The following is a 267,184-nucleotide window of genomic DNA, read 5'->3' on the forward strand; positions in this document are numbered from 1 at the left end:
ATTGCAGAGGTTGCACTGACTGCATCAACCAATGGTTCCGTTCCACTTCATCAATAGCGCAGTCAGGCATCTATCCAGGCGTTGTGAGATGTGAGATCTGGTATTGTCTGCAATGTAGTCAGTCTGGAACGTGGCCAAAGTCTCAGGTATCTCCTCCTCAGCATGCTAAATGTGTTAATACACCTGTTTAACCCCATTATGAGTCCCAAATGGCACCCTATTTTGTATAGTGCACTACTTTGACCAGGGCCTTGTGGGCCTTGTGTGCCCTGGGCAAAGGTAGTGCACTAAATATGTAATAGCATGTAGAATAGCAGGGGACTAGCTTTAAAAAGGAAAAATTCTCTCTGCCTCATTACAAAAGATGTAGAATCGAAGGGGATTAGCTTTAAAAAGGGAAAATTCTTTCAGCCTCATTACAAAATGTGTAGAGTAGCATGAGATTAGCTATAAAACTGCAAATGTTTATCTCTGCTCCATGACAGTTTGTGTGGAATTTCAGGAAATTAGGTAGCGCACTAAATAGGGAGTAGGGTGCCATTTTGGTATGCAGTCCGAGGCTAGCATCAGCCAGGTGGTGTTTTTGGCTACTAATGGTCCATAACACAGGTGTGTGTGTGTATTTTCTCTCGCTGCGTGTGCACGTGTGTCTTTATGTGTGAGTGTGTATTTGGTAATGTTCCACAAAGTCCCCCCATGGATTATGAACTGGTCATATGGTTACTTGAGGTCAGACCAAACACACACACAGGCTGAAATCATCTAGATTAAACAAATTGTAAATGCAACAAGTACTGATACTGTATCATATAATAGCACTCAGCTTTGCAAAAAATATATTTTAGACATTTATGGTGCTACATATATTTTAAAGGTTATTTATACAGCAAAATTTGTGTAAAACATAATATAATCTTTATTTATATAACAATATTTTAGGTTGACAATAATTATATAACACAATTTCTGATAAATCAAATGCTTTTGTTTTATTTTCCTGTAAGTAAAATCACGATTTTGCCTCTACTGCCACCTCTCCCTCCTGTTCCTTGGGTGCCGATGACGTGGATGTTGATTAAGGCAGCCCCCAGCACCACTCTGATTCAGAGAGGTTAAGTTAAATGCTGAAGACACATTTCAGTTGAATACATTCAGTTGTACAACTGACTAGGTATCCCCCTTTACCTTTTCCTTTCACTCCCCAGATAGGATATGAACACGTAAGCTATGTCAAAAGTAAGTAAGATGGCGCCGACAAAGATGGTCGCCTTGCTTCTAGTTCTTAGGAAACAATGCCGTATTTTTTTTTAATGTATTATTTCTTACATTGTTACCCCAGGAAATCTTAAGTCATATTACATACAGCCGGGAAGAACTATTGGATATAAGAGCAACGTTAACTTACCAACATTACTGTTACGTTCCCCAGTTTCTGTGTTGTTGTTGGATTGTATACGTGTGTATTTCAGGAAATGGCTTCCTGGATTCCTAAAGCAGCTGATTGGTCGGCCCCATCGCTGATTGGAGCTCTGACCCCTCCCTCTCGTCAGCAGATACAGCTGTCTTCAATTACCAACTCCTTCTCCAGCTTGATAAAAGCCAGTGTTCCTTCATCAGAGGGGAAAGTTTCTTGTTATGTCCTGTGTTGTTTTTTTTGTTGTTGTTGATATTGTTATGTAGCTGCTCCTTCAGAGGTATGTGTATGAAAATAGGACTTAGTGTTTGTGCTTATTGACCATTTTCACTTAAAGTATTGGTCAATTATTCTGTTTCATTTGTTCCCAGTGGGGGAAGGGGAACACACCTTGGGAGTGTTTAGGCAAGTGGCCTGCGGACTTACATAACCTGTAGTATTTAATCTGTCTATGCACACTAGGTAAGACCTGGGCGGACCACCCCCTGTATTTTGGTTAGCGAGCCAGGTGGTGCTAAAGGTTAGGTGGGAAGGCAGGTAAGATAGGAGAGGGACTTACTTTTACTTACTTTGCTTTGGTTCCATCCTGCCCCTTTTCCCCACATTACAGTGTTCAGGAATAATACATTCCCTGTAAATGGTATTTTTCTATTTCTCTGTCTTCCTTCCCCTGACCTACAATCACATACTTTTTTTCACTCCATGGGGAGTTGAGATGTAGCAGGATGTTATGTTCCTCCAAGAGGCGTAAGTAACAATTACAACTTTCCTGAAGCGGATCCTCTGTTCGGACCACCACCCTGGGAAATGGATCTAATACCAGTAGTCGACCCAAATCAACGGCACCGCAGAAGAGGCACCGATGAAGCGGCCACCTGTTCAATCTATTCTGAAACACATCAATCAGAAAATCAACCACTCAAAGCTCTGTCTTAATACAGTGCTCAGGGTATACCAGTGTGTTTTCATTTCCTGCTACACAAAGCAATGTAAAATAAGGTGCTAACAATGATCTTTATTGATTTTTAGTGCAAACAATGATCTGTAATGCTAACAATGATCTCCATGAGATGAGTCACAAATCCTCCCAGTGTCACGTTTTTCCTTGTGTAGATTGGTGGGTTTGGATGTCTCCTGTTTTAGCGAGGATGACGTTTTGTTCAACTTTGTTCTCATCTTTTTTTCCCCCCAACCATTTTGTTATTTGGCGCAAGTGAGATTCGTCATCGTTCTTATCAAGACAGGAAAGAAGCCCAGGGAAAGTAAATGGCCTTTTCTTCTTTGAGCTTCTGGAGGGGTACACCTATTGCAGACTGAGTGTATAGGTGTGCATGTCACCACGTATTTGTGGTAGCAGTTCTTGACACCACCAAGTAATGTGGGTAATCTTCTGTTTCTGTCTTTGAGTAAGTCAGTTAATGGTTAAAAAAAAATCCCCTCTCCCTCATCCCTGAGGCTGAGTGACTGTTTGTCCGATTGATGAAAAAGGAGTCAGCTGACATTTCCATGGTAAGGACCTTTTGACAGTTTTTGTCAAGAGACAAGTGAGTCAAAAACAATTGTCAACCTGTAGATGACAGTTAAAGACGTGAGACTTTGGTCATAACATCTTGCATATCTGCTTCCTGATCATTTTCAGCAGCCCTTTGATCGTCTTTGAAAACCTCAAAGGTGGTTTCTGCCAGTTCCGAAATGTCTTGTGCAGAGATGGAAAGAACTTGGACCCTGCTCTTCAAATGGTTGTTGATCCGGCTCTTCAAATGCTTATTGTATACGTGCCCCAGTGTATCAGCAAAAAATGTTTTTTTCCTTCTCCGCTTCAACATAATCCCTCATCTCAATGTAAAAAAACGAGCAAGCGCTTGAGTGAAAAACGGGTTTGCATTAACTTCTCTGACGCTAATCGTAAAACAGACACACAATTTCATTTGGATCCTTTGGCTTCAATAACTTGAATCAACCTGAAACTTCCCTCTCTTCTCCCGTTTCCCTTTTCGTTAGCATGTCTCTTCCAAAAACTAGTTTCCATTCTGCGTTCTGACAATCATCCACAGTGATTTCCCTCTTAGTGTATCTTTGATGACGGCCAGCAAATATTGCTGCACCTCTTCTCCATAAGTTTGTCAGGAAGGTCCTTGCAGTATCACACCTGCCATAGCCAATAACTCAACACACTGCTCTGTAATCAGTGGGTGAGCCATGCTGACTGCAGCAGACATTAAGACTGCAGGTGGTGGGATGCAAGGACGTAGGCATTCACCAGTGATAAGGAAGCAAGAAGTTAGGAATTTTTTGGTCTTCTATTTTTCCTGACATCTCCTGAAATGGTACACAATTTTTGAACATAATCTCCACTAAAATGTTCTCTCATTATGTTAATAAAGTCATGAAACCAGCAGTCGGAGCACAGTGATCGGGTGGCCTTTTTCTGCCTGCAGCGAAAAGCTGAATCACCTGCTTGGCGATAGCGGTGATGTCTGAGGTAGGGCCTGTTAGAACAGCACATCTGAGTGTTTTCCTCATATCCCAGAGCACCTGCTTGGCCAGAGTGGTTCCTCCGCTGCCTGGCTGATGCAGCAGATTCATGGTAGAAGGCAGGTCACCCTTATGCCATTTCTGAATATTTTGTATCAACTCATCGTAACCATCTCTTTTGATAAAGGGTGTTGCTTTAGAAGTTGACATTGCCCTTTCAGCCCAGTAGAGGTTAAGCCGTTGAGGTAGGGCTCCTCGGTCTTCTTAGCTACTGCTGAGTCTATGTCCTCTTCTTCAAATGCATTTGAGTACAAAACATCCAGGAGTTCAATGGAATCCCTGATTTCACTTCCAACACACATTTCACGACCGCAGGCATTGGACAGAGATGACCCCTTGTTGTGTCCCATCTTTACTGTGTCCCGCCTCAAGGGTAAACCAGAAATGAACAGTTTCCTGAATACTAGTTGTACCTTATGTGGTGGTATGGACTCTGATAAAGGAGACGGTAATGTAAGAATGTCGAAGGGCATTAAGGGCATTAACGGATATGAACAAAACGCTGATTTACAGTATATATTTGACTTTGTTGGGACTTTCATTGATATAGCTAATGGATTGACAATGGATGTCTCTGAAAATTACAGACTGTGTGTGTGCTTTTCTTCTTGTTGCTACTCTCTAATCTACTGTGCATTCGGAAAGTATTCAGACCCCTTAACTTTTTCCACATTTTGTTACGTTACAGCCTTATTCTAAGAATTGATTAAATTGTGTTTCCCCCTCATCAATCTACACACAATACCCCATAATGACAAGGCAAAATGTTTTCTAATTTATTAAAAAAAATAACTGAAACATCGCCTTTACATAAGTATTCAGACCATTTACTCAGTACTTTGTTGAAGCACCTTTGGCAGCAATTACAGAATCGAGTCTTCTTGGGTATAACGCTAAAAGCTTGGCGCACCTGTATTTGGGGAGTTTCTCCCATTCTTCTCCGCAGCTCCTCTCAAGCTTTGTCAGGTTAAATGGGGAGCGTCGCTGCACAGCTATTTTCAGGTCTCTCCAGAGATGTTAGATCGGGTTCAAGTCAGAGCTCTGGCTGGGCCACTCAAGGACATTCAGAGACTTGTCCTGAAGCCACTCGTGCGTTGTCTTGGATGTGTGCTTAGTGTCTGTTAAGAATCCCTTTTGGCCCGACAGTCTAGGGGAGATGGTAACGAGACCCGTAACATAACTCATGCAAATTATAATAGTGAAAAAGTAAAAGTGAGAACGAAATAACCACAGACAACTAAATTACCGTCAAACACATGGTTTATTAGAAAACACACGGTATTGGGGGGGGGGGGCAGGAAAAGGGGCTGAGCTGGAACCAAGGAAAGAAACAATAAGCATCCAAAACACCCCTGAGCTAGACTAGCCTATTTCAACAACAGCTAACTAACTAACCAAAAATATAGTGGGTGGTCCGCCCAGTTCTAACTAGTGTTTTTAACTAAGTTTACCTACGGGTACTGTCCAATGCCTGCGGCCCATGGGCGACTTGTCTTGGTTCCCCCTTTTCCCACCAGCAAACAAACACCATAACCAAAAACAATACTCACAGGTGAGGACAAAGTGATATGGAGGTGCTCAAACAAAAGATAGCTCAATACATAAAGAGCGATAGAGAGACATAGTAGGAGAGGGTGAAACAGAGCGATCTACAAACATAGGGCATTTACAGAGCGATTGAGCTCTAGAGCATACAACTGACAGGGTTTTTAAACCAAAGGAAAGGAACTGTGATTGGGTAGGAAACAGGAGGAGGTGTGTCTTCTGATTGATGATTGGTGACTGATTGGGGAGTGATGATTTTTACCTGTGAGGGGAGAAGGAGAGAAAATAACACACACACACACACACACAGGATACCTGTATCCGTAACAGTGTCGTTGTCCTGTTGGAAGGTGAACCTTCACCCCAGTCTGAGGTCCTGAGTGCTCTGGAGCAGGTTTTCATTAAGGATCTCGCTGTACTTTTCTCCGTTCATCTTTCCCTCGATCCTGACTAGTCTCCCAGTCCCTGCTGCTGAAAAACATCCCCACAGCATGAGGCTGCCAAAGCCATTCTACACTGTAGGTATGGTGCGAGGTTTCCTCCAGATGTGATGCTTGGCATTCAGGCCAAAGAGTTCAATCTTGGTTTCATCAGACCAGTGAATATTGTTTCTCAGGGTCTGAGAGTCTTAAGGTGCCTCTTGGCAAACTCCAAGCATATGCCTTTAACTGAGGAGTGGCTTCCGTCTGGTCACTCTACCATAAAGGCCTGATTGGTGGAGTGCTGCAGAGATGGTTATCCTTCTGGAAGGTTCTCCCATCTCCACAGAGGAACTCTGGAGCTCTGTCAGAGTGACTATTGGGTTCTTGGTCACCTCCCTGACAGGCCCTTCTCTGCAGATAGCTCAGTTTGGCTGGGGGTCCAGCTCTAGAAAGAGTCTTGGTGGTTCCAAACTTCTATTCAAGAATGATGGAGGCCACTGTGTTCTTCAATGCTACATATATTTTTGGGTACCTTTCTCCAGATCTGTGCCTCGACACAATCTTGTCTCGGAGCTCTACGGACAATTCCTTCGACCTCATGGCTTGGTTTTGCTCTGACATGCACTGTCAACTGTGATATAGACAGGTGTGTGCCTTTCTAAAAAGTACAATCAATTAAATTTACTACAGGTGGACTCCAATAAAGTTGTAGAAACATCTCAAGGATGATCAATGAAAACAGGATGCACCTGAGCTCAATTTCGAGACTTATAGCAAAAGGTCTGAATACTTATGTAAATAAGGTATTTCTGTCAAGCATTTCTAAAAGCCTTTTTTCACTTTGACATTATGGGGTATTACAGTATGTGTAGATTGAGAAATTTTATTTAATCCATTTTAGGATGAGGCTGTAACGTAACAAAATATGGAAAAAGTCAAGGGGTTTGAATATTTTCCGAATGCACTGTGACTAACCATGGGAAATACTGGTAACTGGGTTATTCACCATCACTTAAACCATCCACTTTATATGCATAGTTCTGCGCCCATATTTACAAGGTATCCAAGACTATGAGTGCTGATCTAGGGTCACTTTTGCTTTTCAGATCATGAAAAATAAGACAAACGGGGACCATATCATGAGTCTCAAAGTAGGAATTATATTGGATGCCATTCAAAAAAAAAATTTGAACAGTGATCTTTCACACAATGTTTTATATTTTACATTTAGTCTAAATTCTGCATTTGAACGGATTTAGAAATCTGGACAAAATGAAGACATCCCTTTTTTAATACTAGAGAATTTCTGATCCTCAATTTCATTGTTATGTTCTTCTTCATAAGAAAGTTGAATACGAATATTTGAATAATAGATGAATTGATTGTAATTCTTCAAAGTAAGATGTATTTTGAGTAAAAGCTCTGTTATTAAATAAACTACTGTTGACTTATTTCACCTCAGCGAGGGGTTAAGGTTGTATGAATGACTGATAATCAAATACACCCAGGAAGCAACACACACACACACACACAGGAAGCAACACACACACACACACACACCCAGGAAGCAACACACACACACACACACACCCAGGAAGCAACACACACACACACACAGGGTGGTGGGCTACGGACCATTGCTAAACAAATACACCTCACCTTACCTTCCCCGTGTTTGGCTAATAGAGGGTTGTCTTCAACCCTGTGCTTTGGCAAAGTGGGTGGGGTTATATCCTTCCTGTTTGGCCCTGTCTGGGGGTATCATCGGATGGGGTCACAGTGTCTCCTGACCCCTCCTGTCTCAGCCTCCAGTATTTATGCTGCAGTAGTTTGTGTGTCAGGGGGCTAGGGTTAGTTTGTTATATCTGGAGTACTTCTCCTGTCCGGTGTCCTGTGTGAATTTAAGTGTGCTCTGTCTAATTCTCTCTTTCTCTCCCCTTCTTTCTCTCTCTCAGAGGACCTGAGCCCTAGGACCATGCCTCAGGACTCCCTGACATGATGACTCCTTGCTGTCCCCAGTCCACCTGGCCGTGCTGCTGCTCCACTTTCAACTGTTCTGCCTGTGATTATTATTATTTGACCATGCTGGTCATTTATGAACATTTGAACATCTTGGCCATATTCTGATATAATCTCCACCCGACACAGCCAGAAGAGGACTGGCCACCCCACATAGCCTGGTTCCTCTCTAGGTTTCTTCCTAGGTTTTGGCCTTTCTAGTGAGTTTTTGCTAGCCACCGTGCTTCTACACCTGCATTGCTTGCTGTTTGGGGTTTTAGGCTGGGTTTCTGTACAGCACTTTGAGATATCAGCTGATGTACGAAGGGCTATATAAATAAATTTGATTTGATTTGATTCACAAGGCACCAAATGGACAAAAACAGATTGAAACGGGGAGTGAGGGACTACCTGATCTTATCCAATAACAAACACTCTTTTTGTTTCCCATTGAAAAAGGTTGCTACATTTTTTCCTGTTGCATGCCCTAATGAACATGACCCAGGTTTGCATGTTGTCCAGACAGAGAGAATAATAAGAGAGTGAGAAGAAGATCCATCAACATGAGGAAGACTTTTGGCCTACATGTTTTTTAAACATATACAATGAAGTATTTCCTTTCCAGCAGATGCACACATTTTCCAACAGGGTCATTTTTGAATAAAGGTGACAATTGGCCATTGGCATTTGGATTTGTTGTAAACTTTTTGTCTCCCCATTCTAAATCAACTAATATCATAGCTTAAAGACATGAAATATGTTTTACCATTATGATAACATTCTGCCACCAGTAGCCGTAATAACACAAATGATGGTAACACCATTGAGAAATTGTAGGTAAAAGGAGGATTTTCTGAAATGCTGGACAGTAGCCGTAGTAACACAAATGATGGTAACACCAATGAGACATTTTAGGTAAAACAATTTCTGAAATGCTGGACACAAATGCTGAAATCTAAGGTCATCAATCATGAAAAAGTTGTTTACTGAAGTGATATGATTAATAATTTTACTCACAGTATTATTTCCCTTCAATTAATTTGACAAACACCAAATGACAGTTTGGATTTAGGCACACCAAATTATCAATGGAATCCACAATTAATGAAGTACGAAAAGGGTTTGATTAGCTAATAATTGTCTTGAATCTAGACCCCTCCACCGATAACATTTTGCCACTGGAGAGAATGCTCAAGGTCCTTGAATATATTTGGAATCAGTGATTTTTAAAGCAGTAACAACAATTAAATAAAACTGAGGTAAAAACAGGTATTTTAATAGCCTTCCATGTTTTTATTGATCCTTAAAATATAATAAATACATTTGTTCACTTTCTAGCATTCAAAATAGTAGATATCTCAAAATAGTAGATATCTCTAAATCCCAGAAACACACCTCTACAAATTACCAGTGGATCAAGACGATTTGCTAGTGCCCAGTCGTTTCTAGTTCATAAAAATATATGTTTTGCTGTATAAAGGACACGTGTGTTTTCATATTAAATAACGGTTAAATAGGAAATGTATTATTTTTCATGTTTTTGTCATTTGAAAGTGTTTTTTTTTACAATTCAATAATGACTCAACAGATTCACACAGTCAGTGATGTTGAGACAGACAGGGACAGAAACGTTTGAAGTTATGTAAGTATTGACACGTCAGAGAAAGGATGAGGTTCTATGGATGACTGCTAAACAAATACCCTGGAAAACAACACCACACACACACACACACACACACACACACACACACCACACCACACCACACCACACCACACCACACCACACACACATAATTAGTTGTGTAACATAGATGTGACAGAATAATCAGAATGAGTTGTGTAACATGGATAATTAAGATGTCTTATCTGCATAATATTCTTATGTGATATACTTATTAGAATGTAACCCTTCAGACTCTGGTGTTGACAGTTGTACTTTCTCCCTCAGCTGGGGCTCAGTCACCTGGGGACCAGAGAGGGGAGAGGTCAGGCTTGTCTTTCACATGTCTCTGTTGCTATGCAGAATATCAGAAAGAGAAGAGGACAGGAGGGAACATTCTCTTCATATGTGAATGTGTCTTTACCTATTCTAAACCATGTGAATGTGTCTTTACCTATTCTAAACCATGTGAATGTGTCCTTACCTATTCTAAACCATGTGAATGTGTCCTTACCTATTCTAAACCATGTGAAGGGATGGCGTGATTAAAGGGGAACCAATTACTTGTCTCTACAATGTCTGTGGCCTTAGGGGAGATAATGTCTGAGAAAAGATGTGTGTGGTAGTGTCTGGAACCAGTGTATGTCATCTCTGATGTTGCACCTTTCCTGGGGTAGTATATGACCTAGAGGCTCACTCCCCTCAGTCAGCTTGTCCAGGTGTGTGGTCAAGAAGGGGTTTTACTCGAGATGGGAGTATCTGGAGTTGACAATTGATCTATGCCATAGAATGAGTTGGTGTTTCTGTGCTATGAAGTACCAGGAACGAGATCGGAGCCACGTCTTAGAGGCCAAACTGAACAATAAGAACAGTCTTCATAGCAAATGCTATCTGGCTGCTGGATACTCCTTTCTCATATATCAAGTCTCACCTTGTGAGCCATTCCACACATCTGTTGATTGTCATGTAGACTGAGGGGTAGATCTTTGCTATAAAATATTTTTGTAGCCTTTGTGTCGGGTCTCTCAACGAATCATCCGAGGGTGGTTCAGCGACCAGCCATCGCTATTACAGAGCTCTCACTAATAAAGATTCAGTTCAAGTATAACTATCACTTGTGTGATAAGCTTGTCTCTCCTCATTTGATAATACATAAATTAACCACTACACACACAAATGTAAACACACATGGGGTGGTGGGCTACGGACCACTGCTAACCAAATACACCTCACCTTACCCTCCCCATGTTTGGCTAATAGAAGGTTGTGTTCATAAGGCACCAAACGGAAGAAAACAGATTAAAACAAGGAGTGAGGGACTATCTGATCTTTTCCAATAACAAACCCACATTTTTGTTTTCCGTTGAAAAAGTTGCTAAATTGTTTCTGCTGTGTGCCCTAATGAACATGACCCAGGTTTGCATGTTTGCCAGACAGAGAGAGAGAAAAGAGAGTAAGAAGAATCCATCACGCACACTGAGACGGAGGAGAGGAGCGAGGGATTCAGCGGAGGACAAGATAGCCCCGTCAATACAGGTATGTTAATCTTATGTTTGGATATACTGTTTTATTGTTCAAAACCTTGGTGAATACTATAATAAAGAATGATGATAATATATCAGTAAAGAAATGGGTTACTATCACATTAATGAAAGGTTATTGTTGTGGTGGTATGTGTGGTAATGTCTAATGCTGAAAAGGACAAGAATAGTACATCCACATCCTATACATGGCAGGTGTTGGATGTCCAGAAATAGATCATATTAACTGATCATTTGAAGGGGGAATTGTTTTACGTTATTAATTCATATTGACTGATGAATATGTTGCTACATCCCAGATCCATGGAGTGGAGTAGGAGAGCTGTCCTTGTCTCTGGTGAGAACTAAATCCCTACAAGGGTTCGGGTCAATTCTATTTCAGTTCCTGTCAAAACAAACAGTAAATCACATTCCAATTAACCTCTGAGAGATTCTTATGACATTGCCAGGAATAAGTGTTGCATTTCCAAAAAGACAAGTCCTGTAGCTTTCAAATGAACCAATCAGAATTGAAAAGATCATTCAAATTTCAGTGTACTTCCTGAATTGACTGAAATGGAAATTGAGTTGACCCCAACCCTTCCATCTAAAAGTCAGAGATCTTTAATGATCAGCATTACCCTATAGCATGTTACACAATTTGTCATATAATGTTAAAGTGTATTCACAATATTATTCTCTATGACAAATTCATAATATTATTCATTCATAATATTGTTGTTTTACAGGGATCTTCCTACTCTTTTGGAGGGTCACCATGCAGATAGGTAAATGCATTTTTAATAAAGCAGACAGACAGACAAACAGACAAAAACAAACAAACCAAATCAACTAATCAATGAATTAAGTATCAGTATTGGCCACTGACAGAACCTAGGCCTAATAATTCATTTTGTTCAGTTAATGTCCCAATTAACGGTTACTAATTACATTTGATAATGTTGGTGCAGGTGTGTGTGCAGGGGGTATTTCTATATATTTGAGGTGTATTCACTAGGAACCAAAAGGAATAAAATGGCCGACACAGGGAGGGACTAATCTGAACTAACCAGTAAAATGTTGTCAGTTGAAAAATATATGGTTATGATATGCACTAATGTATAAACCTGTGCATTATATCTGTCTCTGTCACTCAAACAGACAACGTGGCTTTGAAAGGAGTGGCCAGCCAGTCATCACTGAATGGGTATGGCAATGCTCACAATGCCATTGATGGGAACAGAGAATCATACTATCACCTAGGATCCTGCACCCACACTGCACAGGAGACCAACCCCTGGTGGAGAGTGGACCTGCTGGATGTGTACAGAGTGACAGCTGTCACCATCACCAACAGAGGAGATGTTAGTGCTGAGAGACTTGATGGTGCTGAGATCCGCATCGGTAACTCACTGGAGAACAACGACATCAACAACCCCAGGTGAGTAGTGAAATAGAATAAATAACATTGTACTGTGATTCTGTACTGTAATACAATAATCATGTATCTCGCTCTCTTCGCCACCCCCTTCTCACTCTCCATCTTTCTCCCCACCCCCTCACTCTCTCTCCATCTCTCTCTCCCCCAACCCCCTCTCTCCCCACCCCCCATCACTCTCTCTCACCCCCACTCTGTCCCCCACTCCCCTATATCTCTCTCCTCCCAAACACCTTCTATCTGTCCCACCACCCCCTTTCTTTGTCCCCCCACCCAACCTCTGTAAAATAACAATGTCCTTCGCTTTCTCCACCATCCCCTTCTCTCTCTCCCGCCACCCTCTCTTTCTTTCAGATGTGTTGTCATCTCCCACATCCCAGCAGGAAAGACCTACACCTTCCAGTGTAATGAGATGGAGGGTCGCTATGTTGTTGTGGTCATCCCTGGACAGAAAAAGATTCTTACTCTTTGTGAGGTGGAAGTATTTGCCACGGTCAAAACTCCAGAGTCTTCCACAGAAGGTACTTCTTTCCTGGTACATTTATTTATTCTGTCAGAGAAGGTACGTCGAATAATAACTTTAATGAACATACTTATTTTCGTATCGGACTTCGGTTTAGTGGAGATTATACTTTTTTTCCCACAATTCATGTTTTGTTATATTGAATGTTATTTTGTGACTATGTGGGAGACATTTTCACAATGCAAATTAGTACAAATCAGTGTAATTTACACATTGCTCAGCTTACTAAACTTTAGTAAAACAATCAAGTTTTTGTACAGCGCATTGTTAAAGAAATATGTTAAATAAAATCATACTGTCAAGACATTCAGTTTTGTGGTATTTACGGTATTTTGCACAGATTTGAACTATTCTGCACCATAAAAATATCAGCAAATGTATTTCAGCCCCCAAGTCAAAGAGAACGGTGGTGAGGATGAAGATCCAATCAGATGCTGATCTGACAAACCAGGCAGTCGGTGACCAGCTACTACAGCAGGTAAGGGGGAGGAAGGGAAAGGGGGGGAGGGAAAGGGGGAGGAAGAGGGACAGACGGACAGTCGGAGTGAGAGAGAAAATAATCTAACAATTTAACCGAAAAGCTTGTGCTTTAATCTAGCTGAATGTAGAGCTTGTGAAGCAGGGGGTGTCTGACTTTCAACTGCGCTGGAGGACTCAGCCAGATGGACAGATTTTCCACCGTGAGGAAGAAGCGAAGGAGGGTGGACCCACACAGACAGGTAACAACAAAGTGCATATTACAGACTGTTGTCCTTATTGCAACAGACAGGCAATAAAGACATTGTGTTTTTATCAGAGTTGGGGTCTATTCCATTTCAGGAAAAAAACTTTTATTTATTCCAGTTTCAATATACCTTAACGAGTTTCAATTATGAAAATGTAAAAGTGGAATTTTAGTTTACTTCCTGAATTGACTGAATTGAAATGTAATCAACCCTAACTCTGGGTCTTATTATATTATTGCCAAGTTGTTATTGTAAGAAGAGAACGTGTTAGCGAGTCATAACTAAATTAGTACATGAAAGAGTTTCTGTATGTCATTTCTCTTCCAGGTGTCTGTGGAACTGAAGGGGGCTAGCCTGGTGAGAGACTCCAAGGAGACACAATAGTTTAAGATTGGACTGTATTGAGGACAATCAATCTACGTAAAACTTTAATTAAACCCAGTCTCATATAGCTATGCAACAACACATTTCAGCAACTAAACGCCTGTTTCAAATAAACTCAGGGTCTAAATCAAATCGAAATATTATTTGTCACATACACATGGTTAGCAGATGTTAATGCGAGTGTAGCGAAAGTGCAATACATGGTATAAAATATAGTATATACATGTGATATTTCTTTATTTTACTCGGCAAGTCAGTTAAGAACAAATTCTCATGTTCAATGACGGCCTAGGAACAGTGGGTTAACTGCCTTATTCAGGGTCAGAACGACAGATTTTTACCTTGTAAGCTCGGGGATTCGATCTTGCAACCTTTCGGTTACTTGTCCAACGATCTAACCGCTAGGCTACCTGCCGCAGAATATGAATAATGTAAGATATGTAAACATTATTAAAGTGGCATTATTTAGAATGCATTGTATAAAGTGACTAGTGATAAATGAATTGTTTACCAGGTTACCGTGAATTGTTTACCAGGTTTAATGTTTGATTTGTTACATTAAATCATTCAGTAATGACTCTAAAAAATGGTCAATCTTCTGTTTTTATTGCCAGTAAGAAACTGCTAGCCATTGGCTGCTAACAGTTGAGAACTGCTATGTATAAACTGGCAAGCCCAAAAACACTCAACAACTTCGGGAGTACAAACCCCAAGAAATGGGCAAGAACTCACGAACACATGTACTCGCTGTTTGTTTGTTACCTATGCATAGTCACTTTGGGCTTGCCAGTTTATACCTAGCAGCCCCACCTACAGTACATATACAGATTACCCCTACTAGCCTGTACTCCTGCACACTGACTCGGTACCGGTGTCCCCTGTATATAGCCTCATTACTGTTATTCTTATTGTGTTACTTTTTATTATTACTTTTTATTTTAGTCTACTTGGTAAATATTTTCTTCTTCTTGAACTGCACTGTTGGTTAAGGGCTTGTAAGTCAGCATTTCACGGTAAAGTCTTCACTTGTTGTATTCGGCATGTGGGAAATAAAGTTTGATTTCATTATTCTGTTAAGGATTTTATTTTATGGGGGCATTCTAAGACAAAAGACATGCAACACAGTGTGTAAATGATAAAACATTAGTGCAAATAAAAAGGTTGAATGCTGGAATTAAACAACTAACTATGTTAATTAGTCAAATCTGCGTGCATTAAAGAAATAGATGCCTGGCTCAAATAGAAGCCTGTATCTAATATGCAACTGTTCTGTTCAGTGATTTAAGCACATGAACCCTGGGGCTTTTAATTAAAATTTTACTGTATTTAAAGCGGTATACGGTATTTTATTATATACCGGTATTGATGCAGGGACCGGTTTGGGTGTTTACTTTACCTTCTATGCCGGTATTTGAATGTTTGGTTTGTTAAATGTGATACGCCATGTATAATATACATTTTTATAGTTTTCTTCGCTACTAGTCATCTCTCTCCGGCACTTTCTCTTTGTGCCACTTTCCACACAGACCTAGCCACACTCCCTGTCACTCAAGGAGCACATTTGATGTTCCTCAACCACGAGAAACTTGTGTTCAGTCTGCATGGTCAATGCAGCACATGCAACAATGCTGTTTTCACTTTGCTTCTTAATATAAATCCACTAGCGTTCTATAATGACACTATTAGTTTGTGTTTCTTACATCTAGTTTCTCTTTTCTTAGCAAGTTGCCCTACATCTTGTTAGCCGCTAATGATAATAGCTAGCTAGCTAATAAATGTACTGAGTCAGAGCAAACGTAGCTAGCTAATACAGCCTGATAACACCAGTGATGGTGTAGACCTAAATCAGCATGTTGTTTGTGCAACAGTATCTTCTAAATCAAAGAGGAATATGCAAAGCAAGAATATGTTAGCTATATCAAGTAGCCAAGAAAAAAAACATGCAATGTAGCCAAAGTTTATAGGGTCCCCTAGGAAACACTTATCAACACTTTAGTTCCTACCCTGTCACAACAACTCCTCCCTGGCATTTTAGTTCGGACCATTTACTCAGTACTTTGTTGAAGCACCTTTGGCAGCAATTACAGAATCAAGTCTTCTTGGGTATAACGCTACAAGCTTGGCACACCTGTATTTGGGGAGTTTCTCCCATTCTTCTCCGCAGCTCCTCTCAAGCTTTGTCAGGTTAAATGGGGAGCGTCGCTGCACAGCTATTTTCAGGTCTCTCCAGAGATGTTCGATCGGGTTCAAGTCAGAGCTCTGGCTGGGCCACTCAAGGACATTCAGAGACTTGTCCTGAAGCCACTCGTGCGTTGTCTTGGCTGTGTGCTTAGTGTCTGTTACGAATCCCTTTTGGCCCGACAGTCTAGGGGAGATGGTAACGAGACCCGTAACATAACTCATGCAAATTATAATAGTGAAAAAGTAAAAGTGAGAACGAAATAACCACGGACAACTAAATTACCGTCAAACACATGGTTTATTAGAAGACACACGGTAATGGAGGGGGGCAGGAAAAGGGGCTGAGCTGGACCCAAGGAAAGAAACAATAAGCATCCAAAACACACCTGAGCTAGACTAGCCTATTTCAACAACAGCTAAACTAACTAACCAAAAATACAGTGGGTGGTCCGCCCAGTTCTAACTAGTGTTTTTAACTAAGTTTACCTACGGGTAGTGTATGCCCATGGGCGACTTGTCTTGGTTCCCCCTTTTCCCACCAGCAAACAAACACCATAACTAAAAACAATACTCACAGGTGAGGACAAAGTGATATGGAGGTGCTCAAACAAAAGATAGCTCAATACATAAAGAGCGATAGAGAGACATAGTAGGAGAGGGTGAAACAGAGCGATCTACAGACACAGGGCATTTACAGAGAGATTGAGCTCTAGAGCAGACAACTGACAGGGTTTTTAAACCAAAGGAAAGGAACCCTGATTGGGTAGGAAACAGGAGGAGGTGTGTCTTCTGATTGATGATTGGTGACTGATTGGGGAGTGATGATTTTTACCTGTGAGGGGAGAAGGAGAGAAAAGAACACACACACACACAGGATACCTGTATCCGTAACAGTGTCGTTGTCCTGTTGGAAGGTGAACCTTCACCCCAGTCTGAGGTCCTGAGTGCTCTGGAGCAGGTTTTCATTAAGGATCTCTCTGTACTTTTCTCCGTTCATCTTTCCCTCGATCCTGACTAGTCTCCCAGTCCCTGCTGCTGATAAACATCCCCACAGCATGAGGCTGCCAAAGCCATTCTACACTGTAGGTATGGTGCGAGGTTTCCTCCAGATGTGATGCTTGGTATTCAGGCCAAAGAGTTCAATCTTGGTTTCATCAGACCAGTGAATATTGTTTCTCAGGGTCTGAGAGTCTTAAGGTGCCTCTTGGCAAACTCCAAGCATATGCCTTTAACTGAGGAGTGGCTTCCGTCTGGTCACTCTGCCATAAAGGTCTGATTGGTGGAGTGCTGCAGAGACGGTTATCCTTCTGGAAGGTTCTCCCATCTCCACAGAGGAACTCTGGAGCTCTGTCAGAGTGACTATTGGGTTCTTGGTCACCTCCCTGACAAAGGCCATTCTCTGCAGATAGCTCAGTTTGGCTGGGTGTCCAGCTCTAGAAAGAGTCTTGGTGGTTCCAAACTTCTTCTATTCAAGAATGATGGAGGCCACTGTGTTCTTAGGGACCTTCAATGCTACATATATTTTTGGGTACCTTTCTCCAGATCTGTGCCTCGACACAATCTTGTCTCGGAGCTCTACGGACAATTCCTTCGACCTCATGGCTTGGTTTTGCTCTGACTTGCACTGTCAACTGTGATATAGACAGGTGTGTGCCTTTCTAAAAAGTCCAATCAATTAAATTTACCACAGGTGGACTCCAATAAAGTTGTAGAAACATCTCAAGGATGATCAATGAAAACAGGATGCACCTTAGCTCAATTTCGAGACTTATAGCAAAAGGTCTGAATACTTATGTAAATAAGGTATTTCTGTCAAAAATTTCTGAAAGCCTGTTTTCACTTTGACATTATGGGGTATTACAGTATGTGTAGATTGAGCAATTTTATTTAATCCATTTTAGGATGAGGCTGTAACGTAACAAAATATGGAAAAAGTCAAGGGGTTTGAATATTTTCCGAATGCACTGTGACTAACCATGGGAAATACTGGTAACTGGGTTATTCACCATCACTTAAACCATCCACTTTATATGCATAGTTCTGCGCCCATATTTACAAGGTATCCAAGACTATGAGTGCTGATCTAGGGTCACTTTTGCTTTTCAGATCATGAAAAATAAGACAAACGGGGACCATATCATGAGTCTCAAAGTAGGAATTATATTGGATGCCATTAAAAAAAAACATTTGAACAGTGATCTTTCACACAATGTTTTATATTTTACATTTAGTCTAAATTCTGCATTTGAACAGATTTAGAAATCTGGACAAAATGAAGACATCCCTTTTTTAATACTAGAGAATTTCTGATCCTCAATTTCATTGTTATGTTCTTCTTCATAAGAAAGTTTAATAAGAATATTTGAATAATAGATGAATTGATTGTAATTCTTCAAAGTAAGATGTATTTTGTGTAAAAGCTCTGTTATTAAATAAACTACTGTTGACTTATTTCACCTCAGCGAGGGGTTAAGGTTGTATGAATGACTGATAATCAAATACACCCAGGAAGCAACACACACACACACACACACCCAGGAAGCAACACACACACACACACACACCCAGGAAGCAACACACACACAGGGTGGTGGGCTACGGACCATTGCTAAACAAATACACCTCACCTTACCTTCCCCGTGTTTGGCTAATAGAGGGTTGTCTTCAACCCTGTGCTTTGGCAAAGTGGGTGGGGTTATATCCTTCCTGTTTGGCCCAGTCCGGGGGTGTCATCGGATGGGGCCTCAGTGTCTCCTGAACCCTCCTGTCTCAGCCTCCAGTATTTATGCTGCAGTAGTTTATGTGTCAGGGGGTTAGGGATAGTTTGTTATATCTGGAGTACTTCTCCTGTCCGGTGTCCTGTGTGAATTTAAGTATGCTCTCTCTAATTCTCTCTTTCTCTCCCCTTCTTTCTCTCTCTCAGAGGACCTGAGCCCTAGGACCATGCCTCAGGACTCCCTGACATGATGACTCCTTGCTGTCCCCAGTCCACCTGGCCGTGCTGCTGCTCCAGTTTCAACTGTTCTGCCTGTGATTATTATTATTTGACCATGCTGGTCATTTATGAACATTTGAACATCTTGGCCATGTTCTGTTATAATCTCCACCCGACACAGCCAGAAGAGGACTGGCCACCCCACATAGCCTGGTTCCTCTCTAGGTTTCTTCCTAGGTTTTGGCCTTTCTAGGGAGTTTTTCCTAGCCACCGTGCTTCTACACCTGCATTGCTTGCTGTTTGGGTATTTAGGCTAGGTTTCTGTACAGCACTTTGAGATATCAGCTGATGTGCGAAGGGCTATATAAAAACATTTGATTTGATTTGATTCACTAGGCACCAAATGGACAAAAACAGATTGAAACGGGGAGTGAGGGACTACCTGATCTTATCCAATAACAAACACTCTTTTTGTTTCCCATTGAAAAAGGTTGCTATTTTTCCTGTTGCATGCCCTAATGAACATGACCCAGGTTTGCATGTTGTCCAGACAGAGAGAATAATAAGAAAGTGAGAAGAAGATCCATCAACATGAGGAAGACTTTTGGCCTACATGTTTTTTAAACATATACAATGAAGTATTTCCTTTCCAGCAGATGCACACATTTTCCAACAGGGTCATTTTTGAATAAAGGTGGCAATTGGCCATTGGCATTTGGATTTGTTGTAAACCTTTTGTCTCCCCATTCTAAATCAACTAATATCATAGCTTAAAGACATGAAATATGTTTTACCATTATGATAACATTCTGCCACCAGTAGCCGTAGTAACACAAATGATGGTAACACCAATGAGAAATTGTAGGTAAAAGGAGGATTTTCTGAAATGCTGGACAGTAGCCATAGTAACACAAATGATGGTAACACCAATGAGAAATTGTAGGTAAAAAGAGGATTTTCTGAAATGCTGGACAGTAGCCGTAGTAACACAAATGATGGTAACACCAATGAGACATTTTAGGTAAAACAATTTCTGAAATGCTGGACACAAATGCTGAAATCTAAGGTCATCAATCATGAAAAAGTTGTTTACTGAAGTGATATGATTAATAATTTTACTCACAGTATTATTTCCCTTCAATTAATTTGACAAACACCAAATGACAGTTTGGATTTAGGCACACCAAATTATCAATGGAATCCACAATTAATGAAGTACGAAAAGGGTTTGATTAGCTAATAATTGTCTTGAATCTAGACCCCTCCACCGATAACATTTTGCCACTGGAGAGAATGCTCAAGGTCCTTGAATATATTTGGAATCAGTGATTTTTAAAGCAGTAACAACAATTAAATAAAACTGAGGTAAAAACAGGTATTTTAATAGCCTTCCACGTTTTTATTGATCCTTACAATATAATAAATACTTTTGTTCACTTTCTAGCATTCAAAATAGTAGATATCTCAAAATAGTAGATATCTCTAAATCCCAGAAACACACCTCTACAAATTACCAGTGGATCAACACGTTTTGCTAGTGCCCAGTCGTTTCTAGTTCATAAAAATATATGTTTTGCTGTATAAAGAACACGTGTGTTTTCATATTAAATAACGGTTAAATGGGAAATATATTATTTTTCATGTTTTTGTCATTTGAAAGTGTTTTTTTTTACAAGTCGAGGGACAGCATTTACTGCCACAATTCAATAATGACTCAACAGATTCACACAGTCAGTGATGATGAGACAGACAGGGACAGAAAAGTTTGAAGTTATGTAACTATTGACACGTCAGGGAAAGGATGAGGTTCTATGGATGACTGCTAAACAAATACCCTGGAAAACAACACCACACACACACACACACACACACCACACCACACACACATAATTAGTTGTGTAACATAGATGGGACAGAAGAATCAGAATTAGTTGTGTAACATAGATAATTAAGATGTCTTATCTGCATAATATTCTTATGTGATATACTTATTAGAATGTAACCCTTCAGACTCTGGTGTTGACAGTTGTACTTTCTCCCTCAGCTGGGGCTCAGTCACCTGGGGACCAGAGAGGGGAGAGGTCAGGCTTGTCTTTCACATGTCTCTGTTGCTATGCAGAATATCAGAAAGAGAAGAGGACAGGAGGGAACATTCTCTTCATATGTGAATGTGTCTTTACCTATTCTAAACCATGTGAATGTGTCTTTACCTATTCTAAACCATGTGAATGTGTCTTTACCTATTCTAAACCATGTGAAGGGATGGCATGATTAATGGGGAACCAATTACTTGTCTCTACAATGTCTGTGGCCTTAGGGGAGATAATGTCTGAGAAAAGATGTGTGTGGTAGTGTCTGGAACCAGTGTATGTCATCTCTGATGTTGCACCTTTCCTGGGGTAGTATATGACCTAGAGGCTCACTCCCCTCAGTCAGCTTGTCCAGGTGTGTGGTCAAGAAGGGGTTTTACTCGAGATGGGAGTATCTGGAGTTGACAATCGATCTATGCCATAGAATGAGTTGGTGTTTCTGTGCTATGAAGTACCAGGAACGAGATCGGAGCCAAGTCTTAGAGGCCAAACTGAACATTAAGAACAGTCTTCATAGCAAATGCTATCTGGCTGCGGGATACTCCTTTCTCATATATCAAGTCTCACCTTGTGAGCCATTCCACACATCTGTTGATTGTCATGTAGACTGAGGGGTAGATCTTTGCTATAAAATATTTTTGTAGCCTTTGTGTCGGGTCTCTCAATGAATCATCCGAGGGTGGTTCGGCGACCAGCCATCGCTATTACAGAGCTCTCACTAATAAAGATTCAGTTGAAGTATAACTATCACTTGTGTGATAAGCTTGTCTCTCCTCAATTGATAATACATAAATTAACCACCACACACACAAATGTAAACACACATGGGGTGGTGGGCTATGGACCACTGCTAACCAAATACACCTCACCTTACCCTCCCCATGTTTGGATAATAGAAGGTTGTGTTCATAAGGCACCAAACGGAAGAAAACAGATTACAACAAGGAGTGAGGGACTATCTGATCTTATCCAATAACAAACCCACATTTTTGTTTTCCGTTGAAAAAGTTGCTAAATTGTTTCTGCTGTGTGCCCTAATGAACATGACCCAGGTTTGCATGTTTGCCAGACAGAGAGAGAGAGAGAAAAGAGAGTAAGAAGAATCCATCACGCACACTGAGACGGAGGAGAGGAGCGAGGGATTCAGCGGAGGACAAGATAGCCCTGTCAATACAGGTATGTTAATCTTATGTTTGGATATACTGTTTTATTGTTCAAAACCTTGGCGAATACTATAATAAAGAATTATGATAATATATCAGTAAATAAATATATTATTATCACATCAATAAAAGGTTATTGTTGTGGTGGTATGTGTGGTAATGTCTAATGCTGAAAAGGACAAAAATAGTACATCCACATCCTATACATGGCAGGTGTTGGATGTCCAGAAATAGATCATATTAACTGATCATTTGAAGGGGGAATTGTTTTATGTTATTAATTCATATTGACTGATGAATATGTTGCTACATCCCAGATCCATGGAGTGGAGTAGGAGAGCTGTCCCTGTCTCTGGTGAGAACTAAATCCCTACAAGGGTTCGGGTCAATTCTATTATAGTTCCTGTCAAAACAGACACTAAATCACATTCCAATTAACCTCTGAGAGATTCTTATGACATTGCCAGGAATAAGAATGAGTTGCATTTCCAAAAAGACAAGTCCTGTAGCTTTCAAATGAACCAATCAGAATTGAAAAGATCATTCAAATTTCAGTGCACTTCCTGAATTGACTGAAATTGAAATTGAGTTGACCCCAACCCTTTCATCTAAAAGTCAGAGATCTTTAATGATCAGCATTACCCTATAGCATGTTACACAATTTGTCATATAATGTTAAAGTGTATTCACAATATTATTCTCTATGACAAATTCATAATATTATTCATTCATAATATTGTTGTTTTACAGGGATCTTCCTACTCTTTTGGAGGGTCACCATGCAGATAGGTAAATGCATTTTTAATAAAGCAGACAGACAGACAAACAGACAAAAACAAACAAACCAAATCAACTAATCAATGAATTAAGTATCAGTATTGGCCACTGACAGAACCTAGGCCTAATAAAACATTTAGTTCAGTTAATGTCACAATTAACGGTTACTAATTACATTTGATAATGTTGGTGCAGGCAGGTGTGTGTGCAGGGGATATTTCTATATATTTGAGGTGTTTTCACTAGGAACCAAACGGAACAAAATGGCCGACACAGGGAGGGACTAATCTGAACTAACCTGTAAAATGTTGTCAGTTGAAAAATACATGGTTATGATATGCACTAATGAATAAACCTGTGTATAATATCTGTCTTTGTCACTCAAACAGACAATGTGGCATTGAGACGAGTGGCTGCTCAGTCTTCCCTTTTTTCTTGGGAAAATAGTCCAATTAAAGTCATCGATGGAAACCGCAACTCTAACTATAACTATGGTGGATCCTGCAGCAGCACTGCATTTAACACCAACCCCTGGTGGAGAGTGGACCTGCTGGATCTGTACAGAGTGACAGCTGTCACCATCACCAACAGAGGAGACTGCTGTCCTGAGAGACTTGATGGTGCTGAGATCCGCATCGGTAACTCACTGGAGAACAACGGCATCAACAACCCCAGGTGACACATACTGTAGACATGTGTACATATTTATTTATTCTCTTGTAGGTGTTCAGATATGGTCTTCATTCTTCTGGAGCTGTTCTGTGTCTGTATTACACCGGCATCAACAACTCCAGGTGACAAATGGACATCAGTACATTTTTATGTCCAGTCTTGAAGGAGATTGGATACATTGGTCTTGATCCATGCTTCTGTAGCTATTCAGTGGCTATTTATTTAACAGAATGACTCTATTCTCTATGGTACATTGTAGAGAGTCCTCATTCCCCCTATCTCTTTCTCTCTCCCTCTTCCTCCCTCCCTCTCTCCCCCCCTCTCCCTTTCAGGTGTGTTGTCATCCACCACATCCCAGCAGGAGAGACCTATACCTTCCAGTGTAATGAGATGGAGGGTCAGTATGTTGTTGTGGTCCTCCCTGGACAGAACAAGATTCTCACTCTGTGTGAGGTGGAAGTATTTGCCACAGTCAAACCTCCAGGTACTTCTTTACCAGTACATGTATTTATTCCGTCAGTGATGGTATGCCGAATAATAACTTTAATGACCAGAATTGATTTCCTGTCGAACACATTTAGTGGAGATGATAATTATTTTCCAATGCATGTTTTTTGTATTGAATGTTTTTTTTGGTGGGAGACAATGCCAATTAGTAGAAATCTGTGTAAAATAAACCGCAAAACTCATAATCTGGCAGTGTGACATTTTCTTTTCTTCAACAATGTGCGTTATAAAAATAACTCTGTTTATGCTTCACTCAGCTTACTAAACTTTAGTAAAACAATCACCTTTTTGTACAGCACATTGTTAAAGAAATATGTTAAATAAAATCATACTGTCAAGACATTCAGTTTTGTGGTATTTACGGTATTTTGCACAGATTTGAACTATTCTGCACCATAAAAAATATCAGCAAATGTATTTCAGCCCCCAAGTCAAAGAGAACGGTGGTGAGGATGAAGATCCAATCAGATGCTGATCTGACGGACCAGGCAGTCGGTGACCAGCTACTACAGCAGGTGAGCGAGAGGGAAAGGGGGAGGGAGAGACAGACAGAGAGAGTGAGTGAGAAAATAATCTAACAATTTAACCTAAAAGCTTGTGCTTTAATCTAGCTGAATGTAGAGCTCGTGAAGCAGGGGGTGTCTGACTTTCAACTGCGCTGGAGGACTCAGCCAGATGGACAGATTTTCCACCGTGAGGAAGAAGAGAAGGAGGGTGGACCCACACAGACAGGTAACAACAAAGTGCATATTACAGACTGTTTTCCTTATTGCAACAGACAGGCAATGAAGACATTGTGCTTTCATCAGAGTTGGGTTCTATACCATTTCAGGGAAAAAACGTATTTTATTTATTCTAATTTCAATATACTTTAATGAGTTTCAATTATGAAAATGTAAAAGTGGAATTTCAGTTTACTTCCTGAATTGACTGAATTGAAATGTAATCAACCCTAACTCTGGGTCTTATTATATTATTGCCAAGTTGTTATTGTAAGAAGAGAACGTGTTAGCGAGTCATAACTAAATTAGTACATGAAAGAGTTTCTGTATGTCATTTCTCTTCCAGGTGTCTCTGGAACTGAAGGGTGCTAGCCTGGTGAGAGACTCCAATGAGAAACAATAGTTTTAAGATTGTCATCAATACAGTCCAATCAACCGACCGTAAAACTTCAATGAAACGACGAGTCTCAAATAGCCGCCTGTCCCTTTTAATATCCAGGCAACGGCACACATTTCAGCAAATAAATTCCTGTTTCAAATTAAATGAATTAAATTAACTAAAGTAATTGTTTACGATGTTACCATGAATTACCATGAATTGTTTCCAAATTGTTTAATTCAGTAATGACTGAAAAAAATGATGCCAAAAATACATTTTTTATCGACAGTAATCAACTTCTAGCCATGGGCTGATAACAGCTGAGAACTGCTATCTAACTGGCAAGCACAAAAGCAGTCAACATCTTTGAGGGTACAGACCCCCAGAAAGCATCTGATTGCCCTCTAGTGGTGAACGTAGGAATAGCCTTAAATGCACAGTCAAATAGGAGAATAACTTTCTGTCAAGGATTATTTTTTATTTTTATTATAAAAGCCTACCAAGATAAACCAAGTGTGATACAGTGTGTAAATGGTAACACATTAGTGAAAGAAATTAATAAAAATGCTGGTAGTGAATTCTGGAATTAAACAATGAACTATGCAAATGAGTAAAAGCTGTGTGCGTTAAGAAACTAGACGCCTGGCTGAAATAGAAGCCTGTATCTGTTGTGTTCAGTGATTGAAGCAAATAAACTCTGGGGTGATTCATTGAAGTTTTACGGTATTTGAATGTATGTAGAAACAACATTATTCCTTTCAACATGTAAAAGTTAATATGCAGTTTGGTTCATTTTTATTTCAAATAATGAACATGGTTTAGTCAAGTATATTACTTCAAGCCTCAATTCTTTTGACGAACCAAAGCAGCACCAATGAGTTAGCCAGCCAACTTTGAAAAACAACCAAAGTAAAGATTGATTTTCAGGTATATTAAAAAAGCTAAACGTCAATATATGTTTTGCGTTGTTGAGTCAATTAGGCCATGTCCATTTCAAGCGTATCTTTTTTTTATTTTTTATAAAAAGTTATTTCTAAATATTTAGGGAAATTTGTGGCTAACTCATTGATCCTGCTTTGCACTATACCCAATCTGGTCTTTTCTCAATAGAATAAAAGCTTTAGGTGTTTTCATTTCATTGTGCAGTGACCATTCAAATGGGTGACAGAATCACCTGTTAAAACATTGAGACAGAGTTGGGAAATAATATAAGTTCATGTATGAACAGTTTATAGAATATAAATAAATGCAATAACCTGATAAATATCACAGTGTATCGTCTGCTCTTGGAATGTACCTGCTGTATTACAATGATATTCACTCATTCATTACTGTATTTCAACTGGTATTCACTCATTCATTACTGTATTTCAACTGATATTCACTCAGTCATTACTGTATTTCAACTGGTATTCACTCATTCATTACTGTATTTCAACTGGTATTCACTCATTCATTACTGTATTTCAACTGATATTCACTCATTCATTACTGTATTTCAACTGGTATTCACTCATTCATTACTGTATTTCAACTGGTATTCACTCATTCATTACTGTATTTCAACTGATATTCACTCATTCATTACTGTATTTCAACTGGTATTCACTCAGTCATTACTGTATTTCAACTGATATTCACTCATTCATTACTGTATTTCAACTGGTATTCACTCATTCATTACTGTATTTCAACTGGTATTCACTCATTCATTACTGTATTTCAACTGATATTCACTCATTCATTACTGTATTTCAACTGATATTCACTCATTCATTACTGTATTTCAACTGGTATTCACTCAGTCATTACTGTATTTCAACTGATATTCACTCATTCATTACTGTATTTCAACTGGTATTCACTCATTCATTACTGTATTTCAACTGGTATTCACTCATTCATTACTGTATTTCAACTGGTATTCACTCATTCATTACTGTATTTCAACTGATATTCACTCATTCATTACTGTATTTCAACTGGTATTCACTCAGTCATTACTGTATTTCAACTGATATTCACTCATTCATTACTGTATCTCGACTGATATTCACTCATTCATTACTGTATTTCAACTGATATTCACTCATTCATTACTGTATTTCAACTGATATTCTCTCATTCATTACTGTATTTCAACTGGTATTCACTCATTCATTACTGTATTTCAACGGATATGCACTCATTCATTACTGTATTTCAACTGATATTCACTCATTCATTACTGTATTTCAACGGATATTCACTCATTCATTACTGTATTTCAACTGATATTCACTCATTCATTACTGTATTTCAACTGATATGCACTCATTCATTACTGTATTTCAACTGATATTCACTCATTCATTACTGTATTTCAACTGATATTCACACATTCATTACTGTATTTCAACTGATATTCACACATTCATTACTATATTTCAACTGATATGCACACATTCATTACTGTATTTCAACTGATATTCACTCATTCATTACTGTATTTCAACTGATATTCACACATTCATTACTGTATTTCAACTGATATTCACTCATTCATTACTGTATTTCAACTGATATTCACTCATTCATTACTGTATTTCAACTGATATTCACACATTCATTACTGTATTTCAACTGATATTCACTCATTCATTACTGTATTTCAACTGATATGCACACATTCATTACTGTATTTCAACTGATATTCACTCATTCATTACTGTATTTCAACTGATATTCACTCATTCATTACTGTATTTCAACTGATATTCTCTCATTCATTACTGTATTTCAACTGATATTCACTCATTCATAAGGGCCAGGGTAGACCATAAGTAGGGCACAGAGTTTTCCCTGGTCAGATCATGTTGTCAGGGAAAACTCAGGGCCCTACATGCAAGGGATAATCAACGAGGGTAATCAACGTTCTCTGAACAATAATTAGCGACTTGGATGGTGTGTTCCACGACGCGCTAGTGGAGTAAGAGCTGTCTCTTCATTCGTTGTTATTTGAATATGCTGGTAACAGTTTTATAAAAGCAATAAGGCATGTATCAGGAATACAGTCACAGGTAAATGGGTTGACAATCCCGTGGGCCTAACAACACCATTTGCCTGTGACTGCAGTCATGATACAGCCTCTTGTGCCTTATTGCTTAATTAACATTCCTATTACATCACAATAACTATGATTTATAAGTTTCAATTTATGTGGAAGGAATGCGATGATGAGTATCTGCTCCTGCAGAGAGGTGGGTTGGGAATGTGAACTTGGCACATACTGCAGTGTTCTTTCTGTCACAGCATTTCCAGGAAAACTAAAATATACTGACACCGAATAATGAAAGTGTAACTAAGAAATCTCACCCCTAGCGTGGTAACCTGACTCAGTTAGCCAGCTAACTTTGACAAAACACCAGATATAACTATTGATTTTCAGGTTCATTAAGAAATCTAAACTTAGATCTGTGTTTAAGGTTGTTGAGTTAATTACACCATGCCCATTTCAAGCTTATCTTTCGAAAACATAAATTATTAATATAAACTATTTAGTCATATTAGCTGGCTAACCGACTGATCCTGTTTGGTTGTAAACCCCTCAGGTCTAAAATCTGTGTGCGTTTTATCCAACTCTAACTTTACACTCGAGGGAATTGACCTAAATGGACAGGGTCAAATTTTAACAGAATCAATGTATTATCAGAACAAAGATGAGGACACAACAGATCACCTGAATACAGACTTTACACTTTTGACTGTGCAGTATACATTTTACTGAACTTTTCATAGCATTTGTTGATAACGAAATCTGGATTTACTCTGGATACATTCAGTAACATAAGAATATTGCTGCATAATCTGGAGTAGGTGCAACATAAGATTAAAACAATGCAAGGGTTAGTGAGAGATATAACTGGTGTCTCCAAGTTGCCACACACCTCTCAAGTGTGCACAGTCCCTAAGTAATTTCAATAAACTTATATGACTCATGGAAAGAGCCTTCAACTGTTAGGTTCTCTCCTAGCTGTGCCGTTGAGGAAGTAAAGCAAGCACACTTGTATTTTTTTGTTTGGAACACAGACATCACACAAGCAACCCAGAAGCAGGTCCTTTTGGCTGAAATAGTTTGCTGAAATACTATTCACACACACACAAACACTTCATGTTTCTCAAGGATTTCTTTATTCAGACGAAGGGTACTTCTATGGGACCCCATATGGCTCCTAACTATGTTCATTTGTCTGTGGGTTACATGGAGAAACAGTCCATTTTCAATCCCTTCAAAAATGTAAATGTACTGTTTCCAAATAATAATGTTAGAAATTAGAACACTTTTTGTTCTATGGAGGGGTGATGCAAAACAGATCCAGGCATTCCATGCTTTTATTTTGTTCTGATCACCTGATATTTACTATGCAATCTGACACAAGTCAAATCAGTTTCCTTGATCTTCTGATTTTGTGTGAGGACAATGCTCTATACACTTATCTTTACAGGAAACCTACTGATCGTAACAGTGTGTTGAGGGCTGATAGTTGTCACACACTTCCCCTTGAAAAACAGTTTGCCCTACAGCCAATTGTCGAATCAAAAGAATTTGCAAAAGAACTGTCAGATTGCGACAGAAATATGCTGAGACGCAAAGAAAATTCAAGGAGAGGGGGTACAAAAATGGTCAGATTAATACTGACATTGAGAAAATTCTAAACAGAGACATGATCTCTTTCATGTACAGTCTCGCAAAAATAAGCATTCTAACTACCCCGCTATTCAATGTGTGCTCTGAACAAATTAAGGGAATTGTTCAAACATTGGCACATTCTAAGATCCGATGACAGTATCCGTAATGTGTTTTTGGACCCTCCATTGGTTGGAATCTCACAGGGCAGAAATCTCAGAGATCAGTTGGTAAACTCTGATTTACCACCTCAAAATATCCCTTCGCAACATCTATTTGCACCTCTACCAGATGGAAACTAAAAGTGTAATAGCTGCACTCAATACAATGGCACTTGCAAATGTAGATCCTTCAAACACCCCCTAACAGGAAAAAATATCCCAAAGAAAGGTGTTATCATGCGCTCCACTAAGGCAGTTATTTTATCTTATAACTTGTCCTTGCGGTAAACAAATTGGGTTAAACAAAGTGCGAAATAAAACTACAAATCTCCGAGCATCGTTAGGTGCAAAAACACGACTTACCCACTTTTCAATTTATTGTTAAAACGAGAGGCTGCCTGGATCTTTAATTTAAAGACCCTTGCTCCCTTCAGTCTCAACATTGGCTTCAGATCAAAGTCATTCTTGTGATTTTTCTATTCATTGTTAATGTTTGTAGGCCTATGTAGCCAAATTGTATCTATTATCGTATGCTATGCATTCATGTTTTTGTATGTTCTTATATCTGAGAATTAACCAATGATGTCAATCCACCCGGTCATGATTAGACACCTGTTTGCGTCCTTTGACACTTTATAAACTAGTGACCCGCAGTGTTTGTCATGATACCCTGATGACGACCGTTTGTCTGTTGAATAGTTGGTTATTAGGTTATTACATTATTGCACATGAGCTCCTAGAGTGTGCGGCTCTGCTTTTCTTTTTCAAAAACCCAGCAGCTTTCACGCTCAGTTTCCTGTGTGTATCAAGAATGGTCCACCACCCAAAGGACATCCATCCAACTTGACAACTGTGGGAAGCATTGGAATAAACATGGGCCAGCATCCCTGTGGAACGCTTTCGACACCTTGTAGAGTCCATGCCCCAACACATTGAGGCTGTTCTGAGGGCAAAAGGGGGTGCAACTCAATATTAGTATTGTGTTCCTAATGTTTGGTATACTCAGTGTATATTGCACAAATGAGAAGAGAGTTTCCTTCTCAATTCCTTGCATCCTCACCGCCTTCTCAAAACACATTGGAAAAGGTCAGAGGAGGCTTGGACTTCCTCCTCCAATATGGTTGAGGAGGCGAGGAGATCCAATTCAAGGAATTGAGAGTTACAGCATGGGTAAATACCTGAACAGGTTCTCATCTGCTTCTCCAGGTCATGGGGTAGTAGTGGTGGAGTGGAGGGGGGAGGGGTGTGGTGAGGTGTTCCGGAGGGGGTGGGTTGAAGTGCAACTGGTGTCAGCCTGCAGGAACCTGGCCCTTCATAAGGAGTTGCTAGGGCATAATGAGCAAAGTAAAGCCCCCCCAGCGAAACCCGGACGACGGGGGAACAGTTGTGCTCCGTCCTATGGCACTCCCAGCCACAGCCGGTTGTGGCACAGCCCAGGAATGAACCCGGGGCTGTAGTAACACCTCTAGCACTTAGACCGCTGCGCTACTCGGGAGGTCCCCCAACTTATTTTAATTTACAGTGAAATGTAACTTAAGTTAACAATGACAACTTCATCATCATCTAATCTGTCCAGGTCATCCAGTTTACCTTGTAAACTTGGCACAGACTGATGCATAGAGACCAACTACACAGGGGAAAACATCAACCTGAACCGGTTTGAATGTGGGTGGCTCAACTCAAATTTGACTATAAAAGGGACACATCATCCAGGGTCAGTCATTGCATTTCAAGAGCCAAGACAGGTAATAACTTAGCAACCTATGATTAGAAACCATTTCATGTATACAATACAAAGGTTGTACTTTCAGATGAACCGGATTTCAGATTAAAGTAATTGTTTCTCTGAAGTGTAAATATGATATGTTTCTTTCCAGACTCGGCCGTGATTCCCACAAAAATATAGAACCTTCTTCAAACAGACAAAGGTAAGAGTAATGTCTATTTTCCATGGAATATTTTATCTTGGTAGGGAATATCAAATGTACTCATTGAAGTTAGTCAACAACACACAGAATTATAAGATGATTGATTAACTTTACACTCGAGGGGAAAAGGCCAAATTTCTAACAGAATCCATGTATTTATTTACTTGTCATGGACAATGCACATCAATGAACTTTTCTGTAAATGTGTCAGATTTTGTCAGCTGGCTAATATTAATCTGTAGTCCCAGGGCAGATAGATAAAAACATTGAGGAAAGCATCCTAAACATTTCACAATAAACTTCCCCCAACATTCAGGTCCTTGGATCAGGGGTTCTCAAATTTGGGTCCACGGATCCCCAGGAGGTACTGCAGGAGGTCCGCTACCAGATCTTAAAATATAAAATATTTCAAAACATTTCTTTCTCTGCTTCATGATAAAATATGTTGAATGGAAGGAAATTAGCTTGAAAACGGCATCACTTTCTCTCCAATGCCAAGAGGCTTTAAAATGTTCTTTGTCTGGGCTCCGAGACATGGTTCATCCGGCCATGCACTGCCGAAGTCATAGTAAAACTCTTTGTATACATATTTTTTTTATCTCACTCGAGTTGTGTTCTGATTTTGAAGGGGCTCCTGATAAATCACAAAAAGGGTCTCCGGACCCAAAAAGTTAGAGAACCCCTGCCCAAGGTGGCTGTTAAAATAATGGGAGAAAGTAGATGTGAAAAAGAAAATACAAGAAAACAACCAACCAAATAGAAAAAACAACAAACAAAACATGTAATAAGTGGCTACAACCCTGCAGCGAAGAACAAAAATAGGACAGCACTCCAGTGCTGGAGTATTTATATTGGCACACAAACATTTCACTTCCTGGTTTTCAACCATCTTTTAATTTGTGTTTAAGGAAATACAGGAGTGCGATTATGAAAACGACATGATCATTTTACCGAATGGCATTGGTTGAGATGAGGAACTTAAAACTCGTGACTCACTCTACTGCAGTGCCATTGATGTGGATCAGGACATGTTCCCTCCTCTGCTTCCTAAAGTCAACAATCAACTCCTTTGTTTTGCTGTCTTTGAGGGATAGGTTGTTGTCATGACACCATAGTACCAGTTCACTTACCTCCTTCCTATAGGCTGACGCTTGGTTGTTGGTTATCAGGCCTACAACCGTGGTGTTGTCAACAAACTTGATGATGGAGTTGGTGTGGTGCAAAGCAATGCATTTCTGATTGAACAGGGAGTACAGCAGAGGGCTGAGGACACACCCCTGTGTTAAAAGTCAGTGTGGGGGAGGCGCTGTTTCCAATCCTCACAGCTTGTGGTCTGCCCGTCAGGAAGTCAATCATCCAGTTGCAGAGGGTTGTGTCCAGACCCAGGGTTCTGAGCTTGTGCTGGTGTTGTGTTGAGTGCTGAACTTTAGTAAATGAACATATGGAGAAGCCGGCTGGTTGAATAGCAGAGTCCAGTGTATTTTCCATAAGCCAAGTCTCTGTAAAAACAAATACATAGCATTTTCTGATGTCCCTCTGCGATGGAAGCCTTGATCTGAGTTCACAAAGTTTATTTTCCAGCTATCGGACATTAGCCATCAGGATCCCTGGACGACAAGGCAGTGTAGCCTATCTTTTCAGCCCAGCTTGGAATCCATGTTTCATTCCTCTTCTTCATCACTGACTTTGCCTTAGGTTAATCTCGGCCAGGAGCAACAGGTACACTCACTGTGTGGGGAACAAAGTAGTGAATGTAGTATTTCAGATCTGGGAGGCTGCGAGATAAGTGAGTAGTTTACGATTCATGATCCAGAAGTGTTTGTTGGTCGTAGGAAATTATTGCACAAACATTCTGAGCAAACAAAGTAATAATTAATACAAACATAGCCATAAAAAAGTGAAGTCGGACAGGAACCGTCAGGACAAGCGTCCTCCTCAGTGCCCCCATCTTTTAGCTTATGAACCATATGTCAGATTTATTCCAGACTTTGTATTTAGACTCACTACAGCAGTTTACAATGTCCACACTCTGTAGATATCGAATTAGCATAATAGCAAAATCCCCATAAAAATCTGTCTGTTTAAGATAGAGATATGTGTTATTACAAGGACTGGGTCTCAATCCACTGCATCGACTGCTTCAGCCTTCGACCATCAGACATGGCGGAAATCGGTAATCTCACGGAAATGTTTCTAGTGTTGGAACGGTTTGGCCCACAAACTACTATGACCCCTATATGCAACGATGAAGCCCTCCCGAACACGATGTTGTTCTTAGCTCTACGACCCACAGAAGCACCACGGGACTCGTCTGAATTCGATACCGCCGATCTGGCAAATTCTGTCTGTACCGTATGATCAGTTTGGGCTACACACTAATATGACCAATCTATATAAAGGTGAGAGTTTTATTTTATGGTTGGTTATGACATCTACATACTGTAAGTTTCAAACCAACAAAACCCACCACACAAGGCAAAACATTCCATTACACCATATCATACTTGTCAATAGTATGATTGTTATATAAAATGTTCTTACCGTATTAAATGATCATTGTAATTGTGCACACATTGATGTCAGACATGCACCAACCCCAATGCTCTGGTGCTGATGAATGCAGGAGCAGATTTCAGGAGAAGGACACCCTCTTATTGACTGATGACTGACAAGGACATGTAATGACAGGCCTATTTGGCTTGTATGATTATGTTGGTCATAATGCTTCTTGACAGTGCGATAAAGTGCATTTTCTTAGGACCATTCTGTAAACCTTTAATTGGGCTAATGCTTCATGACAGTGTTAAACTGTAGTTTCTACAAGTAATTTAAAATATTATAGAAAAAAAATGACTGCAAAATATTCATTACAACAACAACAAAATTGCAAACGAAAGGTAACTTCTTGGAAGGGCAAAAATACATTTGAATAAATGTGGGTTTTGACACTCTTATGTAGGTGGGGCGGCAGCGTAGCCTAGTGGTTAGAGCGGTGAGCTGATCCCCGAGCTGGCAAGGTACAAATCTGTCATTCTGCCCCTGAACAACTGTTCCTAGGCCGTCAATGAAAATAAGAATTTGTTCTTAACTGACTTGCCTAGTCTAAAGGTAAAATAAAAAATAAAATAAATAACCAGCCATGAAATAACGCAATATATACCAAAACAGATGTAAATATATGGGTCATGACAGTGTTAAGACCATATCACAGGTTATGACATGTTATGTCAGCAGTTATGACATACAGTATTATGACATGGTTATGACCTGTCAAGTAAAGTGTTTATAAAGTTTATAAAGACCCTATACCATTGTTTTTTTACCTTCCAAAGTAAATTAATGTCAGTTGATATATTCATGATGTAAAATATATAGAAGTTTACAGTATTCAGCATTTCTCAAACTATACATGTAAACTAGACAATACAATTTTGGATCAGTAGTTAGCAGTTTTTTAGCAGTTTAATTAAGTCATAGTTAAATGTATTGTTAACAAAAGACAAAAAAACATATAAAAATAAATGTGAATACAACATTATGAAAAGCAGATACTTATATTGATATCTATATTATTATAATTTGTTTGAGTGATTTGTTGCAGGGAACAAGTGACTTTGTGCATTTCTTTACTGTACTCAGTCAATTGATTTATGTGCTAAAAATAAACCACATACTAAATCAAATCAAATCAAATTTTATTTGTCACATACACATGGTTAGCAGATGTTAATGCGAGTGTAGCGAAATGCTTGTGCTTCTAGTTCCGACAATGCAGTGATAACCAACAAATAATCTAACTAACAATTCCAAAACTACTGTCTTATACACAGTGTAAGGGGATAAAGAATATGTACATAAGGATATATGAATGAGTGATGGTACAGAGCAGCATAGGCAAGATACAGTAGATGATATCGAGTACAGTATATACATATGAGATGAGTATGTAAACAAAGTGGCATAGTTAAAGTGGCCAGTGATACATGTATTACATAAGGATGCAGTCGATGATATAGAGTACAGTATATACGTATGCATGTGAGATGAATAATGTAGGGTAAGTAACATTATATAAGGTAGCATTGTTTAAAGTGGCAAGTGATATATTTACATCATTTCCCATCAATTCCCATTATTAAAGTGGCTGGAGTTGAGTCAGTGTCATTGTCAGTGTGTTGGCAGCAGCCACTCAATGTTAGTGGTGGCTGTTTAACAGTCTGATGGCCTTGAGATAGAAGCTGTTTTTCAGTCTCTCGGTCCCAGCTTTGATGCACCTGTACTGACCTCACCTTCTGGATGATAGCGGGGTGAACAGGCAGTGGCTCGGGTGGTTGATGTCCTTGATGATCTTTATGGCCTTCCTGTAACATCGGGTGGTGTAGGTGTCCTGGAGGGCAGGTAGTTTGCCCCCGGTGATGCGTTGTGCAGACCTCACTACCCTCTGGAGAGCCTTACGGTTGAGGGTGGAGCAGTTGCCGTACCAGGCGGTGATACAGCCCGACAGGATGCTCTCGATTGTGCATCTGTAGAAGTTTGTGAGTGCTTTTGGTGACAAGCCGAATTTCTTCAGCCTCCTGAGGTTGAAGAGGCGCTGCTGCGCCTTCTTCACGATGCTGTCTGTGTGGGTGGACCAATTCAGTTTGTCTGTGATGTGTATGCCGAGGAACTTAAAACTTGCTACCCTCTCCACTACTGTTCCATCGATGTGTATAGGGGGGTGTTCCCTCTGCTGTTTCCTGAAGTCCACAATCATCTCCTTAGTTTTGTTGACGTTGAGTGTAAGGTTATTTTCCTGACACCACACTCCGAGGGCCCTCACCTCCTCCCTGTAGGCCGTCTCGTCGTTGTTGGTAATCAAGCCTACCACTGTTGTGTCGTCCGCAAATTTGATGATTGAGTTGGAGGCGTGCGTGGCCACGCAGTCGTGGGTGAACAGGGAGTACAGGAGAGGGCTCAGAACGCACCCTTGTGGGGCCCCAGTGTTGAGGATCAGCGGGGAGGAGATGTTGTTGCCTACCCTCACCACCTGGGGGCGGCCCGTCAGGAAGTCCAGTACCCAGTTGCACAGGGCGGGGTCGAGACCCAGGGTCTCGAGCTTGATGACGAGCTTGGAGGGTATTATGGTGTTGAATGCCGAGCTGTAGTCGATGAACAGCATTCTCACATAGGTATTCCTCTTGTCCAGATGGGTTAGGGCAGTGTGCAGTGTGGTTGAGATTGCATCGTCTGTGGACCTATTTGGGCGGTAAGCAAATTGGAGTGGGTCTAGGGTGTCAGGTAGGGTGGAGGTGATATGGTCCTTGACTAGTCTCTCAAAGCACTTCATGATGACGGATGTGAGTGCTACGGGGCAGTAGTCGTTTAGCTCAGTTACCTTAGCTTTTTTGGGAACAGGAACAATGGTGGCCCTCTTGAAGCATGTGGGAACAGCAGACTGGTATAGGGATTGATTGAATATGTCCGTAAACACACCGGCCAGCTGGTCTGCGCATGCTCTGAGGGCGCGGCTGGGGATGCCGTCTGGGCCTGCAGCCTTGCGAGGGTTAACACGTTTAAATGTTTTACTCACCTCGGCTGCAGTGAAGGAGAGACCGCATGTTTTCGTTGCAGGCCGTGTCAGTGGCACTGTATTGTCCTCAAAGCGGGCAAAAAAGTGATTTAGTCTGCCTGGGAGCAAGACATCCTGGTCCGTGACTGGGCTGGATTTCTTCCTGTAGTCCGTGATTGACTGTAGACCCTGCCACATGCCTCTTGTGTCTGAGCCGTTGAATTGAGATTCTACTTTGTCTCTGTACTGACGCTTAGCTTGTTTGATAGCCTTGCGGAGGGAATAGCTGCACTGTTTGTATTCGGTCATGTTACCAGACACCTTGCCCTGATTAAAAGCAGTGGTTCGCGCTTTCAGTTCCACACGAATGCTGCCATCAATCCACGGTTTCTGGTTAGGGAATGTTTTAATCGTTGCTATGGGAACGACATCTTCAACGCACGTTCTAATGAACTCGCACACCGAATCAGCGTATTCGTCAATATTGTTATCTGACGCAATACGAAACATGTTCCAGTCCACGTGATGGACTGGGATACTAGTGAAAATTGCACAAATGTGACTGATTTTTTTTTATCAGAGGGTAGCAACAAGAAACAAAAAACACATAGGCATGCTGTTGTATTTATCAGCAGGATGCAATGTCTGTAGATACATCCAACCAATGTCCAATCTATTAGCTATATAAATTAAAGTCCAACAAAGTCAAAGATGTACTATAATCAGCCTTTTGTTTATAACTGTTAATGCCGTTTGACATTTTTACTGAAACATTATTGTCTCCGTTCTCAGAGTCCATACCACCTAATGAAGAACAACTAATATTCAGAAAATTGGTTCAGCTTGGGACGGGAGACAACAAAGATGGCACACAACAAGGGGTCGTCCCTGTCCAATGCCCGTGGTCGTGAAATTTATGTTGGAAGTGAAATCAGGGATTCCATTTCCCTTCTGGATGTTTTGTACTCAAATGCATTCGAAGAAGAGGACATAGACTCAGCAGTAGCGAAAAAGGCAGAGGCAGATTTTTACAGAGGAGCCCCACCTCAATGGCTTAACTTCTGCTGGGCTGAAAAGGCAACATCAGCTAATAAAACGACCCCCTTTATCAAAAGAGATGGGTACACTGAGCTGATACAAAATATTAAGAAACAGCTTAAGGGCGACCTGACTTCTACCATGAATCTGCTGCATCAGCCAGGCAGCGGAGGAACCACTCTGGCCAAGCAGGTGCTCTGGGATATGCGTAAAAAGCTCAGATGTGCTGTTCTGACAGGTGCTACCTCAGACTTCACCGCTATCGCCAAGCAGGTGATTCACCTTTTCACTGCAGGCAGCCAAGGCCACCAGAACACTGTGCTCTTACTGCTGAATGATGTGTGTATTCAGAAGAATCTGCAGGATGCCATCATGAAAGAGATTACAGACCGAAACATTACAACCCACAGGCCTGTGGTCATCATTTTAAACTGTGTGCATAAGGCAGTTATCAAACAAGAGGACCATAACAACTCAAGACATGTTATTCTCAGGATGGAACTTTCTGAAGCAGAGAAACAACAGTTTGAGGAGAAACAGATTGAGATCAGTCGAAGCTACAGTAATGAACACAAACAGTTTCATGGCTTTAACATAATGCGAGAAAATTTCAGTGGAGATTATGTTAAAGAAACGTGTGCCTTTTTAGATGTCAGGAAAAAAAGAAGGCCTAAAAAATCCCAGCTTCTTGCATTCTTATCACTGGTGAATGCCTACGTTCCTGGCTCCCACCTTCTGCAGTCTCAATGTCAGGCATTCCTGGGGCCTCCAGATCCCATTTATGGAGGTCCTTCCTTTGAGCAGCGAATGGAGCCTTTCAGTCATCTGATAGTGACATTCCCTTCACAACAGGGACAAGACAAACATGTCCGTTTGGCTCACCCACTGATTGCACAGCAGTGTGTTAAGGTATTGGCTACAGCAGGTGTGACCAGAAGTGATACAGCAAGGAACTTTCTGACAGACTTTTGTAGAGAAGAGGTGCAGCAACATTTGATGTCCGTCATCAAAGATATGCTAACTAAGAGGGAAATCACTGTGGATGTTAAGCAGAATGCAGAATGGAAACGAGACATGTTAACGAAAAGGGAAATGAGAGAAGAAAGGAAATGCAAGTTTTCCAGGTTGATTCAAGATATTGAAGATACTGAAGGCCAAGAATCCAAAAGCAACTGTGTATCTGTTTTACAACTAGCTTCAAAGAAATTCAAGCAAAACCCATTCTTTCCTCAAGCTCTTGCTCGTTTCTTTTACATTGTGAAGAGAGCCTATTCTAAAGCGGAGAAGTGGGCAAAAATAGCAAAAGACAGAGATCCCAACAATTCATTTGTTGCTGACACACTGGGGCAAGTATACAAGAACCATTTGATGAGCAGAATGAAAGTAGAGCAGAGTTCCTTCAGGGTTCCCAAACAGCTGGGTTCCATCTCTGCACAAGAAATTTTGCAACTATCAACAATGGCCTTTGAGGCTTTCAAAGATGAGGAATGGGCTGCTGAAAATGAGCAGGGAGCAGACATGCAATACCATGGTATTAACAAAGTCTCACACATCTATAACAACAGGGGACTATTTGGTTATCTACAGGTTGCCAACATTGTTTTTGACTCACTTGTCTCTCTTGATAAAAACTGGCAAAAGGTCCTTACCATGGAAATATCCGCTGACTCTTTCTTCATATCAATCGGACAGAAAAAGCTCTTCAAGTACAAGCCACTCATCATCAGCCTCAGGGATGAGGTGGAGAGGAAATGTGAGTTTTTTGATGGTTACCTGACTTACTCCAAACCCAGCATGAAAGAAAATGAACCGCATTACTTTCAGACTGATGTGAAGAACTGCTACTGCAAATACGTGGGGACATGCACACCTATACACTCAGAGTCTGCAATAGATGTACCCCTCCAGAAGCTCAAAGAAGAAATGGCCATTGCCTTCCCTGGACTGCTTTGCTGTCTTGGTAAGGGCTATGATGCATCTAACTTACGCCGAATAACAACATTGTGGGGGGAAATAAATAAAAAAATAAACAAGAAAGATGGTGACAACAAAGCGTCCCAAAACTTCATCCTTGCCAACATCATCTTAAGCAAAGTGGAAGCAGCATCTCCAATTCTTACCCCGTTGCCAATCCTAAGAAGCAGTCTGGAGAGACATCTAGTGGCTAATCTTAGTAACCAAACCCCAGAGTTTTACTTCTTAGTCCTTTTGCTGTTTTGGCCTGAGGAGCATAAAAAAATGGATTTCAATATTGACCTCAACAAATGTGTTCTGGAGATGCAAGAGTCCTACAAAAACACATACAAAAAGCATCTTCGCTCAAGGTACCTTCTCCCCCTTATTTTCCTGGGTAAGGGTGAGGGTTTGAGCAGACTGGTTCATAGAGCAAAAATAGACAACCTATTGATAGAGGAGAATCCAATGGCAAGGCCAGAGGCAAGGCCAGACCTTATCTCTCAAAAGTGGAGCAGTGGTGAAGTGTGGAGAGAACCCAGTGTCCAGGACCTTCTTCTTCCAGTCAATGGAGTGGTTAGACAGCACAGGGTGTTTGCGCACGTTGATGGCAAGGAGATTAACGTTTGTGCCGGCCAACAAAGCAAAGTTTGGAAGTCCGGAGACGTCTGCTTCTACCTTGGCTTCACCATTAGAGGTCCTGTGGCCTACGACATCAACTACCCATCCTATTCAGGTAGGATTAAAGTATTGAAGTACCGGACATCGAATTGATCAAAGACCGGTATTTTTCAAATTTGTATCTCTATATTCTCTCACTCATGTACAGGCTCTTGATATTTTAATGTTCTAATACACAATATAATGACACGGGACGTCCAAACCTACCAATCTACACAGGGGCGAGAGTGACGCTGGTATTTGTGATATCATTGATTTTAAAATGCTTTGTCTACCAGGAAATTAAGACCACTGTATTATCACTGAGGTTAGTGCTTGGTGTGGTTGATTTTAAAATGCTTTGTCTACCAGGAAATTAAGACCACTGTATTATCACTGAGGTTAGTGCTTGGTTTGGCTGATTTTCTGATTGATGTGTCTGTCCCCAGGGCCTGTGAGAAGTTGAACAACGTGCCAATGTGATGGTGAGTTAATGTTTGTTACAGTATTCATAGAGCGTACAATAGTAATAGATAAGTGTTTGACAAATGCAACTTTACCACCACCTATGTTGACTGAGCTTTGTATTTATGAATATTACATAGTTTTCATGAAAATAACAAATATGGTGGGAAAATCCTACATTTTGCTCCAGTTTCACGGCTGGCAGCTGCATTCTTCGAATTCGTAATTCGAGTGCATAATTTGTCAAAATGGGAGGTGATGGAACAAAAAGTGAGCGCGAAAGGGGTGTTACCTGGTACCAGAACACATGAAAAAAAAACTTTTATAATCAAGCATTGCATGCATTATCATCGCTCATTCACGAATTGACGCTCATTCACGAATTGCAAAAATCGCTGAAGTTTGAGACTTATATCTCCCTCACTAACTTTAAGCATCAGCTATCTGAGCAGCTTATACTGATTGCTGCAGCTGTTGCCTTGCTGAGGGAATAACTACACTGCGTATAAATCGACGTTATTATATGAGGCTTCCTGGAACATTTCCCAGTACCGTGCTCAATACAATCTTGAAGCATGGAATCCGATTGGTCAGACCAGCATTGAATGATTCTAGTCACAAGTATATCCTCTTTGAGTTTCTGCCTATAGGACGGTAGGAGCAAGATGGAGTCGTGGTCGGGTTTGCTGAATTTGCTGAAGGGAAGGCGGGGGTTGGGCCTTGTATGCATCCCAGAATTTAGAGTAGCAGTGATCCAGTGTATTGCCCGAGCGGGTGCTGCAGTTAATATGCTGAAAGAATTTAGGTAGCCTTGTTCTCAAGATAGCTTTGTTAAAATCCCCAGCTACAATAAATGCAGCTGTTTGCTCAATTGGCCTACTTGGAAGTTGATAACATATTTGGTAGCCTGCAGACAAGTTTGTCTTCTCTTTTCAGTAGAATAATTGTCTTTCCAACCAGTGCTTTCCTGCGACTTTTTATATTTGAAAGGCCTTTTTGCTACATGCTGCTCACTGGCAGATTTGCTGCACTTCCCGACTGTAGGCCTTGTGATTGGGCTTCACACAATCCACAGCTAGGCTCTTTATTTTAAATAAGCTATTGCTCCTCTGTGGCTGGATTATAGGCCTACTCCTGGTGTAGTATTCTGAATTATTACATTTAGCAGTAATTCTATAACTTTGGCAAATGTATTTCAATTTATCAGGGGTGCTGCGACACCTCCAGCACAGTTCCGCGGCTATGACTCCATAAGGAAAAACATATATTATAAAGAGCAAAGTTCCAGATTCTCTACTACACCGATATGTTGCATTCAATTATAAACCTATATCGGCACACTCGATTAAGTAGCCTAACATGTAGGCTAATCTTAAATTAAAGTTGGCAAATCACCATAAATTATAGGCCTAGTCAACAGCTGCGGGATGAATGAACAATGAAGAAGGAGTTTTATGGACGTGTCTGTGGGAGCAGCCAGGAAAGACAACTCAAGGACCACTGCTGCATCCGCAAACCAGCTAACCTGAGACGCTGTTTGATTCAAGGCTGGATTCTCCCTTTCTTGAAATAATCATTGATCTAAATATATGGCTATTAGATAAATGATGACATGCTAAAAAATAAATCATCACTGATCTGACATGACTTGGTTGTAGCCTATAGCGCACGCATTCTATTATTTCACTATCCATCTTTTGGTGAAGCTTTCAAGGATGGGAGGAGTGAAGGATGCATAGGTTATCCCAAAACAGGTGCATCATCTCCATTATAGGCTATTTGTCTCAGCTATACCATTCATTTAGACTACCACTTGTTCACATTGTAGAGTATTGTGGCTATGCAAGCTCCTTCACTTGGTTTTTGGGGGCAGCCCTTGATTCCGACAGGGATGCGCAATCGTTCTCTGCGCAATCCTTGACCTACATTCACAAGATGATAATTATAGGCCTCTTCGCAGTCTTACAACGCTGACAATGTGTATCTGTGAAGCCTGTTTGAACGAGTGTATTAGACCCCCCCACCAAACACACACACACCAGCATACACACACAACTGTCTATGTATGTAGACACAAAAACTGGGATGAAATACCTCATCCAATTCTGTGTGGCTCCTTCTTCTGAAAATAATCTATGGCACGACCTCTTGCAGGTCCTAAAATGTCTACTTTTAATAATATGGTAAGTATGTTCTAAAAGTGAAAGGATTTCCTTGTTAAAATTTAATTTAGATTATTCTCGATTTAAAAAAAAAAATCATTTAAAAAATATGTAATAATCCAAGTACCACCACCTATTGCCGTTCAGTTATTTTTTATCTTCACTTGACCCTAGTAGTCTCCAGTAGCATTCAAGCTTCAGCCCCATTTATCATGTTTTTAATGTCGTTTTAGTGTATTACATTTGTGGATGTCATTGTGTTTAAATGCAGTTGTTCTGCGACCAATCTTTACCTCAGACCTCAGGCCAGCACTTTGAGGACTTCACCGGACAGAACTGATCTAGAGGGTGAACCAGGTGAAGCCCATCTTGGATAAACTCATCACTGACAAGAGCTAAAGTTCAGTACTGGCCCAGTACACAGGACCAGATGGGGGAGCTCTCCACAGGACTGAGGGCAAGTGGCATCAGAGCAAAATATATTTTCTATGAAATCCTGAAGGAGCTGGAGCCACTGCTAATCAAAGACCTGAAGGGTGAATGAGGAGCTGGAATGGTGAATTGGGGACATTTAAAGTTTGTTTTAGGGGAAAAGGGCATAAATGACAGCAGCTCCGCTTTGTTTTACTACTTTGTGTTCAATAAAACACAACCTAAGAGAGGTATAGCCTCATTATTTTATCCTTATTTTTCTACATGTAAATATTAGTAGCCAGCAGAACAGCAACCAGCAACCTAGTGTTTTAGCCTTGAGGCTTTGCCAAAGATATAACATTTTGAGCGAGCTTGGGGGTCTGGTAAAAGTTGGGTTGGAAGATAAATGCTCAACCATCTCACCTGGATACTCTAGATCATTTACAGACAAGAAAATATATAAAGAAAATATATTATGAAAATACAAAAGTATACTGTGTAAAGAATCAATGATAAAAAGAACAATTGAATTATTTTGGCTACTAAATGATTGACAAGTCAGTGAGGGTAAGGAATACCAGCGATCTAAATACATGTATGATATGACTTTGTAAAGCTTTATGTACAAGCCTAATACAACGTTTTAAACAGTAATGATATGTGAGAATTTTTGTGACATTTTCACAACAAAGGTTTTAGAATATGTATTGAAATAAATACCTACGTACAGATGTGGCTTTGTCCTGATTTAAATGAGACTAAACTGAAATGATGCTATTTTGTTAGTGTGCTAAAATGAATATACATTTGAGCCCTTGTGGCTCAGCTGGTAGAGCATGGCACTGTGTTTTGGGTTAAATTCCCATGGTGGAGAAATACAAAAAATGTATGCTCTCACTTACTGTAAATAGCTCTGGATAAGGGTCTGCTAATACATACAGTGCTTTTGGAAAGTATTCAGACCCTTTGACTTTTTCCACATTTTGTTACGTTACAGCCTTATTCAATACCCCATACTGACAAACTCAACATTATACATATAGTACCAGTCAAAAGTTTGGACACTCCTACTCATTCAAGGGCTTTCTATATTTTTACTATTTTCTACATTGTAGTAACCAAAATGTTTTAAACAAATCAAAATATATTTTAGATTATTCAAAGTAGTCACCCTTTGGCTTGATGACAGCTTTGCACACTTGGCATTATCTCAACTAGCTTAATGAGGAATGCTTTTCCCACAGTTTTGAAGGAGTTCCCACATATGCTGAGCACTAGTTGGCTGCTTTTTCTTCACTCTGCAGTCCAACTCATCCCAAACCATCTCAATGGATTGGGTTGAGGTCAGCGGATTGTGGAGGCCAGGTCATCTGATGCAGCACAGCCTGGTGTGTTTGTCCTGTTGAAAAACAAATGATAGTCCCAATAAGCGCAAGCCAGATGGGATGGCGTATTGCTGCAGAATGCTGTGGTAGCCAGGCTGGTTAAGTGTGCCTGGAATTCTAAATAAATCCCTGACAGTGTCACCAGCAAAGCACCCCCACACCATCACATCTCCTCACCAACTCTGAATCTAACAAAGACAGATTTCCACAGGTCTAATGTATATTGCTTGTGTTTCTTGGCCCCAGCAAGTCTCTTCTTATTGTTGGTGTCCTTTAGTAGTACTTTCTTTGCAGCACTTCGACCATGAAGGCCTGATTCACGCAGTCTCCTCTGAACAGTTGATGTCGAGATGTGTCTGTTGAACTCTGTGAAGCATTTATTTGGGTTGCAAACTGAGGTGCAGTTAATTCTAATGAACTTATCCTCTGCAGCAGAGGTATCTCTGGGTCTTCCTTTCCTGTAGCGGTCCTCATGACAGCCAGGTAATTCTAATGAACTTATCCTCTGCAGCAGAGGTAACTCTGGGTCTTCCTTTCCTGTAGCGGTCCTCATGACAGCCAGGTAATTCTAATGAACTTATCCTCTGCAGCAGAGGTATCTCTGGGTCTTCCTTTCCTGTAGCAGGTCCTCATGACAGCCAGGTAACTCTAATGAACGTATCCTCTGCAGCAGAGGTAACTCTGGGTCTTCCTTTCCTGTAGCGGTCCTCATGACAGCCAGGTAACTCTAATGAACTTATCCTCTGCAGCAGAGGTATCTCTGGGTCTTCCTTTCCTGTAGCGGTCCTCATGACAGCCAGGTAACTCTAATGAACGTATCCTCTGCAGCAGAGGTAACTCTGGGTCTTCCTTTCCTGTAGCGGTCCTCATGACAGCCAGGTAACTCTAATGAACTTATCCTCTGCAGCAGAGGTAACTCTGGGTCTTCCTTTCCTGTAGCGGTCCTCATGACAGCCAGGTAATTCTAATGAACTTATCCTCTGCAGCAGAGGTAACTCTGGGTCTTCCTTTCCTGTAGCGGTCCTCATGACAGCCAGGTAATTCTAATGAACTTATCCTCTGCAGCAGAGGTATCTCTGGGTCTTCCTTTCCTGTAGCAGGTCCTCATGACAGCCAGGTAACTCTAATGAACTTATCCTCTGCAGCAGAGGTAACTCTGGGTCTTCCTTTCCTGTAGCAGGTCCTCATGACAGCCAGGTAACTCTAATGAACTTATCCTCTGCAGCAGAGGTAACTCTGGGTCTTCCTTTCCTGTAGCAGGTCCTCATGACAGCCAGGTAACTCTAATGAACTTATCCTCTGCAGCAGAGGTAACTCTGGGTCTTCCTTTCCTGTAGCAGGTCCTCATGACAGCCAGGTAACTCTAATGAACGTATCCTCTGTAGCAGAGGTAACTCTGGGTCTTCCTTTCCTGTAGCAGGTCCTCATGACAGCCAGTTTCATCATAGTGCTTGATGGTTTTTGTGACTGCAATTGAAGAAAGGTTAAAAGTTCTTGACATTTTACGGATTGACTGACCTTCAGGTCTTAAAGTAATGATGGACTGTCGACTCTTCGCTTATTTGAGCTGTTCTTGCCATATGTAACATGAACTTGGTCTTTTACCAAATAGGGCTATCTTCTGTATATCATCCCTACGCTGTCAAAACAAAACTGACTGGCTCAAATGCATTAAAAAGGAAAGAAATTCCACAAAATAACTTTTAACAAGGGACACCTGTTAATTGAAATGCATTCCAGGTGACTACCTCATGAAGCTGGTTGAGAGAATGCCAAGAGTGTGCAAAGCTGTCATCAAGACAAAGGGTGGTTAGTTTGAAAAATCGCAAATATAGAATGTATTTTCATTTGTTTAAAGTATTTTGGTTACTACACAATTCCATATGTGATATTTCAGAGTGTTGATGTCTTCACTATTATTCTACAATGTACAAAATAGTTCAAATAAAGAAAAATCCTTGAATGAGTAGGTGTGTCCAAACTTTTGACTGGTACTGTACATTTCCTAACCCAAACATGAGGCATATTTTTCTCATCCAAGTTCAATTAAGAGGTCAAACTGATCTGTGCATGTGTCCCTGCGTGTGATGATCCCTCCATTAAGGAGAAAGGGAGAGTTCTACACGTAGAACACTGTGGTGTGTACATAGAAAATGCAGATCAGTTCACCCGCTTCCACTTCAAGATTCTCTATCCATCTTTCTGAAGGGAGTTATCCTACAGGAGGGTTTTCATGGTTTCCTGTACACTGTGACTTGCAGATCTATTGGGCTAGGACAGCAGCACATCTCACGCTCCGTTTATATCTGATGCCATGTGATAGTATCAATTAACCTGTTAATGTAGTATCAATTAACCTGTTAATGTAGTATCAATTAACCTGTTAATGTAGTATGTTTATATCTGATGCCATGTGATACTGCATTAACAGGTGACTTGATACTACATTAACAGGTGAATTGATACTACATTAACAGGTGAATTGATACTACATTAACAGGTGAATTGATACTACATTAACAGGTGAATTGATACTACATTAACAGGTGAATTGATACTACATTAACAGGTGAATTGATACTACATTAACAGGTGAATTGATACTACATTAACAGGTGAATTGATACTACATTAACAGGTGAATTGATACTACATTAACAGGTGAATTGATACTACATTAACAGGTGAATTGATACTACATTAACAGGTGAATTGATACTACATTAACAGGTGAATTGATACTACATTAACAGGTGAATTGATACTGCATTAACAGGTGAATTGATACTGCATTAACAGGTGAATTGATACTACATTAACAGGTGAATTGATACTATATTAACAGGTTAAACACACAACACAAGGACTCTAAAACAAAGACCAGAGAAGACCCATCGGTCAATCGGTCAGAAAACATCTGATTCAGAGGGGTTGGGTTAAATGTGGAAGACCCATTTCAGTTGAATGGATTCAGTTGTACGACTGACTAGGTATCCCCCTTTCCCCTTCCAATGTTGACCCTTCTGTACGTTTTGAAGTCCTATAGAAAATGTATGAAATCCAAAACAAGATAGCAATGTATCCAGAATAAACTAAGAATTATCAGAAATGTAAATAACCTTGTGTCAGAAGAAACTGTCGGCTCCATGTCAGTCTTAAGCTACAGTTTTATAGTCTCTCTCTCTACCTCACACACACAACAGGAAATAGTCCTGAGATATGTCAATCTAACACATTTATTTGAGTTATAGAAGATGCAGATGTTTACTTCAGGATGGAACTAATCCCTAAACTGAAAGGGGTACATCACATGGGCCCATACAATATGGAAAGGTTAGAAGAATATTATCCAGTGATTTGTATATAGTACATGTCCTCAAATATGATTTCAATGTGTGTTTAAGGTCATTCAAGTCATATGTAAAAGGAATAGTAATTGTAATGGTTTTCCTCCTCTTCATCTGAAGAGGAGGTGTAGTATGGATCAGACCAAGATGTGGCATGGTAAGTGTTCATGATGTTAATTTTAAAGACAAACAGAACACTAAAATACAAAAACAATAAACGCGACGTGAATAACCGAAACCGAAAACAGTACCGTGTGGTGAATAAACACAGACACGGAAACAAACACCCACAAACAAACAGTGAAACCCAGGCTACCTAAGTATGATTCTCAATCAGAGACAACTAATGATACCTGCCTCTGTTTGAGAACCATACTAGGCCGAAACATAGAAATCCCAAAATCATACAAAAACAAACATAGACTGCCCACCCCAACTCACGCCCTGACCATAATAAATAACGACAAAACAAAGGAAATAAAGGTCAGAACGTGACAGTAATTGTCTCTGTTTCCTTTTCAGTTGATTACACAACGAGTACCACTTGCTATTTACAAAGTAAGTCCTGTAAACATTAGAATATCCTAAACTAAATCAGTTTCGTTTTTGTTATTGTTCTTATTTTGCATCCAAACTTATTAAACATAATATACGGTATATTCAGATGTATTGAAGTACTGGCCAAAAGAGTCTTCACTGACGAGGGCTACAGTGAAGTACTGGCCAAAAGAGTCTTCACTGACGAGGGCTACAGTGAAGTACTGGCCAAAAACACCAGATACGATCAGATGAGGGAACTCTGCATTGGACCTCTGAAAGCAAGCGGCATCAAATATATTTTCTTTAAGAACCTGGAGAAGTATCTGCTAATCAGAGACCTGAAGAGTGAATGAGGAGCTGGGATGGAGAATGGGGGGCATTTGAAGATTATTTTAGGGGAAAGGGCGTGATGGCATTTAGGCTTTGTTTTATTTCTGTGTTTACAAGAAATACACAAATATAACAGGAGCATAGAATCGTTATTTTATCATCCCTTCTTTTACTTCTACATTTAAATGTTAGTAGCCAGCAGCACAGTAACCCAACATTTTAGCTTGGAATTTTGTCAATGATATACAGGAGCTGGCTTGGAATTTCCGGCAAGGAAGTCCTCTGAAAAGATAAATGCTCAACCATGTCACCTAGATGTCCTGGATTTACAGACAACAAAATATACAATAGAAATATATGTTTTTAAACAAATACACTCCCCTCAGTATGTAATTGGACAGTGAAGAAAAATGACAAGCCAAATGCTACAATGCCTGTGAGTTGACAGCTCGTTGTCGTTCCAGTTACACTTCGACAAGAGATACTGAGGTTGGCTCATGATGTTACTATGGCAGGCCATCTTGGGGTCAACAAGACGTATGACCGTACTTTTGTTTCACAGTAGATTTGTTTAAGCCCACCAAGAAACACCTGATTTATCACACAGAATTAATTAATAAGCTGGGTAGAAAATGAATCTGTTTAAGTCATAAGTAAAGACCTTTCAAAAATAGGCTGGCATGATTGACTGTGACAGCCCCCACCCTGGAGAGCAGCTCTCCTACCTAGGAAAATCACCTGTTGTTTGGGTATCGTTATGTATATATGCCCTCCTATTGTTGAATTGTTTAGATTTTAAAAAAAAACACTGTTTCTAACAACCCTGCAGAGACACACACACACAGGGATAGATCAAATGCCTACACATGCTTTAACATATACAGATGCACTATCTTGCTAAATAAACACCAACTAAAGCGTGACAGCTTCAAAGGAATAGACGCACTATATGCATAAATTAACACTCACTCTAAGGCGTGAGAACAGGAACAGGATGCCCATATATGGGCATAACCACGTGATAACTTCCCGCCAGGATGTCCTGACCGGATTCCCAAATATGAGCATTTACACATCATCCGGACATAGGGTCATAAATCAAACGTTTGACGTGTGCCGTCTACTTTATTCTCTCTCATGTAGATAACATGGGTGGTGGAGCACATAACAATGTAATTTATTTGGAATCGTTTTCCTGTATGTACTGTGGGGCAAAAAAGTATTTAGTCAGCCACCAATTGTGCATGATCTCCCAATTTAAAATATGAGAGAGGCCTGTAATTTTCATCATAGGTACACTTCAACTATGACAGACAAAATTAGAAAAAAAATTAACATTGTAGGATTTTTAATTAATTAATTTGCAAATTATGGTGGAAAATAAGTATTTGGTCAATAACAAAAGTGTATCTCAATACCCTTTGTTGGCAATGACAGAGGTAAAACGTTTTCTGTAAGTCTTCACAAGGTTTTCACACACTGTTGCTGGTATTTTGGCCCATTCCTCCATGCAGATCTCCTCTAGAGCAGTGATGTTTTGGGGCTGTTGCTGGGCAACAACTCCCTCCAAAGATTTTCTATGGGGTTGAGATCTGGAGACTGGCTAGGCCACTCCAGGACCTTGAAATGCTTCTTACGACGCCACTCCTTCGTTGCCCGGGCGGTAAGACCCAGCCACGTTTCATCTTCAATGCCTTTGCTGATGGAAGGAGGTTTTCACTCAAAATCTCACGATACATGGCCCCATTCATTCTTTCCTTTACACGGATCAGTCGTCCTGGTCCCGTTGCAGAAAAACAGCCCCAAAGCATAATGTTTCCACCCCCATGCTTCACAGTAAGTATGGTGTTCTTTGGATGCAACTCAGCATTCTTTGTCCTCCAAACACGATGAGTTGAGTTTTTACCAAAAAGTTATATTTTGGTTTCATCTGACCATATGACATTCTCCCAATCTTCTTCTGGATCATCCAAATGCTCTCTAGCAAACTTCAGATGGGCCTGGACATGTGTCCCCCTGCTTAAGCCAGTACGTCTGGCACTGCAGGATTTGAGTCCCTGGCGGGGACTCAAATCCTGTGTGTCACTGATGGTAGGCTTTGTTACCTTGGTCCCAGCTCTCTGCAGGTCATTCACTAGGTCCCCCCGTGTGGTTCTGGGATTTTTGCTCACCGTTCTTGTGATAATTTTGACCCCCCTGGGTGAGATCTTGCGTGGAGCCCCAGATCGAGGGAGATTATCAGTGGTCTTGTATGTCTTCCATTTCCTAATAATTGCTCCCACAGTTGATTTCTTCAAACCAAGCTGCTTACCTATTGCAGATTCAGTCTTCCCAGCCTGGTGCAGGTCTACAATTTTGTTTCTGGTGTCCTTTGACAGCTATTTGGTCTTGGCCATAGTGGAGTTTGGAGTGTGAATGTTTGAGGTTGTGGACAGGTGTCTTTTATACTGATAACAAGTTCAAACAGGTGCCATTAATATAGGTAACGAGTGGAGGACAGAGGAGCCTCTTAAAGAAGAAGTTACAGGTCTGTGAGAGCCAGAAATCTTGCTTGTTTGTAGGTGACCAAATACTTATTTTCCACCATAATTTGCAAATAAATTCATTAAAATCCTACAATGTGATTTTCTGGATTTTTTTTCTACTTTTAGTCCTTCTTACATCAGCTGATGTCTCAAAGTGCTGTACAGAAACCCAGCCTAAAACCCCAAACAGCAAGCAACGCAGGTGTAGATGCACGGTGGCTAGGAAAAACTCCTTAGAAAGGCCAGAAACTAGGAAGAAACCTAGAGAGGAACCAGGCTATGGGGGGTGGCCAGTCCTCTTCTGGCTGTGCCAGGTGGAGATTATAACAGAACATGGCCAAGATGCTCAAATGTTCATAGATGACCAGCAGGGTCAAATAATAATAATCACAGTGGTTGTCGAGGGTGCAACAGGCAGGTCAGCACCTCAGGAGTAAATGTCAGTTGGCTTTTCATAGCCGATCATTCAGAGTATCTCTACCACTCCTGCTGTCTCTAGAGTTGAAAACAATCATGTCCCTCGCTCTCTCCCCCACCCCCCTCTCTCTCCCCCACTCCCTCCCTTTTGTCTCACCACTCTCTCCCACCCCCTCTCTCTCTCTTCCCTCACCACACTTCTCTCTCCCCCCAACCCCCATCTCTCTCTGTCCCTCCACCCCGCCATCTCTCCTCCCTACCACCCTCTCTCCCTACCCCCACCCCCCCTCTCTCACCCCTACTTCTTTACTTACATTTACTTATTCTGTCAGAGAAGGTATACAGAATAATAACTTAAATGAACATATACGAAAATAAGTATCAGACTTCGGATTATTGGAGATGATACATGTTTCTTATGTTGAATGTTTTTTTTGTAACTCAGTGGGAGACATTTTTCACAATGCAAATGAGTACAAATCTGAGAAAAACATCCCTTTTTTTTCAACAATTTGCTTTAAAAAAATAACACTAATTTACCAAACTTTTTTTTGTACTAATCACCTTTTTGTACAGCGCATTGTTAAAGAAATATGTTAAATAAAATCATACTGTCAAGATATATCACAAGATGTGGTATGAGTAAAAGCTGTGTGCGTGAAGGGTCTAGACGCCTGGCTGAAATAGTGCCTGTTGTGTTCAGTGATTTAAGCAAATAAACTCTGGGGTGATTCATTGAAGTTTTACGGTATTTGAATGTCTGTAGAAACAACATTATTCCTTTCAACATGTATCAGTTGATATGCAGTTTGCTTCCTATTCATAATGAACATGGTTTTGAAAAGTATATTACTTCAAGCCTGCATTCTTTTGACGAACCAAAGCAGCACCAATGAGTTAGCCAGCCAACTTTGAAAAACAACCAAAGTAAAGACTGATTTTCAGGTACATTTAAAAAAGCTAAACATCAGTATATGTTTTGCGTTGTTGAGTCAATTAGGCCATGTCCATTTCAAGCGTATCTTTTTTTTTTTATAAAAAGTTATTTAGGGAAGTTTGTGGCTAACCCATTGATCCTGCTTTGCACTATACCCAATCTGGTCTTTTCTCAATAGAAGAAAAGCTGTAGGTGTTTTTATTTCATTGTGCAGTGACCATTCAAATGGGTGACAGAATCACCTGTTAAAACATTGAGACAGAGTTGGGAAATAATATAAGTTCATGTATGAACAGTTTATAGAATATAAATAAATGCAATAACCTGAGAAATATCACAGTGTATCGTCTGCTCTTGGAATGTACCTGCTGTATTACAATGGATATTCACTCATTCATTACTGTATTTCAGATATTCACTCATTCATTACTGTATTTCAACGGATATTCACTCATTCATTACTGTATTTCAACTGATATTCACTCATTCATTACTGTATTTCAACTGGTATTCACTCATTCATTACTGTATTTCAACTGATATTCACTCATTCATTACTGTATTTCAACTGATATTCACTCATTCATTACTGTATTTCAACTGATATGCACTCATTCATTACTGTATTTCAACTGATATTCACACATTCATTACTGTATTTCAACTGATATTCACTCATTCATTACTGTATTTCAACTGATATTCTCTCATTCATTACTGTATTTCAACTGACATTCACACATTCATTACTGTATTTCAACGGACATTCACTCAGTCATTACTGTATTTCAACTGATATTCACTCATTCATTACTGTATTTCAACTGATATTCACTCATTCATAAGGGCCAGGGTAGACCATAAGTAGGCACAGAGTTTTCCCTGGTCAGATCATGTTGTCAGGGAAAACTCAGGGCCCTACATGTAAGGGATAATCAACGAGGGTAATCAACGTTCTCTGAACAATAATTAGCAACTTGGATGGTGTGTTTCACGACGCGCTAGTGGAGTAAGAGCTCTTTCTTAATTCTTTGTTATTTGAATATGCTGGTAACAGTTTTATAAAAGCAATAAGGCATGTATCAGGAATACAGTCACAGGTAAATGGGTTGACAATCCCGGGGGGCCTAACAACACCATTTGCCTGTGACTGCAGTCATGATACAGGCTCTTGTGCCTTATTGCTTAATTAACATTCCTATTACATCACAATAACTATGATTTATAAGTTTCAATTTATGTGGAAGGAATGTGATGATGAGTATCTGCTCCTGCAGAGAGGTGGGTTGGGAATGTGAACTTGGCACATACTGCAGTGTTCTTTCTGTCACACCATTTCCAGGAAAACTAAAATATACTGACACCAGATAATGAAAGTGTAACTAAATAATCTCACCCCTAGTGTGGTAACCTGACTCAGTTAGCCAGCTAACGTTGACAAAACACCAGATATAACTATTGATTTTCAGGTTCATTAAGAAATCTAAACTTAGATCTGTGTTTAAGGTTGTTGAGTTAATTACACCATGCCCATTTCAAGCTTATCTTTCGAAAACATAAATTATTAATAAAAAATATTTAGGCATATTAGCTGGCTAACCGACTGATCCTGTTTAGTTGTAAACCCCTCAGGTCTAAAATCTGTGTGTTTTATCCAACTCTGACAGTTGTAAAAAACTATCGGCCTATATCGAATCTTCCATTCCTCTCGAAAATTTTAGAAAAGGCTGTTGCGCAGCAACTCACTGCCTTCCTGAAGACAAACAATGTTTACGAAATGCTTCAGTCTGGTTTTAGACCCCATCATAGCACTGAGACGGCACTTGTGAAGGTGGTAAATTACCTTTTAATGGCATCAGACCGAGGCTTTGCATCTGTCCTTGTGCTCCTAGACCTTAGGGCTGCTTTTGATACCATCGATCACCACATTCTTTTGGAGAGATTGGAAACCCAAATTGGTCTACACGGACAAGTTCTGGCCTGGTTTAGATCTTATATGTCGGAAAGATATCAGTTTGTCTCTGTGATGGTTTGTCCTCTGACAAATCAACTGTAAATGTCAGTGTTCCTCACGGTTCCGTTTTAGGACCATTTCACTATACAGTGCCTCGCGAAAGTATTCGGCCCCCTTGAACTTTGCGACCTTTTGCCACATTTCAGGCTTCAAACATAAAGATATAAAACTGTATTTTTTTGTGAAGAATCAACAACAAGTGGGACACAATCATGAAGTGGAACGACATTTATTGGATATTTCAAACTTTTTTAACAAATCAAAAACTGAAAAATTGGGCGTGCAAAATTATTCAGCCCCCTTAAGTTAATACTTTGTAGCGCCACCTTTTGCTGCGATTACAGCTGTAATTGGGTGGGGTTATATCCTTCCTGTTTGGCCCTGTCCGGGGGTATCATCGGATGGGGCCACAGTGTCTCCTGACCCCTCCTGTCTCATAAATACTGGAGGCTGCTGCAGTAGTTTATGTGTCAGGGGGCTAGGGTCAGTTTGTTATATCTGGAGTACTTCTCCTGTCTTATCTGGTGTGAATTTAAGTATGCTCTCTCTAATTCTCTCTCTCTCTTTCTCTCAGAGGACCTGAGCCCTAGGACCATGCCTCAGGACTACCTGGCATGATTACTCCTTGCTGTCCCCAGTCCACCTGGCCGTGCTGCTGCTCCAGTTTCAACTGTTCTGTCTGTGATTATTATTATTTGACCATGCTGGTCATTTATGAACATTTGAACATCTTGGCCATGTTCTGTTATAATCTCCACCTGACACAGCCAGAAGAGGACTGGCCACCCCTCATAGCCTGGTTCTCTCGTGGGTTTCTTCCTAGGTTTTGGCCTTTCTAAGGAGTTTTTCCTAGCCACTGTGCTTCTACACCTGCATTGCTTGATGTTTGGGGTTTTAGCCTGGGTTTCTGTACAGCACTTTGAGATATCAGCTGATGTACGAAGGGCTATATAAATACATTTTATTTATTTATTTAAATATGTCACAATGGGGGATAATCTTCGAAGAGTCCATAAAAACATAGAATATACAATATTATAACAAATTGATCCTGTGATACTGCTCCACAGTCTACATTTCCTGTGATACTGCTACACAGTCTACATTTCCTGTGATACTGCTACACAGTCTACATTTCCTGTGATACTGCTCCACAGTCTACATTTCCTGTGATACTGCTACACAGTCTACATTTCCTGTCATTCTGCTACACAGTCTACATTTCCTGTGATACTGCTACACAGTCTATATTTCCTGTGATACTGCTACACAGTCTACATTTCCTGTGATACTGCTGGACAGTCTACATTCCCTGTGATACTGCTGGACAGTCTACATTTCCTGTGATACTGCTGGACAGTCTACATTTCCTGTGATACTGCTGGACAGTCTACATTTCCTGTGATACTGCTGGACAGTCTACACTTCCTGTGATACTGCTGGACAGTCTACATTTCCTGTGATACTGCTGGACAGTCTACATTTCCTGTGATACTGCTGGACAGTCAACATTTCCTGTGATACTGCTGGACAGTCTACATTTCCTGTGATACTGCTGGACAGTCTACATTTCCTGTGATACTGCTGGACAGTCTACACTTCCTGTGATACTGCTGGACAGTCTACATTTCCTGTGATACTGCTGGACAGTCAACATTTCCTGTGATACTGCTGGACAGTCAACATTTCCTGTGATACTGCTGGACAGTCTACATTTCCTGTGATACTGCTGGACAGTCTACATTTCCTGTGATACTGCTGGACAGTCAACATTTCCTGTGATACTGCTGGACAGTCAACATTTCCTGTGATACTGCTGCACAGGTTACAGGAAAAACAAACAAAGCACCATTTAATTAAACCATCCCCCAACATATTTTCATTTACAGTGAAATGTAACAATGACATCTTCATCACTGGCATCTAATCTGTCCAGTTCATCCAGTTTACCCTGGGAACCTGGCACGGACTGATGCATAGAGACTAAATACACAGGGGAAATAAACATCAACCTGAACCGGTTTGAATGTGGGTGGCTCAACTCAAATTTGACTATAAAAGGACACATCAAGGGTCATCCATTGTATTACAAGAACCAATAATAATAATAATAATAATTTTGCAACCTACTTTTATAAACCATTTAATGTATACAATACAAAGGCTGTACTTTCAGATGAACCGGATTTCAGATTAAAATTAATTATTTCTCTGAAGTGTAAATATGATATGTTTCTTTCCAGACTCGGCCGTGATTCCCACAAAAATATAGAACCTTCTTCAAACAGACAAAGGAAAGAGTAATGTCTATTTTCCATGGAATATTTTATCTTGGTAGGGAATATCAAATGTACTCATTGAAGTGAGTCAATCAATTCTGTGTGTTGTTGACTATGATTGACTAACTTTACACTTGAGGGAATTGGCCTATATGGACAGGGCCAAATTTCTAACCGAATCAATGTATTTATTTATTTGAGATGGACAATGCACATCAATTAACTTTTCTGTAAATGTGTCAGATTTTGTCAGCTGGCTAGTTTTCAGCTGTAGTCCCTGGGGAGATATATATATAAAACATTTAAAAAAGCTCCCTAAACATTTCACATAACAACCCCCCCCCCCACCCCCCACCCCCCCACCCCAAAAAATTCTCTGCCCCATGACAAAATGTGTAGAATGGCAGGAAATTAGCTAGAAAACGGCAACATTTTCTCTCCAATGGTAAGAGGCAAATGTTCCTTGCCTGGGCCCTAAGACACGGTTCGTCCGGCCATGCTCCGCCAAAGTCTGGGCCCTAAGACACGGTTTGTCCGGCCATGCTCCGCCAAAGTCATATTAAAACTCCTTGTTACAAAAGTTAAATTACACGTGAAAAAGAAATTACAAGAAAATCTAATAGAAAAAACAACAAACAAGCCAGAAAGTTAACAAGTATCTACAACCCTGCTGCAAATAACATTTGTCATACTAAATATCCTGAATAATGGAAAGGAATATAGCGTTGCGTCTTGCAGAATAACCTATCGGACCGCTTATCTATGTGCTCAGTTGTAGACTCATGTCTAGCTGCATTTCTCCAGTCCCATCCCTCAGCAGTTTACCAAAACAGCGGAAAGGTGAACACTTTGTTATTGTTCAAACTGAAGGTTGTCCCTTTAACTGTTCAATTCTTAATATATGATGTAACGACAAACACAGCGATTACTGGAAGGAAATCCTTTACAAATCCGTCAAGACAGCGATCATGAGAAAGTGTTTAAAGTTTTAAATAAGCTTGTGAATTTTATTAAATGTATCTACAATATATCACAAAATTGAGTATACCCCTCACATTTTTGTAAATGTTTGAGTATATCTTTTCATGTGACAACACTGAAGAAATTACTCTGGTGAACTCCATGCCCAAGAGGGTTAAGGCAGTGCTGGAAAATGATGGTGGCCACATAAAATATTGACACTTTGGGTCCAATTTGGACATTTTTACTTAGGGGTGTACTCACTTTTGTTGCCAGCGGTTTAGACATTAATGGCTGTGTGTTGAGTTATTTTGAGGGGACAGCAAATTTACACTGTTATACAAGCTGTACACTCACTACATTACATTGTAGCAGAGTGTCATTTCTTCAGTGTTGTCACGTGAAAAGATATACTCAAATATTTACAAAATTGTGAGGGTGTACTCACTTTTGTGATATACTGTCCCCTGTTATATCTTATTGTAATAGCAATACAATGTTCAGATTATCATCAATGACTCATCAACAGCTCTAACAAGTTATCAACCACAGAACATCCTGTATGCATAACCATGGTAACATTTGAAAGGGAACACTTTTGGGATTATGGGGAAATTATCAGAACAAATATGAGGACACAACAGATCACCTGAATCCAAACTTTACACTTTTGACTTTGTGCAGTTTACATTTACGGGTTCATAGGGTTGGTTCCTGCATGTATCATCAAGTATCAATTTAGATAAACATATTTCTCAGAAAGTAATTAGCTCTGTTGAGAGTCACCGATTAGATTACTTCCCAATCTTAGTTTTAAGAAGTATTCTTGAATTAAGGTCAGAACTCAGCTTCTGAATGTCATGGAGACAAACCAAAATATAGAGTGGTAAGTGCATCGAAGGATTGCCTCGTCAATTTCATGTAAAAATTATATGCATTAAAATCCCAGCTCTCATTTACAGCTTGTTTCTAGCTAAAGCGTTTCCCACGGGGGACCAGTATGAACATTTATGCAATCACTACTGTAAGTCACTCTGGATAAGAGTGTCTGCTAAATGACTAACATGTAAAATGTAAAGGCCTTTCAGAGTTATGCATCGTTATAGGTCGCTTTATATAAACGGGATTGATTTTTCCATTTCAAAATCTAGCAAGCGGTATACTTTTGACCTTTTTCTTGAACAAGGGGTATAGCAAACTCCCTTAATGAATGTTTCAGAACACATTGCATCCTATTGATTTACATAATTCCTCTCACTCAGACACCAAATGTGCAAAAGTAACCCAAATGGCTGGAAGAATAGGGGCATCTTCTTGTTGCTGGGGTGCTCCTGCATAAAACTTCTGACAATTATATCCCATTAATACTTGTAAAGCGGAATCCCAGAACTTGTATACTATGTTACAGTTCATCCCCTGCCTTCCGATTTAGTGCTTATCAGTAACCAAATCTGCCATTTTGATCGCATTTGAGTGTAAAGGGTTAATTAGTAGTAGTACTCAATGTGTCAGCAACTGTATCAGTTATACTGTGCAGATGAAGGTCAGATGGAATATAAACAGTAGTTCTTTATACTGGTCATGTTTATGTATCTAAATCAGTTCAGATAGTACTTACAGATATGTACTATTAACCTGTTGGGCTATGTTCCTATTCTTTCCTACCATTTGCATTGAAAGCCAACTAAGACCATGTTGAATATCTTGAATGAAAGCTCAACAGTTTTAATGAAACATCAAATACATTTCTAACAAACTCTTAATTTTCATTATAAATGTATATGATGTCAATCAGACATTTCAGCATAGATGAATGCAATATTAAGTCATTACTAATGGGCTCTTGAATAGCTGAATAGCATAATAAAAAAATGCAATCCTTCTCTTCCCTACAGGATCTATCAGCATTCACTTTTATTACAACTCCCGAACCTACAAACTACACAACTGGCATAGAAGAAAAACCCGTATTCACATTTCAAGCTGGGATAAACAAACATCCTCATGCCAACCGATAGAACACCAACCCTGCCTAATGCCTATGGTGGTAATATTCCATACCAATGTGACTCCCTGTCACTTTTGGATGTCTTGTGTGAGAATGAGTTTGAGAGGGACACAATCAACCAAACAGATGCAGCCATGGCACAGGTCAACTTTTACAAGGGAGCGCCACCTCAATGGCTGAATTTCTACATGGCTGAACGAGAAGCAGCTGTGGATTCAACCTTCATAAAGAGGGATGGATACAGTAATTTAAAAAAGCTGATTCAAAGTAAGCGAAAAAGTCCTCGCAGCATTGCCATTTTCAAGCTTTTGCACGAGCCAAGCAGTGGGGGGTCCACCCTAGCCATGCAGGTGCTCTGGGACATGAGGAAAAAGCATAGGTGTGCAGTCTTAAAAGAATCAACGGGGGCAAACAGCACCGCTATCGCCGACCAAGTAATAAACCTTTTCAAGGCAGGAGATTCACAAAACACTGTGCTCCTCTTGCTTGAGGATGAGAACATGGCGGATTGCCTGATGAGAGAAATTGCAGAGAGAAAGATTACGTCGAAAGTTCCTGTACTCATCATGTTAAACTGTGTGCGTAAGTCTTTTATCGTGGAACATGACGATCCAACAACCAGAATTTCAGTGATCCTTAGAAGACAGCTCTCTGAAGAAGAGAAAGACAAATTCAGAAATAAGCTAGATGTGATCCGTAAGCGCTATGCAGACCAGCATACCAAGTTCCATGGTTTCAACATAATGTGTGGAAATTTCAGTAAAACATACATCCAGGATAGTGTTAAGGCTTGTGTTAATAAACATTTGGTGAAGCCCCAAAACCTGCTCCTTCCATTTTTGTCATTGCTAAATTTCTACGTCCCTGGATCCTACCTTCTAGAGTCTGAATGTGCGGAATTCCCTGATGCAAGGTCTCAAGACTTTGAAAGTAGAATGCACCCTTTCAATGACCTCATAGTCACTTTCTCCGGACAAGAGGAAGACAAACGTGTCCGGATGAAGCATCCAATGATAGCTGATCAGTGTGTCAAGTTACTGGCTATGTCCCGTGTGACCAGGGGTGACACAACAAGAAACTTCTTGAAGTACTTTTGTAAGGCAGAGGTGCCGCAACATTTGGTGCCCGTCATCAAAGACATGCTAACAAAGAGGGAAATCACAGAAGCAAAAGCACTAGTGGACGAACAGCAGAACGCAGAAGAGGAAACACAGGATTCCTTTTCCAAACTGATTCAAGATATAAAGAAGTATGAAGGATTAGGCATGTGTGAACACATTCTGAAAGAAGCAGTGGATAAGTTTGGGGCAGATCCTTTTTTCCCTCAAGCTCTAGCACGCCTCTACTACATTGAAATTCAAAACTATGAAAAAGCTGAATATTGTGCTTTAAAGGCTAAAGAGAGGGCTCCCAACAATTCCTTCATCGCAGATACTCTTGGGCAAGTTCACAAGGGCAATTTAAGAAAGAAAATAGGACACACACCGTGTCCACCTGCATGTGAGATTTTGGAAATAGCAGGAAAGGCTATAATCGCTTTCAAAGAAGAGGAGAAGGCTGCAGAAAAAGAAGTGGAACTAGAATCAAATAGTTTCAATAACAGGGGAAGCTTTGGCTATCTACAAGTGGCTAACTATCTTTTTGAGGCACTCACAACGTGTGATAATAGGTGGAAAGACATTCTCACAGGGAAAAAGCAAACTCCCTACATAGCTGATGATTTCCCCAGAGGAAAACTCAATGAGTATTTGCCTCTCATTGCACAACTCAAAGACGGAGTGAAGAAAAGGTATGAGTTCTTTGAAAAGTACCTGACTTACTCAAAGCCCAAAATAGGAAAAGAGGAACCAGGGTACTTCCATGATGATGTTATCGGTTGCTACCAGAAATACACTGGAATGATGCCAATCAGCTTTCCTGGACTGCTCTCATGTCTTGATCAAAAGAGAATTGATCCTAACCTGCAGTGGATGGAACAGCACTACAGAACAATCAATGGTGAAAAAAGGTCAGATGCCCAAGCTACTCAAAACTACATTCTTGTCAACATCCTTCTGAGCCAAAGGGGAGTAAGACGTCAAACGAGAACCATACCTCTACAAACCTTACAAGACATGCTAAAGAAATATGTCAGTGAACAGATTGACCAACCCACTGAATTTCATCTCTTGGCTTTGATGTTGTTTTGGCCTGAGGGTAGGGCCACCCACAACTTTCCCTATGAACAAACCATTGATCTCCTGAGAGGGTCCTTTGTGTGGGACCTCAGTATGTACTTCCGCTCCAGGTACCTTGTTCCATTGTTCCTACTCGGAAAGGGTCAGGGTTTAAGCAGACTGGTCCACAAATCAAGAGTGGACATTCTGATCATGAATAACCTTTCCCCAAAGCAGAAGAACAGAAAACTGGGTAAACTGTGGAGCAGTGGAAAGATATGGGAACTTGAAGCAATCAAGGATCGTTTACTTAGGATCAGGGGCGTGGTCGAACAGTATGAAATATTCCTGAACATTGCAGACAACAGAATCAAGATTTTCCCGGATCAATTGGCCAGCATTCGGAATCCTGGACCAGTTTCGTTCTACCTTGGCTTCAACATCGGAGGACCCGTGGCCTTCAACATCAAGTATGAGGCCAAGTGAAACATTAACATCTGAGAAAAATCTCAAAGTCAGTCTTCCATGTTAGACATCCAAACAGTAGAGTCTAACCCACTGTATATATTTCGGCAAGACAAAATAATTAAAGTGACATGTAAGGGGAAGTTGTGAACATGTTATTGTAATATCTTTGAAATGTTGACATGAATGTGTTTATACTGTATTATGTGATCTTGAAATGTGATAACTACAGCACATTAAAGCACTGCATTGTAAAAAAGAAAAGGGCCAGTAGGTAGCCCAGCTATCTGAAGGGCTGCGGTGTTCAGATCCTGACAACAATTCCCTACTGTTGGGCCCTTGAGCAAGGCCCTAACCCCACTACATGCTTTCTACGTAGAAACGCTGCACTGCAACTGTGTGTATGAGATGTGTCCTATCTGAGGGAGTTGAGCAATCAAGAGGACAAATGTTCACTGTAACACGAACAATAAAGTTGCATTGTATGTGTAATCAATCACAGCATAGACCCACCATTTCATTTAATGTGTAAAAGAACAATGTACGGTTTGATATGAACAGCTGACGTGACACTCATAATATTACCAATAAAAGTACTTCAATTAAATAAACCAGTTATTTTGCATACTTTACTCCAATATCTGATGTCCATGGTGCAACAAAACAACACAATTACAAGTCCATATACAGTGCATTGCAAAGTATTCAGACCACTTGGATTGACACATTTTAATGTTAATATTTTATCAATGTATTTTACCTTTTTTTTTTTACACCGACAGATTGTTGACTAAAAAAATAAAAAAAGACAAATCTATTTTAAGTCCACTTTGTAACACAATGTGATGAAATCAAAGGGGTCTGAATACTTTTGCACGGCACTGCATCATGCATGAATCTGTGGGAGAAACAAAAATATAGCAAATGATAACAGAATAATTATGATCAAATGAAAGTAAAGACAGTCAGTGTCCAAACATCCTCCTGACAGAACAATTAAATATTACTCTAAGAACTTCCTTCCACCAAAGAGTACACATGAACATGTATTTGGGTTCAATCACTTCAACAGAAAACATTGGCATCCGCAGATGGTGTTAGTGTATTTGTCTGAAAGAGACATTTAGTATGCTAGCTAGTAACTACACTACAGCATAGTACAATAAGTACAATATAATATGATCTGCCTAGGTAGGGTCAGGAGTGCTTCAAACATGTGGTTTGACCAGAGGAGTATATTACAAAGTAGGATCAAAGCCAGCTAACTTTGATAAAACCAGAAATAACTATTTTATCATTCATAAAAGAACTTAGATATGCATTTTTGGTTGTCGAGTTAAGTAGACCATGCTCATCTTTCAATTTTTGTTTTGTTATTTCAGAATATTTAGGCAAGTTAGCAGGTTTACTCCTTGAGCCTGTATTGTAGTATAGCCCTCTGGACATCTAGGGCCCAGAATGTTTTCCTGGTCAGGGGAAACTGCCACAGTACCTAGGGGAATATAAATGTCATACTCCGAGTACTCTGTAACAAAACCAATTGTAGGAGAAGGTCAGAGTGGAGGGACCTCTGGCTTTCTCAACCAATGGAATTGAGAATCTCACATGGTGTTCTATAACATTATCAGTGTGAGTACAACGAGGTGTGTTATCCATTGTTGTAAGGACCATAGTGTTCATAGTTATAGGTCAGCCATCTTAGGAAGATGCATGCAAAACACTAGTTTCTAATTCAAGACAACTGGGAACAAGGTGAAATCATGACATCAGTGATCTTAAAGGTCGGTTCTAAAAAGAACACCGGGATCCCGACTTGGAATACCGTAAAAAAAAAAACTGACATGGAAAATTTGTTTTGATCACAATTTCCCAGTTGTCTTGAACGCACTGATGTCTGACATTTCCGATCTCCCAATCGGCATAAGGCTTGGAGTATGCAACAGCCAGGCAGGAAAGACCTTTTCTCAACATCCTGGCTCATCATTCACTGTGTCAACATCATCCAGCTCTAACCTTTCTCTCACATACACACTTTGTTTTCAAAGTCTGTCAGCAAGTGGTTTTCCTGTGTACAATATGAAACATCTAAATGGATCTAACATGTTTTGAAGGATGGATCTACAACATATTGAAGGACTTTACACATGGTCATAGCTTTACAGTTGAAGTCGGAAGTTTACATACACTTAGGTTGGAATCATTAAAACTTGTTTTTAAACCACTCCACAAATTTCTTGTTAACAAACTAGCTTTGGCAAGTTAGTTAGGACATCTACTTTTGTGCAAGTAATTTTTCCAACAATTGTTTACAAACATATAATTCACTGTATCACAATTCCAGTGGGTCAGAAGTTAACATACACTAAGTTGACTGTGCATTTAAAAAGCTTGGAAAATTCAAGAAAATGACATTATGGCTTTAGAAGCTTCTGCTAGGCTAATTGACACCATTTGAGTCAATTGGAGGTGCACCTGTGGATGTATTTCAAGGCCTACCTTCAAACAACTCAGGGCCTCTTTGCTTGACATCATGGGAAATTCAAAAGAAAATCGGCCAAGACCTCAGGACATTTTTTTTTTTTTTTAGATCTTCACAAGTCTGGTTCATTCTTGGGAGCAATTTCCAAACGCCTGACGGTACCACGTTTATCTGTACAAACAACAGTACGCAAGTATAAACACCATAGGACCACGCAGCCATCATACTGCTCAGGAAGGAGATGCTTTCTGTCTCCTAGAGATGAACGTGCTTTGTTGAAAAAAGTGCAAATCAATCCCAGAACAACAGCAAAGGACCCTGTGAAGATGCTGGAGGAAACCGGTGCAAAAGCATCTATATTCACAGTAAAATGAGTCCTATATTGACATAACCTGAAAGGCCGTTCAGGAAGGAAAAAGTCACTGCTCCAAAACCGCCATGTAAAAAAGCCAGACTGCGGTTTGCAACTGCACATGGTGACAAAGATCGTACACTTTGGAGAAATGTCCTCTGGACTGATGAAACAAAAATAGAACTGTTTGAACATAATGACCATTGTTATGTTTGGAGGAAAAAGGGAGGCTGGCAAGTCGTAGAGCACCATTCCAACCGTGAAGCACAGGGGGTGACAGCATCATGTTGAGGGGGTGCTTTGCAGCAGCAGGGACTGGTGCACTTCACAAAATAGATAGCATCATGAGGCAGGAACAGTATGTGGATATATTGAAGCAACAGCAAGACAGTCAGGAAGTTAAAGCTTGGCTGCAAATGGGTCTTCTAAATGGACAGTGACCCCAAGCATACTTACAAAGTTGAGGCAAAATGGCTTAAGATAAAGTCAAGGTATTGGAGTGGCCATCACAAAGCCCTGACCTCAATCCTATAGAAAATGTGTGGGCAGAACTGAAAATGCGTGTGTGAGCAAGGAGGCCTCCAAACCTGACTCAGTTACACCAGCTCTTTCAAGAGGAATGGGCCAAAATTCACCCAACTTATTGTGGGAAGCTAGTGGAAGGCTACCCGAAAGGTTTGACCCAAGTTAAACCATTTAAAAAGGCAATGCTACCAAATACTAATTGAGTGTATTTAAACTTCTGACCCACTGGGATTGTGATGAAATAAACAGCTGAAATATATCACTCTACTATTATTGACATTTCACATTCTTAAAATAAAGTGGTGATCCTAACTGACCTAAGACAGGGACTTTTTTTTACTAGGATTCAATCTCAGGAATTGTGAAAAACTGAGTTGAAATTCATTTGGTTAAGGTGTATGTAAACTTCCGACTTCAACCGTAGTTGTAGATCTCTAGATAACATGAAGGCCGCCTACACTGCATCCCACTCAAGTATTCTATCCAGAATACTCTACTATTCAGTCTTTCACTGTATTGGGGTGGTCTTTCACCTCAATGTCTTTATGTCTGGATATCATGTGTCAAGTTCTTCCGCCCCTTGTTCCCAGAGGGAGCAATATAAGACAAAAGTAGTGTACTACAAAAGGGAATAAGGGTACAATTTTGGACTTGTTCTAACGGTTAAGACATCGGCCAGGGTGTGGGTGTGCGGTGGCCATGTGTGTCTTTAAGTTCTTTAGCACCCTGTATTTTTTCCTACAGAGGGTGCAGCCGAAGGGTTTCTCCCCTGTGTGAAACCTCATGTGGGTCGTCAGTTTCCCGTTGCACCGGAACTGCTTCCCGCAGTCTTTACAGTGGTACGGTTTCTCCCCTGTGTGGGCCCTCTGGTGGTGCTTCAGATTCTTCCGGAGCGAGAACGCCCGGTGACACTGGGAGCAGCAGTACGGTTTCTCTCCGGTGTGGATTAAACGGCGGTGCCACCTCAGCTTCCGTTTCCGGTAGAAGATCTTGCCACAGTCCCAGCAGATGCGCAGACGACGGTGGCAGTGTCCCACCAGCCGCAAGTCCTCAAGCTTCACTGGGGAGAATGAGATAAAATAGGATAAAATACAGTGCCTTGCGAAAGTATTCGGCCCCCTTGAACTTTGCGACCTTTTGCCACATTTCAGGCTTCAAACATAAAGATATAAAAACTGTATTTTTTTGTGAAGAATCAAAAACAAGTGGGACACAATCATGAAGTGGAACGACATTTATTGGATATTTCAAACTTTTTTAACAAATCAAAAACTGAAAAATTGGGCATGCAAAATTATTCAGCCCCTTTACTTTCAGTGCAGCAAACTCTCTCCAGAAGTTCAGTGAGGATCTCTGAATGATCCAATGTTGACCTAAATGACTAATGATGATAAATACAATCCACCTGTGTTAATCAAGTCTCCGTATAAATGCACCTGCACTGTGATAGTCTCAGAGGTCCGTTAAAAGCGCAGAGAGCATCATGAAGAACAAGGAACACACCAGGCAGGTCCGAGATACTGTTGTGAAGAAGTTTAAAGCCGGATTTGGATACAAAAAGATTTCCCAAGCTTTAAACATCCCAAGGAGCACTGTGCAAGCGATAATATTGAAATGGAAGGAGTATCAGACCACTGCAAATCTACCAAGACCTGGCCGTCCCTCTAAACTTTCAGCTCATACAAGGAGAAGACTGATCAGAGATGCAGCCAAGAGGCCCATGATCACTCTGGATGAACTGCAGAGATATACAGTTGAGGTGGGAGACTCTGTCCATAGGACAACAATCAGTCGTATATTGCACAAATCTGGCCTTCATGGAAGAGTGGCAAGAAGAAAGCCATTTCTTAAAGATATATCAAAAAAAGTGTTGTTTAAAGTTTGCCACAAGACACCTGGGAGACACACCAAACATGTGGAAGAAGGTGCTCTGGTCAGATGAAACCAAAATTGAACTTTTTGGCAACAATGCAAAACGTTATGTTTGGCGTAAAAGCAACACAGCTGAACACACCATCCCCACTGTCAAACATGGTGGTGGCAGCATCATGGTTTGGGCCTGCTTTTCTTCAGCAGGGACAGGGAAGATGGTTAAAATTGATGGGAAGATGGATGGAGCCAAATACAGGACCATTCTGGAAGAAAACCTGATGGAATCTGCAAAAGACCTGAGACTGGGACGGAGATTTGTCTTCCAACAAGACAATGATCCAAAACATAAAGCAAAATCTACAATGGAATGGTTCAAAAATAAACATATCCAGGTGTTAGAATGGCCAAGTCAAAGTCCAGACCTGAATCCAATCGAGAATCTGTGGAAAGAACTGAAAACTGCTGTTCACAAATGCTCTCCATCCAACCTCACTGAGCTCGGGCTGTTTTGCAAGGAGGAATGGGAAAAAATTTCAGTCTCTCGATGTGCAAAGCTGATAGAGACATACCCCAAGCGACTTACAGCTGTAATCGCAGCAAAAGGTGGCGCTACAAAGTATTAACTTAAGGGGGCTGAATAATTTTGCACGCCCAATTTTTCAGATTTTGATTTGTTAAAAAAGGTTTGAAATATCCAATAAATGTCGTTCCACCTCATGATTGTGTCCCACTTGTTGTTGATTCTTCACAAAAAAATACAGTTTTATATCTTTATGTTTGAAGCCTGAAATGTGGCAAAAGGTCGCAAAGTTCAAGGGGGCCGAATACTTTCGCAAGGCACTGTAGGATTATGAATGCAAGACTCCCAGTAATTTTCCACAACTCCCAGAAAAGTGGGAAAAGTGGGAAACCTGGCAAATTTGGGAAAGTTACCAGAATTTTGCGCCCCTGGATAAGATAAAACAGGACAAACTATCCACTGGGGTAAAACTGGGGCGGCAGGTAGCTTTGTGGTTAGAGCGCAGGGCCAGTAAGGTTTGCTGATTCGAATCCCCAAGCTAACAAGGTAAAAACAATCTATGTCATTCTGCCCCTGAACAAGGCAATTAACCCACTGTTCCCCAGGTAGGATCATTGTAAATAAGAATTTGTTCCTAACCGACTTGCCTAGCTAAATAAAATAAAAACTATACATTGAACACAACACATACAGGTCCTTCAGAAAGTATTTATATCCCATTTTGTTGTGTTTCAGTCTTCATTAGATTAAGTCAAAACTGTATCTCGGTCACTCAGGAACATTCACTGTGTTAATGGTAAGCAGCTCCAGTGAAGATTTGGCCTTGTGTTTAAGGTTATCGTGCTGAAAGATTAACTCATCTCCTGTTGTCTGGTGTAAAGCTAACAACCAGTTTTTCCCTCTAGTCTTTTGTCTGTGCTTAGCGCTATTACATTTATTATTTTAACCCTTTCACACGTACCATCACACGGGTGTGATCGTTCTACAGTGGTCCCTGAAGCGTACGATCACACCCGTGTGATTAGAACACACATTTAGAATGCTCCTTTAGAACGGCAGTTTCGAATGAGGCAACCATCAGCGTTTGAGCTGGCCACACTTTTTTCAGAAACTATTTACACAAACACAGTCTTTACAAAGTTATGTCCAGAGTGTCAGCAGTTTATTTTTGGATGCATTGTTCAGATATTCACAGAATTAAATATAGCATAACACAATCAACCTAACCGGAAAAATGTAGGCTACATTTGTCCTAGCGCTGAGGAAAGATTGACCCAACACAAGCAGTCATCATGAAACAAGCCCAAGTACTTAAATTACAAGCCCAAGTATTACTTTAGTGCCTTGATGCAAACAGGATGCATCTTTTGAAATGTTTTTGTTCTGTACAGGCTTCCCTTTTCACTCTGTCAATTAAGTTAGTATTGTGTAGTAACTACAATGTTGTTGATCCATCCTCAGTTCTCATATCCAAACTATTAAACTTGGTTTTAACCTGTTATGGCTGCGATCCCCGTACAGGGATCATCATCAGGGGAAATTTCAGAGTGACAACTAAAAATACGTCGTAACATTAGACATTCTTGAAAATGCAAGTGTCTTACACCCTTCAAAAGATTAGAATATTGGTAATCAAACTACTAAACTACACATTCGCATCTGAAGGTAAAATTATGACTTACATTCTGATATCTTGCTCTTATTTCTCTTCCTGAGGGTCCCAGTGATCAAATTAAGTGCCGTTTTCTTTGATAAAATCAATTTTTATAGTCTAAATCGAAACATTTTGTGAACCGTTTGTGCCGTGAATTCCATCTATACATTTTTTACGGAGCATTAGATGTAATTACACACCGTAAACAATCATTTATCTAGTCATGGTTGGTTTCAGTGCATTCCTCTGGATGTTTGCAACACAGCCAAACGTCATTGTTTTTTGCGGGGAGTATTGACCGAAGTGAACTGATTTGAAGACAACGAGCAATTACTACCTTGCGCACCAATAATTTTAGCTAAACTTCATTGATTGACTATATTTCTGCCCAATGACCACTGATCTTCTTGAAATCTAGCTGGGCAGATAGCCAATGAGCTGAGGTAAACGCCAGTATGTAATGGTTTTGGGTTGGACCACCATTCCTTGTTTGTAATCGCACGCGTAACGAACTCCATTCTCGTCTTGATGATCAGAGGAGTTGCTGTGAGGTTTGTTACGCGCAGCTGTATTTCGGAAAGTTGTATTTTCAACGATTTCATTGAAGATATCACGGCGAATAAATCAGGAAAAGCGAAGTTAAAGTCTAAAGTGAAAGTGAGACAGATTTTTTGTTTGAGGAATCTTTGAGTGTTATGATTCAAACAGGAACTGGAAGAGCTGTTTCTGCAAAACTCCTGGACAGTCTGTGGTGCAACGTGGCGTTGGTGGATGGAGCGAGACATGATGTCCCAGATGTGCTCAATTGGATTCAGGTCTGGGGAACATGCAGGCCAGTCCATAGCATCAATGCCTTCCTCTTGTAGGAACTGCTGACACACTCCAGCCACATAAGGTCTAGCATTGTCTTGCATTAGGAGGAACCCAGGGCCAACCGCACCAGCATATGGTCTCACAAGGGGTCTGAGGATCTCATCTCGGTACCTAATGGCAGTCAGGCTACCTCTGGCGAGCACATGGAGGGCTGTGCGGCCCCCCAAAGAAATGCCACCCCACACCATGACTGACCCACCGCCAAACCAGTCATGCTGGAGGATGTTGCAGGCAGCAGAACATTCTCCACGGCATCTCCAGACTCTGTCACATGTGCTCAGTGTGAACCTGCTTTAATCTGTAAAGAGCACAGGACGCCAGTGGCGAATTTGCCAATCTTTGTGTTTTCTGGCAAATGCCAAGCGTCCTGCACGGTGTTGGGCTGTAAGCACAACCCCCACCTGTGGACGTCGGGCCCTCATACCACCCTCATGGAGTCTGTTTCTGACCGTTTGAGCAGACACATGCACATTTGTGGCCTGCTGGAGGTCATTTTGCAGGGCTCTGGCAGTGCTCCTCCTGCTCCTCCTTGCACAAAGGCGGAGGTAGCGGTCCTGCTGCTGGGTTGTTGCCCTCCTACGGCCTCCTCCACGTCTCCTGATGTACTGGCCAGTCTCCTGGTAGCGCCTCCATGCTCTGGACACTACGCTGACAGACACAGCAAACCTTGCCACAGCTCGCATTGATCTTCCATCCTGGATGAGCTGCACTACCTGAGCCACTTGTGTGGGTTGTAGACTCCGTCTCATGCTACCACTAGAGTGAAAGCAGCATTCAAGTGACCAAAACATCAGCCAGGAAGCATAGGAACTGAGAAGTGGTCTGTGGTCACCACCTGCATAACCACTCCTTTGTTGGGGGTGTCTTGCTAATTGCCTATAATTTCCACCTGTTGTCTATTCCATTTGCACAACAGCATGTGAAATGTATTGTCAATCAGTGTTGCTTCCTAAGTGGACAGTTTGATTTCACAGAAGTGTGATTGACTTGGTGTTACATTGTTTAAGTGTTCCCTTTATTTTTTGAGCAGTATATATATATATATATATATATATATATATATATATATATATATATATATGTTTTTCATGTCAGATTACATTTATTTTTTTTATTCAAATGGAATGGAGTAGAACAGCAAACACACACATGGCCACTGCGCCTGCTACTCCTCTCCATATGAAATATCCATTGGCTGCTGTTCAGGGGAGGGCAGGACCACAACATTGGCCGGAGTTGAATGGAACAGCACTTCACCTTAGTGACTGTTCCCTCTGCTCTATACAATACATATGTTTATTTTATGTGATGATAAAAGGCTCATACAATATTTTTTTTAAAATGTTTTCTTTCACAGTGATAGCGACTCTGACTGGGAGCCCCCGGTGCCAAGCTGCCCGCTCTACCTGTGCCCCCAGTGGTGTTCATATGCCACAGTTCATTACTGCAGGCATGACTGTGCCCCAGGGCCAAAAGAGCACAGCAGAGGCATCGTTGTGTTCTGTGTCGCATGAACTGCACCACTTGTTCAGTTTCTCTGCGCTTTACATCAGAAAGAGACTGCTATGGGACATGGCACAGGCAGCAAAATATTGTGACGAGGACTTCCAAAGGGTGTACTGTTTTAAAAAAATTAAAAAGTAAAACATTTGTGTGTGTGTGTTAGAATTGCTTTTTGATATGTTGTATATAGTTATAGGTCATTTCACCAATTTGGCCACTTGGGTACATTTGGGCAACTTGTGTGGGACACCTGGGTGACTTCATGCTAAATGTCATGTAGCTCACCCATTCCTGAAGTTATCAGTCTGAAACTTTGCACACCTACAGTTGCCCTCTTGTGTTATCCATCACAATTCTCCAGCATCCTATCTGACTGTGTGGCTATTCTAGTACATGTGAAAGATGATACTACAACAATAAAAGACAGAAAACGTATGCTCTTTCTTTCTCTTTTCTTCCACCAGATCTACTGTGTTATATTCTCCTACATTCAATTAACATTTCCACAAACTTCAGAATGTTTCCATTCAAATGATACCAAGAATATGCATATCCTTGCCTCTGGGGCTGAGCTACAGGCAGTTAGATTTGGGTATGTCTTCAGGCGGAAATTGAGAACAAAGGGATATAGCCATAACAGGTTAACAGCTCCTTGCAGAGTTGTGCGTTTCTCTCCAATTGTTTTATCCATTTCAATAAAATCATTTTCCAGCTGGTCAACAATTTGTTATTAAACCAATAGAACATGTATTCAAGGTTTGCAGTTCTTGACACAAACCTGTGCACCTGGCACCTACTACCATATCCTGTTCAAACACACTGAAGTCTCGTCTTGCCCATTCACCCTCTGAACGACACACATGCACAATACATGTTAACTAATTATTTTAAAGTGTCTTGACCTCTCCTCCCCTTTATCTACACTGACTAAGTGGATTTAACAAATGACATCAATAAGGGATCATAGTATTCCCCTGGTTAGTCTGTCATGGAAAGAGCAGTTGTTTAATGGTTTGTATGCTCCGTGCCATAAAAGTATTCACACCCATTCACTTATTCCACATTTTGTTATAGCATGAATTTTATTAAATAGATTAAAAAAATAAAGTCAAAGTGAACTCCAAAAGACAAGCTGAAATATCTTGAGTCAAGTATTTAAGGGAATACCCTAGCTCCCCTAATTTCTACTGAATGTGTAAGCTGCTCACCTGTACATTCTCTGACTCCTTTTAGAAGCAAGAATTACTTTGTACCTCCAGCCAATCACAAGCACTATTGAGACATTGCAGACTGGTTAAAAAAGATGTTGGTAATCTCCTTAACATGTCCTTCCATAATTTACCTAAGGATGAACAATCTTTGCTTTACAATCTGATACCTCAAGTCCTTATTCGTCCTGCTGATAAGGGTGGGTCGGTTGTACTCATGGACTGGACATCTTATGTAAATTACTGTCATAGACAACTGCTTGACAACACCTTTTACAAGAAATGCAGAAGTGACCCCACTTCCCAATTTCAGAACATGATCTACCACTGTCCTAGATAGGCAAGTTCTGGTCAAATCACCAAAATAAGAACAACCTTTTGGCCATTCAACACCCTAAAATTGCCACATTCTATACTTTGTCAAAATTACACACATTTTACAAAAACCTCCAGGGCGCCCTATTGTACGGGCTTTGATGCAGTAACGGCTCCCTTATCAACTTTATTTTATAGACCACTCGCAGAACAGCTCCCCCCCTTTGTAAAGGACACTAGTAGTATGATCTATATTATTGAATCTCTTGATCCTCTCTATGATAACACTTTGTTAGTAGTTACTTTTTGATGTGGGGTCGTTATACACAAATATTCCACACGAGGGCGGTATTGAAGCGATAAATTTTCTTCTGCAACGTGACCCTAATGAAATACCTTCCAGTGAATGCACTGTAACATTGGCTGAAATAGTACACACACACACACACACGCTTCTAAAGGATTTCTTTATTCAGACGAAGGGTACTGCTATGGGACCCCATATGGCTCCTAACTACGCTAATTTGTCTGTGGGTTGGTTACATGGAAACAGTCCATTTTCAATCCCTTCAAAAATTTCAACGTACCGTTTCCAAATAATAATGTTAGAAATTAGAACACTTTTTGTTCTATGGAGGGGTGATGCAAAATAGAGCCAGGCATTCCATGCTTCTCATCTCTTGTTCTGAGCACCTGATATTTACTATGCAACCTGACACACGTGAAATCAGTTTCCTTGATCTTATGATTGTGTGATAATGTTCCATACACTGATCTTTACAGGAAACCTACTGACCGTAACAGTTTGTTGAGGGCTGATCGTTGTCACCCGCATCCCTTGAAAAAACGTTTGACCTATAGCCAATTGTTGAATCAAAAGAATTTGCAATAGAACTGGCAGATTGAGACAGAAATATGGCTGAGACGCAAAGAACACTCAAGGAGAGGGGGTACAAAAACCGTTAGCTTAATACGGACATTGAGAAAATTCTAAACAAGGAGACATCTTTCAAGGATAGTATCGCAAAAATAAGCATTCTAACTACCCCGCTATTCAATGTGTGCTCTGAACAAATTAAGGGAATTGTTCAAACATTGGCACATTCTAAGATCCGATGACAGTATCCGTAATGTGTTTTTGGACCCTCCATTGGTTGGAATCTCACAGGGCAGAAATCTCAGATCAATTGGTAAACTGATTGACCACCCCCAAAATATCCCTTCGCAACATCTATTTGCACCTCTACCAGATGGAAACTAAAAGTGTAATAGCTGCACTCAATGCAATGGCACTTGCAAATGTAGATCCTGCAAACACCCAAACAGGAAAATAGATCCCAATGAAAGGTGTCATGTGCTCCACTAAGGCAGTATTTTTGTACATAATGCTTCTGCAACCGTCTCTTACGGCAGAAAAGAGCTTCTGGATATCAGGACAGCGATCACTCACCTCGGATTAGACAAAGATTTTTCTACAACAACCAAGACGCACAGGACATTCTCCAAACACCCGGCAGGGTCGACATCCCCGTTATTTGCAAGAGGAAACGACGCAGGTACAGAGGACAAAGAGCCGGATGCCTCGTCAGGACCCGCAGAAGGCGAGTGGGAAAGCTGCACCACATCAGTCACTGGCTTTATAAATAAGGGCACCGAGGACGTCATCTCCACAGTGACTGTACGTACATACCCCAACCAGAAGCCATGGATTACAGGCAACACTCGCACTGAGCTAAAGGGTAGAGATACTGCTTTCAAGGTGCTGGACTCTAACCCGGAAGCTTACAAGAAATACTGCTATGCCCTGTGACGAACCGTCAAACAGGCAAAGCGTCAATACAGAGCTAAGATTGAATCATACTACACTGGCTCCGACACTCGTCTTGTGGCAGGGCTCACTAACTATTACAGAATACAAAAAGGGAAGCACAGCCACGAGCTGCCCAGTGACACGAGCCTAACAGACTAGCTAAATCACTTCTATGTTTGCTTCGAGGCAAGCAACACTGCGGCATGCATGAGAGCATCAGCTGTTCCGGACGACTGATCACGCTCTCCGTAGCAGACGTGAAAAATACCTTTAAATAGGTCAACATACACAAGGCTGTGGGACCAGACGGATGACCAGGACGTGTGCTCCAGGCATGTGCTGACCAACTGGCAAGTGTCTTCACTGACATTTTCAACATGTCCCTGATTGAGTCTGTAATACTAACATGTTTCAAGCAGACCACCCTAGTCCCTGTGCCCAAGAACACAAAGGCAACCTGCCTAAATTACCACAGATCCGTAGCACTCAAGTCCTTAGCCATGAAGTGCTTTGAAAGGTTGGTAATGGCTTACATCAACACCATTATCCCAGAAACCCTAGACCCACTCCAATTTGCATACCACCCAACAGATCCACAGATGATGCAATCTGTTGCACTCCACTGCCCTTTCCCACCTGGACAAAAGGGACACTTATGCGAGAATGCTATTCATTGACTCCAGCTCAGCGTTCAACACCATAGTACCCTCAAAGCTCATCGCCGGTGGTGAGGGTAGGTAGCAACACATCTGCCATGCTGATCCTCAACACTGGAGCTCCCAAGGGACAGCCTATAGGGAAGGAGGTCAGAGACCTGACCAGGTGGTGCCAGAATAACAACCTATCCCTTAACGTAACCAAGACTAAGGAGATGATTGTGGACTACAGGAAAAGGAGGACAGCGCACACCGCCATTCTCATCGACAGGGCTGTAGTGAAGCAGGTTGAGAGCTTCAAATTCCTTGGTGTCCACATCAACAAATTAGAATGGTCCAAACACAACAAGACAGTCGTGAAGAGGGCACGACAAAGAGTATTCCCCCTTAGGAAACTAAAAAGATTTCGCATGGGTCCTGAGATCCTCAAAAGGTTCAACAGCTGCACCATCGAGAGCAACCTGACCGGTTGCGTTACTGCCTGGTACGGCAATTGCTCGGCCTCCGACCGCTAGGCACTACAGAGGGTAGTGCGTATGGCCCAGGCTAAGCTGCCTGCCATAAAGGACCTCTACACCAGGAGGAAGTCCCTAAAAATTGTCAAAGACCCCAACCATAGACTGTTCTCTCTACTACCGCATGGCAAGCAGTACCAGAGTGCCAAGTCTAGGAAAAAAGTATTCTCAACAGTTTTTACCTCCAAGCAATAAGACTCCTGAACAGGTAATCAAATGGCTACCTGGACTATTTGCATTGTGCACTTTGACACTTCACAAACTAGTGACCCACAGCGTTTGTCATGATACCCTGATGAAGACAGCTTCTGTTGAAACGTTGGTTATTACATTATTGCATCTAGGCTCCTAGAATGTACAGCTCTGTTTCTTTTTCAAAAACTGCAAACACAGTAGCGTTCATGCTCAGTTTCCTGTGTGTATCAAGAATGGTCCACCATCCAAAAAACATCCAGACAACTGTGGGAAACAAGAATCAACATGGGTCAGCATCACTGTGGACCGCTTTCGACACCTTGTAGAGTCCATGCCCCAACAAATTGAGGCTGTTGAGGGCAAAAGGGGGTGCAACTCAATATTAGGATTGTGTTTCTAACGTTTGGTATACTCAGTGTATATTGCACAAATGAGAAAGGAGTATCCTTCTCAATTCCTTGCATCCTCACCGCCTTCTCAAAACGCATTGGAAAAGGTCAGAGGAGGCTTGGACTTCCTCCTCCAATATGGTTGAGGAGGCGAGGAGATTAGATTCAAGGAATTGAGAGTTACAGCATGGGTAAATACCTGAACAGGTTCTCATCTGCTTCTCCAGCTCATGGGGTAGTGGTGGGGGAGTGGAGGGGGGGAGGGGAGAGCGGTGAGGTGATATGGAGGAGGTGGCTTGAAGTGCTGTGGAAGTGGTGTCACAGCCTTTTCTGCTTCTGGTCCCGCTCAACACTGGTCCACCTCGGTCTCGCTGCTCTTCCTTTGCTGCTGGGTTTAGTATAATGCTTGCTTGTGTGGCCACATGTACATTGGGGTTTACTTGGGTGAGAATCGGCTCTTGTAGCATGCTTAGTTGTGTTGTTGCTGTAATGTCATTGTACCGTTGTGTACTTGGTTGTGCAGTATGCCGGACCAGCTCAATCTCCTCCTTGACTTCCGGTTGTCCCAAGCTTCCTAGTGGCTCTTCTTTGAGAGCAGCACCACTGATGTCATAGTCAGTGAGTGCTTCCAGGTGTCCCACAGGTGTTCTAAGCATGGGTTCTGTATCTATAATCCTAAGGGTGTTGGCTGGCTGTTGTTCCGAATCCACCGGCGTGCTGATGGCAATGGGAACAGGCTCCAGTTTCCCCCTTTCTAATTCCACTTTTTTTTCTGGGCTGACTGAGATAGGAAGAGGAAATAGAAGCCATTTCAGGGGCACTGGAGGTGGGGCCTGGGAAGAACCCACCTGCACCTCCTGTTCAGTCAGTCTGTCTGTCGGGGAGTTAAACAATACGGTGTCATTTGAACACAGTGACAGGGTGGTGGTGGCGGTGGCACTGTTTTCAGTGTGTATGCAGTGGGGGTCCGAGACCTCTGAGGATGTCGATGGTTCAAACGTCAATTCAGAGACAAGACATTCATACTCTTGACTCTCTGGAACAAAGAAAGAAACATACTGTTGGCCTCGTAACATTCATCTTTTTCATATCAGTGAGAAACAAAGCACAAATATTGCCCTCCAAATGCACTTAATACAGAAACCTATACAGTGCATTCAGAAAGTATTCAGACCCCTTGACTTTTCCCACATTTTGTTACGTTACAGCCTTATTTCAAGATGAATTACATTTATTAAAAAAATATATTAAAAAAGATTACATTTACAAAAGTATGACGCTACAAGCTTGGCACACCTGTATTTAGGAAGTTTCTCCCATTCTTCTCTGCAGGTCTCTCAAGCTGACGGGTTGGACGAGGTGAGTTGCAGTACATGTTCAATTGGGTTTGAGTCCGGGCTCTGGCTGTGCCACTCAAGGATATTCAGAGACATGTCCCGAAGCCACTCCTGCTTTGTCTTGGCTGTGTGGTTAGGGTCATTGTCCTGTTGGAAGGTGAACTTTTGCCCCAGTCTGCTCTGGAGCAGATTCATCAAGGATCTCCGTACTTTGCTCCATTCATCTTTCCCTAGATCCTGGCTGGTCTCCCAGTCTCTGCCACTTAAAAAAGAAAAGGGCATGATGCTGCCACCACCAAAGCTTTACCGTAGGGATGGTGGGAGGGTTCCTCCAGACGTACTGCTTGTCATTCAGGAAAAATAATTCAATCTTGGCTTCAGACCTGAGAATCTTGTTTCTCATGGTCTGACAGTCCTGTAACTCCAAGCAGGCTGTCATATGCATTTTACTGAGGAGTGGCTTCAGTCTGGCCACTTTCATAAAGGACTGATTGGTGGAGTGGTGCAGAGGTTGTTGTCCTTCTGGACGATTCTCCCAGAACTCTGGAGCTCTGTCAGAGTGACCATCAGGTTATTGGTCACCTTCCTGGCCAAGGCCCTTCTCTCTCCCCCCCCCCCGATTGGCCAGCTCTAGGAATAGTCTTGGTGGTTCCAAACTTCTTCCATTTAAAAATGGTGGGGGCCACTGCGTTCTTGGGCACCCTTCCCCAGATCTGTGCCTCGACACAATCCTGTCTCAGACGATTCCTTCGTCCCCATGGCTTGGTTTTTGCTCTGACATGCAATGTCAACTGTGGGACCTTATATAGACAGGTGTGTGCCTTTCCAAATCATGTCCAGTCAATTTAATTTACCACAGGTGGACTGCGATCGAGTTGTAGAAACAGCTTGAGGATGAGGAATGGAATCAGGATGCACTGGAGCGCAATTTCAAGTCTCATAGCAAAGGATCAGGATACTTATGTAAATAAGGTTTTTCATTTATGAGAAATAGATTGAGGAAAAATATTAATTTAATACATTTTAGAAAAAGGCTGTAACGTAACAAAATGTGGGGAAAGGGGTCTGAATTCTTTCCGAATGCACTGTAGATGATTGTTGTTTCACACTGACTGCACTATGAATGTCCCAATGGCAAACATGCATAAAGATGGAAGAATTCAGATATGTCATCATCGTTTTAGCACTATCCAGTGAGTTGGCAAACTACGTTGCGTGACATGGTTTGATAAATATCTGAATAATCTACCTTTTGCGGCAATTAGGAAAAAACCTCAAGATAGAATTGGGATCATGTATACGGTGCTAATGAACATACAAATAAATTATAAGGAGTGTGATGTATACTACGGCAAACTTAGCCAAACGAGTCATTTGTGGTAAGTGCATGAGGGCCATCATCTTTATGCATCTCTACTACTGGGACAATAAAGGCATGACTTAAATTCTCTTTCCATCCACTACTCCGTCATTTCAATAACTCAAATCCAACGCATTTGAGCAGTTGTCACAAAGTGCTTTACGGTTACCCAGCCTAAACCCCCAAATAGCAAGCAATCCACTTGTCTGGTCCACTTACTTTGCATGCTTTTCCCAATACTGTCACCCTCCTTGAAGACACCAACCTTCACCACCTCCCAGTCCATGTCCAATCTCTACAGGCATAACAATGAATATACTGTTTACTTACATTAGCATTTAGATACTGCTACAGAAGGAAACAACTGACACTGAACATTATAGGGGCCATTAAGTCAAATGGTCCACTAAAAGAGAGGCTGTGTTTCACACACACAATCCAGAGCATTCTTAACACAGAACTAGAATGTGCAGAACGGGATTCCCCATTCATGTCAATGATGCTGTTCCGTTTCATTCATTCTCTTTTATTTTAACCATCTCACCTCATATTTAAGATTAACGTGCATGTCTTCACCATCATCACGCCTTGGCATAGCAACAGAGCCACTGGGGACCTCACCACTATCATGTCGAGTTGCTAGGGTCAACACAACAGAGGATGAACCACAGAGAGATTTTTTTTTATTTTATTTAAAAAAAAAAAAACATACTTTTCCATTAAAGAAAGGTCTGGAATACTAAGGAGGCAACAAATAATTAGTCTACATACTGGAATACAAAGGGAGCAGAAGTTCGAACTAGCTAGAGATGTAACACCTGTTGTAGCTGCAGGGCCAGTCCTTGCTGTTCTGCCACCCTAGCTGAGACCCCCCAAAAATGCGAAACTAGCATAGTCCCAGTAAGCAAAATTACGTTGAAAAGACACTTAAAAAAACATATTCCCCGGACATTAACGTTATGTTAAATTTAGGTTCTGAGTGGCATTTTCCAGGATGTTGCAATCAGGCTCATTTTTGGTTCTTGGTTCTTAATGAAAGTGTGTCAAAGTGTTACTTGAAATTGCATTTTATGAACGCCCATCTATGTGTTAAGCCCAGTGTTGCCAACTCCCCAGTAAGGACTAGAGGTCGACCGATTATGATTTTTTTCAACGCCGATACCGATTATTGGAGGACCAAATAAGCAGATACCGATTAAATCGGACGACTTTTATTAATTTATAATAATGACAATTACAACAATACTGAATGAACACTTAATTTAACTTAATATAATAAAGCAATAAAAACCAATGTAGCCTCAAGTAAATAATGAAACATGTTCAACTTGGTTTAAATAATGCAAAAACATGTGTTGGAGAAGTAAAAGTGCAATATGTGCTATGTAAGAAAGCTAACATTTCAGTTCCTTGCTCAGAACATGAGAACATGAAAGTGGGTGGTTCCTTTTAACATGAGTCTTCAATATTCCCAGGTAAGAAGTTTTAGGTTGTAGTTATAGGACTATTTCCCCATATACCATTTGTATTTCATTAACCTTTGACTATTGGCACTTTAGTATTGATTTAATATAGCTTCCGTTCCCCTCCTCACTCCTCCCTGGGCTCGAACCAGGAACACAGCCACCCTCGAAGCAGCGTTACCCATGCAGAGCAAGGGAAACAACCACTAGTTAACTGTAAGGTTGCAAGATTGTATCCCCCGAGCTGACAAGGTGAAAATCTCTCTTTCTGCTCCTGAACGAGGCAGTTAACCCACCGTTCCTAGGCCGTCATTGAAAATAAGAATGTGTTCTTAACCGACGTGCAGTTAAATAAAGGTATATTAAAAATAAAAATGGCAAATCGGCACCTAGAAATAGCGATTGTTATGAAAACTTGAAATCAGCCCTAATTAATCAGCCATTCCGATTAATAGGCCGGCCTCTAAGGACAGTCCTAAATGACCTAATCACCCAATTTTCATAATTGGCCATGTGCATGTAATTGTGATGGACACTGTAGGAGAGAGAAAGAGTAAAAAAAAATATATAAAAAAAACACACCCTAAATATATGTTTAGAACTACAATTCCAACCCTCCTTTATCTGGGCTTGGGACCGGCAAAAGTGACCCAAGAGAGACTTCGTTTTTTATTTTATTTTATTAATTTTAACCTTATGGTCCACTTAGGAGCCTACAACAACTCACAATAAAACATGATTTTTTTTGTATAGAAACTACATTAACAATCTAAATAGACTAAAAAGAGAAAATAGAAAAAAGTAAATGGCAATGTGAGAAAATTATGGTAACTTGTCTGGCCCTAATTCAGGATAAAAACAATTCTCTTTTTTTAAATGTAAACCAGGGCGGGATAAACCAGGGGCTGTTTCCCGCATTCGCAATTCATTTGCAGTCTGGACGTGGAGGAGTGAATATCTCCTGTTCTGACTACAGCTGGGAGGGACTGCTGCGCGAGGACTGGGCCGCCGGTGAGTGCTTTGGGACGGGGGTGGGGACCACAACAGCACCAGCTGCTCGTTGAGAAGAGTAAGAACGATACGTGCTTTCACGTCAGAGTCTCAAAGTCTCCAATAACACCAGAAAAAGTCCCTAGATTTGTCGCTAGTCACTTTTTTAAACATTTTTCACTAGACGGGTCTGAATACTCGCTAAATATAGCGACAATGTCGCTAAATTGGCAACACCGGTTAAGCCTACCGTTTGGAAACCACACAAAAAAACGTATATGGTCTGTACCATGTGCAGCCTTATTCTACAGCCCATTAATTCAACTAACGCTGAGACTTCCTGGCAATGTTACATTAGGCCTACTTTAAAATAACGTATGTTAAAGTTACTCACCACGTGGTGTCACTTCAGTGGTTTCCCGTGTGTATGTGCATATTGCCATTTCCAATGCATTCTTCAGTCTGCATGCCTGCACGGCCTCTATGGTGTGGTCTCCGGCGCGAAGAGCAACGGGTAATACTGTATTCTGGATAGTTGCGTTACCCGAAGTGCCTTGGAAAACATGCGTTATCTCCGATACGGCGACATTTAACAGAATATCCAAAACCATTTTAACCTGTGTTTTAAAAGTGTTCACGAAGTCTTCGCGTTCCTCCATAACTGACCAGTTAGTGGAGTTTGGATTACAAATGGGAAGAAATTCTGCGCGCGCATTTCATTGACGTCGTCACAGGTGTCACGTGCCCCAGGTGTCACGAGGTTACGGATTGAGCCCACCTGCTGTTCCCCGGCAGGAATGGTCAAACAACAATTGTTAGTGCCTGAATCGTGTTCGCCTGAGATTTCGCTGACCAGGAACGAGAGACTAAATAAGAAGTTGTAAAATACGGTGTCTTCTGAGATCTAGGTAAGCGACCAATATTTGTAAATAAGTTACCGTTAGTTGTCAACTGTAGCTAGTTACCTCCACAAGGTGCGCTCGGGCTGCTATTATGCCACAGACTTGGCTAGAAGGGATCCAGCTTTTGTCAAGTTAACGTCAGACTTTACATTTCATAGTAGGTTAGAATAATTTACGCAGCAGGTTAGTATAATTATGTTACGGTTAGGAAAAGGGTTGGCGTTAGCTAAAATGCAAAAAAAATAACTTTTGAATTCAATTTGACAAAAGATGGATCCCGTCTGGCCATGACCTTATCCCACCTTCTAAACTAGAGCAGCTAGTTAATTAATTCGATTCTCAGCCCTCTAAACTGGAACATGCCATCCATGTAGGTCAGCGTAATCTATTTAAAATATAAATACGTTTCAATTCAACTACGGTTATTTAGAAGCATTGCACTTGCATACAACACATACCCTAAACCCACGGCTATATTTGCAGTGTCTTGAAAGATATATATATATATATATATATATATATATATATATATATATATATATATATATGTGTTATTATGGTGATTTACAGTGGTGTAAAAATACTGCATTTTTGGGGGTATCTGTACTTTACTATTTATATTTTTGACTACTTTTACTTCACTACATTCCTAAAGAAAATACTCGATACATTTCCCCTGACATCCAAAAGTACTCGTTACATTTGAATGCTTAGCAGGACCGGAAAATGGTCTAATTCACACTTATCAAGAGAACATCACTGGTCATCCCTACTGTCTATGATCTGGGGGATCATTGGCGGAGGTGCCCCTGGCTATCTATAAATGTTTGTTTTACTGGGTGACTTTCACTTTTAATTGAGTCATTTTCTAATAAGGTATCTTTACTTTTACCCAAGTATGACCATTTGGTACTTTTTTCCCCTACTGGTGATTTATGAGGCTACTATTGAAATTTAAATGGTCCTATTAGCAGTCATGCAACTATGGCCACACATTACCTTTTGAACTAGGTTTACGTCAGCAAGTTCAGAGCTGGTCCAACATCAACATTGTTGATAGGAAAGGGGAAGTGAAAAGTTTAAAAATAGTTTTGTTTTAAACTGCCACATTGGTTACTTCTTAGATGATTAACTTATTATTTAGGCTTTTAGGTTTGTCATTGTTTTACTACTCTGCATATATATCCCCCCCTCCAACATCAGCTTTCCCCTTCCCCCTTCCCATCATCAGCTCTCCCCTTCCCCCGTCCCATCATGGCTACCTCTATGGACCAGTCCACTCTTCTAGAAGACGAGCTCACCTGTCCCGTGTGCTTGGACCTGTTCCGGGACCCCCACCTGCTGCCCTGCGGCCACAATTTCTGCCTGCTGTGCGTCCGCCGGCTCAAACGCCAAGCGGAGCGAGGCCGCTTCCGTTGCCCCGAGTGCCGAGAGAGCCACCGCTGCTCCACGGCCTCCCAGAAGAACTTTAAGCTCGCCAACATCGCAGACGACTTCCGCTACAGGGGACGGGTATGTGCTGTCTGGGGGCTGTATTCATGAAGTGTCTCAGTGGAGGAGTACTGATTTAGGATACGTTTAGCCTTTTACATGGACAGGAGGGCCCTGATCCGAGATCAGCACTCCTACTCTGATATGCTTGATACACATTAGCTGTGGAGCGGTAGCTAAAAACACCAACAAAAAGTTTACATGAATTTTAAGGCCTATCACTCTGATGACCTTAGTTTAAGGAGTATTCATCTTTTTGTTTTGTTTTTTGTTTTTACCTTTATTTAACTAGGCAAGTCAGTTAAGAACAAAATCTTATTTTCAATGACAACCAACTGTTCCTAGGCCAACTGCCTGTTCAGGGGCAGAACGACAGATTTGTACCTTGTCAGCTCGGGGATTTGAACTTGCAACCTTCCGGTTACTAGTCCAACGCTCTAACCACTAGGCTACCCTGCCACTCCTTTACAATAGCCTGCTCTACTGATTCATAGCCTATAGGCCCCACCCAACAAACACGCTACCTCTCTTCCTCTCTCTATGATGTCCAGGCAGTATCGTCAAGACAACAACAACCTAACGGCAGCCCGACAACAGCCAAGACCCACGTGTCCGTGCCGTGTGACTACTGCTCTCCAGGGGACACTAGCGAGGCGGGGAAAGGGGAACCTGGGGCTGGAGTGGTGGTAGAGGTAGCGGTCAAGACGTGTCTGAAATGCGAGGTGTCCATGTGTCAGGTAAAGATCTGAGAGGCATCCATCATTTTAGCATCCATAATTCCAAATTCACCCATGGTAAAGCACTGTGAAGCAGAAATATTCCAATATTCTTATTCTGTTATCTAAGCACTCTTTTTTTGCACAGCACCAGTATTCTCAACACATTCAAGTGTTGGATGTGCATAACACTTTTTTTTTCTTCTTTTTTTTCTTAAAGCTTTGTTTTATTTTACATTTTCAATCAGCAGGTAAGTCAAGACAAACATTAACTTTTTCTTCATTTTGTCCATTTCAGGAGCACGTGAAGCCCCACCTGGAGCTGCCTGCGTTTAGGGAGCACCCCCTGACTGAACCCCTGGGGGACCTGAGGAAGAGGAAGTGTCCTGAACACGATGAGATGTACCGTTACTACTGCATGGACGACCGGGTGTGTGTCTGCAACGCCTGTACCATCGAGGGGGGCCACGCGGGACACACCATCAAGACCCTGAAGAACACTATGAAGGATCTGAAGGTAACAGGTCTAAAGTTATAAAACCTCTAAAACAGTGAATAGGTTAATCACTGTGTGTTTAAGTCACGGGCACAACTTTCACAGGGGACAGGGGTGACATGCCCCCACCCCACACATTCTGAAATTGCATTTTTGTCCGAGGCAAATGTGTGCTTTAGGACCATGCGGACGCCTCTGAGCGTGTTGGAGTGTTTATCTGACTGGATACCCCCACTTCTAAAACCAAAATTGCACCCCTGGTTTAGGTTACATATCGTTATGGAGGAGTGGTAGAGTTAAGAGGTCTCTGTTTGTTGGTCTACTGGTCAGGAGGGGGATGTACAGGACTAAATGAAGCACTCTAAAAATGAAAGACCCTCACTTAGAACACACTCGCACACAATAAGTATGTACTCCCTATCACTTTCGATCAAACAAAAGGTACACACACAAAGAACACACCTCTATACTCTAGACGAGGCCTCCACAGAATGGCAATTGATGAGTCTAGAACACAGGTGAATGTTATTGTCACTGCTGTTGTCTGACATGGTTGAGCGAATGAGAGACAATGAGTGAGTCCCAAATGTCACCCGAAACCTAAATAGTGGGAAGAGCGCGATCCCATAGGGCTCTGGTCAAAAGCAATGCACTATAACAGGAATAGGGTGCCATTCGGGACTATGACAAAACATAATGTGATCTCACTTTTTGAATGAATTGTTCAAGCTGCTTCCTGAAGTGACTTGTCTGAACCAATGTGAAAAAGGGAGACATTTCCAGTTGAGTTCACCATTTACCCTCACTATAGTCTTGTTGTCATAGTGAATGTAATCTCTCTCCCCTCCCTCAAACCCACTCTCTCCCTCTGTTTCTCTCTCTCCCAAACTCCCTCTCTGTTCTCAGGGTTCTCTGGAGAACCAGCTACAGAAGGTAGACAGGAAGCTGAACAAAGCAGAGAAAAATCTCCAGGAGCAAAAGGAACAAGAACGACTGAACAAGGTGATATTGCTGATCTAAGCTGAAGGCAGCCGGTGATTGTCACGCAAATAACTGCCGGTCTCACGGTAATTGACCGTTAATTAACATAAACACATTTCCCATCTCTTGGCTTTCACGCATAGCCTATAAGCCAATGATGCAGAACTTTGGAACATCTACATAAAAAGTTAATATAGCCTACACCATCACAATAAATCCATTATTTATTTTAGTCTAAAGAAAAATGATATGAAGAAAATGAAGTCTTATTTCAGAAGAACAGAAGAGCATAATCTGAGTTGTCTTTATGTTAGGCCGTGATCTGGCTATGGCTGTGGGCTACACTAGTTCATTTAGCAGACGAGATTTGTTTAGAATTCCGTGGCATTATTTTATAGTGTGAAAAATACAGCTGAACATAGCTGAATAAAATAGGAGTGCGCACATGGTCCCATTCTGTTTTGAGCGGTTAACAAAGAAACCGTTCCTCCTATATGCTTCATTTAGAGTTATTTATGCAACTTTAGTTGTTCTACAAATGTTGGGCTATATGTTTTGATTTTTTATATATTCTAAGTCGCATCAAAGGCATGAGCTCTGCTTTGTTTATTGCTCGGGCTGTACACACTTAATCAGTCTCTCATTCACAATTTAACAAGCACTTGATAATGCCCCGAATTTCCCGGCCGCATCTACTTTGTGTGGCCGTAATGCCCCCTAAAAAAATGTAATGCCCCCCATGCATTTTTTGGCCGTTGTGCCCTTGTGCTGCATATAATATTTATAATTCCCTTCTCCCGGCTTCATGCTCCAAAGCACCTCACTCACATGGCTCTCTCAGATTACTCAATTCTTATTGGCCAATGCTCGTCACGTGATCGGGTCTTTCTCACAGGCTAGGTGCATATTGAAGACATTAGAATAACTTTCCACATTTACTTTTTGGCATACGATTCTTGATTTAATCTTGTCTTTACATATACTAAATCATATAAGTATGAAATTAGTTTTGATTTAGAATGGACCATTATCATGCACCTGTCTCGAAACGGGCAGCGGGAAAAAATACATGTCATCTAGCATCATAGCAAATGGAAGACTCTTTTCACGTGGTTCATTTTCATGCCAGCCAGTGTGTTTGATTAGATTTTCGATTACATTTGCATTGATATCAGAGTGATTAGATGGACAGTAGAGTGCTGAGTATCAGGCTGTTGGCAAGTTTGGTAGGCTACTAATGACCATCAGCAACAACAGAGTTTGGAGAAGCCTAATTACAGTGACTAAACTGTCACATGAAATTTGACTGCCATTATGACTTGTGACCACCCGTGTGGCGGTAATATGCTCACCGCAACAGACCTATTTAGGATCAGTTTTGCATTTAAGATTGTAATGAACAAGATTATGGACAGGTGTTCGTTCGCACCTTAAAATTTGTTGTATTAAAAAAAAAATATATATATATATATATATTTCATCTATTTTCATGTCTGAAGATGGGGAAACTTTTGATCACTGATTAGTTTGTTTTTGGTTAAACACACACCTACCTCTCAACCCTCTCCCTCTCTCTGTGCAGAGGTTCCTGGAGGACTCAGACCAGGGGGTCACAGCCTTGGGAGAGGTGTTACAGGTCCACCTGGAGGGCTTCCTCACCTCCCTCAGGGACTGTTCCTGCTCCCACGGGGTCGAGTGTGGCCCCAGCATCCAGCGGAACATAGCCAAGGCGGTCCAGGACCAGTCCCGTCTGCAGGATGTCCACAGTGGCATCCAGACCCTCGCCCAGGAGAACGACCCCTTCCGCTTCCTAGAGGTCAGTGTGCGGATTAATTGATATACATGGACGTGCCTTTAACATTCTTTTTAAAACCGTCCTGCTGTTCCTAAGTAGCTTTATTGTTTTATTTTCATTAACTAAATGTTGTTATTTTTTTGATGGGGATTGGAAAAGATGCAGACAATTACATTGATGGAAGCCACAATCCCTGCAATAGTAAAGCTGATCTACCCCCCCCAAAAAAAATAAAAAATAATGAATGATGTTATTCTTTGCTTCTCTGATTTGCTGTTTAGGCATACAAGTCATCAAGCAAAAAGTAAGTGGGTTGTGTGTATGTCTCCAACTGTCTATGGGTGTTGCGCCATTTGCAGTGTGTTTGTGCGTGTGTGTGTGAGCTATGTCTATGGGTGACATTTCATTTGTAATGCATGTCTTTCTCTCTCCACCTGTCTATGGGTGACATGCCATTGCTAATGCGAGTGTGTTTGTGTGTGTTTGTCCCAGTTTCTGCAGGCAGTTGAAGAAGCCTCTGTTCCACCCAGAATGCGCTTGCGTGGACTCAGACGGCCTGGCCGAGTCTATGGAGGCTAAACAGGAAGACTTCCTCACTGAAGTGCACTCTCACGTCTCTCACCTCATCAACGAGCTCTGTAAGTAACAGACTGGTGTGTGTGTGAAAGGGTAGAGGGAACAACGCTGTCACACGCTCCTCTTCTCTGTTTCATCAATAAAACCAATAACAAAAGGCGCTGAGGCGAACAGTGGCACAGTTTCACCAAATGTGGATTCTACCTTTAACAGTTTTGTCTTCTACCAGGTCCCGTAGTCCGGGAAGAGGAGGACAGCGGAGGAGAGGAGGAGGATGAAGATGATGACGACAGCAGTGATGGCGATGAGCAAGAAGAAGCTGAGGAGGAGATGAGGAGTGAGGAAGAGGAGGCTGTACACGACCAGAGTGAGTCAGCAGACGAACTTTACAGTCCCGAAGGGCAGGAAGAAGACGAGGAGGAGGAAGAGGAGGAGGAAGAAGAGGAGATTCATTCAGACTGATGAAATGGCTTCCATTTAAGTCTGATTTTCAGTCAGAAAGTCATGCATTGATGTCAGTGGGAGAATGTGTGAAAAGGCTACTTTGGATTTTTCCATAAATTACCAAAATAACCATTTTGGGAAACCTTTTAAATATTATACATCACTCTTTAGAAGATGAGCTGTTTGAGTGCATCCCAAATGGCACCCTATTTCTTATATAGGGCACTACTTTCGACCAGGGCCCTATATAGGCAATAGGGTGTCATTTGGAACAGAGACTTTTTTTTTTTCAAGATTATACTGTAATAACTGAACACTTGAAACTGGGCTTCTCATTCTAACCTCATACGTTCTTTTTTTGACTAAAGCACTTTGTGCCCAACCTCTCTTTTGTAGACCTGGGTTCAAATAGTATTTGATATATTATTATTTATTTATTTTTTCGAATACTATTCTGTGTTTGCTTTGTAATGTAATATAGTTTTGGATCTATTCTATTGCTTCCATTAAGCCAGGCAAGCTTGATCAAGCACTGCTAGAAGTATTTGTAATAATTTCACCTAGTATTTGAACCCAGGTGCGGGCTGTATTATACATCCAGTGAAAGCCACATCTTAAGTATTTTTTTTGATTCTCAGGAAGATGTATTACAAGGTGTTTATTATTTGATGGCACTTTGATAAATAATTATACATAATATAAATAATTGAAAGGTATTGCACTGACCACTTGCAGAAATGTATGTCTTCATAAACTACAATGGGCTACCTGACTAATTATACACCATTAGTGCATTTAGTTAGCATGGTACCAGATCTGTTTGTGCTGTCTTGCCAGCTCCAATATGAATGACCATCAGAGTTGGCAAGACAGCAGAAATAGATCTGGGACTAGGCTAGCATTTAGGTGTTCATGTGTAACCAGACAAATGTGAGTGCATGTCCTGACTGAATTCTGATTGATGTGAATTTTATACCAATGAAAGTTAGATGATAGAAGACTTGTGGATGAGTGTGTGAAGCGTGGGTGTGTTTTTCAAAAGCTGTTTGAAAGTTATGTAAAAGTTGGTGAGCTATATGTTTATCAGTCTATCATTTAATAATGAATTGTTCTTATGGTATTATGTTTCATTAGTTGCATACCTGGGTTGTATTCATTAGGCACCAAATGGGGGGGGGACAGACTGAAACAGAGAGAGCTCTACCAGCACTGGTCCAATAAGTAGCCCTTGTTGTCCTTTTCCGTTTGGAAAAGGTGTGCACTAATGAACACAACCCATATCTCATGACTTGTAGTTCTGAGAAATATTTGAAGGCCTACTTCTAGTGGTTGTAGCAATCGATAACTTGTTACTTTAGACATGTTTTGTATCGTTATCAATTTGCACAGTTCTGCAAAGAACATAGTGAAAATTGCTTTTTTGTCCTGCAAGGGATTTAAAAAATGTGATCTGAAAAATCGATAATATTTTGGGGGGATTTTCATACTGGTGATTTTGAATGTGGTAAAATTGTCATTCTATCCAGCTAATAAACTCAGCATGAATGTTATTATAATAGCACATTGCATTGATATTTATATTTCATTGGCTTCTTTCAGACCCCCACATTCTTTTACATTAGACTGTCAAATTGCATTTGGATTGTTAATTATTTTCTTCCTTTCACTTTTATGAACACTTGAAACTGTAATTCCAAGAAATGTATAATATGTCAGCCTGACCTCAAAGATGTAACATAGTAACTGCAAATCTGTGACACAAAGGTTAAATAAAAAAATAATACCCATTAAACCTAGCGGTTAAACAGGGAAACAGTTTTTCCACCGTCCTTTTTTCCCATAAGGGATTTTAGAAACACAATAAGGGCTGTATTTCATGTAGGCTTACCTTGGTGTAACGTTTTGATAACAATGTAAATCTTTTGAGGACCAGATTAATTTTATCAATATATTTGGCTCTATTTACTCTCAGATTCGAAAATGCTAATTCACACCGGAGTAGACTTCATGTAAAACAACAAATCCCTGCAAGCTCCTGCATGTCATCTCTAGCTGACACCTTTGCTAACAGGTATTGTGTCAATTTAAAACTTGCACAAGACAGTTCACAGAATTGTCCATTAAAGAAATGTAGCCAAATGATCCATTACTACATTTAACTAACATTAGATAGTTAATCCAGAGATTCTTACTTTTGCCTCAAATAGGCTCTTCCAGATCATCATGGCATTTGTAGTTCTTTATGATAGCCACATTAGCAGCTAATTAGCGTTTCGTTTTTTTTTTTTGGGGGGGGGGGGGGGGGGTGAATACAGAAAATAAACATCACCTTGTCCTAGAGAGATTTACATGGTTATCAAAACATCACACCAGGCTAAGCCTACATGAAACACAGCCCTTGCTTAAGTGTTTCTAAAATCCCCAATGGGAAAAATGAATGGTGGAAATACGATTGGAACAATCTCCCTGTTTGACCGCTGGGTATTATGACTCATACTGTGGTAGTCTATTTGTATGATATGTTTGGTATGGTTACATAAGACAGAAGGTTACTTAAAACATCTTAAGGTTCTGACCCTTTTTTTTCTCAATTTGCTGCATTCGACCATTAAGCCAAAAACAAAAGGAGGGAGGTTGGCCAGGGAGTATGGGTGGGTGTATAAAGTGAATGTTCGAATCACATCACAGACAATTTTAGCAACATTGCAACTACTTAGCATGTTAGCTAACCCTAACTCCTAAATTGAACCCTAAACTTAACCCAGCTAATGCAACAGCTGGAGGCAGGGCTTTCTTCTATAGAGCAAAATTTTTATGGAATGGTCTGCCTACCCATGTGAGAGACGCAAACTCGGTCTCAACCTTTAAGTCTTTACTGAAGACTCATCTCTTCAGTGGGTCATATGATTGAGTGTAGTCTGGCCCAGGAGTGTGAAGGTGAACGGAAAGGCTCTGGAGCAACAAACCGCCCTTGCTGTCTCTGCCTGGCCGGTTCCCCTCTTTCCACTGGGATTCTCTGCCTCTAACCCTATTACAGGGGCTGAGTCACTGGCTTACTGGTGCTCTTTCATGCCATCCCTAGGAGGGGTGCGTCACTTGAGTGGGTTGAGTCACCCTGGGTTGTGCCGTGGCGGAGATCTTTGTGGGCTATACTCGGCCTTGTCTCAGGATGGTAAGTTGGTGGTTGAAGATATCCCTCTAGTGGTGAGGCGGCTGTGCTTTGGCAAAGTGGGTGGGGTTATATCCTTCCTATTTGTCCCTGTCTGGGGGTATCATCGGACAGGGCCACAGTGTCTCCTGACCCCTCCTGTCTCAGCCTCCAGTATTTATGCTGCAGTAGTTTATGTGTCGGGGGACTAGGGTCAGTTTGTTATATCTGGAGTACTTCTCCTGTCCTATCCGGTGTCCTGTGTGAATTTAAGTATGCTCTCTCTAATTCTCTCTTTCTCTCTATATTTCTCTCTCTCGGAGGACCTGAGCCCTAGGACCATGCCTCAGGACTACCTGGCATGATGACTCCTTGCTGTCCCCAGTCCACCTGGCCGTGCTGCTGCTCCAGTTTCAACTGTTCTGCCTGTGATTATTATTATTTAACCATGCTGGTCATTTATGAACATTTGAACATCTTGGCCATGTTCTGTTATAATCTCCACCCGGCACAGCCAGAAGAGGACTGGCCACCCCACATAGCCTGGTTCCTCTCTAGGTTTCTTCCTAAGTTTTGGCCTTTCTAGGGAGTTTTTCCTAGCCACCGTGCTTCTACACCTGCATTGCTTTCTGTTTGGGGTTTTAGGCTGGGTTTCTGTACAGCACTTTGAGATATTAGCTGATGTACGACGGGCTATATAAATACATTTGATTTGATTTTGATTTACTGTTAGCTGCAACTGTTAAAACCGGTTAAAACAGTGTAGCCTACAGTAATTGTTGCGTTTGTGAAATTATTTTTGATGTGATGTGAAAGTGTAGTGATTTCTGTTTCCAGAACCGTACCGCATTTGATAATGGATTCACGTTTAGATCAGGGGTGAAAATCTGATATCAAATTTCGAGGGGACAATTACAGGAAATTTTTCTCAAGAGCAATTCCTGAGGGACACACCAAAAGTAGTGCTGTAACACATAGCCTACGTTGTAATATGTTAAATGTGTATTGAGGAACCATAATTACTACTACTGGATAATTGATAGGTACCGCAGTTAACTGAAGGGTTGTCCCAACTTGTTCAAATGTTTAAATTATTATAAGACTGGATAATAGTTATAGCAGTGTTCCTTATCAGTCCAGCATGTATGCAGGTATTTGTATTTACAACCAGCAATATGAAAAAAGGCCAGTAGGTGGCAATAGTACTGTACACTGTATGGGTGCAGTTTTTGTTAATACAATGAACATGTTGTGATCTCATCTAATAGAATCTCCATTGAGAACCATCACAAAGTTGGCCTTTTAATTGAACCTTTTCTGATATTTATATAGTCTTATATAGTCATTAAATATGTCTACTACAATATTTTTACAAGAGCAAAAAGCTCAAAATAAGTAGTTCTAAAAGTGAAAGAATACTTCAATGAATAACCAAAATAAATCAACCAAAATATCCTTCAAAAATACTTATTTATTGTTCAGTCAGTGTCTCAACTCTTCAAACAACAACTATGGACAAGTATGTCACACAAAGTATGTAATTTTAAATAAAATAACAAAATAAATAATTAGTAAGTGTACTGTCATGTAGTAAAAACTGAAAACTACTAAACAAAATAACAAATATCATACTATACACCAGGGGTTCTCAAACAGGGGTCAGTGGACCCCTAGGGGTCCCTGGTGTAATTTCAAGGGGACCGTGAAATAAAAAACTGTAAAGAACATATTCAGCACCACAAGGTTTCCAGTAACTTTATATATACATAGTACTGAACATAAGAACCAAGCATGTTTGTGGGTTTCAATGGATCCAACAAATTGCTGGCAGATATATTCCCTACAGCATGTCTTTATGTACATTACAGACAACTACCCTGTTCCGTCTCTTTTCGCCCATGCTAGCCCGTAGCCAAGTCTTTAACCTACGGAGTGCACTGAAACTCCTCTAAGCCTCACATGAAGACACTGGCACCACAAACAAAATCCTGATCAGCACCTCAACTTGGTCAAACAACCCCCGCACCTCCACTGGAAGCTTCCTGAGGACCTCCGCTGCCTCTCCACTGCTGCTACAGGGGTATTTGTTGTGAAATAGAGGCAACTGCACTGAAAGAGAATCTATGTTCAGCTCAGGGTACTGATCTAGAGACACATCCAACTCCCCCGTGAGAAGTGCTCTTTCCAACTTGTGCAGGACGTTTAGACTGTCCTGGTCAAAACGTCCGAAAACTGTACCTCCATAGCATCCAACAAACACTTAAAACAATTATGGGAAGATGGATGGAGCCAAATACAGGACCATTCTGGAAGAAAACCTGATGGAGTCTGCAAAAGACCTGAGACTGGGACAGAGATTTGTCTTCCAACAAGACAATGATCCAAAACATAAAGCAAAATCTACAATGGAATGGTTCAAAAAGAAACATATCCAGGTGTTAGAATGGCCAAGTCAAAGTCCAGACCTGAATCCAATCGAGAATCTGTGGAAAGAACTGAAAACTGCTGTTCACAAATGCTCTCCATCCAACCTCACTGAGCTCGAGCTGTTTTGCAAGGAGGAATGGGAAAAAATGTCAGTCTCTCGATGTGCAAAACTGATAGAGACATACCCCAAGCGACTTACAGCTGTAATCGCAGCAAAAGGTGGCGCTACAAAGTATTAACTTAAGGGGGCTGAATAATTTTGCACGCCCAATTTTTCAGTTTTTGATTTGTTAAAAAAGTTTGAAATATCCAATAAATGTCGTTCCACTTCATGATTGTGTCCCACTTGTTGTTGATTCTTCACAAAAAAATACAGTTTTATATCTTTATGTTTGAAGCCTGAAATGTGGCAAAAGGTCGCAAAGTTCAAGGGGGCCGAATACTTTCGCAAGGCACTGTATCTTTGGACGTGGCAATTGATTCCAACATGCTCTTAAACTTTCCTGACTGGCCATAGAGGACACCTAACTGATGGACCCAAGAAAGGGAATCCCGGATCAGTGGGGAGGCTGAGCAGACAGCCTGTGTAATCAGATTAACACAGTGTGCTCCACAATGCACACAGAGCGCTAATGGCTGCTGCCTCCTCACAATTGCCTGTGCACCTCTGTATGTTCCTGCCATGTTTGAAGCACTATCGTTACTCTGCCCACGTAAGTCAGACATGGGCAAATTGAGCTTCAACAACACATCATTTGCCACTTTCGCAATGCCCTCGCCTGTTGTCTCCGACACCTTGTATAGCCCAATAAACTCCTCGTTAGGGACACGGTCATGGTCAACATAATGCAGGCAGACACTCTCTTGTTCAGCACCAGAAACATCTTCAGTACCATCAACAATTACTGAAAATTGTACAATCGGAAGATACCTAATCTCAGCTGCAATGCCTCGAATGACTGTATTGGCCATGATGTACAGAACTTTATTCTGTGCTTTGGGGCCTGTGTACATTGTGGTATGCTCTGTTAACCACTTCAGTAAAATGGGATCATCCTCTTCTGCCCTAAGTTTCAAAAGCTGGTATAAATTCCTACTGTCATCCATGTGGCCTCTAAAGGCTTGTCCCTGTCTTACTACATGCCACACCTATTGGAGATGCTCCAGTACATGTTATGCATCTTAGGGTAAGCAGAATCCATGTGAATGTGCAAAGCTGGTACGCAGAATCAATATAAGGGTTAACCATTAGACATGCGTAAGCAGAATCCATGTGAATGTGCAAAGCTGTATCAACACAGGCCTAACGATTCTGGGTCATGCCTGGTCTTGTGCAGGCCATTGTACATACACATTAGTTAATAATTTACAAGCACCATAAGACATGTACGTGCATGAAGAGCATGGGTTTGTATTGCTTAAGCACCATTAGACATGCACCAGCATTAGGAGTGTGCATGTCTGTTTATTTCTGTCATTGCTATGGTTACGCCACGAATAGAATCTATGCCCTAATGTCTGTGCCAATAAGAATGAGGAAACTAAGCTAAAATGAGTGCAAGTCAAAAAGATAATGGTGGCCAGTACCAGAGGTGATGAATTATTAACATAAAGAGGACATAATGTGTGTGATGTAAGGATGAGAACTGTATAAAAAGTGTGTGCCGAAGCTGGGAAGACAGTTGATCCATGGACCAGCTCGGCTTGTTACTTTGTAATAAAGTCTATTTGAATTCACAAGTTCCGGTATCTGAGAAATATTATTAAGCAAATATTTCTATGACACACCGAACTAACAATTTTCATCAAGCAATGCCTTGCGTCCTCCTGCTGTTTACCCCACGCGCTGGATAACTGGACACTGATTGGATTTAGCTGGTGTGCTGATACAGTTACAAAGTGGCGGTGGGTTGGTCAGTTTTGATGTGCTATGAATTTTACAAATGGCTTTTCTCCAGTTCCTAAATCCTGCACTAATGAAAGCAGCATCATCTCTTTGGCCAAAAGATGGCTGGCTTGAAAACAATTGGCTACAGGGAAAACACAACACTCATTTTATTGATGGATTATAATGTAGATTATAATGTAGATTATAATGTAAAACCATTTCTATTGAAACATCAACACTCTGTTGGCAAGAGTTTGCGGTTCTATAAATTGATATGGTTTTGTGCCATAACTGAGGTAACTGGACAATGCTGTGCCACTGTTCCATATACTGGTGCTGCTGGCAACAAGGTTGACACCTGGTTCTGCCGTGGCTGTGACACTGTCCTCTGAAGTCTCTCTCACTGGCTCTTTCACCATCCTCATTGCCTCACAGTCTGTCTCCTAGAAAATAAAAAATGTGTTTGCCATACTCCTAACAACATATACCCAAAACTACACAATTAATCACAATAGCAATACCATTGCCTTAAACAAATATTAGTTCAGTCACCAGTTTAAGTTGAGTGGGGGTATCCATGGTATTTTCCAATTATGTCCCTATTTTACAGGTCTAAAAAAGAGAGAACCTTTCATTATGTTGCCAAACAAAGACTCAACAAACTTACCTGAGACTCCCTGTCTCTGCCAGTCTGTCTCTGCCAGTCTGTGCCTGCCAGTCTGTGCCTGCCAGTCTGTCTCTGCCAGTCTGTGCCCAGCTCTGTTGCCTGCTCTGCCTAATGACATCATTGTGAAACATTTCCATTATCATTTCACTTCTTATTATGGCTAGACTGTAAACTCTCCTCCCAGACTCACATTAAGCATCTCCAATCAAAAATTAAATCTAATCTATCTACCTATTTCGCAACAAAGCTTCCTTCACTCATGCTGCCAAACATACCCTCGTAAAACTGACCATCCTACCGATCCTCTACTTCGGCGATGTCATCTATAAAATAGCCTCAAACACTCTACTCAGCAAACTGGATGTAGTCTATCGCAGTGCCATCCGTTTTGTCACCAAAGCCCCATATACTACCCACCACTGCGACCTGTACGCTCTCGTTGGCTGGCCCTCGCTTCATACTCGTCGCCAAACCCACTGGCTACAGGTTATCTACAAGTCTCTGCTAGGTAAAGCCCCGCCCTATCTCAGCTCGCTGGTCACCATAGCAGCACACACTCATAGCACACCCTCCAGCAGGTATATCTCACTGGTCACCCCCAAAGCCAATTCCTCCTTTGGTCGCCTTTCCTTCCAGTTCTCTGCTACCACTGACTGGAACGAACTGCAAAAATCACTGAAGCTAGAGATTCCCATCTCCCTCACTAGCTTTAAGAACCAGCTGTCAGAGCAGCTCACAGATCACTGCACCTGTTCATAGCCCATCTGTATAAAGCCCATCTATCTACCTCATTCCCATACTGTATTTATTTATTTAGCTCCTTTTGCACCACAGTATCTCTACTTGCACATCCATCTTTTGCACATCTACCATTTCAGTGTTTAATTGCCATATTGTAATTACTTCGCCACCATGGCCTATTTATTGCCTTAACTCCCTTATTTGACCTTATTTGCACTCACTGTATATAGACTTTTTTTCTACTGTATTATCGACTGTATGTTTTGTTCATTCCATGTGTAACTCTGTGTTGTTGTATGTGTCAAACTGCTACGCTTTATCTTGGCCAGGTCGCAGTTACAAATGAGAACTTGTTCTCAACTAGCTTACCTGGTTAAATAAAGGTGAAATAAAAAAATAAATAAACATTTTATCAACTAGTCTTTGTGATATTAGGCTACTAGGGTTCTTACCTTGCGTTTTGGTGTACTGAAAAATGCTCTGATGTCCGTCTTTTTACTGTCATTTTTCTACCTGGCTGGCTGGCTGGATACACACATAGTGTGTAGGTTATTTACAGTAGGAGATGGGCTTCTATCATCTATTAGCTTCTATCATTCTATAATGGGCTTCGATCTACAAGGAAGCTAGCTGGTCAGCTAGCAAATGTGAACGGATTGCAGTGACAAGGGTTGACAGCTGTATGTATGAGTTCACCATTTACACAACGTAAGCTGCAACATTTTGTAATTTTAATATAGTTTATGTTGTCATTTTATATTTGCTGGCTTCCCACAATAGCTGCATTTGCAGAGCTAGCGAGCACCAATTCCGTTTCTGTGGTGTTTGTTATAATCTTTGCTATCTTCGGTTTACTCCAAGATCGGCACACAGGTGCTTCAAAGTCCCCCAGTGACAATTTAGCTTTTGCAACGAGACCATTTAAAGACATTTAAGACAATGGTAGAAGAGAGTGTAGTTATGTTCAGTTTATCGCTAACCTTATCACAGGGATTTAGAAGCACTACAGCTGCATGCTGATCTTGGATCCAACCATTGTGAGGCAAAGGGCGGGGGTCGCAATTTGTGAAACGTAAAAACGCGCTATTAAGTGTCTATAATCAGCACAAGTGCTTTCATTGCGTATTATTAATAGTATTGAAATGAAATAGTTATGTTAACAGTGATATATATGGGGGGAACAAATCAAATTTTTCCGCAGGGTGGGGAGAGTCGGGCCCCCCGTTAAGCTCCTTCATTCCGGACTGAAACCACACTGCTGCTCCGAGTGCGGGAAAAGCTTCCGACTTCAATCACATCTGAAAGATCACCAACGGGTTCACACAGGCGCCAAACCCTTCTCCTGCAATGTATGTGGCAGCAAGTTCTCCAACTACACCACCTGGTCCAGACACAAACAGATCCACACGGGCAACAAACTGCAGGAATGCTCGCAATGCGGGCTGAGGTTCCGATGTCTGGCCACCTTGAAGACGCACCAGCGAACTCACACCAAGGAGAAACCATACACTTGCAGTTTACCCGACTGTGGTAAACGGTTCAGTCATGCGTTGAGTTTGCAAATACATGTTCGTACTCATACAGGAGAGAAACCATTTGCTTGTTCCACATGTGATTACAGAGCCGCGGACAAATCGTCGCTCAGAACCCACGAGAAGAGACACACTGGGGTGAAACCTTACTACTGTGATGAGTGTGGGAAGTCCTTTTTATTACCATATGAGCTTAATATCCATCAGATAATCCACACAGGGGAGAAGCCATACCATTGTGACATATGCGGGAAAGATTTCGCCCAGCTAAGTAACATGAAAACACATCAGAAAACACACATCAAGGAGAAGCCGTACGCTTGCAGTTTCCCTGACCGCAGTTAGTTAACAGTTCAGTCAAGAGTTGAGTTTGGGAAGACATGTTCCGACACACACGGAAGAGAAATCGTTTGCGTGTTGAACGTGTGATTGCAGATCCGTGGACAAATTGTCACTCAGAACCCACGAGAAGAGACACGGGTGAAGCTTCACTACTGTGACGAGTGTTGGAAGTCCTTTTATTTTTTTGAAGTGGAGCTGGAAGTCCATCCGAGAATCCACACAGGGGAGAAGCCATACCATTGTGACATATGCAGGAAATATTTCGCCCAGCCAGGTAACATTAAAGGACATCAGAAAACGCATCAGAAATAAATGAAGTTTGTATGCAGCAGGTGTGGCAGAGGGTTTGCTTTAATGCAATACTTTACAAGACACAAACAAAGCCACTCGTAAGAGTTTGTCATATTGATGCTTGGGAGGACACGCCTGCCCAGTACAGATGATAGAAACAGCTGTTATAAGCTGTTGAATAAAGCTTTACAATGTTATATATTTGTATTTTGATTGACATGCTGATATTCCTTACCATCACTTAACATCACTTGTCATTCACATAGTTGCCTAAATTAAGTCATTACATTTTTCTTTAAAATCTTTCCTTTATATATTTTCTTGTCTCTAAATAAATAAATACAATTCTAATCAAACTCCAACCCTCCATAAAAAAAGTGTTTTCTTTTAAACATTTGTGATTATTTTCACAAAGTCATTAACACACAAAGAAACAAAGTGCAACTGCCATCAGATTTCTGCCCTTTTTTAAAGAAACATTTCACCACTCCTTCTTCATTCACCTATCAATGATTATAGGTGGTTTGTCAATGAATAGTTCATCGATCAGGGATGATACAAGCTCCTCCAGGATGACATAGAAGGTGTCTTTGGTGCCACTTAACGTTGTTGGTCCTGAGTAGAGCGTCCTCATCTGGTCCTGGGTGGTGCATTTAGCCATCAACTTATCATAGCTCTCGTCAGCGATAACCCCTGTCTAGGAGTCTTGTCATCCGTGTCCTTTCCCCTAAAATTAAACTTCAAATGTATACAGCTTCTCATTCACCTTTCAATTCTCTGATTAGAAATGGCTCCTGCTCTTTCAGGATCTCTAAGAAAATATCTTTGCCTTTGGGGCCACATCCTGTCAGGGGCCCATCAAAGAGCTCCCTCATCTTCTTCTGTTTGGTTCTTTCAGATCTCACGTCACTGTAGCCATTGTCAGTGATGACTCCTCTCTTCAGGAGTCTGTCCAAGATGGGGCCTTGGCCTGGTAGAGCAGCAAGTCACAGTGTACTTTCAGTGGAAAGCCAGATCTCACGAGAACTCCTTTTGCAGAGAAGGTTGGATGGAGGATCTTGACGTGGAAGCGGGTGACTTCATCCACTTGTTCTACGGACACACCACAGTCTTCTACATGTAGAACTCTCACTTTCTCTTTGAAGGAGGGATCATCGCCTGCAGAGATAAAAACAGGTACATTTGCATAAGCATCAGGTTGACATCAACAACAAGGCTTTTTAAAAGTAGTTTGCATCAGTTATATTTTAGTTTAAAAGAATCTACGCCCATACCGAAACAGGCAAAATGTGGCAGATGCACTTCTTCCAGTTCTCCTGCAATGATTGTGACGTCCAATAGGGGGCCTCCTTGCTTGTACCCCAAGCTTTTCATCATTGCACTGTGAGGTTCCCAGGAGCTGAATTGATACTGCAGACTGACGTGGTCTTTACACACCCATCGGAGCCCTGATACTCTGCACTCGTAGCGCCCCGGGGGAGACATGCTAGGTACGGCATGAAAAGAAGACAGAATGGATTTAGTAAGTAAGTCATGTATTTAATTGTTTATCAGCAGTTGACAAACATAATAATAGTTACTTTACTTTGTTAAACTTTTCTGTAGATCCTCACATACTTGTATTTCTTACGTTTTTACAAGTAGTTCAACAAATGCTATAAAGTCAGACTTTCTTTAAATAATGGATAGGAGGTTTATTCCATCTAGTTACTGTTATCTTAAAACAGAATTGTTGGATAGCAAAACTGAAAGCTTTTATCATTCTGTATATGGTGAGGGACTAATACATTCCAGGAGTGTACCTGAACATTGGGGCTTCTTCAGTGATGACCACAGGTTCAACCTGAACCCAGTTGGTAGACTCCTGAATAAGAGAACATTGATCTCTGATTATCACAGATGATCAAACTGTATTTACAACATCATTTTTAAAACATTGCAGTGTTAAATATGTACTTTGAATGGTTTATTTTCCTTCACTTTTGTAAACCTTATTCTATACATTTATTTTTTACTTGAATGAAGAATGGTTTCTGATTTGAACAATACACTCTTAGAAAAAAAGTAGTTAAATTAAACAATATAGGGTTCTTTGGTTGGTCCCCATAGGGGAACCCTTTTTTGTGCTAGGTAGAACCCTTTGCAGAGGTTTCTACCTAGAACCCTCTATGTAGGGTTCGTCATAGAACCCCCTGTAAATGGTTCTACCTAGAACCCTCTATGAATGGATCTACTTAGAACCTGTTTATTTTTGAAGGGTTCTTCCTTAGAACCCTCTATGAATGGTTCCACCAACCTTAACCAATGAAACTTTTTATGACAATACATAACATATCATAAGGCCTTTCTTTGAATGCATAATTATACAATAACACAGTGGTGGTAGGAAACTCCTGGTTTACAGGCCACAGCAGGCCTGCAAGTCACATTATGCTCACTTGCAAAGTGATGTGTAATTCTAATTGGAATTCTAATTGGAATCCAGCCAGAGTGAGGTTATCCAACAATTTTTTATTCACAAATTTGTATCACTCACAACCTGCATTCAGAATAACTGTCAGGGTAGGGAATATTGATAAATGAGACTAAATCTAAACTTGAACAACCATCCCAGTAACGGGTGCAATAAGTCCAAGGACTAACAGACTGTATTAGTTTAGGAAAATGTATGTTATTTATCTTTTTGTAGCACAAGATTAATCAACCAGTCAATGTACATGCAATAACACAGGTTTTGAAACAAACAATTCTTAAAATCAACCGGCAATAGAATATGCTGGGAAATACACTGCTCAAAAAAATAAAGGGAACACTAAAATAACACATCCTAGATCTGAATGAATGAAATAATCTTATTAAATACTTTTTTCTTTACATAGTTGAATGTGCTGACAACAAAATCACACAAAAATTATCAATGGAAATCAAATTTATCAACCCATGGAGGCCTGGATTTGGAGTCACACTCAAAATTAAAGTGGAAAACCACACTACAGGCTGATCCAACTTTGATGTAATGTCCTTAAAACAAGTCAAAATGAGGCTCAGTAGTGTGTGTGGCCTCCGCGTGCCTGTATGACCTCCCTACAACGCCTGGGCATGCTCCTGATGAGGTGGCGGATGGTCTCCTGAGGGATCTCCTCCCAGACCTGGACTAAAGCATCCGCCAACTCCTGGACAGTCTGTGGTGCAACGTGACGTTGGTGGATGGAGCGAGACATGATGTCCCAGATGTCCAGACCAGTCCATAGCATCAATGCCTTCCTCTTGCAGGAACTGCTGACACACTCCAGCCACATGAGGTCTAGCATTGCCTTGCATTAGGAGGAACCCAGGGCCAACCACACCAGCATATGGTCTCACAAGGGGTCTGAGGATCTCATCTCGGTACCTAATGGCAGTCAGGCTACCTCTGGCTGGCAGAAATGCCACCCCACACCATGACTGATCCACCGCCAAACCGGTCATGCTGGAGGATGTTGCAGAACGTTCTCCACGGCGTCTCCAGACTGTCACATGTGCTCAGTGTGAACCTGATTTCATCTGTGAAGAGCACAGGGCGCCAGTGGCGAATTTGCCAATCTTGGTGTTCTCTGGCAAATGCCAAACGTCCTGCACGGTGTTGGGCTGTAAGCACAACCCCCACCTGTGTACGCCGGGCCCTCATACCACCCTCATGGAGTCTGTTTCTGACAGTTTGAGCAGACACATGCACATTTGTGGCCTGCTGGAGGTCATTTTGCAGGGCTCTGGCAGTGCTCCTCCTTGCACAAAGGCGGAGGTAGCGGTCCTGCTGCTGGGTTGTTGCCCTCCTACGGCCTCCTCCACGTCTCTTGATGTACTGGCCTGTCTCCTGGTAGCTCCTCCATGCTCTGGACACTACGCTGACAGACACAGCAAACCTTCTTGCCACAGCTCGCATTGATGTGCCATCCTGGATGAGCTGCACTACCTGAGCCACTTGTGTGGGTTGTAGACTCCGTCTCATGCTACCACAAGAGTGAAAGCACCGCCAGCATTCAAAAGTGACCAAAACATCAGCCAAGAAGCATAGAAACTGAGAAGTGGTCTGTGGTTATCACCTGCAGAACCACTCCTTTATTGGGGGTGTCTTGCTAATTGCCTATAATTTCCACCTGTTGTCGATTCCATTTGCACAACAGCATGTGACATTTATTGTCAATCAGTGTTGCTTCCTAAGTGGACAGTTTGATTTCACAGAAGTGTGATTGACTTGGAGTTACATTGTGTTGTTTAAATGTTCCCTTTATTTTTTTGAGCAGTGTATGATATTGATGGGTGTGGTTTTTAATGTTATACTCTACATAGAGGAAAAATGACAACCACTCAACTGGTTATTAATATCAACACTGGGGTTATTTTACACCACTATGTCAGTCACATGTCAAATGATAAAAGGGAATACCAGATATATGCACAAATATTCCCATATAGGTTTACTCACACCTATCTTTTTAAACTCCTGAAGTTAAAGTTTAAACACAAATAAAAATGTACAATAAATAAACTCATTCAGATTCAGAAGGAGTTATGTGTAGAAGGTTTCTTGCCTTCCAAAGAAACCTTCTTGCCTTAACAAAAATCTAAATATACTTTTCTTCCAAAAATGGTTCTTTGCATGTTAATGGTTTTACGTAGAACCCTTTGCCTTACAAATATCCATTGTCTCCCAAAAAGGGTTCTTCAGATGACAAGGATTGTTGGTAGAACCGTACCCCTCCACAAATAACTCTTTTATAATCCTGCTGTCAATTGGGTAATTCCATCTGAAAATGGAGCTAAATGTTTTGGATATTTTCTTATTTTTCCTGAAAACAATTTACATTCATGAATTCCGAGCACAGTCAACATAGGTGGTGGTAAAGAATTTGGATTTGTCAAACACTTATCTACTACTATTGTACTCACCATGACATTGGCACATGTTGTGCAGCTTCTCACGGGCTCTGGGGACAGACATATCAATCAGAAAATCAAGTACACAAAGTACTAACCACGGTGTTAATACAGTCGTGGCCAAAAGTTTTGAGAATGACACAAATATAAATTTTCACAAAGTCTGCTGCCTCAGTTTGTATGATGGCAATTTACATATACTCCAGAATGTTATGAAGAGTGATGAGATGAATTGCAATTAATTGCAAAGTCCCTATTTGCCATGCAAATGAACTGAATCCCCCAAAAAGATTTCCACTGCATTTCAGCCCTGCCACAAAAGGACCAGCTGACATCACGTCAGTGATTCTCTCGTTAACACAGGTGTGAGTGTTGATGATGACAAGGCTGGAAATCACTCTGTCATGCTGATTGAGTTCGAATAACAGACTGGAAGCTTCAAAAGGAGGGTGGTGCTTGGAATCATTGTTCTTCCTCTGTCAGCCATGGTTACCTGCAAGGAAACACGTGCCGTCATCATTGCTTTGCACTAAAAGGGCTTCACAGGCAAGGATATTGGTGCCAGTAAGATTGCACCTAAATCAACCATTTATCGGACCATCAAGAACTTCAAGGAGAGTGGTTCAAATGTTGTGAAGAAGGCTTCAGGGCGCCCAAGAAAGTCCAGCAAGCGCCAGTACCATCTCCTAAAGTTGATTCAGCTGCGGGATCGGGGCATCACCAGTACAGAGCTTGCTCAGGAATGGCAGCAGGCAGGTGTGAGTATATCTGCCGACACAGTGAGGCAAAGACTTTTGGAGGATGGCCTGGTGTCAAGAAGGGCAGCAAAGAAGCCACTTCTCTCCAGGAAAAACATCAGGAACAGATTCCAAGAACACAGGATGAGATGTTACTATCCTTTGTGCAAGCACTTCCAAGAGTTAATGAACAGTGAGCCTGGTGAACAGACTGATATTCTGCAAAAGGTACAGGGATTGGACTGCTGAGGACTGGGTTAAAGTCATTTTCTCTGATGAATCCCCTTTCCGATTGTTTGGGGCATCCGGGAGAAGGCAAGGTGAACGCTACCATTAGTCCTGTGTCATGCCAACAGTAAAGTATCCTGAGACCATTCATGTGTGGGGATGCTTCTCAGCCAAGGGAGTGGGCTCACTCACAATTTTGCCTGAGAACACAGCCATGAATAAAGAACGGTACCACCACATCCCCCTAGAGAAACTTCTCCTAACCATCCAGGAACCGTTTGGTGATGAACAATGCCTTTCCCAACATGATGGAGCACCTTGCCATAAGGCAAAAGTGATAACTAAGTGGCTCGGGGAACAAAACATCGATATTTTGGGTCCATGGCCAGGAAACTCCCCAGACCTTAATCCCATTGAGAACTTGTGGTCAATCCTCAAGAGGCGGGTGGACAAACAAAAACCCACAACTTCTGACAAACTCCAAGCATTGATTATGCAAGAATGGGCTGCCATCAGTCAGGATGTGGCCCAGAAGTTAATTGACAGCATGCTTGGGCGGATTGCAGAGGTCTTGAAAAATAAGAGTCAACACTGCAAATATTGACTCTTTGCATCAACTTCATGTAATTGTCAATAAAAGCCTTTGACACTTATGAAATGCTTGTAATTATACTTCAGTATTCCATAGTAACATCTGACAAAACTATCTAAAGACACTGAAGCAGCAAACTTTGTGTAAATTACTATTTGTGTCATTCTCAAATCTTTTGGCAACGACTGTACAGTCTTAATTTCCTGGTACTCAAAGCAATGTAAAATCAATGATATGACAAATATCATAAGAATTATATTTAGTGCTAACTATAATCTCCATGAGATGAGTCACAAATACTCCCAGCGTCACTGTTTCCCCCGTGTAGATTGGTGGTGATGGGTTCTGAGTTCTAAACTTGAAAATATGAAGTATCTGTATTCATTTCACTGAGGGAGAGAGGGGAATGTAGAACGTTTACATTCTGTCAGAATATGTTATTGTTAGACATGAGGGATCCTATGGGAAGAAGAATGGCCACAGTCTGGTACAGGTCAACATGACAGTTGTGACTTGAGGAGAAGTGAGGAATTTGAGCAGAGGTAAGGTTAGGTCAGATGAAGTGAGGAAGAACAGATATCACAACAATTCTGTCTAGCAACAGAGGCGTATTGGATGTTCAGAGGTGTAAGGGTAGGAGCATAGGAGGAAGGGTTAAATACCAGTGACTGTGTGAAGATGTCTTATCCTTTGGGTGATTAAACTTGGTTTGAGCTTTACTAATCGTCAGTGGGTTTGGAAGTCTCTTGTGTCACTCGTGTCAAAAACGTAAATGAAAATGAGAAATATATGACTATACAGTAACTGCCTTACCGTCTTTGATCGATTTGATGTCAGGTACTTCCAACATTTTACGAGGTACCTCCCCTGTCATCCTATCTGAATGGAAGAAATGTCCGTGATGGGATGGGTACTGTATGGCATAGGCCACAGGACCTCTAATGGTGAAGCCAAGGTAGAAGCAGACGTCTCCAGACTTCCAAACTTTGCTTTGTTGGTCGGCACAGACTTCAATCTCCTTGCCATCAACACACGCAAACACCCTGTGCTGTCTAACCACTCCATTGACTGGAAGAAGAAGGTCCTGGACACTGGGTTCTCTCCACACCTCACCACTGCTCCACTTTTGATCTATAGTGTCTGTTCTTGCCTCTGGCCGTGCCATTTGATTCTCCTCTACGAATAGGTTGTCTATTTTTGATCTATGAACCAATCTGCTCAAACCCTCACCCTTTCCCAGGAAAATAAGGGGGCGAAGGTACCTTGAGCGAAGATGCTTCTTGTATGTGTCGTTGTAGGAGTCTTGCATCTCAATAATACGTTTATTGAGGTCAATATTGAATCCTATTTTCTTATGCTCCTCGGGCCAAAACAGCAAAAGGACTAAGAGGTAAAACTCTGGGGTTTGGTTACCGTAATTGGCCAATAGATGTCTCTCCAGAGTTCTTCTTAGGATTGGCAAAGGGGTAAGCATTGGAGATGCTGCTTCAACTTTGCTTAAGATGATGTTGGCAAGGATGAAGTTTTGGGAAGCTTGATTCTCACCACCACCGTCTTTATTTTTTTCACATTCTTGTATTTCCTCCCACAATTTTGTTATTCGGCTCAAGTTAGATTCATCATAGCCCTTATCAAGACAGCAAAGCAGTCCAGGGAAGGCAATGGCCATTGCTTCTTTGAGCTTCTGGAGGGGTACATCTATTGCAGACTCTGAGTGTATAGGTGTGCATGTCCCCACGTATTTGCAGTAACAGTTCTTGACATCAGTCTGAAAGTAATGTGGTTCATTTCTTTTCATGCTGGGCTTGGAGTACGTCAGGTAACCATCAAAAAACTCACATTTCCTCTCCACCTCATCCCTGAGGCTGATGATGAGTGGCTTGTACTTGAAGAGCTTTTTCTGTCTGATTGATATGAAAAAGGAGTCAGCAGATATTTCCATGGTAAGGACCTTTTGCCAGTTTTTATCAAGAGAGACAAGTGAGTCAAAAACGATGTTGGCAACCTCTAGATATCCAAATAGTCCTCTGTTGTTAAAGATGTGTGAGACTTTTGTCATACCATCATCTTGCATGTCTGCTCCTTGCTCATTTTCAGCAGCCCATTCCACATCTTTGAAAGCCTCAAAGGCCTTTACTGCCAGTTGCAAGATGTCTTGTGCAGCGATGGAAGGAACATGGACCCTGCTATTTAAATGGTTCTTGTATACTTGCCCCAGAGTGTCAGCAACAAAAGAATTCTTAGGATCTCTGTCTTTTGCTATTTTTGCCCACTGCTCTGATTCACCATATTCCCCCATCCTAAGGTAAAAGAAACGAGCAAGAGCTTGAGGAAAAAATGGGTTTTGCGTGATTTTCTCTGAAGCTAATCGCAAAACAGATACACAATTGCTTTTGGATTCATTGGCTTCAATATCGTGAATCAACCTGGAAAACGTGTCTTTCCTCTCTTCTCCCATTTCCCTTTTTGTTGGCTTGTTTTGTAAAACACATACAAGTCCTGTCTTCTGCTGATGGTCCACTGTGATTTCCCTCTTAGTTAGCATGTCTTTGATGATAGGCATCAAATGTTGCTGCACCTCTTCTCTACAAAAGTCTGTCAGAAAGTTCCTTGCTGTATCACTCCTGGGCACACCTGCCATAGCCAATACCTTAACACACTGCTGTGCAATCAGTGGGTGAGCCATGCGGACGTGTTTGTCTTGTCCCTGTTGTGAAGGGAATGTCACTATCAGATGAGTGAAAGGCTCCATTCGCTGCTCAAAGGAAGGACCTCCATAAATGGGATCTGGAGGCCCCAGGAATGCCTGACATTGAGACTGCAGAAGGTGGGAGCCAGGAACGTAGGCATTCACCAGTGATAAGAATGCAAGAAGCTGGTCATTTTTAGGTCTTCTATTTTTCCTGACATCTCCTGAAAGGGCACACGTTTCTTTAACATAATCTCCACTGAAATTTTCTCGCATTATGTTAAAGCCATGAAACTGTTTGTGTTCATTACTGTAGCTTCGACTGATCTCAATCTGTTTCTCCTCAAACTGTTGTTTCTCTGCTTCAGAAAGTTCCATCCTGAGAATAACATGTCTTGATTTGTTATGGTCCTCTTGTTTGATAACTTCCTTACGCACACAGTTTAAAATGATGACCACAGGCCTGTGGGTTGTAATGTTTCGGTCTGTAATCTCTTTGATGATGGCATCCTGCAGATTCTCCAGAATACGATCATCTTCCAGCAGTAAGAGCACAGTGTTCTGCTGGCCTTGACCGCCTGCAGTGAAAAGGTGAATCACCTGCTTGGCGATAGCTGTGATGTCTGAGGTAGCACCTGTTAGAACAGCACATCTGAATGTTTTCCTCATATCCCAGAGCACCTGCTTGGCCAGAGTGGTTCCTCCGCTGCCTGGCTGATGCAGCAGATTCATGGTAGGTGTCAGGTCGCCCTTACGCCGTTTCTTAATATTTTCGATCAGCTCCGTGAACCCGTCTCTTTTGATAAAGGGGGTTATTTTATCAGCTGACGTTGCCCTTTCAGCCCAGTAGAAGTTAAGCCATTGAGGTGGGGCTCCTCTGTAAAAATCTACCTCAGTCTTCTTAGCTACTGCGGAGTCTATGTCCTCTTCTTCAAATTCATTTGCGTACAAAACATCCAGAAGTGAAATGGAATCCCTGATTTGACTTCCAACATAAATTTCACGACCACGGGCATTGGATAGGGATGAGCCCTTGTTGTGTGCCATCTTTGTTGTCTCCGGTCCCAAGCTTAACCAGTGTTCTGAATATTAGTTGTACTTCATGTGGTGGTATGGACTCTGAGAAAGGAGACAATAATGCTTCAGTAAGAATGTTGAAGGTCATTAATGGTTATAAACAAAAGGCTGATTACAGTATATTTTTGACTTTTTTGGAGTTTCATTTATATAGCTGATGAGTTGGACATTGGTTTGATTTATCTACTGACACTGCATGGAGCTGACAAATACAGACTGTGTTTTGCTTCTTGTTGCTACCCTCTAATAAATAGGCATCTATTGTAGCAACCCAACACCTAGCGACCTTGTGAAGAGGTTTGGATCTCCTCATGTAATGGCTAAGGTGTTGGGTTGAAAGTCGTGGGACCCGGAGTCATGTCCCAGGCAGGGCTACCCCTGAATTCGGTGCATTGGTGTCAGAAGTTGGATGGCACCTGAGGCCATCGGAGGGGCGTGTACACATGAGGGACGTGGTATAGGGAAGCATGGGGACACACTCTCCCAAGGAACGGGGAAGTGTTGTGAACTTAAACCGACATCTAACGATGGCTGGGTTGACAATCATGCGACTGTCCGGAAATCCAGACATGTTTTGTGCGGAAGTTCCACTCCTTGAGCTCCGTGTCATACAGTGGCAAGAAAAAGTATGTGAACTATTTGGAATTACCAGGATTTCTGCATAAATTGGTCATACAATTTGATCTGACCTTCATCTAAGTCACAACAATAGACACACACAGTCTGCTTAAACTAATAGCACACAAACAATTTTAAGTTTTCATGTCTTTATAGAACACAACATGTAAACATTCACAGTGCAGGGTGGAAAAAAGTATGCAAACCTTTGGATTTAATAGCTGTTTGACCTTCCTTTGGAAGCAATAACCTCAACCAAACATTTTCTGTTGTTGTGGATCAGACCTGCACAACGATCAGGAGTAAATTTGGACCATTACACTTTACAAAACTGTTTCAGTTCAGCAATATTCTTGTGATGTCTGGTGTGAACCTCTCTCTTGAGGTCATGTCACTCCATCTTAAAACCTGTTGAGGTCAGGACTCTGACTGGGCCACTCCAGAAGGTGTATTTTTGTTTTGGGTTGTTGTCCTGTTGCAACACCCAACTTCTGTTGACCTTCAACTGGCAGACAGGTAGCCTTACATTCTCCTGCCAAAAGTCTTGATAAACTTGGGCCCATAAACTGTTCAGGCCCTGTTGTAGCAAAGCAGACCCAAATCATGATGCTCCCTCCCACCATACTTTACAGTTGGGATGAGGTTTTGATGTTGGTGTGCTGTGCCTTTTTCTCTCCACACATAGTGTTATGTGTTCCTTCCTTCCAAACAACTCAACTTTAGTTTAATCTGTCCACAGAATATTTTGGAACATCTAGGTGCTCTTTTGCGAACATCAGATGTGTAGCATTGTTTTTTTTGGACAGCAGTGGCTTCTTCCGTGGTGTCCTCCCATGAACACCATTCTTGTTTGGTGTTTTACGTATCGTAGACTCGTCGACAGAGATGTTAGCATGTTCCAGAGATTTCTGTAAGTCTTTAGCTGATACTCTAGGATTCTTCTTTACCTCATTGAGCATTCTGAGCTGTGCACTTGCAGTCATCTTTGCAGGACGGCCAGTCCTAGGGAGAGTAGCAACAGTGCGGAACTCTCTCCATTTATAGACAATTGTTTTACAGTGGACTGATGAACATCAAGGCTTTTAGAGATACTTTTGTAACCAATTCCAGCTTTATGCAAGTCAACAATTCTTAATCTTAGGTCTTCTGCGATCGTTTTTGTTTGAGGTATGGTTCACATCAGACAATGCTTCTTGTGAAAAGCAAACTCAAATTTTGTGAGTGTTTTGTAAAGAGCAGGGCAACTCTAACCAACATCTCCAATCTCATCCCATTGATTGGACTCCAGGTTAGCTGACTCCTGACTCCAATTAGGTTTTGGAGAAGTCATTAGCCTTGGGGTTTCCAACCTACACTGTGAACTTTTAAATGATGTATTCAAAATAGACAAGAGGAATACAATCATTTGTGTGTTATTAGTTTTAGCACACTGTGTGCGTCAATAGTTGTGACTTAGATGGTCAGATCAAAACTAGGGTGTAGATCAGCTTTAAAATTGCAGATAGATTGTAAATTCCATCAATGTAATTGTCTGCATCATTTCCAATCCCCTATATCTTTTTTTGGTAAATATATATACAGTATATCACAAAAGTGAGTCCTCCCCTCACATTTTTGTAAATATTTGAGTATATCTTTTCATGTGACAACACTGAAGAAATGACACTTTGCTACAATGTAAAGTAGTGAGTGTACAGCTTGTATAACAGTGTAAATTTGCTGTCCCCTCAAAATAACTCAACACACAGCCATTAATGTCTAAACCGCTGGCAACAAAAGTGAGTACACCCCTAAGTAAAAATGTCCAAATTGGGCCCAATTAGCCATTTTTCCTCCCCGGTGTCATGTGACTCGTTAGTGTTACAAGGTCTCAGGTGTGAATGGGGAGCAGGTGTGTTACATTTGGTGTCATTGCTCTCACACACCCTCATACTGACTGGTCACTGGAAGTTCAACCAGGCACCTCATGGCAAAGAATTCTCTGAGGATCTGAAAAAAATAATTGTTGCTCAACATAAAGATGGCCTGGGCTATAAGAAGATTGCCAAGACCCTGAAACTGAGCTGCAGCACGGTGGCCAAGACCATACAGCAGTTTAACTGGACAGGTTCCACTCAGAACAGGCCTCGCCATGGTCGACCAAAGAAGTTGAGTGCACGTGCTCAGCGTCATATCCAGAGTTTGTCTTTGGGAAATAGATGTATGAGGGCTGCCAGCATTGCTGCAGAGGTTGAAGGGGTGGGGGGTCAGCCTGTCAGTGCTCAGACCATACGCCGTACACTGCATCAAATTGGTCTGCATGGCTGTCGTCCCAGAAGGAAGCCTCTTCTAAAGATGATGCACAAGAAAGCCCGCAAACAGTTTGCTGAAGACAAGCAGACTAAGGACATGGATTACTGGAACCATGTCCTGTGGTCTGATGAGACCAAGATAAACTTATTTGGTTCAGATGGTGTCAAGCGTGTTTGGCGGCAACCAGGTGAGGAGTACAAAGACAAGTGTGTCTTGCCTACAGTCAAGCATGATGGTGGGAGTGTCATGGTCTGGGGCTGCATGAGTGCTGCCGGCACTGGGGAGCTACAGTTCATTGAGGGAACCATGAATGCCAACATGTACTGTGACATACTGAAGCAGAGCATGATGCCCTCCTTTCGGAGACTGGGCCGCAGGGCAGTATTCCAACATGATAACGACCCCAAACACACCTCCAAGACGACCACTGCCTTGCTAAAGAAGCTGAGGGTAAAGGTGATGGACTGGCCAAGCATGACTCCAGACCTACACCTATTGAGCACCTGTGGGGCATCCTCAATCGGAAGGTGGAGGAGTGCAAGGTCTCTAACATCCACCAGCTCCGTGATGTCGTCATGGAGGAGTGGAAGAGGACTCAAGTGGCATCCTGTGAAGCTCTGGTGAACTCCATGCCCAAGAGGGTTAAGGCAGTGCTGGAAAATGATGGTGGCCACAAAATATTGACACTTTGGGCCCAATTTGGACATTTTCACTTTTGTTGCCAGCGGTTTAGACATTAATGGCTGTGTGTTATTTTGAGGGGACAGCAAATTTACACTGTTATACAAGCTGTACACTCACTACTTTACATATTTCTGATCAATTTTATGTTATTTTATGGACCAAGAATGTGCTTTTCTTTCAAAAACAAGGACATTTCTAAGTGACCCCAAACTTTTGAACAATGTATTTTACAATAGTTATATTTTGTTTGTTTTTAGTCCTGTCCTTCCTAACTTCCACCTTTCCCATCTATTGCTAATGTCCATCCAGTTTGATTTCTATTTGCCATATATTTGCTATTTCACAAAAGCTCTGAACCTATATACATTTTACAGACACGGTATATCTTACATTTGTTATCTTGTTGTTATTAGTCCGACCCTTCAGCTCAATTCAACCCCTCCCATCTATCTCTTAACACCATCCATATTTGCCATATATTTTTTCAACTTGCTCTGATACTTCACAAATGTTCTGAACCTTTCTATTCTCATAGTTTCTACAGATTGTAAATTAATAAAGATATAATACTTTTAGCAAAAAGGTGTATAACAATGTCTTGGTTGCAAGAATTTTGTATAATTTAAATTGAACAATTCTAAGTTTTGAATCCGGCATCCTTTTTCGTGTCAGTTCATAAATCATGTGTCATGTAATCGGTACATCGAAAATATCTTCCCAACTATTTTGCAATCTATCTGGCACAGCTGTCCATTTTTTGGTTCTTAAATGAAACTGGTATATTTATCACAACCAATTTTGGTCGTTAATTCAGGGCCGACAGATAAGTTCCTCACTTTTCCTCCTTCCACTTGCCTCTTCCATTTTTGCAGTAATGCTGCAATTAGTTCGTTGTAATTTCGGGTAGAGCAGACATTTCCATATATGTGTGTTAGATGCATGTGTGACATAACTCCACCAGTTCTATTTATGATATAATTTACAAAGATTACACTTTGTAATAAAAATGTTATCGAAAAATAAAGTTTTTTTTAATCAATTAGTATATTTGAGTTTAACCACCATATTTGTTGTATTATTTGTTCTGTCTTTTCTGGTGGATTAAACTGAAATTGAAAACAACTTTCTATGGCGTGTTTAAAAAATAACGCCCTGATCTGTTTCACCTGTTCCTGTGATTGTCTCCACCCCCTCCAGGTGTCGCTTATTATCCCTGGTGAATTTATCCCTGTGTTTCCTGTCTCTCTGTGCCAGTTCGTCTTGTATGTTTAGTCAAGTCAACCAGCGTGGTTTTCCCGTACTCCTTTTGCTATTCTCCTTTTTCTAGTTCTCCCGGTTTTGACCCTTACCTGTTTCTGGACTCTGTACCTGTCTGCCTGACCATTCTGCCTGCCATGACCACAAGCCTGTCTGCCACTCTGTACCTCCTGGACTCTGATCTGGTTTTGACCTTTAGCCCTGTCAATGACCATTCTCTTGCCTACTCCTTTGGATTATTAAACATTGCAAGACTCCAACCATCTGCCTCCTGTGTCTGCATTTGGGTCTCGCCTTGCATCTTGATACATTGTAACTAATTTGCCAGAGAAGCAGTTCGGATTTAAGTATAACTTTTGTATGACTGATGCCTTAAGTGAGAGGTCTAATGCTTTAATAATTTCTGCCCCCCCGAATTCATATTCATTATATAAATAGGCCTTTTTAATTTTATCTGGCAATGTATTATTCTTTACTCATTAATTTAAAAAACAGGACAGGCAGAGGTTCATAAACGGGTCAGAGTCAGGCAGGTACAGTACGGCAGGCAGGCTCGAGGTCAGGGCAGGCAGAATGGTCAGAACCGGAGAAACTAGGAAACAGAACAGCAAGGAGACAGGAAAACACGCTGGTAAGACCTAAACATATCCAGGTGTTAGAATGGCCAAGTCAAAGTCCAGACCTGAATCCAATCGAGAATCTGTGGAAACAACTGAAAACTGCTGTTCACAAATGCTCTCCATCCAACCTCACTGAGCTCGAGCTGTTTTGCAAGGAGGAATGGGAAAAAATTTCAGTCTCTCGATGTGCAAAACTGATAGAGACATACCCCAAGTGACTTACAGCTGTAATCGCAGCAAAAGGTGGCGCTACAAAGTATTAACTTAAGGGGGCTGAATCATTTTGCACGCCCAATTTTTCAGTTTTTGAGCAGAGAAATACAAGGGAAGGCAGCCAAAGGAGGAATTGGCTTAGGGGGTGACCAGTGAAATATACCTGCTGGAGTGCGTGCTATGGGTGGGTGCTGCTATGCTGACTAGTGAGCTGAGATTTGGCGGGTCTTTACCTAGCAAAGACTTATAGATGACCTGGAGCCAGTGGGTTTGGCAACGAATATGAATCGAGGGCCAGCCAACAAGAGCACACAGGTCACAGTGGTGGGTACTATATGGGGCTTTGGTGGCACTGTGATAGACTGCATCCAATTTGCTGATTAGGGTATTGGAGGCTATTTTGTAAATGATATTGCCGAAGTCAAGGATCGGTAGGATGTCTGGCAGCGTGAGTGAAGGATGCTTTGTTGTGAAATAGGAAGCCGATTCTAGATTTAAATTTGGATTGGAGATGCTTAATGTGAGTCTGGAAGGAGAGTTTACAGTCTAACTAGACACCTAGGTATTTGTAGTTGTCCACATATTCTAAGTCAGAACTGTCCAGAGTAGTGATGCTAGTCGGGCGAGCGGGTGCAGTTGAAGAGTATGCATTTAACAGCAGTTGGAGGCCACGGGAGTGCTGTATGGCATTGAAGCTCGTCTGGAGGTTAGTTAAGACGGTGTCCAATGAAAGGCCAGAAGTATACAGAATGGTGTTGTCTGCGTAGAGGTGGATCAGGGAATCACCAGCAGCAAGAGCGACATCATTGATGTATACAGAGAAAAGAGTCAGCCCGAGAATTGAACCCTGTGGCAACCCCATAGACAGCCAGAGATCTGGAAAACAGGCCCTCCGATTTGACACACTGAACGCGATCTGAGAAGTAGTTGGTGAACCAGGCGAGGCAGTCATTTGAGAAACCAAGGCTGTTGAGTCTGCCGGTGAGAATGCGGTGATTGACAGAGTCAAAAGCCTTTGCCAGGTCGATGAAGACGGCTGCACAGTATTGTCTTTTATCGATGGAAGTTATGATATCGTTTAGGACCTTGAGCGTGGTCGAGGTGGACCCATGACCCGCTCGGAAACCAGATTTCATAGCGGAGAAGGTACGGTGGGATTCGAAATGATCAGTCATCTGTTTGTTATCTTGGCTTCCGAAGACTTCAGAAAGGCAGGGTAGGATATATATAGATCTGTAACAGTTTGGGTCTAGAAAGTCTCCCCCTTTGAAGAGAGGGAGGACGGTAGTAGCTTTCCAATCTTTGGGGATCTCTGAGAGGGTGAACAGGCTAGTAATAGGGTTTGGAACAATTGCAGCGGATAATTTTTGAAATAGAGGGTCCAGATTGTCTAGCCCAGCTGATTTGTAGGGGTCCAGATTGTCTAGCCCAGCTGATTTGTAGGGGTCCAGATTTTGCAACTCTTTCAGAACATCAGCTGTATTGGGGTGAAGGAGAAATGAGGGAGGCTTGGGCAAGTTTCTGTGGGGGGTGCAGAGCTGTTGACTGGGGTATGAGTAGCAAGGTGGAAAGCATGGCCAGTCGTGGAAAAATGCTTAAGGAAATTCTCGATTATCGTAGATTTATCGTGGTGACAGTGTTTCCTAGCCTCAGTGCAGTGAGGCAGCTGGGAGGAGTTGCTCTTATTCTCCATGGACTTTACCGTGTCCCAGAGTGTTTTGGAGTTTGTGCTACAGGATGCAAATTTCTTTTTGAAAAAGCTAGCCTTTACTTTCCTAACTGCCTGTGTATATTGGTTCCTAACTTCCCTAAAGAGTTGCATATCGCGGGGGCTATTCGATGCTAATGCAGTATGCCACAGGATGTTTTTGTGCTGGTCAAGGGCAGTCAGGTCTGGAGTGAACCAAGGGCTATACAGGTATCTGTTCTTAGTTCTAAAAAATTTTAACAGGCATGTTCATTTAAGATGGTGACGGAAACACTTTTAAAGAATAACCAGGCATCCTCTACTGACGGGATGAGGTCCATATCCTTCCAGGATACCCCGGCCAGGTCGATTAGAAAGGCCTGCTCGCTGAAGTGTTTTAGGAAGCATTTGACAGTGATACGGGGTGGTTGTTTGACCGCGGACCCATTACGGACACATGCAATGATGCAGTAATCGCTGAGATCTTGGTTGAAAACAGCAGAGGTGTATTTGGAGGGCAGGATGGTCAGGATGATATCTGTGAGGGTGCATGTGTTTATGGATTTAGGGTTGTACCTGGTAGGTTCCTTGATAATTTGTGTGAGATTGAGGGCATCTAGCTTAGATTGTAGGACAGCTGGGGTGTTAAGCATATCCTAGTTTAGGTTACCTAACAGTATAAACTCTGAAGATAAATGGGGGGTAATTAATCCACATATGGTGTCCAGGGCACAGCTGGGGGCTGAGGGGGTCTATAACAAGTGGCAACAGCAAGAGATTTATTTCTGGAAAGGTGGATTTTTAAAGGTTGAAGCTTGAACTGTTTGGGCACAGATCTGGATAACATGACAGGCTCTCTCTGCAGTAGATTGCAACTCCACCCCATTTGGCAGTTCTATCTTGGTGGAAAATGTTGTAGTTGGGGATGGAAATCTCAGAATATTTGGTGGCCTTCCTAAGCCAGGATTCAGACATGGCTAGGACATCAGGGTTTGCGGAGTGTGCTAAAGCAGTGAATAAAACAAACTTAGGGAGGAGGCTTCTGATGTTAACATGCATGAAACCAAGGCTTTTACGGTTACAGAAGTCAACAAAAGATAGCACCTGGGGAATAGGAGTGGAACTGGGGGCTACATGGCCTGGGTTAACCTCTACATCACCAGAGGAACAGAGTAGGAGTAGGATAAGGGTAGGGCTAAAGGCTATAAAAAGATCAGAGAATAAAAATATGAGATTTCTGGGCATGGTAGAGTAGATTCAGGGCATAATGTACAGACAATGGTATGGTAGGATGTGAGTACAGTGGAGGTAAACCTAGGCATTGAGTGACGATGAGAGAGGTTTCGTCTCTGGAGGCACCAGTTAAGCCAGGTGAGGTCTCCGCATGTGTGTGGGGTGGGACAAAAGAGCTATCTAAGGCATTTTGAGTGGGACTGAGGGCTCTACAGTGAAATAAAACAATTAGAACTTTATTAGACAAGGCATATTGACATTAGAGAGAGGCATAAAGCAAACACAGGTGTGGATCAGGAGAGCTAAGACAACAACGGGTAAATGGCGATGAATGGGCAGAGCAGGTTAGTTAGGTACGTACTTGACCTGAGTTCAAGGCTGGGGCCGACAGGTAAACAAAATGAGGTGCTGTGTTATTGAAACAGGGGGCATCAGCTGTGTAGCCGAGTGATCATAGGGTCAAAAAAGTAGCAATAGGTGAGTCAGGGTGCTGTTTGGTAGTCACTACTAAGCTAGGCGAGCAGGGAACACAGCGTTCAGAAAAGCTAGCGGGCCGCTGATAGTAGGTGGTTCTTCGGTGACATCGTAACAGAATAGCCTGTTGAGACCCACTCGGACGGTTACGTCGGTAGACCAGTCGTGATTGGTCGGCAGGGATCCGTGTCGGCAGTAAAAGGGTCCAGGCCAATTGGCAAAATAGGTTTTGTAGTCCAATAATTGGCTGGAGATGGGCCTAGCTCTAGGCTAGCTCCAGGCTAACTAGTACTTGCTTTGGACAGAGACGTTAGCCAGAAGTAGCCACTTGAATTAGCAGCTAGCCAGCTGCGACAATCCGGTGTAAAGGTTCATTGCTTGCGGTAGGAATCCGGAGATGTGGTAGAGAAAAAGCAGTCCAATATGCTCTGGGTTGATATCGAGCTGTGCAACTGTCAGGAATTGACCGGGCTGAGGCTAGCTGATGTCCGAGTTAACGTGATGACCGCTCGCAGTGGCTAACTGACTACTAGCTAGTAGCTAGTTAGCTGGCTAGCTCATGATGGGGGTTCCGGTTCTAAAGTGTAAAAAAAAATAGCAGATCCGTGCCACATTGGGTGAGGTGGGTTGCAGGAGACTATGTTCAGTCCGTAGATGGAAATTGAAATTAAAAATATAAAAAGTCTATATGAAATATACACAAAGACGATATATACAGTGGGGCAAAAAAGTATTTAGTCAGCCACCAATTGTGCAAGTTCTCCCACTTAAAAAGATGAGAGAGGCCTGTAATTTTCATCATAGGTACACTTCAACTATGACAGACAAAATGCGAAGAATAAATCCAGAAAACCACATTGTAGGATTTTTTATGAATTTATTTGCTAATTGTTCCAGCAGTGGAAGGTGACAGAGCTACAGCAGTGTTTGTCAGACCAGGAGACATCTGAAAATCGTTCTTCGAAATAATCTGTAGTGTCCGAATAGTTTGATAATAATATGACCACACCATCGAAAGGTGAGACTCTCATGAACACGTACGTCAGTTGTTTTCCTCTAGGATGCCCTAAAGCCTCATAAGACTTGTCTGAAAGTAGCCCGGTACCAGTTAAGAAAATGAATGGAAGTACATTGCCTTCGGAAAGTATTCAGACCACTTAACGTTTTCCACACTTTGCTACATTACAGCCTTATTCTAAAATGGATTAAATAAATAAAGTTCCTCATCAATCGACACACAATACCCCATAATGACAAAGTGAAAACAGTTTTAAGAAATATTTGCAAATTGATTAAAAATAAAACTGAAATACCTTATTTACATAAGTATTAAGACCCTTTGCCATGAGACACGAAAATGAGCTCAGGTGCATCCTGTTTCCATTGATCATCCTTGAGATGTTTCTACAACTAGATTGGACTCCTCAGTCCCCCCAAAAATATTTATGCTTTGCCATTATGGGGTAATGTGTGTAGATTGAGGAGGGGAAAAAACAATTGAATCCATTTTAGAACAAGGCTGCAACCTAACAAAATGTGGAAAAAGTCAAGGGGTCTGAATACTTTCCAAATGCGCTCTATATATGTAGTATGTAGTTTAGTGCCCAAAAAATGATTAAATATGGGTCACAAAATGTTTTCTGATCTTTCTTGTATCACTCAGACACTTCAAAACACATTTCCTGTTTGTTTTTTGACTATCTGGTCACGCCTCCAATGGAGGGGCCTCTGCACACACGCCTACAGTAAATCATTCAGACCAGCGCCATAGACAAAGAATACAGGGAAGAAACCACGATTTAGGCTACCTACCTTTAGGCTGCCAAAGCCCACATATACAGTATATCACGTTTGTCATTCTATCGTTTTCATGGAATTTTAATGGTAATTAGGCCTAAATACACTGAACAAATATATAAACACAACATGTAAAGTGTTTGTCCCATGTTTCATGAGATTAAATACAAAATCCCAGAAAATGTTCCATATGCAGAAAAAGTGCATTGCTCTCAAATTTTGTGAACAAATTCGTTTACATCCTTGTTAGTGAGCATTTCTTCTTTGCCAAGATATTACATCCACCTGACAGGTGTGGCATATCAAGAAGCGGATGAAACAGCACGATCATTACACAGGTGCACCTTGTGCTGGGGACACGAAAAGACCACTCTAAATGTGCAGTTATTTATTTATCCGTTATTTTACCAGGTAAGTTGACTGAGAACACGTTCTCATTTGCAGCAATGACCTGGGGAATAGTTACAGGGGAGAGGAGGGGGATGAATGAGACAATTGTAAACTGGGGCTTATTAGGTGACCGTGATGGTATGAGGGCCAGATTGGGAATTTAGCCAGGACACCGTGGTTAACACCCCTACTCTTACGATAAGTGCCATGGGATCTTTAAGGACCTCAGAGACTCAGGACACCCGTTTAACATCACACCCGAAAGACGGCACCCTACACAGGGCAGTGTCCTGGGGCATTGGGATATTTTTTTAGACCAGAGGAAAGAGTGCCTCCTACTGGCCCTCCAACACCACTTCCAGCAGCATCTGGTCTCCAATCCAGGAACTGACCAGGACCAGCCCTGCTTAGCTTCAGAAGCAAGCCAGCAGTGGTATGCAGGGTGGTATGCTGCTGGCTGTTTTGTCACACAACACAATGCCACAGATGTCTGAAGTTTTGAGGGAGTGTGCAATTGGCATGCTGACTGCAGGAAAGTCCAGCAGAGAATTAATGTTTATTTATCTAACACAGACTGACTCCAACATCAATTTAGAGAAATTAGCAATACGTCCAACAGGCCTCACAACCACAGAGCATGTGTAACCAGGACAGCCCAGGACCTCCACATCCGGCTTCTTCACCGGCAGGACCGCCTGACAACTGATGAAACTGAGGAGTATTTCTGTCTGTAAAGCCCTTTACAGACAGAAATAAAGCCCTTTTGTGGGGGAAAACTCATTCTGAAAGTCCTTTCAATTGACTGATTTCGTTATACAAACTGTAAAATTGTTGAAATTGTTGCATATTGCGTTTCAATTTTTGTTTAGTATAATTTGTCATCTATGAACATGTTATTCAATGCGTTTCTATGGACTGAGGCCAAGTTCAATATTTAATCAAATAATTGTTGTTTATATATTGTTTTTTTCCCCTTCCCTACAGGGGTCCTAAAATTCTAAATCAAATTGCAAAATGATCCATGGAATGACCATCTTAAAACAATTCCATATGTTAAGCTTAGCAGAACCCCCCTTAGACTTGTAGGGGTTAATTGCATTGTCCATGTCAAATAAATAAATACATTGATTCTGTTAGAAATTTGGCCCTGTCCATATAGGCCAATTCCCTCAAGTGTAAAGTTCAATCATTTTATAATTCTTCATGTTGTCGACTAATGGCTCAATTCAATCCGTAATGCTGAAGTTCTGTGTTACAGCATGATTTGAATTTAAAGGCAATGTTCTCGTGTTCGTGGAGACTACATTAACTGTAAAGGCTGCATGAGTCGGCTCAACCACAAATTACCTTTATATTTCAAGTGCTCTATAGCGCTGAACTTCAGCAATACAAATGTATACCAATACAAAATGGAAAATATTGGCATTGTCGTTACCTTTGTTTGAAGACGGTTCTATCCTTTTGTCGGAATCACAGCCGAATCTGCAAAGGAACGCATGATATCACAGTTACATTATTTGTAAAACTTCAGAGAATCAATGACTTTTTTTCTGAAATAAGGATAATCTAAAGGTACGACCTTTGTATTGCATGCATTTTCTGGTTAATACTCGTAGGTTGCTAAGTTATTACCTGTCTTAGTTCGTGTAATGCGATGACTGACCCTGGATGATGTGTCCTTTTATAGTCAAATTTGAGTTGAGCCACCCACATTCAAACCGGTTCAGGTTGATGTTTTCCCCCTGTGTAGTTGGTCTCTATGCATCAGTCTGTGCCAAGTTTCCAAGGTAAACTGGATGACCTGGACAAATTAGATGCCAGTGAGGATTAAATGTCATTGATGACTGTAGTTGCATTTCACTGTAAATGAAACCGAGTTGGATGGTTGTAAATGGTGCTTTGTTTCTGTACAGCAGTATCACAGGAGATGCATGAAGGTATACATGTATTTCCAACGAAAATATGAAAGTTCGACTGTATAGCTTACTGGAGCCACATCAAGGGTAGAAAATATGGTTCCCTGATCAATTTGTTATAATACTGTATTTATGTTTTTCCGGGGACTTATCCCCCACTGTGACATATTCAAAGCAAACAAATTATTCTGTTGGATAAACTACACATACATACACATTTTAGACCTGAGGGGTTTACAACAAAGCAGGATCAGTGGGTTAGCCATCTAATTTGACTACTTATCTTGTGGCAGATGTACATGTTACTTTTCCAGGAATTGGTGTGACAGAACACTGCAGTATGTGCCAAGTTCGCATTCCCAACCCACCTCTCTTAATCATCACTTCCGCAATAGTGGAAACTTATAAATCAAAGTCATTATGATGTAATAGGAATGTTAAGCGCACATTTTAACATTATGGGCAAGAATTGTATTAGTCATCATTGTATTCTCTACAAGAAAGTTGTTGGCCTTTGATGTCATATAGGTTGATACATTGCTATGTTTTCATTTATAAAGCCTTTTAACAAAAAGTCCCACTGTAGGCTACTAACCTTTTTGCTAAACTTTAGACAGGAGTTACCACAGGGATGATTAACTCTGGAAATTCCTTTGGTCTCTAATGAGTTAGCTAGGTAAATCAGCTATTTGTTTTCTTGAACCATATTTGTGGAACAATCTTTGAAATCTTCTTACATTTGATGTTTTGGTGTCTCTGGGATATTCAGAAAGCTGATTGAGGACCTTATTACTCACGAATGTGTTTTTTTTTTTTATGACCCTGTTTTTCTTTCTGCTGTCACGAACCGGCTCAAAGCCCGTAACAAAAGGAGACAACGTGGAGATAAGGAGTAACAAAATATATATTTATTAACTAAAGCAATTAAGGAAAATATACAAAGCAAACAAACAGCCACCAAGAACCACAACACAATCTACAAATGTGTCTGCATGGAGAGAGTCTCCTCCATGAACGTGGAGTTATTTTTATCCTGGGAGACACCTGGCCCAGGTGTTTCCCATGAAGCTGACGACCTTCTCAACTCCTCCCACCGGCGTCCTAATAAGGAAACAAGAACAAAGACAGAATACGGCAGACAGAGTGGGAGGGTCGTCACATTCCCCCCCATAAAACCGGGGACCAACAAGGACCCCGGAACAACCCCTCATCAATTTGGGACGCGGAGGCTATGTGTTCACACCTCCACCAACCAACCTCCTCCCCAGACCTCAGCAACCTTTGCGCATAGGAAGCAATATTTAAGAGGAAAGAACACAAGACCAGGAGGGAACAGACAGGAAAGATAGAACATGACAACCCAAAACAATGGTCAGTCACGTAAACATTCAGGAACATGGCACAAAAGACCAACAGCAACAAACTCCAACAAAAAGAACATCAGGGTCCTTAATTTTTACAACTCCCAACGATTCATAGTCACTTCGAATGAAACAGAATTTCAATCATTTAACCTTGTAGTGTTCAGCGATCTTCAACAGCTGTTCTTTAGTACATAATTCTAACAGTTCCTCTGATGGAAAGCGAATGAACTTGTCTACATGAGACACCATAGTCATAAGTAAATAATCTTGCTCAACCCCTCTGCTGAGCACATCAGACCACAACCAGAGAAATGGCAATCACCCTGAGCACCACAGAAGAGAGATGATACAGAGCTTCCCCAAAACCTACAATGACTCAACCCTAGTCTTCGTGCAGATTTGCGGTGGGTATTTACGCACTGTTGCCCGCTGGCAAGGAAATAGAATTCCCCAGCATGCTGGCAAATTCCACCAAGCCACGGATGTGCCCCGAGACAACTGCTCAGTCCACAGACACCACACAAAAATAACAAACATTTAACCATGCCCAACATGTCCAAAATTGAAACAAGTCACTAAGCCTATCAGGGGAAAAAGGCTATAGCTCCGGGTAGCAAGTTCCACTACCCTACACAAATCTCCTACCGAGGTACACAGCCGATTTACTCACCTCCTCAGACTGACTTCCCAACAGAAAGTAGAACAAGAGAGTTTCCAGGCTAGGCAGGGCCTGGAAACTAACCATTATATCCCTCCAACGCAGCACACAAACCAAACAACAAAGGCAACCAATACTGGGCCTATCAAACTCAAACACAATATGCAAACCAAACACGTACCTCCACGGTCTCCCAAACCAATAGTTCAAAGATCCCGGATGAGCCCCCACTTGTCACGAACCGGCTCAAAGCCTGTAAAAAAGGGAGACAACGTGGAGATAAGGAGTAACAAAATACATATTTTATTAACTAAAGCAACTAAGAAAAATATACAATGATGTGTGTAATCAGTAATCAGTAGCGTAAGTGAGTGTTTTGCATGCATGAATGTGATAATGCAGGGTGTTGAAAGGTGCCAAAGCAAACAAACAAACAAACAAACAAACAAACAAACAAACAAACAAACAAACAAACAAACAAACAAACAAACAAACAAACAAACAAACAAACAAACAAACAAACAAACAAACAAACAAACAAACAAACAAACAAACAAACAAACAAACAAACAAACAAACAAACAAACAAACAAACAAACAAACAAACAAACAAACAAACAAACAAACGGCCACCAAGAACCACAACACAATCTACAAAGGTGTCTGCATGGAGAGAGTCTCCTCCATGAATGTGGAAGAGGTCTATTTATCCTGGGAGACACCTGGCCCAGGTGTTTCCCATGAAGCTGACGACCCTCTCAACTCCGCCCACCGGCGTCCTAATAAGGAAACAAGAACAAAGACAGAATACGGCAGACAGAGTGGGAGGGTCGTCACACTGCTTACATTTTGTATTTACATTTTGATGTGTGTATTTTCTATACTTGATGTAATTCAGGGCTCATCTCTAAAAGAGACCTTGGTCTCAGTATGACTCGCTATAAAAAAAATGCCTTAATGAATGACTAAATATCAGTTGAAATAGAGTAGTTATGGTCTACCCTGGCACTTATGAATGAGTGAATATCAGTTGAAATACAGTAATGAATGAGTGAATATCCATTGTAATACAGCAGGTATATTCCAAGAGCAGACGATACACTGTGATATTTCTAAGGTTATTTCATTTATTCATATTAAATGGGGGGGCGGGGGGGGGGACTACTAAGCTAACATATGGAATTGTTTTTAAGACGGTCATACCAAGGATCATTTAGCTATTTGATTTTTAATTTTAAGACGCTTTAAGGTATCAAAATATATATTTGATGACACATTGAATTTGGCATTAATCCTGTTACCCAATAGAAACACATTAAATAGCAGATTGAAAAAATATAAAGGGATTTTGTTCTGAAGTTTCTATCCCATATCTGAGAGATATAAGAAAGATCAGGAAACAATTAAAATTATACTTCCATTCATTTTGTTTACTGATACTGGGGACCTTCAGACGAGTCTTGTGAGGCTTGTGAGGCGTCCTAGAGTAAACACCATGGTCTCAGCTTTCCACAGAGGGGTCATATTAGTGTGTAGCCCAAACCGTTAGTATGCTATAGATGTTTTGTGAGATGAGGAAGGGCGATATTGGTGGATATGGTGGATTGAGACGTAGCCCATGAAAAAAACCCCAGATATCTCTGATTTTGATGGGGATTTTTTTATTATGTTAACTACATTTCTGCGTGGCAACTTTGACTGTGCATTTTGTCAATTATTGCGATTTCCGTGGGTCTGTACTCCCGAAGTTGTTGACTGGTTTCGTGCTTGCCAGTTAGCTAGCGGTCCATCTGGTTGAGGCCTCCAGCGCAGTTGAACGTAAGACACACCCTGCTTCAGAAACTCTACATGCAGCTAGATGAAAGCACTAGCATTTCAATTTTATTTTCTCACTCTCTCTTTTGCACAAATGTTCATAAACAAAGACACATTCTATTTTTCTCTTTCTCTCTCCCTCCCCCTTCCCTCTCCCTCTCTTTCACCTGCTGTAGGAGCTGATCACCGACCGCCTGGTCTGTCAGATCAGCATCCGATTGGATCTTCATCCTCACCACCGTTCTCTTTGACTTGGAGGATGTAAATACCCCCCCCCCCCCCCTCCTCTCTTTGACTTGGAGGATGTAAATACCCCCCTCTCTTTGACTTGGAGGATGTAAATACCCCCCCCCCCCCCCCCCCCCCTCTCTCTCTTTGACTTGGAGGATGTGTCATGACTTCCACCGAAGTCGGCTCCTCTCCTAGTTCGGCGTTCGGTGGTTGACTTCACCGGCTTTCTAGCCATCGCCGCTCCATTTTTCATTGATCCATTTATTTGTCTTGTTCCCTGCACAGCTGGTTTTCATCCCCCAATCACACTGCATGTATTTATTCCTCTGTTCCCCCTCATGTCTTTTTGTGGAATTGTTTGTGTTACGTGTTAATTGCTGACGCACCAGACTGGTTTGCTTATACAGTGTTGTTTACGAAGATGTTATTGTGACTGTTTTGCGCGTTTTTCACTTTTGCCTATGGGCTGGAGGTTTTGACGCAGTTGCGTCCGTCTGTTGGTTTCTTCTGCCTTAATAAAGTGTGCGCCTGTTCACAGCTCTCTGTTCTCCTGCACCTGACTCCGCTCCCAGTACACACACACCTGACAGAATTCCACACCACCCATGGAGTCAGCAGGAGCAGGTACCCCGGTCAGAGGAGTCGAGGAGCGCGTCCGGGAACACTCGGCAATGCTACAACATCTCGGTGCCATGATGGATCGCGTTGTCCAGACCATGGAGTCAGCAGGAGCAGGTACCCCGGTCAGAGTAGTCGTGGAGCGCGTCCGAGGAACATTCGGCAATGCTACAACATCTTGGTGTTACGATGGATCGCGTTGCCCAGACCATGGACCGCTGGGAGAGACAGGAAGTCTCTCCAGCGCCTCGACCAGCGCAACCGGGGGTACCTCTACCCGTCCCTCCTGGATCCAGTCCCAGTGGGATGCGTCTCTCCCTTCCCAGGGAGTATGATGAGATTGCAGCACGGTGCCATGGGTTCCTATTACAACTGGACCTATTCCTGGCCACCGTTCACCCAGCTCCCTCGGGAAGGGAGAGGGTGTCCGCCCTCGTCTCATGCCTGTCGGGGAGTGGGCATACGGGGTGAGGGAGACGCGCCGTTGGACCACTTCGAGGAGTTCACCCGCTGAGTTCCAGGAGTCTGAGGTGTGGGAGGTTCCTCCACCCCTCTGGACATCGAGGGTGCCCCCGGCGTACTCTGTCCTTTCCATCCTGGATTCGAGGCGTCGGGCTAGGGCCCTTCAGTAAGTGGAAGGGGTACGGTCCGGAGGAGAGGTGCTGGGTTCCGGTGGCGGATGTGTTGGACCCTGAACTGCTGCGGGAGTTCCACCGTCGCGGATTGCCCTGCGCCTCGCCCTCCGGGTCGTCCCTGAGGCCGGTGTCGGCGCACAGCTGGAGTTGCGTTTCAAGGGGGGCGGGGGTAGGGTACTGTCACGACTTCTTCCGAAGTCGGCTCCTCTCCTTGTTCGGGCAGCGTTCGGCGGTCGACGTCTCAGGCTTTCTAGCCATCGCCGCTCCATTTTTCATTGATCCATTTGTTTTGTCTTGTTCCCTACACACCTGGTTTTCATTCCCCAATCACACTGCATGTATTTATTCCTCTGTTCCCCCTCATGTCTTTGTGTGGAATTGTTTGTGTTACGTGTTAATTGTTGACGCACCAGACTGGTTTGCTTTACCGTGTTGTTAAATAAACTCTCTCACTCTTTTATTGTTAAAGAGTGAGGGGGGATGGGTAGGGGGAGAGAGAGAAAAGTGGGTAGTGAGTGAGAGAAGGGTGGGGAGAGAGACCACAGCAAAATCACAGTCTACTTAAACAGAGCAATACTCAATCATGAGGCATCAAAGCCAAAGGAACTGAGTAACATTAAGAAATGCTATAGATGGAAGGAATGCAGTTTGGAAACCCACCAAAAAACAATTAGGCAACAACAAATTCAATCCCTTTTAGACAATTTCCTGGGTAAAACGTTCCACTGTAATAGTGAATGTGTAAACTTGGCAGTAGAAAATCTCACCAGTATATTTGACCTCTCAGCTTCCCTATCAAATCTAAAAATCTCAAATAGAAAACCGAAGAAAATGAACAATAATGACAAATGGTTTGATGAAGAATGCAAAAATCTAAGAAAGAAATTGAGAAACCTGTCCAACCAAAAACATAGAGACCCGGAAAACCTGAGTCTACGCCTTCACTATGGTGAATCACTAAAACAATACAGAAATACACTACGGAAAAAGAAGGAACAGCATGTCAGAAATCAGCTCAATGCAATTGAAGAATCCATAGACTCTAACCACTTCTGGGAAAATTGGAAAACACTAAACAAACAACAACACGAAGAATTATCTATCCAAAATGGAGATGTATGGGTAAACCACTTCTCCAATCTTTTTGGCTCTATAACAAAGAATAAAGAGCAAAAACATATACATGATCAAATACAGATCTTAGAATCAACTATTAAAGACTACCAGAACCCACTGGATTCTCCAATTACATTGAATGAGTTACAGGACAAAATAAAAACCCTCCAACCCAAAAAGGCCTGTGGTGTTGATGGTATCCTCAATGAAATGATCAAATATACAGACAACAAATTCCAATTGGCTATACTAAAACTCTTTAACATCATACTTAGCTCTGGCATCTTCCCAATATTTGGAACCAAGGACTGATCACCCCAATCCACAAAAGTGGAGACAAATTTGACCCCAATAACTACCGTGGAATATGTGTCAACAGTAACCTTGGGAAAATCCTCTGCATTATTATTAACAGCAGACTCGTACATTTCCTCAATGAAAAAAATGTACTGAGCAAATGTCAAATTGGCTTTTTACCAAATTACCGTACAACAGACCATGTATTCACCCTGCACACCCTAATTGACAACCAAACAAACCAAAACAAAGGCAAAGTCTTCTCATGCTTTGTTGATTTCAAAAAAGCCTTCGACTCAATCTGGCATGAGGGTCTGCTATACAAACTGATGGAAAGTGGTGTTGGGGGTAAAACATACGACATTATAAAATCCATGTACACAAACAACAAGTGTGCGGTTAAAATTGGCAAAAAACACACACATTTCTTCACACAGGGTCGTGGGGTTAGACAGGGATGCAGCTTAAGCCCCACCCTCTTCAACATACAGTGCCTTGCGAAAGTATTCGGCCCCCTTGAACTTTGCGACCTTTTGCCACATTTCAGGCTTCAAACATAAAGATATAAAACTGTATTTTTTTGTGAAGAATCAACAACAAGTGGGACACAATCATGAAGTGGAACGACATTTATTGGATATTTCAAACTTTTTTAACAAATCAAAAACTGAAAAATTGGGCGTGCAAAATTATTCAGTCCCCTTAAGTTAATACTTTGTAGCGCCACCTTTTGCTGCGATTACAGCTGTAAGTCGCTTGGGGTAAGTCTCTATCAGTTTTGCACATCGAAAGATGTGGGTCTGTGTTTTTTCCCATTCCTCCTTGCAAAACAGCTCGAGCTCAGTGAGGTTGGATGGAGAGCATTTGTGAACAGCAGTTTTCAGTTCTTTCCACAGATTCTCGATTGGATTCAGGTCTGGACTTTGACTTGGCCATTCTAACACCTGGATATGTTTATTTTTGAACCATTCCATTGTAGATTTTGCTTTATGTTTTGGATCATTGTCTTGTTGGAAGACAAATCTCCGTCCCAGTCTCAGGTCTTTTGCAGATTCCATCAGGTTTTCTTCCAGAATGGTCCTGTATTTGGCTCCATCCATCTTCCCATCAATTTTAACCATCTTCCCTGTCCCTGCTGAAGAAAAGCAGGCCCAAACCATGATGCTGCCACCACCATGCTTGACAGTGGGTATGGTGTGTTCAGGGTGATGAGCTGTGTTGCTTTTACGCCAAACATAACGTTTTGCATTGTTGCCAAAAAGTTCAATTTTGGTTTCATCTGACCAGAGCACCTTCTTCCACATGTTTGGTGTGTCTCCCAGGTGGCTTGTGGCAAACTTTAAACAACACTTTTTATGGATATCTTTAAGAAATGGCTTTCTTCTTGCCACTCTTCCATAAAGGCCAGATTTGTGCAATATACGACTGATTGTTGTCCTATGGACAGAGTCTCCCACCTCAGCTGTAGATCTCTGCAGTTCATCCAGAGTGATCATGGGCCTCTTGGCTGCATCTCTGATCAGTCTTCTCCTTGTATGAGCTGAAAGTTTAGAGGGATGGCCAGGTCTTGGTAGATTTGCAGTGGTCTGATACTCCTTACATTTCAATATTATCGCTTGCACAGTGCTCCTTGGGATGTTTAAAGCTTGGGAAATCTTTTTGTATCCAAATCCGGCTTTAAACTTCTTCACAACAGTATCTCGGACCTGCCTGGTGTGTTCCTTGTTCTTCATGATGCTCTCTGCGCTTTTAACGGACCTCTGAGACTATCACAGTGCAGGTGCATTTATACGGGGACTTGATTACACACAGGTGGATTGTATTTATCATCATTAGTCATTTAGGTCAACATTGGATCATTCAGAGATCCTCACTGAACTTCTGGAGAGAGTTTCCTGCATTGAAAGTAAATGTATATAAATGTCGTTCCACTTCATGATTGTGTCCCACTTGTTGTTGATTCTTCCCCAAAAAATACAGTTTTATATCTTTATATTTGAAGCCTGAAATTTGGCAAAAGGTCGCAAAGTTCAAGGGGGCCGAATACTTTCGCAAGGCACTGTATAACTACTGAATAGCTACAGAAGCATGGATCAAGACCAATGTATCCAAATATCTTCAAGACAGGACATAAAAATGTATTGATGTCTATTTCTCCCCTGGAGTTGTTGATGCCGTTGTTCTCCAGTGAGTTACCGATGCGGATCTCAGCACCATAAGGACAGCATTGTCCTCTGTTGGTGATGGTGATTGCTGTCACTCTGTACACATCCAGCAGGTCCACTCTCCACCAGGGGTTGTTGATGCCGTTGTTCTCCAGTGAGTTACCGATGCGGATCTCAGCACCATAAGGACAGGACAGCATTGTCCTCTGTTGGTGATGGTGACAGCTGTCACTCTGTACACATCCAGCAGGTCCACTCTCCACCAGGGGTTGTTGATGCCGTTGTTCTCCAGTGAGTCACCGATGCGGATCTCAGCACCATAAGGACAGGACAGCATTGTCCTCTGTTGGTGATGGTGATTGCTGTCACTCTGTACACATCCAGCAGGTCCACTCTCCACCAGGGGTTGTTGATGCCGTTGTTCTCCAGTGAGTTACCGATGCGGATCTCAGCACCATAAGGACAGCATTGTCCTCTGTTGGTGATGTTGACAGCTGTCACTCTGTACACATCCAGCAGGTCCACCCTCCACCAGGGGTTGTTGATGCCGTTGTTCTCCAGTGAGTTACCGATGCGGATCTCAGCACCATAAGGACAGGACAGCATTGTCCTCTGTTGGTGATGGTGACAGCTGTCACTCTGTACACATCCAGCAGGTCCACTCTCCACCAGGGGTTGTTGATGCCGTTGTTCTCCAGTGAGTTACCGATGCGGATCTCAGCACCATAAGGACAGCATTGTCCTCTGTTGGTGATGGTGACAGCTGTCACTCTGTACACATCCAGCAGGTCCACTCTCCACCAGGGGTTGGTGTTAAATGCAGTGCTGCAGTGCAGCGGTTTCCATCGATGACTTTGCTTGGACTACACCACGAATCCCAAAGGGAAGATTGAGCGGCCACTCCTCTCAATGCCAAGTTTTCTATTTGAGTGGCAGAGACAGATTTAATAGACAGGTTTATTCATTAGTGCACACTGTAGTAATATGTTTTGCAACTGAAACCGTTTGGCAGGTTAGTTTAGGTTAGTCACTCCCCATTTTGGACATTTTGTTCCTTTTGATTTCTTAGTGAATACACCTCAGATATACACATCTCCATCAAATTTCCATCTAAACTGCCCGCGTACACTTCACTCAACTTTCTGGAGCAGTGGTCACCTGACAGACGATCGCGACCGACTGGTCGATCTCCAAGGCATTACTAGTCGATCACTAAACATTTATGTAAAAACCCAACGATAAAGCCTTGTGCTCCTATTTTGATTTATTTGTAATGGGCTGTTGGCGGCAGGTGCACACGATTCAGTTGCCCTGCGCACCGGGTAGGCCAACTGTTGCTATTTTCAACCATTGCATGTGCCTGAAGGTACTAACTCTGCTTTCCCGGCGGGCCCAGAGAGCAAATCAAGTGCACTCTAACGTCAACCACTGGCCAATCCGATGGCTCAGATTATCTTGTCTGCAGTAACATAGCAGGCATAAAATAAATCTACAGCCAAGTTGATACTGTGAGATTTCAAAACGTTGAAAACCACGACTAGAGAGAGACTGTCAATGAATACAGCAAAGAGATGCTGTGTTTGACTGAGTTTATGTTTAAGTTCTTACTCAGCAATGTCAACAATTTCAATTCAACACTTTTACAAGCCATAAATGTGTGTTCTTCCTATTTCCACTCAGCGCTACAACAAGCACTGCATCAGTAATGAATGAGTAGGAAAGTGTATCTATAGGTTTGCGTTGTTGTTATTGTTAGCGGCTTGGGTCATTTTTAATATCGAGGAATATTTAACTTTCTCTGTTCCTAGGAGTAACAACATGAATTTGTGCATGAGGCAGAAATAACACAGTACGACTCGAGTTTTGCCATCAGCTGTAAGATAGTGTCCCTTTTTGGTCAGTGTCAGCGGAGGAAAGGGAGATGGGTCTTCACTTTCCATCACAGCCATGTGCCTTCACCATCCATCATAGTCATGCTCCTCACCATCCATCACAGCCATGGGTCTTCACCATCCATCACAGCCATGGGTCTTCACCATGCATCACAGCAATGGGTGTTCAGCATCCATCACAGTCATGGGTCTGTGTTTTGGCAATCTTCACCGCTAAATCAGCTTTGCAATTGCTTTGGCTGTGATACAGTGATGACGTCACATATTTAAAGTCCCACTTATCAGAACATTTTTGAAAGTCATTCCAGAGAAGGTGGGGCCACTATCAGAAACAACAGTGTGGGCAACGCCATGTCTGCTGAACTGCTTTTTACAGCATTCAATGATGTGGTGTCAGTCAGCTCGTTGAGCTCTCAGTAGTCCGAGTATTAATCAAGTAATAATTGATTAGGTGAGATGTCGACATCACTGGTGTGATCCACCTGTTCCAGGTCAGTTGTGGCTAGACCCCTAGAGTAGACCGTGGCTGGTGTTTGTATTTGTCTGTGCTCGTGGTTGATAGAGCTGTTCTGGACAGGAAGTCAGCTACATGTAGTCATTTGCATTGTTTGTATTGCACGCAGAGTTGGTATCTTTGTAGCCTTAGCAACATTCTCTGCAGTCGCTTGGGTGCTGTGAGTAGGGATTTCTTGGAAATCATCTCAAGCGGTTTGTTTTCGCTGTGTCTTGTGTTGAACTCTCTGCCAGATACTGATCAAACTTGTCCCATGCAAAAACAATGGAGAGACATTCTTTCTCAATCTGTGCATATCTTTGTTCTGTCTGAGTAAATGCTTGGGAGGCAAATGCAACAGGTTGACCTTTCTGTAGAAGGGCTGTGCCCAAACCTGTCTCACTGGCAACACACTGCCATGTGACTTCCTCATTCAGTTTGTAGTATTTGAGCACTGGGTGTTGTGTGACTAACTGTTTGATATTCTCAACTGCTCTATCATGCTGTGGTAGCCATGTCCATTCAATGTCCTTGTCAGTCAGTCTTCTGAGTGGCTCACACCCATCAGATAGGCGGGGCATGAATTTTGCAACGTAGTTCACAAACCCCAAAAGCTGCTGTAGTGACTTGACGTCGGTCGGTGTACCCGTGTTCTAAATGGCTGTTATTTTCGCTGGTTCAGTACGAAGGCCCTCTGTGGTGAGAAGATGACCCATGTATGTCACACTAGGTAGCTTTAACCAGAGTTTATTTTTGTTCAGCTTCAGGTTGACATCTCTTGCTCTCTGCAAGAGAGCTGTAAGGTATCTGTCATGATCTGCCATCGCCTCTTCGTGTGTGTCACCACATCCATAATGTAGAATGTCATCTGCGATCACACACACTCCTTTTTGTCCCTGTAGGGCTTGTCTGCACTGGTGTTCTTCAGCTGCTGTCTTGATTCGAAATGGCACTCAGCCATCTACAGTTGAAGTCGGAAGTTTACATACACTTAGGTTGGAGTCATTTAAACTCGTTTTTCAACCACTCCACAAATTTCTTGTTAACAAACTATAGTTTTGCAAAGTTGGTTGGGTCATCTACTTTGTGCATGACACAAGTAATTTCAACAATTGTTTACAGACAGATTATTTCACTTATAATTCACTGTATCACAATTCCAGTGGGTCATAAGTTTACATACACTAAGTTGACTGTGCCTTCAAACAGTTTGGAAAATTCCAGAAAATTATGTTATGGCTTTAGAAGCTTCTGATAGGCTAATTGACATCATTTTAATCAATTGGAGGTATACCTGTGGATGTACTTCAAGGCCTACCTTCAAACTCAGTGCCTCTTTGCTTGACATCATGGGAAAATCAAAAGAAATCAGCCAAGACCTATGAAAATAAATTGTAGACCTCCACAAGTCTGGATCATCATTGGGAGTGTCACGTTCTGACCTTTATTTCCTTTGTTTTGTATTTAGTTAGTATGGTCAGGGCGTGAGTTGGGTGGGCAGTCTATGTTTGTTTTTCTAGGTTTTGGGTATTTCTATGTTTCGGCCTAGTATGGTTCTCAATCAGAGGTAGGTGTCAGTAGTTGTCTCTGATTGAGAATCATACTTAGGTAGCCTGGGTTTCACTGTGTGTTTGTGGGTGATTGTTCCTGTCTCTGTGTTTTGCACCAGATAGGGCTGTTTTTGGTTTTCCACATTCATTGTTTTGTAGTGTTCGTGGTTATCTTTTTTTATTAAACATGAATCAATATAACCACGTTGCGTTTTGGTCCACCTCTACTTCACCTAAAGAAAACCGTTACAGAATCACCCACCACAACAGGACCAAGCGGCGTGGTAACGGGCAACGGCAAAAGCAGCAGCAGGAGAAGCAACAGAGGCAGCAGCAGCAGGAGCAGCAGCAGCAGCAGTGGGAGATGCTGCACTACTTGGAGAAATGGACTTGGGAGGAGATTCTAGACGGGAAAGGACCCTGGGCAGAGCCAGGGGAATATTGCCGCCCCAAAGCCGAGCTGGAGGCAGCAAAAGCAGAGAGGCGGCATTATGAGGAGCTTGCACGGCATAGCGGATGGAAGCCCGAGAGTCAGCCCCAAAAATGTATTGGGGGAGGCACACAGGAAGTGTGGCGAAGCCAGGTAGGAGACCTGTGCCAACTTCCTGTGCTCACCGGGGGGCGAGAGAGACCGGGCTTGCACCGTGTTATGCGGTGGAGCGCACGGTGTCCCCAGTGCGGGTGCATAGCCCGGTGCGGTACATTCCAGCTCCGCGTATCGGCCGGGCTAGAGTTGGCATCGAGCCAAGTGCCATGAAGCCGGCTCTACGCATCTGGTCTCCAGTGCGTCTCCTTGGGCCGGCTTACATGGCACCAGCCTTGCGCACGTTGTCCCCGGTTCGCCTGCATAGCCCAGTGCGGGCTATTCCACCTCGCCGCACTGGCAGGGCGGTAAGGTTGGGCAGGCTCGGTGCTCAAGAGCTCCAATGCGCCTGCACGGCCCGGTCTATCCGGTACCACCTCCACGCACCAGCCCTCAGGTGGCAGCCCCCCGCACCAGGCTGTCTCTCCGTCTCATCCCTACAGGTGTTCCCTCCTCTCCAGCGCAGCTGGAGTCTCCCGCCTGTTCGGCGCTGCCAGAGCCACCCGTCTGCCCAGCGCCATCTGAGCCACCCGTCTGCCCAGCGCCGCCTGAGCCACCCGTCTGCCCAGCGCCGCCTGAGCCACCCGTCTGCCCAGCGCCGCCTGAGCCACCCGTCTGCCCAGCGCCGCCTGAGCCGCCCGTCTGCCCAGCGCCTCCAGTGCCGCCAGTCTGCCCAGCGCCTCCAGTGCCGCCAGGAGCCGCCAGTGCCGCCAGTCTGCCAGGGGCCGCCAGTGCCGCCAGTCTGCCAGGGGCCGCCAGTGCCGCCAGTCTGCCAGGGGCCGCCAGTGCCGCCAGTCAGCCAGGGGCAGCCAGTGCCGCCAGTCAGCCAGGGGCCGCCAGTGCCGCCAGTCAGCCAGGGGCTGAACCGAGCAGCTGCCCCTCTGCCCCCCCCCGAGCAGCTGCCCCTCTGCCCCCCCCCGAGCAGCCGCCCCTCTGTCCCGAGCAGCCGCCCCTCTGTCCCGAGCAGCCGCCCCTCTGTCCCGAGCAGCCGCCCCTCTGTCCCGAGCAGCCGCCCCTCTGTCCCGAGCAGCCGCCCCTCTGTCCCGAGCAGCCGCCCCTCTGTCCCGAGCAGCCGCCCCTCTGTCCCGAGCAGCTGCCCCTCTGTCCCGAGCTGCCCCTCTGTCCAGTGGGGTCATTGAGAGGGGTTGCCATGGTTAGAGAGCCACGGAGGCGGACAATGAGGCGGACTAAGACAATGGCGAAGTGGGGTCCGCGTCCCGCGCCAGAGCCGCCACCGCGGATAGACGCCCACCCAGACCCTCCCCTATAGGTCAAGGTTTTGCGGCCGGAGTCCGCACCTTTTGGGGGGGGGGGGGGGGGGGGGGTACTGTCACGTTCTGACCTTTATTTCCTTTGTTTTGTATTTATTTAGTATTTTCAGGGCGTGAGTTGGGTGGGCAGTCTATGTTTGTTTTTCTATGTTTTGGGGGTATTTCTATGTTTCGGTCTAGTATGGTTCTCAATCAGAGGCAGGTGTCATTAGTTGTCTCTGATTGAGAATCATACTTAGGTAGCCTGGGTTTCACTGTGTGTTGGTGGGTGATTGTTCCTGTCTCTGTGTTTGCACCAGATAGGACTGTTTAGGTTTTCACTTTTCTTGTTTTGTTTAGTCTGTTCATGTATAGTCGTCTTTATTAAAAACATGAATAACCACCACGCTGCTTTTTGGTCCGCCTCTCATTCACCACAGGAAAACCCTTACAGGGAGCAATTTCAAAACGCCTCTGAAGGTACCACGTTCATCTTTACAAACAATAATACACAAGTATAAACACCATGGGACCACGCAGCCGTCATACTGCTCAGGAAGGAGACGCGTTCTGTCTCTTACAGATGAACGTACTTTGATGCGAAAAGTGAAAATCAATCCCAGAATAACAGCGAAGGACCTTGTGAAGATGCTGGAGGAAACGGATACAAAAGTATCTATGTCCACAGTAAAACGTGTCCTATATCGAAATAACCTGAAAGGCCGCTCAGCAAGGAAGAAGCCACTGCTCAAAACCGCCATAAATAACCCAGACTACGGTTTGCAACTGCACATGGGGACAAATATCGTACTTTTTGGAGAAATGGCCTCTGGTTTGATGAAACAAAAATATAACTGTTTGGCCATAATACCATCGTTATGTTTGGAGGAAAAAGGGGGAGGCTTGCAAGGCAAAGAACACCATCCCAATCATGAAGCACGGGGTGGCAGCATTATATTGTGGGGGTGCTTTGCTACAGGAGGGACTGGTGCACTTCACAAAATAGATGGAAAATTACGTGGATATATTGAAGCAAAATCTCAAGACATCCGTCAGGAAGTGAAAGCCTGGTCATAAATGGGTCTTCCAAATGGACAATGACTCCAAGCATACTTCCAAAGTTGTGGCAAAATGGTTTAAGGACAACAAAGTCAAGGTATTGGTGAGGCCATCACAAAGCCTCCAGCTCTGTCAGGAGGAATGGGCCAAAATTCACCCAACTTATTGTGGGAATCTTGTGGAAGGCTACCTGAAACATTTGACCTAAGTTAAGCAATTTAAAGGCAATGCTACCAAATATTGAGTGTATGTAAACTTCTGACCCACTGGGAAAGTGATGAAAGAAATTAAGCCTGAAATAAATCATTCTCTCTACTATTAATCTGACATTTCACATTCTTAAAATAAAAGTGGTGATCCTAACTGACCTAAAACAGGGAATTGTTAAAAGGATTAATTGAAAAACTGAGTTGAAATGTGTTTGGCTAAGGTGTATGTAAACTTCGGACTTCAACTGTATACCTACCTACAGCTGTCTAGAAAGTTGTTAGATAGCTGCTCACTTCATCAGCTTCGACTTGCCAATATCCATCTTTGCCATTGAGTACTGAGAATACCTTTGCATTGGATATCTCTGGTAGAATCTCTTCTATTGTGGGCATCTGGAAGTGAGATCTCAGTAAGGCTTCGTTGAGTGCACTGGGGTCCATGCATGACAACCACGTTGCTAATCCACGGTGTTGGCCCCTTTAACTTTCGTGATGGTGTCTGCATTGTCCACTGAATGTATGGCCTGTGTGATCCTTTCTTTCAGTGGAATAGGTATCCGTCTTGGTAGCTGCTACACAGGCCGGGCTGCATTGTTTACTTCCAGGTGTAGCTCTCCAGGAAGGCAGCCAAGCCCATCCAACATGTCCTTGTACTTAGAGATGATCTCCTCACTTGTCATGATGACCACAGTGGATGTGGTGCTTGGGGTGTTCACGTGATGTAACACATGGCTGTGGTTCACATGTATTAGGCTGAGTCTTTCACACGTGTCAGCAGAGGAAGCTGGGATGTCTCCATGACCTGTTGGCTTTATCAGTGTGCCGTCATTTAGCTTGAGTGTAGCTTTGCTGGTTAGGAGAACTGGATTGCTGTCTTCCATGACTCGCTGTATGTAGCTAGCTTATGACATTAACTGTTGATCCTGTGTCTAGTTGACATTTAATTGTATGGCTGGGGTCATATGTCTATGGCTCATCACTGAGTGGAGCTAGCTTAATGTTAGTGAAACAATGTTTTGCCTTGTCTTCCACAGAATTAACATGTGAGATGTATCACATCGCATCTGTTGTTCGGTCATCTGGCTCATTATCTTCCTCTAATAGATTGAGTTTAGGTTTGTGTTGTGCTTGTTTACAAACACAGGAAAAGTGTTTTTGTTTGCCACATGCTTTACAGGTGACACTGTATGCTGGGCATTTGGCTTTGTCATGTATTGAACCACAGTAATGACAGGGTAAGTCATTTGGCATTCTATGTTTGTTATTATCCCCTGTAAACTCTGTTTACAACCATACGTTTGGCGTTTTGATTCTGAACGTCGCTCATAAGAGGACCGAGCACGCCCCCATTCTCATCGACGAGGCTGTAGTGGAGCAGGTTGAGAGCTTCAAGTTCCTTGGTGTCCACATCAACAACAAACTAGAATGGTCCAAACACACAAAGACAGTCATGAAGAGGGCACGACAAAGCCTAGCCCTCAGGAAACTAAAAAGATTTGGCATGGGTCCTGAGATCCTCAAAAGGTTCTACAGATGCAACATCGAGAGCATCCTGGCTGGTTGCATCACTGCCTGGTACGGCAATTGCTCGGCCTCCGACCGCAAGGCACTCCAGATGGTAATGCGTTTGGCCCAGTACATCACTGGGGCTAAGCTGCCTGCCATCCAGGACCTCAACACCAGGCGGTGTCAGAGGAAGGCCCTAAAAATTGTTAAAGACCCCAGCCAGCCCAGTTATAGACTGTTCTCTCTGCTACCATACGGCAAGCGGTACCGGAGCGCCAAGTCTAGGTCCAAGAGGCTTCTGAACAGCTTCTACCCCCATGCCATAAGACTCCTGAACATCTAGTCAATTGGCTATCCAGACTATTTGCATTGCCCCCCCACCCCTTCTCCCCTCTTTACACCACTGCTACTCTCTGTTGTCATCTATGCATAGTGTTGGGGAATAATCAGAATTAGGTGGTAACATAGGTAAGATGTTTTATATTCATCATATGTTTGTAAATTACTTCTCATCAGAATGTTATTTTTGTATAATACTGTGGCAGGGTTTGCAGTTATCTGTTCTATGTCAAGACTAAGTTGCATGGGCCGCAGAGAGGGGAGAGGTCAAGGTGTCATCATGTGTAAACATATATTTTGCTCTTTTGCTCCACTGTGTCTGTGTGCCAGTCACTCCCTACTTTTCCCATCGGGGAGAGGAGGATGGCAGTGTCTGGAATCATTCTATGCTCCCTCTTTTGTTGTTCCTATCTTGACCTATAGCCCCACTCTCCTCTCCGTGAGTTTGTCCAGGATTGGTTGTATTTAGAATTGGTTGTATCCAAATGACAATTTGATATATATCATAGGGTGGGGGTAATGTCTTGGTACCATTTTGTACCAAGGACGAGATAAGAGCTTTGTTTAGGAGACCAAACTGAACGATAATTTATAGCCAACTCTGTCTTCTTTGGGGATACTCCTCTCAGTTGTAAAGTATTTTCTTTGTGTAAGTTCCTAAGACCTGTGTTTTGTCATGTCGTCTAGGGAGGGGGTGGATCTTTTCTATAAAGGAACCCATTTGCCATTATGTTGAGGACTCTCAACTTTCAATAGAGATACTGTACTGTTGAAAGTCAAAATGCTATTGCAAAAGCTTAATTATAATTAAAGGTGAAGATTAAGCATAACTCTGACTGGTGTGTGATTTGCTCTCTCATCATTTGGTAATTAAGGAAATTTCCACGACAATAGTCACTTTAATAACTCTACCTACATGTACATTCTACCTCAACTAACCGCTGCCCCCGCACATTGACTCTGTATCGGTACCCCCCTGTATATAGTCTCACTATTGTTATTTTACTGCTGCTCTTCAATTACTTGTTACTTTTATCTCTTATTCTTATCCATTTTTTTTTGTAACTGCATTGTTGGTTAGGGTACTCATAAGTAAGCATTTCACTGTAAGATCTACCTGTTGTATTCAGCGCATGTGACAAATACATTTTGATTTGATTTGATTAGATTTATGGCGGAATACAGCTCTTTCAATGCTGTCTTAGTGCCAGCCTCTGACTGTGGTGGTATGTAAACAGCTACAAAGAATACAGATGAAAACTCTCTAGGTAGATAGTGTGGTCTACCGCTTATCATGATATACTCTACCTCAGGCGAGCAATAGCTCGAGACTTCCTTAGATATCGTGCACCAGCAGTTATTTACAAAAATACATAATCAGCCCCTCTTGTCTTACCAGACGCCACTGTTCTATCCTGCCGATACAGCGTATAACCAGCCAGCTGTATGTTGATAGTGTTGTCATTCAGCCACGACTCTGTGAAGAATAAGATATTACAGTTTTGAATGTCCTGTTGGTAGTTTAATCTTCCACGTCAGTCATCATTTTATTGTCCATAGATTGCATGTTTGCTAGCAGAATGGAAGGAAGTGGGGTTTATTCCATCGCCTACGAGTTTTTAGACGGCAGCCCGCCCTCCAGCCCCTTTTTCTCCGCCTCCTCTTTAAGCAAATCACAGGGATCTGAGCCTGTTCCCGATAAAGCATTAACCTTTCGTGTCGGGCTCGTCAGACTCGTTAATGGAAAAAAAGGATTCTTCCAGTCCGTGGTGAGTAATTGCATTCCTGATGCCCCGAAGATATTTTCGGCCATAAGAGACGGTTGCGGCAACATTATGTACAAAATAAGTAAAAAAATAATTTACGCAAAAACAATGCAAATAAACAAATCAGCTGAAAAGGAAACAGATACAATTACTATTCCTTTTACATATGACTTGAATGACCTTAAACACACATTGAAATCATATTTGAGGACATGTACTGTATACAAATCACTGGATAATATTCTTCTAACCTTTCCATATTGTATGGGCCCATGTGATGTACCCCTTTCAGTTTAGGGATTAGTTCCATCCTGAAGTAAACATCTGCATCTTCTATAACTCAAATAAATGTGTTAGATTGACATATCTCAGGACTATTTCCTGTTTAGACAATAGATTTAACAGAGAGACAGAGAGGAGAGAAAGAAAGAGAGAGAATGAGAAAGAGAGACTATAAAACTATAGCTGAAGACTGAAATGGAGCCTACAGTTTCTTCTGACACAAGGTTATTTACATTTCGGAAAGGTTATTTACATTTTGTCCCCATGTGCAGTTGCAAACTGTAGTCTGGGTTTTTTATGGCGGTTTTGAGCAGAGGCTTCTTCCTTGCTGAGCGGCCTTTCAGGTTATTTCGATATAGGACTTGTTTTACTGTGGACACCGTACGGAAGGGTGTCACGAATATTACCTAAGGTGGCTCCCCTTCTTGTTCGGGTGGCGCTCGGCGGTCGTCGTGGCCGGTCTACTAGCTGCCACCGATCCCTTTTTCCTTTTCGTTTGTTTTGGTCTAATTGTTTTCACCTGTTCCTTGTTGGGGATTTGGGGTGGGTATTATTTAAGTTCGTTTAGCCCGCTGGTGTTTGTGCGGGCTTGTTGTTATTGTACATTAGTGGTGTATTGTTAATTTTGGGTTTTCGCTGTCCGGTGTTTGTAACAGTGGTATTGGGTTGTTGTTTGCACCTGTGTTTTTGTGTTTCACCCTATTTTGTACCTGTTCCTGTTACGGAGGACATTAAAGCGTTTTTCCCATTTACCTTCTGCTCTCTGCGTCTGACTCCACACCCATCACTCTCCCCGTTACAAAGAGTCTTCAGAATGGTCACCATCAGAAGGACAGGATGTCCTGTGTATTATAATGTATACTGTATACATTCAATTCCGTTTTATTCTTAATATTGTTTTATGTGTGTCTGATCAGATTTGTTTTAATGTTTTGTGTGCTGCAGAGAGAAGATAATTTAAATACTTTAAATAGAAGCAACCATGGCTTCCGAGTGGCGCTGTAACATCTGCTTCCAACTCACACTCTCAAACACATAGATCCCCTGAATGCAGCTCACTCTCCAGATCCCAATCACCTGAATTCTGATCACCAATTCACACACCTGTATGTCATTATCACACACTACTTAGTTCAGTTCATTGCACCCCATCTTTGTGAGGTATTGTTTATTTTATGATACACTTTTATTCAGAGCGCTGGATTTCCTGTACTTTACGCTTACTATGATCGTTTTTGCCTGCCTCACTAACGATGCCTTTTGCCTATTCCCTGCCTGTACCTTAGCCTATCGGATGTCCTGTTATCAACCTATTGCCTGATCTCCCGGACGAAGTTACTAGCCTTTTCCCTGCCTGTACTGTTGCCTTTTTCGACCCCCTGTGTATGACCTTCTGCTGGACCCGGTTACCTGCCTCCTCCTGGGGGCCTTTACACTAAACACCTGCTGCACCCTGTGCTTGAACCCAGCTCTCTGTCTCCCTTCGTGCTCATTACAGGCGCAGCGGTCTAAGGCATTGCAAGTCAGTGCAAGAGGTCCAGCATCGTCCGGGTTTGGCCGGTGTAGGCCGTCATTGTAAATAAGAATGTGTTCTTAACTGACATGCTTAGTTAAATCAAGGTTAAAGAAACTCTGAGGAGGCTCTGAGGTGTGGCCAGTCCTCTTCTGGCTGTGTCGGGTGGAGATTATAACAGTACATGGCCAAGATGTTAAAATGTTCATAGATGACCAGCAGTGTCAAATAATAATAATAATCACAGTGGTTGTAGAGGGTAAAAATGTGAGTTTTCATTTCATAGCCGAGCATTCAGAGTTAGAGACAGAAGGTGCGGCAGAGAGAGAGAGAGTCGAAAACAGCCTGTCCAGGACAAGGTAGCACATCCGGTGAACAGGTCAGGGTTCCATAGCCGCAGGCAGAACAGTTGAAACTGGAGCAGCAGCACGACCAGGTGGACTGGGGACAGCAAGTAGTCATCAGGACAGGTAGTCCTGAGGCATGGTCCCAGGGCTCATGTCCTCCAGGAGGGGAGAGAGAGACAATTAGAGGGAGCATACTTAAACTCACATAGGACACCGGATAAGACAGGAGAAATACTCCAGACATAACAGAATGACCCTAGCCCCCCGACACAAACTATTGCAGCATAAATACTGGAGGCTGAAACAGGAGGGGTCGGGAGACACTGTGACCCTGTCCAACGATACCCTGGACAGGGCCAAAGAGGCAGTATATAACCCCACCCACTTTTCCAAAGCACAGCCCCCACACCAATAGAGGGATATCTTCAAACCACCAACTTACAATGTTGAGTATAGCCCACACTGTCAAAAGCTGGGTACCACCAGATTACTTATCCCTGCACATTAGAGGCTGCTGCCCTATGTTAATAGACGTGGAACACTGGTCACTTTAATAATGTTTACATACTGTTTTACTCATTTCATATGTATATACTGTATTCTATTCAAGGCCATCCTATTCAATAATTGCTGAATATATACTATTCTATCCACATACTGTCCATAATGTCTATACATCCCATCACACTAATGTTGGAGCTAGGAACACAAGCATTTCGCTAAACCCGACAACATCTTCTAAATATGTGCGACCAAAGAAATTTGATTTGATAAAAGTTTCAACTGAATCATTTCCTGAACTCTCTTTTGACGTACGTATCAAGACTTTTTCAAGGACAACTTTTTTCCATCTTGGTAACATTGCAAAAATCTGCAACTTTCTGTCCAAAAATGATGCAGAAAAGTTCATCCATGCCTTTATCACTTCTACTGTAGATTAGACTACTGCAATGCTCTACTTTCCCGGCTACCCAGACATAGCAGTAAATAAACTTCAGTTAGTGCTAAACACGCTGCTAGAATCTTGACTAGAACAAAGAAAATGTGATCATATTACTCCAGTGCTAGCCTCTCTACACTGGTTTCCTGTCAAGGCTAGGCCTGATTTCAAGGTTTTACTGCTAACATACAAAGCATTACATGGGCTTGCTCCTACCTATCGCTCCGATTTGGTCCTGTCGTACATACCTACACGTACGCTACGGTCACAAGACGCAGGCCTCCTTATTGTCCCTAGAATTTCTAAGCAAATAGCTGGAGGAAGGGCTTTCTCCTATAGAGCTCCATTTTAATGGAATGTCTGCCTATCCATGTGAGAGATGCAGACTCGGTCTTGACCTTTAAGTCTATATTGAAGACTCATCTCTTCAGTAGGTCCTATGATTGAGTGCTGTCTGGTCCAGTCGTCTGAAGGTGAACGGAAAGGCACTTGAGCAATGAACCACCCTTGCTGTCTCTGGATGGCCAGTTCCCCTCTCTCCACAGGGTTAGAGGCAGAGAATCCCGGTCTCAGGGGCTGAGTCACTGGCTTACTGGTGCTCTTCCATCCCATCCCTAGGAGGGGTGCGTCACTTGAGTGGGTTGAGTCACTGATGAGATCTTCCTGTCTGGGTTTGGCGCCTCCCTTGGGTTCATGCCGTGGGGGAGATCTTTGTGGGAGAGATCTTTGTGACTAAGTTTAGGGCAGGGTACTGGGTGGAGTCTGATGGCCTTGAGATAGAAGCTGTTTCTCAGTCCTTCTGTCCCAGCATTGATGAACCTGTACTGAAGTTGCCTTCTGGATGGTATTGGGGTGAACCAGAAGGCGAGGTCAGTACAGGTGCATCAAATCTGGGACCGTGATTTGTTTGTACAGTTTATGGTTGAGATAAGGGAGAACGTCCAAGTTTTTTACCTGTAGATTGGGTTCTTATGTTCCGTAGACACTGAGGCATCTAGAGCAATCCAGTTCTCAGAGCTCTGTGGGCAATTTAGAGCACTAAATGTAGTTTCAGCTGTCTAAAACATTTTTAAATAATAGAAACAACAGCTAAGAGCTGTGAGTGTAGAATAATACATATTTTCAGAATAATAATATTTAATCCTCTCCTCAACAAAAAGGTTGCAATCCAAACATTCCCACAGATGATCTATAGTCACAATTGATATTAAGGAATGAAATTGCCAGACAATGTACAGTATCCATCCAGTAAACAACCAAATAACCTATAAGAATGAATTCATCCAAGTAATAATTAACAAATAATCTGTCATCCCAATGTTTTGTTTAATAAGTTGATGTTTGATTAACTTTATCTTCACATAGCTTTAGATACTTCTGGGAAGGCTATCATCTTTGTGGAAATTACTGTTTGTACTTGTCTCTGAAAGTTCCTTACTCGCTGTCACGGCTCTTGTCGGAATGCTTGGTCCAAAACGTAGCGTGGTAAGTGTGCATGATGTTTTATTAATCAAAAACCACTAGAACAAAATAACAACGAGAAAAAACAGTTCTGTCAGGTGCAGACACTAAACAGAAAATAACTACCCACAAAACCCCAATGGAAAAGGACAACTTATATATGATCCCCAATCAGAGACAACGATAGACAGCTGCCTCTGATTGGGAACCACATAAACATAGAAATAAAGAAACTAGAATGCCCACCCTAGTCTCACCCTGGCCTAACCAAAACAGAGAATAAAAGCCTCTCTATGGCCAGGGCATGACACTCGCTGTAATATAATTAATAGCCTGTTATTGACTGTTATTAATAACCTGTTATAAACGCACACACTTTTTATAGCACATGTCGTTTTTACCTACAATGAAATACCAATAGTCCCTACTGCTATACATACTATAGTAAACTTAGGGTATCAGTATAACCCTCACCTTAGGACATTGATGAGGCCATTTACAGTCAGTTACAGGGGCCTGGTTTATATGTAATGACAGATATCTGCTACTGTGTATCCCAGCAAATGGCGATTCTAGCGTGTAAAACATGGGGGGGGGGGAAATAAATGAAAGTGGGATGCATGCCAGCAAAGCCACTACACAACACAACACTTATCAATACATTAATTGAACTATAACGGGGACAAATGGTGCCAACAACCTGTTAAGGCTTACATAAAGCAGTCCCAACATCTTCCCACTGCTACACCTGGCTTTCAGCAGAGCCTTGTCTGGCAGCGAAACACTTCATTCAGCCTCATTTACTGCCTTTAAAAAAAACATAGCTGATATGGCTGACTTGCTTAAACAAATGTCGTTTCTAATGACAATTGAGATGTACAAACTGTGGCATAAGGGGACGACAAGCAGATAAGAGGCAATCCATAATTTCAATTAAGACATTAATGAGCGAGCTAGGACAGACGTAGTCAATATAACTATTTGTTTAGCACTTTGGAAATGTACAGGGACCGAATTCAGAACATGGGGCGTACTAACAGTGTTCTCCCTGTACACCAAATTAGAGTTAGGATAAATAAAGTGGGCATATAAGCATATAAACATTTTTCTAAAATAGGTTATAGGCTGCATGTGCACCATCAAGTAAAAACAGTAGGTGAAATTAAGAGGGACAAATAGACCAAATTATTAGCGTGAGGCACAAACCACTCATGTTTGAATTTGCGATTTCCAACTTGTTGTGTGTAATGTTCATGTCCAATGGCCGATGAGCACTGATATGTTTTATATATAATTTATCTTCAATATTTATCTTCATATGACAAGGATAAAAAAGGATTTGCCAGTAGATTGTCGACTTGATTCATGATGATGACTGCTAGCTAAGATTTTGTGTCACACTGGTATAAACGATTTGGAGACAGGCAGAGGAATACATCATCTGGGATTTTAATACACCCAAAACAAACACGTATTCAAAACACTGGGATGTACCCAAACAAAAAAGCGCGGATAAACCTCGTAGAACGACATGGGATGAGACCCGTAATACACAAAGAGCAGAACATGCAGCACAGGCTGAGACAACGCATAGGACATGGGAACAATAATCAACAGCCCAATGGTGAACCAAAGGGCACATTTATACAATTACAATCAGTGGGAATGGGGACCAGGTGTGTGTAATGACACAGTTCCGGAAGGATCCGTGACGTTTTGAAAGTAAGATGCTGATATTATCAGTCCAATCAAAGCTACTGTACATATAATGTGATTTGACATCATTTTATATGTGGCAAATTACCTTGAGCCTTCTTGGAAGGGCACTTCTAATGTAACTCTATGGTTAATTATAACGCGATTAAACTAATCATGTAAACATTTATTAACTAGGAAGTCGGGACCATCACAGGAAAATTCTGTTTAAAGAGTTACTATCTCCCAAATTGAAATCTCCTAAGATATTTTCATATCACAGATAACAGTCGCTTATTAATGGATAATTACCTCGATCAGTCTCGCCTTGAACATAGTAATTTCTTGTAGTCTGCACGAACCCTACTTTATTTATGAATCTGCGATACACAAATTGGCTCAATTATTTATTTACTAACTAATTAAACAATTAGAGAATACACAAAGTATACTACCATTATACAGTAAATACAGTCTCTAGAAGACTAACAAAACATGACAGTTTGGTTATAACACAATGGCGAATTCAGAGAGAGGAAGGGGGAAGAGAGACAAAGGCATTTCTCTATTGGACTTTTATAAACTACGCTCATTGGAATCAAATCCTAAGCACTCTAATAACCACTCATTCTGAAAAATTATTATATTCATGATTGAGCTGTCCTTGATCGTCGAGATCCTTTGGTCACAGAGATGTTGGGTGTACGACTCTGGTTTGGCCACCAGAGATCAGCATGTCCTTAGTCTTTGTGGTTGAATCTGTGTTTTAAATTCACTGCTCTACTGAGGGACCTTATAGATAATTGTGTGTGTAGGGTACATATATGAGGTAGTCGTTCAATAATCATGTTAAACACTGTTATTGCACACGGAGTAAGTACATGCAAATTATTATGTGACTTGTTAAGCAAATGTGTACTCCAAAAATTATTGAGTTGAATACTTATTGACTCAAGACATTTCAGCTTTTCATGTTTTATTAAATTGTAAACATTTCTACAAACATAATTCCACTTTGACATTAAGTGTGGGCCAGTGACGCAAAATCTCAATGTAATCCATTTTAAATTCAGACTGTAACACAACAAAATGTGCAATAAGTCGAATGGTGTGAATACTTTCTGAAGGTATGTGACACGCAAATGTAAGCAAGGTTTGAAATGATTGTTTTAGTCAAATATTACGTATATCTGAGATTCTTGCGGTCAAGTTGAAGTCTACAAATGATTTGTGATTATGTTCTGTCCAACCTGACCATCCGCTTAAGTAAACATCAGCCCATGGCTGAATCTAGTTGATGATCCTTATACTGGGTTGGCTGCCTTCTTTTCTCTTCGAGTCAATTGAATTTCCAGGATCTAATAGAGATAAATACCTCAGTTACTTTCAACCAGATATATAGCCATTACATAACATGAGCGTTAAACTGCTTTCCTAGGCAGCAACAATTGGAAGTTAGATTTGTAAATGTCACAACAACATGGATGTAACAATCTCAAAGCAAATATGAAGAGGTGCTATCAATGTTCCACAAAATTATTTTAAGTTGAAAAGTCCAAGTTTCCATCTTCTGTTACTAAAATACACCTCTTGGAACAGAACTGATCAGGCCAAGTGATTATTCTCCCCTGTATTCTACAGTCCGGAAAGAACTAGACCACTGCTAACACTGGAAGTGAAACTAAAAGTTACCCGTTATTTAATTAAAACCTCTGAAGGAGTCTTCTATTTTTCTTTCTCTTCTCTTGCCAGTCCTGGGCTGGATATCAAAGGTGCCAGCTAGGCAAAGCAATGCCTTGCAAAGATGGGCACCTGTTGGTAGATGGGTAAAAATTAAAAAGCAGACAAAACCCCTTTAACACTCCTGCCTTGTTCCGGTCGAATTGGACCGATTTACAAGTTTTCTCTCTGAAAAATGTAGTTAATTTAATCTGATTGTCATAAGGTTCCATGACTTTGTCCACACAGGGCATCTGCAAGCACAAAATACATTTTAATAATTTTGATAACATTTTGGGTATTTTATTTAACTTCTGTACACCTGTGGTGTTCCCGGTCATAAATGACCGGTCACTAGAAATTAATGGGTGAGACTACAATTAGTGTATAAAATTTAGTTCAGGCACATGCGCATTCATCAGATGGACACACCTTCTCTCCCAGACCCCCACATGCATGTGTGTTTGAACACACACACACACACACACACACACACACACACACACACACACACACACACACACACACACACACACACACACACACACACACACACACACACACACACACACACACACACACCTCACTCCCCTTCTTGGCTTCCATGGCAACCCCCACAGGAACCTTTCCCCAATAGAATCTTTCCCCCACGGGAACCACACCTGTTGGCATTCTCACAAACAATCGCAACATTGTTTCAATAATATATAGAACTTTTCTTGCAGCTCTGGTATATAAAGCATTATTGAGGCCTTCCTCACCATTCATTCTGTGGCAGCACAATGACCAAACGATATACTGTATGTGAGGCTTTTATCACATCTTTGATCATGACACTGGTGAGGAGGAGAGTCCTTGTTAAACTTTGACACAAAGTAGTCTGTAGAAAATTATGGATTTCTCTTGAAATCTGCGTGTTCTTCCAAAGCTCATTTGTCCTGAGTCTGCACAACACTGCCAGGACCTAGGATCAAGGGAGACACTCAAGTGTTCTAATACTATATCTCTTGACACATTGATGAAAATAATCATGGCCTCTAAACCTTCAAGCTGCATACTGGACCTATTCCAACTAAAACTACTAAAAGAGCTGCTTCCTGTGCTTGGCCCTCCAATGTTGAACATAATAAACAACTCTATCCACCGGATGTGTACCAAACTCACTAAAAGTGGCAGTAATAAAGCCTCTCTTGAAAACGGCAAACCTTGACCTAGATTTTTTTTTTTTTTACTATTGGCCTAAATCGAATCTCCCATTCCTCTCAAAAAATTTTGAATTTTGAAATTTTTTGAAAAGGCTGCAGTAGCTCACTGCCTTCCTGAAGATAAACAATGTAAATGAAACGCTTCAGTCTGGTTTTAGACCCCATCATAGCACTGAGACTGCACTTGTGAAGGTGGTAAATTACCTTTTATTCTGTAATCGTGCTCCGAGACCTTAGTGATGCTTTTGATACCATCGATCACCACATTCTTTTGGAGAGATTGGAAACCCAAATTGGTCTACAGGGACAAGTTCTGGTCTGGTTTTGATCTTATCTGTCCGAAAGATATCAGTTTGTTTCTGTAGATGGTGTGTCCTCTGACAAATCAACTGTGAATGTTGATGTTCCTCAAGGCTCCGTTTTAGGACCACTAATGTCTTCACTATATATTTTACCTCTTGGTGATGTCATTCGGGAAACATAACGTTAACTTTCACTGCTATGCAGACGACACAGCTGTACATTTCGATGAAACATGGTGAAGTCCCAAAATTGCCCTCCCTGGAAGCCTGTGTTTCCGTCATGCTCTAACCTTTAATATCTCTGTTTTCTTTATATTTTGGCTAGGTCAGTGTGTGACGAGGGTAGGTATGCTAGTTTTGTATTGTCTAGGGTTTTTGTATGTCTAGGGGTTTAGTAGGTCTATGTATTTGTATGCCTATGGTGGCCTGGTATGGTTCCCAATCAGAGGCAGCTGTTTATCGTTGTCCCTGATTGGGGATCATATTTAGGTAGCCATGCCATTTTCCCTTTTGTTTTTGTGGGTTCTTGTTCAATGTTATATTGATGAATAAAAAATACAGCGGTTTAATTCAACCTGAAAGTTGTCATATTCATGTTCAATCCATGAAATATTGGAAGGTGGAAAGAAGTGTATAATAGGGGTTGAACAGTAATCCTTTAAATCTACTCTCACTAATCAAGGAACTGTACGGTCCAGTCGTTGTGAACCGTGCGCCAGGCACAGTGGCGGATCTAGCTTGTATGGCTCCAGGTTTAGCCTGCTATGTGTGGTCTGCGTTTCATAATGATTCAAATAGGTTACATGTCCCAAATTGTTGCTCAACGTTAGTCTAATATGATACACTAATACTAGCGACCATCAGGAACAATTTATACCACATGACCAAAAAGTATGTGGACACCTGCTCGTCGAACATGTCATTCCAAAATCATGAGCATTAATATGGAGTTGGTCTCCCCTTAGCTGTCATAACAGCCTCCACTCTTCTGGGAAGGCGTTCTACTAGATGTTGTAACATTGCTGAGGGGACTTGTTTTTCCATTCAGCCACAAAATCATTAATACGGTTGGGCACTGATGTTGGGCGATTAGGCCTGGCTCGCAGCTGGCGTTCCAATTTATTCCAAAGGTGTTCAGTGGGATTGAGTTCAGGGCTCTGTGCAGGCCAGTCAAGTTCTTCCACACCGATCTTGACAAACCATTTCTGTATGGACCTCGCTTTGTGCACGGGGGCAATGTCATGCTGAAACAGGAAAGGGCCTTCCCCAAACTGCAGAGTCCTTGTGTGCGTTTTGGGTGGCATGATCAGAGGAATACAGCACAGTAAAGATACTTGCATTTTATTTGCTAACAATGTTTGGATCGACTTACACCTGTGAGTCCTCTTTTTCCTCTATGAGTGTAATATAGACTCAAAACACAGCATCTTGTTTACATCTGGTTTACATTCTTTATTGTAACCACAATGTCACAAATAATTTGTATGGGTTACTTGCTTTTTTTGTACTGTTCCCCTGTAGGAATTGAACCTACAAGCTTGCCGTTGCAAGCACCACGCTCTACCAACTGAGCCACATGGGCTAGAATTGATATTTATTTTAGCACAATGACAAAATCATTTAAATCAGTACAAAAGACACATCTGTTGGTAGTTATTTATTTCAATACATATTCTAATACCCGTGTCGTGAAAATTACGCCACAAATCATTCATTACTGTTAAATGTTTCATTGGGCTGGTACATTAAGCTTTACAAAGTTATATCTTCATATATTTATTTACATCACTGGTATTCCTTACCCTCACTATACAGCCAAAATGAAACAGCCAAAATGAAATAATTCCAGTATATTTTGCATCTGCGTTATATTATATATTTTTCTATGTTCATAATATATTTCCTTTATATATTTTCTTGTCTGTAAATAACACAGAGCATCTAGGTGAACCGGTTGAGCAAATGTTCTATTTTCAGAGGAAATTCAGTTCCAACACAACTGTTATCAAATGTTATGTCTTTGACAAAGCCTCAAGGCTAAAACACTAGGTTGCTGGTTGCTGTTCTGCTGGCTACCAATATTTACATGTTGAAAAATAACAATGATAAAATAATGATGCTATACTCCTCTTAGGTTGTGTTTTATTGTAAACACAAAGTAATAAAACAAAGCGGAGCTGCCGTCATTTATGCCCTTTTCCCCTAAAACAAACTTTAAATGTCCCCAATTCACCATTCCAGCTCCTCATTCACCCTTCAGGTCTTTGATTAGCAGTGGCTCCAACTCCTTCAGGATCTCATAAAAAATATTTTTCGCTTTGATGCCACTTGCCCTCAAAGGTCCCATGTAGAGCTCCCTCATCTGGTCCTGTGTGGTGCGTTTGGCCATTACTGTACTGTAGCCCTCGTCAGTGATAACTCTCTTGGCCAGGATTTTATCCAATATGGGCTTCACCTGGCACACTCTCTGGATAAGGTCTGTCCGGTGGAGGTCCACAAAGTGCAGGTCTGAGGCAAAGAATGGTTGCAGGACAATTGCATTTAAAGACAATGAAATTCACACATGTAATACACTAAAAACGAAATTAAAACCATGATAAATTGTGCTGAAGCTTGGATGCTACGGAAGATTATTAGGGTCATTTCAAGATAAAAAAATAAATGGCAAACGGTGGTGGTACTTATATTTTAGATTTCTTTTGCATGATGGTTCTTTAAAAAAGTGGAAATATTTCGAGATTAAACTCGACATTTTATTTTGAGAATAAAGTCAACATTTTGAAAATAAAGTAACACGTATTATTTCAAGAAACTAGTGGATCTGGTTAACCGCATGTCTCTCTGGCTCCCTGTTGCTGTCCACGCCACCGTTGAAATGCCTGCAGTTTGATGACCTGGTGAAACTATACTTTACAATTCTGTAACAAGGAAATACTTTCTATTTAGCACATAATAACCAAATGAACCTAGAAAATGTTGTCCAACTTATTCTTTTTTGGGGGTTGGTAGATCAGCTTTTTATGTTGCAGATAGATTGTAGCTTCCATCAATGTAATTGTCTGCAACATTTTCAATCCCCCACATATATTTTTTTTGTAAATATATTCACATACAGTACCGGTCAAATTTTGGACAAAAGTACTCATTACAGGGTTTTTCTTTATTTTTTACAATTTTCTACATTGTAGAATAATAGTGAAGACATCGAAACTATGAAATAACACATATGGTATCATACAGTAACCAAAAAAGTGTTAAACAAATCAATATATTTTTCTTATTGTTTAAAGTAGCCACTCTTTGCCTTCATGACAGCTTTGCACACTTTTGGCATTCTCTCAACCATCTTCATGAGGTAATGTAGTCACCTGGAATGCATTTAAATTAACAGGTGTACCTTCAGTTGTGTTGTGACAAGGTAGGGGTGGTATACAGAAGACGGTCCTATTTGGTAAAAGACCAAGTCCGTATTATGGCAAAAACAGCACAAATAAGTAAAGAGAAACGACAGTCCATCACTACTTTAAGACATGAAGGTCAGTCAATCCGGAAAATGTCAAGAACTTTAATGTTTCTTCAAGTGCAGTCGCAAAACCATCAAGCGCTATGATGAAACTGGCTCTCATGAGGACCGCCACAGGAAAGGAAGACCCAGAGTTACCTCTGCTGCAGAGGATAAGTTCATTAGAGGTAACTGCACCTCATATTTCAGCCCAAATAAATGCTTCACAGAGTTCAACAGACACATCTCAACAACAACTGTTCAGAGAAGACTGTGTGAATCAGGCCAAGACAGAATGCCAAGACAGTTCAAAGCTTTCATCAAGGCAAAGGGCGGCTAATTTGAAGAATTTGTTTCACACTTTTATGTGTACTACATGATTCCATATGGGTAATTTCATAGTTTAGATGTCTTCACTATTATTCTAGAAACACACACACAACTCATACACACTCAACCCCTTTCCCCCCACAAACAACCATAAACTCAGATGCTCAACAGTTATCCCATCCCAGAGCCCAACTCAAGAAAGGACTTGATTTTTGAATGCATATACAGTTGCAGCTGTTATTGTGTGTGTGTTTGTGTGTGTGTATGTGTGTATGCATGTGTCTGTGCCAATGTGTGTTGCTTCACAGTCCCCGCTGTTCCATAAGGTGTATTTTATTCTGTTTTTTTAAATCTAACTTTACTGCTTGCGTCAGTTACTTGATGTGGAGTAAAGTTCTATGTAGTCATGGCTCTATGTAGTACCGTGTGCCTCTCATAATATGTTCTGGACTTGGGGACTGTGAAGAGACCTCTTGTGGCATTTCTAGTGGGGTATACATGGGTGTCTGAGCTGTGTGCCAGTAGTTTAGACAGACAGCTTGGTGAATTGAACACCATAAATAAAAGTAGTGAAGAAGTCAATCTCTCCTCCACTTTTAGCCAAGAGAGATTGACATGCATATTATTAATATTAGCTCTATGTGTACGTACATCCAAGGGCTCTTTTGTGGCTCTCTGTGTACATCCTTTTTTGTGGCACCTTACCACACGACTGAACAGTAGTCAAGGAGTGACAAAACTAGGGCCTGTAGGACCTGCCTTGCATATTATTTCTTCTTCTTATTAATATTATTATTACTTGTTGTATTCGGCGCATGTGACAAATAAAGTTTGATTTGATTTGTTGATAGTTTTCTTAACTTTTTATGGCTGCAGGGGCAGTATTGAGTAGCTTGGATGAAAAGGTGCCCATATCAAACGGCCTGCTCCTCAGTCATAGTTGCTAAGATTTGCATATTATTATTAGAATTGGATAGAAAACACTCTGAAGTTTCTAAAACTGTTTGAATGATGTGTCTGTGAGTATAGCAGAACTCATATGGAAGGCAAAATCCTGAGTTGAAATCAAAACAGTCAGAAATCTGAGCTTGTATGTATTCACCAGAGTCCCCAATGCAATCCCCTTGAGATATGAATGATGTTGCACTGCCTATGGGTCCACTATATGTCAACCATCAATAGAAATTATAATGAGGCTTCTATGTTGTTGTGGGAGTGAAGGAGAGCAGAATACATCAGCTGTCCATCAAGCAGACATTTTGTGATCCCACTTTTTCCTCATGGTAGTCACTTGCGTTCCATTGCTCACGAAGACAAGAAGGAGTCCTCCGGTTGGAACTTTATTGAAGCTATATGTTAAAAACATCCTAATGATTGATTCTGTACTTAGTTTGAAATGTTTCTTCGACCGGTAATATCACTTTTTTTGTCCGATATAACGCTGACCAGAATTAGCGTTTGGATATGTATACCAAACGCTCTAACAAAATAAGGTATTTGGACATAAATAATGGACATTTTCGAACAAAACAAACATTTATTGTGGACCTGGGATTCCTGGAGTGCTTTCTGATGTAGATCAAAGGTTAGGGAATATTTATCATGTAATTTCTTGTTTATGTTGACGCCATCTTTGCGGCTGTGGTGTTTTTACATTGAGCGCCGTCTCAGATTATTGCATGTATTTCTTGCATTAAGGAGAGGTAGATCTATAATTCCATGTGTACAGTATAACTAACTATATTATCATCTACATTTATGATGAGTATTTCTGTTGAATGATGTGGCTATGCAAAATCACTTGATGTTTTTGGAGCTAGTGAATCTAACGTGCAAATGTAAACTCAGATTGTTTTTATATAAATATGAACTTTATCAAACAAAACATGTATGTATTGAGTAACATGAAGTCCTATGAGTGTCATCTGATGAAGATAATTCAAGGTTAGTGATTCATTTTATCTTTATTTCTGGTTTTTGTGAAGGCTATATTTTGCTGGAAAATGGCTGTGCTGATTGTGGTTTGGTGGAGACCTAACATAATCGTTTGTAGTGCTTTTGCTGAAAAGCCCATTTGAAGTTGGACACTTTGGTGGGATTAACAACGAAAATAGATTTAAAATTATATAAGACACATGTATGTTTTAGGAATTGTAATTATGAGATTTCTGTGGTTTGAATTTTGGCGCCCTCTACTTTCACTGGTAGTTGTCATATCGATCCCGGTATCGGGATTGCAGCCATAAGGTTAAGAAGGCAGAGCGTTGCTTTTTTATAGACAGATGTCTCCCCATCTTAGCTACTACTGCATCAATATGTTTTGACCATGACAGTTTACAATCAATGGTTACTCCAAGCAGTTTAGTCATCTCAACCAGCTCAATTTCCACATGAATTATTACAATATTTAGTTGAGGTTTAGGGTTTAGTGAGTGTTTTATTCCAAAAACAATGCTTTTAGTTTTTAGAAATATTTAGGGTTAACTTTTTCCTTGCCACCTACTTTGAAACTGACTGCAGCGCTTTGTTGAGTGTTGCAGTCATTTCAGTCGCTGTAGTAGCTGACGTGTATAGTGTTGAGTCATCCGCATACATCTACTCTCTGGCTTTACTCAAAGCATGTCGTTAGTAAAAAAAATTCAAAGCTAGGGGCCTAAAGAGCTACCCTGGGGAATTCCTGATTCTAACTGGATTATATTTTAGAGGCTTCCATTAATTAACACCCTTTGTGCTCTGTTAGACAAGTAACTCTTTATCCACATTATATCAGAGGGTGTAAAGCCATAACACATATGTTTTCCAGCAGCAGACTGTTATCGATAATGTCAAGTCTAACAAAACAGCCCCCACAAACATTGTATCATCAATTTCTCTCAGCCAATCATCGATCATTTGTGTAAGTGCTGTGCTTGTTGAGTGTCCTTCCCTATAAACAGGCTGAAATTCTGTTATCAATTTGTTTACTGTGAAATAGCATTTTATCTGGTCAAACACATTTTTTTCCAGAAGTTTACTAAGGGTTGGTAACAGGCTGATTGGTCAGCTATTTGATCCAGTAAAGGAGGCTTTACTATTCTTGGGTAACGGAATGACTTTAGCTTCCCTCCAGGCCTGAAGGCACACGCTCTCTAGTAGGCTTAAATTGAAGATGTGGCAAATAGAAGTGGCAATAACTTCTGCTATTATACTGATAAAGGATTTTATATGTTTAAAGTAATGATTAAAGTATTCCACCCTGAAATCATATAATTGTGTGAAATGTATTAGAATTATAGACTATAATTCCAAAATGTGTGTGTAAGACAAGTTAAACCTCTCTGGGATATGTGGGACGCTAGCGTCCCATCTGGCCAATAGCAAGATAGTAAGTTCAAGCTACACTTGTTGCAAGTTAAAGCTACACTTGTTGTGAATCCAGCCAACATGTCAGATTTCAAAAAGGCTTTTCGGCGAAAGCAAACAATGCTATTATCTGAGGATAGTACCTCCGTAAACAAAGAGAGAAAGCCTATTTCAACCCTGCAGGCGCGACACAAGACGCAGAAATAAAAGTATAATTCATGCCTTACCTTTGACGAGCTTCTTTTGTTGGCACTCCAATATGTCCCATAAACATCACAAATTGTCCTTTTGTTCGATTAATTCCTTTGATATATATCCAAAATGTCAATTTATTTGGCGCGCTTGATGCAGAAAAACACCGGTTCCAACTTGCTCAACGTGACTACAAAATATTTCAAATGTTACCTGTAAACTTTGCCAAAACATTTCAAACTACTTTTGTAATACAACTTTAGGTATTTTGGAACGTAAATAATCGATCAAATTGAAGACGGGATGATCTGTGTTCAATACAGGAATAAAAAAACTGATGCATGCTTTCTGGTCATGCGCCTCTATCTAACAGTACACTTCAAGTGACCCTAGTTCAAGATGACCGTACATCTTTATTACACAAAGGAATAACCTCAACCAATTTCTAAAGACTGTTGACATCCAGTGGAAGCGTTAGGAACTGCAAAAATGTCCCTTAGAAATCTGGATTCCCAATGAAAACCATTGAAAAGAGAGTGACATCAACAACAAAAACATCTGAATTGTTTGTCAGGTTTCGACCTGCTAAATAAGTTTGGTTATACTCACAGACATGATTCAAACAGTTTTAGAAACTTCAGAGTTTAATAATATGCATAATAATATTATGCATATAATAATAATATGCATATCTTATATTCTGGGGATGAGTAGCAGGCAGTTGAATTTGGGCATGCATTTCATCCGGACTTGAAAATACTGCCGCCCAGTTACACAACAAATGTTCCTTTTGTTCCATAAAGATTATTTTTATATCCAAAATACCTATGTTTGTCGCGTTATGTTAAGAAATCCACAGGAAAGAGCGGTCACGACAACGCAGACGAAAATTCAAAATAATATCCATAATGTCCACAGAAACATGTCAAACGTTTTTCATAATCAATCCTCAGGTTGTTTTAAAAATATATATTCGATAATATATCAACCGGGAGTGTAGGTTTTTCAATACGACAGGGAGAAACAATGGCCGCTTTACTCTGTTGCGCAAAACTCACTCTGAGAGCCCCCACCTATCCACTTACGCAATGTGATCTTTCTCGCTCATTTTTCAAAATAAAAGCCTGAAACGATGTCTAAAGACTGTCGACACCTTAGGGAAGCCATAGAAAAAGGAATCTGGTTGATATCCCTTTAAATGGAGGATAGGCATGCATAGGAACAGAGAGGTTTCAAAATAAGAGGCACTTCCTGATTGGATTTTCCTCAGGTTTTCGCCTGCGATATCAGTTCTGTTATACTCACAGACAACGTTTTGACAGTTTTGGAAATTTTTGTGTTTTCTGTCCTAATCTGACAATTATATGCATATTCTAGTTTCTGGGGCTGAGAAATAGGCCGTTTCAAATGGGTACGTTTTTTTGCCAAAAATGAAAATACTGCCCCCTACATGCAAAAGGTTAACGTTTAAAAATACCTAAAGTTGTATAACAAAAGTACTTTGAAATGTTATGGCAAAGTTTACAGGTAAAATTTGAGATATTTTGTAGTGACGTTGCGCAAATTGGAAGCTGTTTTTTTCTGGATCAAACGCGCCAAATAAAAGGACATTTTGTATATATATGGACAGAATTTATCGAACAATTGTGATGTTTATGGGACATATTGGAGTGCCAACAAAAGAAGCTCGTCAAAGGTAAGGCATGATTTATATTTTATTTCTGCGTTTTGTGTAGCGCCTGCAGGGTTGAAATATGCTTTCTCTCTTTGTTTACTGTTGTGCTATAATCAGATAATAGCTTCTTATGCTTTCGCCGAAAAGCCTTTTTAAAATCTGATATGTTGGCTGGATTCACAACGAGTGTAGCTTTAATTTAGTATCTTACATGTGTGATTTAATGAAAGTTTGATTTTTATATCATTTTATTTGAATTTGCGCGCTGCATTTTCCCTGGCTTTTGGCCAAGTGAGACTCTAGCGTCCCCTATCCTAGAGAGGTTAATGCTAAAATCAGTTCTTTAATATCCACTTTCAAATGTTCCGAGCTAGCCCTCATGATGTCGTTTGACCGCACATGCACTTCGACAGTTTCAGCTACCGGCATCTGTGGTAGAACAGTCGGAAGCAGCCTTGTTGTGTCCTGTACTCATGCTCCTGGGTAGCACAGGGTTTTTGCCTTGGGGACCGAGATGTTTCTCACCATATGATGACAGCTGGTGAAGTTGAATGGGCCGGTCCCTCAGGCAGCCTCAGGGTCTGGTGAGGCTGGGATCTCCAAGGATCTGAACTTGAGTTAGAAGCCACCGGAGAGGGAGACGGAAACGAGGACCAAGACGCAGGTACCTCCGGATCCGATCTTGATTGGGAAGCCATCAAGGACGAAGGTGCCGGAACCTCTGGATCCAGGGCGGCAAAGCTGTTTCTGGTCTATGTCAGTTCATTGGCTGATTGGTTGGGTCGAGAACAGCTCCGTTCTCCAGGGAAGGGGGAGACCCCTTTGGGGATGGAACCCTGCCTAGCACCGGCAGTTGGCTGTGGAGAGCCGACACGGCGGGGAAACTTCCACCAGATCAGAGCGGCTTCGGCTACTGGGGTGGAAGAAAAAGACAAAGTAGGTGGGCGTGGGTTCCCCAGAAGCTTATGTAGGTTTGCTATTTGCTTTCCAAGAGTAGCTACTTTGCGCCTGTAGTCCTCCACAAGCAAGCAGTTGCTACATTGAAAGTCAGCACGGTCCACATTGTCCTGGAACAAAGCAAAGTAAATACAGCTCCTGCAACTCTGGAAACGATCAATAGCGGCCTCCATTTGAGACCGCAGAGCCAGCTAGGCTAGCTGGGCTTTCGCATCTCTCCCCCTATACGGAATCTGTCAGGATCCCGGGACAGATTGCAACGCTCACAGCAATTTAGCCCAACAGAGCCGCAGGATTCAAAATAAAATAAAAGTATATAAAAACACTGACGGCTTTTAAACCGAGGCCTTTAGTTCAGGTTTCGGCGTTCGACAGCGTTCAACAACAACACACATACTTCGCACTCTGATGAAGTTGATTAGGGCTTTGGCTTTGTTTTTAAAATTGTTAAATGTAATATTTATTTAAGTAGGCAAGTCAGTTAAGAACAAATTCTTATTTACAGTGACGGCCTACACTGGCCAAACCCTAACTAGGACAATGCTGGGCCAAATGTGCGCCGCCCTATGTTGACTCCCAATCACGGACGGTTGTGAGGCAGCCCGAGATCGAACCAGGGTCTGTAGTGACGCATCTAGCACTGCGATGCAGTGCCTTCAACCACTGCGCCACTCAAGAGCCCCCTTGCAGGTAGGACCAACCCGGCCAGGCAGATCAGAATCTTGAGGGGGCGGTGCTGCTTTAGTAGGTCTCTGACTGCATTCATGTTTCTGATTTGGCTGCTTATAGGCTACTTATATTAGCCCCATAAAACAGATAAGGTCGCTCAGGTGGGTGTCTAGGATATAGGTTTGGGAACAATTCCATCATGATAGGACAACAAATAAATAAACTACATGTATACTTTATTTTTGAATGTATATCCCATATCTGCACAAAATTAAAAGCTCTCTCACAAACCCTGCTTACAAACACACATGGGCTCTGGGATTTGCAACCCTTTTTCACTCACGTAACTCCACACTTTTCCAAACACAAAAACACACACCCACCTTCCATCACAACACATCCGTACATACCCACATACAGTACCTTCTATGTCCTCTGTGTTTTATCTCTACTATATTGATTCAGTACTTTTGTGTTCCAGTTCCTATTTGAATATGTATTATTTAGCTAATTATCCTTCTAATGCTGTCAATTTAGGAAATACTATAAAATGAAAATTCTAATACTAATTGTTTTCCAACATTCCCTATCTAGAATGGTCTAGTGTAGTTGTCATTTAATTATTTAACATTTGTTGTATTTTATAGCATTTTTATATGGTTAGTGTATAGTGTTCCATTATTTGACTGCTCTATGGGAACTTTGAAATATTTAAAACAACCATGGAGTAGACTTTGTGTCTCGGAACATTTGGTTATCAATATACAGTTTATCAACTACGAGAGCTACACGTTTCACTTTTAATCTATTCTCCTTGAAGATTGGATACAGAACTTTACGCCGTTCTGCAATTTCCTTCGGGAACTGATCACTCATGCCTATTTTAGTGTCTGCAAGTCTTTCACCTAGGCTTTAAAAATGATTTTGTCTTTAAAGAAAGCAAATTTGGCAACGATTGGGTGCTTATATCTCTGTACTCTCTGTCCAAAATGGTGTACACATTTGAGTGTGATTTTGTCGACAGCTTCGTGTGGGATCTGAAGCGCTGTAAGGAGGAACTCCCTAACTACACCCTCAGGAACTTCTCCTTCTTTCTCTTGGATTCCATCAAGTACCAGATTGTCTCGCATGGATCTAGTCTCTATGTCAAGTAAGGCTTTCCTCAGAAAGATGTTCTCCTTTTTAAATTCATTATTGTCCGTTTCAATCCGTTTCAAAGTCCCTTTTAGCTTGTTTGTTCCTTTCTCCATTGTCACAGCTTTTTCGTCACTCATCTCGAGACTCAACTTCAACTCGTTTATATCTTTACTGACTAATTCAAGTATGCCCAGTTTGTAATTTATTGATTTTAACAGATCATTTTCCACCCTTACCATTCCCAGTGTTGAAAACTTAAATCGTCTGTGTCCGTCGCGTTTTCTTTTGGAGATTGGTTCTCCTTGTTTACTCTCCTTTATGTTTGGGCGTTACTTGTTTTCTTAATATTTCTTGATACATTTCTCTAGCCTTAGGGTTTGTTTTGTGTTGTTCTCCAGATTAACGTTTTTTACCCAGCAGTATGTGAAGTGTTAATATTTAGTCCAACTTACACATTTTGAATGTTATGTTTTTATCTTGAGGTGATCTGCACTGCTGTGTTCAGTCCACCATCTTCTTTCCTTGGAACATTTCAGGAGGAGGAACCGTGGTTACATACATAGGGTTGTATGTGTATGCAGGTGTGTATGCAGCCAAATGGCCATCAATCTAATGATCTAATAAATCGCACGCACACACACACACACCAAGTGTGTCGAAATATTGCCACTTTATTTCTGAAATATTGCCTTTTTATTCTCTAAATCTTGCCACTTTATTCACAAAATGTTATTTTGACTATATTATTCTGGAAATCTTGCCACTTTCTTCTCCAAATATTTCCACTTATTTTTAAAGGAGTATTATGCAAAGAATAACAATTCAAGTACCACCCATCACTGTCTTCACTTGTCCCTAATAGGCATGCATAGATTGCAGATGGGATCCAAGCTGAAAGAAAACATTTTTTGTTTTGGATCTTCTAATGTTTACAGGAATGTTACAGCACTTACTTTGTGAACTCTGAGTGGTTTTGTGTCTGAAGTCAGCTGGGGGAAAAACACACACAAAATGGAATTATTATTATAATCTTTGACTTTAACTGACATGGTGCCTGCTGAGACACTGATCTTTTTCGCATAAACTTTTTCTGACCTTTTTGTATTGTGTGATCCCATACGATTTCCCCCTCCACGTCACTGATTAGCTTCATACCGAAGTCAACATCTGCATCTTCTATGAACACTTCAAAGAAGTTTGGTGTAGTGTTGTCATATCTCAGCTTCATTTTCTGTAGATGAGAGAGGGTGTTTTAATTTTTTTAATATATTTTTTTAGGATATTAAAATTGCTATTGCTTTTTGGATTAGATTGATATTCTGTGGGAGCTCAAACCATACAGGAGGTTTAACTTCAGCAGAGGGAGACGACGTTGTGAGGCTGAACCAATCCTTCATCCGAAGGGACTTCACTGGTTGCGGTTTTCTGATACTCCTGTATCCATAAGACTGCTCCTTTTTCTTCATTGCCTGAAGAAGCATAAGCCAACATGTCCTTGTCAAAACCATTCACACATGACATTTTGTTGGATTTTGTGGTGTGAAACTGATTTCAATGAATTAACTATATAATATATTCTAAACCGGAAACCCTGAGAAAACTGCCACAAGATGTTGTGACAGAGTAACACCATATCTAACTTTTTTTACGGCCCGTCCCCCTCTTTGGAGGACAGAAATAAACTTTGTTTTTACAGCTTTTTCTATTTTTTATAATACATTATACTTGGATCATTCTCAAATAAGTTCCTCCATGTATTTGTGTTTTTCCTCTAACTTATTATGTGCCTCTATGGTACAGTTTTAATTGCTATCCATCTGTACTGTTATTTATTCTATTTCCTTTGTTAATGTGAACTCGTTTGACAGAAACTGTTTTTGTTATAATGATGAGTATTGAATTGCATGACCTCTGAAGACACATTTAAAAGTGTCCCGCACAATAAGTGGATCTGCTGTACCTATGTTATGTAGGAAAAAGTCCGTTATAAAATCCTTTGTCTTGGTTAAAAACAGATTGTCATACAATAGGTTTTAATTACATTTCCAATATCCTCGCCCACTTGGACATTCTGTAAGAGTAATGTGGATGGCAATTATTTGATGGTCTCACTGCATTCTGCCCCCTATCAACACTTTTTTTTTGAAAGGTACATGAAAGTAATCATGACGGCTAGCTTGATTAAGCCTCCTCCATGTATAACTCATTGAGTCTCTGGATTTTTAAGCCTCCTATATACTCTAGTTCTAATGTGTCCATGATATTTGTAATTTCCCTCAGTGCATGAGGGTGATAGTTTGTAGTGTGATTTATTTTATGATTTATGGTCCATTGAGGTACTTAAAACTGTATTATATTCTCCCACCATAATAATCGGACTCTTACCCCCACAGTTTCCCAACACCACAAGTCCACCAAATTCCCCTGGTTTTGGATGGAAAATAAACAGCTGTTTTTCAGTCAGTAGGAACCTTATTTACTCATTATGGGTGCCGGTACTGTTTATATTAAGGTGCAGGACCTCCACAATACTTTTGAGCTAATTTTCTATATGAGGAACAGGATCTCAAGCAGTGAGCTCCTGCCCATGTCAAGCACTGAATAGGAGCATGGCAATGTCTAGACAATTATATACTGTATATTAAATGTCTTATTTTTTTACCCACTGATATTATCTGCATTGATAACATTGAGAGATTATTTAACCACAGAGGAGAACAATAAGTGGAAATAACCTGTTCTACAGAAGAATCCCAGGGGACCAGATATGCATGTAGCGTGAGAAATGCTGCCTTGGCCTGGTAGAGCAGCAAGTCACAGTGTACTTTCAGCGGAAAGCCAGATCTCACGAGAACTCCTTTTGCAGAGAAGGTTGGATGGAGGATCTTGATGTGGAAGCGGGTGACTTCCTCCACTTGTTCTACGGACACACCACAGTCTTCTACATGTAGAACTCTCACTTTCTCTTTAAAAGAGGGATCATTGCCTGCAGAGGCAAAACAGGTACATTTGCATAAACATCAGGTTGACATCAACAACAAGGCTTTTTAAAAGTAGTTTGCATCAGTTATATTTTAGTTTTAAAAAATCTACGCCCATACCGAAACAGGCAAAATGTGGCAGATGCACTTCTTCCAGTTCTCCTGCAATGATTGTGACGTCCAATAGGGGGCCTCCTTGCTTGTACCCGAAGCTTTTCATCATTGCCCTGTGAGGTTCCCAGGAGCTGAATTGATACTGCAGACTGACATAGGTTTTACACACCCATCGGAGCCCTGATACTCTGCACTCGTAGCGCCCCGGGGGAGACGTGCTAGGTACGGCATGAAAAGAAGACAGAATGGGTTTAGTGAAAGTAGGTCATGTATTTAATTGTTTATCAGCAGTTGACCAACATAATAATGGTTACTTTACTTTGTTAAACTTTTCTGTAAATCCTCACATAGACTCTATTTCTTATTTTTCTAATTTTACAATTAATTAAACACAGGCTATGAAGTCAGACTGTCTTCTTTAAATAAGTGTTAGCAGGTATATTCAATCTAGTCATTATTATTAGTATCTTAAAACAGAATTGTTAGATAACAAAACTGAAAGCTTTTATCGTTCTGTATATGGTGAGGGACTAATACATTCCAGGAGTGTACCTGAACATTGGGGCTTCTTCAGTGAAGACCACAGGTTCAACCTGAACCCAGTTGGTAGACTCCTGAATAAGAGAACATTGATCTCTGATTTTCACAGATACACAGAATTTATTAGATACATTTTAAACAACATAGTGTAAAGGCAGCCTGGTCTCATAGACTAGACGTGTCATAGTCAATGTAAATCAGGGACACTCAAATTAGTATGATATGTTACATTTGTACGGTTACATGAGACATAGGTTACTTAATGCAAAAACAAACGGTGGCTGGTCAGGGTGGATGGGTAGCTGTTTAACACAAATGTTTAGCAACCTAAATGCATGTTCATGAACAACTTTAGCAATTTAGCTAATAAGCAACTTTGCACATACTTACTACTTTTTACCTACTTTGCAACTACTCAGCATGTCAGTTAACCCCAACCCTTTAACCTAACTCCTAACTAGGACTTTGGTGGTTATGACATTTTGTCAGATGGTTATTGTCATGCAAAAGCATGCCGGTCTCACGGTAATTGACTGTACATTAACATAAACATATTTAACATCTCCAGGCCTCCACTCATACAAGCCACTGATGTGCACCTTTGGAACATCTACATTTTAAAAAGTATAATAAATCAATTGGTTTTCCCCTATCAGAAAAAATCCATGTTGTATTTTAGTCAGGTCTAAAGAAACATCATGATATGAAGAAAATGTGTTTCAAAAGAACCGAATATGAGTTGGCCTACAGTAGGCATATGCACCATGCCATAGACTGTAGGCTAGTTCATATAGCTGTCATGACATTGGCCGGTGGGTAAGGTTTATGACCCCCCCATAAATAACTTTCTCCCTTCCCTCTCTCTTGACTCTACAGAGGGACCCTTGAATAGCCTTTGTTAAACAGAGAGTCTGGGAACATCAAACAAGTGGAGGGAAAGGAACCATATTTTGGTAATAGAACCAGTTGAAAATATGCGTTGGTACTTAATGAATATGATGTCTGTTCAGTTGCCATCTGAGACATTATGACTGATGACAGGACGACATAAACTGTATCTGGGAAAGTCTACACATTCTAGTTATCAGATTCACATGGAATTGATGTGCAATTTAAATGTTTAAATATGACACTATTTGTGAAAAGATTAAATTAAATTTTAGCTTCCAAATGAGAGATTTGGGTTTTCATAAGGTTAGGGCTCTGCTCAATCAGTGGCCTGCCCCTGTGAAGAGACATGGGTTGTAGACTGTGAAACACACCCTTCTCTCCCTCCACTATATAAGCCCTTGACGAAAATGTAACCATCTGTTCCGGGTACATTAGGGCGACGGTCCGATGTCAGAAGGATTCAGATAACTACAGAACGAAGCCAACCTCAGCGTGAGCTTTGGTTGCGAATGGTATGAACTTTGAACTCTTATTCGCTACAGAAGTGATACCTCCTAACCGTTGAGTTAGCAGCGGCCGCTGTAAACGTGGGCTAGGAAAGGACAGACAGAGTATCCCGTCTACCACACAACGACGACATTACAACGTTTCCCGTTCACCACCAGAGACACTCTTCAAAGGACAAAGAACTCAGTTGGGCAACACGGCCTTCCATCTACCACCAACCTATTGAAGCGCAGCTCAGAGTAAATATTTATTGCATTTTCCTTTTCCAAATGGGAAGTCATTTAGAATGCATAAGAGTCTATATTTACGATAGATCGCTTCTCCCTTTGGTCTTCAGTCTTCCCGCTCTTTCCAGACCCCTTTTCTTTGTGTAACCAGCTGTCATATCTGTTCCGTCCGCTAGGGACGTTTTCCTTTATGACGTCATTTGTAATCAATGTATGGTTCATTCTGTGAATATGTAATTCTGTGTGATTAGTTAGGTATTTAATAAATAAATAAATAAACCCAATTTTGTATTGCTGATTCAACTTGTTAGCCAGGGTTTGTGAAGATATCCAAGAATTTACAACTTTCAGATGAGACTGAAATAAGCTGACGATTAATATTGACTGCTATTGAGGTAAAATATTACTAGGTCTTTAAGAGTTTATTCAGAAGATAAGAGCTTTATAAATATTATTTTGTGGTGCCCCAACTTTCTAGTTAATACATTTACATGATTCGCTCAATCAGGTAATATTAATTACAGAGAAAGGATTTTATAGAATAGCATGTCATATCACTTAATCCGGCAAAGCCAAAGACACGACATAATTTACAATATGCTTATAAGTCCCTTGCCAGACTATAATTGAATTTAGCTGAATTAAAGAGAAAGGATAGTTTCTCCATTACACAGCGAGTGCGCCTATGAAGTGGCTATGTTGAGGGTAAAAGTGATCATTTGAAACAGGTCCTGTATGCTAGAGTCAGAGTTATTTGGAACTTTAGTTGTGAATTATAAAAACCTTAGAATGTCTTTGAAGTAAAAGCATTCTCAATTTAATCTTGTCTTTACTTATATGTAAAAGGAATTTTGATTTAGAACGGCCCATTATCAAAAGGGCAGGAACAGAGTCGAGGGGAAAAAGACGTCATCTGTCTCCACTCAAATAGCAAATAGAGGCTGTGCGACTTGGGTTTGATAGAGGAGCATGTGCTTCTTACGATCAGCTATTAATAAATATAATAACAGTTATTTCACTCCACGCATCACCCACTGTTCAAGGAGCATGCTCTCTCTGCCCAACAGGTGATATTCCGCCCGAACTCTGTATGCCATGGGCTCTCCAACTTTGTTCCTGCAGCTACCCAGTGCTTAAATTGGGAAACCAAGTGAAATCTGTTCGGGAACATCAATAAGAACATGTTTTCGTAAAAAAATATATTTCACTTAACTATTGATAGCCCATCTGCGTTCTCAAGAAAGAAATACAGGAGAGAGAAGAAGATGGAAATGCATGGTGGTCAGATATTCTGTATAACTGAAGGTGATGTGTCACTCAATTAATTATGAAAATATTAACAATTCCCTATGACTAGGCTATTTAAAATCAAACACAACTACACCTATTGCAGGCTAACTCTAAGCAGCCATGCACAATCAATGAACCAACAGCATCGCCTAGGGCAATACATGTTCTCCCAGACTCATTATTAAAATTTTTGGAGCGTAGCATAAGGTAATATGCATAATAATACAGTCCACACTCAAAGGGGATTATTCCAATTTGTATGATTTTGGAGTATAGTTAAACCAATTATGTACCAAAGACATCTTAAATCAGTTTTGTTTTATGTTGTTCTGCCATGTGTAAAATGGGGTAGGCTATGTATTGTATAATGACACAATCATGAGTATCAGGCCATTAGGACCTGATGGTAGTTAGCAAGTTGGGTACTACCAAAGCATGTCCAGAGTGCATAAAAGGAGATTACTGTGACTCAAGGATCACGTGTAATTTTACTTAGGTCATGACTCATGACTGTGGGTGTGGAGGTAATTTGGTCCCCGCAACAGCCCTACTCCTAAACTTAACATTTTAACCTAACTCCTAACTCTAACCTTAACCCCACCGTACCCCTTAACCCCTAACACCAACCCTTAGCCTAGCTAACGTTATTCACCCAGGTAATGTTAGAGTTAGCCACCTAGCTAATGTTAGCGTTAGCCACCTAGCTAAGTTTAGCCACAACATATCATACTGTACAAATTGCAATTCATAACATATCATGCACATTTTTACTTGTAACATATCCTTTGAAATTGATGATGGACATTAACAAATGAATACATAACATATGAAATGTAACATATCACACTAAATGGAGGGACTGAGATTTACATACAGAATAATACGAAATGTTCTGAGACCAGGTTGGTAAAGGTTGTACGTTGTCCTTTAAAGGCTAACTTGCCTTTGCAATGTTGTCAAACCTGCTTATTCTATACCTTTATTTGCAAATTAAAGAAGAATGGTTTCTCTGATTATACATTCTTAGAAAAAAAGGTGTTATGTGGAACCATATAGGGTTCTTTGTTTTGTCCCCATAGGGGAACCCTTTTTGGTGCTAGGTAGAATCCTTTCTAGAGGGTTCTGCCTAGAACGCTCTATATATGGTTCTTCATAGAATCATTTTATATTTGAAGGGTTCATCCTAGAACCCCCTATGAATGGTTCTACTAAGAACCCTTTGATCTATGAAGGGTTTTCCCTAGAACCATCTATGAGTGGTTCCACCAGCCTTATTAGCCATTCAAATTAAACTCTTTATGACAATAGATGATATACTGTATATCATAAGGCATTTCTTTGAGGGCTTAGTTATACCCTAAAACTGTGGTTTTAGGAAACCCTGGTTTACCAGCCACATCAGGCCTGCAAGTCACATTCTGCTCGCCTGCAAGTGATGGTGTACCTAGAGCCCTCTAGGTAAACCATCTGAATCTGAATTAAACACTCGGAATGTATAATTCCTATTGGAATCCAGCCAGAGTGAGGATATCCAACAATTATAATTTTTTTAACCCGCAACCTGCATTCAGAATGACTGCCAGGGTAGAGAAGATTGATAAATGAGACTACCTAAATCATCTAAACTAGAACAACCATCTCAGTAATGCAATAAGTTCAACTACTAACAGATAGGATTAGTTTAGGAAAATGTATGTTATTTATCTTTGTGTAGCACAACATTAATCATCCGATCAATGTACATGCAAAAACACAGATATTAAAACAAACAATTCTGAAAATGAACCTGCAATAGAGCATACTGGGAAATATCATTAAGATTGGCGTGGTTTTGAATGTTATACTCTACATAGAGTAAAAATGACAGCCACACTCAACTCTGGTTATTAAAATCAACAATATACAGTATATATATATATATGTTTTACACCACTATGTCAGCTACATGTAAAATAATTAAGGGAATACCAGATACATGCACAAATATTCCCATATAGGTTTTTATTTATTTTTATTTTTATTTATTTAACCTTTATTTAAGTAGGCAAGTCAGTTAAGAACAAATTCTTATTTACAATGACGGCCTACCAAAAGGCAAAAGGCCTCCTGCGGGGACGGGGTTTGGGATTAAAAAATTTAAAATAAATACAATATAAATACAGGACAAAACACACATCATAACAAGAGAGACAACACAACACTACATAAAGAGAGACCTAAGACAACAACATAGCAAGGCAGCAACACATGACAACACAGCATTGTAGCTGCACAACATAACAACAGCATGGTAGCAACACAACATGGTAGCAGCACAAAACATTGTACAAACATTATTGGACACAGTCAATAGCACAAAGGTCAAGAAGGTAGAGACAACAATACATCATACAAAGCAGCCACAACTGCCAGTAAGAGTGTCCATGATTGAGTCTTTGAATGAAGAGATTGAGATAAAACTGTCCAGTTTGAGTGTTTGTTGCAGCTCGTTCCAGTCGCTAGTTGCAGCGAACCGAAAAGAGGAGTGACCCAGGGATGTGTGTGGTTTCGGGACCTTTAACAGAATGTGACTGGAAGAACGGGTGTTGTATGTGGAGGACGAGGGCTGCAGTAGGTATCTCAGATAGGGGCGAGTGAGGCCTAAGAGGGTTTTATAAATAAGCATCAAACAGTGGGTGTTGCAACGGGTATAAAGAGATGACAAGTTTACAGAGGAGTATAGAGTGCAGTGATGTGTCCTATAAGGAGCATTGGTGGCAAATCTGATGGCCGAATGGTAAAGAACATCAAGCCGCTCGAGTGCACCCTTACCTGCCGATCTAAAAATAATGTCTCCGTAATCTAACATGGGTAGGATGGTCATCTGAATCAGGGTTTAGTTTGGCAGCTGGGTTAAAAGAAGAGCGATTACGATAGAGGAAACCAAGTCTAGGTTTAACTTTAGCCTGCAGCTTTGATATGTGCTGAGCGAAGGACAGTGTACTGTCTAGCCATACTCCCAAGAACTTGTATGACGTGACTACCTCAAGCTCTAAACCCTCAGAGGTTGTAATCACACCTGTGAGGAGAGGGGCATTCTTCTTACCACACCACATGAACTTTGTTTTGGAGGTGTTCAGAACAAGGTTAACAGCTTGTTGGACACTAAGAAAGCTTTGTTGTAGAGCATTTAACACAAAATCCGGGTAGGGGACAGTTGAGTATAAGACTGTATCATATGTATATAAATGGATGAGAGAGCTTCCTACTGCCTGAGCTATGTTGTTGATGTAAATTAACAGTTAGGATCAGTTTGATCTCCCCTTTAAATAAAGGATGAGCTGTGGCTGCCTTCCAAGCAATGGGAACCTCCCCAGAAAGGAGCTAAAAAAACATCTGGGTCAGATGGTTTAGACCCTTTCTTCAAGGTTGCTGCCTCTATCATCGCCTAGCCTCAACTGACTGGCTTTCTTGATGTCTATAGTATTCTCTGCAGGGAGAGACTTTGTAGCGGGGCAAGGGGAAAAATCGATAGGCTTGGCGATGATAGAAGCAGTAACCTTGAAGAAAGGGTCTAAACCATCTGACCCAGATGTTTTTTTGAGGTCAAGTTTAATGAGCTCCTTTAGTACCTCAGACTCAGTGACTGCCTACAGGGAGAGACTTTGTAGCGGGGCAAGGGGAAAAATCGGGGATAGTCACATTAGAAGGGGTGGGTGATGAGGAAATGTTGGACGGGCAAGAAGATTTAATGAAGTGGTGATTAAAGAGCTCAGCCATGTGCTTCTTGTCAGTAACAACCACATCATCAACATTAAGGGGCATGGGCAGCTGTGAGGAGGAGGGTTTACTCTCCAGGTCTTTAACCATTTTCCAGTTCTTGGGGTTTACTCACACCAATCTCACACCACTATTTAAACACTGAGGTAAGCACAAAAGCCCAAGCACCATGTAAAATAATGAAATTACAATAAATAAACTTATTCAGATTCTGAAGGGTTCTTCCCAAAAATGTTCTTAGCATGTTAAAGGTTCTACGGAGAACCATTTGCCTTACAAAGAACCATTGTGTCCCAAAGAGGGTTCTTCAGATGAAAATGGTTCATGGTAGAACCCTATCCCTCCGCAAATAACCCTTTTATAATATTTTTTTCCAGTGCTTAATTTGAGCCAGAACAGGATAGGATTCTTCAGTTTTGCACTGTTTCGTTCCGTAACCTATTTGCCAGGATCCGGTACCTCTGATGGCATGAACACTTATTTTCAATGTAATAATAATAATAAAATCAGAGTCAATACATGTTGCCTCCTCTGTAATTCTCATGCCCCTTAAAAACGTGATGTGAAAACGTGCCTGATATTCTAAGAATAGATTTGTGTTGTGCCGGCCCGGGTTCATGGTTTGATTTTTGTTGGGCCGGCCCGGGTTCATGGTTTGATTTTTGTTGGGCCGGCCCGGGTTCATGGTTTGATTTTTGTTGGGCCGGCCCAACACAAATCAAACCATGAACCCGGGCCAGCCCAACAAAAATCAAACCATGAACCCGGGCCGGCCCAACAAAAATCAAACCATGAACCCGGGCCGGCCCAACAAAAACCCGGGTTCATGGTTTGATTTGTGTTGGCCGGCCCGGGTTCATGGTTTGATCAACATTGAAGCCTATAGACCAACACGTGGCCATTGCTGTGGTGAGACAGAGAAGGGTGCTTGTATCTCTCACAGAACTAGATTGAGATTCACTTTCTATTATCTGGCATCCTCTCTCTGCTCTGATAGACATGAGCCTGCAGCTAATCTCTCCAACGTTGCATTTCATCATTTATTTCCTTATAGAATCATAGCCGCCGAAGGGTGCTTGCTGGAGGTGTCGCAGCACCCCTGATAAATTGAAATACATTACGCCAAAGTTATAGTATTACTGCTGTCTGCTCAGAAATAAATGTAATAATTCAGAATAATACACCAGTAGTAGGCCTGTAATTCAGCCACAAAGGATCAATAATAAATACATAGCCTGGCTGAGATTGTGTATAGCTCAATCACAAGGCATGCCTACAGTCGGGAAGTGCGGCAAATCTGTCAGTAAACAGTATGTAGCCAAAACAGGCATGTCGCAATATTTCTAATAATCTGAAGAAAATATAAACTACTAAAGTGTTGGTCCCGTGTTTCATGAGCTGAAATAAAAGATCCCAGACATTTAGCAGTAAATCCAATCAGCCTCACAACTGCAGTCCACCTGTAAGGCGAGCGATTTGCTGATGTCAACGCATGGCGGTGGGGTTATGGTAGGGGCACACGCAATCTACGGAAAACAAACACAATTGCATTTTATTGATGGCAATTTGAATGCACAGAGATACTGTGAAGAGATCCTGAGGCCCATTGTCGTGATAGTCATCCGCCTCCATCACCTCTTGTTTCAGCATTATAATGCACTACCAGATGTTGCAAGAATCTGTACACAATTCCTGGAAGCTGAAAATGTCCCAGTTCTTCCAATGGACTGCATAGTCACCAGACATGACACCCATTGAGCATGTTTGGGATGTTCTGGATTGATGTGTATGAAACCAAGTACCAGTTCAATATCCAGCAAATTTGAACAGCCATTGATAAGAAGTGGGACAACATTTCACAGGCCACAATCAACAGCCTGATCAACTCTATCCTGTCTAGGACAGGGGTTCCGCTAGCGGAACGTTCCAACAAAATTGCAGAAATTTAGTTATTATAAATATTTTACTTTAATTAAATCAGAAGTGCAATACACCACATGAAAGCTAAACCTCTTGTTAATCTAGCCAAGGTGTCAGATTTCAAAAAGGCTTTACTGCGAAAGCAAACCATGCGATTATCGATCAGCAGACAAAACATTACGTACAGTTACCAGCCAAGTAGATTAGTCACGAAAGTCAGAAATAGCAATAAAATTTGTCAATTACCTTTGAAGATCTTCTTCTTTTGGCAATACTAAAGGTCACGACGAAACAATAAATTGTCGTTTTGTTCGATATAATCAATGTTTATAGCCTAACACAAAACATTTTGTAAACGGATTGTGTCGTAAATTCAGTGTCCTTCAACTTTGGAAGTAACATTCGATGTAATTACTCACTCTAAATGGACGTTTATTGAGCCATGTTTGGTTTCATTGCAATCCTCTGTTTGTTAGTAACACAGCCATACTTCATGGTTCTTTTCCTGGGACATATTGACCAAAAGGGACTGATTTGAACACACCAAACTATGACCTCATTGCGCACCAATGATATGACCAGTTCTTTGTTGTTTGACTGTATTTCGGACCAATGACCACTGATCGTCTTGAAATCTAGCTTGGTAGATAGCCAATGAGCTGAGATAAATGGCAATATGTAATGGTTCTATCCGGGAAGACTGGCCTTTGTGGAATCTCGAGCGTAAACACAGCCATTCGCCATTGAAAATTCTACCAGAAGCAGCCAAACTGGTTACGCGCAGCAGTATTGTTTTGAGAGTTTTTTCAGAGAAGAATTATGGCGAGTAAATCTGTAAAATCAAAGACAAAGTCAAAATATACAGATCTACACAATATTTTTGAAGAAATTGATAGGGATAGTGACAGTGAATTACTCCAAGATGATTCGGACAGTGAGAGTACTTTTGACTCTAAATCTGAGGAGATGTTCTTGCATGGAGAAGATTCAGTGTTGGATTGGTGAGTACCGTTGTTTGAAATTAATAATATCAAATATTATTAATTTGAGTTGTTTTGGAGATATTTTTATTTTATTTGCCATATATAAAAAAAATATAATCAGTAATGAAATGTGTAAAGTACACATTGCTCTACATTGTGGGTGAGTGTATGTCTGTGTGTCTGTGTGTCTGTGTGTCTGTGTCTGTGTGTCTGTATCTAAACATGGAATTGAACAGCTCCTCACCATAGTGATTGTTTCCCTACTCTATATATAATCTGTATCTGTGTGTCTGTGTCTTTATTTCACAGTCCCAGCGATTCTGATTGGGAGCCCATACTGCCAAGGTGCCCATCCCCCACTGAAGCTGGTTCATCCAGCCGGACCCCTGCTGTCTCCGGCACCACACCTACCCCTGCCCGGCCATCTAGAGGTGTGAAGTCGGTGACAAAGAAGCGGAGGAAGGGAAGTGTGGAACCTGCTGGCAGAGCGGAGGAGGGTCGTTGGCACTCCACCTCCAATATTCAGATCAAAAAGGCCACCAGGACCTCAGCTGGACATGACCTCCAAGTACAGCCCCATGCAACTTTTTCAGTTGTTTTTCACCTCGGCAGTTGTTGATTCCCTAGTGTTGAACAGAAATAAGTAAGGAGCTAAGAAGCAGGCAGGCAAGAAAGAGACATGGAAGCCCATTTTCATGTCAGATCTTTTTTGTTACCTTTCTATGGTAATTTACATGGGTCTTGTAAAGCTGAAAACCCTGAAGGACTACTGGAAATCTGCACCCCTCTATCAACTGCCTTTTCCCCACCACGGTCATGTCATGCAAAAGGTTTCTGACAATCTCACGGGCGCTTCATATTAGTGACCCAAAAGTTGATGAAGACAACGAGAAGAAGCACGGCACGGCAAGTTTTGATAAGCTCTGCAAAATTAATCATCTCTACCATTACATCTTTGAGGCCTGCAAGACTTATTTTCAGCCCACCCAGAACCTTTCCATAGATGAGAGAATGGTAGCCTCAAAGGCCAGAATTGGCCTAAAACAGTACATGCGTAACAAACCAATTAAATGGGGTTACAAACTGTTTGTTTTGGCCGATTCTGCGTGTGCATACACGTGCAATTTGTTTGTCTATGAGGGGAAGAGCAGTTGTGCGACCGGTAAGGGACTTAGCTATGACTCGTTATGGAGTTATTCGATTTTCAGCGGCTAGGGAAGGGCTACAAACTGTTTGTGGATAACTTCTACACACGCCCTACCCTGTTCATAGACCTGAGGAAGCTGGAGATGTGTGCCTGTGGCACCATTCGGACCAACAGAGTGAGATTTCCGAAAACCAGAGTGAATGACATGCCTAAGCGGGCCGATCGGGGCACCATGAGATGGATTCGCGAGGATGGCCTGCTCTTTGTGAAGTGGATGGATACCAGGGAGGTGGTCATGTGCTCCAGTATCCACAAGTCCTTCAGTGGTGATCACGTCGTCAGGCGTGTGAAGGGCGCTACTGGGGCATGGACCACCAAAAATGTCCCAATTCCAGCTGCTGTGAAGGACTACAACAAGAGCATGGGAGGTGTGGACCTGTCAGATGCGCTGATAGGCTACTATAATGTTCTCCACAAGACCATGAAATGGTACAAGACATTGTTTTATCATTTCATTGACATTGCTGTGGTGAATGCCTTCATACTCCAGAAGGAAATGGCTAAGAGTTGTGGACAGCCCCCCATCTCACAACTAGCCTTCAGGGAGCTGCTCATCCAGGAGCTTGCTAGCTACAGCAAAAGCACTGTAGCACCTTCTGTCCGCTCTACCTCAGTCCCTTCGGATCCAACCAGTGGTGTTCAAATGCCAAAATTCATCATTGCAGGCAGGAATGTGCCTCAGGGCAAAAAGGGCTCAGTAGGGAGGCTTCATTGTGCTCTTTGCCACAAGAAATCCCCTGTCACCTGCACCACCTGTTCGGTGACCCTCTGCTTCACACCAGAAAGAGACTGCTATGGGCTATGGCATCAGCAGCACAATATTGTGTAGAGGACTGAGGGTCTTCACATTATTTTACATTGAAAGTGTAAATAGTTACCCTTGTTATTTTTCATTTTTTTAAATGTTCATTTTTAATTTTAATTTTCAATTTTCCAAGTATATTTTTTTGGGGGTATGTTAGAATACATTTTTTGTATTTTGTATATAGTTATTTGCATCAATGTATCACTGTACCAATTCGGCCACTTGGGTACATTTGGGAAACTTGTGAGGGACACCTGGGTGACTTCATGCTCAATGGCATGTACCTCACTTATTCCTGAAGGTATCTGTCTGAAAGTTTTCTCAAATACGATTACCCACTTATATTCTTATTTGAAATGAGCCCTAGCATCATATCTGAATGTTTGGCTGTTCTTGTTCATTTGAAAGATGCAACAACAGTAAAAGAACAGAAAACATCTGATTATTTCCTTGTATTTTCTTCTACCAGATCTATTGTGTTATATTCTCCTATATTCAATTCACATTTCCACAAACTTCAGTGTTTCCTTTCAAATGATACCAAGAATATGTATATCCTTGCTTCTGGGCCTGAGCTACAGGCAGTTAGATTAGGGTATGTTTTCAGGCGGAAATTGAGAAAAACTGGAGGGCTATCCTTAACAAGCTATGCGAAGGAGATGTGTTGGCTGCATGAGGCAAATGGTGATCACACCAGATACTGACTGGTTTTCTGATCCACACCCCTACCTTTTTTAAGGTCTCTGTGTCCAACAGATGCATATCTGTATACCCAGTCATGTGAAATCCATAGATTAGGGCGAAATGAATGTATTTAAATTGACTGATTTCCTTATACGTACGAACTGTAACTCAGTTAAACCTTTGAAATTGTTGCATGTTGCGTTTATATTTTCGTTACGTATATAATCGGGGGAAAGCACCAGTTGGAAAGCAAATTATTCTACTGAAAAGGGAAGACTAACCTACCAAAGACTAAGCTACCAAAAATAGGCCTATTGAGCAAACAGCATTGTTTTACAAAGTAAAACAAGAAAGAGATGGCTTTAAGAATGAACGCATCGGCCATCGCAGGTGAGTGAACTGAGCATCATTGGGTGAGTGACTGAAACTGGAAAGCTTTTTTAGGATTATAATTTCCTCCTTAAATTGTACAATATGTGTGTCTCCACACACCTAGGCCTAATCTATTTCTGGATTCAGGACAGGGTCGTTTTAATTGATCTTAGATTCTGAGTTTGTCATGGTCAAAGTAGCCTGTCATTTTGATAATATGTGAGTTACTAAAAAAGATTCTTCTCAAATCTCCAGTCATCTAAAATGATGTGAAATTGTATTAAATGCATTTCTAAAAAAGCCACATTTTCCCCGAACCCGTTTTTTGTTTCACCCTTCTTCAAGCATTTCTACTCTACTGCTGTATGCCAGAATGCAAATACGATCATAATGCAAGCAATGGTTTATTATGAAGGGGATTTTTTTATGCGTTCTGGTACCTGAAAGCAACCCAAGTCACCCCCCTCTAACGCTCTCACTTTTTCTTCCGGCACCTCCGAATTTACAAATGAAGCACTGCTATTTTCTAAGAGTGCAGCTGCCAGCTGTGTGAAACTTGAGCAAAATGTAGGATTTCCACAACATATTTTTGATTTTCATGAAAATAAAAAAAATATTCATGAATACAGAGCACAGTCAACATAGGTGGTGGTCAAACATTTGACAAACATTTATCGACTACTACTGTACACTCTATGAATACAGTAACAAATATTAACTCACCATCACATTTGCACAGGTTGTGCAACTTCTCACAGGCCCTGGGGAAAGACACATCAATCAGAAAATCAACCACACCAAGCACTAACCTCAGTGATAATACTGTGGTCTTAATTTCCTGGTACACAAAGCATTTTAAAATCAACCACACCAAGCATTAACCTCAGTGATAATACTGTGGTCTTAATTTCCTGGTACACAAAGCATTTTAAAATCAACCACACCAAGCATTAACCTCAGTGATAATACTGTGGTCTTAATTTCCTGGTACACAAAGCATTTTAAAATCAACCACACCAAGCATTAACCTCAGTGATAATACTGTGGTCTTAATTTCCTGGTACACAAAGCATTTTAAAATAAACAAATAAAATAACAATTATATTCAGTGCTAACTGTGCTGATTTCTATGAGATGAGTGACAAATTTATTGGTGGGTTTGGACGTCACTGTATTGTGGAAAACTTAGCACATGAAAATATCAAGAACTTGAACACGAGTGAGAGAATATAGAGATGAAAATGAGAAATTAGGATTAGAATGGTTTTACCGTCTTTGATCGATTTGATGTCAGTTACTCCCAAAAATGTACGAGGCTCCCCCCTGTCATCATACCTGAATAGAAGACATGTCCGTGATGGGATGGGTACTGTATGCCATAGGCCACAGGACCTCTAATGGTGAAGCCTAGGTAGAAGCAGACGTCTCCAGACTTCCAAACTTTTCTTCGTTGGTCGGCACAGACTTCAATCTCCTTGCCATCAACACACGCAAACACCCGGTGCTGTCTAACCACTCCATTGACTGGAAGAAGAAGGTCCTGGACACTGGGTTCTCTCCACACCTTACCACTGCTCCACTTTTGATCTATAGTGTTTGGCCTTGCCTCTGGCCTTGCCATTTTATACTCCCTTGCCAATAGTTTCTCTATTTTTGCTCTATGAACCAGTCTGCTCAAACCCCCACCCTTTCCCAGGAAAATAAGGGGGCGAAGGTACCTTGAGCGAAGATGCTTCTTGTATGTGTTTTTGTAAGACTCTTGCATCTCTAGAACACATTTATTGAGGTCAACATGGAATCCCATTTTCTTATGCTCCTCGGGCCAAAACAGCAAAAGGACTAAGACGTAAAACTCTGGGGTTTGGTTACCGAAATTGGCCAATAGGTGTCTTTCCAGAATACCTCTTAGGATTGGCAAAGGGGTAAGCACTGGAGATGCTGCATCCACTTTGCTTAAGATGATGTTGGCAAGGATGAAGTTTTGGGCAGCTTTGTTCTCACCACCACCATCTTTCTTTTTTTCCCATTCGTTTTTTATTTCCTCCCACAAAATTGTTATTTGGCGCAAGTGAGTTTTATCATAGCCCTTATCAAGACAGCAAAGCAGTCCAGGGAAGGCAATGGCCATTTCTTCTTTGAGCTTCTGGAGGGGTACATCTATTGCAGACTCTGAGTGTATAGGTGTGCATGTCCCCACGTATTTGCAGTAGCAGTTCTTCACATCAGTCTGAAAGTAATGCGGTTCGTCTTTTTTCATGCTGGGTTTGGAGTAAGTCAAGTAACTGTCAAAAAACTCACATTTCCTCTCCACCTCATCCCTGAGGCTGATGATGAGTGGCTTGTACTTGAAGAGCTTTTTTTGTCCGATTTTTATGAAGAAGGTGTCAGCTGATATTTCCATGGTAAGGACTTTTTGCCAGGTATTGTCAAGAGAGACAAGAGAGTCAAAAACAATGTTGGCAACCTGTAGATATCCAAATAGTCCTCTGTTGTTAAAGATTCGTGAGACTTTGGTCATACCATCATCTTGCATGTCTGCTCCCTGTTCATTTTCAGCAGCCCTTTCCTCATCTCTGAAAGCCTCAAAGGCCTTCTTTGACAGTTGTAAAATTTCTTGTGCAGAGATGGAAGGATCATGGACCCTGCTCTTCAAATTGTTCTTGTATACTTGCCCCAGTGTATCAGCAACAAATGAACTTTTAGGATCTCTGTCTTTCGCAATTTTTGCCCACTTCTCCGCTTTAAAATAGGCTTTTGTCTCAATGTAAAGAAAACGAGCAAGATTTTGAGGAAAGAATGGGTTTTGCTTGAATTTCTCTGAAGCTAATTGTAAAACAGATACAACATTCCTTTTGGATTCTTCGCCTTCAATATCTTGAATCAACCTGGAAAACGTGTCTTTTCTCTCTTCTCCCATTTCCCTTTTCGTTAACATGTCTTGAACTAAAAATTGTTGTACATGTTCTCTACAAAATTCAGTCAGAAAGTTCTTTGCTGTATCACTCCTGGTCACACCTGCCATAGCCAATACCTTAACACACTGCTGTGCAATCAGTGGGTGAGCCATGCGGACATGTTTGTCTTGTCCCTGTCGTGCAGGGAATGTCACTATCAGATGACTGAAAGGCTCCATTCGCTGCTCAAAGGAAGGACCTCCATAAATGGGATCTGGAGGCCCCAGGAATGCCTGACATTGAGACTGCAGAAGGTGGGAGCCAGGGACGTAGGCATTCACCAGTGATAAGAATGCAAGAAGCTGGGATTTTTTAGGCCTTCTTTTTTTCCTGACATCTAAAAAGGCACACGTTTCTTTAACATAATCTTCACTAAAATTTTCTCGCATTATGTTAAAGCCATGAAACTGTTTGTGTTCATTGCTGTAGCTTCGACTGATCTCAATCTGTTTCTCCTCAAACTGTTGTTTCTCAGCTTCAGAAAGTTCCGCCCTGAGAATAACATGTCTTGATTTGTTATGGTCCTCTTGTTTGATAACTGCCTTACGCACACAGTTTAAAATTATGACCACAGGCCTGTGGGTCACGAGGTTTCTCTTTGCAATCTCTTTGATGATGGCATCCTGCAGATTCTCCAGAATACGATCATCTTCCAGCAGTAAGAGCACAGTGTTCTGGTGGCCTTGACCGCCTGCAGTGAAAAGGTGAATCACCTGCTTGGCGATAGCGGTAATATCTGAGGTAGGGCCTGTTAGAACAGCACACCTCAGTGTTTTCCTCATGTCCCAGAGAACCTGCTTGGCCAGAGTGGTTCCCCCACTGCCTGGCTGATACATCAGATTAATGGTAGAAGTCAGGTCACCCTTACATTGTTTCTTAATATTTTGTATCAGCTCCGTGTACCCATCTCTTTTTATAAAGGTTGTTGTTTTATCAGCTGAAGTTTCCCTTTCAGCCCAGCAGAAGTTAAGCCATTGAGGTGGGGCTCCTCTGTAAAAATCTACCTCGGTCTTCTTAGCTACTTTGGAGTCTATGTCCTCTTCTTCAAATGCATTTGCGTACAAAACATCCAGAAGTGAAAGGGAATCCCTGATTTGACTTCCAACATAAATTTCACGACCACGGGCATTGGACAGAGACGACCCCTTGTTGTGTGCCATCTTTTTTTGTCTCCTTTCGCAAGCTGAACCAGTTTTCTGAATATTAGTTGTTCTTCGTGTGGTATCATGGACTCTAAAAAAGGAGACAATATTGTTTAAGTAAGAATGTCGAAGGACATTAATTAAGGCTGTATACAGTAAAAGGCTGTATCTTTGACTTTGTTGGATTTATCTTCTGACAATGCATGCCGCTGATAATTGTTTTGCTTCTTGTTGCTACCCTCTCGTATACGTTTTTTCAATAACTTTGTTGCAATTTTCACAAGTACCGTGCCATCAGAAAGTATTCATACTCCTTGACTTATTCCACATGTTACAGCCTGAATTCAATATGGATTAAATGTATATTTTTCCCCTCAACCATATACACACAATAGCCCATAACGACAAAGTAAAAACATGTTTTTAGAAATGTTTGCAAATTTATTGAAAATGAAAAACAGAAATATCTAATTTACGTGAGTATGCACACCCCTGAATCAAAACTTTGTAGAAGCACCTATGGCAGTAATTATAGCTGTGAGTCTCTAAGAGCTTTCCACACCTGGATTGTGCAATATTTGCCAAATATTCTTTGAAAAATTCTTCAAGCTCTGTCAAATTGGTTGTTGGTCATTGCTAGACAGTCATTTTCAGGTGTTGCCATAGATTTTCAAGTAGATTTAAGTCAAAACTGTAACTCGGCTGCTCAGTAACATGCAACTCCAGTGTAGATTTGGCCTTGTTTTTTAGTTTATTGTCCTGCTCAAAGGTGAATTAATCTCCCAGTGTCTGGTGGAAAGCAGACTGAAGTAGGTGTTTAGGTTTTCCTCTAGGATTTTGCCTGTGCTTAGCTGCATTTCATAATTTTTTTATATTGAAATACTCCCCAGTCCTAACGATTACAAGCATACCCATAAGATGATCCAGCCACCACTATGCTTGAAAATATGGAGAATGGTACTGCATTGTATTGTATTTGCCCCAAACATAACACTTTGTATTTAGGACAAAAAAGTGAATTGCTTTGCCACATTTTTTGCAGAATTAATTTAGTGCATTATTGCAAACAGGATGCATGTTTTGGAATATTAAATTTTCACTCTGTCAATTTGGTTAGTATTGTGAAGTAACGACAATGTTGTTGATCGACCCTCAGATTTGTCCTATCACAGCCATTGAACTGTAACTGTTTTAAAGTTAAAGTCCCTGAGCGGTTTCCTTCCTCTCCTGCAACTAAGTCAGGAAGGACACCTGTTTCTTTGTAGTGATTGAGTGTATTGATACACCATTATACGTGTAATTAATATCTTTACCATGGCTCACAGAGATATTAAATATCAGCTTTTTTATTTATTTCTACCTATCTGCTAGTAGGTGCCCTTCTTTGTGAGGCATTGGAAACCTTCCCTTGTTTTTGTAGTTGAATCTGTGTTTTAAATTCCCTGCTCAACTGAGTGACCTTACAGATAGTTGTATTTGTGGGGTACAAAGATGAGGTAGTCATTCAAAAATCATGTTAAACACTATTATTGCACACAGAGTTAGTCCATGCAACTTATGTGACTTGTGAAGCAAAGTTTTACTCTTGAGCGTATTTAGGCTAGCCATAACAAAGGGGTTGAATACTTATTGACTCAAGACTTTTCAGCTTTTCAAATTTAATACATTTGCTTTTCAAATGTAATTAATTTGTTAAGGTTTCTAAAAACATAATTCCACTCTGACATAATGAGGTATTTTGTGTAGGCCAGTGACAAAAATCTACATTTAATCAAAATGTGGAAAACGTTAAGGTTTGTGAATAGTTTGAAATTTTTTACTTGCAGCTATACCAAATAGCGAGCAGCAATGAACAGGGTTCATAGGATGACAGAAAGGACAAAATATCAGTTTGATAACAAAGGAAGTACTCTACCATGCAGGAACTATATTCCTTTATGTCCAATCAGTGACCCTGTTGATTTAAATTTCAGTACACTCCACATTAGCGTTCAAAATACTTCAATACAATCTCACAGCTTTAATACTCTGACAGTGCAAGTGGTAGGACTTCCGGTTTCTCATTTGACCGAATACAAGATCCACTTTTCATTATGGGCAACAATATGTGACTGTACAGCTGTACTAATCACAATATTTCAAATATTATATTATTATTATTATTATTATACATTAATATTATCTATGGTGCCTCTGATGCTAATGACAGTGCCTTGTAAAAGTACTCATACCCAGTGGATTTCTTCACATTGTATTACATGTTAGAAACTCCTTTGGGAGGGATTAAGGCTGTGAGTCTTCATGGGAAAGTCTCTACGAGCTTTACACATCTGGATTGTGCAATATTAGCCCGCTATTCTTTTCATAATTATTCAAACTCTGTCAAGATGTTGGGGATAATGGTCTTGCTATAGATTTTCAAGCAGATTTAAGTCAAAACTAACTTGGCTACTATGGTTGACAAAAAAAACTGTAAATGTGAATACATCCTTGACTGACAATATCTGAGTTTGCATGAAATCCAGACCTGTTTTGTGCTGGTATTCTACTCCTTGTAGTTTGTGTCATATGCCAAACTTGTCATGGCAAGGAGCAGCGGAGTGGCATGTTAGCACAAACATACTGGTACCTGTTGTGTAGCTGTTTTAAAAATGTATTCTCTTATTTTCAATGACGGCCTAGGAACTGCCTTGTTCAGGGGCAGAACAACAGATTTTTACCTTGTCAGCTCAGGGATTCAATCTTGCAACATGTCAGTTACTAGTCCAACACTCTAATCACTAGGGTACCTGCCATCCTGTTAGTGATAAGAGGGGAATCCATTGTGAGGAATATTTTAACCCTGGGCTTGTTTATTTACATTCTGTCTCGTAGGCTAATTTTAAATTTTATATCCTGTTTATGTCGCCCTTAGCCAATAACGCTTGTGTACTCTTAAAGGGACAAACACCTATTTAACATGAACATAACAGTAACCAGCCTAGAAAACTTACCGTTTAAAATGAATGATGTAGGCTTCATGTGTAAACAAAACCTAAAAAAAACTACTACTAACACATTTAAATACATTTAACATGATTGATGTTAGCCTACTCACTGCAGGGAACAGAGACATTGTTTTCACAGAATATTAGGTTACAGTACTCACAGTGTCTTCATCATACTTCCCTCTATGGTGTCTCCCTATATCCAGAATGTATGGCTAATATTACTTACAAACCAGATAATCAAGCAAATCATCTAGACCATCAAAATACATATTGTCGAGTGTAGACTAGCAAACTGGAAAGTTAGCCAAGGTAAGCAGCAGCAATTTAGTTCAGTCTTCTCCCAGAAGGGCACGGCTGTATTTTATTATGGGTGTTTGTGGGAGTTACTCAATCTCAAATTTCCTGGCCACCTTTGATATATACAGTACCGTACATTTGGATTGAGTAGGTATATCCAAACCTTAAAAATAGAATTTGTTCTGTCAAACAGGAGTTACCTTGCCAGGTAGATCAGTATCCAGTTTCTGCTCTCCTTGCTGGTCCTATACGCCAGCCTTTGAGAAGCTTTGCCTTCACACAGCCAAACTGGAAAACAGCCTACCCAAATGCTCTGAGGTGTCTGCATGGTCTTAACGCACACCAGAGCCTTGTTTTGCATCTCAGTGCAATGATAAAACCGGGGGAGATGACAAAAAAGCAATTTCAGAATGTGCGCGGGTCATGTCCTCCCCCGCCCCAGTGAAGGTTGCGCTCCTGCAGTGCACTCCTTTTGACCAGAGCTCTATGCTCTATATGAGGAATAGGACACATACTGGATGTTAATGTGGCAGGACAAAGATCATCTTTACTCACATCAGTGTAGGCTTACTTGTACCTGTGTCCCTGGTGTGGATGATAGTAAAGGTGGATGATGAAACCATATTCTGCCTCCAAAATGGCTCCCTATTCCCTATATAGTACACTGATTTTGACAAGAGCCCAGGGAATTAGGGTTAAATGATAACATGATACAGCTCTCAGTAGGTTAGCAAATATATTTTAATATATAATATAATATTTATATTCATTTTAGCACAATGACAAAATGGCATCACTTCAGTTTAGTGTCATTTAAATCAGGACAAAAGCCACATCTATAGGTATGTACTCATTTAAATACATATGCTAATACCTTGTCTTTTATTTATTTATTTGTTGCTGTCGTTGGAAAATAAATAATTCGAATTTTCTTTTGGTCCTGTAAAAGAAGAATCCTAATCCAATCTAACAGCATAAAGCCTACGGCATCCAGTGGGCGATATGATAACAATAAAACGTGTTGTAGTGGTTGTGATAGTTTTCCAGGCTGACTACATTGCAGACGCATGCCAGATCGCACAATGCATGGATAGATGTTTAACATTTAAGCTAACCCCATCAAATAATGTAGCAATCTGATGCCCAACTTCATAGTCCATCACGTGGCACGCAACCATTGGTAAATGCAGTGCAACGTCTGCAATGTGGTCAGCCTGGAACATGACCAATCTTTTATCACATGGTTAGAACAGAGTTTTTCAAGACGAGCAACACAGGAGATGCTATACGGACACGCCTGACGCCCAAATTGATTACGTATGCTGCAAATTGAGAGTCAAGTGGAGATGAACAGATTGGGTTAAGTCAGTTCATTTAGTCAGTCTTCCTGATGAGCCCTTCCCAGCTAGCTTACCGTATAGCCTCTCCCAAGCCATATCTCTCATTCAGATTGATGCAACATCCTGTCATGTGGGCAAGAATGAGACCGTTTCATTGGCTAATCAGAGAAAACCTGACCTTTGACCTGCATTTACCAAATGGTTTGTTGCCACAGATATGTTGTGGTTGAGATATGATTTGATATGATGCAAGATACAGCATGATGACTGATGTTTTTGGACTTTGGACACCTATTATATTGTGGCTCAATAAAGTCAGTCTCAGTCATATTGAAACAGGATCATAAACAGAACACTTTCCAACCACACTTAAAACAGCCAGATAAAATGCAGTGATCCATAAGGAAAACCTTATCTTACTTGTATTCACTTCGGATACCTCCTGCCTGCTTTATACCACACTGCCTGAGTTCCCCCGGAAATCTAAAGTTCCTACATGATAAAATCAAACAGTTAGATGCCTCTATCTAGGCTACGTCCCAATTACCTATCCCTCCTCCTGTGTGGACTTGTTCACCTCCCTTTTTTTGATTTAAAGAAAATGACTGCCCCATTTCTCCACCAATAGTGTTTTTAGATATGTGGGAAGAAGTGAACAAGTGTACACTTCAGGAGGAAGGAGATATTATTGGGACGCAGACCCTAGTCTATCCAACCCAAGCACAGGAATGTTGTGACTCATGACCTTACGATGACCTCTACTCACGTTGACGGACAACACCACACCACTGCAGTTCCAATTATTACATTTTAAAAGATGAACGGAAACATTTTAGTAAGTAAAGGTGATTTTTAAAACCCAATGTGATCAATATGCATGTTCCTACCCTTAAAACGGCTGAAAAACTAATATTTATGTTAAAACGTTTAGAAAACTGCCGCCATCTTAATGACGTCATCAGTCGAGTGGTTCCTCTGATAGGCAGCCCAGATTACAATACATGTTAGTAGCCTCAATGTTTTCATTTTGATAACAATTAAAAAAAATGAAAATAAGTGCATTTATTTTAAGGATATCCTGTTGGAGACGAGCCAGGTAACATGGCATGAATGATAAATTGAACAACAACAAAAATGTAGTGTGCAAAGGGAGTTATCATCGCTAGCGAGCTAGTCCAAAACCACAGCAAGCTCAGTTGACATTGATGGATATTTTGCTAGCTAGTGATGTTAGCAGATCAGCTTGCTACAGTGCAGGATTTTACTATGGATTTTGGATTTCACTATGGACATTGGCAACATTATCAGGTAACTTGCTGCAATTGATTTAATAGGAGTGGACACTGTTAACAACCCTACTGTCTGAAGCTAACTCTTTCAGAAAAGACACATAGTTAGCTAGCTAGCTTGCATTGACTGAATATTCATTTTTCTAGCCAGATGTTTCTAGCCCAGCTATCTAGCTATCCTCTCATATGTTTGGCACATCTGAAGTCCCTCACCACAAATCATATTGATTACCGATTTATGGTTATTATACACAATGTTTTTCCTTCTCAAATTGGTAGTTTTTTCAAATTTATTTTATTCACTTCTTGATCAGAGTTTTGATCAGTGCCATACATTTAGAGAGTTTGGCCAACTTTTAGAATGGATAGCACATCCGAGCATTCTAATTATCCATTCATGACAAATGTTTGGATTGTAATTGTAATCCTAGATGTTCAGTTATAGCATTTGTGAAATGTAGACAATTCAATGACCTGCTATTTGTCAACATTGCCCACATAATAATGGGGAGCTAACATGGCTGGTGATTTGTCAACATTTCTAAATATACGTCTCTGACAACGACACGAGGGGAGTTCAACAAGGATTTAATTTGCCGCGAACATATTGTTCTATCTAGTAACAATTTCAGATGAATGATTCAAATGAACATTCCAGTGTTACAGTGAAGCCATAAAAAGCACATTTTTGAAGGGATTACTGTGGCAGATTAGCAACAATATTCAAACAGAAAAATATTTTTGCTATTTTTACTACATGTATTAGAATGTCTACATCACCACATGATTATTTGAAGTGGAAGTTTAGACCCGGAACAGACTTCATTATGCTATTATGTTTCCCGCACACTACCTGTTGGCTGTTAGCTAGCTAATAGCTGTTAGCAAGCTAATGTTAGTGAATATTTGCAGCTAACACAAACCAAAATGGAATGTGTTAGCTTCTGTTAGCTAACAATTTCAAACGGTCCACCTTGTTGAACTCACCTCTCAATGAGCACCCCAAAAAAACGATACACAAATGCCGCTAGCTAGTCTCTAATGCAAAAGCACACACTTTTAAAATGGCTTCTTACAGCCACCAAAAACTTCCGTCTTCAACTTCCGTCTAACATATAGAGGTTACGTCCCAATATTCACACTAACATACTCCACATACATTGGAGCAATGTATGTGGCCTATTTGGAATGCAATCTAGATAGTATGCTAGTGTGGATTTTTGGAGTGTAGCCTCTGAGAGGTTGTTCAGTACACATACCATTTTTGGATTCATTCATGTCAACAGCACGTATAAGCAACTAAACTAAAGTTGGCACTTTTTTCTCTGGTGTGAAAGCTTGCTTAATGTAAACATTTATTTGTCAATTTTCACATTTTACATGTTGCTATTTAGTCCTAGATGGTTGAATAGGGATGGTTTAAAAAAGCATTTGCACTTTTTTAAACCCAGTCTCTCTTTCTCTCATGGTTCAAAGATGAACCGTGGTAATTGCCAAATCAAACATGTTTGTCATTGCTGTTTCTCCTTAACAAATCTTTCAGACATTCAACATCCTCAACTTCACTAACTTATTTCTGATAACACAGAGCTCCACACAAACATACCCAACACAACCTGCCTAGCCTATTGTACAGCGTCATGTGCAAGTTCTGAACATTCAACACCTTAGAAGTTCTTTATTTCAGTAGCTAATGGCAGATGGTTCCTTCCATAGTATTCTTTGGAAACAGAAACTGTCATCCATGTTTCGGGTTGGTTTCATGGTAAGGAACCATCGAACCTTAAATTGTAAAATATTGAATTAATCCTAAAACCTTTGTAATCTATAGTTCACCAGCCACTTCAAATCCAACTCAGATCCTGGATTCAATCTATTGCAGATAAAGGAAAACCACAATGTGGGGTCGCGCACATTGTTAACATGCTCGAAAGTGTAAAACCGCTAACCTGTAAAAAACAATTTAAACCGATAAACCCAGTAAGTTGTTCCTCTCGCAGACTTTATTGCCATTGGATATTGAGACGAAACCACACCTGTTCTTAAAAAAAACAACCCAAACACTTAGAATAAACCCATAGTACGGTTTTCCCAGTTATCTGTGATTGATTGAATTTAGAGTTTTCATCTAGTAGTTCACTGCACTGCACTGACCCCAAATCCACCCTCCTCTGTCTCTACCTCTCTATCCATGTGGTCACAACTGCAGATCAACACTTTATTCTACAACAAAAAAATCGAAATAAAGGAACAAACGTCTGAGTGTTAGAGTTCTTTTGATTTTCGCTTTCCTATTCAGTGGCCCGCCTAGTGATCATTACATTTCACGACACAACAAAGAAAAGCATTTCTATCAAAAACAATGCCAATAATCCGATAAAAACAACGAAGCCACGACAATGATGTGAAGGGATTATCACAATGGATCTTCTGTTGTAATTTAGCAACCGTCTGGATAATCTTGGTTGTATTTTGGGTGTGTAGTCCACCCCCCCCAAAAAAGGGAAGATGTTTTTACTGTCACATACATCCGGTAAGTGCAGTGAAATGTGCTGTTTAACAGGGTCAGTCAACCATAGTAGTTTGATGCCCCTGGAGCAAATTAGGGTTAAGTGCCTTGCTCAAGGGCACATCGACAGGTTTTTCAACCTTTCGGTTACTGGCCCAATGCTCTAACCACTAGCCTACCTGCTACCCTTAAATACATTAAATGATAAAAATAAATGTAAAATAAAATACTGGAATATAATCTGTTTGTTGTTTTTTAAGAAAAGGTGGTGATATCTCCTAATTATTAAAAGAAATGCAACCCCTAAATCCATATATAAAGATTAAAACATGGATAGAGAGCTAAATTGAAGTGTGGTCTCTGGAATATAAATTCTTACTCAACATCAGCTAAGTGACACGTTTTTATCCCATGATTTGTCTCCAGTTAGTTAACATATCAGGAGACTTCAAAAAATACAAAAACAAACAATATATTGGCATTAAATACATGAATCCATTACAAAACAAGCACATGGATATAAATTCACAATATATATGTACAACCTAATTTAAAAAAAAAGAAAAAACTTAAGAAAATGAACTACTTAAAAATTCCTTCAATCATAATTGAAGTGTATTGAATGCAAACTAAGGGAAAAGGGCAAGGTAAAACTCTTAGTTTGAAAAGTTTTAATTTAAATTGTAGTTTGATGAGCTCATTTTAACAGTAAGTAATGTCTTGGTTATATTCTTAGATATTTGTCATATATGCTATATTTATTATTATTGTTATTATCATTGTTATAGTTTTTTGTTGCATTTTTATATATATATTTTTTCTCAGCATTTCTTTGTAACTTGATATGTAATATGTCATTCCAAATTGACATCATGTGTGAGTGATATGTAGTTATTGTATGTGCCAATGGCCACATAAAAAGCTAAACGATGTCATACACATAATTTCTAAACAATCAGAAAGATATGAAATCCACACATAGCCTTATGGGTTTGAGATTTTACCATAGGTATTGAACATTAGGCTGATGTCATGAAGCCCCAATGAATCAGAATGGAACAATTTCTCGGCCTTCTTAGCTACGACCAGTTCTATCGATTTTACTGTACTTGGCATATGTAAGCTTGAATTAAAAAGAAACCATGAAATGAAAACGTCACCTAAGAACGTATGGTTGTATCTCACACAGTGTGAGTCCTTCCTTGTTGTCTTTGCATTGTAGCCAATGGGGAAAGGACTATATCAGAGTTGCCATTGGGAGGGAGGAAGGGAGTGGAAGAGGATATGTGGAAGAGGGGGAAGGGAGAAAGAGAGGAGCAGTGCTTTCAGTGTTTTTTCTGAGAACAGGAATGAAAGGGGGGTTTGCATTCTTAGTAAAACATATTCCTCACTGCTTGAATTCATTTTCTGGGCTGAAATATAAAAATATGCATAGGCTACAGTAGCTACAACAACACGTAAACAATCCCAAATACAAATGTGTTTAGATTTGAGGATAATCGTGAATGTTGTAAAGTGGAGGTTGGTCCTTATTGGTATAGGGCAAATGATTTGTATTATTGAGTTTATCGGTGTGTGTGTGTGTGTGTGTGTGTGTGTGTGTGTGAGGTTCACCCATCACTCTATCTACTGACATCCTACCACACAATCGCTAACATGGCACAGTCCATTATTACCCAGAGTGGAATTCTGACATGAAAAAAATACCTAAGTAACATGGTCACAAACACAGATTCAAACATCCCTACTTACTGTTTAAGTATATATTTTTTTTAGCACACAAGACAAAAACAAGACAAAAAACGAACAAGAAAACAACACCTCCCTTGCGATCCTCATAAGAATCTACAATTATTTTTTATTTTTAAATATGTATTTTATTGTATGTATGTATATGTATTTTTATTTTTGGACACACTTTGTTTATAACTTCTTATTACTGTTACGACAATTGATCTGCTTTTGTTCAGAGATCTGTTAGTGGTAAATTAAATAGTAAGCCTAAGAGGATCTATAATGGTCATCTGACACAAACTCTTCCTCCAGCAAGGTGAGCACATATCTACCCTGTCTACCAGCACCCACAGATCATAGCGGTATGTACAACTGATTGCCCTTGCCTGCAAGACGAACTGCTGCTCCCTAGCAACAGGTAATCCTAACCATAACCCATTCAGCACAAATTACAGTAGATTAGAAGTCGCAACAAACAACAGATCTAGGATCAGATTACACATTTTGGCACAGGGTTCATTAACAGCAGCCACCGCTTCACCATAAAGGGGTGCTGGCTTCCTAAGGGGGGCGTGCTTGACAGTCAACCTTACAAACAATTGACCCTGAATATATTTACAACACTATTTACTAAGTTCAGTAGTTTGGGACGCATTCATTAGTCTCAGAGTAGGTGTGCTGATCTAGGATCAGTTTTGCCTTTCAGATTATAATGCATTATGATTATATAGACAGGGGGGACCTGATCCTAGATCAGGAATCCTATTATTAAGCGCTTCATGATTACAGTCCCTGGTTTACATAATGAGGATAATACATGTGGAGGAGAATATATCAAAGATAAGTGCATGGGGTACTAATAAGATCCAACACTATACGTTTAACAGCGAGCAATACAAAACCAGATCACAGAAACTGCGATGGAAATAAAAGTCTTGGTCATTGGCACTGGGGGTAGGGAAAGAGGGGGTGTGGGGAGAGGTGAGAGTAGAGGCTATGGAGGAGAAAAGGCCGTTTTTCCCCCCAAAGAAAGTGGTGGCCGTGACTGTGCAATTATAGAATTCGTTGTATAGGTGTTTTTGAGATCTTAGGACCTCTGTGAAGGTTTCATCAGGATCAGGAGCCCTCAGCTCACACACTTATAATCAGTATCCCTGCCGAGACCCTTTAGTTTGACAGACATCTACACAGACCAGTCGTGAGGTGTGAAGCCCTCAGCAAACTCACTAAATAGTCCCCCTTCTTTACGAGTGAGATTGAACGTGATGTGTACTGACTGTACAAGTGTGTGGGTGCAACCACACATGCTCACACACATTTTCACATTTGACACATTAGTTGTCATGGAGTGTATACACCGAATTTTGCTAAGAATTCTTCGTAGGGAGGAAACACAGTGTAATATATATGAGTATTTTGTTTATTTGAATTAACAATCATGCTTTGTTTTATGTATGGTGACTGAGACCCAAAATGTGTTAGGAATTAGGTGATTTGTATATTTAGAGCACAGTTGTCAATCTCATTTCACCGAGGGCTGAGTGTCTGTGGGTTTTTGCTACTCCCGTGTACTTGATTGATGAATTAAGGTCACGAATTAGTAAGGAACTCCCCTCACTTGGTTGTCTAGGTCTTAATTGAAAGGAAAAAGCAAAGACCTGCAGACACTAGGCCCTCTATGGAATGAGTTTGACACACCGTTGTGTGTGTGTGCGTGTTAATGATTAATGCAGTACTTGGGCTTTTCACAAAACAGATGATGAACTATGTATGTATATCATTGGTTTATATATTGTACTTTTTTTTCATGATATCGCGGCAGTTTTTCTTTTTCTGCGTCTATCTGCCGTTTTGTTATTTCCTTACATTTCTTTCAGAGGCTGCAGTCCCTCCCCCTGATTGGTCCGTTGTTTTCTGCCCTGAAAAACTTTTGGCTTGGAATTTGAGTGGCACTTTCGGAGCAGAAAGATGTTGATTCTTATTCAAACACAGTAAATATCATACATATTTTATATCCTTATAAAATATACATATTTTCGTTTTTTCTAATATTAGATAGTGTTTCATATAGAGTTTTTAAATTGATCAATACAAGAATGTTGTATATGTTTTTATAATAAGGTTTACAATAAGGTGCCTTTTTAAAATACTATTTCACATTAAAGGAGCATTGAATCTTCGTGTAAAATCACTGTTTAAAAACAACATTTTTTGACAGACGTTGGATTACCGTTGGAATCACGTTACACAGCACTGTAATGAGAGTTCCCTGCTAGCATTAGCCTAAACCTAGCCTTAGAGTTAGCTTATAAGCTTTCATACCATAGACTTCAATAATGATATATGTATATATATAATTATATATGTATATAAAATAGATAATCATACAATTATATATTTCATACTCAAAGCTTAGTATGAACAAAACAGAGAGTAGCCAATAGGCTTTATTTCCCCCCTGCATGTGAATTCTATTGGTCCTTATAACGATGTAGGGTATAGGACAGCATGTCCATTTTAAGTCAACAAAACAAAAAGACGATCAAATTATACTATTGTCATGGTGTAATACCATATAAATATAATAATAAATGTAATATAACATTTTCTTCTTCGATAATTCCATGGCTATGGCTAGGCTAAAGGCAAATATTGGCTTTTTCTATGAATCCCTAACGAAACACTTTTTAATATCCAATGATCTGATGATTTCGTCTGAGTTATGAGTGAAGGAAATATGACACCTGTACTATAGCTTTCTTTTTGCTCCACTGATAAAGCGTAATGCATAATGCTAAGTTAAGTGGAATCCTACTTCCACTTAAGTGACATTTTCACTTAGTCTCCCATTGATTTGTCTCTTAGTGGAATAGCAATTCAAGTGTATTGCAAGAGTGATTGAAGGATATGTTTGCAAATGTATGTACCTAATGGCAGCATGTTCATCCTAATGGCCTAACACTGGTCATGCGAATACCGTATCTGATATAATGCTGCTTTTCCTGCAACATTTCTAGGTCGAACTAGAGGGGATCCCATACAAACACAAAGAGAGATATGTTTAAACTCACACACACGCTCACACACATACACACGCATTCAGACACACACATACACACGCACACGGACATGCATTCAGACACACACATACACACGGACATGCATTCAGACACACACATACACACACACACATACACATGCACACGGACATGCATTCAGACACACACATACACACGCACACGGACATGCATTCAGACACACACTTACACATTTTCTTAAAACAGTGTTACAAGTACTGTACAAGTACACAAGCTCTAAACTGACCAACACATCTCTTAACAAGGGGGATTCATTCTCTCCATCTTTCATCTTCATCTCTTCCTTAGCCTTGGATAAAGGGGCGGTGAAGCATCATGGCGATCTGATTGGTTGATTGGAGAAGTGTTGCTAGCGTCTCTGTGTAAAATGATTTGTGTTAGTGGAACTGGGGGGAGGCGGGAGGAGTAGGGGGGTCGAGATGGTTGGAGTGCCAGGGGTCAAAGTGCAAAGGTCAGAGGTGTAGACCTCACACTTTTTTAGGTGGAGGAGCCAGCTTGATGATCTCATCTTCAGAGGGTTGGCGAATGATATCTAAAGAGATAGAGAGAAAGAGTGGAGAGAGAGAGAAAGAAAGAAAGAAAGAGAGGAGAGAGAGAGGTCTCAGTAAACTGCTGCAACAGACGTGAGAAAATGACTGAAAATAAATGAAGAAAAAGTCAAAAAAGAAAGAAAGAATTTAGAAATCTGAGGTTAAGTGAGAGGAACGCCTCGAGGAAGGACTAAAGAAGACAGAGCTCAGAGAAATACAGTTTATAGCAAGAGACAGATTAAGAAAGAGAGTTTAGAGAAATACAGTGTATAGTTTGAGACAGATTAGGAAAGAGAGCTCAGAGAAATACAATTTATAGCTAGAGACAGATTAGGAAAGAGAGCTCAGAGAAATACAGTTTATTGTTTGAGACAGATTAGGAAAGAGAGCTCAGAGAAATACAATTTATAGCTAGAGACAGATTAGGAAAGAGAGCTCAGAGAAATACAGTTTATAGTTTGAGACAGATTAGGAAAGAGAGCTCAGAGAAATACAATTTATAGCTAGAGACAGATTAGGAAAGAGAGCTCAGAGAAATACAGTTTATAGTTTGAGACAGATTAGGAAAGAGAGCTCAGAGAAATACAGAAAAGATAAGGAAACAGTGGAGAGAGGAGGGAGAGAAAGTGAGAAAAAAACAAAAAGTGGAGTGAGAAAGATAAGGCAAGAGGAATAAGGAAGAAGAAATGCAAAAAAGGGACAGAACGTTAGAAACAGAAAAAAAGAGGTATAGTAAAGTGACCTTTGTATTTCTTGGCGGAGGGGATGCGTGTGAGCTTGGTGTCGATCTCATCGTCCTCAGAGATCTTGAGAACCGTGGTGCGGTACTCGATGACACGGGTCAGCAGGTCTGGTCGCCGTGAGATCTCAAAGATGTGCTCAATGTACGACAGGTTATCTGCGAGGGAAACATAGGACATTTTTAAGGTGCAAAAGAGCACAGATCTTTGCAAAAATACAGTAAACCTTACTGTAACATGGCAGCGTGATTACATTTTTTGATTTTCTTCAACGTGCGTTATAAGATCTGTGCTCATTTGCAGCCTCCTTCCTCCTGCTCCCTCCTCTCCCTCTCTCTCTCCCTCCCTCACCTTGTGCCAGTTTGTCATTCTTCGCCAGGTAATTAAATCACTCTCCACTCCCCTCCATCCATCCATCCTTCCCTCCCTTCCTTTCCCTTCCCACATTTTGAGCTGGGAAACCTGGAAACGTCTCCCTCACCCTGTGCCAGCTTTTGGTTCTCCTCCAGGTAGTTGAACCACTCCTTGGAGGAGGTGATGGTGTTGCTCTGGTCCTCTGTGATGTCCTCCTTGCAGGCAGACTTCAGCTGGTCCAAGTCCTCATTGGTGATGTTTTCAGACAGGTCGCTGAGCAAAGAGCTGTACTCCGACATGGTCTGATGGAAGGAAGGGGAGAGAGTGAGGATGAACGTTAGTCAATTCTGGTTCTTTATCAGAGAAAAAACAGGATGAAAACAGCCCAGGTCATGAGGGTCACAGAGGCGTCTTGCTAGCCTTAGTTTTGCATGACAAGGCTTGGAATGACAAGGAGTGGCAAAGAGTGGAACGATAGCACACACAGATCTATGACCATGCTAGCCTCTTGCTGCCAAAACTAGTAAACTATTATTAAATAATGTACATAAGAGCATGAATGTGTGGTTACATTTCCTTTAGTCTGTCAATGTTCTGTTCTCTAGACATTACCCCTTACCCCTATTCCATAGTCAGTTCTATTTCTGATCCTAGAGCTGTGTTTACGGACACCCCCTACATTGAACTGAGACCACAATTCTATCTCTTTAGAGACAGAGAGAGAGAGACTCTATTGGACACTGTCCTTCTATTGTGATCTCTGTTACAACAAGTTCTCCCACTCTACCGATGGCAGGCTGGAAAGTGGCTATTCTTACCATAGCCAGGAAGCCACAGAAACATCAAAACAGACATTGAGACAGTTGTGTGTCTGTGTGTGTCTGTCTCTCTGTCTATCTCTCTGTGTAAGTCTGTGTGTGGGTTTGTGTGTGTGCACTATTGACTTCTGTACAATGGCATCTGCGTACAATATAAAATGAGTAATGGTGGATTAAGGAGCATCGTGTGACATCCACAACAATGGCTTTCAGTTGTCACACACGCATGCACACGCACACACACTGTCTAGACTTGAAAGGTGAAGTCAAATGCTTGGTGATTCTCTCCAAAGTCTGATTTAGTGTGCGTGTGTGTGCGTGTGTGTGAGATGAGCAAGGCTCAGGGATGGCCTAAATACTATAAGTGTCATATTATCTTCTACCAGCAGGGGGCAGTGACTAATCTATAGATGCAATGGTGTGTGTGCCCTCTCTCCCTTAAACTGCCCAGACTCCTCGCTCCGGCCAAATGCTACGCTCACAGATGTTAGTTTCTTCTCTGCAATGAGTCTGGATCTGAGTACCAGCCCGACTCTTCACTGTAATCTCTCTCTTGGCAGAAACTAATCTCATGTCAGTTTGTGGCATTTTCCCTCAAAAGGTAAGTTTATAGTACGGTGACCCTTGATCTGTGCCCAAAGGAGCGAGGTATAATAACAGGCCCTCCCTTCATTCACACACACACACACACACACACACACACGCACACGCACACGCACACGCACACACACACACAGAGAGTCATTACCTTAAATGTCACATGCTTAATCAAAAGCCATTTTTACTCAATAAAGGGAAGGTAAAGGGGATACCTAGTCAGTTGTACAACTGCATTCAACTGAAATGTGACCGAGGACTGCCTGGGGAAACACACTGCCCAGGTGAGACCGAGGACTGCCTGGGGAAACACACTGCCCAGGTGAGACCGAGGACTGCCTGGGGAAACACACTGCCCAGGTGAGACCGAGGACTGCCTGGGGAAACACACTGCCCAGGTGAGACCGAGGACTGCCTGGGGAAACACACTGCCCAGGTGAGACCGAGGACTGCCTGGGGAAACACACTGCACAGGTGAATGGAAGAGGGGATATAGCGCAGGGCTATGTGACAATGCGTGTTTGGGAGGGTGGGAGGGTGTGTGTGTGTGGGAGAGAGGGTGTATGTGTTTGGGAGGGTGCCGAGGGTGTGTGTATGTGGGAGAGAGGGTGTATGTGTTTGGGAGGGTGTGTGTGGGTGGGAGAGAGCATGTATGTGTTTGGGAGGGTGTGTATGTGTGGGAGAGAGGGTGTATGTGTTAGGAAGGGTGTGTGTGGGAGAGAGGGTGTATGTGTTTGGGAGGGTGTGTGTGTGGGAGAGAGGGTGTATGTGTTTGGGAGGGTGTGTGTGTGGGAGAGAGGGTGTTTGTGTTTGGGAGGGTGTGTGTGTGGGAGAGAGGGTGTATGTGTTTGGGAGGGTGTGTGTGTGTGGGAGAGAGGGTGTATGTGTTTGGGAGGGTGTGTGTGTGTGGGAGAGAGGGTGTATGTGTTTGGGAGGGTGTGTGTGTGTGTGTGTGGGAGAGAGGGTGTTTGTGTTTGGGAGGGTGTGTGTGTGTGTGGGAGAGAGGGTGTATGTGTTTGGGAGGGTGTGTGTGTGGGAGAGAGGGTGTTTGTGTTTGGGAGGGTGTGTGTGTGTGTGGGAGAGAGGGTGTATGTGTTTGGGAGGGTGTGTGTGTGGGAGAGAGGGTGTTTGTGTTTGGGAGGGTGTGTGTGTGTGGGAGAGAGGGTGTATGTGTTTGGGAGGGTGTGTGCATTACAGTATATTAATGAGTATTTTGACCAACTGGACACTGCAAAATAATCCAACATTTAAGGTTTAAGACTTGCTGGTCAAAAGTGTTTTTGCGCTCCAAAGATACAGTACGCTACTGTATTCCGTGAGATTGATTTATAGTACCATTCAAAATACAATTCTTTCCCCGCTCTTAACATTTTCCTATAATGCACCATAATTTACAGTATACTACAGTAAAACGTAATATAGTATTTTACTGATAATAATGCCAAAAAATGACTGTATCATTTACAGTTTTACGTTACAGTGTAGTCTATTTCCCTTTATTTTTATTCTTTCTTTCCGTCTCTCCCTCGCTCTCTTTCTTATTTTTGTCTCTCGTACTTTGTCCTTCCCTCTCTACATCTCTCTCTCCCATTCTTCCTCTCTCTCTCTCTCTCTCTCTCTCTCTCTCTCTCTCTCTGTGCCTCCTACCCCCTCTCTTTCTCTCCCCCACTTTCTCTCCCATTCTTCCACTCCCCCTCTCTCTCTCTCCCATTCTTCCTCTCTCTCTCTCTCTCCACACCTCCTATCCCCTCTCTCTCTCTACCCCCCTTTCTCTCCCATTCTTCCGCTCTCTCTCTCTCTCTCTCCATTCCTCCTATCCCCCCTCTCTCTCTCTCTACCCCCTTTCTCTCCCATTCTTTCGCTCTCTTTCTCTCTCTCTCCATTCCTCCTATCCCCCCCTCTCTCTCTCTACCCCCCTTTCTTTCCCATTCTCTCGCCCCTTCTCTCTCTCTCAAACTATGACAAGGCTGACACTACTTTCACACATAGTAGAGCCCCTGTCTAAATCCAGCACGTTCTCATGAACACAAACATGCTTTTGTCTCCTGCTCTTCTGCTCTCCCTTTCTCTCTCCCTGTCTCTCCACCCCTCCCTTCCTCTATTCCAGTGTTTGGAGGTTGGAGAGGGGAGAGAACCTCTGCTGGTCTTCTCTGTTTCTTTCCTTCTCCCCTCTCTCCTTCCTCCATTCCCTCCCTCCATCCCAGTGTAAGGAGGGTGCAGAGGGGGGACATGGCCGCCTGCCTAGCCCAGGCAGCCCCTCTCCACCGTGACTAAACTGCTAAATCTACCCCCTGGCATCCTTCTGGCCTAGCGCCTAGCAGACCTGGGTTCAAACAGTATTTGAAATCATTCCAAACACTTTGTGATTGATTGAGCTTAACTGGCTTCATGGATCAATAGAATAATCTCAAAATTGTAATCTCCTCCCATCTGATACCTCTTGGTAGGCTAGAGTAAACGCTCAAAGTTATTTTAAATGTTTTACAAATTATTTGAACCCAGTTGTGGCAGCCTAGAGCCTAGCACACCATAGAAACTGTTAATTTGACAAGAGAGCAATGTCACTGTGCTATTATCTATTTCGCAGACAAGACCTACTGTTCTCACACACACATGCACACACGCAGGCACATTCTGTCAAGCACGCACATACACACACAATTGTCAAGGAGCTAAAGGAACCAGCGAGTAAAATATGAGGGGAAAACATGCTTCACACACCTGAGAGAGGGAGATGAAGCTTTCTCCTTTAACGCTCTCCCTCTTTCTCTCCTTCTTTCTCTCTCACCCTCTCTTTCTCTTGCTCACTCACTCTTTCTTTCTTTCTTTCTTTCTCTCTCTCCCTCTCTCTCTCTCTCTCTGTGCCTCCATCACTTTATTACCATGGCTACTCGACCACGTTGGAGGGTGGTCCCTCTCAGTGCTCTACATTGCAAGCATTTCATAAATATTGTCAGAAGAATGGACACATGTGCAACTTGCAATTTATAGCTAAATCTATACTGCAGTAGCTGTTTTCAAAGTATTTCTGCCATTTTGTTTCATATCTGGAAATGCACAAAGAAATAGGAATCCTAATGTTATATTCCACCTTGCGCAGCAACACTGCCTGTCTGGGAGGATGTGCGCACTGTGAGTCATGTTCTGAAAGTTTCATTTTTAGAAGCAAAGCCCACAGGCATAAAAATTGCTATCCTCGTGTTTCTTGGAGATTTAAATTGTTTTGTTCACAACTTCCACTGCTAGCGAAGAGACGTAGTTGGTCTCTACTAGTCAGATTCTCACAGGCACACCTGGCAACTTGAGTGTCACATTTCAGCAAATAAATGTCCTGTTTCAAATAAACTCAATGTCTAAATTAATTGGTTACCATGAATTACCATGAATTGTTTACGAGGTTCAATGTTGGATTTGTTAAGTAAAATTAATCAGTAGTGACAACAACAAAAAATATGGCAATAATACATTTTTATCGCCAGTAAGAAACTGCTAGCCATTGACTGATAACAGCTGAGAGTAACTGGCAAGCACAACAACTTCGGGAGTACAGGCCCCCAGAAATCAGCCGATCGCCCTCTAGTGGGCAAAAGCTGTGTGCATTAAGGAAATAGACGCCTGGCTCAAATAGAAGCCTGTCTGTAATAAGCGCCTGCTGTGTTCAGTGATTTAAGCAAATAAACACCCGGGCTACTAATTTAAGTTTTACGTTACACAGACTGTGTGTGTCTGCCTGATTGGGGGGCTGTTGTTAAAGTAATCACCCCCCCACGCCATTCACCCTGCTGACATTGCCAACTATTGTAAATACAACCTATATTTATGTTGATTTATTTTCCCCTTTGTACCTTTTATACTATTTGCGCATAATATGACATTTGAATGTTTTTATCCTTTTGGAACTTTTCTGAGAGTAGTGTTTAATGTTTTTTATAGTAAAAAATGTGTTAATTTTTATGATTGATTTCACTTTTGTTAATTATCTTCTTCACTTAACATATGTTTCCCATGCCAATAAAGCCCTTGAATTGAATTGAGAGGAGAGAGACTGACTGACTTACTTACTTGAGCTTTTGAATGTGACACCATGGTACAAATGTGACTATGGTGACAACGTCTGACTGATGTCCACACACACGGACACAGGCTCACTGTTCTATAGCTCCATGACCAATATATTTTGAACCATAATAGTCTACGCCCTGTCTAAGCCAGGACACACAGATTGTGGCCTTACTGCCATTAGCCCATACAAACGCGTTGAATAACAGATTCACAACATGGAACAACAGATAGTCCCAAAAACAAAAGTTTGTTCTGAAAAGTTATCTCTCAGATATAGGAGAGATATATCAGGAAATATATGTTATTATTGTTTTACATGTATTTAACCATTGTTTTGGCATGAAACCGTCTCCATTTATCCTTCCATCATGTTTTCAACTGGTACCTGGAGACCTTTAGACAAGTCTTTTGAGACCTGTGAGTGTCCTAGAACAGAACAACGGACATGTACGTGTACATGAGAGTCTCACCGTATTAGTGTGTAGCAAAAACTGTTCTGACACTAGAGAGTCTCACCGTATTAGTGTGTAGCCCAAACTGTTCTGACACTAGAGAGTCTCACCGTATTAGTGTGTAGCCCAAACTGTTCTGACACTAGAGAGTCTCACCGTATTAGTGTGTAGCCCAAACTGTTCTGACACTAGAGAGTCTCACCGTATTAGTGTGTAGCCCAAACTGTTCTGACACTAGAGAGTCTCACCGTATTAGTGTGTAGCCCAAACTGTTCTGACACTAGAGTCTCACCGTATTAGTGTGTAGCCCAAACTGTTCTGACACTAGAGAGTCTCACCGTATTAGTGTGTAGCCCAAACTGTTCTGACACTAGAGAGTCTCACCGTATTAGTGTGTAGCCCAAACTGTTCTGACACTAGAGAGTCTCACCGTATTAGTGTGTAGCCCAAACTGTTCTGACACTAGAGAGTCTCACCGTATTAGTGTGTAGCCCAAACTGTTCTGACACTAGAGAGTCTCACCGTATTAGTGTGTAGCCCAAACTGTTCTGACACTAGAGAGTCTCACCGTATTAGTGTGTAGCCCAAACTGTTCTGACACTAGAGAGTCTCACCGTATTAGTGTGTAGCCCAAACTGTTCTGACACTAGAGTCTCACCGTATTAGTGTGTAGCCCAAACTGTTCTGACACTAGAGAGTCTCACCGTATTAGTGTGTAGCCCAAACTGTTCTGACACTAGAGAGTCTCACCGTATTAGTGTGTAGCCCAAACTGTTCTGACACTAGAGAGTCTCACCGTATTAGTGTGTAGCCCAAACTGTTCTGACACTAGAGAGTCTCACCGTATTAGTGTGTAGCCCAAACTGTTCTGACACTAGAGAGTCTCACCGTATTAGTGTGTAGCCCAAACTGTTCTGACACTAGAGAGTCTCACCGTATTAGTGTGTAGCCCAAACTGTTCTGACACTAGAGAGTCTCACCGTATTAGTGTGTAGCCCAAACTGTTCTGACACTAGAGAGTCTCACCGTATTAGTGTGTAGCCCAAACTGTTCTGACACTAGAGAGTCTCACCGTATTAGTGTGTAGCCCAAACTGTTCTGACACTAGAGAGTCTCACCGTATTAGTGTGTAGCCCAAACTGTTCTGACACTAGAGAGTCTCACCGTATTAGTGTGTAGCCCAAACTGTTCTGACACTAGAGAGTCTCACCGTATTAGTGTGTAGCCCAAACTGTTCTGACACTAGAGAGTCTCACCGTATTAGTGTGTAGCCCAAACTGTTCTGACACTAGAGAGTCTCACCGTATTAGTGTGTAGCCCAAACTGTTCTGACACTAGAGAGTCTCACCGTATTAGTGTGTAGCCCAAACTGTTCTGACACTAGAGAGTCTCACCGTATTAGTGTGTAGCCCAAACTGTTCTGACACTAGAGAGTCTCACTGTATTAGTGTGTAGCCCAAACTGTTCTGACACTAGAGAGTCTCACCGTATTAGTGTGTAGCCCAAACTGTTCTGACACTAGAGAGTCTCACCGTATTAGTGTGTAGCCCAAACTGTTCTGACACTAGAGAGTCTCACCGTATTAGTGTGTAGCCCAAACTGTTCTGACACTAGAGAGTCTCACCGTATTAGTGTGTAGCCCAAACTGTTCTGACACTAGAGAGTCTCACCGTATTAGTGTGTAGCCCAAACTGTTCTGACACTAGAGAGTCTCACCGTATTAGTGTGTAGCCCAAACTGTTCTGACACTAGAGAGTCTCACCGTATTAGTGTGTAGCCCAAACTGTTCTGACACTAGAGAGTCTCACCGTATTAGTGTGTAGCCCAAACTGTTCTGACACTAGAGAGTCTCACCGTATTAGTGTGTAGCCCAAACTGTTCTGACACTAGAGAGTCTCACCGTATTAGTGTGTAGCCCAAACTGTTCTGACACTAGAGAGTCTCACCGTATTAGTGTGTAGCCCAAACTGTTCTGACACTAGAGAGTCTCACCGTATTAGTGTGTAGCCCAAACTGTTCTGACACTAGAGAGTCTCACCGTATTAGTGTGTAGCCCAAACTGTTCTGACACTAGAGAGTCTCACCGTATTAGTGTGTAGCCCAAACTGTTCTGACACTACATACAGAAGTTGGCAGATCAGCTTTACCGACTTCAGAGGAGACCCAACACGCTTGTAGGTGGTCGTAGAGCAGAGCGGAGAACACCTTCGTGTTCATGAGAGGCTCATCTCATAACAGTTTGCAGAACAAACCATTCGGAAGGTACAGACAATTTTGTGAAAAGACCGATTTTCGGAATGTCTCATGGTCTGACAAACACCGAACTAGCTCTGCCACCTTTCACCGCGGAAGTGCGACATCGGTGGATGTGGTGAATTGAGACGCATCCAATGCAAATGAACAGATATCTTCAGCTTGAAACTGACAGATGTTTATGGGGATGATGTTATTATGCTAAATAGATGTTGGTGGGGGCGTGAACATCGACCTTAGGGTTTTTTAAACAATGCCAGATTAACATGTACCCCTTCTACCATTAAATATCTCTTCTTTAGACATGGTATGTCGGTGTGTGCGCGCGCTCGTGTGTGTGTGTGTGTGTGTGTGTGTTTGTTTGAGTGTGTGTGTGTGTGTGTGTGTATGTGTTTGAGTGTATGTTTGCGTGTTTGAGTGTACATGTGAATGTGCGCACACTTTTGAACCATGGGTCTCAAAGCTTAACCAGAGTGGAATGGCTAAATAGCCATCTTTACATGTACCCATGACAACCGCGTTACTGTGATGTGAGCCACAAAAATCACTCTGACAAGGATTTAGGAAGAAAAGAAAATACCTCCATCTCTCTCTCTCTATGTGTGTTTGTGTGGGTTTCGGTGAGAGAAAGGCCACCATCTGAGACACAGAGCAGGGAGAGGGGTCAAGGAGCTAAATGTTTTTGTTGTTGTTGACTGTAATGTTTTTGTTCTACAGTATACTACAACATTCTATAGTAAGTACTACACATGATGAGAGCTAAATGTTTTTGTTGTTGTTGACGGTAATGTTTTTGTTCTACAGTATACTACAACGTTCTATAGTAAGTACTACACATGATGAGGGCTGCACATTTTGGAGAATATCCAGAGGTGGAAACTTTCCGTGGGAATTAAAGGGAATATATGGGAATTAAAGGGAATATATGGGAATGAATATTAATACCATTTAAATGTAGATGTTTTTTTCATTAGATATATTTACCATATCATATGGAGACAGAAACATAAACCTTATCATAATAATTGCACATTTTTAAATCCTTCTAATAGAAAAATAAACATTTTAGTTACAAATTTTACTTTAGTTAAATGAGTTGACTCTTCACATGGGATGATTTCACAGAACAACAAAAGAAAGGGAATATTGACTGATCCCCAATGATCCATCGCATCTCCCAAAAACGTTTTCAACATGCATCTGTAAAATGATAGTCTAGAAACTAAAGCTTTGGTTGTCTTCCTCTCAGGCTCCATGTCTTCTCCCTGGACCTCCTCAATGTCCACCTCTTGAACATCAGATTCTGAGGCCTCATCTTCACTGTCACTTTCCAACCTTGTTGAGGATGGCTCGTTGTCAGGCTCAAAAAGCCCAAAATTTGCAGACGGCCACCAATTTTTCAACTCGTATTGGTGTGTGTTCCCAAACAAGGACCAGTTGCTCTCTGAGATGGCTGATGTTGGTGGGATTTGGAGGATGATGGAGTCAACAGGGGAAAGAACCTCAGATCCACAAAGTCCCTTCCACCAGGTGGCTGAGGAGATATGTTGGCACGACTGCCATATTGCATCTCCATCCCAAAGCCCTTGCTTGAAAGTGTACTTCGCCAGACTGCCAAGAACCTTGCCCTCATCCAGGCCAAAGTGGCGAGACACGGTAGTGATGGCACCATAGGCCTTGTTGATCTCTGCACCAGACAGGATGCTCTTGCCAGCACACTTGGGGTCCAACATGTACGCTGCGGCGTGTTTGGGCTTCAGGCAGAAGTCTTCACGCTTTTTAATGTATTTCAGAACTGCCATTTTCTCTGCTTGGAGCACCAGTGAAGTGGGCAGGGCTGTATGGATTTCTTCTCTTACATCTGCAGAGTCTGAACATCAGACAGGATGGCATTGTCTCCCTCAATCTGTGCAATGGCTACTGCTATAGGTTTCAGGAGTTTCAGGTTGCTAACCACTTTCTCCCAAAATACATAATCCAGGAGGATCCTCTTAATGGGGCTGTCCATATCGGCAGACTGTGATATGGCCATTTCTTGGAGAGACTCCTTCCCCTCCAGGAGATTGTCAAACATGATGACAACACCACCCCAATGGGTGTTGCTGGGCAGCTTCAATGTGGTGCTCTTTTTCTTCTCACTTTGCTTGGTGAGGTAGATTGCTGCTTTAAATTGATGACCCTTCACATACCTAAACATTTCCTTGGCTCTTTTGTAGAGTGTATCCATTGTTTTCAGTGCCATGATGTCCTTGAGGAGCAGATTCAATGCATAGGCAGCACAGCCAATGGGTGTGATGTGAGGGTAGGACTCCTCCACTTTAGACCAAGCAGCCTTCATGTTCACAGCATTGTCTGTCACCATTGCAAATGCATTCTGTGGTCCAAGGTCATTGATGACTGGCATCAGCTCATCTGCAATGTAGAGACCGGTGTGTCTGTTGTCCCTTGTGTCTGTGCTCTTGTAGAATACTGGTTGAGGAGTGGAGATGATGTAGTTAATTATTCCTTTCCCACGAACATTCGACCACCCATCAGAGATGATTGCAATACAGTCTGCTTTCACTATGATTTGCTTGACCTTCACTTGAACTCTGCATCCAGCAAATGAGTAGATAAAACATGTCTGGTTGGAGGGGCGTATGCTGGGTGAAGAACATTCAGAAATCTCTTCCAATACACGTTGCCTGTTAGCATCAGTGGTGAACCAGTTGCATACACAGCTCGAGTAAGACATTCATCAGCATTTCTCTGACTACGTTCCTCCATTGAGTCAATAACAACTTCCGAGATCCAGGAGGACCATGAGTTGTTGCTATCGACGAGGTGTCTGATTCATCATTTTCACCTCAAATAGAAATAGAGGGACTTTTGTTAGAGGTTGCTGAGGGAACTTTATGCACTTGGCCAGATGATTCTGCATCTTTGTTGCATCCTTCACATATGATTTGCCACAGTACTTGAACATGTACACAGCTTTTCCTTCGACATTAGCTGCAGTGAAATGTCTCCACACATCAGATAGTGCCCTTGGCATTTTCCTGTAAATATTAGAAAAAATACTATTCCATGTACAGATAAATAGTTAAGCAGTCAGATTAAACAACTCCTTTGTAAGATAGATGTTTTAAAATGAGACATGTATGGAAACAGGTGAATTAACCGTCCTCAGTTAGCAGGCTCAAGCAAGCTAAAACTAACATGGTAGCAAAAACTAACTAGCAGAAATTGTTAACAAGTTAGAAATTATTTAAACACATGTTGCAGTGTGCTACTATTTACTAGTTAACAAAAAATCATGTATGTCATCTAAAAAATATTCACCCCACTCAATATTGTAATAAAAACTTACCAGAAAGCACGTAGTCCTTGGCTCAGACAGTGTAGTAGTGGGGGCTCAATAACATCTCATTAGTGTGCAAGATCTTGAGAATCAGCTGTACATGTGATGGAAGAGTGCACTGCACATGTGATGGGAGAATGCACTGTGCATGCAGAGGGTTGAATTGAATTGGTGATAGTTTAACTAAAATATGCCACAAGACCTAGAATTGCCTTATGTGTATCCCACAAAAAAAGGTTCACTGTTATAAGTGAACTTTTCTGATGAATTTAAGTAAAATTCTCAAAATTGCCAAGTTTAACTTTCCAAGATCAAGGGATACTACAGGGTGTAGTATAATATTCTACATTATACTAAAGTTTACTATAGAATTCTATAGTAAGTACTCTAGTATTCTATTGTAAACTGTAGTATTCTATTGTAAACTGTAGTATTCTATAGTAAGTACTGTAGTATTTTATAGTAAACTGTAGTATCTTTGTATGCCTCCCTTTCAGTCTTTATTCTATTCACTCTCATAATCTTAAATGATCCTGTATCTTTTCTAAACTCAGTCCCTCCACGGCAGCCCCACTTTACAGTGTTGAATTGTCGCATCGTGTGGAGCTGCTGAAAACAAAACATAAACAAACACCCACTCCCAAAACTAGGACAGGACAACAGGGGACAATTCAGACTCTCTGCATGGTGCCACAGCATATCTCTGTCCACTGCTGTGCCGCTGACAGGCACACACACACACACACACACACACACACACACACACACACACACACACACACACACACACACACACACACACACACACACACACACACACACACACACACACACACACACACACACACACACACACACACACACACACACACACACACACAGCTGGCTGATACACCCTGCGGAACCCTTCTGGAGCTAACAGAAGGTACTACTCCAACATCTTTAAACACAGATCCACTTTGTCCAAACTACACTACAGACCGGTGGCCAACTGAAATGGAAAGAATACTATTTGGTTATACTACAGTGCCTTGCGAAAGTATTTGGCCCCCTTGAACTTTGCGACCTTTTGCCACATTTCAGGCTTCAAACATAAAGACATAAAACTGTATTTTTTTGTGAAGAATCAACAATTGTATTTACTTTGCCACCATGGCCTTTTTTTGCCTTTACCTCCCTTATCTCACCTAATTTGCTCACATCGTATATAGACTTGTTTATACTGTATTATTGACTGTATGTTTGTTTTACTCCATGTGTAACTGTGTCGTTGTATGTGTCGAGCTGCTTTGCTTTATCTTGGCCAGGTCGCAATTGTAAATGAGAACTTGTTCTCAGCTTGCCAACCTGGTTAAATAAAGGTGAAATAAATCAAATAAAAATAATTCCAATTTACCAGCGGTTTGAGATGACTTGGGAATTAATTGGGCTATTGAATGCCACTTGGCATTTTTCGAGAACAATATCGTATCTCTGATACCAGCGTTAGCACCCCGTATTACCAGCATATTCAACAGCGTTAGCACCCCGTATTACCAGCATATTCAACAGCGTTAGCACCCCGTATTACCAGCATATTCAACAGCGTTAGCACCCCGTATTACCAGCATATTCAACAGCGTTAGCACCCCGTATTACAAGCATATTCAACAGTGTTAGCACCCCGTATTACCAGCATATTCAACAGCGTTAGCACCCCGTATTACCAGCATATTCAACAGCGTTAGCACCCCGTATTACCAGCATATTCAACAGCGTTAGCACCCTGTATTACCAGCATATTCAACAGCGTTAGCACCCCGTATTACCAGCATATTCAACAGTGTTAGCACCCCGTATTACCAGCATATTCAACAGCGTTAGCACCCCGTATTACCAGCATATTCAACAGCGTTAGCACCCCGTATTACCAGCATATTCAACAGCGTTAGCACCCCGTATTACCAGCATATTCAACAGCGTTAGCACCCCGTATTACCAGCATATTCAACAGCGTTAGCACCCCGTATTACCAGCATATTCAACAGCGTTAGCACCCCGTATTACCAGCATATTCAACAGCGTTAGCACCCCGTATTACCAGCATATTCAACAGCGTTAGCACCCCGTATTACCGGCATATTCAACAGCGTTAGCACCCCGTATTACCAGCTTATTCAACAGCGTTAGCACCCCGTATTACCAGCATATTCAACAGCGTTAGCACCCCGTATTACCAGCATATTCAACAGCGTTAGCACCCCGTATTACCGGCATATTCAACAGCGTTAGCACCCCGTATTACCGGCATATTCAACAGCGTTAGCACCCCGTATTACCAGCATATTCAACAGCGTTAGCACCCCGTATTACCAGCATATTCAACAGCGTTAGCACCCCGTATTACCAGCATATTCAACAGCGTTAGCACCCCGTATTACCAGCATATTCAACAGCGTTAGCACCCCGTATTACCAGCATATTCAACAGCGTTAGCACCCCGTATTACCAGCATATTCAACAGCGTTAGCACCCCGTATTACCAGCATATTCAACAGCGTTAGCACCCCGTATTACCAGCATATTCAACAGCGTTAGCACCCCATATTACCAGCATATTCAACAGCGTTAGCACCCCGTATTACCAGCATATTCAACAGCGTTAGCACCCCGTATTACCAGCATATTCAACAGTGTTAGCACCCCGTATTACCAGCTTATTCAACAGCGTTAGCACCCCGTATTACCAGCATATTCAACAGCGTTAGCACCCCGTATTACCAGCATATTCAACAGCGTTAGCACCCCGTATTACCAGCATATTCAACAGCGTTAGCACCCCGTATTACCAGCATATTCAACAGCGTTAGCACCCCGTATTACCAGCATATTCAACAGCGTTAGCACCCCGTATTACCAGCATATTCAACAGCGTTAGCACACCGTATTACCAGCATATTCAACAGCGTTAGCACCCCGTATTACCAGCATATTCAACAGCGTTAGCACCCCGTATTACCAGCATATTCAACAGCGTTAGCACCCCGTATTACCAGCATATTCAACAGCGTTTAAGAAACATATTACCTTCAACACTGTTATCTTGTGATCAAGCCATCAATGTTTTGTGATTATTGGTGTTGTAAAAATGTTAGCTAACGTGTTAGCAATTAGCACGTTGGACATTTCAGTGGAAACACTACGACTATCAGCAGTTTATCAAAAAAAATAAGTCCGGTATTATCGGCATACGGTCCCCAGTTATTGGCTTATCAGTTGAATTTTGTTGAAAAAAGAGACACCAACCTCGTATCCGAAGTGTTTACTAGATAGTTGACGAGTTGGCTAGCCTTCCAGTAAAACTTATCTGTCAACCGGTGCACACTCCTGTAGACTCTTCTCTAATTCAGTGTTTTAACCAAATAATGTCTCATTATTTGTTTTATAGATTAATCTTATGTTTTGAGAACGTAGATAACATTTTAATTATAACATATAAATGAGCATGAATAATTTAGGTAAAAAGTTGGATATTAAACGACCTGTCACACAGTTGAATTTTACAACATTCCTAAACGGCAATGAAAATCAGTGGTCAGCTAGCGAGAAGGGTGTCTTTAGTCGCAAAACGTACCGGTTCTTTAGGGCATTGAAACGTTGAGCTCGAGGTGATCCTCCAACCAGTAGAGAGTGTCTGACGTTAGGGGGTGTCCGATGTTGGGGGGAAATGAGCTAACAGTGAAGCACTATTCCACTGACTGTGTCTCTGTCTGTTCTCGGTTTTACAGCTAGAGGGCTTCAATTAAGCATTGTCATGTGAATCCATGCACACACGCCCACACACCAAATTAAGATTTGATCTCACCACAGCCAATTCAAGGTTAAAGGCCACGCTTAAGGTCACAGCCATTCGCCTCTCCTCTCCTTCTCACCTCAAATAAAATCAACATACACAAGGTTAGCAGACGATAATGCGAGTGTAGCGAAATGCTTGTGCTTCTAGTTCAGACCGTGCAGTAATATCTAACAAGTAATCTAACAATTTCACAACAACTACCTTATACACACAAGTGTAAAGGAATGAATAAGAATATGTACACATAAATATATGGATGAGCGATAGCCGAACGGCATAGGCAGGATGCAGTAGATGGTATTGAGTACAGTATATACATATGAGATGGGTAATGTAGGGTATGTAAACATAATTATATCTCTTTCTCCTCATTTCTCCTCCCCTCCCACGTCCCTGACCCTCTCTACCACATCCTCTCCTCCGCTAACTCTGTTTCTCTCTCTGTTTCTCTCTGTTTCTCTCTCTGTTTCTCTCTGTCCCTCTCTCTGTTTATCTCTCTGTTTCTCTCTCACTCCCCCTTCATGCCATATGCTTCCAACTGCCTTCCTCGACAGCTACAGGATTTAAGCGCTCCATCCAACCGGCCAACCAGTCTTTAAAAACAACATGTTCCCTTCCTCTCCAACCCTATTTACCCTACAGTGGGAGTGTGTGTGTTCAGTGGGTAAAGAATGAGAGACAGAGGGAGAGAAGGAGAGAGAGACAGAGAAAGTGAAAAGGGAGAGAGAGTCTTTCTGTCTTAGGTCTCTCTTGTCGTGATGTGTGTTTTGTCCTATATTTTTATTTAATTTATTTTTAATTTTTAATCCCAGCCCCCGTCCCCGCAGTAGTCCGTCATTGTAAACAAATAAGAATTAGTTCTTAACTGAGTTGCCTAGTTAAATAAAGGTTAAATTAAATGACAAACATTTGGTAAGAATGTTTCATGTATCATTACCTACAGATGAAAATAACTGTTGAACATCGGTGGAAACGGCTGAAACTTGAGCTTCCCTGATCTGGGTCCTTTGTTTGAACTTCCAGATACTTCTCCATTCATCTATTTCCCTCACGGAACAACGCCTCTCCCCTGTTTGACCTAGATAGTTTGTGTGTGTATTTATATGTAGGCTCCGTGTGCCTTTTTAAAAATGGATTATTATTGAATGATATAACTCACAGGGGAGAGAAGCTGTTGATTACTTTGAATCTTTTAACTTTGTGGCAAAGTGTACAGTGCCTTGCGAAAGTATTCGGCCCCCTTGAACTTTGCGACCTTTTGCCACATTTCAGGCTTCAAACATAAAGATATAAAACTGTATTTTTTTGTGAAGAATCAACAACAAATGGGACACAATCATGAAGTGGAACGACATTTATTGGATATTTCAAACTTTTTTAACAAATCAAAAACTGAAAAATTGGGCGTGCAAAATTATTCAGCCCCCTTAAGTTAATACTTTGTAGCGCCACCTTTTGCTGCGATTACAGCTGTAAGTCGCTTGGGGTATGTCTCTATCAGTTTTGCACATCGAGAGACTGACATTTTTTCCCATTCCTCCTTGCAAAACAGCTGGAGCTCAGTGAGGTTGGATGGAGAGCATTTGTGAACAGCAGTTTTCAGTTCTTTCCACAGATTCTCGATTGGATTCAGGTCTGGACTTTGACTTGGCCATTCTAACACCTGGATATGTTTATTTTTGAACCATTCCATTGTAGATTTTGCTTTATGTTTTGGATCATTGTCTTGTTGGAAGACAAATCTCCGTCCCAGTCTCAGGTCTTTTGCAGACTCCATCAGGTTTTCTTCCAGAATGGTCCTGTATTTGGCTCCATCCATCTTCCCATCAATTTTAACCATCTTCCCTGTCCCTGCTGAAGAAAAGCAGGCCCAAACCATGATGCTGCCACCACCATGTTTGAAAGTGGGGATGGTGTGTTCAGCTGTGTTGCTTTTACGCCAAACATAACGTTTTGCATTGTTGCCAAAAAGTTCAATTTTGGTTTCATCTGACCAGAGCACCTTCTTCCACCTGTTTGGTGTGTCTCCCAGGTGGCTTGTGGCAAACTTTAAACAACACTTTTTATGGATATCTTTAAGAAATGGCTTTCTTCTTGCCACTCTTCCATAAAGGCCAGATTTGTGCAATATACGACTGATTGTTGTACAATGGACAGAGTCTCCCACCTCAGCTGTAGATCTCTGCAGTTCATCCAGAGTGATCATGGGCCTCTTGGCTACATCTCTGATCAGTCTTCTCCTTGTATGAGCTGAAAGTTTAGAGGGACGGCCAGGTCTTGGTAGATTTGCAGTGGTCTGATACTCCTTCCATTTCAATATTATCGTCTTGCACAGTGCTCCTTGGGATGTTTAAGGCTTGGGAAATCTTTTTGTATCCAAATCCGGCTTTAAACTTCTTCACAACAGTATCTCGGACCTGCCTGGTGTGTTCCTTGTTCTTCATGATGCTCTCTGCGCTTTTAACGGACCTCTGAGACTATCACAGTGCAGGTGCATTTATACGGAGACTTGATTATACACAGGTAGATTGTATTTATCATCATTAGTCATTTAGGTCAACATTGGATCATTCAGAAATCCTCACTGAACTTCTGGAGAGAGTTTGCTGCACTGAAAGTAAAGGGGCTGAATAATTTTGCACGCCCAATTTTTCAGTTTTTGATTTGTTAAAAAAGTTTGAAATATCCAATAAATGTCGTTCTACTTCATGATTGTGTCCCACTTGTTGTTGATTCTTCTCAAAAAAATACAGTTTTATATCTTTATGTTTGAAGCCTGAAATGTGGCAAAAGGTCGCAAAGTTCAAGGGGGCCGAATACTTTCGCAAGGCTCTCTCACACTCACACTCTCACTCTCTCTCACACACACACACACACACACACTCTCTCTCACACACACACACACACTGATAAACAGACTCACACACATATTATTAACCTCAATACTAAAAGACACCCAGTAGTTAGTCAGTAGTTAGTCAGTAGTTAGTCAGTAGCTAGTCAGTAGATAGTCAGTAGTTAGTCAGTAGATAGTCAGTAGTTAGTCAGTAGATAGTCAGTAGTTAGTCAGTAGATAGTCAGTAGTTAGTCAGCAGTTAGTCAGCAGTTAGTCAGTAGTTAGTCAGTAGATAGTCAGTAGTTAGTCAGTAGTTAGTCAGCTGTTAGTCAGCAGTTAGTCAGCAGTTAGTCAGCTGTTAGTCAGTAGTTAGTCAGCTGTTAGTCAGTAGTTAGTCAGTAGTTAGTTAGTAGTTAGTCAGTAGTTCCATCTATAAGAACGCTAAAGCTTCGTCTGGGATTTACCTCATTATCTACATTTTAAATCCCAATAAGTATATTTTGATGGATGGAAACATTTTGTGGAATTGAAAGAAGTGATCATTTGATACAGTTGAAATATTTACAAATTAGATGCGCTGAAATCAAAGCAAATGAACACTTTATAGTGATATTATGTCTGATCTAGAAAACAATGTCATGTATGTATAGATGGGTGTAATCTAGAGCCAAGCGTTTTGACTTGTAATCTGAGGGTATCCTGCTTGTTGAATTATGCAACAGAACGTGACGACAACAACAGTAAATAATGAAGTGGTCTAGACAACGTAGCTGAGTGCAGGTACACCTAAACAGAGGAGTTGTTTGTGGTTGCGGCCTTGTTCCACCCCTTTATGTTAATGAATGCATATGTACAAATACACCTCCCATGTATTTATGCAAATGAGGCACATATTATTTTTGTTCTGTTAATACAAAATATAAAATAAATACCTGATATGATTAGAGCACATATATATATAGGAGTGCCATCCATAAATAAAAAACTGGAACATTTTACAATTAATGGAAAACCTGAATTCTGACCAAAATCCCTGAACTTAATTTATTTTTTTGTCTGTGCCAGTAAAATGTTTTATGATTCCTTCAATACCTAATGGATTTTTTTTTTATCTAAAAGTTTGTGGAGTATGTTGATCCATTGTCCTTTGTGGCATTTATAATAATTATTATAACTTTTAACAATCGTGATGACTGTTGCTTGTGAATGTGTGTGTGTGTGTGTGTGTGTGTGTGTGTGTGTGTGTGTGTGTGTGTGTGTGTGTGTGGGGGGGGGTGTGTTGGGCATAATGATGCTCGCTGGCGGTAGCTGTTGTATAAGATGAGGGTCTAAGGTCAAACAGAAACCATGGGAGACGTCCAACAAACAGACCAACTAACTTCCTCCTCACACACAGATACACATTCAATCACACACACACACACTATGGAGAGGGAGACCTAACTTGCCTAGTTAAAAAACAGCTCGCCACCACTATGAGATCCTTCCCATCCCTCTCCCCTCCCTTGTTCCTTTTCCCCTCCTCTCCCCTGCTTCCTCCCTGCTTCCATTTCTTCTTCCTTTAACAACCTTTTCCTTTTCTCCCTCCCTCCCTCCCTCCCTCCCTCCCTCCCTCATCGTCGCTCTCTCTCTGGGCTTAAGGAGTCAAGCCTGGTTGTCGTGGTAACCCAGCTGTAAGTGACCAACACAAGCTTGCTTCCTGCCATCACCATAGAAACACTTCCTGGCTGGTTGTCGGGGGGCAGCAGAGGAAAAAACAGCAGCTGGATTTACCATCGGTATTACAGTTTTTTCCAACTGCTTACACACAAAATCTTTTCATGTCACACTATTTTTGAAACCTCTCACTCAAAGTGCAAAACTACACACCAAATATCTAAAACCATAAGCTATTTCTCAGCCTTTGACTCAGTTGTCAATTGCATAAAACACTTTTTTCAAAACACTACACACAATTCTCTACCTAAAACACAAAAATCTAACAGGAAGTGACTTGCTTTCCTTTTCCAAACACAACCAATGCTACACTTATTCACCAGGTCACACACACACTCCTCACATGTGCAAACACTAATAGCTTAACTGATCACTAACCAATCACTGGTTTACTGTAGTATAGGCCTAAAAATAGGTCAAAGGTCAGATTAGCTGTTTTGAACAATGGATGCCAACAATGGACAGAGAGCAAGAGAAGTAGGAGGGAGAGGAAGAGGAAGAAGAGGATGAGGGCAAAGAAGAGAAGGAAGGAGAGCCATCTCTGATGAATTTAGGGCAACACTTGTTGATCATGTGATCAACCAGGGTTTGACCGTGAGAGAGGCTGGACTGAGAGTCTAGCCCAACTTGAGTCGATTTACAGTGGTGTCCATAATTTGAACCTTCAGAAATGAGAACAGGTAAGCAACTATCTAATGACTATTTTAGCATTACAGTAATGTACTGTAAAATACGTATGACTGCATAGTATTGCATAAACATTTGTAACTCTAAGCCATCAATTTACTGCACTGCATTGAATGAATGAGGTTTGTTATCATGCTGTACTACATTTTTTTGTACATTGTTTACAGTTCCTATGCTGAACACATACTGTGTTTGAATTCTGTACAGAGTGGAAAGGCAAAGACATCATGGAGGACGAGGACGCTTGTTTACAGATGTACAAGAGACTGCAATTATAAATATGGTTTTGGCCAACAATGCAATTAGGATTAGAGAGATAAGAGAGCATATCTTGAATAATGACACCATATTTAACAACATCAATGCTGTAAGCCTGTCGACCATACAACGCATCCTCCAACGGCACTGAGTGATGATGAAACAACTTTACAAGGTGCCATTTGAGAGAAACTCTGTCAGAGTCAAGAATATGCGACATGACTTTGTAGAGGTATGTATGCAACACTACTTCCAGTACCTCAGACATACCATATTTACTCATCTGTATATCCTTTTGTCTGTTACAGAGAGTATTGGAGCTGGATGCCCATGTAATTCGCCATGAATTTATTTATGTGGATGAGGTTGGCTTCAACCTCACCAAAACCAGGCGCCGCGGAAGAAATGTAATAGGACAGAGGGCAATTACCAATGTCCCTGGACAGCGTGGGGGTAATGTGTGCTGCCATCACTCAAAACGGGGTCCTCCATCACAATGCCACACTGGGTCCGTACAACACCGGCCATATGCTCACTTTTCTGGATGCAATTTACACAATGCTTGTCCCTGATCCAGATCAGGAGCCTGCTAGATTTGTGGTTTTATGGGACAATGTTAGATTTCACCGGGCTGTTCTGGTCCAAAACTGGTTTGCCACCCATCCACAATTTGTAGTTTTGTACCTACCCCCATATTCACCTTTTCTAAATCCCATAGAGGAATTCTTCTCAGCCTGGTGCTGGAAAGTGTATGATCGCCAACCCTATGCCCGCATGCCGCTTCTCCAGGAAATGGAGGACGCATGTGGGGACAAAGAGGTTGCTCTGTCCAAGGTTGGATACGCCATGCTAGGAGATACCTCCCTCGATGTTTGGCAAGAGAAAACATATCTTGTGATGTTTATGAAGTATTGTGGTCAGACTCAAGCCAGAGAAGAGATGAGGCGTAGCTTAGCACTGTTGACTGCCCCCCCCTACCAATTCCTGGACTGCCCCCCCGGGACCCCTGTTGGGGAATAATCAGAATTGGTGGGTAACATAGATAAGATGTTTTATATTCATCATATGCTTATGAGTTATTTCTCATAAGAATGTATTTTGTTGTACTATAGTGGTGGCCATTGGCAGTTATCTGTTCTATGTCAAGACTAAGTTGCATGGTCCCGCAGAGAGGGGAGAGGTCAAGGTGTCATCATGTGTAAACATATCTTTTGCTCCACTGTGTCTGTGTGCCAGTCACTCCCTACTTTTCCCATCGGGGAGAGGAGGATGGCAGTGTCTGGAATCATTCTATGCTCCCCGTGAGCTTGTCCAGGATTGGTTGTATTCAGAATTGGTTGTATCTAAATTACAATTTGATATATGCCTGTTGATATGGAGGATTGGTTTATGGTTCTGGGTTTGAGAAGGGGACAAAGCTGAACGATTTATTATGTCTATGCTGTCTGACTATGTGTGTTTTTTGCTATTAAAGGATCTCAGTTGCAATGTAGAGGGGGCTCTCAGAGAATTCATTGATAGACACTGAATTGATCTGAGAGTCACAGGGTTGTGATAGAGCTCATATAATTAAAGATGGACTTTGATAACTAACTCTGACTTGTGTGTGGTTTGCGCTCATGATTTGGTAAATAGAGGAAATTTCCACGACACCCCACACACACAATTTTGTTCTTTACTGTATTCTAAAGAATATACTTTTTTTTGGTTTACATATATTTATGGTTTTGTTGTATGCTACTGTATACAACAGTAATGTTTGGCCTAATAAATATTTTCTGTTTCTACATTGCATTGGTGTTTACAGTGTACTTGTTACCCCTCTCAGCAGATTGTCTTGAAATGTAGATATAAGCCTATGAAAGACCAAATAGCTTTAGATTTAGAACAACAGTGTTTACATGGTATATCTAAAAATGTACTATTATGAAAGCAGTGTTTGCCATTTGATGCAAATGCTTCATTCAAACATGTGTTTATGGCATTTTGAATGCAGTGTTACATTTTGAAGGAGATTAGGCATTTTGCATTTTCTCTCGCCCTCTTCCTCTCTCTCTCCTTCTCCCCCCTCTTATCTCCCTACCTCTCTCTCTCCTTCTCCCCCCTCTTATCTCCCTACCTGTCTTCCGTTCTCTTTCGCCTCCTCTCTCTATCACTCTTTATCTCTCTCTCTTTCGTTCTGTATCTGTCTGTATGTCTCACTCTCTGCCTGTCTCTCTCCCTTTATATGTCTGTCTCTCTCTTTGAATGTTGTATTTGTGCAGCTCTCAGTTCCCTGTTGTTGGTTTTGTCTGGTGTAATATGTCAATTGATTCACCATATTCTCAAGCTGAGTCCCAAATGGAATCATATCATCATAGAAAGAGGAAGAGGGGGAGAGATAGGAAGAGGGGGAGAGGGGGAGAGATAGGAAGAGGGGGTGAGGGGGAGAGATAGGAAGAGGGGAGAGGGGGAGAGGGAGGGAGAGATAGGAAGAGGGGGAGAGAGAGAGGGAGAGAGTGAGAGAGAGAGGGAGAGAGAGAGAGAGAGACAGAAAGAGAGAGACAGACAGAAAGAGAGAGAGAGAGAGAGAGAGAGAAAGAGAGAGACAGAGACAGAGAGGGGGAAAGAGAGGGGGGAAAGAGAGAGAAAGTGACAGAAGAAAAAAAAAGAGAGAGAGAGACAGAAAGAGAGAGACAGAGACAGAGAGGGGGAAAGAGAGAGAGAGAGACAGAGAGACAAGTGTAGTCGATTATGCCATCACTGACATTGACTCCTCCTCCATTAGTGCATTCACTGTCAGACCACAGGCACCATTGTCAGATCACAGTCAGATCAACGTGTTTCTGAAAAATTTAACTGGCAATATTCAATATTCATATGCTCCAAACAGTGCAGAGATTCAATGAAACATTGAACTCAAATGAAATGATGAACTCTATACAGTTTCTCAATAACTCACAATACCAAAACAATAAAGATGGTGTCTACTCAAAACATCAACTGCATATTCCAAAAAGCAAATCTGAGAAAACGAAAGAAATGTAACATTAGGGGAATTTGCATAAACAGTAACTTGGGAAAGGTTTTCTGTAGCATTTTGAATTCAAGAATTCAAACCTTTCTTCAAGAAAAAAATTTACTAAGTAAATGTCAAATTGGCTTTCTCCCCAACCATCGCACTACTGGCCATATATACACCTTACACACACTAATTAATAAACACATCCACCAAAAAAAAGAGGGCAAAATCTTTGCTTGCTTTATTGACTTTAAAAAAACATTTGATTCTATTTGGCACGAAGGGCTATTCTAACAAATTCTCCAAAGTGGGCTTGGTGGTAAGGTATATGACTTAATAAAATGTATGTACACAGAAAACAAGTGTGCAATAAAAATCCAAAACCAAAGAACATGATTATTTTCACAATGTCGAGGTGTGAGACAAGGCTGCAGTTTGAGTTCAAATCTTTTCAACATTTATATCAATGAATTAGCAGACATGTTGGACCATTCTCCAGCCCCAGGACTCACTATTTGACACAGAGGTGAAATACCTGCTATATGCTGATGACTTGGTACTTCTATCACCAATCAAAGAAAGTCTTCAACAGAACATTAATATTCTAGAACAATATTGCCATAATTGGGCCCTGTCCCAAAAAAGAATATCATGATTTTCCAAAAAAAAAAACATATGTCAGAAACACAAATGTAAATTCACCCTGAACAACATCATAATTGAACACACTAAAAATGACACATACCTTGGTCTGACCATATCAGCATCAGGAAACTTTAATATGGCAGTGAATGCACTCAAAGAAAAAGCCCGCAGATCATTATATGCAATAAAAATGAAATTATTCAAAATCAACATCCCAATTAGAATTAGAACCAAAATATTTGACAGTGTAATCCTACCAATAGCTCTTTACGGAAGTGAGGTTTGGGGGCCACTCAATAAACTGGACTTTAATATGTGGGACAAACATCCAATTGAAGCCCTACATGCAGAATTCTGTCGGAAAATTCTAAGTCCAGAGAAATAAACCAACTAATGCACGTAGGGCAGAATTGGGCTGCTTTCCAGTGGTAATGAAAATACAGAAAATATCCTAAAAATGTTGGCTACATCTAAATTCAAGTCCAAATTGAAGTGTGCAATTTAAAGCACTTCAAACCCAGGAGCTGAGCCCAGAAACGAGCCCTCTCAGTCAGCTGGTGTTGGACCTCACCAACCAAGCTGACACCAGCACTGCTTCAAAAGAAAGAATTCCAATAAACAAAATCATGAACCAATCAAAGGGCTCATATTTACAACATTGGAAAAAACGAAACAAAATCCCAAAAGCCGACTAAATTGCCATCTGGCCCTAAACAGAGAATATGAATTGGCTGATTCTCTACTCTGTCAGAGATACGAAGCAGAGACAGATCCTTACCAAGTACAGGCTGAATGACCACCGATTGGCAATAGAAACCGGCAGACATAAAAAGACATGGCTACCCAAAGAGAGACAGAGATGCACTTTCTCCTTTACTGTGATAAATATTCCTCAAAAAGAGATTCGTTATTCACAGAAATGACTACATTTATTCCAAATTTGAACTTATTAAACACAGAGGAAAAACTAAAAATACTCATGGGCGAAGGAGCAATGGCTCCTCTTGCAGCCAAATATGTATTTTCCTGCCAAAGCCCGAGGGACACTGAATAATAACATCTGCATAGTAAATAGTAATGTACTTATTATTACTATTATTGTTATTACTATTATTATTGCTGTTTATCATTCCAAATAGTAGTGGTATGGGTAGTAATGGTAATGATGACAGTTTAGTGATGGTAGTAGTAGTAGTGGTAGTAATGATGATAGTTGTTGTAGTACTGATGTAATGGTGAAGATGACCGTTATTTAGTTAGTTAGTTATAGTTTCATTTTCCATATTTATATTTTTATATTTACTACATTTCTACTACTGACTGTTACCCTTATATTGTTATTATTTTTGTATTTAATTTTGTATTATTATTTACTACCATTTTATATTATTATTTATTATTTACTACAATGTATATTGTATACATTGTTGCTTTGGCAATATTGACACAATGTTTTTCATGCCAATAAAGCAGCTTGAATTTGAATTTGAATTTGAGAGAGAGAAAGGGGGGGGAGACAGAGAGAGAGAGAGGGGGGGGGAGACAGAGAGAGAGCGAGAGAGAGAGGGGGGGGAGACAGAGAGAGAGTCTGAGACAGAGGAGGCATACAAAAGGAGAGCGTGCATTTGAGGTTGAGAGAGAGAGGGATAGAATGACAGAGGAATTGAGGGATAGGGTGAATAGATCAGTGGAGGAGGGCTAAGGGATGAACAGTTCACTCTGACTGTGACTGTGAATGTAGGTTAACATGGATGAGAGTTGAGCTCTAGTAGCGTGGTATGAAATGTATTTCTGTATTCTAATGGTTCATTAGTGGCTCTGCGTTACACTAGATAAAAATATAATTCTGCCTGTGGGTGGAGAGAGAGAGAGGTGTGAGTTTACTTCACTTGATCATTTGTGATTTTTCAGTACTGTGTTTGTGTGTGTGTGTGTGTGTGTGTGTGTGTGTGTGTGTGTGTGTGTGTGTGTGTGTGTGTGTGTGCGTGCGTGCGTGTGTGCGTGTGTGTGAGACTGTGTTTATGATTGTAATTGTTCTACTCTGACTAGAGGAAGACAGTAGTGCACTATACTAGGAATAGGTACAGGGTGTCATTTTTGACACAGACAGAGACAGGGCCACCCAAGTGACACATGGTGACAACTTTGACTACTGCTGCTAATGAGAGCTAACAATACATCATGGACAGAGAGAGGTAGATGTAGAGAGAGAGAGAGAGACCGAATCACCTACCGATAGAGAGACACACACTGACAGACACACACACAGACAGTTTGAGGACAACTTGCCAGTAAGGAAGCTCAGACAGACATTTTGGTCTAAATCAGTCTGGGGGTTTGTCTGGTAGCTCCTAGCCTACATCCCAAATTGCATCCTATTCCATATATAGTGGCCTAGTTCTGACCAGGGCCCATAGGGTTCTCTGTGCACTATGTTGAGGGTGACATTTTGGATCACCTAATGGGGTGAGGGATGAACACACAGGGATAAAGGAGACAAGAGGAGAGATGCCTGAGGGAAGGAGAGAGAGAGAGAGAGAGAGAGATAGAGAGAGAGAGAGAGAGAGAGAGAGAGAGAGAGATAGTGAAAGAGAGCGAGAAAATAGAGAGACTATTGGGTATTTAGCATGTAGCCTAATGACATAGACTATGGCGAGCACAAGAGCCAGTTCATTTCCTGGAACCACAACGGGTTAAAGATAATTAAGTAATCAAGTCAAGAAGCTGGAGGTCAGGGATCATCAGGCATTAACAAGAGTATTTCTTAGTATTCACCAGCACACGTGTGTGTGTGTGTGTGTGTGTGTGTGTGTGTGTGTGTGTGTGTGTGTGTGTGTGTGTGTGTGTGTGTGTGTGTGTGTGTGTGTGTGTGCGTGCGTGCGTGCTTCGGTTTCTGCAACTGAATTTACAAGTGAAGATTCTCTGCTTCGTTGTCGTCAGCCTCCGATGGAACAGAGTAAATAGGCATTTTAAATTCTTAGATTTAGCCGGTGGTAATTTGTGGAATAGACACCGGCTGGAATGCGCTTCGACCAATCAGCTTTCAGGATTAGACACGTATAAAATGAGAGATAACATGCTCCTTTCATTTTCTTTTCTCACCTTCTCACTCCTCCAACACTTCTTCTGTTTCCTTCCCTTCATCCATCCTGCCATTCTCTCTCCACACTCCCTCCACCTTCTCTCTCCACCCTCTATCTCCACCCCTTCCCTACACCCTCTATCTCCACCCCTTCCCTCCACCCTCTATCTCCATCCCCTCCCTCCACCCCTTCCCTCCACCCTCTATCTCCACCTTCCTATCACCCTCTTCACACATGGTTATTCTATTTATCCTCTGTCTTGCTCTCCTTTTCTCTCTCTCTCTCTCAAGACTGTGCTGGGTTATCGCAATCTCAGATCTTGGTCCCTTGCCCTCTCTCACTTTCCCACTCTCTTTCAATCTCTCTCTCCTGTCTCTCTCTCACACTCTCCCCCCCCCTCTCTCTCACTCTCTCCCCCCTCTCTCCCCCTCGCTCTCTCCCCACCTCTCTTTCCCCCTCTCCCCTCTCTTTCCCCCTCACTCTTTTTCTCTCCCTCTCCCCCCCCCCCTGTCTCTCTCTCTCTCTCTCTCTCTCTCTTTTATCACCCACCTCCAGATAATATGTGTAGGCGGGATAGAGAGACAGAAAATGAGAGAGAAGGAGAGAGAGAGAGACGGGGATAGAGAGACAGAGAAAATGAGAGAGAAGGAGTGAGAGACAGGGATAGAGACAGAGAAAATCAGAGAGAAGGAGGGAGAGAGAGAGAGAGACAGGGATAGAGAGAAAGAGAAAATCAGAGAGAAAGAGAGAGAGAGACAGGGATAGAGAGACAGAGAAAAGGAGAGAGAAGGAGAGAGAGACAGGGATATAGAGACAGAGAAAATCAGAGAGAAGGAGAGAGAGAGAGACAGGGATAAAGAGACAGAGAAAAGGAGAGAGAAGGAGAGAGAGACAGGGATAGAGAGACAGAGAAAATCGGAGAGAAGGAGAGAGAGAGAGACAGGGATAGAGAGACAGAGAAAAGGAGAGAGTGCTATAGCTTGGCTGACATCAACCTCTCACAGGATGTTACTGCCAAGAATCACAACAACACAAGGTTCATACTGCTGTACACAGCATAACACACAGCCAATACTGAAGCCTCCTAACTGTTCAAATACAAAGTGCAATATGCAAACATGTGCACAAGCACCTATGCACCTAGTCCTTTAGACTTTACTGAGGAGCTGGACGCATGCACGCACACACACACACAAACGGGGGAACACACCCACAGTAATGTACCTTTCTATAAATTACTAGTATAAACAAATGCCTGAGTGAATTATTCTAATCCTAAATGGACAGGTTAGATGTTGAACATGTCAGGCTGCACAATGGCTGTGTGTGTGTGTGTGTGTGTGTGTGTGTGTGTGTGTGTGTGTGTGTGTGTGTGTGTGTGTGTGTGTGTGTGTGTGTGTGTGTGTGTGTGTGTGTGTGTGTGTGTGTGTGTGTGTGTGTGTGTAGCTCAGTGATTTCCTGCTGCAGTTCTTTGATGAACCCTTCAGCCCGCCTCTCTGCTGCTTTCTGCTTCCCCTTGATCTCTATGAGCTCAGCCGGGCTCATCTCAATTAAGAGCTTCATATCGCTGACGGACTTCAAACTGATCTCTCGCTCGCTGTCTGCTCTACTCTTGCTGAGCTCCACAGAGTGTTTGATCTCCTTAACGTTCCCCAGTTACTCCTAGATCATCTGCTGCATTTCTGCCTTAGCTTTCTTGAACATCTTCTCTCCCCCCAGAGGTTTGTCTGGCTTCTTTCACCCCCCTCTGGGTACTTCAGTGAGCATGTTTCACTCTGGTCAGACTGCAGGTATGTCTGTGGATACATCATCAGAACCAGAGCACCAGGGCCATGATCATACCAAGCACAAGTCCAGGTCTCACCAGGGAAGGAGCTGGTACTGGTAGGGACTGGACCTGAGGCTGGGGCTGGGACAGGGGATGGAGCTGGAGCTGGGGCTGGGGCTGGGGCTGGGGGCTGGGGCTGGGACAGGGGATGGAGCTGGGGCTGGGACTGGGACAGGGGATGGAGCTGGGGCTGGGACAGGGGATGGAGCTGGGGCTGGGACAGGGGCTGGGACAGGGGATGGAACTGGGGCTGGGACAGGGGCTGGGACATGGGATGGAGCTGGTGCTGGGGGCTGGGGCAGGGGATGGAGCTGGGGCTGGGGCAGGGGCTGGGGGCTGGGGCTGGGACAGGGGATGGAGCTGGAGCTGGGGCTGGGGGCTGGGGCTGGGACAGGGGATGGAGCTGGGGCTGGGACAGGGGCTGGGACATGGGATGGAGCTGGTGCTGTGGGCTGGGGCAGGGGATGGAGCTGGGGCTGGGGCAGGGGCTGGGGGCTGGGACAGGGGATGGAGCTGGGGCTGGGACAGGGGATGGAGCTGGGGCTGGGAAATGGGATGGAGCTGGTGCTGGGGGCTGGGGCTGGGGCAGGGGATGGAGCTGGGGCTGGGACAGGAGATGGATCTGGGGCTGGGGATGGAGCTGGGGCTGGGGGCTGGAGCTGGGGCTGGGACTGGGGATGGAGCTGGGGCTGGGGCTGGGGACTGGAGCTGGGGCTGAGGGCTGGGGGATGGGGACTGGAGCTGGGGCTGGGACTAGGGATGGAGCTGGGGCCTGGAGCTGGGGGCTGGAGCTGGGGCTGGGGACTGGAGCTGGGGCTGGGGGCTGGGGCTGGGGCTGGGCTGGAGCTGTGACAGGGGAAGGAGCTGGGGCTGGGACAAGGGCTGGAGCTGGGGCTGGTACAGGGGCTGGAGCTGGTACAGGGGCAGGAACTGGGACTGGTACAGGGGCTGTAGCTGGGACTGGTACAGGGGTTAGAGCTAGGGCTGGTACAGGGGTTGTAGCTGGGGCTGGTACAGGGGTTGTAGCTGGGACTGGTACAGGGGTTGGAGCTGGGGCTGGTACAGGGGTTGTAGCTGGGGCTGGTACAGGGGTTGTAGCTGGGGCTGGTACAGGGGCTGTAGCTGAGACTGGTACAGGGGCTGTAGCTGGGGCTGGTACAGGAGCTGTAGCTGGGGCTGGTACAGGGGTTGGAGCTGGGGCTGGTACAGGGGTTGGAGCTGGGGCTGGTACAGGGACTGTAGCTGGGACTGGTACAGGGGTTGGAGCTGGGGCTGGTACAGGGGCTGCAGCTGGGGCTGGTACAGGTGCTGGGGTTGGTACAGGAGCTGGAGCTGTGGCTGGTGCAGGAGCTGGGCACTTTGCATTAAATTGATCCACAACGCGTAGCTTAGGTCTTCTTTGGAATGGCTCTTGACAGAGTGGACACTTGAACGGGTCACTTTTTCCCAGTGTTTGTTCATTACAGGCCTTGCAAAACTTGTGTCCACATGAGGTGGTGACTGAGTCAGAGAACAAATTTAGACAGAAGGAGATCTCAAACTTCTGTACATACTGGAGACTGTTGAGGTTTTCCATAGCTGGAAACAGAGACAGGCACATATTAGAGACAGGCTTGTGGCTGTTGTTGACTTGATTTCAATGCACTCCTGGTCTGAATGAACAGTCCAAAGTCCGACTACTTGTATCGACACATCAGAAGATGGGTACAGCTCCATGTTCACAACTCTGACAGTAAACATTGATATGGCAAACAGTAAAAAACATTTTTTTTTAAAACAGGAGATATAACTAAAATATATGCACATTAATTTGTAGTTTAATGTCATTTGTAGATCTAGTGTGTGAATTAAAGCACTCTCCTCCCCTTCTCCGTGTCTCTTCCTTCATTCTCCCTCTCTTTCTTTCTCCACCTATCTCTACCTCCACTCAAGTTTTGTGTCACATGCACAAGTACAGTGAAATGCTTAACTTGCAAGTCCTACCCAACAGTGCAGTACTCAATATCAAAATACTCTCTCCTTAATCGAGTGTGTGTACATTATGCTCTTCCTACAGTGAATCTGACGATGTCCATAGGAACGGAATAGTCAGTTGAATTGTGTGGAGTTACTTGAAGAGCTGGTATGAGTAACTAAATATTAACTTCACCACTGTTCTGAAAATTAACCTACCCAAGTCAAAGTACAGCATTGTCCTGATAAATGTAACGTTTAGGGACTGTAATATATATATATTTTTAAAACAGTAACAGTTAAAAGTTAGGACACACCTACTTTTCACACCTACTTTTATTTATTTGTACTATTTTCTACATTGCAGAATAATAGTGAAGAAACCAAAACTATGAAATAACACATATGGAATCATGTAGTAACCAAGAAAGTGTTAAACAAATCAAAATATATTTTAGATTTTAGATTCTTCAAAGTAGCCAGCCTTTGCCTCGATGGCAGCTTTACACAGTCATGGCATTCTCTCAACCAGCTTCACCTGGAATGCTTTCCAACAGTCTTGAAGGAGTTCCCACATATGCTGGGCACTTCTTGGCTCCTTTTCCTTAACTCTGCGGTCCAACTCATCCTAAACCATCTCAATTAGGTTGAGGTCGGGTGATTGTGGTCATATGATGCATCACTCCATTACTCTCCTTCTTGGTCAAATAGCTTTTACAAATAGCCCTTACACGTCCTGGAGGTGTGTTGGGTCATTGTCCTGTTGAAAAATAAATAATAGTCCCACTAAGCGCAAAACAGATGGGTTGAATTATTGCTGCAGAATGCTGTGGTAGCCATGCTAGTAAAGTGTGCCTTGAATTCTAAATAAATCAGAGACAGTGTCACCAGCAAAGTACCCCCACACCATCACACCTTCTCCTCCATGCTTCACGGTGGGAATCACACATGCGGAGATCATCCGTTCACCTACTCTGCATCTCACAAAGACACGGCGGTTGGAACCAAAAATCTTGAAATTGGACTCATCAAACCAAAGAACAGATTTCCACAAGTCTAATGTCCATTGCTCGTGTTTCTTGGCCCAAACAAGTCTCTTCTTATTATTGGTGTCCTTTAGTAGTGGTTTCTTTGCAGCAATTCGACCATGAAGGCCTGATTCATACAGTCTCCTCCGAACAGTTAATGTTGAGATGTGTCTGTTACTCTGTGAAGCATTTATTTGGGCTGCACTTTCTGAGGCTGTTAACTCTAATTAATTCATCCTCTGTAGCAGAGGTAACTCTGGGTCTTCCTTTCCTGTGGTGGTCCTCATGAGAGCCGTTTCATCATAGCACTTGATGGTTTTCGACTGCACTTGAACAAACTTTCAAAGTTCTTGAAATTTTCCAGATTGATTGACCTTCATGTCTTAAAGTAATGATGGACATTCGTTTCTGTTTGCTTATTTGAGCTGTTCTTGCCATAATATGGACTTGGTCTTTTAACAAATATAGCTATATTTTGTATACCACCCCTACCTTGTCACAACACAACTGATTGGCTCAAACGCATTAACAAGGATTAACTTTTAACAAGGCACACCTGTTAATTGAAATACATTCCAGGTGACTACTTCATGAAGCTGGTTAAGAGAATGCCAAGAGTGTGCAAAGCTGTCCCTTTTTTGGTTACTACATGATTTCACATGTGTTATTTCATAGTTTTGATTTCTTCCCTATTATTCTACAATGTAGAAAATAAAGAAAAACCCTGGAATGAGTAGCTGTGACCAAAATTTAGATTGGTACTAGTCAGACCCCTTCACTTTTTCCTCATTTTGTTACGTTATAGCCTTATTCTAAAATGGATTAAATAAAAAATGTTCCTCGTTAATTTACACACAATACCCCATAATGACAAAGCAAAAACAGGTTTTCAGAAATGTTTGTATAAAAAAAAGAATTTTCTTATTTTGCAATGGTTCCTTAAATACAGATGCTGGGAGACAGGAAGCAAGTACAGGGTGAGGATTTAATAATAAATAGACATGAAACTAAAAAAGAATAGCGTCTGGACAAGATAAACAAAACAACATCAATGCAGACATGGGAATGAAACTGGGAAAGTGACAGATATAGGGGAGGCAATAAAGGACGTGATGGAGACCAGGTGAGTCCGATGAAGCACTGGCGCAAGTAATGATGAGCAGCCTGGTGACCTCGAGTGCCAGCGAGGCAGAGCAAAAGCAGACGTGACATATTTACAGAAGTATTCAGACACTTGGATATTAGACTCAGGTCCCACAGTTGACAGTGCATGTCAGAGCAAAAACCAAGCCATGAGGTCGAAGGAATTGTCCGTAGTGATCCGAGACAGGATTGTGTCGAGGCACAGATCTGGGGAAGGGTATCAAAACATTTCTGCAGCATTGAAGGTCCCCAAGAACACAGTGGCCTCCATCATTCTTAAATTGAAGAAGTTTGGAACCACCAAGACTCTTCCTAGAGATGGCCACCTGGCCAAACTGAGCAATATGGGGAAGGGCCTTGGTCATGGAGGGGACCAAGAACCCAATGGTCATTCTGTCAGAGCTCCAGAGTTCCTCTGTGGAGACGGAAGAATATTCCAGAAGGACAACCATCTCTGCAGCACTCCACCAATCAGGTCTATGTGGTAGAATGGCCAGACGAAAGCCACTCCTCAGTAATAGGCACATGACAGCCCACTTGGAGTTTGCCAAAAGGCACCTAAAGGACTCTCAGACCATAGGAAACAAGATTATCTCGTTCACTAAGGTGAAGCAAGGTGGTGGCAGCATCATGCTGTGGGGATGTTTTTCAGTGACAGGGACTGAGGTGCTAGTCAGGATCAAGGGAAAGATGAACAGAGCAAAGTACAGAGAGGTCCTTGATAAAAACCTGCTCTAAGGCGCTCAGGACCTCAGACTGGAGTAAATGTTCACCTTCCAACATGACAACGACCCTAAGCACACAGCCAAGTCAACATAGGAGTGGCTTCGGAACAAGTCTCTGAATGTCCTTGATTTCTGAACTAGTACTTCTAAAACTTGCGGTGCTCTGGTACAAAATGGGCAAGGAGGCCAGCGGAAACGCAGACTCGGCGTGGGCCTTTCTCGCCATTGACATGACTTGCACCTGCGTGTTTCTACCTTATACTGCCAGCTAATGGACGTCAAAAGGCACAGAGCTACGATGCCTTTCATGTGTCAATACCGTAAAACATATATTAATAGCACAGGCATTTATTTTCTTAAATCACTAAAACAACAGGCACTTATAAGAGACAGGCTTCTATTTGAGCCAGGTGTCTATTTCCTCAATGCAGACAACTTTTGCTCATTTGCATAGTTAAAAACTTATTTGGGCTGAGATCCCGCTAACGGGATCGATATGACAACAGCCAGTGAAAGTGAAGGGCGCCAAATTCAAAACAACAGAAATCTCATAACTAAAATTCCTCAGACATACAAGTATTTCACACCATTTTAAAGATACACTTCTTGTTAATCCCACCACAGTGTCCGGTTTCAAAAGCACCACAAACAATTATGTTAGGTCAGAGCCAAGTCACAGAAAAACACAGCCATTTTTCCTGCCAAAGGGAGGAGTCACAAAAATCAGAAATAGAGATAGAATGAATCACTAACTTTTGATGATCTTCGTCAGATGACACTCATAGGACTTCATGTTACACAATACATGTATGTTTTGTTTGATAAAGTTCATATTTCTATAAAAAAATCTGAGTTTACATTGGCACGTTATGTTCAGTAGTTCGAAAAACATCCAGTGATTTTGCAGAGAGCCACATCAATTTACAGAAATACTCATTATAAATGTTGATGAAAATACAATTGTTATGCATGGAACTTTAGATATACTTCTCTTTAATGCAACCACTGTGTCAGATTTCAAAAAAGCTTTATAAGCAAATAATCTGAGTACGGCGCTCAGAGACCCAACAAGCCAAATAAATATCCGCCATATTGTGCAGTCAACAGAAGTCAGAAATAACATTAGAAATATTCACTTACCTTTGATGATCTTCATCAGAATGCACTCCCGGGAAACCCAGTTCCACAATAAATATTTGTTTTGTTCGATAATGTCCATCATTTGAAGATTGACATCATTTTTTAAAATCATTACTGAGTTATTTATTGTAACAAATCAAACATTAAACCTCATCAACAATTAATGATTATTCATGGTAACCTCGTAAACAATGAATTGAAACCCAGCGTTTATTTGAAACAGGCGTTTATTTGCTGAACTTTTTGCTATTGCCCGGCTATTAAAAGGGACAGGCGGCTATTTGAGGCTGCGTTTAATTGTAGTTTTACGGTATGTCCAATTCATTTTCATTGCACTCAAATAATAAATTGACGTTAAAAAAGTAAAGGGATAGAGTTCAGCCCTGCCTATAGACGCCATATGTCATCTGCTGCCTTTTGGCGGTTACTTCACGTTCGTTTTACTGCTAGATAAAAGTAAGCTGATCGGGATGGCTTAACGTGTTGCATCTCAAACAGTTTTCAAAGTGAAATCTTCTCGTGAAAATTGTGGTGATAAGGCATGGAAGACGAATACCTGAGTTTAGGGACCTACATCAAAAGGGATTTAAAATAGCACAACAATTTAAGTCTGAGTGTTATCAACGGAAAGACTGGCTCTGTGGCTGCACTGCTAGCAGCCGACTCTACTGAGGGCCGTGCCAACCAGATGAAACTCAACCTCCAGGCTGGTGCAGACCATCTACCTTTACCAATGCGCTGTTCTGGATTATGAGGGACAATCCGGATGACTGGGATGGTGAAACCCTGGCCATGGCCTCCGGAGTGATGGAATTTTCTATGAAACTGATCATGCACTCTTCCGTGTTCTGCAGAATAAAGAAAGTGATGGATTGCCGTTTTTAAATAGAACCATGAGGAAACCTGTAGGAAATATTATGCTGAAGAACTGAAATTCCCACAGAAGTACATTGTTTCTTAACATTCTTGGAACAATTTGAGAACATGACTTTAAATAGAACCATGGGTAAACCTGTAGGGAACATTATGAAAAAGTACTGACATTCCCACAGAAGAACATTGTTTAACGTTTTTGGAACAATTTGAGAACATCACTTTAAATAAAAGTGAGAGTAAACCTGTATGAACATGTTTTTGTCAAGTTCCTTAAATGTGCTGAGAATGTTCCAAAGCCAAGCAACTATCCATTTTTTATTATGTTTTTATTTTATTTTCACATACACAAGGTGCAGTAAAATGTGTGGTTTTACAAGGTCAGCCATAACAGTATGGTGCCTCTGGAGGGAATTAGGGTTAGGTGCCTTGCTCAAGGGAACATTGGCAGATTTTCCACCTTGTCGGCTTGGATATTCAAACCAGCAACCTTTCGGTTACTGGCCCAACGCTCTAACAGCTAGGACCTGCCGGAACTGCACCATTCCCAGAATGTTGTATGCAAAATAACTATAAGACAACCACGCTCTCACCAACCTCTAAGAAACATATGGTTCTCAGAATGTTATGTGCTAGCTGGGATGTCATTTAATAAATGTCTCATCTCCTATAGAAGGAACGCACGCGCAGGAGGACGATGATTGGATGATTGACTGAGTTTCATTTTCTCTGAATCATATTGCGTCCCCCTTCTCCTCCTACGTCCATGCTGCTGATTCCACTAATGGAAAGAACAAAGTGCACCCACGCACAGACTCACGTGCGCTCACACACACACACACTCCTGTGAATCATGCTGTAAAGTGTTGAGTCACACAGCCATGCTTCTGCTTGGGAGTAAAGTCATACTCTAATTAAGTGTTTATCTCTGCGCCATACTGCTAGGTTAAACACAGATGGTAAAGCTAAGTATGGGTTTGAGCTATTATAGAATAGATATACATCAGATAGAAGAGGGAAGGAGGTCAGTAGCTCAAATACAACTATTAACGTATAGATATAAACTAGATAGAAGGGAAGATGAGTTGAGGTCACCTAGCAGCCCCCACACTGACATCATCAGATCTGAGTGACACTAAACCCTCTTAGGTAATGGATGCCATGAATGATAACTTCCTCCTCTCTCCTCTCGTCCCTTCTTCTCTCTTCTCCTCTCCTCTCGTCCGCCCCTCCCTCTGTTCTCCGATGATGTCTGTAACTGTAGATGACTCAGACACACTCCTCCTTCCCCTCTCCCTCCCTCCTCCATCCCTCCCTCCCTGTTACTCCCCTTCCCTTCTGAAAAGATGTTCTGCTTCCCCTCTCCCTCCCTCCTCCATCTCTCCCTCCCTCCATCCCTCCCTCCCTCCTCCATCTCTCCCTCCCTCCTCCATCCCTCCCTCCCTCCTCCATCTCTCCCTCCCTCCTCCATCTCTCCCTCCCTCCTCCATCCCTCCCTCCTCCATCCCTCCCTCCCTGTTACTCCCCTTCCCTTCTGAAAAGATGTTCTGCTTCCCCTCTCCCTCCCTCCTCCATCTCTCCCTCCCTCCTCCATCTCTCCCTCCCTCCTCCATCTCTCCCTCCCTCCTCCATCCCTCCCTCCCTCCTCCATCCCTCCCTCCCTCCCTCCTCCATCCCTCCCTCCTCCATCCCTCCCTCCCTCCCTCCCTCCCTCCCTCCCTCCCTCCCTCCCTCCCTCCCTCCCTTCTCCATCCCTCCCTCCCTCCTCCATCCCTCCCTCCCTGTTACTCCCCTTCCCTTCTGAAAATATGTTCTGCTTCCCCTCTCCCTCCCTCCTCCATCTCTCCCTCCCTCCTCCATCCCTCCCTCCCTGTTACTCCCCTTCCCTTCTGAAAAGATGTTCTGCTTCCCCTCTCCCTCCCTCCTCCATCTCTCCCTCCCTCCTCCATCCCTCCCTCCTCCATCTCTCCCTCCCTCCTCCATCCATCCCTCCCTCCTCCATCCCTCCCTCCCTCCTCCATCTCTCCCTCCCTCCTCCATCCCTCCCTCCCTCCTCCACCCCTCCCTCCTCCATCCCTCCCTCCCTCCTCCATCCCTCCCTCCCTCCTCCACCCCTCCCTCCTCCATCCACCCCTCCCTCCTCCATCCCTCCCTCCCTCCTCCATCTCTCCCTCCCTCCTCCATCCCTCCCTCCCTCCTCCACCCCTCCCTCCTCCATCCCTCCCTCCCTCCTCCATCCCTCCCTCCCAGTTACTCCCCTTCCCTTCTGAATGGAAAGTAAAGCAACGTGACGCTGCAGGCTGTACTTGCCATTAACAGATGTACTGAGGGATCAGGTTTCCCATTAGGATCTGAGAATCAAAAGCAACCCTGGATCTGTTGGACACAGAACATTATACAGGATATCATTGTACCACCACCAGCTGACACCTGAAACCTGAACTGGGATCAGGTCTTACAGTAAATAACCTGACATCACTTGTTCTGCAACATGTTACAGCTGACTCAGAGTTCGTGTGAAAAACAACATGGGTGAAAGTCAAAGGCTTCACTAACAGGTGTTTCTCCCTCTTTAGTTTCCACCACTAGTGCAGTTAGAGTAAGAGGCTTTGGGTGTTGTCATTAAAGCAAACAGTGGATAATAATATAACGTTTCCATGCCAACGGCCTGTCCTTATCTTCCTCCTGCTTCATTGGTTTATTTCATTATTTCTTTATTTTATTTAACCTTTATTTAACTAGGCAAGTCATTTAAGAACAAATTCCTAGCCAAATATATAAATGCAGATACAAAACGGAAGCTATTTTCCTCCCATGATGCAGCTGGGCTGTTGACTATAATCAGGATTTTGGCCTACATTCAATGGGAAGTAGGCTGTGTGTGTGTGTGTGTGTGTGTGTGTGTGTGTGTGTGTGTGTGTGTGTGTGTGTGTGTGTGTGTGTGTGTTTGTGTTGCAGCTGTGACCCTGGTGCGCTAGTGGGAAGAGGTCATTGCATCCTGTAGCATTTCCTCATTCATTTTCCTTCTATTCTGCTTCTCTCTCTCTCTCTCTCTTGCTCTCTCTCTCTCTCTCTCTCTCTCTCTCTCTCTCTCTCTCTCTCTCTCTCTCTCTCTCTCTCTCTCTCTCTCTCTCTCTCTCTCTCTCTCTCTCTCTCTCTCTCTCTCTCTCTCTCTCTCTCTCTCTCTCTCTCTCTCTCTCTCTCGCTCTCTCTCTCTCACACACACACACACACACACACACACACACACACACACACACACACACACACACACACAGCAGGCCTTGGTCCGGATGTGAGCATTACACACACAGATAAAGGGGTCTGTAATGCTCTAATGCTCTGTTCACTGGGGCTGGCTGCGGTCCAGAGGGGTGTGTGTGTGTGTGTGTGTGTGTGTGTGTGTGTGTGTGCATTGCCCTACCTTCTGCATATTTTCACAGTAGTGTTGTATTTCCAGTGTAACAGGCAAACAGCAGCTGTTGATAAACTGCCAGATTGAGCTCTTGGCATATACACTGACCCTTCTGCACACGTGTTGTACTAACCAATTATTAACTGGCTTTACAGAATAAAAACACTTTATCCAAACTCATGATATAACACAATGCAACAGCTCTGAGACTGAGCTACATGTCTCCATCAACAGACTGTGGTGACAAAACAAACAAACACATATTATATATTATTACACATATTATACGCCCACAGTCAGAAACACTCAATAGATGCCATGTGAAACATTGGTGTTCAGCCAGAGAGGAGAGTACTACTACTAATTTAGCATAGTTGCCAATGACGATGGAATATACAGTACGGTAATGCTGCTATTTCATTGCAGCTATCTCAAGAAACCTTCAGAAAATACCTCATACCAAAACACACACACACACACACACACACACACACACACACACACACACACACACACACACACACACACACACACACACACACACACACACAGCCATCTAACATGTGACCTAAAATGATACAGCTGAGAGCTAGCAGCAAAAGCATTAGGATACGGTATAAGGTATTCACATGTATTACACAAGCACAGCACAAGGTGAAACACACATGCACATACAGACACACACACACCACACAAAATGCAAGGTCTCTCCGTTGCTTCACATTTGATTAGTTCCTCTTCTATTAGGCTAAAGTGAAAGACTTCCATTAGTGTGTGGGTTGTTGTGCTCCTCTGTGCCAGTCAAGGATGTAAATTTGATGGTGTGTGTGTGTGTGTGTACGCATGTGTGTCCCCGTGTGTGTGTGTGTGTGTGTGTCTGCCTGCGCATGTGTGTGAGCGTGTGTGTTTCTGTGTACATTTGTGTGTGACTGAATCACAATAAATCTGGATCCAAATCTGTTCCAGAATGGAATCAAGGTTTGAAAGATTTTGGGGGAGATTTCCAATTCCAAAATTCTCTCCAGAGTTCAACGCAATATAAACAGTTACAGCTCAATGATGTAACACAGGACAAAATGATGTAACACAGGAAAAAATGATGTAACACGGGACAAAATGATGTAACACAGGACCCAACAGGGGGATCCCTTTGAGACAGAGCTTCCTCTACATCTGGCAGAGTGAGATGAACGTGTTAACATTCCAGAGCTATAACGGATACTGTGCATTGTCACGAACACATCCCGACTCCTTACTGTCTGTCGGAAACAAAAAATATGTGCAGAGACTGCCAACACCAATACAGAAACACTGCTGTATCTTAAATCATATCATGACAAAGCATTTCATTTATAGAGTCCTTTCCTTCTGGAAGAGAGTGGGGAATTCCTTAATCCACAAGTGAAGTGAGTCAGTCAGAAAATTCTCAATGGTCACAGTACAGAAAGTTCTGCTCTGATCTGTAAAGCCAAAATAACAACAGGGTGTGTCTCCTGGACGTGGTGGTAGATATGTGACATTGAGTCAGCTTTCTGGTTGAATGATTCTCTGCCCCCCCCTCTCTCTCTCCTCTCTCTCTCTCTCTCTCTGTCTGTCTCTCTCTCTCTCTCTCTCTCTCTGTCTCTGTTTCTGTCTCTCTCTGCCAGGCCGGGCAGTGTGCTCCCATTTGATCTATTGATTTCAGTGTTTTTGCTCGGTGGACAAAATTGGCCAGTGCAGCAGAAATGTGCTTCCCCTTGGCTACTTCCTGTCTGTGTCTGTGGGAATGTTAGTGGTCGAGTGTTTGCAGCAGTCTCTGAGTCAACTAAAAGGGGTTTCAGGAAGACATTTAAAAACATTAAACACAAAAACAACTGGTCCTTTTCTAATAGCACAGATCAGAGCAGAACTTTCTTTGCTGTGACAGTTTAAGTGTTATACCCTGTTACAGAATGACCTTGGGCAATATAAATATTGCCTGTTACCAAATATGTGCTTTTAACCAAATATAATTGGCCTGGTACACACACTCAGGTACAACAGACGTATAAAACATTTGACACGTGTTATGGTAGCCTACAACAGATATTATTTTATGAGTTTATCTGCACACTTTTTTGTACACAAGTATTGTGCACATACATATCATTAGTCAAACTAGTGGAAGTGTACTTGGTATATTTGGAATGTCACTTTTTAGAGGAAAAGCAATGGCAGGAAATGCAGTGACAGGAAATGCAGTGACAGGAAATGCAGTGACAGCTGTCATCCTTTGCTTAACCATGTTTACAGCGTATTCCACCATGTTTGGCTAATTCTTGTACAGAATGGTTCAATCTGGATCACTATACTTACTGTAGGGAGGATCAGGAACCGTATGTTTCATCAATTGTCTCAGAGTAGCATTGCAGATCTAGGATCAGCCCCCCCCCAACCTTCCATTTAATGGTATTCAATATGAGCTAAAATGATAAACCTATATGGCAGCAGCTCTGTAGCCTAGTAGTGCAAGGAAAATATAAACACTGTGCACCAAATCACTGACAGAAATGAGAATGAAATCGAACAAAAATGATATCTTGATGATAATACATCAGTAATGCATTAGTACTAATTAACCACCTAATAATGTTGTTATCATTTCATTACAGTAGTGTTAGTAATAACACTATTGTCTCAATAATCATCCTTATTCATTACAGTATAGCCCAACAGTAGTCATTCAGCAAGCAGTCATTCACTTTTCCCCCAATTTCTCACTCGCGAGTCGTGCACACATTCGTGCATGGTGATGCTGGACTCGCGCAACACTCGGGATTAAGAATGATGTAGGCTCGACATTTTCCCCATTCATTCCTACTCACGAGGCACCGATGAACACCAACTGACACTAACTAGATCAGAGGTTGTTATTTTAATATCGATTATTATCGTCCGACATTGAACATCATAGAACGTTCCAGATGTATGGGTTGCCATTCGATGTTAAAATAAAATATTTTTATTAAAAGGATGGGATTTGATACTACTACACTGTTGGAGTTATGTACACAAGCATTCCTCTACACCCGCAATAACATCTGCTATATACGTGTATGTGACAAATAACATTTGATTTGAAGAGGTTAACCTTGTCTACGCAACAATGTGTAGAAAGCAGGAGTGACAGCCTACACAATATCATCACAACGATTAATCCATAAATCAACTAAATGAAATGGTCCTTAGTTGGAGGATAGGGCCGTCTCCTTTAACGGTTCAACAGTCAGGTCCATGTAAACCGGTTCATTCAAGCCGGGTTCTCTTCCGAGTAACCAGCCATCATTCAAACCAAGGAAAATGACCGGCATTGTTAACTTGTTGGGAAATGTGTCATCATCCCAGACAAAAAAACAACGACAACTAAATGAAAATGAACCATGTCAAGCGTTTTGAAACACCACTATGAAAGTATCATGGTTTATGGTCCATTGTGTGTGGGAATGCAAACATGGTGCAAACATGACGATAGGCTATAGTTTACCGCAAGTCCAATGATAGATTATTGATTATTTGATCATGACAAAGTTCCACAAGCAAAACTACAGCCGAACACATTCGCACACAATACAATATATAACACCAACATTATTATAACATCAAAACGAATGAGTGAAGACAGAAACGAAAAGATGACTTGGTGACTTACCCTGGGTTCTGTGTAGGCTATGAGTCAGCGAAGCGAGAGAGACGATCTGTGTCTGTGCGTAAGAGAAAGTGTTCACTTCTATCACAAAACTTTATTAAAATGTGATTTATATTTGATGTACACGCGTACAATCTTGCTGCAAAGTACTCTTCCTCAGTCAGCTCCTCTATCCAGAATGTAGTTGGTTTAGGATGTTGTTAGCTGTAGACCGCTGTCTTGTAATGGATTTTATTGTATAGCCTAAATATATAAAAGCGATTACAAAAGCAATTCTTATGTTGAAATTATATTGGCTAGTGTGGATAAATGCGTTGTTTTTTTGCTCCAGGCAAGTTTGATCCGTCCGTCAGGTTGTAAGTAGGATAAACTACACAGTCTTGCCGGATCGTGGATGGAAACGCCTTTTCCTACTGGTATTCTGGCAGCAGCACAAACGATGATGTTACTTTGTATGCTAATAAAGAATCCTTCAAAAATAAAAGCCCACATTTCAAAACATTGCAATGTGGATAACTCATTCAAATTATATTGCATGTTAATTAATGGCCACGTTTATTGTGCCAACAAGTGAATGCAATAAGTAATTTGAGAAAACAAATTTAAAAATTATGGTTTTAAAAACATGTTTTAAGGCCAATGATGAAAAAAATGAAATTGGACACTGGTATGTTGAGAAAATGGGACTGTAGAGAGAGAACTGTTCTACCTGTATCAGCTAAAGTGGGTGGAGAATACTCAGTGGGGTCTAACTAACCAAATATGTGTCGTTTTAGAGGGGGACTGTGTCATACATACCCAGCAGCACTTCCTTGTCCACCAATCCAGAGCCTCCAATGCAATACAATGTAATATACTTTACATGGGATACATATTGACTTGAAGAGAGACAGCTTTTCTACCTGTTTCAGCTAAAGTGGGATGGAAAATACTCAGTAGAGTTTCTACTCTCTACTAACCAAATATGGTTGGTTTTGGAGGGGGACTGTGTTTTACACGTATGTATTTAGTCATGCATGTTATATGAATTCCAAAACAATAAATGAATCTACTGTTGTTCTGTTGAATATCAGTTGTAAAGACTGAACACTTTTATGTTGTTGCTTACTTTGTTCTCCCAGCGTGAAATAAAATGTAAACAAAGACACAATGTCAATGATGGACTGACATACCTGTTAACGACCTAGATTAACCTAATGGTGATGGTAATAGACTAACCATTACACATTGAAATCAGCCTAAGGCAAGCCCTGACATGTGCCAAAAAAATGCATCAAGTCAATCGCTTGACCTGACAAATAAAATGTTTTTTTTGTGGTAGTATCCTAGGAAAATCATGTTGCTATCGGTTTACATCACCTCAATTATGCAAAGCCTTCCAATGATTTACTTAAACACACTTTGGTCGCAATCAAATCAAAGGTTTGCCTCTTGGACTGATTCATAGATCATTGATCATCTCTCCAAATTGCAATTTGTGAGAAATACAAGTGATTATTACTTGGCCTTTGTCTTATTAAAATCTTCCATGTTTAGCATTCCACGAACAAAGACAAAAGATTCAACATTATTTTCAAGCAAATGATTACAAAGGGAGAAGCACCACACACATGCAGTGAAATGTGCAGCAGTACTCAGTAGACAAACAATTTACACCGGCACTCCAGATATTCTTGTACTTTTTGTTACTTGTGTAAGGTCAAAGGTCACCACTGTAATTTAAAACCCTGTATCCCCATTTCGCTTTATTGATCTTCTAGCAGTTTTCAATGAGAGGTTGACCTACAGATTGAGCTCAGTAATCTGTCATTCAGGGATAAAAGCCAAGAAAGGACACTATTGGGCCCAGTTTATATTTGACTCATTTAAGATTAAGACTTTCTCTATAGAAGACCCAAATATTGCGGCCACTGCAACAGTTATACACTTACCGGACAGTTTATTAGGTAACGCACCCCATTCATGAAAATGGAACACACCTACGAACAGTGAGTCACCGGGCGTGGCTTGCTATATAAAGCAGGCTGACAGGCATCGAGGCATTCAGTTCAATCAAATCAAATCAAAGTTTATTGGTCACATACACGTGATTAGCAGATGTTATTGTGGGTGTAGCGAAATGATTGTGCTTCTAGCTCTGACAGTGCAATAAAATCTAACAAGTAATATCTAACAAATTACCGTAAGGACCGACGCTGGGGATGAGAAGCAAGTACGGGGAGTCAAACAATTGTTTACAGACAGATTATTTCAATTACAGTTCACTGTATCACAAATCCAATGGGTAAGAAGTTTACATACACTAAGTTGACTGCGGCTTTAAACAGCTTGGAAGCTTTTGATAGGCTAATTGACATTATTTGAGTCAATTGGAGGTGTACCTGTGGATGTATTTCAAGGCCTACCTTCAAATTCAGTGCATCTTTGCTTGACATCATGGGAAAATCAAAAGAAATCCGCCAAAACCTCAGAAAAAATGGTAGACCTCCACAAGTCTGGTTCATCCTTGGGGGAAATTTCCAAATGCCTGAAGGTACCATGTGCATCTGTACAAACAATAGTACACAAGTATAAACAACATAGGACCATGCAGCCATCATACCGCTCAGGAAGAAGACGCGTTCTGTGTTCTAGAGATAAATGTATTTTGGTGCGAAATGTGTAAATAGTTCCCAGAACAACAGGAAAGGACCTTGTGAAGATGCTGGAGGAAACAGGTACAAAAGTATCTATATCCACAGTAAAACGAGTCCTAATCGACATAACCTGAAAGGCCGCTCAGCAAGGAAGAAGCCATCACTCCAAAACTGCCATAAAAAAGACAGACTACGGTTTGCAACTGCACATGGGGACAAAGATCCTACTTTTTGGAGAAATGTCCTCTGGTCTGATGAAACAAAAATATAACTGTTTGGCCATAATGACTATCGTTATGTTTGGAGGAAAATGGGGGAGGCTTTTTCCAGGAGGGAATGGAGAAATTCACAAAATAGTTTGCATCATGAGGTAGGAAAATTATGTGGATATATTGAAGCAACATCGCAAGACATCAGTCAGGAAGTTAAAGCTTGGTCGCAAATCGGTCTTCCAAATGGACAATGACCCCAAGCATACTTACAAAGTTGTTGAAAAATGGCTTAAGGACAACAAAGTCAAGGTATTGGAGTGGCCATCACAAAGCCCTGACCTCAATCCTATATAACATTTGTGAGCAGAACCATGCCATAAAAGGACCAGCTGACATCATGTCAGTGAATCTCTTTGTTGACACAGATATGAGTGTTGACAAGGACAAGGCTGGAGATCACTCTGTCATGCTGATTGAGTTCAAATAACAGACTGGAAGCTTCAAAAGGAGGGTGGTGCTTGGAATCATTGTTCTTCCTTTGTCAACCATGGTTGCCTGCAAGGAAACACGTGCCGTCATCATTGCTTTGCACAAAAAGGGCTTCACAGGCAAGGATATTACTGGCAGTAAGTTTGCACCTAAATCAACCATTTCTCGGATCATCAAGAACTTCAAGGAGAGCGGTTCTATTGTTGTGAAGAAGACTTCAGGGCGCACAAGAAAGTCCAGCAAGCGCCAGGATCGTCTCCTAAAGTTGATTCAGCTGCGGGATCGGGGCAACACCCGTACAGAGCTTGCTCAGGAATGGCAGCAGGCAGGTGTGAATGCATCTTCATGCACAGTGAGGTGAAGACTTTTGGAGGCTTTTACGCCAAACATAACGTTTTGCATTGTTGCCAAAAAGTTCAATTTTGGTTTCATCTGACCAGAGCACCTAATTCCACATGTTTGGTGTGTCTCCCAGGTGGCTTGTGGCAAACTTTAAACGACACTTTTTATGGATATCTTTAAGAAATGGCTTTCTTCTTGCCACTCTTCCATAAAGGCCAGATTTGTGCAATATACGACTGATTGTTGTCCTATGGACAGAGTCTCCCACCTCAGCTGTAGATCTCTGCAGTCCATCCAGAGTGATCATGGGCCTCTTGGCTGCATCTCTGATCAGTCTTCTCCTTGTATGAGCTGAAAGTTTAGAGGGACGGCCAGGTCTTGGTACATTTGCAGTGGTCTGATACTCCTTCCATTTCAATATTATCGCTTGCACAGTGCTCCTTGGGATGTTTAAAGCTTGGGAAATCTTTTTGTATCCAAATCCGGCTTTAAACTTCTTCACAACAGTATCTCGGACCTGCCTGGTGTGTTCCTTGTTCTTCATGATGCTCTCTGCGCTTTTAACGGACCTCTGAGACTATCACAGTGCAGGTGCATTTATACGGAGACTTGATTACACACAGGTGGATTGTATTTATCATCATTAGTCATTTAGGTCAACATTGGATCATTCAGAGATCCTCACTGAACTTCTGGAGAGAGTTTGCTGCACTGAAAGTAAAGGGGCTGAATAATTTTGCTTTTGTTTCAAAGTAGATTTGTTTAAGACTACCAAGAATCACTCAGTGTGACCCTGATATAGCCCACTGCAGTAAAAGGTTAATGTGTTAGGTTAGATTACTCGTTGGATATTACTGCATTGCCGGAACCAGAAGCACAAGCATTTTGCTACACTCGCATTAACATTTGCTAACCATGTGTATGTGACAAATAAAATGTTATTTGATTTTGATTTGAAGACATTGCTTGTGAAGGTAGACAGGCCAGCAGAGAGCTGTTTACCCAGGAGCTTGAATCTATCCGGCATATATAGCATACACCTCTCTGAATTATCTAGTGTTATAGCATTTTCCGATAATTACACATTTGTGAAATCGTACACATTAGCTCTGTTATATTGACTGCACTCATGTATCCCAACCAAGTGTGGGCTTAACTTTAGAGGAGGTCCACGAGTTCCTGAAGCATGCTGTGTTCTATCTGGTATAATACGAAAAGAAACACAGTAAAAAAGTACTACATTTTCTTCAGAAAGACAGAAGTATCTGTGCTCTGACAAATGCACAAAGAACGACTCATCTGTGTCTAAACTTCTAACTCCAAAGACAACCAAAACGATTCATCGACCAAATAATGGTTCATCGACCAAAGAATTAACGGGTACAATTATATTTTGAAGTCACATGTGAAGGAACAATTTGTGTCACCTGCGTCTTTTGCAAGTCAACAATTACAGAGTCTGTTTAGTGACAGCGAAAAGGTTATGCCAAATGTGCCTGGCACCGCCCAAAACTGCTGGTGTTTTGATCATACAATAGTGCCTGTGATCTTGAAGTCACATTGGACAGTTATAGCCAGCCATAGATATGCAGCATATGCTAGCGGTACTAGCATTACATCAAATGTAACATTTATGGATTCCTTAAGCCAGTATGAAAGAGAATAAGAGGATACACTAATTCCACTTCCACTACCTTTTTTCTCTCGACATTCCCAAAGTTTAGCATGTCTTTGCAGAGGAACTCTTATTTTGAAAATATACATTTCGCGTTCGTGCTGCCATCATAATATCCTGCTGCTAAGAAAACGGAAATCCCCCCTCTCTCTCTTTCAATTCAAGGGATTTATTGGCATGGGAAACATATGTTAACATTGCCAAAGCAAGTGAGGTAGACAATAAACAAAAGTGAAATAAACAATAAAAAATTAACATAAAATATTACACTATCGCTATCATCTCTCGGTTTTCGTTCCCGGTCACACGCGCTGTCAGGGACCTAACTAGTTACCATGAACACAAAGTCATAAACCCCGCCCATTTCTACCATTTATCTTCTTAAAATCAGGTTTTAAACCTAACCCTAACCTGAAACCTAATTTTAACCACACTGCTAACCTTATTCTTAAGCCCTAACCTTAAATTATCAGCCAAGTTTGTTGGTAACTAGTGGAAACCGTCTGATAATGTTGCTTTGCAGACACTCGCATTTTTCCAAGCTGATGTCACCGCGCTATCCGGTTCGTAAATCCTAACTCGTTTTCCCTCCCTCCCTCCATCCCCTACACAATTCCCATCCAACTATTTTTCTACTCTCTCAGTGTGCCATCGGAAGCGCGAGATGCCAGAAAAAGCGCTGGGGAGATGGCATGGAATTCTCTAGACTGCGGAATAGGTTTGTTTATCACAGTTAAAAAACATCAGAATTACAATTTTCTCTCAACTTTGATGCAGTTGTAGCCAAATTTGTAGGCCTGCTGTTATTCACCAGCCACTTCCGCTTAATACGTGATTATCCTGGGGGTGAGGTTAGCCTACTATAGGGTTTATTACAAGTAGACTCCGAAATATGACATAGATGCAGAAAGTAAACAGCACAGCGCAACAACTAATAGGGTTGAAGCCCAGGCTCAACTTCTCCACTGTTTTGATCACCTGGCTACAAAGAAAACCAGTGCAGATACTGTGCGAAGTCTTGCATCTTGCTCATCTCAATATCTGTGGTGCTTCTCGTGGCAACGCTCTTTAGCTAAGTCCACCTTTAAACTGTCATCTTGTAGCTATCCCAGACCCAGGCTATGTGGGTGGGATGTGGTGGGTTGAGTATTATGGGAGAAGCAGAGGAGTGAGATGGCAGGAACAGAGATGGAAAGAGAAGGGACAGCTGTTTTTGACTAGAGAGAACAGAGAATGGAATGTCCTCCTTTATTTAAAAGTGTAACTTTAGACGCAGACATGCCACACTTTCACAGGGGTGTTTAATGGAGGTAGAAATGTGAGTGTGTGTGTGTGTGTGTGTGTGTGTGTGTGTGTGTGTGTATTAGAGCCGGGGCGATATGGAAAAAAATCTTGAATAGATGTGAAAACGATATGAAGAACGGAGCGGAGTCAGGTGTGTGTGTACTGGTAGCGGAGTCAGGTGTGTGTGTACTGGGAGCGGAGTCAGGTGTGTGTGTACTGGTAGCGGAGTCAGGTGTGTGTGTACTGGTAGCGGAGTCAGGTGTGTGTGTACTGGTAGCGGAGTCAGGTGTGTGTGTACTGGGAGCGGAGTCAGGTGTGTGTGTACTGGTAGCGGAGTCAGGTGTGTGTGTACTGGTAGCGGAGTCAGGTGTGTGTGTACTGGTAGCGGAGTCAGGTGTGTGTGTACTGGGAGCGGAGTCAGGTGCAGGAGAGCAGAGAGTTTTGAACAGGCGCACACTTTATTGAGGCAGGAATAAAACCAACAGACGGACGCCACTGAGTCAAAACCTCCAGCCAATAAGGCAAAAGTGCAAAGCGCGCCACAATAATTATGTTCAAACAAATAAACATACCTCATGACAAAACATGAGAAATACGAACACCAGTCTGGCGCCTCAAACACGACACGTAACACACAACAATATCACACAAACACATGGAGGGAACAGAGGAATAAATACATGCAGTGTGATGGGGGGATGAAAACCAGGTGTGTAAAACAAGACAAAAATGGATCAATGAAAAGTGGAGCCGCGATGGCTAGAAAGCCAGTGACCTCGACCACCGAACGAGGAGAGGAGCCGAAAGTCGTGACATGTAGCCATAAAATGTCCCACTAACAATCACCCATATGTTTCTTTTCAAACTTAACATTTCTCTAGCATAGACTACTTATCATAATGAATGATATCAACAAATGCCTGGGATAAGTGATCGGTATGGTCAGTGTCGATCATTTTTGCGTTATCGTCCCAGCTCTAGTGTGTAAATACCTCTCTCTCTCTCTCTCTCTCTCTCTGTCTCCCTGTCTCTCTGTGTCTCTGCCTCTCTGTGTGTGTGTGTGTGTGTGTGTGTGTGTGTGTGTGTGTGTGTGTGTGTGTGTGTGTGTGTGTGTGTGTGTGTGTGTGTGTGTGTGTGTGTGTGTGTGTGTGTGTGTGCGTGTGTTGAAGAGGGCATGTCGCCATATCTGAATATGCCCTGATCTGTTTAAAAGCAGCATTAGTACTCTAAGAACTGTGCCAGAAAGTGTGAGAAATGAACAGAGCCTGCATCCCAAATGGCACCCTATTCTCTGTATACAGTAGTGCACTACGTTTGACCCTATTCCCCATGTCTTTACATCCAAACTCATTATGGTATTGAATATCATCTGGTATCCTAATATGAAATGTGAATTCACACCCCTGACATGTTTTATGTGAAAGGACTTGTGTGTGTTAGGATGGATGACACTAGACAAGTAATTGCACGTATAATCTTTATTGTATTATGCAAAATGACAATACGAAGTACAAGCTCGACTCCACAAGACCAATTACTTTATAATTACATATCTCCATGACAATAATATCGGATGTGACATAATAAAAATAGGTAGCTATAAAGCATAGATTGATTATTTTAAGTTGGAATCATTATACCAAAGTGCAAAGTTTGGTGAGAGAATGACGGTTTCTGCTGTTTGTGCCGTCGTTCTGTTACCAAACTTTGCATCTGCACTGTTCAACTGCCTTATAGGCCCATGGCTTTCTTCATCATATTGACAGTTGGTTTCAAGAATAACACTTGCATGTTGTTTTTGACTTATGCAAATCATCTTCCCGTTCTATATTTGCATACATCTAACAGAAAAGGGCTGATTGGTGGTCCCTTGTTGCTGAAGCCGATACAGCACAATGGCCAAACAGAAAACAGAACAAAGAAATACAGTTGAAGTCAGAAGTTTACATACACTTAGGTTGGAGTCATTTAAACTCGTTTTTCAACCACTCCACAAATTTCTTGTTAACAAACGATAGCTTTGGCAAGTCGGTCAGGACATCTACTTTGTGCATGACAAGAGTCATTTTTCCAACAATTGTTTACAGACAGGTTATTTCACTTATAATTCACTGCATCACAATTCCAGTGGGTCAGAAGTTTACATACAGTAAGTTGACTGTGCCTTTAAACAGCTTGGAAAATTCCAGAAAGAATGTCATGGCTTTAGAAGCTTCTGATAGGCTAAATGACATCATTTGAGTCAATTGGAGGTGTACCTGTGGATGTACTTCAAGGCCTACTTTCAAACTCAGTGCCTCTTTGCTTGACATCATGGGAAAATCAAAAGAAATCAGCCAAGATCTCAGAAGAAAAATTGTAGACCTTCACAAGTCTGGTTCATCCTTGGGAGCAATTTCCAAACGCCTGAAGGTGCCATGTTCATCTCTACAAACAATAGTACACAAGTATAAACACCATGGGACCACGATTAACAGCAAAGTGAAGATGCTGGAGGAAACAGGTACGAAAGTATCTATATCCACAGTAAAACGAGTCCTATATCCACATAACCGTAAAGGCCGCTCAGCAAGGAAGAAGTCACTGCTCCAAAACTGCCATAAAAAAGCCAGACTACGGTTTGCAACTGCACATGGGTACAAAGATCGTATTATTTGGAGAAATGTCCTCTGGTCTGATGAAACAAAAATACAATAATGACCATCGTTATGTTTGGAGGAAAAAGTGGGAGGCTTTCAAGCCAAAGAACAACATCCCAACCTTGAAGCACGGGGGTAGCAGCATCATTTTGTGGGGGTGCTTTGCTGCAGGAGGGACTGGTGCACTTCACAAAATAGATGAGGTAGGAAAATTACGTGGATATATTGAAGCAACATCTCAAGACATCAGTCAGGAGGTTAAAGCTTGGTCGCAAATGGGTCTTCCAAAAGAACAATGACCCTAAGCCTACTTCCAAAGTTATGGCAAAATGGCTCAAGGACAACAGTCAAGGTATTGGAGTGGACATCACAAAGCCCTGACCTCAGTCCTATAGAAAATGTGTGTGCTGAACTGAAAAAGCATGTGCGAGCAAGGAGGCCTACAAACCTGACTCAGTTACACCAGCTCTGTCAGGAGGAATGGGCCGAATTTCACCCAACTTATTGTGGGAAGCTTGTGGAAGGATTCCCTAAACATTTGACCCAAGTTAAACAATTTAAAGCCAATGCTACCAAATACTAATTTTGTGTATGTAAACTTCTGACCCACTGGGAATGTGATGAAAGAAATTAAAGCTGAAATAAATCATTCTGTCTACTATTATTCTGACATTTCACATTCATAAAGTGGTGATCCTAACTGACCTAAGACAGGAAATGTTTACTAGGATTAAATGTCAGGAATTGTGAAAAACTGAGTTTAAATGTATTTGGCTAAGGTGTATGTAAACTTCTTTCTTCAACTGTATATAATATAGAAAGTATCCGTGTTTTCTCTGTGACTTTGCAATGGATAATGAGTATGTTTTTTACAGATCTTGTTCCATACTCTTTAATTAAATGAAGAGTTACCCAGCGTTTGTATAGCACAGCAGATCTACAGAGTAACCCAAAAGTAATTACTATGAAGTATTATAGAGAAACGCAGACTCCTTGGTGTTGGAATATTCATGCAGTGGTTTTACATAATGTTCCCAAGAGATTCTGACTGGATCTTGGATTGTGTTTTTACCTGTTTTTCAAATATATTAATATTTGATTGTGTTTGTTTGACAAACACAGCACGTGTCCTGCCATGTTCATGTGTATGTGTGCGTGTGTGTGTGCCAGTGTGTGCTATTCAGAAGTGTGTGTGTGTGTGTGCTAGTGTGTGCTATTCAGGAGTATATGTGTGCTTGTGTGTGTATATGTGCATGTGTGTGCACGCGTATGTGTGTGTGAGTTTATGCACATGCACAGATATGTGTACATACTTGCGTGTGAATCCATATGTGTTTGTTAGTGTGTTTGCATGCATGCAAATGTGTGTTTTTTAAGTGCATTTGGAGTGCTGTGTTGGCTCTCCCTGTCTGGTCTGGATTGTGTTTACAGGGACTGCATGTTCCTGGGTCGAGACATAGAACACACTAGGAAACAAGGCCCTGTCTGTGTGTGTGTCTGTTTGTCTTTGTGTGTGCTTGTTTCTGTCTTTGTGTGTGTCTTTGTGTGTGTCTGTGTGTGTGTGTGTATGTGTGTCTGTTTTGTGTGTGTGTGTGTATTATGTGTGAGAGAGCATGTTTGTTTTGCATAGTGCGGTGGGTGTCTGTTTGTTTGTGTGTGTTTGTGTGTTCACACCCAGGAGAAAGTCTAAAAGGGAAGTTCTCATTTTCCATCACAAGATCAACTCATTTAGGGAGAAGAAGAAGTGACTATCAGAGACGAACACACACACACACACACACACACACACACACACACACACACACACACACACACACACACACACACACACACACACAGAGGAACTCTTCAAAAACAACCCTCCCTTAGGAGCTATGCTTATCAAGGCCATTTGAGAACAAAGGAAAGGAAAGTAAGGAAGAAATATTAGATACAAAGATAAAACTAAATGATTAGTAGGAGAGATAGAGGAGAGAAATATTTATGGTTTTAATTTATAAAGACAAAGATTTACTGTTGTAGATACAAAAGTAGCTTTGTTATTGTGGATTCTGAGAGCAGCCTGTACAATACAGCCTAAACACATTTCTGCTAGTCATCTGATGGAGCGAGAAGGAGAGAGAGAGACAGGGAGAAGAAGAGAGAGACAGAGAAGGAGAGAGAGAGAGAGAGAGAGAGAGGGAGGAGAAGGACAGAGAGAGACAGGGAGAAGGAGAAGGACAGAGAGAGACAGGGAGAAGGACAGAGAGAGAGACAGGGAGAAGGAGAAGGACAGAGAGAGACAGGGAGAAGGAGAAGGACAGAGAGAGACAGGGAGAAGGAGAAGGACAGAGAGAGACAGGGAGAAGGAGAAGGACAGAGAGAGAGACAGGGAGAAGGAGAGAGAGACAGGGAGAATGAGAAGGAGAAGGACAGAGAGAGAGACAGTGAGAAGGAGAAGGACAGAGAGAGACAGGGAGAAGGAGAAGGACAGAGAGAGACAGGGAGAAGGAGAAGGACAGAGAGAGACAGGGAGAAGGAGAAGGACAGAGAGAGAGACAGGGAGAAGGAGAGAGAGACAGGGAGAATGAGAAGGAGAAGGACAGAGAGAGAGACAGGGAGAAGGGGAAGGACAGAGAGAGACAGGGAGAAGGAGAAGGACAGAGAGAGACAGGGAGAAGGGGAGAGAGACAGAGACAGGGGGAAGGAGAAGGACAGAGAGAGAGAGAGACTGTGAGAAGAAGGACAGCAAGAGAGAGACAGGGAGAATGAGAAGGACAGAGAGAGACAAGGAGAAGGACAGAGAGAGAGCGTCTGTGTGTGTGTGTCCTCTCCCTGACCACTGTCTGTGATGTCGCTGAAAGGAACGCTTGTTGTGGGGGTGGAGTCGACAGAAAAGACAAAAAGTGAAAATGCGGAGTCATTCTGCCCCTCTCTCCTTTTAACTCTTGCTCTTTCTCTTGTTTTAAACCACTCTATTTTTTCCTGTCTGACACTGATCTGACAGCCCTGATTAGAGACTGGACAGTCGTGTGTGTGTGTGTGTGTGTGTGTGTGTGTGTGTGTGTGTGTGTGTGTGTGTGTGTGTGTGTGTGTGTGTGTGTGTGCGTGTGTGCGTGTGTGCGTGTGTGCGTGCGTGCGTGCGTGCGTGCGTGCGTACGTGCGTGCGTACGTGTGCACGTGCGTGTCTCTAAGTACAGGCTGGCCAACACACGTCGCTAAGTACTAATTGGACGTCAATAACAAGCATAAGGAAGTAAAGAGCGCTTAATATTGACATCTAGTTAGTACTTAGAGATGTGTGTTCCAGTGCAGTGGCTGGAAAGGCAACCCTGCTCCTGGATTACCTTCTGAGGTACTTCAGCTTTTTGAGTTGACCTTTTCTGCTTAAAACCCTGGGAGACCATGTTCGGTAGGCGGAATTTATCCAGCCTTATTCAGAGAGAATGTGTTATTCAGAATGCACAGCTAGAAAACGTAGCAAAACGTTTTAACTAACTGAATGGGACCCTGAGTGTCTCATAGCCATGCAGCAACACCAATTTGTGTTCTCCCCAGTGCTGCGTGAGAGTCGACGAGGCCAGGTCACAGGGCACCCTATTCCCTTTATAGTGCAGTACTTCTGACCTGAGGCTCTCAGGGCTCTGGGAGAGAATAGGGTGCCACACAGAACCGGCCTAAGACCCGAGTGGGACACTAACGGCAACACTAATTAGTATATATTACCAGAAGCTCGTTAATTAGGCCCCTCCCCCGGGTGCTGTGACTGGAAGCCACGCTGTAATTACAGACCCGATTAAGCAGCTACTAGGCCCTGGCAACTGTAGCACAGAACCCCTGCTGAGCTACAGCTTTTACCTCATTAATCTGTATCCAAAATGGTTGCAGTTTCAGTGTGTTGCAGGTGGAGGGAGAAGTTCCCAAATGGCTGCATTTTCAGTGTGGTGCAGGAGGATGGAAAATATCCCAAATGGCTGCATTTTCAGTGTGGTGCAGGAGGATGGAAAATATCCCAAATGGCTGCATTTTCAGTGTGGTGCAGGAGGATGGAAAATATCCCAAATGGCTGCATTTTCAGTGTGGTGCAGGAGGTTGGAAAATATCCAAAATGGTTGCAGTTTCAGTGTGGTGCAGGAGGTTGGAAAATATCCAAAATGGTTGCAGTTTCAGTGTGGTGCAGGAGGATGGAAAATATCCCAAATGGCTGCAGTTTCAGTGTGGTGCAGGAGGATGGAAAATATCCCAAATGGCTGCATTTTCAGTGTGGTGCAGGAGGATGGAAAATATCCAAAATGGTTGCAGTTTCAGTGTGGTGCAGGAGGATGGAAAATATCCAAAATGGTTGCAGTTTCAGTGTGGTGCAGGAGGATGGAAAATATCCCAAATGGCTGCATTTTCAGTGTGGTGCAGGAGGATGGAAAATATCCCAAATGGCTGCATTTTCAGTGTGGTGCAGGAGGATGGAAAATATCCAAAATGGTTGCAGTTTCAGTGTGGTGCAGGAGGATGGAAAATATCCCAAATGGCTGCATTTTCAGTGTGGTGCAGGAGGATGGAAAATATCCAAAATGGTTGCAGTTTCAGTGTGGTGCAGGAGGATGGAAAATATCCAAAATGGTTGCAGTTTCAGTGTGGTGCAGGAGGATGGAAAATATCCCAAATGGCTGCAGTTTCAGTGTGGTGCAGGAGAATGGAAAATATCCCAAATAGCTGCATTTTCAGTGTGGTGCAGGAGGATGGAAAATATCCAAAATGGTTGCAGTTTCAGTGTGGTGCAGGAGGATGGAAAATATCCAAAATGGTTGCAGTTTCAGTGTGGTGCAGGAGGATGGAAAATATCCCAAATGGCTGCAGTTTCAGTGTGGTGCAGGAGGATGGAAAATATCCCAAATGGCTGCATTTTCAGTGTGGTGCAGGAGGATGGAAAATATCCAAAATGGCTGCAGTTTCAGTGTGGTGCAGGAGGATGGAAAATATCCCAAATGGCTGCATTTTCAGTGTGGTGCAGGAGGATGGAAAATATCCAAAATGGTTGCAGTTTCAGTGTGGTGCAGGAGGATGGAAAATATCCCAAATGGCTGCATTTTCAGTGTGGTGCAGGAGGATGGAAAATATCCAAAATGGTTGCAGTTTCAGTGTGGTGCAGGAGGATGAAAAATATCCAAAATGGTTGCAGTTTCAGTGTGGTGCAGGAGGATGGAAAATATCCCAAATGGCTGCAGTTTCAGTGTGGTGCAGGAGGATGGAAAATATCCCAAATGGCTGCATTTTCAGTGTGGTGCAGGAGGATGGAAAATATCCCAAATGGTTGCAGTTTCAGTGTGGTGCAGGAGGATGGAAAATATCCAAAATGGTTGCAGTTTCAGTGTGGTGCAGGAGGATGGAAAATATCCCAAATGGCTGCAGTTTCAGTGTGGTGCAGGAGGATGGAAAATATCCCAAATGGCTGCAGTTTCAGTGTGGTGCAGGAGGATGGAAAATATCCAAAATGGTTGCAGTTTCAGTGTGGTGCAGGAGGATGGAAAATATCCCAAATGGCTGCAGTTTCAGTGTGGTGCAGGAGGATGGAAAATATCCCAAATGGCTGCAGTTTCAGTGTGGTGCAGGAGGATGGAAAATATCCCAAATGGCTGCATTTTCAGTGTGGTGCAGGAGGATGGAAAATATCCAAAATGGTTGCAGTTTCAGTGTGGTGCAGGAGGATGGAAAATATCCCAAATGGCTGCATTTTCAGTGTGGTGCAGGAGGATGGAAAATATCCTAAATGGTTGCAGTTTCAGTGTGGTGCAGGAGGATGGAAAATATCCAAAATGGTTGCAGTTTCAGTGTGGTGCAGGAGGATGGAAAATATCCCAAATGGCTGCAGTTTCAGTGTGGTGCAGGAGGATGGAAAATATCCCAAATGGCTGCATTTTCAGTGTGGTGCAGGAGGATGGAAAATATCCAAAATGGTTGCAGTTTCAGTGTGGTGCAGAAGGATGGAAAATATCCAAAATGGTTGCAGTTTCAGTGTGGTGCAGGAGGATGGAAAATATCCCAAATGGCTGCAGTTTCAGTGTGGTGCAGGAGGATGGAAAATATCCCAAATGGCTGCAGTTTCAGTGTGGTGCAGGAGGATGGAAAATATCCAAAATGGTTGCAGTTTCAGTGTGGTGCAGGAGGATGGAAAATATCCCAAATGGCTGCAGTTTCAGTGTGGTGCAGGAGGATGGAAAATATCCCAAATGGCTGCAGTTTCAGTGTGGTGCAGGAGGATGGAAAATATCCAAAATGGTTGCAGTTTCAGTGTGGTGCAGGAGGATGGAAAATATCCCAAATGGCTGCAGTTTCAGTGTGGTGCAGGTGGAGGGAGAAGATCCAAAATGGCTGCATTTTCAGTGTGGCACAGCTGGAGGGAAAATATCCAAAATTGTTGCAGTTTCAGTGTGGTGCAGGGAGAAGAACAGTAATGGCGGGTTGCAAAACTAGAGCGGGTTAAATTAATGTTCTGTTTCTTTGTGATCCGTTTGATTGACTTTGTAACAATTTACAAAAACAATTAAGAGGTTGTTACAGTAGGCCTACAGTATGTTTTGTTGACTATAAAAGGGCTGCATCAAGTTGATTCAAGGTCATGTAGACTAAAGGAAAGCAATTACAATTTCAGGAACTGAAGTGACTAATTGGACAAAGATGTTTTCCACAGAACAAGATAAACAGAGAATTAAGATAAACAAAAATAAAGGGCCTCTGTATTTTTCTTTGGTTCAAGCACCATCTGCCTCAGATACAGCTCTTTAGTGTGTGTGTGTGTGTGTGTGTGGATAGAGAGAAAGAGACAGAGAGAGTGTGTAAAACACACACACACACACTTTGAGTTTAGATTTTGACATTCTGTAAGGTTCTGCAGTTACCAAGCAGCATGTCCCTGAGTCGTTAACAAACTGTCAAAGAATCCTTCCATTTTTACACTTGCATTTTTTACACCTTCCATTTTTACACTTGCACTTTACATTTACACTATTCCCTATGGGCAAGGGTACTCTAGGGTGCCTTTTGGGATGCAAACAGTGGCTACACATTGTCATCTTCTTGTCATCCTGAAAAGCCAATATGTGTCAGACATGGGTTCAAATACTATTTTAAATATTTTAAATACTTTCAGTGTTTGGTCTAGCATGCCTGGAGTGCCAGGTGAACAGGATTAGCAGTTTGGGGACTATTGTATTGGCCAATTAAACCAGGCAAGCTCAATCAAGCACAAAAAAAGTATTTTAAATTTCCTAAATAGTATTTGGATCCAGGTCGGATATGAGTAAAGCCAATAGAAGGCGTATTGAATAATAGTGATTTTGATAACAATACAAAGCATACAAAATCATTTGTGTTCCTTCACACGCAATACCCTTTTCAAAATCTCTCTAAAATGTCAAAGTAATACTCCTCAGGCTGACGTGCGTGTTTGTGTGTCTTACCCACACACTTCTCAGCCAATCCTGGTTGCCTGGACACCAGTGTAAAAGGCTGGCACAGGTTTCCCAAACCCATTTGGTGAGCTCACAGCAGAGGGGAAAGACACACACACACACACACACACACACACACACACACACAGCTTAGCAACGTTTAGACTAACATACGGACTGTGGGCGAGCTGCAGAGGGGGAGCAGGTACTAGGGCCATTACAGTCCCAGCAGGGTATGTTTGTGTGTATGTGTTTGGTATGTTATACACTGTGTTCCTGTTAGATTTTAGAGCAGGTTATGGAGATCTAATGGTAGGAAAAGGAGAGAGTGTATGAGGGTTTAATGATCTGATGGAGCTCAGGTTCAAGCCAACATCAATATGGAAGGGACTGTTCGGAAAGGTGTGTGTGTGTTTGTCTCTATCTATGTGTGTGAGCAAACAGAAGCATTTTTGAGCTTGCGTCTATGCAAATGTTTGTGTGTTTGAGCATGTGTGTGAATATAGACTGAGTGCACATAACATTAAGAACACCTGCTCTTTCCATGACACAGACTGACCAGGTGAATCCAGGTGAAAGCTATGATCCCTTATTGATGTCACTTCCTAAATCCACTTCAATCAGTATAAATGAAGGGTAGGAGACAGGTTAAAGAATGATTTTCAAGGCTTGAGATAATTTAGACATGCCATTTAGAGGGTGAATGGGCAATACAAGTCAGAGAGACAATTTACATTTGCCTCATAATGATTTAAATTTTCTCATAGATATGAATGTATGTATGTATGTATGCAGTGGCGACCCGACATTCAGGGCAGGAAAATTGGAACTGGGAAACTGTAAAATTGGAACAGGGAAATCTCAGACTTCAGTGAGTTCAAGACAACTGGGAACTCTGAAAAAAACGATTACTTACTCGGGAAAAAAACAAACATTTTGAACGGTCATCCAACTCGGAATTCCAAGTTGGAAACTTGGGGCTCTTTCTAGAGCTCCGACCTGAAGATCACTGACGTCATGATTAAAACTTGTTTTTTTTCAGAGTTCCCAGTTGTCTTGAAAGCACCATAAATCAAGAGAATGCCAGACTTTGATGGCAAAGTTTGATGACTAAATTTGCTCACAAGAAGGACCGCCATGCCAACTTCCTGTTCATGTGAGCACAGCACCACAAGGTGAGTCCATGTATTGTATGCTGCTGCATAAGTGATGCAATATGCCAGGGAGGAGTCTATACTGTAGCTAAGACAGTAATACTAAGTGCATGTTGTGTAGTAAGATGTTAGAAGCCCATGTGCCTCACCCTAGTATCTGGTCCCTTTCCCCTCATAATTTATTCTACTACTCTGATTTGGTGGTGCACATGTAGCCTTTAGCCTGTTTTAGAGAAATGTAATCATTGTAAAAAATGTTGGTCAGTTTGCCCCATCAAGATTTACATGCTAAAATCACCACTGTACGTATGTGATTACTGAAGATTAACCAACAACCATTGAATATACTCCCTTCCTCTCCCAAGTTCTCCTACCAAAGAGACAGACTGTATATGGTTGGCTACTGCAGTCATTGTAAATTGTGTGTGTGCTGTTTCCACCGTGATTGGAGGATCTCACTTCCTTAAACAAAGAAGGTGTTAGTTTACACATATGTGTTAGTGTCATATCACTAATCTTGCAAGTACACCAGGTCTACTAAAGAGGAGGTTTTCATCATCTCATGTATCCCTTCAATAAGTGATTGCATGTAATCGGTTCTTCTAAATCAAGCCTTGTGAAATGCACAGTATGATATGTACTGTACATAATGTCACCTCCCTCAGACCAGATGCATGGTGGGAACTGAGAGAGAGAGCGAGAGAGAGAGAGAGAGTAGAGAAAGAAAGAAAAATGAAAATAAGAGAAAAGCAATACAATTGGTTTTAGAGAGACCCTTAGAAAAAACAACATGAACAAGTAAATGTGAAGAATGTCACATGTAAAAAAAAAAAAAAAAAAAATTCACATTTGATATTTTCACGAGTCAGACACACGGTTACATTTTTCACATGTTTTTCCCTAATGTGAAAAATAATTTCCCCACCTGTGACTTTTTTCACCACTTCCAGCTACATCTGGTCTCCCATCCAGGGACTGACCAGGACCGACCCCGCTTAGCTTCAGAGGCCAAACAGAAATTGCTAGATTTTGTTTTGGACATTAAGATGCAGTAATATTATCCTATTACGTATCTGCGTAGACCGGTGGAGGCTGCTGAGGGCAACAACTTTGATTCTGATGTGTAAGTTCTATTGTGTGACCCGTCCAAGTTCCATTTAAAACAATGTATGTACACTACCGTTCAAACGTTTGGTGTCACATAGAAATGTCCTTGTTTTTTAAAGAAAAGCACATTTTTTGTCTATTAAAACAACATCAAAATGATCAGAAATACAGCGTGGACATTGTTAATGTTGTAAATGACTATTGTAGCTGGAAATGGCAGATTTTTTAAATGGAATATCTACGTTGTATTAGCTAATCCAAGTCTGTCATTTTAAAAGGCTAATTAATGATTATAAAACCCTTTTGCAAGTATGTTAGCACAGCTGAAAACTGTTTTGCTGATTAAAGAAGCAATAAAACTGGCCTTCTTTAGACTAGTTGACTATCTGGAGTATCAGCATTTGTGGGTTTGATTACAGGCTCAAAATGGCCAGAAACAAAGAACTTTCTTCTGAAACTTGTCAGTCTATTCTTGTTCTGAGAAATTAAGGCTATTCCATGCGAGTTATTTCCAAGAAACTGAAGTCCAGAATCCCGGAGTCGCCTCTTCACTGTTGACTTTGAGACTGGTGTTTTGCGGGTACTATTTAATGAAGCTGCCAGTTGAGGACTTTTGAGGCGTCTGTTTCTCAAACTGGACACTGCAATGTACTTGTCCTCTTGCTCAGTTGTGCCCCGGGGCCTCCCACTCTTTCTATTCTGGTTAGAGGCAGTTTGCGCTGTTCTGTGAAGAGAATAGTACACAGCGTTGTACGAAATCTTCAGTTTCATGGCAATTTCTCGCATTAAATAGCCTTCATTTCTTAGAACAAGAATAAACCTACGAGTTTCAGAAGAAAGTTCTTTGTTTCTGGCCATTTTCATCCGGTAATCGAACCCACAAATGTTGATGCTCCAGATACTCAACTAGTCTAAAGAAGGCCATTTTTATTGCTTCTTTAATCAGCAAAACAGTTTTCAGCTCTGCTAACATAATTTCAAAAGGGTTTTCTAATGATCAATTAGCCTTTTAAAATGACAATCTTGGATTAGCTCATACAACGTACCATTGGAACACAGGAGTGATGGTTGCTGATAATGGGCCTCTGTACGCCTATGTAGATATTCCATTACAAATCAGCCGTTTCAAGCTACAATAGTAATTTACAACATTGTTTTTCTGATCAATTTTATGTTATTTTAATGGACATTTCTAAGTGACCCCAAACTTTTGAACAGTAGAAGTGGACATATCCCTGGAGTAAACAACTAGTGGAGGTTGCTGCGGGGAGGACGGCTCATAATAATGTCTGGAACGGCACAAATGGAATGGCATCAGTAGCATTGTACTGATTCTGCTGCAGCCATTACCATGAGCCCATGCTCGCAATTAAGGTGCCACCAACCTCCTGGGGTTGTAGATATGTGCAAAGCAGGTGTGATGTGAATCATAGTGATGGGGGTTCAACAGGTTTGGTGCCATTACTGCTACGGCCAGGTGAGGGTGCTGTTGTCCACTGAGGCGCAATACAGTACACGCTATCTGTCGGTGGTCGTCATATCCTGGAGGGGGGGGGGGTCCTAGTACACACACCCCTAACACATGCACACATGCACACACACACGCACGCACACACACACACACCACAAGCACACATGCACACAGGCTTGGTCGACACACACCCAGTCTGCCTATCTCTCTCTCTCTCTCTCTCTCGCTCTCTCTCTCTTTCTCTCTCTCTCTCTCTCTCGTACACTCACCACCAATAAAACAGATGTTCCGCCAACCTTGCTATAGTTACCTACCCGATACCTACAGTACCATCTTCCTGCACCCTCTTGGCCTGGGATCTAAATAGGCCTAAACTGCAGGAGAGTGCAGGAGAGGTCAGGAGAGGTCAGGTTACACCATTATTAATAACTCTCCTCTCCTGTTTCACTTTGTAAACTAATATCTGACAAGCTCTCCCTCTTTAGCTCTCCTTCTTTCTCAAATTTCCGCTTTATCATCCCAGCTCTAGTGTAAATACCCCTCTCTCTCTCTCTCTCTCTCTCTGGCTCTCCAAGCCCCCTAAATATATATACACTCACTAATATAGTGTTGCATGCAGACACACACGCAAAACTAGCAAACATATGTCACAGTCAGCCAAAGCTAAAAAAAAATGGAAACGTTAGGCTTTCTCTCTCTGTAAACTAATATCTGACATGCTCCCTCTCTCTTTTTAGCTCTCCCCTTTTTCTCACTGTCTGTCGCTCTGGCTTCAGCTCTCTCTTTCAATTCAATTCAAATCAAGTGGCTTTATTGGCATGGGAAACATGTGTTAACATTGCCAAAGCAAGTGAAGTAGATAATAAACAAAGGTGAAATAAACAATAAAAATGAACAGTCAACATTACAGTCACAGAAGTTCCATGACAAATGTCATTATGTATATTTACAGTGTCGTAACGATGTGCAAATGGTTAAAGTGCAAAAGGTAAAATAAATAAACATACATTTGGGTTGTATTTACAATGGTGTTTGTTCTTCACTGGTTGCCCTTTTCTTGTGGCAACAGGGCACAAATCTTGCTGCTGTGATGGCACACTGTGGTATTTCACCCAGTAGATATGGGAGTTTATCAAAATCGGGTTTGTTTTTGAATTCTTTGTGGATCTGTGTAATCTGAGGGAAATATGTGTCTCTATATGGTCATGCATTTGGCAGGAGGTTAGGAAGTGCAGCTCAGTTTCCACCTCATTTTGTGTGCAGTGTGCACAGTCTGTCTTCTCTTGAGAGCCAGGTATGCCTACAGCGGCCTTTCTCAATAGCAAGGCTATGCTCAGTGAGTCTGTACATAGTCAAAGCTTTCCTTAAGTTTGGGTCAGTCACAGTGGTCAGGTATTCTGCCACTGTGTACTCTCTGTTTAGGGCCAAATAGCATTCTAGTTTGCTCAGTTTTTTTTGTTAATTCTTTCCAATGTGTCAAGTAATTCTCTTTTTGTTTTCTCATGA

The 267,184-nt window shown here is 41.7% G+C and overlaps 8 protein-coding genes across 8 annotated transcripts; 4 read left to right on the forward strand and 4 right to left on the reverse strand.

Annotated features, from left to right (window-relative positions):
- The first annotated feature begins 11,872 nt into the window (after window positions 1–11,872).
- LOC139417460 (uncharacterized) lies at window positions 11,873–25,583 on the forward strand. Its single transcript, XM_071166745.1, has 10 exons — window positions 11,873–11,882; window positions 12,256–12,535; window positions 12,887–13,053; window positions 13,442–13,533; window positions 13,654–13,774; window positions 23,700–23,985; window positions 24,315–24,466; window positions 24,913–25,004; window positions 25,101–25,221; window positions 25,558–25,583. Exons 1-10 carry the CDS (start codon window positions 11,873–11,875, stop codon window positions 25,581–25,583), a joined length of 1,347 nt encoding a protein of 448 aa, XP_071022846.1.
- Window positions 25,584–32,292: 6,709 nt separating this feature from the next.
- On the forward strand, window positions 32,293–63,969 carry LOC139417461 (sterile alpha motif domain-containing protein 9-like). The gene is made up of 2 exons (XM_071166746.1): window positions 32,293–32,345; window positions 61,215–63,969. The coding sequence occupies exon 2, from the start codon at window positions 61,324–61,326 to the stop codon at window positions 63,967–63,969; it is 2,646 nt and encodes an 881-aa protein (XP_071022847.1). The 5' UTR covers window positions 32,293–32,345; window positions 61,215–61,323.
- Window positions 40,038–42,029, forward strand: LOC139415940 (sterile alpha motif domain-containing protein 9-like). The gene is made up of 2 exons (XM_071164129.1): window positions 40,038–41,620; window positions 41,994–42,029. Exons 1-2 carry the CDS (start codon window positions 40,300–40,302, stop codon window positions 42,008–42,010), a joined length of 1,338 nt encoding a protein of 445 aa, XP_071020230.1. The 5' UTR covers window positions 40,038–40,299; the 3' UTR covers window positions 42,011–42,029.
- Window positions 63,970–64,709: 740 nt separating the features above from the next.
- On the reverse strand, window positions 64,710–84,894 carry LOC139415934 (uncharacterized). Its single transcript, XM_071164122.1, has 5 exons — window positions 84,359–84,894; window positions 82,056–82,150; window positions 81,731–81,806; window positions 79,014–79,850; window positions 64,710–68,364 (listed from the first exon to the last, which is right to left on the reverse strand). The coding sequence occupies exons 1-5, from the start codon at window positions 84,621–84,623 to the stop codon at window positions 67,961–67,963; spliced, it is 1,677 nt and encodes a 558-aa protein (XP_071020223.1). The 5' UTR covers window positions 84,624–84,894; the 3' UTR covers window positions 64,710–67,960.
- On the forward strand, window positions 84,704–93,178 carry LOC139415938 (E3 ubiquitin/ISG15 ligase TRIM25). Its single transcript, XM_071164125.1, has 9 exons — window positions 84,704–84,872; window positions 86,098–86,378; window positions 86,909–87,094; window positions 87,372–87,590; window positions 88,476–88,571; window positions 90,133–90,366; window positions 90,627–90,649; window positions 90,838–90,983; window positions 91,151–93,178. The coding sequence occupies exons 2-9, from the start codon at window positions 86,121–86,123 to the stop codon at window positions 91,381–91,383; spliced, it is 1,395 nt and encodes a 464-aa protein (XP_071020226.1). The 5' UTR covers window positions 84,704–84,872; window positions 86,098–86,120; the 3' UTR covers window positions 91,384–93,178.
- A 3,283-nt stretch (window positions 93,179–96,461) lies between these two features.
- On the reverse strand, window positions 96,462–125,370 carry LOC139417462 (sterile alpha motif domain-containing protein 9-like). The gene is made up of 9 exons (XM_071166747.1): window positions 125,342–125,370; window positions 109,689–112,683; window positions 107,331–107,368; window positions 104,204–104,265; window positions 103,676–103,887; window positions 103,423–103,559; window positions 99,496–99,603; window positions 99,160–99,271; window positions 96,462–96,745 (listed from the first exon to the last, which is right to left on the reverse strand). The coding sequence occupies exons 2-9, from the start codon at window positions 112,609–112,611 to the stop codon at window positions 96,462–96,464; spliced, it is 3,876 nt and encodes a 1,291-aa protein (XP_071022848.1). The 5' UTR covers window positions 112,612–112,683; window positions 125,342–125,370.
- Window positions 125,371–156,273: 30,903 nt separating this feature from the next.
- LOC139415926 (sterile alpha motif domain-containing protein 9-like) lies at window positions 156,274–190,593 on the reverse strand. The gene is made up of 10 exons (XM_071164103.1): window positions 190,500–190,593; window positions 184,252–187,103; window positions 183,640–183,677; window positions 170,284–170,345; window positions 169,738–169,949; window positions 169,372–169,622; window positions 167,977–168,105; window positions 167,732–167,867; window positions 167,590–167,625; window positions 156,274–157,340 (listed from the first exon to the last, which is right to left on the reverse strand). Exons 2-10 carry the CDS (start codon window positions 187,028–187,030, stop codon window positions 157,078–157,080), a joined length of 3,906 nt encoding a protein of 1,301 aa, XP_071020204.1. The 5' UTR covers window positions 187,031–187,103; window positions 190,500–190,593; the 3' UTR covers window positions 156,274–157,077.
- A 3,092-nt stretch (window positions 190,594–193,685) lies between these two features.
- LOC139415947 (astrocytic phosphoprotein PEA-15-like) lies at window positions 193,686–245,621 on the reverse strand. The gene is made up of 4 exons (XM_071164140.1): window positions 245,249–245,621; window positions 202,021–202,195; window positions 201,542–201,697; window positions 193,686–200,801 (listed from the first exon to the last, which is right to left on the reverse strand). The coding sequence occupies exons 2-4, from the start codon at window positions 202,190–202,192 to the stop codon at window positions 200,737–200,739; spliced, it is 393 nt and encodes a 130-aa protein (XP_071020241.1). The 5' UTR covers window positions 202,193–202,195; window positions 245,249–245,621; the 3' UTR covers window positions 193,686–200,736.
- Window positions 245,622–267,184: the final 21,563 nt, after the last annotated feature.

Source organism: Oncorhynchus clarkii, chromosome 9 (assembly GCF_045791955.1).
Source record: "Oncorhynchus clarkii lewisi isolate Uvic-CL-2024 chromosome 9, UVic_Ocla_1.0, whole genome shotgun sequence".
In the NCBI taxonomy this organism is placed as follows: domain Eukaryota; kingdom Metazoa; phylum Chordata; class Actinopteri; order Salmoniformes; family Salmonidae; genus Oncorhynchus; species Oncorhynchus clarkii.

Coding starts and splice junctions, on each gene's coding strand:
- LOC139417461 (XM_071166746.1), top strand. CDS start 61,324: ATGCCAACCGATAGAACACCAACCCTGCCTAATGCCTATGGTGGTAAT.
- LOC139415926 (XM_071164103.1), bottom strand. CDS start 187,030: ATGGCACACAACAAGGGGTCGTCTCTGTCCAATGCCCGTGGTCGTGAA. Junction 183,678..184,251: donor CGGACATGTCTTCTATTCAG/GTATGATGACAG, acceptor GTCTTTCCCCAG/GGCCTGTGAGAAGTTGCACA. Junction 157,341..167,589: donor AACCACTCAGAGTTCACAAA/GTAAGTGCTGTA, acceptor TCTTTGCCTCAG/ACCTGCACTTTGTGGACCTC.
- LOC139415947 (XM_071164140.1), bottom strand. CDS start 202,192: ATGTCGGAGTACAGCTCTTTGCTCAGCGACCTGTCTGAAAACATCACC. Junction 201,698..202,020: donor GAACCAAAAGCTGGCACAGG/GTGAGGGAGACG, acceptor TTTCCCTCGCAG/ATAACCTGTCGTACATTGAG. Junction 200,802..201,541: donor CTCCGCCAAGAAATACAAAG/GTCACTTTACTA, acceptor CTATCTCTTTAG/ATATCATTCGCCAACCCTCT.
- LOC139417460 (XM_071166745.1), top strand. Junction 13,775..23,699: donor GGGTGGACCCACACAGACAG/GTAACAACAAAG, acceptor TCACTCAAACAG/ACAATGTGGCATTGAGACGA. Junction 23,986..24,314: donor AACGGCATCAACAACCCCAG/GTGACACATACT, acceptor TCTCCCTTTCAG/GTGTGTTGTCATCCACCACA.
- LOC139417462 (XM_071166747.1), bottom strand. CDS start 112,611: ATGGCACACAACAAGGGCTCATCCCTATCCAATGCCCGTGGTCGTGAA. Junction 99,272..99,495: donor GCAGAGACAGGGAGTCTCAG/GTAAGTTTGTTG, acceptor TTTATTTTCTAG/GAGACAGACTGTGAGGCAAT. Junction 96,746..99,159: donor CCTTGTTGCCAGCAGCACCA/GTATATGGAACA, acceptor ATGGAGGTACAG/TTTTCGGACGTTTTGACCAG.
- LOC139415938 (XM_071164125.1), top strand. CDS start 86,121: ATGGCTACCTCTATGGACCAGTCCACTCTTCTAGAAGACGAGCTCACC. Junction 87,591..88,475: donor ACACTATGAAGGATCTGAAG/GTAACAGGTCTA, acceptor CTCTGTTCTCAG/GGTTCTCTGGAGAACCAGCT. Junction 88,572..90,132: donor AACAAGAACGACTGAACAAG/GTGATATTGCTG, acceptor CTCTCTGTGCAG/AGGTTCCTGGAGGACTCAGA.
- LOC139415934 (XM_071164122.1), bottom strand. CDS start 84,623: ATGGAGGAACGCGAAGACTTCGTGAACACTTTTAAAACACAGGTTAAA. Junction 81,807..82,055: donor ACGTTAATCTTAAATATGAG/GTGAGATGGTTA, acceptor TTATGCCTGTAG/AGATTGGACATGGACTGGGA. Junction 79,851..81,730: donor TATTGGGAAAAGCATGCAAA/GTAAGTGGACCA, acceptor TCTTTGTTCCAG/AGAGTCAAGAGTATGAATGT.
- LOC139415940 (XM_071164129.1), top strand. CDS start 40,300: ATGAGCAGAATGAAAGTAGAGCAGAGTTCCTTCAGGGTTCCCAAACAG.